At 48.3% G+C, this 251,697-nt stretch overlaps 5 protein-coding genes and 1 long non-coding RNA gene across 9 annotated transcripts; 3 read left to right on the top strand and 3 right to left on the bottom strand.

The window, feature by feature from the left end:
* The first annotated feature begins 10,141 nt into the window (after positions 1 to 10,141).
* On the top strand, positions 10,142 to 24,457 carry PRDM12 (PR/SET domain 12). The gene is made up of 5 exons (XM_038549023.1): positions 10,142 to 10,364; positions 12,141 to 12,331; positions 13,794 to 13,949; positions 22,634 to 22,745; positions 24,045 to 24,457. The coding sequence occupies exons 1-5, from the start codon at positions 10,142 to 10,144 to the stop codon at positions 24,455 to 24,457; spliced, it is 1,095 nt and encodes a 364-aa protein (XP_038404951.1).
* Positions 24,458 to 32,669: 8,212 nt separating this feature from the next.
* On the top strand, positions 32,670 to 43,103 carry EXOSC2 (exosome component 2). Its single transcript, XM_038549021.1, has 9 exons — positions 32,670 to 32,827; positions 34,483 to 34,584; positions 36,305 to 36,350; positions 36,795 to 36,884; positions 38,163 to 38,228; positions 38,709 to 38,777; positions 40,111 to 40,287; positions 40,870 to 40,998; positions 41,474 to 43,103. Exons 1-9 carry the CDS (start codon positions 32,706 to 32,708, stop codon positions 41,552 to 41,554), a joined length of 882 nt encoding a protein of 293 aa, XP_038404949.1. The 5' UTR covers positions 32,670 to 32,705; the 3' UTR covers positions 41,555 to 43,103.
* A 3,311-nt stretch (positions 43,104 to 46,414) lies between these two features.
* On the top strand, positions 46,415 to 189,973 carry ABL1 (ABL proto-oncogene 1, non-receptor tyrosine kinase). 2 transcript variants are annotated; one of them, XM_038549019.1, is made up of 11 exons: positions 46,415 to 47,317; positions 157,442 to 157,615; positions 158,262 to 158,557; positions 166,508 to 166,780; positions 175,525 to 175,609; positions 176,449 to 176,626; positions 178,589 to 178,773; positions 181,251 to 181,403; positions 183,467 to 183,556; positions 183,896 to 184,060; positions 186,279 to 189,973. In XM_038549019.1, exons 1-11 carry the CDS (start codon positions 47,182 to 47,184, stop codon positions 187,994 to 187,996), a joined length of 3,453 nt encoding a protein of 1,150 aa, XP_038404947.1. In that variant the 5' UTR covers positions 46,415 to 47,181; the 3' UTR covers positions 187,997 to 189,973. The 2 variants fall into 2 exon arrangements, with proteins under 2 accessions (XP_038404947.1, XP_038404948.1); XM_038549020.1 differs by lacking the exon at positions 46,415 to 47,317 and adding an exon at positions 141,582 to 141,732.
* LOC119873357 lies at positions 138,297 to 141,389 on the bottom strand. The gene is made up of 3 exons (XR_005364895.1): positions 140,923 to 141,389; positions 140,725 to 140,819; positions 138,297 to 138,826 (listed from the first exon to the last, which is right to left on the bottom strand). It is a non-coding gene; the product is annotated as an uncharacterized LOC119873357 (long non-coding RNA).
* A 4,729-nt stretch (positions 189,974 to 194,702) lies between the features above and the next one.
* On the bottom strand, positions 194,703 to 197,686 carry QRFP (pyroglutamylated RFamide peptide). The gene is made up of 2 exons (XM_038549022.1): positions 197,607 to 197,686; positions 194,703 to 195,857 (listed from the first exon to the last, which is right to left on the bottom strand). The coding sequence occupies exon 2, from the start codon at positions 195,855 to 195,857 to the stop codon at positions 195,447 to 195,449; it is 411 nt and encodes a 136-aa protein (XP_038404950.1). The 5' UTR covers positions 197,607 to 197,686; the 3' UTR covers positions 194,703 to 195,446.
* Positions 197,687 to 202,182: 4,496 nt separating this feature from the next.
* FIBCD1 (fibrinogen C domain containing 1) lies at positions 202,183 to 234,502 on the bottom strand. 3 transcript variants are annotated; one of them, XR_005364894.1, is made up of 9 exons: positions 234,368 to 234,454; positions 226,720 to 226,791; positions 225,779 to 226,258; positions 221,732 to 221,891; positions 221,225 to 221,361; positions 211,137 to 211,233; positions 206,247 to 206,426; positions 203,644 to 205,753; positions 202,183 to 203,106 (listed from the first exon to the last, which is right to left on the bottom strand). XR_005364894.1 is itself a non-coding variant. In XM_038549017.1 (8 exons), the coding sequence occupies exons 1-8, from the start codon at positions 234,437 to 234,439 to the stop codon at positions 205,494 to 205,496; spliced, it is 1,458 nt and encodes a 485-aa protein (XP_038404945.1). In that variant the 5' UTR covers positions 234,440 to 234,454; the 3' UTR covers positions 202,183 to 205,493. The 3 variants fall into 3 exon arrangements, 2 of the variants coding, with proteins under 2 accessions (XP_038404945.1, XP_038404946.1); XM_038549017.1 differs by having other exon boundaries at positions 202,183 to 205,753; XM_038549018.1 differs by lacking the exon at positions 226,720 to 226,791 and having other exon boundaries at positions 202,183 to 205,753; positions 234,368 to 234,502.
* Between the last annotated feature and the right edge of the window lie 17,195 nt (positions 234,503 to 251,697).

The following is a 251,697-nucleotide window of genomic DNA, read 5'->3' as shown; positions in this document are numbered from 1 at the left end:
TGGGTCTCCAGCAAAACTGTACCAAAAGGTTAATTATTGAATCCCAAACGCAGTTGGATCCCAGACAAGGCTCCAGCAAGCAGATCATCTCACTGTGGCCAGTGGTCAATGTGCAGTTAACACCCACAAGTAATGCTGCTGGAGCACCTCGCTGTGCTCCACATTGAGGGAGTTAAGGCAAAGCTGCTTCTCCCCTCAGGGAGCTTGCTAGCCAGCAGAAGGGCTTGTGTATGCCTGGCAGTGGTGATTGAACAATTCAACCTGGAAACAAAGTTCCTCCCCCACCTTCTCTTTGAATCTTCTGAATCAGTTTTAGTAAAGAGTATCCAAGATAACAAGATAAGCAGTTCAAATAACAGTAGCCATTAACGACTGCTTATTTGCCTGAATCAGAATCACACCCACGCTATGCAACCAATTCAAAATAACACGGACATTGAGGCTCATGGGAAACCATCACCCCCTAACCCTTCTCCTTTTGAATATCTCATTGCTTCACTGCTGGTGTCCATTGTCTGACCACCTAGCAAGTACATACTGTAAAAGTAGCTGTATCCATCTATTGCTACCTTGTATCTCTTTCCTTTGGGTTTCTGCAGTTTGAATATGTTATGCTGGAGTGGGGCGTTTTCTGTGTATTGGGTTTTTGTTATTGGCTTTGTTTCTTTTTATTTGTGTTATTTTGGGTACGTTTTTTAAAAAAAAGATGTTTATTTATTTATTTTTGTTTGTTTGTTTACTTATTTATTTGACAGGGTGTGGATAGAATGAGAGAGCACAAGTAGGGGGAGGGGCAGGAGACGGAAAAGCAGACTCCCGGCTGAGCAGACATCCCTCCCACCTTCACCTTGCCACAGCTCAATCCAGGACTCTGGGATCATGACCTGAGCCAAAAGCAGACCTTTAACTGACTGAGCCACCTAGGTGCCCCTGTTTTGGGTGCTTTTTAAAAAATTATTTTTTTTTTAAGATTTTTTTTTTTATTTATTCATGAGAGACACAGAGAGAGAGAGAGAGGCAGAGACAGAGGCAGAGAGAGAAGCAGGCTCCATGCAGGGAGCCCGATGTGGGACTCGATCCTGGGTCTCCAGGATCACACCCCGGGCTGAAGGTAGAGCTAAACTGCTGAGCCACCCCGGGCTGCCCTAAAAAATTATTATTAATAAAATCTTTTTTAAAATTATTATTTGGCCTGCTTAATGTTCTCTGAGCTTTCTGGATCTATGGCTTGCTGCCTGTCATTAATTTTGGAAAGTTCTCAGCCATTATCACTTCAAACATTTCTTCTGCCCGACCTCGCTTCATCTTTCTGGTATTGCAATTACACATATGTTGCACCTTTTGAAATTATTCCACAGTGCTCGGCTATCAAAGCATTTCACTACTCGACACATATTTGAAGATTTGAAGCAGTTGTTCCGTTCATTCTTTTTTCTCTTTGCACTTCAGTTTGGTACGTTTCCATCAACACATATTCAAGCTCACTGATTTTTTACCCCCAGCCCTGTCCAGCGTACTGATGAGCCTGTCAGAGGCATTTTTCATTTCTGTTAACAGTGTTTTTAATTTCTAGCATTCCCTTTTGATTCCTTGAGTTTCCATCTCTCTACTTACGTTGCCCATCTGTTCTCGAATCTTGCCTGGTTTTACTTTTTCTTAGTTTTAGAGAGAGAGAAAGAGTGCATGTGAGTGTGACAGCAGGGAGGGCAGAGGGAGAGAGGGAGAATCTTAAGCAGGCTCCAAGCCCAGAGTGGAGCCCAACTTGGGGCTCGATCTCACGACCCTGAGATCATGACCTGAGCTGAAATCAATGGCTGGGTGCTTAACTGAGCCACCCAGGCACCCCAGTTGCCCACTTTTTCTATTAGAGCCCTCAACATATTAATCAGAGTTATTTTAAATTCCTTATCTGATTATTCCAGTACTGGTGTCATATTTGGGTCTGGTTCTGATCATTGTTTTGTGTCTCCAGATTGTGTTTTTTCTTGCCTTTTGGCATGCTTTATAAATTTTTATTGAAAGCTGAACATGCTATATCAAAGAATGGGGGTAAATAGGCTCTCAGGGTGAGGGGATACATGAGTTCACCTAGGAGTGAGGCTGTGTAACGTTTGCTGTGGTTGCCAGGGTCCTGGCACAGAATTTGTGGCTTCAAATTCTGTAGTGTCTATTCTCACCTCCTCTCTTGACTTGGGACTTCCCTGCGTACTCCTCCTCAGATAGTGGCTTGCAACTCTTTTAGCTGGGATCCACCACCCATATGCTGGAGCTCCGCTGGTATGGTGGAGAGGCACAGGAGATGAGGTGCAGGTGGGGATCCTGGAGGTAAAAAACCATGAAACCGTGCCACCCCCAAGACTGGAGACTCCAGGAGTTTCTCACGATGATACTATGATACTATTCCACACGCAGCCAACAATTTGTCAAAATTACCATGAAATGTTCCTATAAGGCTCTGCCCCCAGCAATTCTGCTCCAGGTCAACAGGTCCTGCCTGTGGTCCTCCAGATCCCCCTGTCTTCCCAGAATGCAAGGTGACACTTGGCCTTGCAACCTCAGTTTTCCGATGGGTCGCAGAAAAATTGCTGATTTTCAGGGCGTCCAGCTTTTTATTGTTGTGAGGACCAGAGTGATGGCTTCCAAGTTCTCAACATGTTGGGGCTGGAAGTGGAAGTCCTATGTCTGATTTCTAAATTAGATTTCTTTATAAGAGTGCATCTGGAGAAAGCATTTCACTACTCGACACATATTTGAAGATTTGAAGCCCCTTCTCATCTGGGTGTGTAAGAGTACAGTTTTGCACTTCATGGTAGGAGGCATGGAGCTGGCCCAGAAGTGGGCATGGTGGGCCAGTGGCTCTAAGCATCCCCTTCATGGGAGCCATAAGAAGCAAGTGGACATTCTGCCCGGCTGGAGATTTGAGGCTTGAATTCCAGGACACTGGCTAACACCTTGCAGGAGGTGCCAGCGTGCTCAGAAAAACACCAGCATCTCGAGGATAGATACCAGAAGGGTCCTCTTTGGCCTCTCAGTGCTCAGACAGGGATAGCTCAGTGCAAATTCTCAGTAGACGCTGGTTGGACCAATTCACCTTTAACTAAAGTCTCCAGGCACCAGTGGTTGCCAGGGCTGGGCTGATGTTACAGGGCACAACTCGCCTTGTTCAATGGCCTAACTCCAGGTCCAGCCTGGCACATTATGCGTGTGCGTTAAATAGTTGCACAATTAAAATAAATACCTGATGATCTGAGAGTCTGGAGTATCTAGAAACCTTCGGAATAAATACGATTTGTGACTTACTGGACCTTTGAAGCAGTAAACTTCCTTATCATAACAACAGCTTATTTAACTGGTCTTCAAGTAAGTTTATCCTCCTTAATTTACCCAAAGTCAGACTGGACAGAGAGGAGGGAATGGCAGGAGTGGATAAAGGTGGGAGTGGTAGAGGTAGGAGTAGATAAATGCATCTGGTTTTCAGTGTCCCATTGGGCATATTTGTATCCACCTAGGACTTTCATATTTCCCCAATTTTCAAGCCTGGCCCCATGTTACTTTCTAGAGTAATGAAATTGCTAATATTTTCCATATATGAAGCATATTTGCTATCCTATGAGCTTTTCTTTTTTTTAAGATTTTATTCTTTTTTTGTTTTTTTGTTTTTTTGTTTTGTGAGAGACACAGAGAGAGAGAGAGAGAGAGAGAGAGAAAGAGAGAGGCAGAGACACAGGCCGAGGGAGAAGCAGGCTCTATGCAGGGAGCCTGACGTGGGACTCGATCCTGGGTCTCCAAGATCACGCCTTGGGCTGAAGGCAGGCGCTAAACTGCTGAGCCACCCAGGCTGCCCTCTATGAGCTTTTCATGCATTATGTCTTTTACTCCATACGATAGCCCTCCCAGCCTACTGTTATGCCCATTTTGCAGCTGAAAAAACTGAGGTTCAAGGAGGGGAAATTGATGTCTTGGCTCCCGGCCAGTACCTGCTGGAGCCAGGATTGGACTCACATCCTCAGGGCTCCAGGGTCTGGAGCATCTCCTGATGGGTCCAGAAGATCCAGGTCGGGTTGGATGGTCTTTGAAGAGGGTGCAGTAATAGGAATGACAACCACAGGCGTCTCTCAAGTGTGAGCTCACACACCGGGCACATCAGGCTTTATGAGGCAGGCAGGGTTATTGTTCCCACTCTATAGATAAGGTCCACTTGGACAGAGGCATCAGAGCCACCAGACTGGCACCAACACAGGCCGCCAGCACCTGAAGCCCCAACAGGGTGCACCCCACCACCACCCCTGGAAGCTGGTCAGAGAAAGCAAGGACTGGGTCTGCCATGGTCACCTGGGTGCCCCAGGGCCTTGTGTAGAGCTTGGCACACAGTGGACATTCAATAAGTGTTTGTTGGACAAAGGGATGACCAGCGCCTTTGGGATTCTGTGAGGCCAGATATGGTGTGGATGGCAGCCAGTAGGGCATGAGGGGCAGCAGCATTAGGGCATAGCCCTCTGCCCCCACCCTCTCTGCTCTGGGGGCATCCCAGAGGAGGGCGAGCAGGTGCAAGGGCTGGGAGGCAGGCAGCGGAGGAATGGAGGAAGGCCAGGCAGGCTGGGTGTCGGGTGGGCAAGGCCACTGGAGAAGGGAGAGGGTGTGAGGGGTCTGGGCATTCATTTTGGCTGCTCCAGGACTCCCAGGGGCAGGAAACTGGTTGAGGGGCCATGCAGACTGCCTGGAGACAGGCTGGGGCGAGGTGCAGGCCCATCTCCCATCTTCTACTCTCTTCATCCTGCCTGCCTGCCTGCCTGCTTTCCCCCAACAGCCTCCAGCCCAGTCTCTGTCCCAAGTGCCCCTGTCCTGCCTCTTCCTGCTTCCGGGCCACCTCTAGCTCTCAGAAGTCTCCGAAAGCCCCACGCCCTTTGAGAATTCCTGGTCTGCCTCCTCTCATCTCTACAGGTCCCACTGTCTCCACCTCCCAGGCTTTAATTTTTATCTGGATCCTTCCATCTCGGGCTCTGTTTGCCTCAGCCTCCCTCCGTCGTCTCAGCCTCCCACTGCCCCCATAAGCCTGTGTCTGTGTCCCGGGAGCTGTAGCTCTCCCTCGCCCCGAGCGCCCCTCCCTCGGGCCCGCTGCACGGCTCACCCGGACTTGGTTGTGGCACCGCGGGGCTGGGAGCCCCGGGCCTGGGCGTTGAGTGGCGCCCGGGAGGCGCCAGGAAGGGGCCCCTGGTCCTCAGCGCCCAGCGAGACTCGCGTGCCAGTCACCTGGGCCCCGGGGCGCGCCTTTGTCTCTCAGGGGCCGGGGAGGCTAATTAGATCGAGGAGGGCGGTGGGGGGTGGGGGAGCGCTGCGACCGCCACTCCGCGCTGCAGGCGCGACCAGGCCCGGCTCGGGCACGTCTAATGCAACCGTAGTCTCTGCGGCCCGCGACGCCGCCCCACTTCGGCCGCCGGCGGGGCCTTAGCGGGCGCCGGCGGGGGCGCCCTGGAGCCCTGAACCGTCCCGCGGGGCCGGGGCCGGGGCCGGGGGATGCGCGGGCCCCACGAGAGGAAGCAATTTCCCCGGGCCACGGCGGCCGGGGACCCGAAAGACTGAGACTGCACGGGAGAGAAGTGGGAGGAGGACGACGGGAGGGTGTGAGACCGCGGGCGAGGGGCCCCGAGCGCCCGCGACAGAGGAGAGCGCGCGGGCGACGGCGGGGGACGGCGGGCGACGCGGGCGGGGGACAGCGGGGCGGCGGCGAGCCGAGGAGGGGAGCGGCGGGAGGAGCCGGGGCCCCGCGTGCGGGCGCGGAGAGGCGGGGGCGCGGGGCCGCAGGGGGCGCCCGGGGGGAGGGGGCGAGCCGCGGGGCTGGGGGCGCGCGGGGCCGGGGCACCCGGGAGGGGGTCGGGGCGCGGCACTACCGCGCTCTCCGTCTTTTCTTCCTCCGGCTCGTTCCGGCCGATCGATACCTGCGCGGGACCTGCCCCCGCCGCTAATATCTTTTTAATGAGTTCGCGGGGCTTAGAGCGAGCGCGATCTGCCCTCCAGGGTGGATTTTCCCCCGGCAGATGTTTCGGGAGGAGGAGGCGCGCAGGGCCCCCGGGAGGGGAGACAAATCTCTCCCTCCGAGGGGCGAGGGCAGAAGACTTTCTTCTAAAGTTCAAAAGAAAGACGGGCTTTCACTCGGCCCCCAAAAATGTATTTCCCGGCGGACAATGGGCTCCTTTCTGCCGCTCGGAGGGCCCGCGGGGCGGGGGGGGCGGGGACCCAGGCGCTCGGCCCCGCCTGGGCGGCCCGCACCCCCTCACCCGAGGGCGGCGGCTGGGTGAGCGCGCGGGCCCGGGGCCCGGCTGCAACTCGGAGCGCGCGGCTGGGGCGCGCTGTCTGGCCGGGGCGCCCCGAGCCGAGCCCGGGCGCCGAGGCGAGAACGAAAGTGCTGTGCCGGCCGCGCCGCGGGGCCTGGGGCGCCCCGGGCCGTCCCCCACCCCGAGTCCCGGGACCCAGGGGTGCTGCCGCCGGGCCGGTGGGGCGCGCGCGGGCCTCGGGAGCAGCTCGCGCCGTGGCCCTGGTTCTCCCCGCGCCGCGCTCCGCGCGGGGCAACAGGTAGAAACCGGCGGCGGCCGCGGGGCCCGAGGCCCGAGGCCCTCTTCGCCCGCCCTCCCGGGGCTTCCCCTGTGTCCCTCAGCCGGGGGCCCGTCGGCCCGCGCCGCCTCCCTCTCCCTACGCCCGTGGGCTCCGGGAAAAGGGGGAGCCCGGGCCGCGCGGATGACCTCCGAAGAGCCGCGGCCGATTGATTCGTTCCGCCCGGAGCCCGGGCCGCGTGAATGGGGGCCGGGGCGGCGGCGGCGGCGGGGATAAAGATGTTCTCCCTGCGAAGGGGAGGGGGCGCGGGGCGGGAAGCGGGGCCATTCACTCCTGGCCCGGCCCCTCGGGAAGCCGCGCCGAAGAAAGAGGGCCGGGGCCTATTCAAGCCCTACGAGCCGCCCACAATGGACCGATATACTGGGGGCCTCTCTATTAACGCCCATGAATATTAAAGAGCTCTCGCCACGGCGGCCCGCAGGCGCGAGGAGGGAGGCGCCTGAGAGCTCGGGCCGGCCGGGCCGGGGCAGGGTAGGGGGCCGCGGCGCCGACACACTCCTCGCCTGGGCCCCGCGGAACACGACAAGGTTCAGCCGCGCAGAAACTCCGCAACGTGCAATGTCTTCCTTCGCAGTCACGGCGCGCGGGCCTTGCTCCCCGATTCCAACGGGCGCTGAGCCTGGGGCGCTCCCTACAGGTCCCCTTTCCCCGGGGCGCGGTCCAGGTGGGTCTGTGGCTAGACCACAAACACAAAATTTGAGCGCCCCGTGGAGACGCGCGGGGCCGCCGGCCCGCGAGCTGGAAGACTGTCCCGAGCTCAGCTGGCATCCGGCCCCCAGGACCACTCCCTGGGGTGTCGGGTCCTGGGGAAGCGAATAGGGCTCCCTATCCGGGGTCGAACCCTGGGTCCTTTCACTTTCTGACCCCGAGCTGAGGTCCGGGTCCCAAATGCTGTGCCCGTGGTTGGAGGTATGCACAGACTTGAGGGCTTTTCTCCAGGGTGTGGCCTAAGATTTGGCAAAATCCTGCGGGCTTTCAGAGGAAAGTGACCTGAACCCAAATGGGATAAGAAACGTCAGTTCACAAAGTCCAACCTAAACCGTTGCGCAGATAGGGACCCTGCAGGCCCAGAGAGAAGGGCAGTCCCAAGGACGCTTGGCAGTCCTCCTCCTCCTTGATCTCCCGGAGGCTCCGAGGTTGGCTGCCAGGCTTGGGAACTGAGCTCCAAACTCTGGGTGGTGCTCCCCGAGGTAGTCTGCTCCGCCGGTAGTCTGGGCGCATTTCGCCTCCACCAAGTCTTTGCGGATGGCAAGGTCCAGGCGCGGGTGAAGCACCCATGCTCGGACTCCACCCGCCCCCTCCGACGGCAACCTCGGTTCAAGCCTGAGCCAGTGGTGACTCGCTGGTGGCATCTGGAAGAGATTTGAGGTTCCGGGACCCTAACCCATGAGCTGCGCTAGCTCCTCTGCAGCGCTGCCCTCTGCTGGCGCCAGGCCCGACGGTCGTGCCTTGCGCCGGGTGCAGTATCCTTTGGGCATCAGCCTCGGAGCTTACCCGGGCTCTGTGTCTGAAGGTCGGCGGTTGCCGCCTTCCTTACTCTATGCGGAGATTCGGACACTGGGATGCCAGAAACCGCTGGCCCCCACTGCCTGCGCGGAGGCCAGGGGTCCAAGGCCGGCAGGCGTGAGGATGGCTTAGCAAAAGCCAAGACCTCACCCCGGAAGGGGTTCTTTGCCAAGGGGCATGAGAACAGTGACTCCTTATGGGAAGGCCAGGCCCCTGACCCTCTGTCCAAGGTCCCGTGCTGCAGAGAAAGCCTGGAGAGTTCTGATTCCCTTAGCTAACTGGTGAGCCCTACCCATGCCCCAAGGATCCAGAAAACTCAGCTCCGCCAGAGGAATCTGAAATTGCAGGGAGGGAGGGAGGTGTCCCCATGATGCTCCTCTAGTGTCTAGGGCGGGAGTCGGGGGTTTGAGGCTAACCCAAGAAGTCGGCAAAGGCTCCAGGAAGCACAGGAAGCGGTGGCCTTCCCTCCTAGGCTCGGGGCTCAGCAGTTCCTTGTCTCAGGAAAAGAAACCGGGAGACACCGTGCTGGCACCCGGGTGCCTTGGAACCTCCGCGCAGAAAGCATCCTGGTGGGATGGGGGGGGGGGGAGGTTGGGAGAAAGGGAGAGAAGGGGGAGGTCGGAAGAGAAAGAACGAGAACTAGGAGGCTAGAAGGAAGGAGTGCAGAACGCAGCGGTCTTCCCTAGGTCGCAGCTGATGAAGGAGCTGGGAGGCGGGAGCCCCAAGCCCGGCGTGCACTGCAGCCCGGCCTGGAGCCGCCTGCAGGTTCGGAGATCGATGGCACTGGAGCGCGGCTGCTCCCACTCAGGACTGTCCGGAGACCCCTTTCCATCCCCCCCCACCCCGGTCTCCAACCGAAAAGCCTATTCTGGGCAACCCACGGCCAGTGAGGATTTCGGTCCCAAGCCGCCCGAGAGTGGGGAGCCGGTGGCCCATGACGCCGTCGCGGGCAGGGCCCAGCCCCAATGTTGGCCGCTGCCCTGTCCGCCGCCCGGGCAAGAGTTTCACGCTCCGCGGCGAGCAGCGAGCGGCACGGTTGAGCGGCCCGTTTGAAGCGAAGCGCCGGGCTCCAGCAGCGCGGCCTGCGTTCTGGGACCCGGAGCTCCGGAGGCGCGGGCGCGGGGAGGGCCGGCGTCTCAGGCGAGGTGGACACCGGGCCCGGCGGCCCGGGACGGGCAGCGCAGATGCGGCCTGGGCGGCGGGCGGGCGGGCGGGCGTCCCCTCCTGTCCAGCCGGGTCCCCGGAGTCCAAGCGGGCCTCGCCGCGCCCCCTCCCCGGCTCCGTCCCCTCCTCTCCTCGCCGCGGGCTGGGCCTCCCTCCCTGCCCGGCGCTTCCCACGGGGAGAGGAGGAGGAAGAGGAGGGGGGGAGGAAGGGCCCGGCAGGGGCGGGAGGAGCGAACGGGGACAATTCGGAGCGGCCCGCGCGCCCCCGCCCCTTGAGCTCTCGCGACGAGGGCTCCTCGGGCCCGGCCGGGTACAACAAGTCTGTCCGACGTCAGGGGGTCATTAATAACCAATTAGGAGGGTCACTGCGGCTCCTATAAAGGCGCTGAGATTGTGCCAAGGGGAAGACCGTCCGGGCCGGTGTGTGAGAGGCAAGCGCGCGTCCGAGAGCCCCTGCCGCCGTCTCTCCGCAGCCACCCGCCTCCCACCCGGCCGCACCCCCGCACCCGCCTCCGCCTCACCCCACCCCACCCCACCCCCACCCCCACCCCGGCTCTCCAGCCCTCCGCGCCGTCAGCCGCCTCTGCCGATTTCTCCATCTCTCGCTCCCTCTCCGCCTCGCTCCCCCTCGTTCACTTTCCTCCCAGCCCGCCTCGCCTCCCGCTCCCTCCTGCGTCCTCCCCCTCCTGCTCCTCCTCCTCCTCCTCCTCCCCGCCGTCGTCCCCGTCCTCCCCCTGCTCCTCGTCCTTCTCCTCCAGCGCAGCCCTCTTCTCTCGCGCCTCCGCTGCCCTCTCGCCCGCCCGCCACCTCCCCGCGTCGGCCCGGCCGTCCGTCCCCGGCGCCGGCGAGCCCCGGACCGCCCATGATGGGCTCCGTGCTCCCGGCTGAGGCCCTGGTGCTCAAGACCGGGCTGAAGGCGCCGGGGCTGGCGCTGGCCGAGGTCATCACCTCCGACATCCTGCACAGCTTCCTGTACGGCCGCTGGCGCAACGTGCTGGGCGAGCAGCTGTTCGAAGACAAGAGCCACCACGCCAGCCCCAAGACAGCCTTCACCGCCGAGGTCCTGGCGCAGTCCTTCTCCGGCGGTGAGTCGCGCCGTCGAGGCCGAGGCCGGGGCGCCCCTTCCCCCGCGGCGCCGGGGTCCCAGCCTGGCGACGCCCGGGGGCCGCGGCAGCTCGCGCCAACCAGGGCGGGGCAGACGCGCGGTGGGCCTCAGTTTCCAAGCCCGAGCGGGGGCGGGAAGCGGCTCGGCGCCCGGCGCGGCTGGAGAGGGCATCGCGGCGTCCGGGCAGCCCGGGCCCTGCGCCCCCCGCGCCCCCCTCCTGCCCGCCCCTCACCCCTTTGAGCCGGCGGGTTCCCGGCATTTAAAGCCTTACTAGGCGTGTAATAGCAGTTGACTCAAAAAGAAGGGGTTTAAAATTCATTTAGTTAACTTGGGCTTGACCCGCGAAAGTTCCCACTTAAACCGAGAACTTTAAAAGGCAGGGGGGCTGGGGAGGAGGGCGGAGGGCGGAGGGCGGGCGGGCCGCAGAGAAAGCCGCCGAGGGAGCGAGGGAGAGAAAGAGAGCGAGAAAAGTTTCTTTTCTTTAAGATGTCTCAAGTTCTTATTCCTCATTCATCAACCTGCAAACAATATCTTTCCCCGGCGCTGGCATCTCTGCGCGTCGCCCTCTCTTCCCCCGTGACGATTTCTGTTCCTCTCTTAATTTACCGTGCAGACTAATTCCACTTCCATTCACGCTATGTCAACCATCTAATCCCCCCTTTTTGTAAGGGGAATTCCTCGGCCCCTTTTAAACAAGTCCCCTCCGCATTGAGCTACAATTTACTGCTACAGCATTCTTCCAGGGCTAATGAATTTAGAATTAGCAATTTCTTTCGAATGGAGCCCAATGAATGCTATCACTTTAACAGCGTGACAAATTGCCGGCCGCGCCGCAATGGACACCGTTTAACCCCCCCCTTTCAGCGGGCCGGCTCGCCGCCTATTTTCCCAGGTAGCTTAGAGGGGAACCTTGTAAGACACGGAGGCCGCCCCCACTCGGGCTGCCAGGCCGGCAGGGACCCCCGGGGGGGAGGGGGGGAGGCTGGGGGCCGCCCAGCTCTTTCCCGCCCAGAGAGGCGACTTCAGGGCTGGCCTGGGCCCCAGCGCCACCGTTTCTGGCACCCCAGATCCCGGGCACCCCGGGAGACACAGGTGGCCCCCGGGTCACACCCGCAGCCCGCGTTCCTTTTGAGCTTTCTCCGCCTGAGGTCTCTTCCCAGCGCTGTAGCCGGCTGGCCCGAGGCTCCGCGAGGCCTCCGCACCCCGGAATGGGTAGCCAGAGCTCCGAGTCGCACAAGGGGTCCTTTCGACAGCGCCCTGTGTTCAGTGCAGAGAGGCACCGTGAGCGCCCGGCTTCACGAGGAAGGGCCGTCTCGGCTTGACTATCACCTCCTCATGGGAGCTGGCCTCAGTTTACCCTTTGTAAAAAAACGACAGGCTGTTGTGGGCACAGTAGTTCTTAAATTCTTGCAGGGTGGAGGGCAGGATAGTTGTGGATGCTTTGAGAATTAGTGGAGAGACAAAACAAACACCTTAGAAATGAGCCCCAAAGCACCTCTCGAGAGCTTTGGAGGGTACAGAGTGTCCCCAGGATGCAAACAGAGGAGACTCCTGAGCTGAGCACCAGTCCCTCCACTTCCCCCACTCCTCTGTGCACACACACACACCCCAGTGACTTCTCCCGAGTTATTCCAGGGTGGGCCTGAGGTTGGTCTGGCTGGGCAGCACTGGCCTGGGTCTCCAGCGGGGAAGGGCTGGCTGTCCCCAGTCTCAGACTCTGACCTGGAACCCCACCCCACCCCCGTGGTGGTCACAGAGGTGCAGAAGCTGTCCAGCCTGGTGCTGCCGGCGGAGGTGATCATCGCACAGAGTTCCATCCCAGGCGAGGGCCTCGGCATCTTCTCCAAGACGTGGATCAAAGCGGGCACCGAGATGGGTCCCTTCACTGGCCGAGTCATCGCCCCGGAGCACGTGGACATCTGCAAGAACAACAACCTTATGTGGGAGGTAGGTGAGGACCAGGGAGGAGAGGGGTGCAGCTGGGACTGGCCCCAGACAGTGGCCACTCTGTCCCTGTCGCCACTGCTGGGCGCTTGGGGCGCCTGAGACCCATTGCTCCCCGAGCGGAGATCCTACTGCCCTATGGCTTGAGGTGCCTCCCCAAACCATGCTGCTAAAGCCATTGTTTGAAAATCTTACAGTTTTTCCTCTGGCCAACCCTAGGGACTGCTGTTGGCCCTACTTCACAGAGGAGGGCATTGAGACCCAGGAGGCCCTGTCGCTTGCCTGCTTGCCCCGGGTTGTACGGAAAGCTGGGAAGCCAACCCTGGGAGGGACCTCCCAGCCACCTGGATTCTTTTTCTTTGGAGGAGGCTGCGAGAAAAGCCCCTCTGCACCACCCTAGCCTGGGAGTGAGGGTGGCTAGTATGGAGAATGGAAGGGGCCAGTGCTTCCTAAGAATGGGCTTTTCAACCCAGGCAGAATAATGATGCCTGGAAATGATCCGGGACCAACTGGCTTTGAGTCAGCTATCTGAGTCAGGGGCTCGCATTCCGTCAAATGATTTCAGCCCCGTGAATTATTATTCCCATTTTACAGAAGGAAACTGAAGCTCAGAAAGGCCTCCATCCAGGGCCTTCTGACCCTCCTCTCTGCTGACAGTGCCAGAAGCCACGGTGGACCACCGTTAGGACAAAGCCACTCCCGAAGCACTTCCTCCTCCTGGGGCTCTCACCTTGCAGAGGCCAGGCTGGAGCACCCTCTCCCTAATCTCATTTCCTTCCCATCACAAATCTCCCCTACAGCCCTCACCAGACAGTCCTTGGAGGAGCCCAATGTGACAAATCTTGCCTCTGGTCACAGGAACAGGAGGAAGGGAACAGAGCAAAGGTCCAGACGCCTCTCCTGACCTCACCTCCTCCCTCCCTGGAGGCCTGGGCAGTAGTTATCTTCTCCATTTGTTGCTAGGTTAGGAAGTTGGGGTCCAGTTTGATCTCTGGGTACTCTTAAGCTAAGCTCCCACGGGAGTGCTTAGGACAGACCAGGGTGCCACGGTGAGGCAGCCTTCCCTCTCCAGGCTCCTGTGTCCCCCTTGGGGGTCCTGGTCTGTGCTCTCCGCTGCTCTGCATCTCCAGGGAGTTAGCTGGATGCCACTTTGTTGAGTCACTGATCCCTTACGAACCCTTTTTCTTTCGGTGAAGGGAAGCACATGGCAGCAGGAGTCTGTGGGGCCCTGGAGACGACTCTGTTGGTCACTTCTAGCTGGCTAGCCTCAGGCAAGTCACTGCATTGCTCAGAGCCTCCCTTTTCTCAGCCGGAAAACTGAGATGATGACAGCTGCTCCCCCTTCCTGGGGCTGTTGTGAGAACAGAGTGTGTGCAGATATGCCAGCACGGGCCTGGCCTGGCCACAGGTGGCACATGTGACCCAGCCTGCCTCACTCCCAGGTCCCTAATTTACCTGCATGCAGGTGTTTAATGAGGATGGCACGGTGCGCTACTTCATTGATGCCAGCCAGGAGGACCACCGAAGCTGGATGACCTACATCAAGTGTGCACGAAATGAGCAGGAACAGAATCTGGAGGTTGTCCAGATTGGCACCAGCATCTTCTATAAGGCCATTGAGGTGAGTGTGTGTGCCGTTTTGTATGAAGCCGGGAAGGGATACAGCCAGGAGAAGGCGTGCAGGCAGCCACATCCAGGGACTTCGGGAGATGGAGGAGCATTGATGCTGGCCCCTCTGGCCCTGCCCAGGCCGTAGGACTGGGGCCCTGGCATCATGGTCTCTGGGAGCATGAGCTTCATGGCAGCTTCTGGGCTGTAGATCAGAAAGGACAGAACTTCAGACTTTATGCCATTGCGGATGTCATGAGCACCTCCACAGTGAGGTCCCCAGTGAGGGTCTGCAGCATTTTAGCTGTGTGTTGTCCCTTGTTCTGCATGCATGGGACACTGATGACACATGGATCATGACTCTAGCCTCAGCTATGGCACATCTATCACTCGGTGTGTAAGGCTTCTTCTAGGCTGTGTCTGCATTATCCTTTCTAATCCTTGCATGTTTAATCCACGAGTGAGGATTCTTCAATTATCCACAGTTTGCAGACAAGGATGCTGGGTTCACTTGGTGGCAGAGGCTCTTACCGGGCACTGGGGGGGAGGGGGGGGATGTTAGTACTAATGCCTGTGCTGGGTGGAATTTCTTAGAGGTGAGGGAAAGGGAAAGGTAGCAGCAGATAAATATCACATCCTGTGTTTGTGGGTAGCTAAGCCAGGCCGAGGTCCCTGGAAGGTTCAGCAGGATGGAAAAAGGAGGTGTTCTCCATCGGGAGACCTCAGGCAGAGGCAGAAAAGCTCGTGGTGTATGAGGAGGGGCTGATGGCCCAAAGCAAGCCGAGTGGTGGTAGCCATGGTGGGGCCATGCTGTCGGAACCCTCCCTGGACAGTGTCTCTTGGCAGGAAATTTGCTCAGCATCTGGCCCAGGAGTGGGACAAGCTGCCCTCCTTGCTCATGGCAGATTGGTAGGAAGTGCTGTGGGGGCGGGGGAGGGATGCTCCCCCCCAACCCTTGCCTAGACCTCATGCTTCCACTGCCCTACTGGAAAAAGGCACAATGTCCTCCTGGGTGGGGCTGGGCTTGGTTGAGTTTTGGAGAGGTCCGAACGAGGTCTCCCAGGGCCAGAGAATGATTTCCCTACAGTCCTTTTTTTCTCCCTGGAACTCAGAGCCTCAAGTCCTTCTAAGGCCTGAGGGGTACTGGGGCCTAGCAGCTTCTGGAACTGAGGTCCAGTTATCCCTCAAGAACTAGGGTCCAGGAAATATCCCAGAGATAACGGCAGAATGGTCTTGGCCTGGGGACTGGTGTGGTCAGGGTGTGGGTCCCAGCTGAGAGGTGGACTCTGGGAGGACTGAAAGTGGAGGGTAAAAAAGGTGCCCAGTTTCTGGACTGGCATTCAAATGAAGTGGAACAGAGTGGGGCCGTGTGAAGGTAGTACTGAAGGTGTCCCAAGCCTAGGACAAAGGTGGCTCCTGTGATCATCTGGCTGGGCCACCACCCTGTGGGAACAAGGACTCCCCACAAGACATTCTAGAATCAGCCTCAGGTGTGGCTGAACCTCACTTCCAGCAGAGAGCATCCTCCAGGATCTTCACCTTCTCAGGCTCACACACACATCCTCACATTCGTGCACTGCTTCCTGCCATCCTGATACAGATGAGATGACACATAGTCGTTCCATTCCTCCACTCAAACACATGCACGCACAAGAGACAGTGGGAATGCTTGTAAGATTCAGGCCAAAGGACTCCTGGCTGGGGCCGACTCGGAGGTGTCAGCTCATCTCCCTGCACAGGTCACACGGGCTGATGGCTCAGCAGAGCCAGGAAATAGTAATCAAAATTTCTACAGAGGAAAGAAAGAAAGAAAGAAGGAAGGAAGGAAGGAAGGAAGGAAGGAAGGAAGGAAGGAAGGAAGGAAGGAAGGAAGGAAGGAAGGAAATTTCTACAGAAATCCGAAGTCAGAGAGCAAAGTGGCTGAATACTATCTCCAGGCAATATTCTGAATTTATAAGATTAAAAAAAAAAAGTCATCTATACTTCATCAGGATTTAACTTGATAAAAGGATTTAACTTGGAAAAAGAAATAGCATCATATAGGATACCGTGAGCTAGATACCACTGATTTGCTGCTAATGCTTGCCCAGAGGTAGCAAACCTACGGAGATTGAGGACTGTTTGAGGGACAAGGAAACACAAAATATCACTTCACTGTCATTCTACTTTTAATCATTTTAGTTTTAATCAGCAAAGCTGGGCACCTTTCTCATGGTGGCAGTTTTCTCAAACTATTCTGCGGCAATGTCAGATTCCACTTACTGCACCAGCGGTGTATCTGGGCCGGTATGACAACCCATGGTGCTGCTAGGCAGAGGCCAGGGTTCATGGGCCCTTCTAGGCTTCACCAGAAGAAATTGCTTGTCCCCCAGGCCACTCCCTGAAGTCTCTGGAATACATGGACGGTTTATTCTGTGCATGTGTACGAGTTAGCCAGGGGGATGGGTCTTTGCCGTGATCCATTTTCTTACTCTGTCACTTAGAATTGCCATTTATATTCCATAACTGTAACCCATTACTCGCCAAAAAAAAAAAAAAGGAAGGCACATTTTATCCAATAAGCAGGACACACTGTTGCTGCTCTCAAATTTTCCACAAAGTCAAAATAATAGCTCTCCAAATGGAGATGAGGTTTCAAGGCCAGCCAGTCCGTGGAGAACCCTCAGGTGGGATTGGCATCTGGCTGGATCTACAGATGCTATTCCTGGGGCATTCTCCTCATCGATTCAACCACAGAAGAACTTACTATAATGTGAGATGCCGAAAATGACATTTCTAGGAAGTGCCCAGCATATAGCAAGTGACCATTCAATGTTGAATGAATAAGTCTTTCTGCAGGTGATGGGAGGTGGATCAAAAGGGGAACATATGGACCCCATTCTCAACAAAACCAGCTACCCCAGCAAGCAAGACCTTTGATGCCAAACTTCAGTGCAAGGAAGGGATTTAGGAATAAGTTATGAAAGCTTTGGACTCTAGAACTGGAAAGAAAATTTCCATCTGTCCCCTCTCTATGTTTTGGCAGATTATTGTGCCCTGAAGTGTGGGCTCTTCCTTTCTGCTATTTGCCTTCTCATTTCAAGCACCCAAGTGATTTAGCCTGCTGCCCCAGAATCCCATGTCCGCTTTTCTTGGCACTATTTTTCTTTTGACTTTGCTCATGGGTGGATGCAGTTAGGGCACTCTGATTATTAATAATAAGCATCATTAATAACGCCATCATCCATGGGGCATTTACCACACGCTGGTACCATGCTAAGGTTCTTAGCAAATTTTTAAGAATTGAGTCCTCTCGGCTCTGTGACATACTATCACTATCCCCATTTTAATGATGACAAAACTGAGTAGATACAGGAGGTTGTTGAGCTGTGATCTGAATCCAGGCCTGTCTGACCCCAGAGCAGAGAGCCCTTGGTCACCATGCTGGGAGGCCTCCCTGGCCAATATGTATCTGCTAGAACTCTATTAATTGGTGTGTCAGGACATCTGTGGTACAATGGAAATTGATATTCATCCAGATGCCACTGAGATCCTTCTAGACTAGGGCTTCTGTACCGCCTGGGGGGAAAAGGAGGGTGTCAGAGCCTCCTGGGAGCATGTTCAACAGTGTGACATAAATTTATATTAAGAAAACAAACCAAAATCCGATCAGTTTCCATTTATAAAAATTCAGAAATGGGGCAGGACAAAACGTCTCAGCTGGTAGGGAAGGTCTAGAAGCCCGAGTTGAGGGATCCCTGGGTGGCTCAGTGGTTTAGCACCTGCCTTCGGGCTGGGGCGTGATCCTGGAGTCCCGGGATCGAGTCCCACATCGGGCTCTTTGCGTGGCGCCTGCTTCTCCCTCTGCCTATGTCTCTGCCTCTCTCTCTGTGTCTCTCATGAGTAGATAAATAAAATCTTTAAAAAAAAATTAGAAGCATGAGTTGAGAGATTATGTAATTTGTCAAGGGAAGACTCAGTCCCTGACATTCTCCCAGAACCTTGGGGAGGTGGGCTTTATGGTACGGGATTCAGTTTCTTGGGAGAATTATTTGGTTTATCATGTGTCCTGAGCCAGTCCCCGTTGCCTAGAGAAGTGAATGAAGAGCACTTGTAATTCTGGTTCTCCTAGCCCCAACGGAGAGTCCTGGCAGGGCCATGCCAGAGTGTTGGCTGTAAAGAACCCACAGCATCAACGGACTGAGAGGCCTGGGGCGGGGGACAGTGGCTGTTCTTTGCTCTTAGGCAGTCAGCTGCCAAGCCCCTGGGAACCTGGGATCTCAGGGAAGAGGCTGCTGGTCCTGAGGGTCTCCTGGTCTTGATGTCTGCAGTTATCGCATGAGGGGTACCAGCGAGCAAGCAGAGACCAGGTGTCCAGGTCAGGGGCTGCCACTAGCTTCCCAGAGCTCTGAGAGCCAACAGACACTCCACTTCTGGCCTCCCTGGTGCTGATGGCTTGCTTCTCAGTATCTCTGTCATTCTCAATTCCAGTATATTCTCTTTTTTTTTTTTAAAGATTTTATTTATTTATTCACGAGAAACACAGAGAGAGAGGCAGAGACATAGGCAGAGGGAGAGGCGGGCTCCCTTGAGGAGCCCGATTCAGGATTCCATCCCAGGGCCCTGGGATAATGACCTGAGCTGAAGGCAGATGCTCAACCACTGAGCCACCCAAGCACCCTCCAGTAGATTCTTCTTAATAGATTTTTTTTTAAGTAGGCTTCATGCTCTGCGTGGAACCAACTGGGGCCTAAACTAATCAAGACCTGAGCCAAAATCTAGAGATGGATGCTTAACTGACTGAGCCACCCAGGTGCCCCTAGATTTTCTTTTTTTTAAAAAAATAAATAGGGATCCCTGGTGGCGCAGCGGTTTGGCGCCTGCCTTTGGCCCAGGGCGTGATCCTGGAGACCCGGGATCGAATCCCACATCGGGCTCCCGGTGCATGGAGCCTGCTTCTCCCTCTGCCTGTGTCTCTGCCTCTCTCTCTCTCTCTCTGTAACTATCATAAATAAATAAAAATTAAAAAAAATAAAATAAAAAATAAAAAAATAAATATATAGTATAAAAGTAATAAATGCTCATTATTTTTAAAAAATCAGATATCTCGTGTGGAAAAATAGAAGCCAGTCTATCCATCACGTTGCTCCCTAGGAACCTTAAATCAGTGTTTTTTAGTAATCTTAAAATGACCAACCCTTCTGGGGAAAGATGTACAGAAAACTGGCCACAGTGGTTGGGGGTCCAGGGTAGGGGAGAGAGCCACTTTTCATCCTTTATCCTCTTGATGTATTTACACGTTTTTGTCAATGTGTCTGCATTGTGGTTTTACTTTCTGAAATTAACTAGTAAGATTTATTTTAGTACATTTAAAAAAAGTGTTAGTTAATAAGTGATGCACTTTATATTAAAGTCAATATCGAAGCTCTTATTTAGAAAACAAGATTCCAAACAATCATGTTGAATAATATTAGAATCTGTGCAAGCCCAGAGTTCTTGGCTTCTCCTCATACATTACCACTGTTGTTATTGCATTTATTATATATATATTTTTTTAATTTTTAAAAAGATTTTACTTATTTATTTGAGAGAGACTGAGAGATCATGAGCAGAGTCGCATGCAGAGGGAAGGACAAGCGGATTCTCCTCTGGACACAGAGCCTGACACAGGGCTCCACTCCAGGACCCCAAGATCGTGACCTGAGCCAAAGTCAGTCAGTTAAGCATCTGACTTTGGGTATCAAAGTGGGTTGGAGAGCCACCTAGATGCCCCAAATTTACATTTTTAAAAAGATTTTATTTATTTATTCATGAGAGACACACAGAGAGAGGCAGAGACACCGGCACAGGGAGAAGCAGGCTCCCTGTGGGGATCCTGATATGGGACTCCATCCCAGGACCCAGGGATCAGGACCTGAACCAAAGGCAGATGCTCAACCTCTGAGCCACCCAGGTGCCTCCCAATTAACATTAAAGAACAATTGTCATTGTCAATTAAAACGAGAAGGCTGATGCTAATTTCCATATTTGATTCCTCCCCCTCCCCCAGAGGTGGAGGTGCAACTCAGGTGACATCTGCTGGGGACTTGCTGAACCTCCCCTGCAGGGCTGTGTTCTCCCTGGGGATGCCCAGGGAGGGGCTCGTGTCCTTGGGGCTCTCGGGCCCAGCCTGTACCGTTGCCAGTCTCTGAAGGCAAAGCTGCCAGGCACCCTAGGTTTTAACCAGGCCACACTGCAGGCCCTGTTGGGACAACCTGGGGACTCGATGTCCCAGAGAGCCTGGCCAGCTTCCCGAGACATTGCTGTGCTCAGGGAAAATTAGAACACATGCTCCTCTGTCCGTCCACCCTGCAATGTTTTATATGCAGGGCTCCGCTGAGCCCTGACCCAGTGAGCCCAGAGCAGTGGTGCTATCCCGGTTTTATAAATCCTGAGGCCCAGAGACATAAGGCAACTTGCCCAAGGTCACATGCTCAGCAGGTGGGGAGCCCACATGGACCCTGACATGTGTGACCTCTGTAGCATTGTCTCCTGTTCAGACAGGTCTGATGAGGGGGTGGGAGGGACTGGTTGGTTTTGAAGAACCATGATTCTGAAAAGGGAAGCCAGGGGTCAGGGGTCAGGGATAGTGTCCAAGGTGACTTACAGTCAGTGTCTCAGAGATGAGGGACCTCAGGGATCATGTTCCCCCACCCTCTCAATAGAGGAGACAAGCTTCGAGAGGCCATGTGCTTGCCGAAGGTCACCCAGGCACCAGGTAGCAGAGGGCCCATCTGTACCGTCACGCAGAGAGCAGCTTCCTTCACAATGAATTGATCTTAAATATTTTAGTTGCAATTTCCTCTTCTCTAGGGGACTCACAAAACCTCTGTCTTCTCCATCTGCTTTCTGGCAGCGCCTCCAGCTCTGTCCTGCCACCGGCCTCCAGGACAATGGCTGTGGCTGTGAATGGCCTCGAGGACATTTGCTATGGTGCCAGATTCTAATCTGTCTGCTTTCTTCACCTGATTCTCCTTGGGTTCAGGGATGGTACTGGTTTCTTCCAGAGTCAAACTCTGTACATCCGAGCTGGTCTGGCCCTCTCTGCCTGCCTTCTAGTCACTCAGTGACCCTGAGGGCTTGACCTGATGCTTCATGAGCCATGGGCGCAGGGACATGGTGACCTCAGACAGTCTTCGGAGGATGGCTGTGGCTAGGCCCCCTCATACTTTCCTTCCTCTGCTCCTCCTCTCCCAACTCTCTCCTTTCAGGGTGAGCAGAGCTGCCTGTGATGGCCTGAGGGTCTTCCTGGCTCTGGCCAGAGGAAGGAAGCTGTGGTACAGACGGACCCTGCATGTGGCAGAGGTCCGAAGGCCAGAGGCAGGTGGAAGGGGCGGGGCCTTCTCTGTAACCAGGGAGCCCGAGTGAGAGGGACCTACTGTGTGATTTCAGATACCGTGATGGTATCCATCTCATTTTGGCACTTCAACTCCTTTGAGGTGGTTGAGGATTCATTAGGAAAACAAACCAGTTGCTGCCTGGGCGTGTCCAGCTTTCTTGGGGAAGATCACAGAGTGACCCCCAGGATAGGTGCCAAAGTCAGCTGTATAGGGTGCAGGCTTGGGAGGGTGAGGGCTGTCCCCTCTTTCAAGTGTCTTTTTTTTTTTTTTAAGGTTTTATTTTTAAGGAATCTCTACACCCAACATGGGGCTTGAACTCACAACCCTCAGTTCAAAAGTCGCATGTTCCACCGACTGAGCCAGCCAGGCAGGTGCCCTATCTCTCTCGCTTCTCTTAGCTGGTTGGGGCCTAACGGTTCCCCTCTTGGGAGGGCTAACAGGCTTTCACCAAAGGCCTGGTGGGCCCCTTGGGACATCCTGCAGTGTGGGTCACCTCAGGATCAGGCCATCCACAGCCTCCCTGGTCTGTCATTGCGAACATCTTCCTCCCAATGGCCTTCACCATTTCCCTGGTGCAGGTCCTCCCCTGGGACGAGCAGAAAACCATCACCATTTGTGGAGTTTTCCCTTGTAGAGATGGATTTTGTTTAAGGCTGTGTGCCCCCAGTATTTCCTGAGGTGGAGGTGTTCCTCCTCCCGAATGCTTCTTTTTTTTTCGCATCTGACGTGTGCATGGAGTCACGCAGAGCCTGTGATAGGGAAGGAAGTACATGTGACGTGGTGCTGCCTTGTGGGCGTTTTGGAGGAGAGACTTTCCAGCACATTATCAGACAGGATGTAACCAAGTACCATAGGGTGCCCCACAGCCCCTGCTCCTTGGGAACATCTGGCTCAGCCCTGCACACCAGAGGGCTGGCTGACTCTGGTTCCTCTCAGTAAGAAATGAAAAGTTTTCTAGGTTTCCTGCTTCCATGGCGTTGACTTGCTGCAAGGCTTCCATTCTGTTGCTGTCAGTTTGGGGATTCTTACATGGCTGGGCAGCAGCTCCATTCCCAGCAGCAGAGCTGGGACAGATATAGTGAGAAGGCCTGGTCTGGGAGGGGGACGCAGGTGGGCAGAGCATCCTAGGGCTTTTTGGGTTTATGCAGCTTGCTAGGGCAGGTTAGTGTGGCTTCCTCAGGGCTGAGACTGGATGCACATCTCCATGGCAGGTGCAGGACAGCTGCCTCCTGGCTGCAGGAGGATGTGCAGAGACCCTGACTCTCACACGGCCACCACTACTACCACCCCTGCCCGGGACTGCTGTCTCCCTGACCTCACCTTGCTTTCTTCCCTGTAGATGATTCCTCCTGACCAGGAGCTGCTGGTGTGGTATGGGAACTCACACAACACCTTCCTGGGGATCCCTGGTGTGCCTGGGCTGGAGGAGGAGCAGAAAAAGAACAAGCATGGTAGGTAGTCTCCATGAGGCCATAATGACAGGGGACCCCTGGAACTCAGAATGAGTGTATGCATGTGTTTGCGGCAAGGAGGCTCCTGGTCTCCAGGGACCCTGGTTCAATCTTCAGCAGTATGGAGACCATGAGACTACCTGCTCAAGCAGGCCAGTGCCCCCAGAGTCACCACCATAATCTGGACACCAATGGCTGTGGGTTTTCCGGACAAAATAAATTGTCTGAGGGCAGGCTGGGGTGGGGGGCACCAGAGAGGCAGAGGGTGAGGTAGAAGGGGCAAGAGGCCAAGCAGTGGGAGCCTGGATTGAGTTCCAGTTCTGCTGTACAATGTTGGGAATGGCTCTGGGTTTCAGTTTCTCCATCTGTAAAGGCAAGATGTTGGGCGAGATGATCTTTAAACCCCCTTCCAGCCTTGATAGTGTGCATTTCCCTCTGTCCCTGGTATAGATGCTTGGTATAAACCTGTTGAATGAAGGTGGGGCAGAGTGTGCCTGTGTGTGTATGTTGTGGGGGACACCAGTCAACAAACACGATCGGCATCATTTGCTCAAGACCTAGTTCATGCCGAGTATTGAGCTAAACCTTTCACAGGTATCATCCCTTTTGGGTCCTCATAAAACCCTTGAACTAATACAGCCCTTGCTCTGCAGCTAATGTTTTACAAACAGTAATTTCTCTGAGGCTCACAGCAGGCTTATGGGGGTAATACTCTTACCTCCATCTCAGCAATGAGGAAGGTGAGGCGCAGTGCCCTGTACATAGTAGGCATTCAGTAAATATTTGTGGGATGAAAAAATGAAAGGGTGGTGGGTTTGTTTTTTTTTTTTTTTGAGGTGGGGGGAGCCTTTTATGGAAGGCTACCATTTACAGAAGGCTACTTTGAGTCAGGTACTTCCCGTAAACAGGCTAAGGGAGGTAAAGTGCAGCTTTGTGTGATCATCTCGTGGAGTCGTGCATAGATAGCTCCGTGAGGTCGTGGCAGGTCCCCGATTTACAGATGAGGACGTTGAGGCTTGGAGGTGAAGTCACGGAGTCCCTGAGGCCTCACATCAAGGTGTGGAGGCCAGCTCCTATCTGACCCCAAGCCGGGCTCCCCGCGCCCCTCTCGCCCTCTGGCCGCGCAGAGCTTCACCCCACCCGCGTGGACCCGAGGCGGGGTGCGCGGCGGGGCCCGGGGAGGAGCGCGGGGAGGGGCGGGGGGGGCGTGGGGGCGGGGCCGCGGCGGCGCGGGTCGTAACGAGGCTGCTCTCTCTCCCCCCTCCCCGCCTGCCTCCCGGGCCCCGCCCGCGCGGCCAGAGGACTTTCACCCGGCGGACTCGGCGGCGGGCACCGCGGGCCGCATGCGCTGCGTCATCTGCCACCGCGGCTTCAACTCGCGCAGCAACCTGCGCTCGCACATGCGCATCCACACGCTGGACAAGCCCTTCGTGTGCCGCTTCTGCAACCGCCGCTTCAGCCAGTCGTCCACGCTGCGCAACCACGTGCGCCTGCACACGGGCGAGCGCCCCTACAAGTGCCAGGTGTGCCAGAGCGCCTACTCGCAGCTGGCCGGCCTGCGCGCCCACCAGAAGAGCGCGCGCCACCGGCCGCCCAGCGCCGCGCTGCAGGCGCACTCGCCCGCGCTGCCCGCGCCGCACGCGCACGCGCCCGCGCTCGCCGCCGCCGCCGCCGCCGCCGCGGCGCACCACCTGCCGGCCATGGTGCTGTGAGCGCCCCGCGCACGCGCACGCGCACGCGCCTCGCCCCGCCCCGCCCCTCCGCGCACGCGCACGCGCCTCCTGCCCGCTGCCCGCGGAGAGCCGGCCTGGGCTGCTCCATCCGGACTCGACCTCCCCCGCCGCAGGAGGCCGGGGCGCCCCACCAGTGCCCCCTTAGGCATATGGTCTTCGCTCCGTCTCGCAGGTGAGGACACCGAGGGGCAGCGTCCCTTTGCAGGCCACCCAGCCCGTGCTCGGGGTCCCCGCGCCCGGCTCCACCCCCCGAGTCCCCCCGCTACTGTGGCGCGGGCCGCGCGGGCCGGCATCCTTGGGGGAGGGAGCGGGGCTCCTCCGGCTGCCCCCTGGGGCTGGTGCCCCGCGATGTTGCAAGTCACGGACACGACCTTGAGAGTTGGGGGCCGGCGGGGCACTGGGGCAACCAGAAGAGACCCAAGACCTGCTCTTCCCGGCAGGCGGACCCTTCTGTCCTTCTGGCCCCCTTACCCCACAGCCGGCTCCCGGGGAGGGGGAGGGGGAGGGGCGAGGCGCGGGGCAGACAGCGCGAGGGCAGACGGGTATCCACTGGGGGACCCGGGCTAGGCCCTGCTCCTCCTAGGGCCTCAGTTTCCCCATCTGTAACACGAGAGAGTTGGAGCCGTGCCTCCTCCCCTACATCTTGACTTCTTGCTGAGGGAGGAGAAGCTTCCCTTCCCCTTCTAGCCACACTCCTGCGGGAGGAGGGCAAGACCGGCTTCTCCTCGGGGACTGCACTTCCCAGCAGTGCGGGATCCTGGGGGCAAGAGGGGGTGTCGCCCGGGAAGGGGGTCGCCCCGACCGCCCGCACCCTCCCCTGACTCCCCAGACTCTGGCCCTGGGCGCCCTCTGGTGTCGCCTGTTCCACCTTGCGGTCACGTCCCCGAATTCCGTAGGGCGTTTTGTAAAATAAAGAACCTATAATAATAATGAAAAGTGTAAAATGTATAGAGTTTTCAAGAAACTGTGTTCTACTTCCAGAAAATGGTCACTTTAACTTTGTAAATATTTATCTAAAATGATATTTACGAAACTGTGATATATATTATTTGATTGTATATGTACGACTGTAAATACATTTGTACCTCTCTTGTATTCTAAAATAAAAATTACTTGGAACATTTATCACTTAGCATCTGAAGGGGTCGACACATTGATCTGCATGAAAAGGAAATACGGAAAGTGCTTAGGAACTGGAGAGGGGAGAGTTGTTTCACTGCTTTGAAAGTCACCATTATGCCCTCCCCAAAGGAAAATTCTCTGTCACAACTGGGATGTCAGCTCCTAAAGAGATGGCCACCATTCAAAGCAACCGGGAATCTCTGAAGGGGCTGAGCATATCCCTCAGGCTTCCAGCTGACTCTCAAACATTGGCATCTCACATTGTTACTTCCCCCAAGTAAAGATTTACTTAATTTTTTTTTTTTTCATTTTCATGAATAACTTGAGAGAATTCAAGCAGCCCATGGGAGTGGACCAAGATGGCCACCAGGTGCTCTCCCAATGCCTAGAATTTCCAAATGCTCTGGGGACCCATTTCCAGACTTTCCTTGAGGGAGAAGAAAGAGCAGGAAGGCCCTCCATGCGGGGCCAGGCACTGGCTCTCCTGTCCAGCACCTCTTGGCCAAGAGGAGGTGTGCACACTGGGGAGTGTGAGTTCACACCTGTACTCCAGCACATGCTGGTTGTGAGGGTCACCCTTTCAGCTCACTGGCATCCCACAGGCACATCTCTATGCATCTTTTAGCCATGTATGTGTGCACACAGGCGCACATACACCTGAAGACACTTGAATTTGCACTTTTATGTGCAGATCACCCCCATTTGGAGCTTCGGATATTCCCAAAGAATATCTGCTGGCCTCCTTTAGGAGTCAGACTTCAGAGAAGTCAGTGGGGCCTCTGATCAAAAATCCACATGGCTCAAGGCATCTGGGTGGATCAATGGTTGAGCATCTGCCTTGGGTTCAGTTCATGATCCTGGGGTCCTTGATCAAGTCCCTGCATCAGAGTCTCTGCAGGGAGCCTGCTTATCCTTCTGCCTATGTCTCTGCCTCTCTCTCTGTGTCTTTATCAATAAATAAATAAAGTCTTAAAAAAATAAAATAAAATCTTAAAAAAAAAAATCCACATGGCTCTCGGTAATTCCATTCTGCGAAGTCCAGGTTCCAGAGCACAGGGTCCACAGCCCAGGCTCCAGAACCCACCTGGTGGCAGCGAGCTGTCATTGCAGGCTAAAGTGCATTTGTTGTGCCTGCCGCGGACCTATGGAAGGGTGTGGTGCAGGAGAGATGAGGGTGAGCAGAGGGGAATGGAGTCCTGAAGAAGTGCATGCTGCTGGAAGGTCTGATACCAAAGGCCTAGTGTCTTATCGTGCTTGCATTCCCAACAGACACCTCAGGCCTCTTTCCACAGAGTGCACACCCCCCTCCTCCCCACAAAAGCATGCAAACACCACAGCAGGCAGTTTCTGGCCTTAGGGATTTAAGTGCATTTATTCTGGGAATCCTCCCCACAAATTTGTGAAGCTGATGCTCTTTTTTCCTCCCTGATGCACTACTAATATCCACTTGAAGTGGAAGAAAACGGAGCTAGAAAGTAAATCGTTTGCCCATGTCACCCAGCCATGAGTGGCAGAGCAGTTTTGGCCATGGCTGCTGACCCCAGAAGCCATGCTTGTGACCAGTGGGCCAACCACATCCCAGTCAGTCCACAGGGTCGGTGCAAAGGGCTTTCTGCATATCTCACAGGGATGCAGTGTACTGACCTTCTATTCTTCAGGCTTGCAAAACTTGCTTACTCATTCTAGAAACTTTTTTGTAGATTCCTTAGGACTTCTGTAACTGATCATGTTGTCAGTGAACAGAGACAGTTTTACTTCTTTCTTTCCAATCAAGATGTTTTTCTTTTCTTTCTTTCTTTTTTTCCTTATTGGATGATTCAGGAACTCCAGGAGTAGAGAATTCTAGGTAGAGGCACCTGGTCTGAATTTGAAACCCTGCTCTGTGCTTCCCTGGCTATTGTGACTGGAGGAAAGTCAATTAGCGTCTCTATGCCTCAGTTTCCTCAAATGGAAAAGGATGTTGTGAGGATTGAGAAAATGTATATTAATGAATAAAGCATATGACCTGGTGCCTGGCACAGAATAAATGCTCAATTAATGGAAGCTATTGTTAATACAAGGATGCCTTTGGTGGGTAAGAAGGGTTGTAGCTTCTTCTACCACCCACCCCGCTGAACATCCCCCCAGAGGGCATCTGAGGCAGCTGCCCACCTCCTCTTTTCCTACCCTTTGCTATATCCATTATCCTTGGATCTCTTGAAATGGAGGAACAAATATCCTAAATGTTCAGCTTCCTTCCCACCTCAGAGCTGGCCTGCTGGGACAAATGTCAATGGCTGGTGGGAAAAGTTATGGATAGTGGCTGATTAGCACCCATGCTGACTCTGACTGCTTCCTGCAATGTAGCTGCCTCGGGGAAGTCAGACTTCTTGCAGGTTGGCTCAGGGCTTCAAAGGCAAGTGCTCCAAGAGAAGCAGGTGGCAGCTGTTTGGTCCAGTCCCACCTATCCTCGTGCTTGCATTTCCAGCAGACACCTCAGGCTTCTTTCCACAGAGTGCACATCCCCCTCCTCTAGACACCCTCTATGGGGTGACATAGAGGCACTTCTGACATATGCTATCTGTCGGAGCAGCCAAGGGGAGGAAGCACAGACCTCATCTTTTTTTTTTTTTTAAGATTTTATTTATTTGTTCATAATAGACACACACACACACACACACACACACAGAGGCAGAGACACAGGCAGAGGGAGAAGCAGGCTCCATGCAGGGAGCCTGACGTGGGACACGATCCATGGTCTCCAGGATCACACCCTGGGCTGCAGGTGGCGCCAAACCGCTGTGCCACAGGGGCTGCCCCAGACCTCATCTTTCGATTGAAGAACTATCAACAAACTCCTGGACATGCATAGATATTAAGGCCATTTCCAAGGTTTTTAGGGGAAGAAGTCATACTTTGATGAGAGTCCATGTGTAGAAATCTTTGTGCACATCTCTGACTAGACCATTTCTGCAATTGCTTGTAGCATTGTAATAGAGTACAAAGTAAAGTCAGTGGGAAGACAGGGGCAAGAGCTCCAGACCAGAGTCCCTGCAGCCTCTACTGTCACATATTTCAAAATGTCCTTGTCGGTTACTTTAAGTTGTCCCCTCAACCTAAGTTGTCAACAGTTCCTTCTTTTCCCAGACTCACTCTGCTGCCACTACTGTCAGGAGGGTCTTTCTCTCCTCCGGGGTCCCCCCCACCCTCAACTCTTGACTCAGCATCTCGGCCGCTGGGGCAGCACAGGAACCAGCTCTGCAGCCCCTGCAGCACCAGTGCGGCGCTGGTGGATGACAGCCAGTGCTTCCTGAATAAGCTTATTCGCTTACTCACCAAGGATTTATTGCATGCTTTTGTAAGGGTGGGCAGGATTTGTTTTAACTGGGTGTGGAAAGTCATGCAAACGTGGAAGTGACTATCATGAAGAAAGAAGTTTGTAAGTCTCACAACTCCCTCCCCAAACAAGAGGCAGGTGCTCACGGAGAGCCCCATGGGTCGACCAGGAGGCAGAGGGGGGAAGGAGACTTTACTATGGTTTCCATGGGAAAGAGTGGGTGAGGCAGGGTAAGCAGATTTAGGTTTGGCTGATTTGAATAATTTCAGCGGGCTCTGGGGCATAGAGCCTGTCCCTACTTGTCTGGTACCTGGCCCCTGGCGGGATTAGGGCAGGGGGAGAGTGGCCCACAGTGAGCCCCATAAAGGAGGTAGTTGAGGGTGTGGGCTCTGAATTGGTTGGTTTGCTTTTGAAAGTCCCACCCCTGAGTCCCTTGTTTACTGTCTCCAGAGAGTGGATGGGGCCTCAGGTCCAAGCACTGATACACAATGAATGATACATGATGAACAGAACTAAAGTCCCTGGTTCTTGGAGTCCTCACGTTCCAGTAGAGGAAGTCTGCAATAAATAAGCAAACAAACGTGAACATTCAGGGACAAGAAATGAAACAGGATCAAGTGATAAAAAAAGAGACTGAGGATTATTCCAGAGAAGGTGATCAGGGAAGGCTCCTCTGAGGAGGTAATATTTGAGTTGAGGTCTGAGTGGGGAGGAGCAGCCAGCCACACAAAGGCCCAGGGGAAGAGAATTCCATGCAGAGAGCGCCTCAAGTGCACCGATCTTGGGGGTGGCGACCAGAGAGGTGTGTATGGAACCCAGATGAGACCAGCACATCTAGCTGCAGCGGAGTAAGGGATGGGGTTAGGGGAGGGAGGTCACACAGTCAGGGCCCAGTGAAGATGAGTTTGGATTTTATTCTTGGTGTGAAGGGAAGCTGCCAGAAGTGTCCTAAGCAGGAAAGTGGTTTAGCCTGACGTGGTTTTAAGAGCTCACTCTGGGGCACCTGAGTGGCTCAGTGGCTGAGCGTCTACCAATGGCTTAGGTAGTGATACCTGGGATCCTGGGATCAAGTCCCCTGCAGGGAGCCTGCTTTTCCCTCTGCCTGTGCCTGTGTCTTTCATGAGTAAATAAATAAAATCTTTAAAAAATTTAAAAATAAAAGCTCACTCTGGCTGCCATATGGAGATTGGATGGCAGGAGGGGCAAATGCAGAATCTCAGAGATAAGCCAGGAGGTGGTGCCCAGGTAAGAGATGGCTGAGCGGCCTGAGGAAAGTGCACAGGTTGGAGGTAGGTGGATGTGGGGGCAATTGATGAATGTTAGACCTGATAGGCCATCCAAATCACTGAGGGAGTTAAACACACTCAGAGGCTTCTAAGACCCCACCTTTGTTGCACCTCGATGCCCAAAATGGGGCTCAGGAATCCATATTCCTTTTTTATAAGGTTTTATTTATTTATTCACGAGAGACACAGAGAAAGAGGCAGAGACATAGGCAGAGGGAGAAGCAGGCTCCCTGCAAGGAGCCTGATGTAGGACTCGATCCTGGATCCCGGGATCACTCCCTGAGCTGAAGGCAGATGCTCAACCACTGAGCCACCCAGGCGTCCCAGGAATCCATATTCCTAATAAGCTCCTCTGGGATGTGCACTCTGTATCCAGGTGCCCATTTATCCACATGGTATAAAGGGGCAAGTGTAATGCAGAGAGAGCAGCACTGGTGGGGAGTCTTGGGTGCCAGTCCCAACTGCAGATCTGTTGTGGGACTCAGAGATTCCAAGGGACCATCAGGAATAGCAGTTCCTACCTCCAAGATGGGCCAAGCATGAGGAATAAGTAACATGTTTGTAGAGCATTCACCAACAAACAACAAGGCCCTTGAGAAGTGTTTGGTAAATGGTGCAGGGTTTGGGGTAAAGCGGGTGCAGTGGGAAGGAACACTGGCCTTGCCACCAACTGCTGTGTGAATTTTAATTTTCTTTGGCCCTTAGTTTCTTCCTCTGTAAAGAGGTATCTGCAGTGGACTGAACGGTCACTCCTAAGTTCGTGTGTTGAAATCTAACCCCCAAGTTAATAGTATGAGGGGGTGGGACCTTTGGGAGCTGATGAGGTCACCAGGGTGGAGCCCTTGTAAAAGGAATTAGTGCCTTATAAAAGATACGCTGGAGACTCTCCACCCTTTCTGGGCCATATGAGGAAACAGCGAGAAGTCAGTTGTCTGTGAAGCAGAAAGCCAGCTCTTGACAGACACTGAATCAGCCACTCTATAGTAGACAGTATTCATAATCCCAATGCTGTGACAGGCCCCCTAAATGTGGGTGCTGTGAGGATGGGAGGGGCTGAGGTTATGTCCATCTCTCTTGGGATGAAAGTGGATGATGTCAAGAGTACCCTACTCTTAGTCTAGGGACACTCCCAGGCCTAGCTCCCTAGCGGGCTGGGTTACCTTGGCTCACAGGACACTACTGCCCTCTTATGGCGGAGGCCAGACTCAACAGATGGATCTTCTCACCCTTCTGTAGCTCTCTTCCTCCAGGCAAGCGTCTGGTATGTGCATGCCCCATGGGGCTCCAGAATTTATATCGTTTACTGCCTTGCAGGATTGACAGGCATAGTTGGGAGCTTTGCTTAGAAAGAAATGTTGGGGTAGCCCAGGTAGCTCAGCGGTTTGGTGCCGCCTTCAGCCCAGGGCGTGATCCTGGAGACCTGGGATCGAGTCCCACATCAGGCTCCCTGAATGGAGCCTGCTTCTCCCTCTGCCTCTGTCTCTGCCTCTCTCTCTCTTTCTCTGTATCTGTCATGAATAAAGAAATAAAATCTTTAAAAAAATAAAGAAATGTTCTCTATTTGGAGACTAATCAAGCAACTGGTCTGATGGATCTTCAGGAGGCAGTGGACCTGATTTACTGAGCATAGTGTGTGTGGCTGATGCAAGTTATTTAATCCTCTTAAGGGTCTTTGTGCATAAAGAATCATCAGCTCCAATTCCCTGAGGTCGAAACGCAGTTTGTTGTGGATGCTATGAACCATGTAGGACAAGGAGAAGGGATAGGGTAGTGGGAGGCAGGGAGAAGGGAGGAGGCAAATGCTCCTATTGAACAGGACACGGAGATAAAGCCACGTATTCACCCTATAAAATACACCCGCCTTGCAAGCTTTGTATATTTTCTTGGGCGGGTTTCTTTTTAAGTCAGAGTAAATCAGCTCATTCAAAAGAAGTTATTAAGAACAGAACCAGCATCTGGAGTACTGTTTGGGGGTAGAGGTGGATGGTTGGTGCTGAAGGAGCACCCACGAGGAGGCAGTAATGCAGTATATTGGGGCTACGAGGAACAGTATGAAAAGGACCTCTTTTTTTTTTTTTTTTCCCAATGAGTGTTTTCTGTAGATGCCATCCCCAGTCTCCCGAGCTCTCTCATACCGAAGAATCACATTTTAGCAACTTAGAGTTGGAAGGTAACTCACAGGCCCATTTCTCAATTACCTCTAACCCTGGTAAACAATGAATAGGATGATGATTACGGAGAGATTTTTGGTGAAAAAAAATCGAACGCTCCGAAACCTGATATTTCATGGATCTGTAGGTGGAGCCTTGCCAATAGTAAAAATGGCAACTTGGCTCCCTCATTCCCTTCGTGTTAACCTAATGGTTGCCAAGAGTAAACATGGCCACCGAACTGTGCGTTCCCATTGGCGGCCGCTCTGAGACCCGTGCGACGGCCGGGAATTGCGGAGCCGGATGTCGCGATTCCAGGCCGAACTGCGCCTGCGCCATTCTTTGGCGCCAAGATGGCGATGGAGATGAGGCTTCCCGTTGCTCGCAAGCCTCTTAGCGAGAGCGTGGGCCGCGATACCAAGAAACATCTGGTGGTTCCGGGGGACACGATCACCACGGACACGGGATTCATGCGGTACGTGAGGACTTGGGGACTCGCGGCCCCAAAGGGCAGCTGCTGGGCTCTCTGCACGTGGCCTCTGTTCCCTTACATCTGAGCACCCGCCGGACGCAGGGCACAGTTGAGCATTCCCGCCCCCATGTTTGCAAGGCCTCGGGCTTCTTACTCTGCGCACCTTGTGTGTCTCCGTCTCCGTTTGCCTCAGTCCTTGGTAACCCTTCTGTCCCGACCACTGGTGTCAGGGACTCCTGGGTTCTCTGCTTGAGGCCCCGATCGCCTTCTTCGTGGGAAATCTGCAGAACTGGGGAAGGTTAGGAGCAGGGGCCTCTTTCCAGTGTTAGGAAGAGGGACCAGTGGGCATTCCTGACCCGGCCTCTTCTCTCGGCATCTGTTAGCCAGGTGCTCGGTTTTGAAAGCAGTAATTGTTTGGGCGTAGGGCATACACAATATATTGTGCTACATGCACCCAAATCTACACGTTGAACCTGAAGGCAGTACAATATGTGTAGTTGAGAGTGCAGGCTCTTGAGCCAGACAATTGGGGTTCCAGCCCTGTACCGTCACATATTTATAAGCTAAGTTGTATTTCCTCTCCGAGGTCAGTTTCCTCATAATGTATTATCACTGTGATAATAACAGTGACTATTTGATAAGAAAGTGAGGATTACATGAGGAAATAATTTAAGAAAAGAAGCGTCTCAGTCGGTTAAGTGTCTGACTCTTGATTTTGGCTCAGGTGTGATCTCAGCGTCCTGAGATGGAGCCTCTGCGCCCCCTCCCCGTCCCCCCCCCCCCCACGCTTGAGATTCTCTCTCCATCTCTGCCCCTCCTTTTTCTTTCTCTTAAAAACAAAGAAGCAAAAAAAAAAAAAAAAACAAAGAAGCAGAACTCACCATTATAGGTAAACACTAGTGGTATTTCAGCCTTTGGGTGGGGGGAGGGGTGTTACAGCATTTACAACATTGCTCTTGAACCTTTTAGTTTGAGGTTATTGGATCCTAAGGAATCTTAAGTGTCCTTCATTCATGAATGAAGTATATGTTTGTCTTATGTGCAGTTGGAGCAGGACTGTGACCAAAGTAGAACTCTCTCATGTTATTTATATTTCGAAACAGATAAACAGTAAGCAGGACAAACAAGTTAGTATGTTTGGTGATAAATTCAGTGGGGAAAATGGAAAGTTGAGCAGGGTAGGTGGAATGTGGTTGGAAATATTGTGGAGGTGGTGGCAGTGGGGTGGGTAACTATTGTAAATGACTTAAAAAAGTCAGATAGGCCAGATAGAGAAAGTGACATTTCAGTAGACTTGAGTAGGACAAGGGAGATGTCTGTGCAGCTCTTTAAAGAAGGAGTGTTCTGGGCAGAGAGACAAACCGGGCTTTAAAGGCAGGAGGAGCCTGTTAAGAACATATTGTTCTTGGGGACGCCTGGGTGGCTCAGCAGTTGAGCATCTGCCTTTGGCTTAGGTCATGGTCCCGGGTCCTGGGATCGAGTGCCACATTGGGCTCCCCATGGGGAGCCTGCTCCTCCCTCTGCCTGTGTCTCTGCCTCTCATTGTCTCTCATGAATAAATAAATAAAATCTTAAAAAAAAAAAAAAAGAATATATTATTCTTGGGGGGAGAGGTCAACTCTTACCATCGTATATTTTGTATCCTACTCTCAAAACAGGGGCCATGGAACTTACATGGGGGAAGAGAAGCTCATTGCATCTGTGGCTGGCTCAGTGGAGAGGGTAAACAAGTTGATATGTGTGAAAGCTTTGAAAACCAGGTGAGAACAAAAGGTGTGTATTCTCTTTCTTGCGCCATTCAGGTTACCAGCCAGGTCTTTTCTGCCACAAAATACCCCTTACCCCCACCTGCTTTATCATTTAGCAGGTCTGTGATTTTGAACATGACTATATAGAAAGGGTATAGGTGACTGTAGTTAAGTGTGGGCTTCCAAGGATCCCCACATTACTTGACCTCTCCAAACCTTGGTTACCTCCTCTGCAAATTGAGGGTAATAGCATGATCTACCTTGTAGGATTTTCACTAGAATTCATTGAAATAAGACATGTAAAGTACTTAGCTCAGGGCCTACTACCTAGAAGGGCTCAATAAAGGTTAGCTCCAGAAAGGAAACCGGTGGTTTTGGAACCTTGTGAGCAAGGGTGGGGGAATGCAGGAGAAGATGCAGGTAGAGAGCCGAGGTGGGCAGACAGCCTGCCTTGTAGCACAGATAGGCATTTTCTTTCTTTTTTTTTTTTTTTCCACAGATAGGCATTTTGACTTCCACTTTATGTAGTCTGGGATGCCACTGGGAGGGTGGAACAGAAGAGGGACATGGTCTGAATTTCTGTCTTAATAAATTCACTCTGGCTGCTAGGAGAGATTGAGGGGGAACACATGCTTAGAGAGACGATTAATGGACTGTTTTTATCATCTGAAGTGATGGTGGCTTGGACTAAGGTAGCAGTAGAAGTGGGTAGTAATGGCGGATTCTGCATACATTTTGTGTTCTGAGTTTTTTTGTTTTGCCCCCCCCCCCCTTTTTTTTTTAAATCATGTAAGTGTGTTGGGTTTAGTATTCTTTGGGATTTTCCATATATTGGACCATGTGTGTGAATAGACATAGTTTTACTTCTTCCTTTCCCAGTTTGGATGCCTTTTATTTCTGTGTATATTTCAAAGGTGGAGCCAGTGGGATTAGCTGCTAGATGTGTCCTGGAACATGAGAGAGAGAGAGATGGAAAGGGAGAGAAATCAAGTATCCCTCCAAAGACTCCCAAGATTTTTGGCTTGAGCAACTTGAGGAATGGTGTTGCCGTTTATTGAGGCTTCACTGGCTGGGCAGGGGCTGCTGGAAAGCTTTGCTTTAGATTGGTGACATTCAGAAATGCTTATTAGTCAGGTAAATAGAGATGCTAGGTAGCCAGCAGTTGACTAGACTGCAATTCAGGAGAATGGCATAGTCCTCAGTGGTATTTAAAGTCATTACTTTGGATGAGCTCACCAAAAGGTGAGCGTGGGCCGACAGAGAAGAGGTTCACAGCATGGAACACCTCATCATTAGAATTGGGATAAGGAACTAGCACAGGGATGGGAGTCGACAACCCTGTGGCTGGTGGAGACCTGAGTGGACTGGTTTGAGTGGGGTCCTGTCTCAGTCTCCTTTGCTGATACAGAAGCCATCTGTGTTCCAAAGCCCACTAGGAAATATTCCACGCGTACTGGTGTTATGTAATTAACAAAATAGGGGTTTCAGGCTTAACGAACTACTTGGAATAAATGGTTTGTCCAAAATAGTTAATGGAGACTATTCCTACATGTAGGAATGTTTGAAGTTACGAGTTCCTGGAAGTAAGTCAGAAAAGCACAGTTATGTGAATTTACCATACTTCATACTAGTGCCTAATCCAAGCCCTCATGCTGTTGAACTGAAATCTCCAGTGGTGCTTAGTCTTGTAATAAGGTCTCTTCACTGATGGATGACCTGTTTTATCTTTCAGATATAATGGTGAAGTAGGAGACATTGTGGTGGGGAGAATCACAGAGGTAAAGTTGGTATCAGATTGGTTTTTACAAAGTAAAAGCAAGCTGGTGATTGAGTGGGATAGTCACTCTCTGTAGTTAAGTAAATGGGGCACTCATTGCATTTGACTCTTATGTGCCTCCCCCTTTTTAAAGGTTTTATTTATTATTTAAGAGAGAGAAAGAGCACACTGCTCCAAAGTTGAGCACAAGCAGGAGTAGGGGCAGAAGGAGAGGGAGAAGCAGACTCCCGCTGAGCAGAGAGCCAGACATAGGGTTCCTTGATCTCAGGACTCTGGGATCATGACCTGAGCTAAAGGCAGACGCTTAACTGACTGAACCAGCCAGGTGCCTCTTATGTGCCCTTTGATGTAAACAGTTGGTGTGTTGTATTGGGGATTATTGGTCACTTAACAATGTGAGTTCTTGCCCCTGGAGTCTGTGTCCAATTGTGAAATTTCTCTGTAGGTTCAACAGAAGAGGTGGAAGGTGGAGACCAATTCTAGGCTGGATTCAGTCTTGCTCCTGTCATCCATGAACCTTCCTGGAGGAGAGCTGGTACGGGTCTCCAGGCTGGATTTACATAGTTTGCTAGCAAAAGCTCTGGGGTCTGTTGCTCCACTAGGGAACTCTTGCTTTATGCTGAGGTTGCCTCTTTTTTTTTTTTTAATTTAAGAGTTTATTTATTTATTCATGAGAGGACACACACACACAGAGAGAGAGAGAGAGAGAGGCAGAGATACAGGCAGAGGGAGAAGCAGGCTCCATGCAGGGAGCCTGATGTGGGACTCGATCCTGGGACTCCAGGATCATGCCGTGGGCCGAAGGTAGGCGCTAAACCGCTGAGTCACCCAGGGATCCCGAGGTTGCCTCTTTTACTTGTGTTTATTTCCTGTGAGATTTGCTGCCTGGAGGTACATGTAGGCTTTTCACTTGGCCCAGGCCTTCCAACATAAGCAGCAGTTGCTATGTGGTAGGATCTGGAACAGCCTTGGGGAGTGAGCCCAAAAGAGAGAAGAGAGGCTCTCAGATGCTTGGGGCTCATTTTCCTTTTCTGGGTGTTATCAGCTTTGCATGGTGAAGGTGTTCCTTGAAAAGTTGTGTTTAGATTAGCTTTTCATAAATTGAGTGGCATTTGGTTATTCCAGACAACTGCAGTACCTAAGGGGTGGTCTTTTGTAAAATGCTGTGGTTTCTCTTCAGTCCAGCATGTATGTTCAGAGGGGCTCACTGTGCTAGGTTCTCTGGAGAACGCAAGATAAAGGAGGCTCAGCTCAGTTCCTCAAAGTGCACAGATTAGCAGGGGAAGCGAGATAACATCTAAATACCTGGCAGTCAAAGAATAAACAAGTGTCTGTACAAAAGGAGTGAGTGATTTCACTAGGAGATGCTTGTATGAAATAGGGGCCTTAGAATTGATCCCTGAAGAATGAATGGAATTTCACAGGGAATCTGAGCTAATGGGAAATGTGTGAGTAAAGATAGAGTCAAGCCAGAGCTAGTCTGGTCCTGCTGGAGCATGGAGGGCTGCCACAGGAGGTGAGTGTGAGAACGGAGGCTGGGCAGGATTGGGAGGGTTTTCAGTAGCATGAAAGGAGTGGGAATACTGTCCAGAGAAGGGGGGGCGGGGAGGAAAGAGTGGAGGAGCTGTGGGAAGGCCTGTAAAATGGAAAGTAATGGTGATCGCTCTGGTTTTCCTTGAATGACACTGTTTACCTACTATAGTGTCTGAGTACTATGGCTGGCCCCAAAGCTCTCAAGAGGAATTGAAAAAGAAGAGGAGAGAGATTGTTCTGCAGGATCTGACTTAAGTCATGTCATCTCTCTGTGTTTCAGAGGAGAAGATCTGCAGAAGACGAGCTGGCAATGAGAGGTTTCTTGCAGGAAGGGGACCTCATCAGTGTATCCTGCATCTGCCTTACAGCATCTCGTTCTGTGTGAAGCTGGGAGATGGGGCTTCTGGCGTATGTCTCCGACTGGAGACCGATAGTCCTGGTGGGGATCTGGCTCCTAGATCAAGTGTCATGGGCTCTGCTGCAGCCTTTCTCCATCTCCTTCACCCAGCCGGGCTCTTTAGCCCTTGTTCAGACCTGTTGCCTTGGTCATTTCTTTGGGGTTGTTCCTCATGGTGGCCTGTGCTTTAAGTTAGACTCAACTTTTCTTAACCATGTTAGCGCTTTTATCCAGGGAGTAGAAGAGGTATTATGTCAAGATACGTAAGAGAACCAAGGGGGAGAGGTTAGGTCGCAGTGGTGTCCTCTGGGTCTGTCTAAGGCTGCAAGTGGGGCTGTTGGGGATGGGAGAAAAGGATGGAGAGGTGAGGCCAAGGGCCCAAGGAAGGCAGGAGCCATGAGAGTATTGTTCCTTTATTAGTCTGGCCAGGCCGAGGTACAGGCGGTGTTCTCTGATGGCGCGGTCTCTCTGCACACAAGGAGTCTGAAATACGGAAAAGTAAGTTGGGCTCTTGCTATTCCTGGATGCTGACTGAGACTTGAAACCCTTTTCTGAATCCCCAGTGCTCTCTGGAGTTTGGCCCTAAAGAGCCCTGGAAGTTAAGCATTATGGGCTGGCATCCCACAAACTGGGTGGTTCACATGGTCGTGGGTCAGTAGCATTGTAACAGGTGACAGCTTCTGTTCTCACAGAGATTGTTGTGGCAGAAGAGCTCCTAGGACCATGGGCTCTGCGGCTCTGCTGTCTCTGCTTGCTCCCAGGGGCTCTGCAGCTTTGTGATGGGGCAGGGCTAAGAGGCTGTACTAGGAGCAAAACCTGATGGCCTTGGCTCTAGCCAAATGTCCAGTCAATAAAATGGATGTCATTACTGGGAAAGATTGGTTTGCCACTTGAGCTTAAATGAAATGTCACTGCTTTCTTGTATGAAGTTACATTGAGGCTCTTGCTGTTTTAATGACTGCATACTTCTTTTAAAGATTCACTTATTTTAGCAAGAGAGCATGCACGTGGCGGGGGGGGTGGGGGTTGGGGCAGAGGGAGAGAGAGACAGACTCAGACTCCTCGATGAGCACGGATCCCACAAACCCGAGATCATGACCCGAGCCAAAACCAAGAGCCAGGTGCCGAACCGACTGAGCCACCCCAACGTCCCACGATACCATATTTTCTAAAACAGATTATGATTTATTAGTCTTTTGGCTTTATGTGGGCGAACCTTTTCATTTCCTGAGTGGCACAGAAGCGTGTTTCCTTGTGGAGTGGCTACAGTCACCACACTCACAGCCTTGGAGCAGGAGGTGGAACAGCTGTGCTGTCTTAGCTCACCCTCACAGGCCTGGGTACTGCAGACCTTCCCTCAGCGGGCTGGGGACTTGAGCTGCCCTCCCAGGATCAGGGATGGTTTTGCATCCAGCCCTTGGCCACTCCCCTTGCCCAGTGGCACATAGCACACATTTCAAAGGCACAGTAGGTGACTGGGATAGAGGTGGAACAGAACAGCGCACCTTGGCTCACAAGAGGCTTGGACTCACGTCCTCATGAGCTCCAGCTTCTCCAACTACCAGCACACCAAGCCCAGATTCGAATATAATGCTAAGGGCAGAAGAATGAGAGGAGTATTGAAAGTCACCTTCTCTTGGAGCGCATAAACCACCTCTGCATTCGGAAGTGTTCTCTGGGAGTAATTAACAGTGTGTGTACACCCGGGACTACAGTCATTAATAGGAGTGGCCCTAGTCCTGCCATAACTAGGATGTGTGTTCTGTGGTTTGCTTTTCATGCACTTCACTGATAACCCTTCAGTGACTCGGTTTGTGCCCTCTTTCTTTAGCTGGGCCAGGGAGTTTTGGTCCAGGTTTCTCCCTCCCTAGTAAAACGGCAGAAGACTCACTTCCATGACTTGCCCTGTGGTGCCTCGGTGATTCTGGGTAACAATGGCTTCATCTGGATCTACCCCACACCTGAGCAGAAGGAAGAAGACACGGGGGGCTTCACAGCACACCTGGAGGTGAGTGAGCATTGCCGCTGCCGTCTCTGTACATCTGGGCTCGGTAGGGCTGGCTGTTTGAATTTTTTTATTTTTTAAAGATTATTTATTTGAGAGGGAGAGCGCATGCACAAGTGGAGGGAGGGGCAGAGGGAGAGAGAATCTCAAGCAGACTCCGTGTTGAGTGCAGAGCCTGACGTGCGGCTCTGTCCCTTGACTCTGGGATCATGACCTGAGCTGAAACCTTAACAGCTGGACACTTAACCAACTGAGCCACCCAGGCACCCCCATAGTTGGTTGTTTTAAACCATGTATTTGCTGTAGTCTGGGTTTGAGTCTCCGTTGAGGGGTCTTCATAGCATGATCTGGCCTTCTCTCCTGAAGAGCTAAAATGGAACTGGCTTGATCTCTGTTGGCAGAGGTGGCAGGTTGCAGGGTAATAGCAGCTGAAGAGCCATCCTTTTTAATCTCCCTTGGAGTTAGCAGTTGATTGGTTTGGAGTCCCGGAGGGATCGAGCTGAAGTTATAAACGATTTCTGTGATTTGCTGTGACTGTTCATGGACTTCAGTTCTAATTGTTTACCTTTGCCTCCCCACTGGTAGCCCATCTCCCTCGCCGACCGAGAGGTGATCTCCCGGCTCCGGAACTGCATCGTCTCGCTGGTCACTCAGAGGATGATGCTGTATGATACCAGCATCCTGTATTGCTACGAGGCGTCCCTTCCACATCAGGTACTCCATCCAGCCACGCCTTCACTTGTTTTCATGGATCTGTAAGTTGACAGTGAGTGTTTATGCTCCCTCAGGGATTGCAGGCACATCTCCCAGATACCTTCACCATGTCCAGCGGTAGGAATTGATCTGCTGGACAGCCCTATCAAGTGTCTGGTAGATCTTTCCCCAAGATACTTGTACTGTTCGGGTGTCTAGTGTCAGTCTAAGGATTTGGGGCTCTGCGCTCAGCACAGAGCCTGCTTGGAATTCTCCATCCTTCTCTCTCTGCCTCTTTCCCCACTTGTGCATTCTCTCTCATTCTCTAAAATAAATCTTTATTTTTAATTTTTTTTTAAATAAATAAATCTTTAAAAGAAAATGAAAGGGATATAGAAGGTTTATGGTAACCATGCTTGGTTTCTGCCTCTGGATTGGCTTGATGCTTATGGTTGGTGTCTTTTCTGAACAAATACTTTTTTCTTTTCTTTTTTAGATCAAAGACCTCTTAAAGCCAGAAATAATGGAGGAAGTTGTTATGGAAACACGCCAGAGGCTTTTAGAACAAGAAGGGTGAGGAGAGACATCTGAAGGACAGGACAGTGTGCACCTGACCGGAGCAGTTTGAAAAGTGAAAGTGAAGAATCTGATCTGGGGTCCCATATGTGGCTCTGTGGAGAGCTGTGACACTCATCACTTGACCTACATCAGGCTGCCTCTGGTCCAAAGACCTCCTTTTGGCTATTCTAGGGCAAAGCCTGGGGGAAGTGCTACCAGCCCCTTGGGTCGCCCACAGAGTCCAGCACTAAGGGTAGTTTCAGGCCTTTATTTTTATTTTTCAAAGTTTTGTTATTATTATTCCTTTTTTTTTTTTTTTTAATTAACTTTCAAGCCTTTAAAAGCACACAGTGTTGCAGCCAAATGGACTGCTATTCAGGAATGCTGGAGAATCCTTTTCTTCTACTGACCATCAATTCACAAGGCACAATGCCCCCATGAAATTGCCCCTATAAAAAACACAGCCTCCCTGACCCCAAAATTGTGTTTTGGACTCTGTTCCCCCTCTGCAGCTCAAGTGCAACATTGAAGAATATAGTTAGTAACTTTTTTTGTTGTTGAGACCAAGAGAGCCAGTGGGGATGGGAGGGTTGGGGACCTTAAGCAGGCTCCATGCCCAGTGCAGAGCCAGTGCGGGGCTGAATCTCATGACCCTGAGATCATGACCTGAGCTGAAATCAAGAGTTGGACACTTAACCAACTGAGCCACCCAGGTGCCTGTGTACTTAGTAACATTCAGCAGTAGAATGGAAGAATAAAGTCAACCAAGCAGCCTTTGCTTGGTTAGAATCTCATTTCCCATTGCATGTTCCTTGTAGTGATAGATTCAAGGATATCTACGCCAAGCTGCCTTAATCTGATCTGCCTTTAAGAGTGATTTGTCAGAAGCCGAGTAACTGATGATAGAATAATGTTCAGGGTTCTCTGAGGAACATGAAAACAGACTAAGAAATGCAGATGCGAAAAGAACTCTTTTTTTCCTCCTGTGATTGAAGTAGTAATGCGTTAACTTTGTAATAATTCAGGGTTAAAAACAGGTTGAAGTTCTCCCTGAAGAAAGCTAGAATTTCCTCTGCATTGGTTTTCCTAATGACTGTAGAAATGGTACTCTGATTCAGGTTTGGGAAGCATTTTTTTTTTTTTTTATTCACAAGAGACACAGGGAGAGGCAGAGACACAGGCAGAGGGAGAAGCAGGCTCCCCGCAGGGAGCCCAACATGGGACTCGATCCCGGGTCTCCAGGATCACACCCTGGGCTGAATGAAGGCGGCGCTTTTTTTTTTTTTTTTAAAGGCAGTCTGTGAAGTGCTATTTTGTTTTACATACATGAATTCCTTTTTTATATATTTATAAATGTGAAGTTAACATCACTGTTTCTGTCCCAGTGTCCTGTGTAACACTTGGGTGTGGAGTACAGTTGAAGGAGGGCTTAGCAGATACAAAATCTGACCAGAGATCTTAACTGCTTTGCTTGGGTCATTTAGGTAAACCTAGGACAGTTTGAGTGGTAGTGACTTTGGACACTGCATTTGACACTTTTGAAATACAGCTGTGCTCTTCTTCATTAATGGTATGTTTCTTGTTCTTATAACATTACTCAAGAGGTGTCACTTTACAGACAACTGAATATTCCATAGGCTGTATTGCAATTTAGATCTGCCTACTGTAGTTTTGAGAACACCTGCCATGTCTTCTGATGTCTTCTGAGAACAGAGAATGGAAGCCCAAGTCCCTGATTTGGTTTCATTGACTGGGATCACTTGTAAGCTCTCTGAAAGTTCTTGCTGGGTCTGGTCTCCCAAGCTGCCAGCCTATGCTGTTCATATCCTGAATGGCAATTACCTGCACAATGGGAGAACTGTCTGAAAGCACCTCTTAGGGATGATCTTTCTGTGGCCCGCTAGAGGGCGCGCTTGTGTTAATTCCAGTGAGTGCTTCTGAAAAAACGGATAAGGGGAAGTTTTTACACTAGTTACTGAATCCCTGTGGCAACTTACGGGTTGCTTTGCTTTATAAAAGTCAGGACAAAATTAATTTTTATGGAATTTTAATGAAGAGAATACATAAAAGGATTTATTCAACATTGGGCAACATTGATTTTTGACCATCAGCATCTTAGTTTTAAGTCAAAAGTTACTGTACAGTGTTATAAAGGGAGTAAAAGCAGTGTGCATCTCTAGGAAGTACTGCAGTCTAGGTTTGGAGTTCACCTACAACCAGAAGATGGTGAGTGGAAAGTGGAGATAGGGGATGTGCCTTTAGATTATATGCAGGTCAGTGAGTGCCTCCACACTGACCCTGAAGAAGCATCTCAGGTGGTGAAAGACCAAACAAGATCTCATCTGATAGTACATATGACCCCCACTTAAAAATGAAGAAAGCTCATAGGAGCTTCACTATGAATCAGAAATAGGCTTAAGCGTTAGGTGCAAAGCAACCTTTTAGAGAATGGGTTGGACTGATGATGAAAGAATGTGGATCCAGAAATTTTATTTTCAGCATTGAAACCAGTCCTTTGGGTTACCATTTTGCTCATTGTCTCTATGTATGCTCCTCAGGACAAGGAAGAGTGTCTCGCCTGTTGTATACCAGCACCTAGAACTGCACTCGGCACATGGACTCAGTAAATGTTGAATGAAATTAGTTTGTAGAAATGCATATTAGAGTTCTGATCCAATTGCCCAATTTTAAGCTAGAGAATGGTGACGCGCAGGAAATGATTAAAGCGTGAACAGAAAGCAAAATCTCCAAGGAGAAAAATCAGGAGAGGATCACACGTGAATAAAGGGGAACAGGGGTGTCCAATGATTAAAGAATGATACTACAAGTCAGGACTAAGTCTGTCACTACTACCAGAAGCCACTATCTAAAAACTACCATTTTCCCATCCAGCTGAAATATTTCTGAAAAATTGTAACCATATAATAACTAGATCACAACACCTGTAGTGTGGCTGTGGTTTTCTAATAACAAGAGTGAGTTCTGAGAATCAGTTGTCTGACATTTGGTGAATGGTTACCCTCAACAGTACAGTGGAAAAAATTTTCATGGGCTTTGCAGCAACCTCAATCTGGGCTCAAATGGTGACTTTGTCACATACTAACTAGGCAAGGGGCCTTGAGTAAGTCCCATCTCTGAATCTTCCCTCAGCTGTGCAATGGGGGATGACATTACATGCTTCACTGGGCTACAGCGAGGATTAAATTAGACAAGCCTAACAGTCAGTGTAGAGTAGGCGCTGGGATGAGTGGATCTCCTTAGAAATGGGTATATCCCAGGCAGGTCACAGGGTGACCACAGAGGGGCTGGGCTGCTTTTCAGTGGCAGGAGATGGGTCCCGCCAAGCGTGGGTCTGGGGTGACTGGCTCATTGGCTAGCTCTGTAGGCCTGGCCACCCAGCAATTGGCATCTTCTCGGCTAACAGGGTGTTTTCATGAGAATACATTTATGTCTGTGAAATGAGGTCGTTTCATCCTCCAGGCTCTTTCCAGCTCAGACCTGGTTGCGCCTGGCTTAGAGTCTGAGAGGTGCCTCATACATGCGGTTTCTTTAACGGCTGAGCCTCCGGAAAACCCAAAGAAACCATGAATTCGTTAGCAATATGTTGGGTGTTTTCCAGCCATTTGTGTTTTCGCTAGTGATAATATTTATGCTTCCTGGGGAAAAGGTGAGAATTTGGGGAGAGAGGGCAAGGCACCAAAGACCTTGGTTTCCAGGAACCGGCCAAAGGTTCTTCCCTGAGAAGAGGCGGCTTAAGGAAGTACTCCAACTCCGGTTCTAAAACAATCCAATCCGCAGTTTTCCCCTTGCTTTGGCTGCTCGCCGGCCTTACTCCCCGCGCAGGACAGACATTGGCCAGCCCTACGCGAGGCCGGCGAGAGTCCACCGGCTCCCAGGAGGGCGGGCCCGAAGCTCAGGAGCCGGGAGCAGAGGGCAAGAAGTCGCGGGGGCGCCGAGGCAGGGGCGGGCGCCGCGGGACTACAGCTCCCGGCAAGCGCTGCGGCCTGCGCCGGATGCGGTTGGCTGGGAGCTCTAGCCTCGCCGCCCTCACCAGCCAATGGGACGCAGGAGAGAGACCTGACCCGGATTCTCAGGGACCAATGGCCGTGCAGGGGAGGCGGGGGCTTCCTCACCACTCACCTTGCGCTCGGAAAAACCACCTTTAAAAGGTCGTGCTGGGCCAAGTTCTGGCGGGCAGGGAGACCCGAGGCGAAGGGCACGGCAGCGTCCCCGAGAGCGGCGCCGGGAGAGCCCGGGTCCCCGCGAGGCGCGCGCCGGACGTCGCCGGGGGCGGGGTCGGGGGCGGGGCCTGGCCTCGTTGTGGAGCGGCTCCTAATCCATCATGGCGGCCGCGGGGGTCGGTGTCGGTCCCTGAGCAGCGCTGGAGCCGGAGCCGGTTCCCGGGTCCTGCGGCTGAAGAGCCCCTCCGCTGTCCACGGCCCCCACCTGCGGGGGGAGGCTGGGTCCCGCGGCGGAGTTCCGGGGATGTGACTGCCTGGCGGCGGCGGCGGCGGCGGCGGCGGCGGCGTCTGTGCCAACGTCCGGAGCCGGGGGAGGGGGTGTCTCGGGCAGAGACCCCCGGGCTCGGGGCAGCTGAGGCGGCCGGGCCTCCTCCCCCTCCGCCCGCCTCCCGCCTTCCGGGCCGCCACGGCCCTTCCTCCCGTACAGCCCTGCCCCGGCTCCGGGACACTGGGGGTGGTCTCTGAGTTCCTGAGGCGCGGAGGAGCGACGCCCCGAGTAAGCCGCCCGCGCCCCGCCCCCGCCCCGCAGCCTGCCCCGTACCCCGCGCCGCCCCTGCTCCCGCGCCCGGCGCCCGGCTCCCGGCTCGGCCGCGGAGCCCCCCGTGCACACCCCCGCGCTGTCAGGTGGCCTCCCCTTCCCCCCCGGTTGCTCCCGGGAGCCTCCAATGCCCTGACTCCCTCCAATGTCACCTACGGTCCCCTTGGCCTCCGCCCCGACAGAAACTTTAATGCAAAGGAAAAGCCTGGACTGGTTTCACAGGCCTTTTAAAAAGCGGACTTGAAAAGTTGCTGGCAACGCATTCCTTGTCGCCGGAGTCGAGGGCAAGCTCTCGCTGAAGCCCGGGTGACCCGGGTCCTTTTCCGGAGCGCAGGGTAGGGAAGCAGGAGCGGCAGCTGGTTGGGCAGGAAACTTGCTGGGAAACGAAGAAACTGAGATAGGGGGTGACTTCCACAGGAGAAGTTCTGGAGAAGCATCCAGAGACCATCAACATTCCCTTTATGTGTGGGAATCGAAATGACTTTAGTGTTACTGACCCTTCTACGAGCATCCCTGTGAATGTTTGTTTTTCTTCTTGAAAAGACAGAAACTTACTCAGCCAGTAAAAGACACTTAAACTCAAGGAACTTTTGGGTAGCACTGCAAGTCAGGTTACTTCAGACTGATAAACTGCAGAAGTGATTGGAACTCCTGTTTACATATGTCCATCTAAAAAACTGCTTCCTTTGGTTACCGAAGATGTCCTTTTTTTTCTTTTTTTTTTTTTTTGTGATTGACCTCAATTACTGACTCGTGGAGATCGGGTGAATGTGAAATCCCACATATATACTGTTTTCCTTCCAAGCCCACTGACCATTCTGGAAGATCTCGAACCCTCTTCTGGAAAGGGGTGCCTATCATTACTTTATGGGGCAGCAGCCTGGCAAAGTTCTTGGGGACCAAAGAAGGCCAAGTTTGCCCGCCCTGCACTTTATCAAAGGAGCAGGGAAGAAGGAGTCATCGAGGCATGGGGGTCCACACTGCAATGTTTTTGTGGAACACGGTGAGTGCTCTCCAAGCTTTCTGGTCGTGTTTTTCCGTATGTGTTCAGCCTAGGAGGACCTAAGGGTTCTGTGAACGACAGTACTTGCGTCCAGCTGTACTTAAAAAACTTCTCTGATTACAGTTTTCTCTTAGTTTGCGGTGGAACTTTGTATAAGAAGAGGTTACTTGGAGACTCTGGATGGCTTTATTCAAAAATCTCTTTGAGTTGTTTCTTTCTTGCCTAATTCCCCTTCTAACTCACTGTTGACCTTAGATAAGCCATTTTACTCTTCCAGTTTCCTGAGGAGATTGGACTTAAGTGGTTTCTCAGGTTCAGAGTCCATGATCCTGCTCTAAACCCCAGGCATGGGCTCTGCCGGAGGTACCTGGATCCTTTACTGCTTTATCCACGCAGAGCTTTTATCCTATCCCCAGAGTGGCTCGTGCTCCCCAGGAGGTTAAGAACCACAGATCCTAGTTGACACTATTATCCTTGACCTTTTCAGTCATAAGTAGGACTTGATAATACGCCCTTTGGAGCTACGTGGGAGAAGTTGAGTGGGGAAGCAGCATCCCTTGTGAATTGACAATACCCACCTTCTGGTTATTTTACCTTACACAGGAGTAATCGTTTCCCCAGGAATGGAGCCTTAGCCTCCCCTCTCCCTGCTTCGGATGACATTTGGGGCAAGAAAGGTTGTCTTTGATATTTTTATGAACATGGTTGGCATTTGATTGCAGACAGTATGTGTTAAGCTGTACACTCCCCATAATTCTATGTGAGCTTTTAAAGCTAAGGGCCAGGGGATCCCTGGGTGGCTCAGCGGTTTGGCGCCTGCCTTTGGCCCAGGGCGGGATCCTGGAGTCCCGGGATCGAGTCCCGGGATCGAGTCCCAGGATCGAGTCCCAGGATCGAGTCCCGCGTCGGGCTCCCGGCATGGAGCCTGCTTCTCAGACCTCCTCCTGTGTCTCTGCCTCTCTCTCTCTCTCTCTCTCTCTCTATGTCTATCATAAATAAATAAATAAATCTTTAAATAAAATAAAATAAAGCTAAGGGCCAGCCCTCAGCCAATTAATTAGGGTCCTGTTTGTACTGTTGTAGCCTGACATTTTTTCAGACTGTGTACTTTATATTGAAATATTGATCCCACCCACTCGATAAGCAAATGAAGGATGAGTGCAGGTGGCACTCAATCTCAAATGCTTAATGCTAATAATGGATGACCACAATAAACAAAGGTCTCTGTTGCATAAACTTGCATTTGGCTGTTGAGGTTTGTTGTTGTTTTTTTTTTTTTTTTTTTTTTTAATTTTTATTTATGATAGTCACCAAGAGAGAGGGAGAGAGGCAGAGACACAGGCAGAGGGAGAAGCAGGCTCCATGCACCGGGAGCCCGACGTGGGATTCGATCCTGGGTCTCCAGGATCGCGCCCTGGGCCAAAGGCAGGCGCCAAACCGCTGCGCCACCCAGGGATCCCTGTTGAGGTTTTACTTACAGAAGAACATTTACCTCATCTAAATGATTTGAGTACTTGAATAGTATTTTTCCTTGAAATACTAGTTACATTTTAGCACTGCTTTTAGGCAGATATGGAGATTTGTTACATTATGGTGCTTTCCCAGTTCAGGATGTATAAAGTAAATTATTTACATTTTTAACTAGTGATGATGATCTTGCAGCCTTAGATAATGAAAATTGGTACAGACTTTTTGTAGCGCTTTGGCTAAACTTATCACAACTTAAAATGCATATTCAAATAACTCAGTAATCTCACTTCAGGAAACTTCTTGTACAGAACAGTATATAGTTCCATAGGTGTCCCTGATACCCTTTCCAAGAAGGTTGAGAGGTCAAACCTGTTTTCATATTAATGCAGTACTTAGATGTTATTTGCATTCTTTGCACAGATAGTGTAGAAGTCACGCAGACTCCTTAGTGTGAATTGAGGTTGTAGCACCTCACTGTATTAGTAGCCATGGTGTTCATGGATGCGCTCATAAATAAATAAATACATGAAATAAAAATTTGTTTTTCACTTAAGAATGTCCTTGATGAAGCAGTAGAAAATATTAGTTTTATTAACTGTTGACCCTTGCATGGGTTTTTTTTTTTTTTGGTACTCTGTAGGTTGAAATGAGAAGTACAGGTAAAGCACTTCTGCTGTGCACTGAGGTATTACAATTATCTCTAGGAAAAGCAGATGGGCAGTTGTTTGAGTTGCAAGCTGTACTGGCTGCTTTTTTTATGAACTATCATTTTTTCTTGAACTACCACCCACAAACAATGGTTATTCGGGCTAAAAAAGAGTATAAAGGAGTCTTTCAGGGAAAACAACTGGTAGTATATGTTGCCAGTGATAAAATTTTAGCTTTCCAATGAAAATTAGGATTTTGGAAAACTTGTATCTGCTATTGTGATGTAGGGATTAGTCGTGATATTTAAAAATGTGATATTTTGATGAAATGAAATTATTCAGAAAATCGACATAATCTAATACACCAATGTTTTCTAAGTGATCAATACATGACTTTATAAAATCACACACAGGTAAAAGATCTATCCAAAGTGCAAGATGGACCAATGGATTTTAATGTAACAGAATACAGAAGTTCCTTGATACAGTTTTAGATTCTACATCACAACTAGCCTTTAAGAAACTACCACTTACAGGGGATCCCACGTCGGGCTCCGGGCATGGAGCCTGCTTCTCCCTCTGCCTGTGTCTCTGCCTTTCTCTCCCTCTCTCTGTGTATCTCATGAATAAAGAAATAAAAAATCTTAAAAAAAAACAAAAAAAAACTACCACTTACAGAGTTTTGGTGTAGCTTCAAAGTCTACAGTTATCTAAAAAGGCTACTTTTTGTGGAAAACAGTTATTTTCTAGTAATAAAATTGTTTTTAAGTGAAGAAATAAAAATTTACATTTAAATTTCTGATATGGTAAACATTGGTGAGATAGCCTATATAAATAAGAGCTCGTTGGAGGTCCTCTGTAATTCTCAAGAATGTAAAAAGGGATCCCTGGGTGGCGCAGCGGTTTGGCGCCTGCCTTTGGCCCAGGGCGCGATCCTGGAGACCCAGGATCGAATCCCACATCAGGCTCCCGGTGCATGGAGCCTGCTTCTCCCTCTGCCTGTGTCTCTGCCTCTCTCTCTCTCTCTCTGTGACTATCATAAATAAATAAAAATTAAAAAAAAAAAAAAAAAGAATGTAAAAAGGTCCTGAGATTAAAAAGTTTGAGAACTGCTATTACAGGGGGTCTATCACAAAGGCACACAAGGCTGTTTTTTGAAGGTGAACCGTAAAGTACTAACCCTGAAAGGCATCCAGGTAGTGGTAAGTGGATAACAGCAATTTGAAGATTAGTTAGCATGGTATGGGAATTGGGATTTAGGCGGAATGGGAGAAAACTTGCACTTTTTATTTAGCATTTATGATTTCTTTCTATGACAAATTTGTGTGATTTTACAATGCAAAAAATAGAGCGATATTAAAACTGAATTGATGGCAGCACAACCAGATAGTCACTTCTTTGCAGCAGTTTTTTTTTATGAAAGGATTTGTCTAAGTCAGTGAGTTTTATTGAAGACAAATCAATTTCTTGGACCTTAGGTATTCTTTTTCTAGGGCAACACAGTTTTATTTTGTGTTACAAATTGTTCTTGATCTTTTACAGGGTGATCTTTCTAAGAGTTGGTTAATATCCATATAGGTTAGAATAAAAATCTTTCAGTCATAACATAGAGTATTGGATCAGACATGAATCTGGAAGCCAAAGATACTGTTAGATGAGGGTGACAGTGGTGAATCTGGAAGGAGAGGGCAGATGGCAGTTTTTTTGCTAGGATCAGTCAGAGTAATAAGGGTTTGTCATGTGTACAGGGAGAAAAATAAAGGAAACCGTGATATTATTTCTTGTATTGTATGTTCCTTCCAAATTTCAGTGTCTTGACTCAAGAAAATTCACTTTCAGGAGAGTTGGTAAAAGAGGAATAAAGCATTCACTAGTAAACCTCTTTTCCTTAGTGTTTCCTTCTTTCTTCAACAAATATTTATTGAACTGTGTATCAGGTAATGTTTTAGTCATTGGTGATACATTAGCAAATAAAAAAGGTCCCTGCCCTCTTGGAATTTACATTCTAGTGGGAGGAGACAGACCATAAATGAGTTACATAGGTGAAATATAAAGTATGTTAGATGGTAGCAGGTGCTGGGGAGAAAAATAACGTAGAAAAGGGGGACGGGGATGTTGGGAGGTGTGATTTTTAGTTAGGGAGTTCCTCCTAAGAAAGTGGCATTGGGAGGGTGGTGAGGGGACAAGCCTTGGAAATAATGGGGTAAGAGCATTTCAGGCAGAGAGAATCAGGGTGCAAAAGCCCCAAGGCAGAGCTTGTTTAGCTTGCTCAAGTTGAAGCCCAGGGTGGTTGGAATGGAGAGCAAAAGGAGAGTTGGTAGGAGGTAAAATGGTGGTGGGGAGAGAATGGCTGGAGAAGAATGTGGCTTTGCTGACCATTTGAAGATTTTGACTTTGACTCATGTGGCTTGGGAAGTTGTAACAGGCCCTGATTTATGTTTTATTAAAATGTCTCTGGCTACTGTATTCAGAAGGAAAGCAAAGAGGAGGCAGGAGTTCCACTGGGGGGTTGGCTGCACTGATCTGGATGGTGAAGGAGTCAGATTCTGTGAATACTGGAGGCACCTGGATTCACTGTTAGATTAGACATGAGATGTGTGGAGTAGTATGTGAGAGTCAGGGGTGACTCCAAGGTTTTGAAAAAATGGAGTCACCTTTTACTGAAATGTAGGCATAGAGGAGTGAGGTTTGGTGAGGTGGGCTGTGTGGGATGAAGATCAAGAACTGCTTTTTGGGCATGTTAAGTTTGGGATGCCTAGTATTAGGTGTCCAGACAGATAGGTCACATATGCAGCCAAGTCTGCCACTGTGAATTCAGGGAAGCAGTCGAGGCTGGAGAGGGAATCTGGGAGTCATCAGGTTATAGATGCTATTTAAAACTATGAGAGGATGATAAACTCAAGGGAGAAATCTCCCAAGTACCAACATTTCAAATATGTAAGGTGACATTTGTGGTTTATGAAATTAAGACTTTACATTTTTTGGAGGGGTGGTGACATTTAACATTTCTCATGGAAATGATTTTAACTCATTTTTAAGTTTTAAATTCTGTTTCTCTGAGGATTTTCCCCCCAAATCAGAAAGTTGCAGATGTTTAAAACATTTGCATACAAATTTTCTTATTATTCTTGGTACACTAAGTATTTTAAACATAGAATAACCATTTCAGTTTAAAAAGTTTTGTAGGTATGCTTGGCTGGCTCAGTTGGTAGAGTATGCAACCCTTGGTCTTGGAGCCATGAGTTCAAGCCCCATGTTGGGGGGTAGAGTTTACTTAAAAAAAAAATTAAAATTAAATGAAAAATAAAAAAATTTGCATGCTTTTCTAGTTCATGCTTTAAAAAATTGAAGTTTTTTTCCTATAAATTATTTCTGGATTTTCTTTCTTTCTTTCTTTCTTTCTTTTTTTTTTTTTAGATTTTATTTATTTATTCATGAGAGACAGGCCGAGACACAGGCAAAGGGAGAAGCAGGCTTCCTGCGAGGAGCCCAATGTGGACTTGATCCTAGGACCCTGGGATCACGATCTGAGCCAAAGGCAGACACTCAACCACCGAACTACCCAGTGCCCCTAAAGATTTCTTTTATTATTTTTTTGAGGGAGAGAGCGAGAGTGTATGTGAGCAGGAGCAGCACAGGGAGAGGGAGAAGCAGACTCCCTGCTGAGCAGGGAGCCAATATGGGTCTTGATTCCAGGATCCTGGGATCATGACCTGAGATGAAGATGGATGCTCAACAGACTGAGCCACCCAGGCACCCCCAGTAAAAAACTTTATTGAAGGTAATAGAGTAGGTATTTGATAAATCAACACTAATTCCCATCACTGTTAAATTGTACTAAGTATCCATACACATCAGAAGGTGGGAGACAGCGCAACTATGGATTCTTACAGGTACTGAAGTTAAATCAGTCAGATTCTTAAAAAGAGGATGTTTGGAAAGATTATATTTATGTATTTATGTTAGGAATTCAGCTATGAACTGTAGAAATGTGGAATTGTGTATAGGTATATATATATATATTTTTTTTTAGGTATATATTTTTAAGGCTGTTATTTCCCATAGGTGAATATATTTTGTATGGCTCTCTAAATTTTCATGAAAAGTTATTGCTCATTTTATGAAATACGCTTATAATATAGAAGAAAAATAGGAATTTCAGTTGTGATTAAAGGATGATCAAAATGACTTAACCAAAAGAATTTTTACCTTAATGAAGTATTCTATCAAAGAAAATATAACAATTGGAGAAAACATGAAATCATTTTTTGTTAAGGACTTCACTTGTGCTTCAGATCTCCATGTGATATACGCTGGTGTGTTGTGATGTGTGTTGCAAATGATGCGTTTTTTTTGCATAGGGGAATAGAGATGAGTTCACATGCTTGAGCTGAGAATTATACCCATAGGAATATATCAAACACATTATCTGGGTCTGGGGGGGGAAAGGTTAAAATTGCTCCTTAGAAGATGAGCTGCAATAAAAGAAAGCACTCCCTGAAGGCCTCCTTTTATGCATATTCTGGCCTTCCCTATCTCCTTGCCTCTTTGGTGGTTGTACCCTGACTTTACCCTTCTGTGTGTAAACAGAACCTGCCTGCCTTTTAAAGCTCTGCTTGGGTCCCACTTCCTTCTTGAACATAAATTTTGATGTGCTTCTTTATTTTATTACTATTGTTTTTAAAGTGAACTCTGTCCCCCAACATAGGGCTTGAACTTACCACCCTGAGATCCAAGAATCACATGCTCTACTGACTGAGCCAGCCAGGCGCCCCTGATGTGTTGTTCTTGAAGTGTTTAATTCCCAAATATTTGGGGAGTCTAGATGATCTAACTGATTTCTAACTTAATTCCATTGTGGTCAGAGAATATCTTCTGTAAATTTCAATCTTTTGACATTTACCGAGACTAATTTTCTGGCCCCACATATGACCCATCTCACTGAATGTTCCATTTGTACTTTAAAGAATATATATTCTGCAGTTGTAATTTTCTGTAAATGTAAATTAGATCAAGTTGGTTGATAGTGTTGTTTCAGATCTTCGACATCCTTATTTTTTGTCTGCCTATTTTATCTGTACCTTTGCTGAATGTCTTTGTGGTCTTTTTTTTTTTTTTCCATTGAGAGGTATTAAAATTCAGCAGCCATGATGATGAATTCTTCCCTCCACCCCCTTTAATTCTATTAGTTTTTTTAGCCTTTAAAGCAATTATTAGGAAACAAGAGAAAGACTGGGGGTGGGGGACACCTAAGCATTCAACTCAAGAAGCTAAAGGACAAAGTAGTCCACAGTATGCAGAAGTAAGAGAGTAGTAACAATGAAAACAGAAATTAAGAAATGGAAATGTCAATAAAGCCAAAAGGAGACTTGGGAAAGCATCTGTAGAATAGACAACCTCCTAGCAGGATTGATGAAGAGAAAGAAGAGGCAGGAGCAAGCGAGCGGGTACTTAGGACAGGAATGTAACTGCAAACATGCCGTCAGTTTGTTTCATGTATTTGGAAGCTCTGTTGGGTCAGCAATATTATGGCGTTTTTCTTTCTGTTGTTCAGTTTGGGTACTTTCTGTTGATCTCTCTTTAAGTTCACTAACCCCTCTGCATTTCCTATTATCAATCTCCTTATGATTCTCATTTCAGATGTACGATTTTCAATTTTAAAATTTCCATGTGGTTTTTTTTTTTTTTGATAGTTTGTATTTTCTTTTTAATATTTATTTATTTATTTGAGAGAGAGCACGAGTGCCCACAAGCAGGGGTAGGGGTGGGATGGGAGTGGGGAGAGGGAGAAGCAGGCTCCCCTCCACTTCAGCACGGAGCCTGACATGGGCTCCATCCCAAGACTCCGAGATCATGACCTGAGCGAAAGGCAGATGCTTAACCGACTGAGCCCCTGAGGCGCCCTGAGTTTGCATTTTCTAACATTGAGTTTGCATTGAGATTCACCGTCTTCTCACCCCTTGGGCCCATCTTTGCCTCCAAATTCTTAAAGATATTTATTTATTTTATTTTTTAATTAATTAATTAATTAATTAATTAATTAATGATAGTCACACACACACATACAGAGAGAGAGAGAGAGAGGCAGAGACACAGGCAGAGGGAGAAGCAGGCTCCATGCACCGGAGCCCGACGTGGGATTCGATCCCGGGTCTCTAGGATCGCGCCCTGGGCCAAAGGCAGGCGCCAAACCGCTGCGCCACCCAGGGATCCCCAAAGATATTTATAATAAAGAGCTTGTCTGGTAATTTAAATGTCTGAGTGATCTTGGGGTCTGTTTTTATGGATTGCTTGTTCCTCTACATTGCAAGTCAATGTTTTCATGCTTCTTTGTGTATTTACTAATTTTTTATTCTGTGTCAGATATATGTATGTTACACCATGGGGATCTTGTCTTACTTTAGAGCGGCTTTCTTTAAAATTTTTTTAGAGAGGCTTTCTTTTTTTTCTAACGAGCAGTTACTGGCCTGTTTTTTTGACCCTGTCACGCTAGGTTTTATGCCTTGTTAGAGTGAGTCTGTTTTGGATTTATCCTTACTCTGGAGGCATGGCCCTTACTCTAGAGGGCGTTCTTTAGACTTAATGCTTGGCCTTTCTGGGATGTCCGGTAAAGGACAGAGGTGCTCAGCAGGTCATCCCCGTACTGGGTGAGCTGACACTTTAGTGTCGGCATCGAGAGCGCTCCACTGTCATAGCCACTGCCATCTGTTTGTTAGACCTTCCAGAATCTCACCTTGCATGTGTGCTACCCAGCCCTCTGCCAGGGACGCAGAGCCATCCCCCTCCTCTTCCATGCACTGCCTGCCCCCGTGCACTTCCCCCCTACTCAGACAGTCTGCCCTACACGTTCTAGCTGTCTCTGTAGCCTCCAGGCTTGAATCCCCATCTGTATCTGCTTCCTCAGTTCCAGGAGACTGCCACTCTCCCGTTTGGGCTCCAGCTCCCTGTACTGTGGCTGGGAAGATGCCCCAAGGCAGGAAGGTGGAGGTGACAGGCAGCTCAACTTGTGTTTTTCTCTTCTTGTGGATCACAGTCCTGCACCACCGTTGTTTAATGCCTGGAAACAGCTATCTCTAATATTTCACTTAGGGCAAAGGACATCTGATAGGACAGTTCCAATTGCTTTACATTCTTTACAAATTTTGATCTCATCAGTGTTTTAAGTGCTAGCTTTTTGTGTGGTTGTGTAGTGGTATCATTGTGGCTTTGATTTACTAGCTTTGATGATTCACTGAAGTTAAGCACCTTTTCATATGCTTATTGGCCATTTCCACGTCCTATGTATGTGTGTGTGTTGGTGTATATATATGTGTGACCTATCCGCTCACCTCTTTTGTCCATTTTTAAAGTTCTGTTTCTTATTGATTTGCAGGAGTTATTTGTATATTCTCTATACAGGTCTTTTGTTGGCTATATTTACTACTGTTATCTTCTCATATTCTGTGGCTTGCCTTTTCACTTTTAATGGTGACTCTGAGAAATCGGTTTTTATTTTTAATGTAGTTCAATTTAACAAATTTTCTTTAAGTTTGGGTTTTTTTTTATGTCATTTTTTTAAAATTATTCATGAGAGACACACAAAGAGAGAGGCAGAGACACAGGCAGAGGGAGAAGCAGGCCCCATACAGGGAGCCTCATGTGGGACTCGATCCCGGGACTCCGCCCTGAGCCAAAGGCAGGCGCTTAACTGCTGAGCCACCCAGGCGTCCCTTTTTTATGTCTAATGTAAGAAATCTTTGTCTACCCCAAGGTCATGAGGAAGTTTTTTTTTTTTTTAATTAAGTTTTAATTTTAACTCCAGTGTAGTTATCATATAGTGTTATATTAGTTTCAGGTTTCATGAGAAAGTTTTATTTTATTATATTTCATACACAGATCTACAGTTCACTTGGAATTGACTTTTCTGTGCAGGGATGATAGGTTTACTTTTATTTTTTCCATATTGACCTAGTTCTTTAATTGAAGAGTACATTTGCTGCTGCATAAATTAGGTATCGATATATGTGTGGGTCTGTTTGGGAACTCCTTACTCTGTTAATTTGTTCTGTTTGTCTGTCCTTGCACCAGGGCCATACTACCTTAAATACCATAGCTTTAAAATAAGTCTTAATACCGTGTGGAGTAAGACCTCCAGTTTTATTCTTCAAGATTGTCTTGGCTTTTCTTTCTCCTTTGAATTTACAAATACATTTTAGAATCAGTTTTATCAATTTCCTACCTAAATAAAAATACCCACGGGGATTTTCTACTAGGATTACACTAAATCTATAGATTACTTTGATCCTAGGAATAAATAATAGAATATAAAGAATTCTTACCGATAAAAGCAAATCACTTCAGGAGACATTTTTTCTTTGTTAATCATAAAGGCTGAGTGATTCCTATAAGTTGTTGAAAATTTCAAAATATCTGCTTTTCCAGATTCACCTTTCTGTGTACATGTGTGGTTTTTTTTAAATTCTATTTTTCTTTGATATTTGGTACTTGATTCCTTGAAGGTGGAGACCATGTTTATGATCTCTGCAGGTCTAGAATTATATTTTTTTCAGACTGGATGCTCGGTAAGTATGGAATTGAATATCATTGATTATGTCAGTGCCCACTCTGTATCATGCACTGCCCATCTGGGGTAGTACAGCCAACTACCCTGGAACAAGGGGACAAAATAGCCAGCCAACAGAAGGCTCTTTGTGTACAGTTTACAATCCTAAGGACCACCATTGGCCGTCTGCTTGGGAAAATGGTTGCCGCCTTTGAACCAACAGTGTAGGGGTGGGTACAGCAAATGGGCTGGGGCAAGTGGGCGCCTGTTCAACTTGATCATGGCTGTTATGCTGTGAGGAGACCCCTGCTGGAGCCTGCAGTGCCTTTCATCTCAGTTCTTCTTCTTCTTTTTTTTTTTTTTTTTAAGATTTTATTTATTTATTCACAAGAGACACAGAGGGAGAGAGAGAGAGAGGAAGAGACATAGGCAGAGGGAGAAGCAGGCTCCACATGAGGAGCCCGATGTGGGTCTTGATCATTCATGCATGCATGCAAAGTGTTTTTATTTTTATTTTATTTTTTAAAGATTTATTTATTTATTTATTTGTTTATGATAGACACAGAGATTGAGAGAGAGGCAGAGACGCAGGAGGAGGGAGAAGTGGGCTCCATGCCGGGAGCCCGACATGGGACTCGATCCCGGGACTCCAGGATCGCGCCCTGGGCCAAAGGCAGGCGCCAAACTGCTGAGCCACCCAGGGATCTGCAAAGTGTTTTTAGAATTACATTGCTGAAGGCTCCTAGGTGGCCCAATACTGCTTCCCCTGGTTGTGTGCTCTCTCTCTCTCTCTCTCTCTCTCTCTGTAGAATAAATAAATAAAATTAAAAAAAAAAAAGATTACATTGCTAATTTGTTATAGAGCTGAGGTTGAAATCAAGTCCTTTTCTTTTTAAAATACTTTTGGATTTTTAAAAACATTTTATTTATTTACTTTAAAGTTTTTTAGATTTATTTATTTGAGAGAGAGAACGTGCTCGTGAGTGGGGGACAAGCAGAGGCAAAGAGAATCCTCAGACAGACTCTTGCTGAGCCGGGAACCCAACTCTTAAGCTTGGTCCCAAGACTTGGAGGTCATGACCTAAGCAGTAACCAAGAACTGGCCACTCAACCAACTGAAATCAAGTACTTCTTGATAGCTTGAGTATTTTTTCTACCAAAAACATGTCGTTTTGAAGATAAACTAATCCCCTTGAAAAGGTTCACAACACTGAAACAAGGGGGGTTTAGAGTTAGAATTTATTTCAATAAAATTTTTATTTTTTCACCACTTTGTGGTGTATGTTTTTGATACTGAATCTAATAATGAATGCACACAAATACCCAGTCTAAAAGCCATGTCCTTCACCTGGGATGTCCTTCAATCTCAGGGCTGGAAAGGAGATGGAGGCTAGCTCCTAGTCTGTGCTTGGGTACAAGTCCCTACATGACACAAGTGGCTGCTCTGTTATGGTGAGTGCTAGTTGTGGGGGTTGCCTGGCACCCACAGAAGCCACAGCAGACTGGTGGTAGGAGAGCAGGAACACCAGTCACCCCTTAGGAGTGCAAGTTTTGGCCAAAACATGTGGCCAGAACAGAAGAGTGCAAAACCTTACCTGTCCTCAGATGCTTAACAATTGAGTATCGAAAACAAGAGTAAAGTAAGAAAAATGTAGTGAAAGGGAAATTAGCTAAGGGCCTAGGAGAAGGGACAAAGTGGGTTGGTTGTGACTGATGAGTGCCACGGCTACTTGCCAGTGCATAGCACCAGTGTCATGGGGGTAGTGGTATGTCTGGCCTACACTGTCTCTGGCTGGAGGCTCCATGCCCTTCACAGACCAGTTGTCAAGAGAGCGGAACATGGCCATTTGCCCTATGGTCTTAGTCATTTGTTGTGGTGTGGGGTTCATCTGAGGCCTACCAAGGAAATGTGTCATGTATGTTTTCTGGTTGTCCCTGGTTTTGGCTAAATTCTTAGGATGGCCATTTGTGAAGAGTATTGGTACTTTTTACCACTTCACTTACATGCTCCAGCTGCAGTGGTGTCATTTTCAGATGTATGCTCAGTAGTGAGGCAGATGGCATGCACACATGGCTTTTCAGTTTTCCACCCAGCACAGCATACTCTCCTGACATACTTCTGAGAAGCACTGACGAGTACATTTCAAACTTTTTCTCCACTGGCTGGAATTTCCAACAAAACACTTCCGTCTCTTCTGAAGTGCATTAGAAAGTTGGAAACTGTTACTTGATTCACAGATGGTGGGTTACATATAAATAACCCATCTTAGATAGAAACCAAGTATTGTCGTATATTCCTTACCTTTTATGGCTGCCACTTGCATGCTTTCTCTACACTAGGCACTGCGCAGAATCCTTGACATATTATTTTTAAAAGTTACCAAACCATGCCAGGGCCCTTAATTTGAAATGCAGTCTGAGTTTGGGATCATGTAGCTTAGAACCCTCTGATGGTTCTCATTACCTAGAACAACAACCTCTGTTTTTTGTAAATAGTTACATATTCTTCTCCCTAATAATTTTCTGAGCAAACGTATTGTTCATGTATGTATATTTGCCAAAGTTGTGTTTGACGCTGTCAGGTTGGATGTTTCCCAGTTGTTTGCTTCTCTGCAGACAAAGTGGGCAAGGCGTCAGGGTAGGAAGGTGGGAAGGATACTGTCCCTTCCCTGTAATTGTCTAGCGTGCAGGTAGTTCTATGTTGACCTGCTGAATGGAGTGCCTGTTTTGATTTATATTTTTCTGTAAGAAGGGAAAAAAACTCATACAAATGATAGCAAAGTCCTTGAGACCTCCTTGGTCCTCCCTTCTTCCTTTTTGCCCACGTTGTCTGGCTCCTGATGGAGATGGCAGTGCCAGGAACGAGGGGAGAATGACTCTCACATTGAGGGTTCTTACCCTAAAGTCCCTTCCCCCTTATTTCAGCTGGAATTGTTTTGATAACCAGTCTCAGTTCTTTTCTTTGAAATACATGTGGGGAAAATGTTGATTAGTGTGGGAGTTTGTCATTTTTGATCTAGTGAAATTCCACAATTGTCTGATTACCAAATCCCTGCCTGTTTGGTTGTGGATAAAATTCTACATTTAAAAGAGTAGAATTTGTTACTACTCCCAGCAATTGAAGATCAGGTAAATAAATGAAGTGGGCTGGATGCGTGAGACTTGACAGCGTGGCATGTAAGTTAAGCCAAACCTTTCTAGAAATGAGCATCCAGAGTGTGGAATTTTGTATAGGGGTTTTGCTTCACTTTGACAATTTCCTGCTTCTGTGTCTATCTCCTAGTCAGATAGGAAAGCAGGTTTTATCTGAATGCAGGTCCAGCTTACCACTTACAAGCAGTACTAGGGAGTAGACACTAGCATGTACGTAGTAGGTGTTAGTTGAGCAAGTCCTCTCTGCATTGTGAGATTCTGGAAGATGGTGAGTCTTTTTAACTGGAATCTCTGTTTTGTTTTGTTTTGTTTAAGATTTTACTTACTAAAAAATAAAAATAAAAAAAAAAAGATTTTACTTACTTATTCATGAGAGACACAGAGATAGGGGCAGAGAGAGAGGCAGGGGAGCCCGATGCGGGACTCAATCCCCGGACTCAGTCCTGGAACCCTGGGATCATAACCTGAGCTAAAGGCAGATGCTCAACCGCCGAGCCACTCAGGCACCCGGAGTCTCTGGTTTTTGATTTGCAAAGTGGGAGTCATAGTTCTTATTTGATTTACTCCTGCTGAGAGAATGAAATGGGATAATAAATTAAAAATGCCTACGAGTGTCTGGCACTTGGTTAGGCCCTAACAAATAGTAATTATTGTTGCTATTATTGTTTATAATTCTAAAATAATATATATGTCAGTAATAAGGAGCAGGCCCAAAAGGACCAAACCAGAGGCAGATTAAGAAAGAGGTTCTAGTGGTAATAACATTGTGATGAACAGTTTGCCTGTGACAGGGTTGTACTATGTTGGTAATTAAGGGTTATCGGGGCTCCTGGGTGGCTCAGTCAGTTAACCGTCTGCCTTCAGCTCAGGTCATGATTCTGGGGTCCTGGGATTGAGCCCTGCATTGAGCTCTCTGCTTAGCAGGGAGTCTGCTTCTCTCTCTCCCTCTACCTGCTGCTCTGCCTACTTAATGCTTTCAAAATAAATAAATAAAATTGTCAAATAAATAAAATCCTAAAAAAAGGATTATCTATGAAACCTGTGGGTTATATCTGACCATATAGTGATATTGGAATGCAGTGCTTCAAGAAAATTCTGGAGAAAACTCTTGCTTGAACTGTAAGTGTTTTTAAAAAGTACTTCTTACAGTGGTTGGAGGGTACGAACTATAGAGATGTTTCTGTCCTTCCACGTGAAATCAGCACTTCTGGTGTTTTTTTCTGAGGATTTCATTGGGGTCTGGGCCTTCAGTCCATTCTTGCTGTGAGAGGCAGCATCTTCTGACCAGGTAACTCCTCTTCACTCCTTCCTGTAACTTATTATTTCTAGAGGACAAAGTTATGTAATCCTTAAATCTGCTCCTCCTTGTTTAGCACACTTATTCTTTTGGCTTTTTTCTTTTTTTAAAGAATTAATTAGTTAATTAATTAATTAATTTATTTATTTATGAAAGACAGAGGCAGAGACAGGCAGAGGGAGAAGCAGACTTCCTGCGGGGAGCCCGATGCAGAACTCAATCTTGGGACCCCTGGATCGTGCCCTGAACCAAAGGCAGACACTCAACTGCTGAGCCACCCAGGTGTCCTGAGTCCATATAGGTTTTATTTATGAATCTAGATTGGAGCTAGGTTGGGGAAACCCTGTTTGGTCTGTAATACATTATGGTTAGTTTGCTAGAGGTAAGTTCTGAGGTTTGTAAATGTGCATGGCTGTCAGCCCAACCTAGAATTACACAGTAAAACAAGCTTAATTTTCCCTGGTCAGAAGGATTTATTGTACAGACAAAAGCCTAAGAAATTTACTGGTTCTTATATTTGCATTTTTTCTTTATGTTGTGATGGATAATTCTCTTCAAGACTTTCTGGGAATCTGTCAACTTAAAGGAACTCACAGAAATTTAAAGTAAATCTTGGGCAGCCCCGGTGGCACAGTGGTTTAGTGCTGCCTGCAGCCCAGGGCGTGATCCTGGAGACCCTGGATCGAGTCCCAAGTCAGGCTCTCTGTATGATGCCTGCTTCTCCCTCTGCCTGTGTCTCTGCCTCTCTCTCCCTCTCTGTCTCTATGAATAAATACATAAAATCTTTAAAAAATAAAAAAAATAAAAAAATAAAGTAAATCTTATGCTCTGTGTGCCCCTCATGGCTGCCCCTGGGCAAGCGCTGACTGCTCTTGTCACTGTATTTTGTCTTTTATGAGTATGTCCTATAAATGGAGCCATCCAATATATAACCTTTTAAGACTGGCTTCTTTCATTGGGCCTAATACCTTTGAGATCCACGCAAGTGTTGGGTATAATAATAGCTTATTCCTTTTCTTTTTTGGAGTCGAAGACTTAATATTCTTACTCATTTATATATTATTATTTAAATTTTAGGTAGTTAACATACAGTACATTGTTGGTTTGTGGAGTAGAATTCAGTGATTCATCACTTACATACAATACCCAGTGCTTATCATGACAAGTACTCTCCTTAATGCCCATCCCTCATCTAGCCTATCGCCCCTCACCTCCCTCAATTAACCGGCAGTTTGTTCACTACGGTTAAGAGTCTCTCATAATTTGTTTCCTTCTCTCTCTTTTCCCCCATCCTGTATGTTCATGTTTTGTTTTTTTAGATTCCACATGAGATCATATGGTGTTTGCTTTCTCTGACCGACTTATTTCACTTAACACAATATACTCTAGCTCCATCCGCGTCATTTCAAATGGCAAGATTTCATTTTTTGATGGCTGACTAATATTCCATTGTGTGTGTGTGTGTGTGTGTGTATCACATTTTCTTTATCTATTCATCAGTTGATGGACATTTGGATTTTCTCCATAGTTTGTCTGTTGTCAGTAACACTGTATAAACATTGGAGTGCACTGGATCATAGGGTAGTTCTACTTTTAACTTTTTGAGGAACCTCCATTTTGTTTTCCAGAGAGGCTGCACCATTCCCACCAACAGTGCAAGTTCCCTTCTCTGCATCCTCACCAACACCTTTTATTTCTTGTGTTATAAATTTTAGGTATTCCAACAGGTGTGAAATGGTATCTCATCCTGGTTTTGATTTGTACTTCCCTAATGGTGAGTGATGTGTTGAGCATCTTTTCATGTGTCTGTTAGCCATCAGGATGTCTTCTTTGAAAATTGTCTATTCATGTCTTCTGCCCATTTTTAAACTGTGTTATTTGATAAACTCTGTAGATTTTATTTATTTTTTTAAGTTTTTTTTTAAATTTTTATTTATTTATGATAGTCACAGAGAGAGAGAGAGAGAGAGAGGCAGAGACATAGGCAGAGGGAGAAGCAGGCTCCATGCACTGGGAGCCCGATGTGGGATTCGATCCCGGGTCTCCAGGATCGCGCTCTGGGCCAAAGGCAGGCGCTAAACTGCTGCACCATCCAGGGATCCCCAACTCTGTAGATTTTAGATACTAACCCTTTATCAGATACGTCGTTTAGAAATATCTTCTCCCATTCTGTGGGCTGGCTTTTAATTTTGTTGTTTCCCTTGTTGTGCAGAAACTTGTAATCTTGATTAAGCCCCAATAATTCATTTTTGCTCTTGTTCCCAGCTTGTTCCTTTTCATTGCTGAGTAGTAGTCCATTGTATGGATATACTGTAATTTGTGCATTCATTCTTTTGTTGAGGGACATTTGGGTTGTTTCCAGTTTTTTTTTTTTAAGATTTTTTATTTATTCATGAGACACACACAGAGAGAGGGAGAGGGAGAGGCAGAGACACAGGCAGAGGAGCCTAACATGGGACTTGATCCTGGGTCTCCAGGATCATGCTCTGGGTTGAAGGCGGCACTAAACCACTGAGCCCCCCGGGCTGCCTTGGTTGTTTCTAGTTATTGATGATCATGAATAGAGTTGTTATACTTTGCATAAAGTTTTTGTAGGAACACAAATTTTCAGTGTACTTAGCATATTAGTGTCCTAGAGCTGCTGTAACAAACCACCACAAACTGGGGGGCTTAAGACAGCAGAGATTTCTTTTCTACTGTTCTGGAAGCCAGAAGTCTGAAATTAGTATCGTTTGGCCAAAGTCATGGTGTCAACAGGGCCACACTAGCTGCAGAGGCCCCAGAGAAGAACCCCTTCCTTGCCTCTACCAGCTTCCAGAGGCCACCGGCATTCTTTGGCCTGTGGCCCCCTCCTCACATCCCTCCAAGCTCTCACTTCCATTGTTACTATCCTCTTCCGGTCTTAGAGTCACATCTCCCTTAGCCCCCCTTGTAGAAGGACCCTTTGTGATGACATTTAAGGCCCATCTGGATAATCCCCCCCATCCCAAGATCCTTGACTAATCACATCTTCAAAGACCCTTTTTTGCCATGGTAGGTTACAGAGGCTCTCAGGGGTAGACTGTATATTGTTTAGAGGGGCATTTTCTTAGCCTACCACATGCCAGTAAAGACCTAGGTGTGGATATTACTGGGTCATGTGATAAATATATATTTACCTTTATTTGAAGCTGCCCAACTGTTCTGTGGAGTGGCTCTTATTATCCATCCCTCTAGCATCCTCCATGCTAGAATTCTTGACATCCTCACTAGAACTTGGTATTATCAGTAGTTTTTATGGTAACCATTCTAGTAGGTATCTCATTATGTTTTAATTTGCATTTCCCTGATGACTAATGATGTTCAGCATCTTTTCATGTGAAAACTTCATACTTCTTAATTTTCCTTTTTATTACCTTCATAAGTATGAGGAAGAAAAGAGTGAACCAAAATAGCTAAAGGAAGGCCATCATTGTCTCATGGCAGAAGCTTGCTGAGCAGCATGTTCTACCGGAGAGTGCAGAGACACAGTACAGATCTGTTTTCTTCTAGTTTCTCTTGCCTGTTAAATGTCCTTATAAAGTTTTGTCTGAGATGATGATATGCTTGATTCTAATCTAGGAAGTGACTATTACCTAGTTTCATAATTAATAAAAAAAATCTAAATCATGCTGATTCTCTACCAAATTACTATTTTTTTAATGAAAAATCTTTAACAAGCCACCTCAGCACCATGAAATGATACGGGCTTATCTTTTTGCTGCTGTCCAGCTGCAGTTCACACTGATTCAGTGTTGCTGTAGATCACTTTAGGGACATTAATCATCTTTTAGACTAGATTTTAAATACTTAACCATTTCCTTTTTTTTTTTTTAAAGATTTTATTTATTTATTTATTTATTTATTTATTTATTTATTTAATTTTTTATTTATTTATGATAGTCACAGAGAGAGAGAGAGAGAGGCAGAGACACAGGCAGAGGGAGAAGCAGGCTCCATGCACCGGGAGCCCGACGTGGGACTCGATCCCGGGTCTCCAGGATCGCGCCCTGGGCCAAAGGCAGGCGCCAAACCGCTGCGCCACCCAAGGATCCCCAAGATTTTATTTATTTATTTGAGAGAGAGCCAGAGAGCACAAGGAGGGGAAGCAGAAGAGAGAGAGGGAGAAGCAGACTCCTTACTAAACAGGGAGCCTGATACAGGGCCCCATCCCAGGACCCTGGGATCATGACTGGAGCTAAAGGCAGATGCTTAACTGATTGAGCTGCCCAGGCGCCCTGAACCATTTTTCTTTTGAAGCAATGGTTTATAGTAATAAGTTGTGCTAAATTCTTTTTTGGTCCTTGACTAAGTCCAACACTCTAGCTTTTGTTGCATGAGATCTTAAAGAGTTATGTGGAGGAAGTAAGTGAATGCTGGTGACCATTATCTGATAATTAAAAACCTCAGTTCAGAAACACATGGCAGAATAGAATAAAATGAACTGATGCAAAATACATTACATATCTTTAGGGTATCTTGTTGTTTTTAAAATTTTTTTATTTTATTATTTTGAACTCACAACCCTGAGATCAAGACCTGAGATGAAGAGTAGGACACTTAGCCAACTGAGCGACCCAGGTGCCCTTAGAGTATTTTGTTATTCTAATTGTGCTGCTTTTAATATTAGCATTTGGGTACTGGGCAATATATGGAAGTGTTGGGTCATTGTACACCTGAAACTAATATGATAACTACACTGGAATTAAAAACGACGACAACAGGGCAGCCCCGGTGGCGCAGCGGTTTAGCGCTGCCTGCAGCCCAGGGCATGATCCTGGAGACCCGGGATCGAGTCCCGCGTCAGGCTCCCTGCATGGAGCCTGCTTCTCCCTCTGCCTGTGTCTCTGCCTCTCTCTCTCTCTGTCTCTCACGAGTAAATAAATAAAATCTTAAAAAAAAAAAAAAAAAAGAAAGTAGAAATACTATTAAAAAAAAAAAACAATGACAAAAAAAATCTTTTTCCCTAAAAAAAAAAAAAAAATACATTGCAGTTGAACATAAATAAATAGTACCCAGTTTCAGTCTCTGGAAATTGAAAAGCCCATTATTAAAAATAGTCATGGCTCAGAAAACAGGATTACATGGCATTTCCTTGCTCACCTATGAGAATCCACCCCCTCCAAAGATTGTAGAGCTTTACATTTCTGGTATTCTAAGTTGCTGTTAGCAATAGGAGCTTTAAAGTATGTCGACTTGATCCAACATTTACTATTTATAAATATTTGCTTCTAACTCTGGGGCTGATACTTCCAGCCATGTGATCTTGTAATCATGTGATCCTATCCTATAGCTGATAGGATAGACCTGAGCCCTGGTTTCTTCATCTCTCAAATGGCACCGATGGTATTACTCTGCTCCTTCTCAGGATGGAGGGAGACTGAGATGAGCTGATGTCTGTGAAAAAGTGTAGGAAACTGTAAAATGCTTCATGAATGTACACGATTATCACTATGATTTCATGAAATCATTCACTTGTCTTCCTGGTTTGAGATACTAGATCTCTATTTGAATGCTAACACTTGTGGAGGATTTTCTCTCTTAAAAAAATATTGCCAAAGTAAAATTGAATGCTTAGACATTGGGTGGCAAAGGCTTTTTCATTACTGACTTTTCAACTTATTTCTTCTGAGTTTTGACAATCAAAGAGTAGAGGTAAATTAAAAAAGGAAAAACTCCTTCCTATAACGTGTGCCTTTTTCTTTTAAGCTACTCTTTTGGTGAGATCGGGGTGATTGGAGGGAGTGTTGAAAGAGGTTTTATCCTTTGTTGAAATATGTTTAGAAATGTGCAAAACCCAATCATATAATGTTTAAAAATATATATGTGGTATCTTGTACACATCCTTTTGAAACTTGATTTTTTATTCACCGTTGTATTTAAGATTTACCTGTGTTGATGCAAATAGATCTAGGTCCTCACTTTAACTACTGTTTAGTATTCTGTAATATAATTATGGCATAGTTTATCCCTTCTCTCATTTATGGCTAGAATGGTTGTTTCCATCTTTACCACAATGGCAAACAGTAATGCAATGAACATTTGTCTACACATTTGCCTTTGCGTGTATGTGAGAGTTTCTCAGGTGGTGGATTAGGCTGGTGAGGCTAGGCTTTGCCATGGTACCAAACAACCATCAGATAGATCCCAGTTGCTTAACCAGGAGAGTTATCTCTTGTGGGTGTGGTTAAGAGGTGCTTTGCCCCACCTACTTTCTGGGGGACCCAGAGGATGGTGGCCCCAGGCATCTTGTGCCTGCCTAACTGGAGAGTGTAGCCTCTTTGATCTTGAGATAATGCAGATGAGCAGCAAGAACTGTGAGTTCTACAGCCAGGAAAGGATTCATGGTCACTTCTGGTTATATCCCACATGCAGAACTAGGTACAAGGTGTCACCTCACTGTGAGAGGCTTAATAAATGTCATCATGTGTGTATTCAGGAAAGGGAAGGGTCACCAATTGTGGGCACTAGTAATGTCTACTAAAGATAGACACCTGGAAAAGCAGCTGCTATTTAATACTATGTCCAACATAGTACATACAACCAGCCTTTGAGCCCCCAAAGGGCAACCAGTTCTTCCCCAAATTAATTAATTTTGGCGTTTAGGGTTTGGGAGCCCTTTAATCTTAAATTATAGCTTGATTGTGGATCATGGGCTTTTTTTTTTTTTTGAAACAGTTAAGTCGAAGGTGGAGACTAGAGCCTATGTCTTGGGATTTGTAATTCAGTACAACAGCTACTTATTAAAAATCTAGAAAAGGGATTTTCTGCTTGTCTGGGTTCAGTCACAGACAAGAATCCACAATAGCTCATTTTAATGGGGAAGGCTTTATTATAGAGTATTTTATAGCTTACAGAATTATTGGGAGAGCTGAAAAACCAGGTTGTAGGTTGAGCTTTGTGATGATGCCCAAAGTCACCAATTGTGTAGACCCAGACCACCAAGGAAGCTGTGGCCTCTTTGGTCCTTGGAGAGTTGCCAGCTCCAGAACCACTGCTATAATCAAGGACATTCTACTCCTGGTGGCTCCAGAGCAAAATAGCTGTCCTCCATGCTGCTGCTCGACACCTGTGAAGCTAATGCCTGGACATGGGGCCTCCAGGTCCACCCCAGAAAACCAAATGCTTCTGCAGCTGGGCTTGTCCCAGCAACAGTGGAAGTGGAAGCAGCAGGTGTGTGCTCGGCCCTGCATCTGCTCTCTAGATCTCATGTGAAGGTTATCTGATTGGTAAAACCTAAATCACGTTCTAACCCTCACTGCAGGGAAGTCAGTGACGCATTGTTTTTAGCTCTCCAGCCTCTGCAGTATTATGTTGTAGAGCATTAGCGGGAGGAAGGAGTGGGTACTGGGCATCAGTCCACTCTACTGGCCCCAGGTTTTTACCCTGATTATTAAGATATATGCAGAGAATTATGAGGTCTCTGACCCCTGGGATTTTATGTGTATTTTTGTGAATGTGCCCAGTAACAGTTTTCTTTGCAAGGAGCCTAGGCTTTCGGGAGATTCTCAAAGGGGATGATGACCAAACAAAGCACCTATTGACCAGACAGTAATTGAGCACCCAGATTCTTTTTTTTTTTTAAGATTTTATTTATTTATTCATGAGAGAATGCAGAAAGAGAGAGGTAGAGACACAGGCAGAGGGAGAAGCAGGCTCCCTGTGGGGAGCCCAATGCCAGACCTGATCCCAGGACCCCAGGATCACGACCTGAGCCAAAGGCAGACACTCAACTATTGAGCCACCCATGTGCCCCAAGCACCCAGATTCTGATATCAGGTAACCTACATTTGAATACTGTCTCTGCTACTTACTTGATATGAGACCTTGGACAGATTATTTCTCCTCTTTAAGCCTTCTTTTTCTCCTCCTTAAAATAGGGATATTAGGGGGCAACTGGGTGGCACATTCAGTTAAGCATCTAACTCTTGGTTTTGGATCAGGTCATGATCTCAGGGTGGTTGAGATCAAGCCTTGTGTTGGGCTCCACACTCAGCTCAGAGTCTGCCTGAGATTTCTTCCCCCTCTCCCTGTATCCCCCACCCCCTCATGCTTTGTCTTTCTTTCTATCTCTTAAATAAACAAATGGGGACACTAGGATCTATTTCCTACAATTGTTATGAGGGTGAGGTGTAGAAGTATGTATCATTGTGCCTAGTGTGTTGCCCAGCCCAGAGTAACAGCCAGTAACTGGTAATTGCATACAAGCATGCATGCATTCATTTGTTTGTTCCTCAGAAAAAGGTGGCCAACCCAAAAATTACAGTGTGTTGCTTCCTCTGTTAAGGGTCCCACCTGACGACTCCTCTCTGTGGTGTCTCAATATACTTAGGTATGATTTCTTCTGCTCCCGCTGCATCCTGTGTGTAGCATTGTGGGATTTATCACACTGTTTGATCATTGCCTCTCTGTCACTACCCCCCCCCCCCTTTTTTTTTTTTAAGATTTTACTTACTTATTCATGAGAGACACACACACACAGAGACAGAGACATAGGCAGAGGGAGAAGCAGGCTCCCTGTGGGGAGCCTGATGCGGGACCCAATCTGGCATCCCGGGATCGCACCCTAAGCCAAAGGCAGATGCTCAACCACTGAGCCATCCAGGTGTCCCTGTCATTCCCTCTTAACATGTCTTCGGAGCCTATCCCATAGTGGTATTCAGTAAATGTTTATTAAATGAAATAATGAAAAATGAATGGTTGGAGTACACGAGCAATTTTCTAGCTTGGAGGAGAGGAGACTCTGGGAAGACAGGTTAGTTACCTGAAAATATTTAAAGGACTGTCATATACAAGGAAGTGGGTTTCACCTTGCACTGCTTTGGAAGGCAGAATTAAGAGTAGTGGATAGAAGTCACAAATAAGGGGTGTTTGGGCTCAGTGAAGTGAGAGCAGTCAAGCAATAGGATGGGTGCTTTGGGAAGCCGTGGTTAATTTGTCTCTGGGGGGATATTCAAGAAGAGGCAAAATAAGGCGATCAAGACTGGGTTCCAACACTGTGGGAGACTTGGGACACTTCTTTCTCTGAGTACTTCTATTGAATGCACTTTGGTAATTCCAGAGAGACTTACCTAGTCAAGGTGGGGAGGTGTCTTCAGGTGGGACAGGGCAGAGTGTATTAGGAATAGTTTGGCTGGAACATTCAGGGGACTATGAAATTGAGGCAGGCAAGGCATGTTTGGGCTACTTCAGAGATGTCCTTGAGTGCCAAGCTAAAGATTTTGGAAATCCTTGGTGGTCAGTGGGAGTTAAAGATAATTCCCAGTAGGATATTAGCACCATGAAAGTATTCCCAGTACTTAGAGCAATGCTTGGCACGTGGTAGTTACTTAGTAAATATTTGTTGAAGGAACTTGTTAAAAGATCATAGTGTGATTTAGAAAATTAATCTGAAACCTGAGTTGAGGTTGAGCATGGAAGGGAGGACGCTTAGATAGGAGGTAAGGAGAGCCTGAAGAGAAGGAGCCAACACCAAGAGCCATCTTGGTTGTGGAGCTGACTGGGCTGGTCAGGAGGGTAGAGGGGAAGAGACAAAGATGATCCATGGACTTCAATCTGGCAGTCAGAAATGGGAGTGACATTCCCAGAAATGGGTGGTTCCTCATAGTTCTTACTTAAGCAGAAGGCGGCAAGGCTTTTGGTTCTGGACCTTCTTCAGTAATGTGATTGGGTTAACAGTCTCCATCTGCTCTTCCCCATGTGGTTTGTCTGTGTGTGTCACTCATTGGTCACTTATAGGTCATTTGTGGTTCTCACCATGACTCGGAAGTCTGGGTCTCTGGAGAGAATCAGCTGTAATGATAAGAACAACTGCTTGGTAGGACTGACTTCCTGTGGATTCACGATGACATATCCCTTCACATGGTCTTCCTGTTCACTCATGAAGGGGTGTTTGGTGAGTTAGCTATAATAGTGTATAAATTAGGGGACCCTTTGGACCAGTCCTCTTCTTTTTTCCACCTTGGAAAAACCGAAGGTCTGTTTTCTTGAGATGTTGCTTCTGGCCCTGAAGCGCCTTTTCCTGGGCTTGCGGGGGTTGTGGAATGATGGTGACGTGTGTAACATCGGTGCCAGGGGCCTGAGCTTGCCTGCAGCCCTCCTTGGCCTCCCAGGGTCTGCTCTGTGACCTGCCATCTGTGCAGTCTGCTCTGGCTGCCAGCGTGGTGACTGGGGAGGACAAGGACACTCCCTGGGACCTGTGCCTTTCAGGAGCCTCATTGTACAGAAAGAACACTTGGTAGTAGCAGGATAAGTTTTTGTCAAAGGATAGAAGAGTTGATTATACTTCTCATTTATTAAGAAATGACTTGTAAACATTGTAGTCTTCCATTCTGTAAGCCATGTGGGTTTTAAAAGGAATCCCTTCTCTGGAGTAAAGGGGTGACCACTTTTCTTATAAAGAAGAGTGTGATTATAAATGCAAAGATCAATAACTATATGTTGGTTCCCTGCTGTGTAACCTGCTTCAAATTTATACTAATTTAGAAAAGCAGCTGAATGTGGGAGGTTTTGTGTTTGTTCATTTCTCTTTCTCCTTGACTTTTGACAACCAGTTTAGCACAGAAACTTTCCCATTCAGTTCTTCTGGAGAGAGCTTCTTGGGCTTTCTGCTTTTGGGTAGACATTTTAATTATTTGGTCAAATGAAAGATAGAACTTTACCTAAGATTTCCCACACATGAGTGCAGCAGTCTTTAGATTTCAGATTGGTAAATTCATTGGGCCACTTAATTCTTCACAACTTGAAAAGTTTCATTCACATCTTGAAATGTAACAAAGTTTGGTGCCTTTTTCAACTATATTTCAACATTGCTATAAATGGAAGTTTTTCTCTTTCAAGCCATTGACATATATTTTACTCTCATGTTTTCTCTTTACTTTTGGATTATCTTGACAGTGTCTAAGGAAACTTCATAGCGTTTTGCTTAGAGAAGAAGTTAGGGCTTGGGGGAGCTGAGGGGAAGGGGCTCTTTCTGTTGTTGCTACTGCCAAACTATCTTCCAACGTGTGAAAGAAACTTCTGTAGGTGCACAGAGCCAGCCCACTGTGGGCCTTTGCAGTGTCAGCTTTGGGCTGTCTGCCCTCTGATACGTGAGAGCTGATTTCTATCCACTCTGACTTGACTGTTAGATGGTTTTGAGGTATATGCATCTAAGGTTTTTTTTTTTTTTTTTAAGATTTTATTTATTTACTTGACATAGTATAAGCAGGGAGAGCAGCAGGCAGAGGGAGAGGGACAAGTAGGCTCCCCACTGAGCAAGGAGCCTGATGCCGGGGTGGATCCCAGGACTCCCGGATCACGACCCTAGCCCAAGGCAGATGCTTAACTGACTGAGCCACCCCTGCGCCCCAAGGGGATGTTTTAAAATGAAATGAAGCAAAGCTCTTTCTTGCCTTGTGCTCATGGGTGTGGAATTTGGATGTTTGGAATCCCCCATGTTCCGGGGCCTGGACAGAGCTGGGTTCTCTTTGGTGCTTCCCGCCACCCTCACTATGCAGTCACATCCTGTGGAATGCTAGATGGAGAGGGGGACTCCGTTGGTTTTATTGGGCAGTTCGGGGCCCTTTTAGAAGCCCTCTTTATAAATGAAGACTCTCAGGTCAGCCAGAGCACATTCTCAGAACTCTGAGAACAGGTTGTTCTAAGACAGGCTCTGAGATCAGCCCACTTGGGAAGGACTCAGGGACTCTTGGAGGAAGCCAGATGGTGAGAAGCATGTAGGCCCGATTTTCCTGTTGAGAATCTAAATTTCATTATTAAAAAACCAGAGGAATTTGATGTAGAGCTAAGAAAGCTGAGAAGCCATGGCCCCTCTCGAGTAACCCAAACACTGTCTCTTCTCCCCTGGGAGTTTTACCTCAGGTCCTTAGCCGTAAAATGGGCCCTATATACCTAACTTCGGTGATGTTACTGTTACTTAGATGATTGGCTAACTTACGTTGAGTGCTTACCTTGGGCCTGCGTCTCACCTGCAGAGTGGCTGAGAGTTTGGGTCCAGGAGCTCTGACTCTGTGTCTTCACTAGCTATCAGATCTAGTTTGTTATTTTGGCCTACATCTTACCCATCTCATTGTGTTTCAGGGATTGACTAAGAGAAGACACTATCTCATTTATCACAGTTGAGGGAGGCCTCATAATGCCTCCCAAAGGTTCTCCAGGGCTTTGGAGGCCTGGGGGCAACAGGTTGTAGGCTCCTATGGATCAAGGGTGAGTGTTTCCCAGGACACAAGCCATTTGTTGGAATAAGTGTGGAGCATATACTATATGTCTGGAACTCTCCTAGGTTGAATCCCCTTTTAAAGGGTTTGTGTCCGTGGTGGAGCCAGTGGGGCAGCCCCAGCACCTGTCACAGACTCAGAAGGTTCACCTCCAGGTTCCACTTCATTATCAATGTAACTGGGTTGAAATGCGGTCACCTAATGCTTGGATCCTGTACCAATTGGGGTTAACTTTGCCACTCTCTGGCCTGCAGATCCTGGTGCTATTGGGAGGTCATTTTGCCGTACCAAAGATAAACAACAGTAGCTGTGTTTGGTCTCTTACCTCCTCCTTAAAGTCAGTCCTCAGTGTGGAGACTTACACTCTAAAGAGCTGGAACATTTATCAATCAGGATTCCTGTTCCTCTTGGGTTGGTAGTAGAAGCTACCGGCGGGTAACAAGAGATCGGTTGTTCCTCGATTTCTTTCTGTTCTCTTAGCATAGACCCTTCCAAGTCTCCCAAATGTCAGGGTTCTTGAAAGCAGGAAATATTCTGATCTTTTCCAAGTGGCTGCATAACTGATCCTGTTAAAAAAGACCTGAAAATATTAGGGGATGGCTTTTCTGCTTAAACCTTAGGATGCTAAGTCGTTCTCCTGCTTCTCTACTTTTTAAGGAAGAAAATCGCACTAAATTAATTTTTTCCTCTTTCTGGTGACTGTTCAGTCATTGATGTATCATTCACCTCTGATGATTGACTTCTGGAGGGGAAACTGGGATCTGCCTTTTCTCTGCCCTGCCACCCGTCCCCTACCCCAAAGTCCCTCACAGCCTCCTCACTTTCCTTGGGGAAGGAAGGGTCTTCGTTTTGATGCAGTGTTAGGACCAGGAGAACAAAAGCAAGAAATGCTGGAATATTCTGTTTTAATCAATTCTCTCTTTTATTTTTTAAAAAATTATCATTGGACATTAACAGCTAAAAAGCCATTCACCATCGTCAGGCATGGAGGGTAGCACCTCCTGGTGCCACCTCACCAGTGTTGCCATTTTACTGCTACGTGCGATATCATCAGACTCCCCCAGTTAGCATTATTTCTCCTCTGAAATGGTTCAGATCATCATTTAGTGAACCATCCAGCCAGTCCTTCAAATTTATTTTCTTTTCCTTCCTTTTTTTTGGTATTTGAAAAAGTTAAGGTTATTTTTTCTTTTACGAATGAAAATGATTTTCTGTTTATCTCTGTAAAAGAAATGCTAATTAACCTAAAAAATTCAGAAGTGTAGAAAGGGCTAACAAAGAAAGCAAAACCCACCCATGATCACACCACTGTTTATCCTGTGGAAACCTTTCAGATATATTTCTCTGCTTATAGCCACACCCCTCTTATGGAGGGGGCACATTATATATGCGGTTTTTGTTCACTGGCTTTTAAAAAAAACTAACCAGTAATTGTAAGCATTTTTTTCATGCCATTGAATATAGAACATGGCGATTTTAAATCCTGTGTTGTTGGCATGGGCATGCACTTCATAGTTTATAGTGATTGCATATGTGTAGAGTGATTTTCAAATGGAGTGTTTACAAAGAAGAGAAATCCCAGTTGTTGGGTGCATACAATGTGCCAGGCATTGTGCTGAGCACTTTACAGGAATCCGCTCATCTAATCCTTCCCTTTGTCTGGAGTTGTGCAATAGCCTTCTTAATGATGCTTTTGCTTTCGGTCTCTCTGTTTTACAACTTATTTTTCATACGTAAACCTGAATAATCTTTCAGGAATGCAAATGAGATCATATTGCGCCTCTACTAAAACCCTCTAGTAGCTTCTCTTTTTTTTTTATTTAAATTTTTAAATTTATTTATGATAGTCACACAGAGAGAGAGAGGCAGAGACACAGGCAGAGGGAGAAACAGGCTCCATGCACCGGGAGCCCGACGCAGGATTTGATCCTGGGTCTCCAGGATCGCGCCCTGGGCCAAAGGCAGGCGCTAAACCGCTGTGCCACCCAGGGATCCCTCTAGTAGCTTCTCATTTCACTTCAACTATAAGCCAGACAGAGATCTGGCCTGTGTCCCGGCATCCCCCTCACAGCCATGTAGGCCCATGTTTTGTGTTTGTTTGTTTGTTTGTTTGTTTGTTTTTAAAGATTTATTTATTTATTTATTTATTTATTTATTTATTTATTTATTTATGATAGACATAGAGAGAGAGAGAGGCAGAGACACAGGAGGAGGGAGAAGCAGGCTCCATGCCAGGAGCCCGACACAGGACTCGATCCCAGGACTCCAGGATCATGTCCAGGCCAAAGGCAGGCACTAAACCACTGAGCCACCCAGGGATCCCCCGGCCCATGTTTTGTTTAAACATGACTAATCTGTTTCAACCACAGGGCCTTTGCACTGAGTTCTAGTTCCTCTGCCCTGGGACATTTGGATGATTGGCTTTGTTTTGTTTTTTGTTTTTTTTTTTAGGTCCTAGTTCAAATTGAATTGAGGTGAGGTGAATGGCATACTGTATGTACATTGTAGAAAATTTTTTAAACTTAGCAAGGTATAGAACAGAATATGTTACCTATAATCTCGTCATCACTCTTTACATTTTTGTGATTCTTTTCAGTCACTCCATTTATTCATTCTTTTAACAAACTATCTGTGATGTGCCAGGTATATTTTACTGGCATTTGGTAAAATAGGGTTACAGGGTTAAAAAAAGACAGTTATGGTTCTTGCCTTTGTGAAGTCTGTTGAGGCCATCATCCTTTTGTGGAGGAGGCTGCACAGTATCGTGGTTAAGAACTCAGGCCCTGGAATCAGACTAGCAAGATTCAGACATTTGGTTGGACCACTTACCAGTTTGTACAATGTACAATGTACCAGGTGGTTACATTTTGAGCCTGTTTTCCTATTAGTATTGGTTATCTATTACTATAGGACAAACCACCTCAAAATGAGGTGGCTTCAAACAACAAATATGTATTACCCCAGTGTCTCAGGGCCAGGAATTCAGAAGTAGGGTTAGCTGAAAGGTTCTGCTGGGGCCTCTGCTGAGATTACACTCTAGATGTCAGCTGGGGCTCATCATGCAATAGCTTGAGTGAGGCTGGAGGATCTTCTTCTAAGGTAATCTCTCAGGTTTGGCGAGGGAGTGCTGACCAGTGGGAGGCCTCAACTCCTTACCACATAGACCTCTCCACAGGCTGCTTGAGGTCCCCAGAGCAGGAGGTCCAAGACACCACAAGGCAGAGGCCACAATGTATTTATTTACTTATTAAAAAAAAAAAATATATATATATATATATAGAGAGAGAGAGAGAGAGAGAGGCAGAGACACAGGCAGAGGGAGAAGCAGGCTCCATGCAGGGAGCCTGATGTGGGACTCCAACCTGGGAATCCGGGATCATGCCCTGAGCTGAAGGCAGATGCTCAACCACTGAGCCACCCAGGCATCCCTACTTAGTAACCTCCACATCTTTTTTTTTAAGATTTTACTTATTTATTCATGGGAGGCACAGGCAGAGGGAGAAGCAGGCTCCATGCAAGAAGCCTGATGTGGGACTCAATCCTGGGACCCTGGGATCACGCCCCGAGCCAAAGGCAGACACTCAACTGCTTAGCCACCTAGGCATCCCAGTAACTTCCACAGCTAATGTGGGGCTCAAACTCACAACCCACAAATTAAGAGTTAATACTCTTCCGTCTGAGCCAGGCACCCCTGCCACGGTGTCTTTTATGACCTAGCTGTAAAAGTCCCTCTGGCATTTCTGCAGTATCCTATTGGTTACACAAGTCCACCCTATTTGGAGAGGGAAGGGATGAAGCCTGTGAGATGGGCATCACTGGGGACCATATGAGAGGCTGGCTACTACACTGGCTGTAAAATGAACATCATGGTAGTACCCACATCCTTGGTTTTCATATTGAGGATTAAAAGAAATAACACATTGAAAGTGAATGAGGAAAAGTCCTGGTAAGGTAAGCACTCAAAAAAAATCTTAGTTGTGGTTGTGTACTGTCTTTGCTACCACAACTACCTCTTCTGCCAGCATGGGGAAAATGAATCTAGCATAATGAGGGTCGGGGGAGGACAGAGAAAGGATTTCCTGAGAAGGAGACATTTAAGCTGCGACTGGACTAAGGAGCAAGTTTTGGAGATGTCAGAACATTTCAGACAAAGGGGCAGCATACGGAAGGGTGCTGAGTGGCAGTGGGCAAGAGGCTGCAGGTGGCTGCAGGTGGGGCAGAGGCCAGGATGTGGCATCACTGTGTCTTTTAGGGAGCCTTTCTTCTCTAGGAACGTGGATTGCTGATCTTACCTAGAAACCCGCTGAGAAAATACCAGCCGAGCTTTCTAGCGTGTGTTTGTCCTGTGAAGTGAGGTTTTTGTGTACCACATGTCTCCCAAGAGCTCTTCAAGTTGTTTTGTTTTTTGACCTCTGGGGGAAACATACATCTGGGTCTTCTGGGTCAGACCAAACTCTGTAACTGACCTTTTCACAGGTTGAAGGTTTCCTCTTCCCTCAGGGGGACGACGCTTTTCTTGTTTCAACAGTGTACTTAGCTCATTCAGTTGGATCAGATTCTTGCTCTGATGAATGCATCCAAAAACCTCGTACAGATTTCCCATTGCTTGTGGCACATTATTTCCTTGTTTTGTTATATGTAAGGTCAAGGGTATTGTGTTTTGTGTTCTTGAAACGTTGGGTTTGGGTTGATTTGATCAGTTCAGAGAATACAAGTAGAGTTAGTATGCTTCGTGCCTGCCTTATTAACCAGCCATTCCAAATACTGAAGTTCTCTCACCTCTCTTAGGCCAGAATTGCCCATATTCAGAATTGTTCGCCAAGATAATTCTTTTTATTTTTCAAAATGAACGTGGGTGGCTCAGTGGTTGAGCGCCTGCCTTCGGCCCAGGGCGTGATCCTGGGGTCCCGGGATCAAGTCCCACATCTGGCTCCCTGTGTGGTGCCTGCTTCTCTCTCTGGCTTATGTCTCTGCCTCTCTCTCTGTGTTGTCTTCATGAATAAATAAATAAATAAAATCTTTTTAAAAAAATGAATAATATGCTTCTCTTTGAATTTCCTAGGCCTTCCTGAATTATATGCAAACATTTTTGCGTTCACATGATTATTGTTTTGTTTGTTTGTTTGTTTGTTATTTTGTTTTGTCTTGTTTTTAGTGAGGAAAAGCCTTATCAGCTTCTCCAGGGGGTTGTTGGAGGCACAGGGTGAGGCTTTGGGGTGGGTATGATAGTGCTACACTACATCTGGGTGCTGCTTGCCTACTCTTCAGAGTTCTTAGGGGAGGAAAGGGCACTTTTCAAAAATACAGCAGGTTGGAAAGCAGATATATGTGATAGTCGTGGGTATGCCGTGATTTATTCTCCTAATCTACTGTTGAGTACTTATTTTGTTGACAGTTTTTCTCCCCAGAATTTTCATGATTCATTTTTGTATGTTCTTGTTATTTCCTTAGGATAAATTTCTGAAAGTGGGATTTCTGCATCTAAGGAATAGATACTTTTAAAATCTTTAATACATATTGCAAACACCCCTGGAAGGTGTATCTGGTAGATCAGTTTACCTGTCTGCTGACAATAGCAGATGAATATTTATTTCTCTTCTTATAAGGGAGGAATCCAAGCCTTTGGGTGGCACAGAGCCATTAGTTTGACCCACAGCCCCTGTGCTTCTAATCCCTCCCAAGCACACCAGGAGCCCTTTACTTTCTTCTTTATGCCACACTTTTAGTAATTTAACAAATGCAAAAAGTTTGGAAAGTTATGTAAATCTATTGCGGCGTAATAGTCTGGCAGGTTTTCCTAATCCTGGCGTTGACCAAATGAATCCTGGCGTTGACCAAATGAATCAGACCAAATGACCAGCAGAATTAGGTAAGGAAACTGTCACAAGGACTGGGTTTGGGGCTCATTTTGAGTGCTTCCCTGAGGAGAGAGAAGATAAAGCAAAGAATTGGGTGAATTTATTGGATTGTATTTGGCAGAATGGAGATCAAGTGGGTGCAGATCATCGCCCACAAGTTTCCCAGGAGCCTGGAGAGACTGCTGCCCAAGAACTTCCGATTGAGAGGGCCCCAGGGCCGTGGCTAGGCATGCGTTGGTGCACTCAGAAGAATGTGGCCTGGGGCATTCCACAGACACATACCAAGCACACTTGGCCTCCCCCGGTGCCCCCTGCCAGCTAGCTCACTGTCATGCTGAATAACCAGAGCAACCCACATGACCACACAGCAGGGAAAGTGGGTCTGGCTGGGCAGGACTGATGCCTCATTGTTGGCCCCGCCTCCCTGTTGGCCCCGGAGGAGGGACAATGGTCATAGACACCCTTCTGAGTTGGACCCTGAGCAAAGCATGGAAAACCTGCAGTGAATGGAGGCCCCTTACAAAGCTGACTCTGACAGGAAATTGGAGAGCTGCATAGGTGCACAATCCAGGTGACAGTACTGGAATGTGGCTTGTGAGGGTACAGATGAGAGTGTGCCCTGTGATTATGGAGATGGCCATAAAGAAGCATAGTGCTTTCAGGGATTTTTTCTTTCAAGTTAATGAGTTCTTACCACACCTGGTCTTCACATTCCAGTCCTTTTTAAAAATATTTATTTGAAGTGTAGTTGATATACAGTGTTAGTTCTCGATGTAAAACATAGTGATTCAGCATTTATATGCATTATTAAGTGATCACCCCCATCAATCTAGCTGTCATGTCACCATACAAAGTTGTTACAGTATCATTATATTATTGTCATATTATGTCATATTGTAATATTACAACATTACGGTGTTGCCTAGACTGTATATTGCAGACCCAAGTCTTCCTCATTTTATAGCTGGAAGTTTATACCTTTTAATCACCTTCTGTCCTTTGTTGTTGTTATTGTTGTTGTTTTGGTGGCTTAGGATGTGTGGAAAGGGTGATCACCTTTGACATCATCCTCTCCCCAGGTGTCCTGGACACCCCCCCCCCCCCCCCCCCCCGACGTGTCATCCTTGACTCCTCCCTCACCCATACTGCCCACATCTAGTGTGGAAGCAAATGCTCCAGGATAAATCCCAGAGTAAATCATACCATCCTGGCCCTGCACTACCACTGGCTCTGTCCTGAGAGATTTCCCTGTCTCCCAACCTGGTCTTGTTCCCATCTGTGTCTGTTCTCCTTCTGCCATCAGAGACCTTTCCTCAGACATTTATGTCACATCTTTCCACTGCCTCGTTTTCTGTCTCCTCCTGGGTACATGTCTCCATAGCCTTTGGGCCTGTGTGGTCTGGGCCTATGTCCCTCTTGTATTTCCCTTTCTGTTACCCTTTGTTTACTGGGGTACTTTTCCCTGTGAGTGCTTGCCCCAGGCTTTGCCCTTTCTTCTGCTGGGGTACTCTTACACCAGATCTGTTGGTGCCTGGCTCTTTTAGAGCCTGTGTATCCCAGCTTACGTGGCATCTGCTGCAAAAGACTTCCTTGCAGACCCAGTCTAGGGTACCCGTGCCGGCACCAGCTCTCCTTCCTCTCTCAATTTCTCAAGTACACGCCATCTGAAATCCCCTAGTTTATTTATTGGTATAATTGTTTGGTCTCCCTACTAGATGGCCAAGCGCCCCTTAGCGATCTCATTCTTCCAAAGGCTTACCTGGCCTCAGAACACCCTGGAGAGTCTGGCCTCCTATGGGAATACTAAGCTTTAGTTCTCAAAGAGCTGCAGGTTGTATGAGAACGAAACACATTTGATTCCTCAAACCAGCTACCATGACCCTTCAAAAGAAAGTGCAGGCACATGCACAGCACACACACACACACACACACAGACACTCACAGATATCTTTCATACAGAAGTAGTCACTTGCGTTTGAGCAAAGAAAGTTTTCACACAGAAAGATATGTTAAAATACACCTCCTAACATGTTAAACTTAGTCATTAAATTTCAGACTAAGAAGAACTCCATAGAACAAATGACCTATTTTACTTAGTGGGTAAACTGGAAGAAAAAAAAATTAAGTGGAATCTGTAAAGGAGATATAATTGCAACACATGGAGCTTATTAAGAATGGAATTCAAGCAAACTATTAAATTGGAGGGAACTCTGGGGCACCTGACTGACCATGCGACTCTTGACTTCAAGATCATGAATTCAAGCCCCACATTGGGCATAGAGCTTACTTAAGAAATAATAATAAATAAATAAATTTTTAAATTGGAGGGAAATCCTTTTGTGAGTTGATGGGGAAATTTGAACTCTGACTAGTGGAAAATATTAAAGATTTATTGTTAATTTTTAGGCATTACACCAAAAGAACCATTATGTTTAAAAATCTGTCTTTGGAGCACCTGGGTGACTCAGTGGGTTGAGTGTCAGACTCTTAATTTCTGCTCAGGTCGGGGTCTCCAGGTCATGGTCTCCAGGTCATGGGATCTGCATCAGGCTCTGCATTCAGCACAGGGTCTGCTTGGTATTCTCTCTCCCACTCCCTCTCCCTCTGCCCCTTCTCCCACTCACATGCACTCTCTCTCTCTCTCTCTCTCTCTCTCTCCCTTTCTCATTCTAAGAAATAAAAAAATAAATAAAACTTTCTAAAAAATCAGTCTTTGTATTTTAGAGACATATGTAAATATTTATGAATGAAACAATATAATATCAGCTATTTGCTTTAATAAACAGCCTGAACAGGAGGAGTGGGTGGTGTCAATGAAAGCCAGTCAGGACTTGTTGCTGCCAGGTGGAATGGTACACAGGTAGATGGGATGCATGGGGGTTCTTAATCTATTCTCTTTACTTTGGGATATAGTTTTGAATTTCCATAATAATTTTTTTAATGAGTAGATTTTACTTCCCCAAACCCTGTATTTTCCCATGGCACCTCTACTAGAGCTTATAGTCTGCTGCTCTAAGCTGCATCTCTTAAAATGGGAGAGGCTTCCTATGCACTTCATTTCGGGGTATAGCTGCTGTCTGGCCTCTGTAAGCATTAGAGCTTACAGCCTCTTCTTTTTCTCTGTCGTGCTTGATAGATTGGTGGCAGGATTTACTTGGTCACTACATTTGTGAGCATGTGAAATAATTTGCACTGTGCAAAGTGTTCAGAACTTTATGGGAAGCTTGGTATGGATGGGCATTTAGCAGCAATGTGGAGTTTTAGAAGATTTCTCGGCAAGAGCAGAGCCTCCCTAGGATAGAGCCAAGTGATGACTCTCGCTGTGAGTCCTCAGTCTGTGGGGGATGGAGGAGAGGCAACACCAAGTAGCAGAGATAGGAAGCTTTCACCCTGTGACCAGCCTGCCGCACCGCACCTCGGCTGAGAGCCTCTCTGCAGTCCCCAGAGCCCTCCTTATGTCAACCCTGACTCGCACTAGTCAGGGGGATTGTTGCTTGTTACAGGGAGCAAAGAAGAAAGATAGTTATAATGATGACTGAGGCTATCTGACCATGTGTATTGTGTTTCTGGCACAGAGTAGTGTCTGTTGAAGGAAGGAATGAGTGCATCTTTTCAAGCCTTGGGGGACTTCATCTATAATAGGCCCACTCTATAGGGTCATCAGGAGAATTAATTAGAACCTCTGTGAAGAACGTAAGTTACAATTGGAAATAACCTAAAAGTTCATTCACAGGGAATGGCAAAATATACTGTGGCCATGGTTCTGTGTAGCACTGTGTAAGCTGTTGAGATTGAGGTAGCTTCGTGTGGATTGATATGGAACCTGTTCATAATGTTCAAAAGAAAACAAGTGTAGTAAATCTCATTCATACAGAGAAAATTGTGCGTCTGTAGGCATGGAAAAATAGGTTTGTTGATAGCGGTTGCCTCAGTGGGGAATGGGTGGGGGAGTATGGTATGGAGAAGTGAAGGGACATTCTCCACTTATTATTGTACATATACCTGTAATTGAGATAGAAAATTAAATACTAAACTTAAAGTAACAGAACAGTGCTTGTTACATAGCACTGAGTGAATTCTAACTATTATAAAGGGTGTTATAATAAAGGCCAGACATCTAAGTCAACTAGGCTGGTTATAGAGGAAAAGTCAAATCAGTTTTTATCTTTTATAGAATGTGATTTCTTCGGCTTCTGAAAACGTAACAGATCTTTAATTTGGAAGGCCAGGCTGGGAGGGCCAAGGCTCCGTGCTGGATATTTAAGTTTAGGGGCCAGACTCTTGGGCATGTAGTTAAATAAATACTCTCTTGGCTTTAAAAATAAAAATAAAAATAAAAATAAAAAATAATAATAATAACAATTTGGAAGGCCAAACAATGGCCCTGGACTTTTATTGTATTTTATATTATTAAATTTTTAGGCAGGTTGATTGAGGTATAATTTCTATTGAGTAGAAAACTCTCTTTAGCATACAATTCTGTGAACTTTGACAAATGCATCTAGTTGTGAAATTATCACATTTGAGATAGAGAACAGTGTCATCACCTCCAGAATTCCCCTTTGCCGCCCCTTTGCCATCATCCCTTCCCCCAGCCCAGCTCCTGGCAACCACTGAGCTATTTGCAGTCTTTACAGTTTTGCTTTTTCCAGGATGTCGTATAAATGGAATCGCACAGTATATGGTCTTTTTGAGTCTGGCTTCTTTCACTTAGCATAACACACTGAGAGTCATCCCTGTTGTTGCTCATTATCAGTAGTTCCTCCCTTTCTAGCTCTGAACAGTATCCCCTTGTATGGATGTACCACAGTTTGTTTATATACTCACCAGCCCAAGAGTAGTGCTCTAGGCTTTTAGAGCACAAACAGACCTCTGGCTTTGCTCTTGTCTTTATTTCTACCAATTTTGCTTTTTTTTTTTTTTTTTTAAACTCTAGAAGGTTATTGAGATTTATAATGTAGGCTGTTTTTTTCAAAATCCTCATGAGAAGAGCTGTATTAAATATAAATTATTTGTGATTTTAAATTTTATTGGATACATCAGTTGCCTACTGTGTGTCTGCCACTGTTCTACATATTGCTTTATAAATATTCATGAAGTGCTTACAACAATTGCAGGCACATAGTAAGTGCTATATATGTGTTTGTTAAGTAAATAACAAATTTAAAGTTGGCAAATCATTTTTGTTTCTTGTAGTAGAGAGGTGCTGTGGGATAGTACAGAGAGGTGGGAGACCAGGATTGTAGACCCTAGCAATATCACTTTTCCACCTCACCCCTGCCCCTAATTAGAGGCTTTAGGACATTGGATGATTAATTGACTCTTTCTGAGTCTCACTAACCTGAAATGAGGATGGATTATTATCTGAATCCTCTGAAGAGAACAGATGATGTTTGAACTCTAATATTTTAACTCTAAAGTTTGCTCACTGCAAAAGTAATCTGTTATAAAATCTCCTATAAAATGTGACTCTATTTTGTATTGGGCCTGGATAATTTGTTCCTTTCCCTGGTTTTCAGGCATAGCACATCCTATCAGTAGCTGTGTTAAAAGTGTACTAAAACCATTCACCACATGGTGGCACTCCTTTAAAAAAACAAAACAAAACAAAATGAAAAGTTGATTGAGTTTTAGGCATGGATTTCAGTAAAGGCAGCTGGAGTGCCAGTTTTTGTTCTGTACATTTGTGCTTTGCTTTTTGGGGGATAATCAGGGAAAAAGAGTCCTGTCATTTTATTGGCTCAATAAGTTACAAAGATGTGAGACTATGAGGACGTTTGTTCTTAAATACTATGACATTTATTGTGTGTATATATATATATATATATATTTTTTTTTAAGATTTTATTTATTCATGAGAGACACAGAGAGAAAGAGAGGCAGAGACAGGCAGAGGGAGAAGCAGGCTCCTCACAGGGAGCCCGATGTGGGACACAAATCCAGGTCTCCAGGATCATGCCCTGGGCTGAAGGCGGCGGTAAACCGCTGAGCCACCCGGGCTGCCCATTTATTGTATGTTAATTGATACTATACTTTAAAATTTTTCCAGATATCTTCACCCAGAAGCTTGTGGAAAGCTTAACAAGGAAAAAGAATACGTCTGTTAATCAAACAAAAAAAAAATTGGCATTTAAAAAATATTTGCCTTGTAATTACTGCAGGGAGTACAGTTTTAACAGTTTTGTTTCTCTTGATGCATCTCCCTTATAGATTCAAAATGGATACTTCTAAGTAGTCATTGCTGTCAGTGGTTGGATTTAGGTTTTTTACACCAGGATTTTAGGCTAGTTGGTCCTCGTGAATCTTTGGGAGGAAGAGGAGATTGCCCCCATCACACTAATTTCCCTCTATTGTCGTTGGTTTGTTTCCCAGGTATTTATTGTTGTCCACACAGGCACAAGGCACTGTAGGAGAATCAGATGGTCCTGATTTTCAGGAATTAAATAGACAAAATGAAACACTCAGACGTTTAATTCAAATGCTAGGCATTATTCTGTTCACATTAATAATATAAGAAGAATTACGGTGGCTAAGAGGAGAGACTGCTCCTCACTACAGTGACTGGTCAGGGAGAAATAGGGGAATAGTATTTGGTGGCAGAAGATGAGAAGAGAGAGTTTTGGGGTGTACGAAGAGGCCTGCAGTCATAAGGTAGAATTTCACCCCTGCCCAACTATAACTCCACCCCAAGTATGTATCCCCCCAAAGTCACAGGAAGGAGACACACATTGTGGGCAAAGGGAGTGTTCTGAGCAAGAAGAGCCTGAGGAAAGGAAAATACAAAGTCAAAATACAAAGTATTGTGATCTAATTTTGTATGCTCACCTGAGGGGTTTCTCTATTGAAGGGTTTGGGGGAGGAAGAGACAGCATGATAGAACTTTATGGACACTTAGCATCACTGTCAAACAGTGATATGGGGGAGACTTCTGCAGGTGAAATGACAGATGAGCTATTCTGAAAATCCACCAGGACATGATGCCTAAAATAGAACAAACATCTTATTAACAAATAGCTGAACTTGCAAAAAGGGAGGGACAGCCTTAACAGTAAAGGATGAGCTGGAAGTAAGATGGACAGCCTTAAACTACAGGAGATATATATATATATATATATCTCCATGAAATCATCACCATAATTAAGTCTAATGAAAATATCAGTCATCCTCAAAAGTTTCTGTACGACCCTCTAAAATCCTTTCCTGGTCCACCCTCCCTCAATTCCCAGGCAACCATTTACCTGTTTTTTTTTTTTTTTTGTCAGCATAAGTTAAAATTTATTTATTTATTTATTTATTTACTTAGAAAGATTTTATTTATTCATGAAAGACACAGAGAGAGAGAGGCAGAGACACAGGCAGAGGGAGAAGCAGGTTCCATGCAGGGAGCCTGACACAGGACTCGATCCCGGGACTCTAGGATCACGCCCTGGGCCGAAGGCAGGCACTAAACCGCTGAGCCACCCAGGGATCCTCTTAATTTTTATTTATTTAAAATTCTAGGAAATATAGTCATATGCTGTATATTTTTTTATCTGATATTATTACTATTTTTAAAAGATTTTATGTATTCATGAGAGACACAGAGAGGTAGAGACACAGGCAGAGGGAAAAGCAGGCTCCCTGCGGTGTGCCTCATGTGGGGCTTGATCCCAGGACCCTGGGATCATGACCTGAGCCAAAGGCAGATGCTCAACCACTGAGCCATCCAGGTGCCCCTGTCTGACATAATTGTTTTGAGAGTCATTCATACTGTGTATATCAATATTTTATTTTTTATTGCTAAGTACTATTCCATTGTCTAGATAAACTGTAACTTGTTTGTGTTTTCACCTATTGTTGGGCTTTTGGGTTGTTTCCATTTTGGGGCTATCACAGATTAAGCCTTTGAACATTTGTGAACAAGCCTGTGTGTAAACATATGCTTTCATTTCTTTTGGGTAACTAGCTAGGAATGGAGTGGCTGGGTCATATGGTGATGTCTATGAGACTTGGACAAACAACCATGATAAGAAGAGAGCAGAAGAAAAGAATAATGGAGCTAGAGTAGAATTTTAATTGTTAAAATGATCAGTTTTGGAATATAAAATAACAACTTAAAATATTTAAGGAAGTAAAATGTGAAATAGAAAACAAGTAAAGACTAAAATCTTATGATGAAAGAATTAAGAAGAATTGGAAAAGAACTCAAATGTATCATCAGTTAAATTCAAACTTCAATAGATGGGTTAAACAGGTTAGACACAACTGAAGAGAGATTTAGTAAATTGGAGGATAATGCTGAAGAAATTACACAGATTGCAGCATAGAAGGATGAAAAATGTGAAAATCAAATCTAAAGAAATAGATACCAGAATAAGAGGATATGACATCTTGGCTTATGTGAAGAGGCAGAAGAAGATAATAGAGATAACCAGGGAGAGGCAGTATTTGAGGAGAATGATGCCAAAAGTTTCCAAAAAATGAAAAACATGAATCTTTAGACCAAGGAACCAGAGCAAATCCCAAGTAGAATTGAAAAACAATACCAAAAACACCTTATCCAGACAAATTGGAGTGTAATAGAACACCAAAGACAAAAGGAGGGCCTTAAAAGCAGAGAGAAACACATTATCTTCTAAGAAACACTGTTAGACTGAAGGGAGACATGCAGTTATGGCAACCAGAAGGCAGCAGAATAGTGTCTTCAAAGTGCTAAGAGGAAGCTATTGCCAACCTAGAATATTAAACCTGCTAAATTATACCTTAGTAACAAGGGAACAAAAGTGACATTTTCAGATAAATAAAAACTGAATTTTACCTCCAACAGACTCTCACCAAGGAACTTTTGTACTTAAAAACAAACAAAACATGGGCATGGGCATCTGGGTAGCTCAGTCAGTTAAGCATCTTCCTTTGGCTCAGGTCATGATCTTGGAGTCCTGGGATCAAGCCCTGACTGTGTTGGGCTCCCTTGCACAGCTTCTCCCTCCCCCTGCTCTGGTGCTCTTGTTCTCTCTCTCTCTCTCTCCCTTCTTCCCTCTCCCCCTCTACCTCTCAAATAAATAAATAAAATCTTTAAAAAACTAAACAAACAAAATGACTCGAAAAGGAAGGATGTCTCCCATATAAGAGAGGCTGTGTGATGCACAGAAGGCTAGCTCAGGAATGATAAAGTGACTCTAAGATAAAGGAGTGACAAACTCCTTTTGGAGTCCTGTTTATCAGTGTTGGTCTGGTCTAGGTGTCCTCTGTGAAACTAAATTAAGTAGGCTTTAGGTTAACCAAAGTTAGGCTATGGTAACTGATTTCTTAAGGTCTTTGGAGGCTGTCTGTTGGTGGCCAAGAAGGTTTGTAGGAGAACACCCTGGAGGGGGTAGGCAGAATTTGCATGGATGATAGTGCAAACAGCTCAAGAAGCAATGAAACAGGGTTATGTTGCTTAGAAGGGGCTCTGAGTTCATATTAATTTCATATTTGCATTCCTGGATCTTTGGTCTTTTTTTCTAGGTTTTGGGAGATTTCCTTGATTTTTCATTCATTTTAAAAGTCCTTTATTTGGTAGCTCTATTTTTAACTACCGGAGCTTGTTCTTATTTAAAAAATCTTTTTCTCACATTCTTGATTTCTGAGTATGTAATCTTTATGAGTCTGTCTGAGGATATGGATTAGAGAAGAGTTGTTGTGTGTGGGGGTATTGGTGTTTTTTAAAAAATTTCTCCAGTTTTCTGAATTACCTGTTTCCTTCAGGGTTCATCTATTTGTCTTGGTCTTTTTCTGTGATGCTCTAGGGCTTCCCTCGAAGTCTGGTGCTCCTAGTTGTTTATATTTAAAGTGGAACTAGAAATTGTACAACTAGTACAATCAGGATTGTAGTACAACCAGTGATTGTAGATTGGCTAATTACATTTCTGGATTTTTTTTTTTAAAGATTTATTTATTTATTTATTCATGATAGGCACAGAGATTGAGAGAGAGACAGAGACACAGGAGGAGGGAGAAGCGGGCTCCATGCCGGGAGCCCGACATTGGACTCGATCCCGGGACTCCAGGATCGTGCCCCGGGCCAAAGGCAGGCTCCAAACCGCTGAGCCACCCAGGGATCCCCACATTTCTGGACTAATGAAGAGAATTAAGAAACTCTCTTGGAGGGCTTACATTACACTGGGCCGTGAACACTACAGTAGTGCTTTTGAGACTTTAATTTCTTTAGTAAGGATATGCTTATGGAGAGGTAGCTGTCTAGGTGTGGAGAGGTGGTGCAGGTATGTGTTTTGCCTGTCTGCCATTTCATAGACAGAAACCTCAGTTTGCACCCTCTGCCTCACTCCCCATTCTATTCTACTTGCCATCTTCATGTTTGGGGTTCTTCCTGCTAGGTGGGCTCTCTCTATCCTCTACCCCTTCACAGCCCTCCTTGGCTGTGATTTCTTCTGCTATGCTTTGCCACACAGTGTGCCCCTGTCCACTTTCAGATTTCCAAAATTCATTGAAATTTCTTGTATGATGACAACTCCCTTTCTGTTCTCTTCATTGTTACGGGTTTAGACTTTTTTTTTTATTCCTTTATTGTAATTTAAAGAGGTCGCAGGCAGGAGAGAGGGTAAGCACATGTGCTCAGTCCACCATTTTGCCCCAGAAACCTAGAGTCATTATTTTAATACTTTTTATGATTACGGATTACTGCAGATAGGGAAAACATAGGTCATTAAGCCAAATACATATGAACTTTTAGGGTATTATCAAGAACTTATTTAGAAGTTCCCTGTATTTTGAAAACTTGTCATTTTCGCTTTGAAAAGAAATTACAGTAAATACAGAAGAAAAAACTCTAATTAAGAATTATGAGTGAGATTTAAGTATCACATATTGATGGGAACTGTAACTTTTTTTTTTTAGAAATCTAAGAACTGATTTCTAATTACAAATTAGCCCCCCATGTGACGTGATCATGGCCTGAGCAGCTGCCAGGTGAATGAAAGCTGATCTGGAGTGGCAGAGTAGCAGTAACAGCACTGGAGTTGTGTGTGTACACTTTGTTAAGATGATTCAAATAGTAGTTATGGCAACAAAGATCAACAGAGGGAGAAAGAGAGATACTGGAAAAGCAGCAGGACATTTTAGTAAGTCATTATTCACAATGGCAAAGTCGTTCACTATAAAAATTCTATCCTTCTTGGCCTCTTTGCTGTCCTCTGCCATATTTTTAACTTTATGTTAGAACTTGCTGATTTATGGCATAATGCAGTTCAAGTTCACCTCTGAAATGAAGTCTGTAAAGTCTCAAGATGTATCAAAGACCTTAGTGCCCAAGAGTAAATCACGAAAGGACCTTAATCTGTATAGTCTGGGATGCCTGGGTGGCTCAGCAGTTGAGCACCTGCCTTCTGCCCGGGGTGTGATCCTGGAGTCACCGGATTGAGTTCCACATTGGGCTTCCTGCATGGAGCCTGCTTCTCCCTCTGCCTGTGTCTCTGACTCTCTCTCTGTCTCTCTTGAATGAATAAGTAAAATCTTAAAAAAAAAAAAAAATCTGTTTAGTTCTTTATGCTTGGGAAGGGGGGAAGCTTATAAATGTATAGAGAGACATGGGTTGAGGTGGTGCATGAGATAGTGGAATGAATGTCTTTAGCAAACATAGCCACTACAAGAAAAACAACAATATATTCACCATCTGAGTAATGTATTACATGGGGAGTTACTTTGGGTTTAAAACAGTGTCATAGTCTTAATGCTCTTAGGTGGAAAATATCTTGATAAGGATAAAATAGAAATGTGGCGAGGTTGTATTTGATCTTGAAAGATATTACTGGCAAAGGCTGACATTTAGTTTGATTACTAGAGGTTTTATTATTTACAGCTGCTCAGCTATTGTATTAATAGAGCCCTCTCTGCTTTCTGGCACCATGGAGGCCTTTTATAATTTGAGTGTTCTCAAAAAGAACATTGTGTGAAAACGTCCAGCCCCAAATGTAAACTACTCTTAATAAAAGCAAACACATTTTACATTGGCTCATCCTCTGGTTTTTAGTTGTCCGTTTTAGGAAGGAAGCTGTAGGTCCTTTTGGAAATGTGAACCAGGTAACAAGTGAGGTTCTCTGCTTATAGGCCATGCTGATATAGTCTTGTTTACCTTTGTCATATTGGTGGTGGTCTTGGGGCTGTTGGTATTCAACCAGCCCCCAGATGAAACCTCTTGTAGCTTCAGTTTTGAATTCTACTCACCTCCTAACAGTACTGTATCAACTCTTTCCTTGCCTCAGGTCTTTCCAAGTGTATGTCACACTCCTCTTTGTGGCTAACACTGCCCAGTCTCCAGTCTCATCTCATATGCCACTTTCAGAGTCCCATCTGGTCTCAGTCAGGTTCTCTAGTACTTGTCTGAGTCGTCGTTGGCACTTGCCATACTGACAGTGACCCTTTAGTGTGGCAATTACTTAGAGCCTTCCCTTTCACTAGACTGTAAGCTCCATGCAGGGAAGGGCTGTCTGATTGGTTAGTCTGCTCTGTCTCCAGTGCCCATCTCAAGCCTGGCGCATGCCATGAGCTGATGCTGTTCATCTTGAATGGCTAGGTACATAGTCTGCCTTTGTCACTCCCATCAGATATCCACTTATACTCACCATCTTTGATGGGTACACATGGGGACTGATTAAGGAGCGCAGGTGAGCCATTCAATGTTGTCTCTGTTAGGACTGGAAGAAATACTGAGTTATAGTTAGCTCTCATTATTTCTAAAAATGGGTAGGAGAGTATGGTTAATTGAAGTTGCTTCCCCCACCCCCCCATGAGGAGTTTTCTTTTTTCCTAGATAAAAAGATTAGAGGAGGCAACTCCAGATGTGTGCAGTACCCAGCACTTGGAGAAATCTGAGCTAGACTTCTTGTTTCCATTCTTTTCTTACCACATGGCCAAGTAAGTCCAAGAAAGTAGATTGGACATGGCATGGGCAGTTAAGGTAAATATGAGATCCCAAATTAGACAAATTAAGAAAAGATTTAGGAATAAGTGGTCAAGCTATTATTTTGCCAGTTGAAAAAAGTGATTAGACCATGATGAAACCGAAGATGCGAAGAACATGCCCATCACCTGCCTGGCCCTGGCAGTTCTGTGAACAGGCGCCTGATCCATCTGATGGCTCCAGAGGCAGCCTTTGCCTGGGTACATTCACAGTCTGTTTTGAAGTTGTGCAGAGAAGCTCGCTTGCGTCATCCTGAGATGCAGTGAGTCAACATAGTCCCAAGGGAGCAGTAATGGCCTCAAACAGAAACTTGGAATGAAAAATAGCTCTGGATTTAAAGACAGAGTACTTTCTTCCTATGACTTCATTTGGTAATGGTAAGATTAATTCACAGAAAACTCTCCTTTAATGGTGGGCCTTAAACACATGTAGAATGATTGTTTTCTTTTACATTTCCCATTTGACCTTTAAAGGTGTGACCATGCAGTTTAGGTGCTTGGTTCTGGGGGACTCTGCTGAAATCATCCTCCACCATTCAGTTGCTGTCCGCACACCCCATCCTCCCCCAGCTATTTTTGAATTTCTTGGGGAATGTCAGTAGAGTTTTCCTGGTCATTCTTGACCTTCAGTCATGTTGACATGCATTGGGATTTTCAATGGAGAAGAATCACCAGAAAAGAATCTTTTAATTTAATATTAACCATTGACCATATTTACATATACTATTTCAGGCTGAATTTTAAATTGATATCTTTTAATAGAATTGCAGATAACATCTTACTATAACAAACATCAAGAGGATTATCTAAATTCCTACTTGAAAATGTCTTTTATATTAGCAAATTTGCCAGCTGCACTATTATCTATTAGTGTGTACTAAAAGTATATTATTTTGGCTTATTTTGAGATTAGAGAATTCCCAGTGGAATGTTTCCCTTAACCATCTAAATCTGTATTGCTTTTTCTCTCTAGTCTCCTGAACAGCGAGGCTTCTGGGCAGGAAATGAAAGAGGGGGAGGGGGCTATATAGAATAATGCAGTGGCTTCCAAACATGTGACCTGCATGAGGAATACATACTTTGCTATGACTCTGTGTATGTGTGACTGAATAAAGTCTGTGAATTAAGAAATACCCTTATTATGGATCATAGTGATATTCTATTTTACTCAAATAGAATATCATAGAGATATTCTACTTTACTTAATTGTTTAAAAAAATGCAGGCTGTGACTTACAGTTTTCATGACCAGGAGTGAGTTCTGACCCTTGGAGAGATTGGTTGTATAAAGAATGTGGGTTCCAGAGTTTGTCTACCCAGGTTTAAATTCTGGATCTCCGGGAACGCCTGGGTGGTTCAGTGGTTGAACATCTGCCTTCGGCTCAGATCGTGATCCTGGTCTAGGGATCGAGTCCCACATCGGGCTCCCTGCGAGGACCCTGCTTCTCCCTCTGCCTCTTTGTGTCTCTCATGAATAAATAAATAAAATCTATAAGAAAATAAATTCTGAATCTCCCCTAATTCAAATAGGATCACAGTGCCTGGGTTACCCCTCTAAAGCTTTGGCTCTACTCCTGTGAGAATGATGGTAACACACACCTGCCTCCTAGGGTCTCTGAGAAGATGAGAAGTGACTGATGCTCTCAGTGCAGTGCCTGCACACAGCTCTCAGTGGCATTGTTGCTGTGCTAGTGGTCATGAGTGTCCTAGTTAAGATGCTACAGCTGTACTGGCTTCATGGGAAGTTGTGGAATTTCCTTCCCTGAGGACCTGGAGAAGGATAGATTGTACTTGTCAAGAGCATTTGTTATTATTTTATTTTATTTTTTATTATGAAAATTTTCAAATCTATGCAAAGTTGAAAGAACAGTGCAAAGAACTAGTAATATATTCCTCATATAGGTTCATCAACTCTTAACACTTGCTGTACCCTCTCCACATTTCTACATGTGAATGCTTCTTTTTTTTTTTTTTTAACAGACCACTTAGAAATTGACTGTAGTCTCATGATAGCCACGAACAAGGACATTGTCTTACACCACCACAGCACCATTGCTACACAAAGAAAATCAGCATTCATCGAAAAACATTCAACATGCAATCCATATTCAAAATTCCCCACATCATAAATGCGTAGGTGCCTCCTTTGAGCCTCCAACTCTTGATTTCAGCCTAGGAGCCCTGATTTGTGCTCTGTGCTGAGCAGAGAATTGCTTGAGATTCTCTCTCTCCCTTTCTCCACCTCTTCCCCAACTCCTGCTCACTCTCTCTCTCAAAAAAAATTTTTTTAGGGCAGCCCGGATGGCTCAGCAGTTTAGCGCTGCCTTCGGCCCAGGGCCTGATCCTGGAGACCTGGGATCAAGTCCCACATCAGGTTCTCTGCATGGAACCTGCTTCTCCCTCTGCCTCTCTCTCTTTCTCCCCCCTCTCTCTGTCTCTCATGAATAAATAAGTAAAATCTTTAAAAAAAGAACGTTTTAAAAATTTTTTTAATTCCCCACATCTCAGTAACATTTTATTTTTTTAATTTTTAAAAAAGATTTATTTTTCTATTTGAGAGAGGGAGAGAGCGAGCATGTGTGCAAACAGGGGAGGATCAGAGAGAGAGAGGAGGAGGAGGAGAGAAAGAATCTTAAGCAGGCTCCATAGCCAGTATGGAGCCGACGTGGTGCTCAGTCTCAAGACCTGGGGATCACAACCTGGGCCAAAATCAAGAGTTCAACACCTAACCCACTGAGCCACCCAGGTGCCCCTTCAGTAACATTTTTTTTTAAAGATTTTATTTATTCGTGAGAGACACCGAGAGTGAGGCAGAGACATAGAGGGAGAAGCAGGCTCCCTGCTGGGAGCTTGATGTGGGACTCAATCCCAGGACCCTGGGATCATGACCTCAGCCAAAGGCAGACGCTCAGCTGGTGAACCACTCAGGTGTCCTTTGAGTTTCTTTCTTATCACACAGAAACTGAGGAGGTGCAGAGTGCCTCAGAGTTCAATTTCTTTCTCTGCCTTAGCCTGTCACACTATGCCACCATTTTTAGTCTGTGGCCATCCATATTGACAGTAATGGGAGGTTATGCCCTGCAGGGTGACCTTCTCCCAGAGTTTCAATTAGGAGGTGAAGGAAAAGCCCATTTCCCTCTCAATCTGACTACCATTCTGTCTGCCCTTTCCCTCATTATCTGTGCCCATTACCAGTTTATTGCCTCTCATGTCCAAATCTATTCTTCTTTGCCCTGCTTTGTGGCATGGGATCTGGACTCTAAACATTTCTCCTTTGCTAGCTGGCTTAATGTTAGGCTTTGCCAACAGAGGATGTTAAAGGGATGCTGCAAGGTGAGGGGAAGGGCTTCCTTTTCTATTTCCTTTATGCTGATTTTCAGTGGGGTGTGGTTTTCAGTGAACTCATGTGCAGGATGCCCAGTAACACTCAGCAACCATCACAGACCACGAAGCAGGCTGTACTGTAGCTAAGCTTTAATCCATTCACACCCTCCAATGAGCTTCTCCACTACATGGTAGGTCTGGATCACTCCCTCTGGTAAGCATCTTTATCACCAGCAGGCTCATATTCCTGTGGAGCTGTGCCCTCTCTGCAGAGTCTGAATCTCATCTTTGGGATGAAGGAGAGGCTTTTCTATATTCTTAGTTCCTTCTTTGTTCTAGCTGTCTGGTGTTTGGCCCTGGGTGGTTTAGGGCCAGGGAAATATTGGCTTGGTGTGTGAGTTGGATCAGGAGGTGGTTAAGGGGATGAACTCTGGGTGGCAGGGGAGATATAAACTACTTTACCAGTTAGTTTGGCCCTGTATTTAATGGGTGCCTAGTAGTAAATATGGACTCTTAAGAACACATAGTTAGAAAACTCTCTTCGCAGCTGACATTTTTCTGTTAATTTTTTAAAAAAGATTTTATTTATTTATTTGGCAGAGAGAGAGAGCACAAGCAGGGAGAGCAGCAGGCAGAAAGAGAGGGAGGAGCAGACTCCCTGCCAACCAGAAAGCCCAATGTGAGGCTTGATTCCAGGACCCTGGGATCACAACCTGACCTGAAGGCAGATACTTAACTGACTGAGCCACCCAGATGTCCCTCTGTAGGTTAATTTTTTTTTTTAATATTTTATTTATTATTTATTTATTTAAGTCACAGACAGAGAGAGAGAGAGGCAGAGACACAGGCAGAGAGAGAGAAGCAGGCTCCATGCACCAGGAGCCCGATGTGGGATTCGATCCTGGGTCTCCAGGATCGCGCCCTGGGCCAAAGGCAGGCGCCAAACCGCTGCGCCACCCAGGGATCCCTGTAGGTTAATTTTTTATACTAACTTTTCCCTGTTCAAATTACTGGTGTGGTTTCTGTCTCTTGATGGACCCTGACTGATACATCATTTCTTCCCTCAGAATTTTGCAGGGTGGGGAAGTAATGACACACCTGTTTGACTCTTCACTTCTTCATCTTTCTTTCTTTCTTTCTTTCTTTCTTTCTTTCTTTCTTTCTTTCTTTCTTTCTCTTTCTTTCTTTCTTTCTTTCTTTCTTTCTTTCTTTCTTTCTTTCTTTCTTTCTTTCTTTCTTTCTTCTTCTTTCTTTCTTTCTTCTTCTTTCTTTCTTTCTTTTTCTTTCATCCATTTATTCATGAGAGACACAGAGAGAGAGAGAGAGAGAGGCAGAGACACAGGCAAAGGGAGAAGCAGACTTCCTGCAAGGAACCTGATGCAGGACTCCATCCTGCGACTCCAGGATCATGCCTGAGTCAAAGGCAGACGCTCAACAACTGAGCCACCCAGGCGTCCCTCTTCCTCTTCTTTTCTTCACACTCTGATAATGGTGGAAGGACTGGACCTTCTACTCTTTCTGTTGAGATGGAACTCTTCTTATGTCATTTCCTCCCTCTTCCCGAGTGTGGTAGACACCTCTCTCAATTTGTCAGAGAAGGGCATTTGTTATTTTACAAACACAAACAGTGCTGCAATGAAAATATGGCATATTTTAAAACTAGTCATTGGCTTTAAAAGCTGGTTATCATGTAGTAACTTACTAAGTGAAAAAGCTAATTTGGACCAGTAATAATGGAGGAAAGGCAAAGAAATGACTTCAGAATTAAAGGAAAGATCAAATTACTACTTTTTAAATATTACTTACTTTTATATTTTTAAGCTCTGTTATTAGGTATGTACACATTTAGGACTGTTATGCCTTTTTGTTGAACAGACTCTTTTAGAATTATGTCATGTCCTTCCTTTTCCCTGGAATTCTTCCTTGTTCTGAAATCTGGTTTGTCTGATAACCACTTCAGCTTTCTTTTGATATTGCTTGCATAGTATATCTTTCTGCATCCTTTCACTTTTGACCTACCTACCTATATTATTACCCTATTCTTATTATCCTAGTAATAATAACCAGGCTCCTGTTAGGGGGAAGGGAGTTTTTTGGTTCTCTTGGTCCTTAGTCTAAGGCATGCCACATGTGGCTAGACTTTGGAGGTGGGCTTTTTTTTTTTTTTTTTTTAAGATTTTATTTATTTATTTGAGAGAGTGAGAGAGAGCATGAGGGGATTGCAGAGAGAGAGGATCAAGTAGACTCCCCACCGAGCAGGCAGCCTGATGTGGGACTGAATATGAGGCTTAATGTGGGGCTTGATCCCAGAACCCTGGGATCATGACTTGAGCTGAAGGCAGTTGTTTAACTGACTGAGCCACCTGGAGGTGCCCCTGGAGGTGGGACTTTCTAAGCATTCCAGCACTTCTGTCCTCTTTGGCACTCAAACTTTACCTTTTATATGAGTGTGTGTATGTGGCTGGGGTGGATCTTGTGGGCGGATAGAATTTCCATGTGCCCTCTTCCCCAGTGGTAGCTGACTTCTGCTTTTATCAATGGAGAATCCAGCCAATGATGACTTTGCCTCTCTCCCACCTCCAGAAGCAGTAGATCTCTGCCTAGATCCCAGGGACCAGGAGGGTTTCTTGCCTTCCCTCTGTGGATTAAGGCATTTACATTGTATGAGAGAAGGGTCGAAGAAATGGGCAAGATTTTATTCCAGTCCAGTGTTGAGGGGGCTTTCTTCAATCTCCTGCTCTGCTCCCAGTCTTTCTCAAGAGCATTTGGTAGAGGCCCCATGGAAAAGAGCTTGCAAATGAGTTTGGACAGCCCTTGTGTTTGGAACTCGGGGATTTGATATATTATACTAGGCCACACTTGGCTTTATAAGAATTCAGTATAATTTAAGCTGTTCTCCTCTTACCTGATTTTATGGCAGCTACCTTTTCCTCCTGTGCTTTGTGAAAGGTCACACAATTTGCACGTCTGTCTCTCCTTAGAGGGATTTGTCACTCTTTAGAATTCAGTTCACTTGATTACCTTGCGACCGCAGCTTTCTGATTAGCTCAAGGAAAGTTATGATTTTTTAGATTCTCTAGTTTTTTCTTGTTAGAATGGGGGTGGTATTCTCTGTGGCTTTTTATATCTTTTTTTTTTTTTTAATTTTTTTTTTTATTTTATGATAGTCACAGAGAGAGAGAGGCAGAGACACAGGCAGAGGGAGAAGCAGGCTCCATGCACCAGGAGCCTGACGTGGGACTCGATCCCGGGTCTCCAGGATCACGCCCTGGGCCAAAGGCAGGCGCCAAACCGCTGCACCACCCAGGAATCCCCGCTTTTTATATCTTAAGCAGGAGTAGAACTTTGTATTATTTCTTCATCGATCCCTCAGTAGGATTATATAGGAAAAATTGAGTTTTAGGTTCCTCACAGATCAGTACAACTTGTTAATGCAAGTACTATGTATATATTTATTCTGTTTACCATGTCTTTAGTTGGCTCAAGTTTGAACACCCTCTTTTTTTCACTTTGTATTTTTAAATAATTTCAAAATTTACAGAAAGTTACATGAATAGTATAGAGAATTTCTACTGCCCTTTACTTAGGTTTATCAGTTTTTAGCATTTTGCCATATTACATTTGCTTCTTCCCCTTTTTCCCTCCCTCCATCTCTTTTGCTGCCTCTCTCTCTGAATTGTGTATGGATATAAAATTCATTTTCCTTAGTCAGTTGAGATTAGGTTGTAACATTTGCTCCTTTATCCTTTAATGATTGTAGTGTATTTACTTAGAACAGGAGTATTCGGGATCCCTGGGTGGCGCAGCAGTTTAGCGCCTGCCTTTGGCCCAGGGTGCGATCCTGGAGACCCGGGATCGAATCCCACATCGGGCTCGCGGTGCATGGAGCCTGCTTCTCCCTCTGCCTATGTCTCTGCCTCTCTCTCTCTCTCTCTGTGTGACTATCATAAATAAATAAAAATTTAAAAAAAAGAAAGAACAGGAGTATTCTCTTATTTAGCTACAGTATAATTATCAATTTTAGGAAATTTAATTTCAATAATATTCTTTTTTTAAATTAAGATTTTATTTATTTATTCATGAGAGACAGAGAGAGAGAGAGCGAGAGAGAGAGGCAGAGACACAGGTAGAGGGAGAAGCAGGCCCCATGCAGGGAGCCTGATGTAGGACTCAATCCCGGGTCTCCAGGATTACGCCCTGGGCCAAAGGCAGTGCTAAACTGCTGAGCCACCCAGGGATCCCCAACAAAATTATTTTTTAAAAAGATTTATTTATTTTAAAGAGAGAGCAAGTGAGGTGACTGAGCACGCACCGGGGAGGGGCAGCAGGAGAAAGAGAATCCTGAAACAGACTCCCCACTGAATGTGGAGCCCTTCTCTGGGCTCGATCCCAGGACCCCAAGATCATGACCTGAACTGAAATCAAGAGCCAGTCACTTAACCTACTCAGCCACCCAGGCACCCCAACAATATTCCTATTTAATCTGTAGTCCATATTCCTCTTTTCTTGCTTGTCTGGATAATGCCCTTGTAGCATTCCTCCCTCCTCCAGAAGTTTAAGATCCAGTGTAGGGTCATTGATTGGGTTATTTTGTTATGTTCCTAATTTCCTGTCATCAAGAACAGTTCCTCAGTATTACTGTCTTGCTTAACATTGATATTTTTAAAGAATATAAGCCAGTTACTTTATAGAATTTTTTCAAGTTTGGTTTGTTTAATGTTTCCTTATTATTGGATTCAAGTTACATACTCCTGGTTAGAAATCTACAGAAGAAAAAAAAAAAAAAGAAATCTACAGAAGTAATGTATCTTTCTCATAGTATCACATCTGGGTACATACAGAGTCCCTCTGTCTGAAATTAGTGATATTAATTTTGATTATCTAGTCAGGGTGTGGTCTGGTTCCCTCATTGGATAGTTGCTAGTTTTCCTCGTGCAACACAAAAGCAGTCTATGGGGAAAAAACATTCTGTGGCCATGTAAATAATCCACTCCTCATAAAACCTTCCATTGATGATACTCTGGGTGTATAGGTCTTAGTGATTTAAAACTTTATTGAGGGGCGAGGGAGGGCAGTAGTGTACCTGTGACAAGCCTTGGTCCCCTCTTAGGGCAGAGAAAGCAGTGGGTAATCTAAGACCATTTCCTGTAAAGCCAAGACTTCAGAGGGGCTATACTCTCAGAGAACAGGTGGACTAGGTAGGCACCAGCAGCAAGAAAAATTGTTTCACCCTTCACTTTGGGTGAAGGCAAAATAAAAACAAGTGACATGAGAACTTGTGGCTACTGACCAGCTCCCACATGGGTTTGGAAACTGATTTTACTATTTGTGTGACCTCTGGTAACTACAAGTTGGAAGTCTTGATTTAAATTGGAAAGGTTTTTAGTCACCTTAGACACTTGACAAAAGAAAATTGAAGTCTTCTCTAGACTCAGAGAGTTCCCATAGATGACTTTAACCAATATGTACACACCAAAAAAGGAGACAGACAAGCACACATGCACGCACACATGCGTGCACACACACGCACACACAGCAGAAACAAGATTATCATGAGCAAGAGTCAGTAGAAATAATGGTAAACCCTGACTTCTGAAGATTTAGGAATATTGGATATAGAATATAAAATAAATTCATTTAATACTTTAAGCAAACAAAAGAAGGAATTAAAAATATAAGTAAAAAATTTAAAACAGCTAAGCAGGGTGATGGGCATTAAGGAGGGTACACATGCATAGATATTTCCACCTACATATATAACCTCTGTTTACACTCCTCACAAACATGCCACTAGAAGACACCACTGGCCTATGCCCACACTGCTGGTACATTCCGCTTTTGGAGTAGAATGGGGAAGAGATCTGGGGAAGCCCTGAGTGTGGCCTTGGAGCTGATTTGGTAGGGAATTCCAAGGTCCTAGAATAGGGTACTCAGGCCCTGGGTGGACACATCACTGAGCCTTTGGACCTCTTGCCTTATGGGGAGAGCTGGAGTCTTTTAAACTGTGTGAAGCCCATCAAATTCCAAAGCAATCAAAAAGGAAAGGAAAGAAGTTGTGACTCTTTAGAATGTCAAAGGCGAGATTCTTAAAATAACTAGAGAGAAAAGACAGATTACCTACAAAGGAGCAACAGTTGGAGTGACAGCTGGCTTTTCTACAGCAAAGAGTAAAGGCCTTAAAACAGTAGAAGAATATTTATGGAGTAGGTGGAGAAAATAACTGTTAACCCAGAATTATCCAGTTATGAAAGTGTCTTTCAAGAATAAAGATGTTTTCAGATAAAGGAATTTACCGCTGAGAACCCATCACTAAGGGACTTTCTCAAGGATGTATTTCAAGAAGGGTAGTCACCCAAAGAAAGAAGGTTTAAAATTTAAGAAGACATTGAATAGACCCAGAGAGGTAGAAGAACTTGCCTAAAAGATCCCAGCTGGTTTAGAATCAAGCTTGGAATGCAGCCCAGACCATCTTTCCTTGAGCCAGATGGAATGGGAGTAAGAAATAAAAGTTGAAAACAGAACAGCATTTCTGTTTAGGAAGTAGATAGAGGGTGCCTGGGGGTTCCCTTCTGAGGTAAGCCCTACAGTTTTGCCAGAACACACCATCACTTAAGCTGAGTCTTCACAGCCTCTGGGAATTTGTTCTAAGTTCTCCATTGCTAATGCGTCATTGTTCCTTTCTCCTGATGTGTTGGTCGCTCAGACTGAAAGCTTCAGTTTCTGACCTAAGGCCACAAGTATCAGAAGGCTCTCCAGCTTGCCAGGGACTTGACAACTTGCATTTCTCTGCTTGTTCTCTTAGTTCTCTCTCTCTCTCTCTCTCTCTCTCTCTCTTTCTCTCTCTTTCCTTTGCACTTTCCCATCAGCTCCTTCCTGCTCCTGTCTGTTCTCCAAGAGTTTCTTCATCCTCCCAGTCCTCCAGTTTTACCTCTTTCTCTGTAACAAATAGTAGCCCTGTCAAATACCATTTCTGATGTGGCCGCCCTGGACGCCCTGGATGGCACAAAAGGAGCGGCGTACTCAGCTGGGGGAGGGTTTAAGATATGTGAAGAATGTTGAATAGGATAGTTATTCTTGTTAGTAGTGGTGCTATTACACCCTCTCATTTGGTGTCCTGTGAGATGGCAGGTACTGTCCCAATGAATGGATAGTTTGTATGATGTGGAGACACCAAGTGACTTGCCTGTGATGGGTAGTGGCAGAGTCCCGGGGTTAGACCTCATGGCTGCTCTCTGCTTTCTTGTCATATGCTCTCCACTACTGCCATCTTTTCCTCTCCATGGTAATGGCTCACAAAGGGTGCTAAGGAGCAGCACTAGTTTTTTGTTTTGTTTTGTTTTTAGTTGTAACTGACATAAGGAAGAGTACTTTTTAATCAGCCGCCAAGAATCACGTGAGATTTGCTTATTTTTGGTATCCCTGTTCATACTGATGAATTTCTTCAAAAGTGCTTTCCACAGATTTATTTTGTTGTGCCATTTCCTTAACTCCTCCAGTTATTTTGCATCTACCCCTTCTCTAACCTGGGCCCAGATGATCATGAATTTTTAACTATTGGTACATCAGGTTTCCTGTTATTGGAATGTTCTTTATACAAGACATTGTTGATATTACCCACTCCATTCACCTTAGAAGTTTATGACTATTCTGAGAAACAGCTCAAGTGTACACAAGCTGTGGTGTAAGGCACTTTGGCTTGAATTTTAGTACTAACCTTTGCCTGGTTTTTGAAGAGGCAGATGAACTCAGCAAATGAGGGCAGTTTCAAACCTACACCACCATTAGCCTACAGATGACATGGCAGATCATGATATGCTGCTATCTGGTTGACTTAAGTGCTTCAGCTTGCAAAGTTTATGACTGCCTTTAGGAGATATATATATACATACGTATATACATACACACATTTTTTTTTTATTCGTGAGCTTAACATCCATAAAGTTAACAATATGTCATAGTTGAGTACATGAACTAGCTGATTTATTTTGTTCATTTAGTGAGCTTGGGAAGAATCGTTTTTTAAAGGCCAAGTTTAAGATACCTTAGGCCATACAAGTATGTCTATTTCCTAGCTTGTTCTGTCTTTTGAAGGCCAGATTTCATCAAAACAAATGAATCACTGTTTTTTCTTCCTTCATCATCCCCTAATTGGTTTCCAAAATAAAATGATTAACGGCCACGTTTCTCAACTGCATTGTTTTGGTTACAGTTCTACCGGCTGTGCTGGTGATACATTGGGAAACCAAACTGGTGATCCTTGCTGGCTGGGTCATGTGACTTCTCGGAGGGTTCTTGGCTATGTTGCCACTAGTAAGTCTTCAAAGGAGCAAGCTCTTTCTTATGCTTTTTGTTATGAGCTAAGGAAGATGATTTCAAGTCATGAAACTTTAGCTATTATTATTCAGGCTCCATTTTCTTTGATACCTGTTTTGGTTTTCATATAGGAAAAAAAGCATGTATTTTAGTTTCCTAGAGCCTATTTAATTAGTGGAGGCTTTTTGCTGTCAGTTTGCATGAAAGCATCAATTGGCCCTCTGGCAGAAGATGCTGATTACTCCTCTGACTGTAGGCCCCTTGCTGCTGGCACTCCCTGTTTTGGGGGTGTACTAGCGATTTGTCCAATGAGTAGTATGGAAGCAGAAAGCTGTGCACTAGCCAGTGAGACCCAGAGTTTCTGTGAGCACCCACCTGCACCAGTGGGCCTTTTGTTTAGTGCTGACCTGCTCCTTCCCGGGCTGCCCTATAGCTAGTTGGCCACTGAGTATTTCCTTTATAGCAACAGGAAGGAATAATTACCCTGATACTATGAAGTGGGTGGTTTTAGAATTCCACTTCAGATGGCATCGACCCTTAATGCAGCTGGTTTCACTTAATACGTTTTGTTTAAACAAACCCTGTTCCTGGAAATGGTTTCAGAATAGTCTGTTCCTTGTAGCTGTTCCTTTGCTCTTATTTTTAAAAATGTTTTCCCAACGATATCATAAGTGCATGAGCATGACAGATTAGAACATTGTGCCTAAAGTTACTGCTCTTATGAATAGAGTTATGTTCAGACGTGTTACATTGATGACTGTATTCTGTAGCTTTAGGATTTAATTCTGTACCTTCACTTTATAAGACTGACCAAATTCCTTTGTGGTTTAGGTATATTCTCCTTTAAGGGACTCTGATATTTAGATCTCAACTGACAAGACCAGATAAATTAGGGAACAAGTGCTTTTCACTTTGTAAACATGAAAAATTCTTAACAAGAAGCCAGAGCTGGACTAATTAAATAATCAGTATATTAAGTGATCAGTGTATGTATGTATGTATATATATATATATATATAATATTTTATTTATTTATTCATAATAGACATAGAGAGAGAGAGGCAGAGGGAGAAGCAGACTCTATGCTGGGAGCCCGAAGTGGGACTTGATCCCGGGACTCCAGGATCGCACTCTGGGCCAAAGGCAGGTGCGAAACCACTGAGCCACCCAGGAATCCCCTGATCAGTATATTTTTAAGTGGGATAGAATTTTTTTTAAAGATTTATTTTTGGGGGGGAGGGGAGAAAGAGAGAGAGAGAGAGAAAGCATGGGTGTGTGAATGGGGGAGGGGCAAAGGGAGAGAATCTTTCAAGCAGACTCCCCCATTGGGAGGAGCCTTATGTGGGGCCTAATCCCACAACCCTTGAGACCACGACCTGAGACCACGACCCAAGCCCACAATCCGAGCCAGAACCAGGAGTCAGATGCTTAACCACTCTTAACTGATTGAGCTACCCAGGTGCCGCAAGTGGGATATACATTTCTATTTTAGTTATAATACCATGATATTAAAATCAAATTTTAAGAAAAACTACATAGAAATACAAAATAAAATATTAGTAGTTTCAACTCTGACTTTTCTAGGACAAGTTTGTATTACTTTATTTTATTTTTTAAAAAGATTTTATTTATTTATTCATGAGAGACATAGAGAGAGGCAGAGACATAGGCTGAGGGAGAAGCAGGCTCCTTGCACGGAGCCCGATGTGGGACTTGATCCCAGGACTCCAGGATCACGACCTGAGCCAAAGGCACATGTTCAACCACTGAGCCACCCAGGTGTCCCAAGTTTGTATTACTTTATTAAAAATATTTTTAGGGCAGCCCGGGTGGCTCAGAGGTTTAGTGCCAACTTCAGCCTGGGGTGTGATCCCGGGGTTCCAGGATCGAGTCCCACGTCGGGCTCCCTGCATGGAGCCTGCTTCTCCCTCTTCCTGTGTCTCTGCCTCTCTCTCTCTCTCTCTCTCTCTCTCTGTCTCTCATGAATAAATAAATAAAATCTTTTAAAGAATAGATTATTTAAAAAAATAAAAATATTTTTAATGAGAGAGCCTTTTAAAAATAGGAATTTATAAAAGATAGCAGCTCATTAAGAACTTTTTATAAAAACTCTCTTTTTTAATGTTCTCCTCTAGAATTTGTTCTTATCTTTGGAAAATGTATCTCAATTTATAATTATATGTTAATTAATGTGAAACTTTGTTCAGTGCCCCTCCCTTCCTGGACTGCAAGCTCCCTTAGCACAGAGATCATGCTCATATTATGCTTTATCAGATCCTAGCACACATCAGATAACCTTGCACATAGTAGGTGTCTAGTAGAAATGCACTGAATGGATGAATCAGTAAGACACTTTTTTTTTAAAGATTTATTTTTATTTATTTATGATAGAGAGAGAGAGAGAGAGAGAGAGGCAGAGACACAGGCAGAGGGAGAAACAGGCTCCATGCCGGGAACCCAACGCGGGACTTGATCCTGGGACTCCAGGATCGTGCGCTGGGCCAAAGGCAGGCGCGAAACTGCTGAGCCACCCAGGGATCCCCAGTAAGACACTTTTCACCTAGAGTGCAGTATAATGATGATAATCCCAAATTTACATTAGTCTTAACTGTGTCCGGCACTAATCTCAGCACTTTACATACATTAAGTCTATATTTATTAGGCTTAACGTATGCAAAGGTGACTGCATATAAAACATTCAACAACATGCTGGTTAACATTTAACTCTTTGGGGCAGTCCCAGTGGCACAGAGGTTTAGTGCCACCTGCAGCCCAGGGTGTGAATCTGGAGACCCGGGATCGAGTCCCACCTCAGGCTCCCTGCATGGAGCCTGCTTTCTCCCTCTGCCTGTGACTCTGCCTCTCTCTCTCTCTATGAATAAATAAATAAAATTTTTAAAAAACAAAAAACAAAACAAAAAAAACATTTAACTCTTTGTTGCCAAGTTCTTAATTGTTTGCATTTGACAGTTATTCCAGGCATTTTCCATATAGGAATATTTTGGCAATAAAAGAATACAGGATATTCTTCCACTCCCAGGACTGATGTATTTGTGATTCCAGGTGCAGATATCTGTTGCCAGGAACCAAGGGCCTGTTCTCAAACTCAGACACTGCATCAGGAGATTAGACCAGCTGCCTGTTCCTTTCTCCTCCTCTTTGATTTTAATATCTTTAACAGGACAAAACAGGACAAAACTGATACAGCTTCCAGTAAACAAAGATTAGCTTTTAATTCTTATTCTGGTGAATACTTTTTGGTTGTGGTTGATTTTAGTACAAAGGTAGGATTTGCTCATTATTTTAAAATAAGTAAACATCTCTTTCTCTTGATCACCCCTTCACAAGTAACCACTGCTGTTTGTTGACTATCCACCAAGTCTTTTTCTCCTGGCTTCTTGAATATTTAAGGAATCTTTTTTTAGGTTACACTTTGAAAACATTTTATCCTACATCTGTATATCATAGTGGATGTTCTGCTTCTGAGAGTACGATTTAATATCCTTTGTAGGCATCATTAATAAAAGAGAGGATATTGAATCCGATATTAAGTGTGGATCTTACAAAAGGTAAATGATTGTTACTAAATCATTGCTTGCAATGGAATCTGTAACATTTTCCTATTAAGGGATCCCTGGGTGGCTCAGCGGTTCAGTGCCTGCCTTTGGCCGGGGGTGTGATCCTGGAGTCCCGGGATCTTAAGATTTTATTTATTTCCTCATGAGAGACACAGAGAGAGAGAGAGGCAGAGACACAGGCAGAAGGAGAAGCAGGCTTCATGTAGGGAGCCCAACGCGGGACTCGATCTGGGGTCCCCAGGATCACACCCTGGGTGGAAGGCAGTGCTAACCTGCTGGGCTACTGCTGCCCAAATAAAATCTTTAAAAAAAAAAATAAAGTGTACGTGATAATCTAGATATATCATTATATTTGAAGTTTTTTTTTCTTTAAGATTTTATTTATTTATTCATGAGAGACACAGAGAGAGAGGCAGAGACACAGGCAGAGAGAGAAGCAGGCTCCATGCAGAGAGCCCGAGGTGGGACTTGATTCCAGGTCTCCAGGATCAGGTCCTGGGCTGAAGGCAGCGCTAAACCGCTGAGCTACCCGGGCTGCTGTGAAATGAGTTTCTTATATAAAGGCAGCATCTTACTTTAATCTTTTAATAGGTGTGTTTATACCACCTATATTAGAATCTAGTGTAATTATTGATACGTTAGGGCTTGAGTCTGACATTTAATTTTTGGTACTGTTTTTTCCTCTTTTTCTCTGTTGTACGTTTCTCTGTTTTCCTTTCCCTGCCTTCCTTTGAGTTACTTGAACATTTTTTTGGAATTCATTTTGATTTAATGATAATGTTTTTGAATGTATATCTTTGTATAGCATTCTTTAGTGGTTGCTCTAGCTTTATGTGTGTGGGGGGGTAGATAGAGATAAATAACTTACGGCAGTCTACTGATGCCATTATTTTGCCAGTTTGAGTGAAGTACAGAAACGTTACCTCTTTTAGTATCCATTTACTTTCCCCCCTTTTATAATATAATTGTCTTAAATATTCCTTCTGCATTTAGAACCACATTGGACAGTGTTATAATTTTTTGCTGTAACTGTCATGGATGATTTAAAAAACTGAAGATGAGAAGGGAAGTCTGTTGTATTTAACCATATTTTTGTGTTGTTTTTTCCTTCCTGATGTTGCAGAATCCCTTTGTTTATTGTTTCCTTTGTGTTTAGAGAATTTCCTTTAGATATTCTTTTATTTATTTTTTTAAAGATTTATTTATTTATTTATGATAGACATAGAGAGAGAGAAAGAGGCAGAGACACAGGAGGAGGGAGAAGCAGGCTCCATGCAGGGAGCCCGATGTGGGACTCGATCCCGGGACTCCATGATCGCGCCCTGGGCCAAAGGCAGGCGCTAAACTGCTGAGCCACCCAGGGATCCCCCTTTAGATATTCTTTTAATGTAGAGCTGTTATCCACCGAGTCTCTTGATTTCCTTCATCTGATAATGTTTTGGTTTTCTCTTTATTCTTTAAGGATTCTTTGGTGGCTATAGGATTCTGGGTTGCCTGTTTTCTTCTTTTAGCACATGAAAAGTTGTTCACTCCCTTCTGGCCTCTGTAATTTCTTTTCTTTTTTAAAGATAGATTGATTTCAGAGAACACACACACTCACACACACACACACACACACACACACACGAGTGCGTGAGGTGGGGTGGGGCAGAGGGAGAGGGAGAGAGTCTCAAGCAGACTCCCTGCTAAGTGTGGAGACCAATGCCGTGTTTGATCTCATGGCCTTGAGATCATGACCTGAGCCAAAATCAAGAGTTGGACATTTAACTGACTGAGCCACCTGGATGCCCCTGGCCTCTGTAGTTTATGATGAAAAATTTACTGTCATTTAAATTGTTTTCCCCCTGTAGGTGAGTAACATTTCTCTCTCTTCATCTTCAAGATTTTTTTGTTTTGTCTTTAGGTTTTAGAAGTTTGACTAGTAAATGTGTTGGTATTGATTTCTTTGGGTCTGTCCTTTTTAGGTTTTGCTCATTTAACTCCGGACCTGCATGTGGACTCTTCTGTTGATATATATCTATTCTTCTACACTATGATTCTACCAATGTCATACTGTCTTGATTACTGTAGTTTTTAATTTTTTTTTTAATTTTTATTTATTTATGATAGTCACAGAGAGAGAGAGAGAGAGGCAGAGACATAGGCAGAGGGAGAAGCAGGCTCCATGCACCGGCAGCCCGACGTGGGATTCGATCCCGGGTCTCCAGGATCGCGCCCTGGGCCAAAGGCAGGTGCCAAACCACTGCGCCACCCAGGGATCCCTGATTACTGTAGTTTTATAATTTGTTTTCAGGCAAGTTTTCTAATGTTATTCTTTTCAAAATTGTTTGGCTGTTCTAGGTCTTTACCTATTCATGTCAATTTTAAAATTAGCTTGTCAATTTCTTAAAAAAAAAACTGTTAAGACTTTTATTGGGAGTGCTTTATGTCTCTTGTCTGAGGAGATTGCCATATTAATATTGGCTTCATGGCGAATAAGTGTTCTACAGTCCATGAATGTAGTATGCCTCTCCATGTATTTAGGTCTTTTTTTTTTTTTTCAGAATCTTATAATTTTCACTGTACAGGGCTTGCACATCTTTCATTAATGTATAACTAAACATTTTAAAATAATATTGTAAAAAAATAAAACAAAATAATATTGTAAATAGAATTGGTTTTAAATTTATCTTTCTTTTTATTGCTAACATTTAGAAATAAAAATGATTTTTGTCTACTGAACTTATATCCCACAATTTGCTAAATTCAGTTATTAGTTCTAGTAGCTTTTTTATATAGGTTGCTTAGGGTTTTCCCCAAATACTTTAAATATTTGGAATTTTGTTATTGTTGCTTCCTTTTTTGCTACTGATTTCTAATTTGATTCCATCATAGTTAAAGAACATACCTTGTGTTAGTTCAGTCTTTTTAAATGTATTGATCTTGTTTTCTTTCTTTGTCTTCTTTTTTTTTTTGATCTTGTTTTATTTCTTAGGATATTTCTTTTCTTTTCTTTTCTTTTTTTTTTAAAGATTTTATTTATTCATGAGACACACACACAGAGGCAGAGGGAGAAGCAGGCTCCATGCAGAGAGCCTGATGCGGGACTTGATCCCTGGTCTCCACGCCCTGGATCAAAGGCAGGAGCTAAACTGCTGAGCCATCCAGGTATCCCCTATTAGGATATTTCTAAGTAAATCTACCATGCCCTTAAAGAGAATGTATATCTTTCAGTTCTTAAATAAAAGATTGTGACATAAGGATACTCATGCCTTTTATTTCTTTTTCTTACCTTATTGCATTACCTAGGGCTTCTAGTACGATATTAAATAAAAGCCGTAATAGTGGACATCCTTGTCTTAGTCTTGATTTTAGCTAGAAAGCACAGAGCCTTTCACTATTATATATAGGTTAGTGATAGGGCTTTCATATATGCCCTTAATGAAGATGAGGAAATTCTCTTCCTAATTACTGAGAGGGTTTTTTTTTTAATTTAAACTATAGTGATTAATATATAGTGTATTATTAGGTTCAGTGTAGTTTAGTAATTCATCAGTTGCATATCACATGCAGTGCACATTGCATCAAGTGCCCTCTTTAATGCCCACCACCCAATTACCCCATCCTCCCATTCATCTCCCCTCCAGCAACCCTCTCAATTTACTGATAGTTTTCATCATGAAAGTGATATCAAATCTGGTCAGAGGCTTTTTCTGCATCTACTTAAATGATAATATGATTTTTTCCCCCCTTATTCTTCTAATATGGTGAATCCCATTGATTTTCATATGTTTAATTAACTTTGCATTCTCAAGATATACACTACTTGATAGGATTAATTTTGTGTATTATTAGATTTCCTATATGATAACATTCTGTTAAGAATTTTCACACCTATGTTTATGAGGGATATTAGTCTGTAGTTCCTATTTCTTTTTATATCTTTGTCTGGTTTTGGCATCAGGGTATTACTGGCTTCATGAAATGAGTTTGGAAGTATTTCCTCTGCAATTTTCTGAAAGATTTATGTTATTTCTTTCTTAAATGTTTGAATTACCAATGAAACCACCTGTGCCTAGAGATTTCTTTGTGGGGAAGTTTTTAAATTATACATTCTTGGGGCAGCCCGGGTGGCTCAGCAGTTTAGCACGGCCTTCAGCCCAGGGCCTGATCCTGGAGACCCGGGATCAAGTCCCATGTCAGGCTCCCTGCATGGAGCCTGCTTCTCCCTTTGCCTGTGTTTCTGCCTCTCTCTCTCTCTGTGTCTCTCATGAATAAATAAAATCTTAAAAAAAAATTAAACATTCTCTTTCTTTCATAGATACTGGGTTGTTCAGGTTTTCTGCTTCTTACGTAGTTTTGGTAATGTGCATCAATCAAGGGATTTGTTCATTTCAAAGATTGTCATATATATAGCTATTTACATACGTGTAGATATTTAAAGCTATAAATTTCCCTCTAGCTACTACTTTTTCCTGTGTCTCACAAGTTTTGATAAGTGATATTTTCATTACTATTCAGTTCAAAGTATTTTCTATTTTCTCTTGTGATTCCTTCTTTGAACCAATGATTATTTAGAACCATGTTGTTTAATTTCCAAATACCAGGAGTTTTTTTTAATCATTTTTTTGGTATTGATATCTAGTTTGATTATATTGTAGTCAAAAAACATACCCTATATAATTTTAATATTTTTAAATATATTGGTCTTTTTCTATTTATCAAGATAGATCTGTCTTAGTAAATATACCATATAAAATACACCTTGCAAAGAATATGCATTCTTTTTTCTTGAGTAGAGTTTTATAAATACTATTAAGTCAAGCTGATTCATATCTTCTATGTGTTTGCTGATTTTTTTTTTTTTTTTTTGGTCTAGTTCTATCAGTTGATGGTATTAAATCCTCAATTGCTACTGTAGAATTATCTTTCTTCCTTTAATTGTGTCAGTTTGGCTTCACATATTCTGAATCTGTTATTAGGTACATACTATATAATATGTATATACTATATAATATATATAATATGTATATACTATATAATATATATAATATATATAATATGTATATACTATATAATATGTATAATAATATACTTATTAGGTACATACCTATTTATGATAATTGTGTCATCTTGATAAATTTATCCTTTTATCATTTCTGATATTACATTTTGTTATGAAGTTTATTTTATATGATATTAATGTGATTATTCCAGTCTTTTTTTACTATACTTGCATGTTATTTTTTCTACTCATTTTCTTTCAATTTACCTGTGCCTTTACATTTAAAGTTTATCTCCTGCAAACTGTAACATTAGTTTTTTTTTTTTAATTTTTATTTATTTATGATAGTCACACACAGAGAGAGAGAGAGAGAGAGGCAGAGACACAGGCAGAGGGAGAAGCAGGCTCCATGCACCGGGAGCCCGACGTGGGATTCGATCCCGGGTCTCCAGGATCGCGCCCTGGGCCAAAGGGAGGCGCCAAACCGCTGCGCCACCCAGGGGTCCCTAGTTTTTGTTTTTTAAACTATTCTGACAATCTTTGCTTTTCAATAGGAATGTTTAATCTGTTACTGTTAAATGTTATTACTGGTACGATTAGGTTTTGATCTACCATTTGATTTTTCTGTTACTTGTTTTCTCTGCTTTTTGTTTTTCTGGTCTTCCTTTCTGTCTCTATCCTTACTTGAAATATTTGAAAAAGTTTTAGACTTCTCTTTTAATTTTCCTTTTGTTTTCTTAAGCTTTGCTTCATTATCTTTTTTAGCTATTACCTTATGGATATACATCGTTAACTATCCACAGTCCATTCAGAATTAATATTGTGTTATTTCATGTTAAATATAGAAATACTGCAATTCACACATTCATATCTTTCTTGTCCTTTAAGTTGTACTTATTAAATGTGTTTCATCTACATGTGTTACACCACCAGTGTTATGAGAATTGCTTTAAGGGGCACCTGGGTGGTTCATTGGGCTGAGCATCTGACTCTTGATTTCTGCTTGGGTCATGATCTCAGGGTTGTGAGATCAGCCCCACAAAGAATCCATGCTGAATGTGGAGCCTGTTTGGAATTCTCTCTCTCTCTCTCCCCCTCTGACTCGGCTTTAAAAAAAAAAAAAAAAAGTTACTTTAAAACAGTCATGTAGGGGATCCCTGGGTGGCTCAGCAGTTTGGCGCTGCCTTTGGTCCAGGGCGCGATCCTGGAGTCCTGGGATAGAGTCCCGCGTCGGGCTCCCAGCATGGAGCCTGCTTCTCCCTCTGCCTGTGTCTCTGCTTCTCTCTCTCTCTATGTCTATCATGAATGAATAAATAAAATATTTTAAAAAATAAATAAAACAGTTATGTAGAAAAAAAAAGTCATGTAGTTTTACTTTTTAATTTTTAAGATTTATTATTATTTTTTAAATTTTAGAGTGTGAGCTGGGGGAGGGACAAAGGGAGAGGAAAGAATCCCAAGCAGACTCCCTGCCAATCATAGACCCCAACACCAGGCCTGATCTCATGACCCTGAGATCACTATCTGAGCCAAAACCAAGAGCCAGACACTGAGCCACCCAGATGCCCCAAAATCGCCATGTAGTTTTAAATAAACTTGGAGGAAAAAGGCAAAAACTAAACTAAACTTAAAATACAAATTTTTTAAAAAGACTCTTGCATTTACCATTTCTGAAGCTCACCATTCTTTTCTTAGAAGTATCTCAGTTTCGCTCTGATACAATTTCCCTGCAGTATAAAGAACTTTTTTTTTTTTTAAAGAACTTCCTTTAATATGTCTTCTACCATGAGTCTGCTGGTGATGGATTTCCTTTCTTTTATCTAAAAATGTCTTTCTTCTGCCTTCATTCTTTTTTTTTTTTTTTTTTCTTCTGCCTTCATTCTTAAAGAACATCTCCTTTGGATATAAATTCTGAGTTGATAGGTCATTTTTCTTTTGACCCTTTTTAAGATATTGTTCCCCCTCTCTTTTGGCTAGGTCCTTGTTCCTCTACATTCACTATGGCTTTTTTTTCCTTGCTATTTTCAAGATTTGCTCTTTATTTTTGGTTTCAAGCATTTGATTGTGATGTGTTGGCTACTTTTTTTCCTCCTTGGTGTTCATTTAATGTCTTACATCTTCAAGTTTCTGTAGTTCATCAACCAGTTGGGGCCCTTATTACTTCTTCAGTTTTTTTCCTGCCCCATTCTGTCCCTCTCCTGTCCTTTTAGTATTCCAGTTAACTATGGTACACCATTTGACTTCATCTAGTAAGTCTTCAGGTCTCTGTTCTGTTTTTCTCCCAATCTTTTCTCTCTGTTTTCCACCTTGGATAATTTCTTACTTTCTTTTTTTTTAAATTAAGATTTTATTTTTAACTTATCTCTATACCCAGCATGGGGCTTGAGATCACAATCCCGAGTCTTGTGCTCAGGACACGTGGGTAGCTCAGTGGTTGAGCATCTGCCTTTCAGCTCAGAGCCTGATCCTGGTATGTGGGATTGAGTCCCACATTGGGTTCTCTGCAGGGAGCCTGCTTCTCCCTCTGACTATGTCTGTCTGTCTGTCTCTCTCTCTCTGTGTCTCTCATGAATAAATAAATAAATCTTAAAAAAAAACAAAGTCTTGTGCTCTACTGACAGAGCCAGCCTTGGTTAATTTCTCTTCATCTTTCTTGAAATTCACGTACACTTCATCTTCTTTGTCCATTCAGCTATTAAGTCATGTCATGAATTTTTTATTTCAACAATTGCATTTCTTCAGTTCCAGAATTTATATTTAAATTTTTTTGTTTCTATTTCTCTATTGAGGTTTCTTATTTCCTTGTTGAGTTTGTATTCATTGAAAACATGTTTTATTGTACTTCACTGAGTTAATTTAATAGCTTTTTAAAAGTCTGTGTTTATTCCAACATATTGTTTCATCAACAGGGTAGGCTTGGGGTTGAACTAAAATTTGTTCCATTTTCTTGATTCTTTGTATGTTGAGTAATTTTGAATTGCATCCTGGATATTATAAATGCTAACTTGTAGAAACAGAGGTTCTGTTATTTTTTTGCAATAATTGTTGTTTTCTTTCTTTTATCAGGTAATTTTCTTGGCTAGGTTTGAACTACAAACTTATTTCTCAGGGGGCAGTTCCCATCTGGTAGATCTTTGGTCTTTAGCTGAGCTGTTTTGGGTCTGTCCCATGCATGAGTGTGAGTAGTTCAACGGTCAGCCAGAAATATGAGTGTAGGGAGCTTGGAGATCACCCCATCTCTCTCTCTTTTCTAGGATTACCCCACTCTTTTTGGCATTCAGTTTCCTGGCTTCACTTTTCTGATTTACATTAAGTCAGAAATACTGTGTTTCTTTTTTTTTTTTTTTTTTAAGATTTTATTTATTTATTCATGAGACACACACACAGAGAGAGAGAGAGAGAGAGAGAGAGAGGCAGAGACCCAGGCAGAGGGAGAAGCAGGCTCCATACAGGGAGCCCGACGTGGGACTCAATCCCTGGTCTCCAGGATCAGCCCCTAGGCCGAAGGCGGTGCTAAACCGCTGAGCCACGGGGTGCCCAAATACTGTGTTTCTTAATGCATGTTCCTATTCTCTCTGTATATATGACATGTCATACTATCAAAACAAGAAATTAAAAAAAAAAAAAACAAATTACTAAAGGCAATAATTTGGAAACACACAACAGTAAATAAAATGATTACAGGAACTTTAAAAAGTACTTTTTTCCAAAATGATTCCTGAGTATGCCAGAAAATTCAAACAGTCAACATAATATTTTGATGATAAAAAGGAAAGGAATCTGTTATCTGGCAGTGGAATAACTTGGTATTTTACAGAAAGGTAACCCAAATTTGAATTGTCTTTTTTGTGTGTTATCCATCTAACTTAAAAAAAAATATTTTATTTATTTATTCATGGAGACACACAGAGAGAGGCAGAGACATAGGCAGAGGGAGAAGCAGGCTCCCTGCGGGGAGCCCAATGTGGGACTTGATCCCAGGACCCTGGGATCATGACCTGAGCCAAAGGCAGACGCTCAACCACTAATCCACCCAGGTATCCCCATCTAACTATTTTCAATAAAATATTTAGAAGTCCTTTTCTTCATGAATATATTTGTTAACACTGCACCGACATTGCCATGATTTTTAAATACAATTCATTATTTCCTTCAAATTCACCATCTGTAGGCAGTTTATTTTTTCCTCAGATCTTTTTTATTTACCATTAATAATTGGCCCTCAAATTTCTCATCTGTTATCATTTATTAACTTTTTATTTAATCACTATACCTTCTTAGTTATATATTTAGATATTTAGAAATAAAAAACTCTGAATGGGGAAGCCTGAGTGGCTCAGCGGTTTAGCGCCGCCTTCAGTCCAGGGCCTGATCCTGGAGACCTGGGATCGAGTCGCACGTCGGGCTCCCTGCATGGAGCCTGCCTCTCCCTCTGCCTGTGTCTTTGCCTCTCTCTCTCTCTCTCTCTCTCTGTCTCTCATGAATAAATAAATAAATAAAATCTTAAAAAAAAAACTCTGAATGATAATAAGAGTAAAGCTTTCAACTGTTGTTTTTTGCTTTTAACTAATTGTAAAATATACTTAATTGTATCAGCACATTAAACAAAACATTGTATAGATTATATTGATTTGCCATCTTAATAAACTAGCATTTTCCTTAAAAGCATTTTCTTTCTTTCCAAAAAGAAAATTAGACAAACATTTATTGTATTATACACATATCCCTGTTTTCTTTGTAACCATTTATATTAAGTACCAACTTTATTTTTTTTAAGATTTTATTTATTTATTTATTTATTTATTTATTTATTTATTTGAGAGAGAGAGAAAGAGCACACAAGCAGGGGGAGTGGCAGGCAGAAGGAGAGGGAGAAGCAAGGTCCCTGCTCAGGATGAGCTGAAAGTAAGATGGACAGCCTTAAACTACAGGAGATATATTATATATCTCCATGAAATCATCACCACAATTAAGTCTAATGAAAATATCAGTCATCCTCAAAAGTTTCTGTACGACCCTCTAAAATCCTTTTCTGGTCCACCCCCCTCAATTCCCAGTCAACCATTTACCTGTTTTTTGGCAGCATAAGTTAATTTTTATTTATTTAAAATTCTAGGAGATATAGTCATATGCTATATATTTTTTATCTGACATTATTATCTTTAAAATATTTTATTTATTGGGATCCCTGGGTGGCGCAGCAGTTTGGCGCCTGCCTTTGGCCCAGGGCGCGATTCTGGAGACCCGGGATCGAATCCCACGTCGGGCTCCCGGTGCATGGAGCCTGCTTCTCCCTCTGCCTGTGTCTCTGCCTCTCTCTCTCTCTCTCTCTCTGTGACTATCATAAATACATTAAAAATAAAATATTTTATTTATTTATTCATGAGAGATACACAGATAGAGGCAGAGACACAGGCAGAGGGAAAAGCAGGCTCCCTGTGGGGAGCCCAATGTGGGGCTCAGTCCCAGGACCCTGCGATCATTACCTGAGCCAAAGGCAGGCACCCAACATACTGAGCCACCCAGGTGCCCCAAGTACCAACTTTAAAGTTAAAAGTTTTTAGACACGAGAGGAAGCTAGAAGACAGGAAATCAGGAACTATCAAGCAATTTTTTTTCCATAAGCATACATTTTATGTCACTTTAACAAATTCCAAGATGGCAAAATAAGCATGGATCTAGTATCATTTAGAGAAATTTACACATCCAATTAATCTGAAGATATTTTATATAATAAAAGTAAGGAGAAAAGGGCACCTGGGTGAGTCAGTCAGCTAAGGACCCAACTCTTGATTTCAGCTCAGGTTATGATTTTGGAATTGTGGGATCAAGCCCCTCATTGGGCTTTGCACTGGGCATGGAGTCTGCATATAATATTCTTTTTCTCCCTTTCTCCTATATCTTTCCCCGCCCTCTCCCTTAAAAAAAAAAAAAAAAAAGGAAGACAGGCCACTGACTGGCTTAGTCGGTGAAATATATGACTCTTGATCTTGGGGCTGTGAATTCAAGCCCTATGTTGTTAGGTCTAGAGATTATTTAAAAATAAAATCTTTTAAAAAATGAGAAAGGGTAATTTAAAACTATATGTTTTAAATTGTGGTGCCCAATCTTTGGATCTTTTCCTTTAATTAAAAATTGTCCTTATGTCCAAAGATTATTAATTAATTCAATTTATTATTAGTTTAAGAGCTCTTTAAGTTGACCTAAACATCTGGAAATTAAAATTTAGGTCAACACATCAAACATTTATAATTTGAAACATAAGAATTTATGAGATTAAATACTTTTAAAAAGGTATTTTATTATGTTATTTTAATTAAATGCAGTTCTATAATTTTCTAATTTTAAACAATTTGTAGAAAGATCTTACTGAATTCTTAGAACTACTATTATTAATTTAGAAGGTTTAAATCATGAGAAATTAAACCTAAGTCTTGCATTGATTGTTGCAGTAACATTTTTTTAACATTTTAATATCATAATAAAATCAGGAGGAAGCATAGAGTTATTTTTAAGGTAATTTAAACTTAACTCTTATTTATAATCCAAAGAATCATCTAATTATCAGGAATATAACATAAAATTTTTATATAAATAGATGAATTATGATCATATATCCAAAAAGATTTTTTAAAAAATATTCTATTTATTTATTCATGAGAGACACAGAGAGACAGAGAGAGAGGCAGAGACAGAGACAGAAGGAGAAGCAGGCTCTCTGCAAGGAGCCCGATATGGGACTTGACCCCGGGACTCCAGGATCACACCCCGGGCCGAAGGCAGGCGCTCAACCACTGAGCCACGCAGGCATCCCTCCAAAAAGATTTTTAAGTCTCTAAGATATACCAAGCTCTAAGTATAGGAACCAAGACTATTACTCAAATCCACACTTAAACTTTTTCTTTTGAGTTAGTTCAGCAAGGGGAAAGTAGAAGCTTAATAGTTTAATTTTTTCTCTTTCTTATGGAAATTCTGGACTGTTTATCTGGATATTTATTGAGTACGCGTATAATGACAGAACAATTATTTATGATTAATCAATCTCCAAAGTTTCCCAAGGAAAGAGAATAAAGGGGAAGGAAGGAAGGAAGAAGTGAGTGGAAGCTGGCTCACACAGACACAAATGATTGGTTATCTTCTCCCTGTAAGGAAGGGAGGAGACTTAGATGCAGGAAAACCCATCTGACATGCCCACTCAAACACACAAGAATGAAAGTCCATACGTCTGGTTCACATAATAATTCAAGTCCTTGACAATCCTATTAAGCCATGTCCTTAAAAAGCCAGCATATATTAATAAATAAGGAGAAAAGGAGAGAGATCTCCTGGTTAAACAAAGTGGTCATTTCTTTTTTCTTTTTTTTTTTTTTTAGAGATTTTATTTCATTTTTTTAAAGATTGTATTTATTTATTCATGAGAGACACATACAGAGAGAGAGAGAGAGAGAGAGGCAGAGACACAGTCAGAGGGAGAAGCAGGCTCCATGCAGGGAGCCTGATGTGGGACTCGATCTCGGGTCTCCAGGATCACACCCCGGGCTGAAGGTGGCGCTAAACCACTGGGCCACTGGGGCTGCCCTAATATTTTATTTCTTTGAGAGAAAGAGAGCACAAGTTAGGGGAGAGGCAGAAGGAGAGAGAGAAGCAGACTCCCCATTGAGCAGGAGACTAATATGGGGCTCAATCCCAGACCCTGAGATCATGACTTGAGTCGAAGGGAGATGCTTAACCGACTGAGCCACCCAGGTGCCCCTGATCTGTCTTTTAGACAGGCAAGACAGAGAATCTCCTCATGAGGTTTCTTCCCTTTTTGTTCTGAATTTTTTATGTCTCTTAGATGAACAATCTTTTCATAACAAAATTTTCGAAGTGGCAACTGCAGTTTCAGATTGGTGAAATTATACCAGTTAGAAATGCCTATGAGTGAAAATATGAAGACAGCAGGCATTTGGCCTAGAAGGCCAGACTAAGAAGACTCCATGAGAATGGAGTCATGAAGCTGGTACCTATGTAAATCTGATATCTCTAGAAACTGGTCAAAGACTAAATAAGCACGTGAAATAGAGTCCCAGTGACCCCCTCCAACAACTGTCTGTTAGCATCCTTAGAGAAGAGGGTTCATGGAACTTCCCTATAATACCATTTGCTTAACAGTAGAATTAGGTTATTAGTTCAGCCAACCCAACCAATCAATAATAGAATGGCTATATACATGACTTGGCCCTAGAGATACTAAGATGGATCAGACATAAGACATAGTTGTAGCCCCCAAGGAGCTCACAGCTTAGCTCTTTTTTTTGAGCAAATATTGCTTAAATTATTGTCTTCATGGTGGGATAAATCTGCCTTGGAATCAATCCAAAGTGATTTTATTACCATAAAATAGTTACACTATTAGGCTTGAATTCCAGAAAACCCCATTTTAGACTCCAGCATTTTGCAGACTATCAGGATTCCCATTCTTATGTTAAACCAAGCCAGACCTATTTTCTACAATGACTTTTTAAAAAATAAAATAATACATTTGCTAGTTTAAAAATTAGTGTATATATATATATATATATATATATATATATATATATATAAACTAGTAGATTAAGAAATTTTACTCTGGTCCTTGTACCTTTCTACCTAGTTATCCCATCCTCATTTCTTCCATGAAAAAAACACTATAATTAGTTTCTTACATATTTTTCCATTGTTTGTGCAAATATACATTTATATATTTTTTAATCCCATTGTTAGACAAAAGCTTGCTTATCAGTTTAAAGGCTCTCAGGCAGAAGGAATTCTTACTTAGGAGAGGAACAGCCCTTTTTCCTGGTTGGGCCTTCAACTGATTGGATGAGGCCCTCCCACATTAGGAAGGGCAATTTCATCCAAAAACACCTTTACAGAAACACTTAGAATAATGTTTGACCAAATATCTGGGCGCCTTGTGGCCCAGTCAAGTTGACACATAAAATTAGCCATCACAAGTGTCTTGCCTCAATTAATTGTGTAATAAATGCTACTCGGTCTCATCTAACATCATTTAAGAGAAGACCCAAAAGGATCAAACTTTCCAAACTATCTCAGAACAAAATGAAGATTATTTTTAGCAATACAAAAATATCTAGGACCCAATATGGTAAAATTCACATCTGCCATCCAATAAAAAAATTATTAGGTATATGAAGAAGTGGGAAATAAAACGAATAACTGACCAGAAATGACACCTGATAAAATTAGTCAATAGAGACATTAAATAATTATTATGATTGTATTCCATATGTTTAAGAAGCTAGCAGAGTGACTGACCATGTTAAATAGTGATATGGAAGATGAACGTTAAGAGAGGAAGACCAGTGGCTGAGATAAAGGCTACTACCCTGGATGAAATTGATGTCAGTCAATACTGTAGAAATAAAGATTAGTGACTTTGAAGACTTAACAATGTAAACACAGAAAGAAAAAAAAAAAAACAAAAAAATAAATAAAGCACAAGTGAAGTGTGGGGCAACCTCAAGTGGCTAAGCATATGTAATTGGAGCACCTGAAGGAGCAGAATGTGAGGGACAGAAGAAATAATAGAAGAAAAATGGCTGGAAAATCTCCAACGTAATGAAAGCAATAAACCCACAGATCCAAGAATCTCAGGGAACTCTAACCCCAAGAAACATTAAGAAAAACTTATCAAAAAAAAAAAACTTATCATACATTCCTTGAAACTAGTTATAGAGAAAAAGTGATACAAAGCAGCCAGAGGGGAAGAAAAAAGGCAACCAGAGGATACATTGTATACATTAAAGTGACAGCAGATTTGTTGTTGGAAACAGTGTAGTAACACTGAAGTAACATCTTTTTTTTTTTAAAGATTTTATTTATGTATTTGACAGAGAGAGAGCAGACGCACAAGCAGGGGGTGCAGCAGAAGGAGAGGGAGAAGCAGGCTCCCCAGTGCGCAGGGGAGCCTGACTCTGGGGGCTTGATCCCAGGATTCCGGGATCATGACCTGAGTCAAAGGCAGATGCTTAACTGACTGAGCTGCCCAGGTATCTCTGGAGCAACATCTTTACAAATACAAAAAACTGTCAACCTGGAATTCTTTTCTCAGTCAAAGTAGCTTTCAGAAACAAAGGCAACATAAAATCTTTTCCAGACATACAAAAACTGAAAGAATTCATTATTAGCAGACATGCACTACCAAAAACAAAACAAACAAAAAACAATTACAGACTGTCCTTGAAGCAGAAAGAAAATGTACTGGAAAAAGGAGCTACAAAAAGAAATGAATACAGTGGAAAATATAGTATTTTCCTATACATAGGAAAATAAAATATTTTAATTAAATACTTAATATTTAATTAAATATTTTAATAAAATATACATAGTAAATATATAAGATTTTTTCTTATTTAAATCTTTTTTTTTTTAAGATTTTATTTATTCATGAGATAGAAAGAGAGAGGCAGAGACACAGGCAGAGGGAGAAGCAGGCTCCATGCAGGGAGCCCAACGTGGGACTCTATCCTGGGTCTCCAGGATCATGCCCCAGGCTGAAGGCGGCGCTAAACCGCTGGGCCACCAGGGCTGCCCCAAAGTGGGTTTTAAAACAAAACATAACCAAGGATAATGATAAAGGGGTTAATTCATTAAGAAGATATAGTCCTAAATGTTTATATATATATTAACAGAGATTCAAAATATGTGAATCAAAAACTGATAAAACTGCCAGAAATTCACAATTATAACTGGAGATTTTAACCAGTTTCACCTCTCAGTAACTGATAGAACAAGTAGACAGAAAATTAGTAAGGGTATAGGAGATTTGAACAGTATAACCAACCAATGTGACATAATTTATGTTTATGGAGCACTCTCCCCAGAACAGTGGAGTAAGAACTGTTCACAAGACAAACCATTTTCCAGGCAAAAGTCTCAGTATATGCAAGGTGATTCAATTTATAGAAGGTATGATCCCTGACCACAGTGGAATTAAATGAGGAATCAGTGATAGAAAAATGTCAGGAAGATCTTTCAACTGCTTGGAAACTAGATAGCATTTTCAAATAAACCATGAATCAAAGAAAAAAAATCAAAAGTGAAATTAGCAAGTGTTCAGAACTGAAGGTGGGTGAAAATGTAATAAAATTTGTGGAATGGAACGAAAGGAAAATTTATATAACACTAAACCCTTATATATTATAAAAGAGTTCTCAAATAAATGACCTTGGGTTTCTACCTTAAGAAACTAGAAAAATAAAGAAAAAATGTAGAAATTAGTGCAATAGAAAACAAAAACCATAAAATAATCCATGAAACCAAAAGCCCGTTCTTTGAGAAGAGCAATAAAATTGATAAACCTCTAGCCTGACTGATCAGGAGAAAAAAAAAAAAAAGAGAGAGAGAGAGAGAACACAACTTTTAATATTTGGAACAAATGAGGTAACCATCACAGATTCTACATATATGAAAAATATAAGTGAGTTAATCAGCAAATTCCTTGAAAGATACAAATGGCCAAAGTTGACACAAGAAGGAGCAGACAACCTGAATTGTACCAGATCTATTAAGGAAATTTAATTTGAAGTTAAAAATCTTCCTACAAGTTAAACTCCAGGCCCAGATGGCTTCACTGGTGAATTCTACCAACCATTTAAAGAGGAAATAATATGAATTCTCTGCAACCTTTCCAGAAAATAGAAAAAGAGAGAACAGACACTTTCCAGCTTGTTCACCCCAATATCCCTCTTAGTCTTCTCCTGGTTCAGCCAGAATAATCCCTTTCAATGTAATCAGATTCTTGTCTCCACCTCAAGCCTCTTGTGCTGTACCAGTTCCTTCAGAGTGAAAGCCAAAGTTCTGACAATCACTTTAGGCAGATAAGATCTTCCCATGCCCCTGCAGTCTCTGTCTCACTGCCTTTTACTCTCCTTGCTGACTCTGTTCCATCCACATGGGCCTGTTTGCTCTTCCTTCAACCTTCCTCAGTCATCCTCCCTGCCCCAGTGCCTTGCTGTTCCCTATGCTAGGAAAGTGCTTTCCCCAGAGTTTTACTCTCCTTCGTTTGGTTCTTTGCTCAATTTGTATCTTTAGCAGTGGTTTTTCTGTAATCACTTTGTTTAAAATTACAATCTAGGGGCACCGGGGTGTCTGCCTTTGGCTCAGGGCCTGGGATTAAGCCCCACATCTATTCCTGGCTCAGTGAGGAGTCTGCTTCTCCCTCTCCCCTGCTTGTTCGTTCTCTCTCTCTCTCTCTCTGTCTCAAATGAATAAATAAAATCTTTAAAAATAAATAAATAAAATAAAATTACAGTCTAGTCTCTACTCCCTGACCCCAGCATCCCCTCCCTCTTACATGCTTCTTCTCCCTAGCAGTTTTACCTTTTTATGTATTTTCTAATTTACTAGTTTATTTTGTTGTCTGTCTCCCCCTACTAGAATGTGAACTGTTGGGAAGAAGGAATTTTTCCCCTGTCATAACCCTAGAGCTTAGGATAGTACCTGGCTCTTGGTAGATATTCAATAAAATTTGCAGAGTGCTTAATGCTCATCTCTTAATGATGCTTCCTTTGCTTTGAAAGAAAACTTCTTTTTTGAAGCCATGTATTCTCAGATTGTCTCATAGTTTGGTGACCAGGAATTTTTAAAACTATAGGAACTTATGGGAGGTGTTCTTCTCCGTCATAAGGAAGGAAAGGGTAATTGTGAAAGCAGCATCAGGAAGGAGAACTGGCAGAGGTGTTCTCCAGCCGATCAGTTTTAGAAAAGATGTATAAAATTGAGGATCTGAAATTTTCTCCCTCTTAAATAAATATTTTCAGGCTTCTTGGAAAGCTTCATATACCCCCCTCTAGACACAGATGTACCCCATTTTGAAGGCTAAGACCAGTTTAACTTAATGATAGACATTTTACTACTTAAAAAAAATTTTTTTTAAGATTTTATTTATTTATTCATGAGAGACACAGAGAGAGAGAGAGGGAGAGAGAGAGAGAGAGAGGCAGAGACACAGGCAGAGGGAGAAGCAGGCTCCATGCAGGGAGCCCGACGTGGGACTTGATCCTAGGTCTCCAGGATCAGGCCCTGGACTGAAGGCGGCGCTAAACCGCTGAGCCACTGGGGCTGCCCGACACTTTACTATTTAAACAATGCTTCAGTGAATATGTGTGTGCATGTGTGTGTGTATGCATACTTAATGTGTGTAGGTATAGGTAAGCCTGTAGAATAAATCCCCAAAATAGCGTTGCTGGCCCAAAGAGGAGATATATTTGTAATTTTGATAGATACCGAATATTGCCAAATTCCCTCTCTGGGGCTTTTTGTGAACTGGGGAATCAGATATGCAAACTCTAAGCAGAATTAAGAGCTAACATTCCCTTCATAATATGCAACTATAGGACAACATTAAAGACAGTTTTGTCACATAATGGAAAGTTGAGGAATTAAGTGGTACCTTCAGTCTTTAGGAGACCATGTACAAGACTAACACTCCTTGTCTATCTGTCTTCCTTTATTTTTAAAGATTTTATTTATTTATTCATGAGAGACATAGAGAGAGAGAGAGAGAGAGAGGCAGAGACACAGGCAGAGGGAGAAGCAGGCTCCAAGCAGGGAGCCCGATGTGGGACTCGATCCCAGGTCTCCAGGATCAGGCCCCGGGCTGAAGGTGGCACTAAACAGCTCAGCCCACCCAAGCTGCCCACTCCTCATCTTTATATAACTATTAGCAGGAAGTGAAAAACCCAGGTCTCTGGACACTGTGTTTTTTTGTTTTTTGTTTTTTTTTTTAAGGCTTTTTGGTATTTTTGCTCCAGAAGTGTTAAGATAGGAATTGATCCCAGCCAGCCAGAGCTGATTGTCCATATTCTTGATGTGGTTTGCCCAAGACTTGCCCTTTATCCTCCTGGGTCCCAAAGGCTCCTAAGTCCATTTATGAAGATTAATTGGTTTTGGGCAAAGACTTCATGAGGGGAAGCTAGTCTTTGGGTCCAGTGCTGACATTTGTAAGGTAGCAGACTGCTCTTTCTAGTCAAGAAAATTTCCAGTCATTTTTTTAAAGCCCTCAACAAAAAGAAACCAAAATTTACCTTGGACCTTGAATTAGGTCACAGACTGAGAACCTGCAAATATGGTAACAGCTATGTGGTTCAGCCTCCATTTTGCAGGTGAGTGAGGTTCAGAGTGGGGCAAGTGCCTCCGGGGCCTCATATAACCCCCTGGAACCCAGGGCCCTGGTACCCTGCACGGCTTCTCTCCATCACCCACAGCTGCCTCTCCTCCATGGCCACCAGTGCTCTCCCATCCAGGTGCAGGGAGGTTTGTGTTAGACAAACAACTCTTTGGTTTGTGGATATCTACCCCTTTGAAGTGACAGTTCACAAAGGTACTTATTATTGCTGGTTTTACTTCTGATCTGTGTCCCACTTTGGGTCCTGTAAGGCCGAAGGAACAGAAAGGCAAAGCAACAAATGACATAATGGTAGTGCTCATTGAGGACCATGTCCTTCTAGGTTTAGAGCATGGAACCCAGCAGCTAAACCTGTTGCATTTCTAATCCTTTGTTTCATCCTTTGTATAACATCCAGTTAGGGAAAAGGGTCAAAAATCATAGAACACATCCTTTTTTTTCCTTTTTTGTTAACAAAAGTTTTTGTGGGTTTTTTTTTTTTTTGAGGTATAATTTATATGCCATAAAATTGACCATTTTAGTGTACAATTCAGTGATTTGCAGTAAATTTACAGTGTGAAACCATTACTGCAGTCCAGTTCTAGAACATTTCCATTATGCCAAAAAGATTCCTTGTGCCCCTTTATAGTCGATCCCACCTCTCATTCCCAGGCAACCGCTAATCTACTGTCTATCTCTATAGATTTGCCGTTTCTGCACATGTTCTATAAATGGAATAATATGATATGTGGTCTTTGTGATAGGCTTCTTCCACATCACAGCACGTTGTTGAGGTTCAGCTGTATTGCAGCACATAACAGCACATCATTCCTTTGTAGTGTTGAGTAGTCTTCCGTTCTTTGTATATACATTTTGTTTCTCAGTCTACCAACTGAGGGACTCTTGGGTTGTTTCCAGTTCTTGGCCCTGATGAATAATGTTGCTGTGAACACTCACGGACAAGTTTTTGTGCAGATATGTGTTTTCGTTTCTCTGAGGTAGATTCCTAGGAGAATTGCTGGGTCTTATAAAGTAAGTTTGTGTTGTACTTTTTAAGAAACTGCCAAGCTGTTTTCTAGGATGGTCCTATGGTTCTGCATTTCCACCCACAGTACAAGGGTTCCAGTTTCTCCACATCCTCACCAACACTTGGTTTTGTCTTTTTGATTGTAGCTATTTAGTGGGTGTGAAGTAGTATCCCTTTGTGGTTTTAGTTTCCATTTCTTGAATGACCAGTGAAGCTGAGCATCTTTTCTTTTCTTTTTTTAAAGATTTATTTATTTATTTATGATAGACATAGCGAGAAAGAGAGGCAGAGACACAGGAGGAGGGAGAAGCAGGCTCCATGGCGGGAGCCGGATGATGTGGGACTCGATCCTGGGACTCCAGGATCACACCCTGGGCCTGTTTCAAATGCTTGCTTTCCAGTTAACAGGTTTTTTTTTTTTAATAACAAATTTATTTTTTATTGGTGTTCAATTTGCCAACATACAGAATAACACCCAATGCTCATCCCATCAAGTGCCCCCCTAAGTGCCCGCCACCCAGTCACCCCCACCCCCGCCCTCCTCCCCTTCCACTACCCCTAGTTCGTTTCCCAGAGTTAGGAGTCTCTCATGTTCTGTCTCCTTTTCTGATATTTCCTACCCATTTCTTCTCCCTTCCCCTCTATTCCCTTTCACTATTATTTATATTCCCCAAATGAACAGTTTTTGATAAATAAAGAAAAAAGTTGATTTAGGAAATTCTTAGATTTCTATGAGTTGAACTGGTATTTTAGGGATGACTGGGTGGCTCAGTGGTTGAGTGGCTGCCTTCAGTTCAGGTTATGATCCTGGGATCCCGGATGGAGTCCTGCATTGGGCTCCCTGCGGGGAGCCAGCATCTCCCTCTGCCTGTGTCTCTGCCTCTCTCTCTCTCTCTCTCTGTGTGTGTGTGTGTGTGTGTCTTTTGTGAATAAATCAGTCTTTTTTAAAAACCCTGATATTTTATTTTATTTTTTAAAAGATTTTATCTATCTATCTATTTATTTATTTATTTATTTGGGGGAGGGGAGGGAGAGCAGAGACAGGGAGAGAGAATCCCAAGCCAACTCCATGCCCAGTGCAGAGCCCAATGTGGGGCTTTATCTTACAACCCTGAGATCATTACCTGAGCTGAAATCAAGAGTCAGACATTTGACTGACTAAGCCACTCAGTGCCCCTAGAACTAATATTTTACTATTATTACCATAAAGACTATGTGACTATTACAACAGATGCAGAATACCAGCAGCTTTAAACAAGCTTGCTGTTCATTTCTCTCCTCTGTGACAGGCTCACATTAGCAGTCCTGGCTGTATATGGGCACTCCACAGGGTCAGACACCTTCATCTTGTGACTCCTTTTTTTTTTTTTTTTTTTAAGATTTTATCTATTTATCCATGAGGGACAGATTTTATTTATTTATCCATGAGTGACAGAGAGAGAGAGGCAGAGACACAGGCAGAGGGAGAAGCAAGCTCCATGCATGGGACTCGATCCCAGGTCTCCAGGATCAGGCCCTAGGCTGAAGGCGGCGCTAAAACGCTGAGCCACCTGGGCTGCCCTGTTACTCTTTAAAATGTGGATTCTAAAAAAAAAAAAAAATAAAAAAAAATAAAATGTGGATTCTATCTCAATTCCAAATGGCCACTCTAGCTGTCCTGTCCTTGTGCAGGCAGTGGGGAGTAGAAAGGAGAGGAGTGGGGGAGGGCTGCCCATTCTTTTTAAGAAAGAGGCCCAGAAGTTGTATGTATCATTTCTGCTCATGTACATTTGGTTAAGACCTAGTGAGATGGTAATGTTGGGGTACAAGAGAGACCAGGAAACATAGTTTTTACTGTGGGGCCATGTGTCCACATGATCTACAAATTAGAGTTAATGTCTAAAACTTAGGGTTTGAAGGCAAGAGAGGAGAACAGATGCTGGTGACCATTGTTGGCTAGGCGGGTTCCTGTAACTAGCCTGCATGGGATTCCCATTAATTTTTCCTCAGAAGAAGTCTAGTTGATATGGAGTAATTGGCCTAAATTTTACTGAGAAGTTAACCTTTACTATTGTTTTAGAATTGCATTGGAATGCTCTTCTTGCTGAAATGCCATAAATATGAATTATTATTGCTTAGGAATGTGAAAATTAACTTAGCAGTTAAACCAATTTTGGAGTTGATTTTCTGAATATAGAGCTTATGCACCAGCTAGTCGATAGGGTGGCAGACAGCTTCTGCCAGTGACTTTGGAAGCCGGACTCTGTCATTTTCTTTTCAAGTGACTCTTTCCCTCCTGACATACCCTCATCTCCACTTACTGAGCAGTTTGTCCAGTGTTATCTGTAACCATTCTTTTCTGGTTAATATGTAATTTTGAATTAACATGCCCTATCTGGCGCTTTAGGAGGAAAAAGCAGTAACATTTTATTTTGAGATGCCATTGCTTTTCTAAGGACAACAGTCATTTCTAACAAGTGTAGGGAGAAATCTTCTGGCACCATTTGTCCTTTGTATACAGCTTTTAAAAACCTTGACAACAAAACAAATTGCTGCGGAATGTTTTGAAGAAACCAACATAAAACTCCTTTAGTGTTTCATTTCTAAGTTTTTCATCCTCACTAACAATTACTGACAAATTTGCCTTTCCCCAGGCGCAGCTCTGGCTGCTGAGAGGATCTTAATGCTGAGGGAGCCCATACTTGCATAGCCCATTTCAGCTGCCCCAGAGATAACCTGGATAAACACCAGCCCCTCCGAGAACCTCCTGATCCCTGCTGGGCCTTGCACTGTGGGGAGGTTCAGAAGACGTGTTTTCCTTCCCTACTGGCCTTTCTCTCTACACTCTCCAGCTGCCTGCCTCCCCCACCCCCAAGTAACGTGATCTCCCATGCCTGCTCACTGCTGGCCAGATTCTTTCAGTCTTAGAGAAAGAGAGGGAAAATTAACCACTAGTTTCCCAGGTCAAAGTGAACAAAAAAAGCCAAAAGTAGCATTTCAAAATAAAAGGAGTCTTGCTTGCAAATAACCAGTGTTCGGGCTCTTCTTTTAGCAGTGTTTCTGCAAAAGCGCCTGCTCAAGTTTACATCATTCTACAGATAGTAGTCAAAGGTTTTTATTTTTGCAACATTGCTATTTTTTATTTGTTTTATAGATATTGTAATTTTTTTTTTTTTTATTCGTGAGAGACAGAGAGAGAGAGAGGGAGGGAGAGGCTGAGACACAGGCAGAGGAAGAAGCAGGCTCCATGCCCGGAGCCCGAGGAGCCCGACGTGGGACTTGATCCCGGGACTCCAGGATCATGCCCTGGGCCAAAGGCAGGCGCTAAACCGCTGAGCCACCCAGGGATCCCCGACATTGTAATCTTTATTCAATATTCAAATTAAAGGCAAACAAACAAGAGTCTTTGGGATTTAAAATAAAATTGTTTGGCATTCATTTCAAAAGTTAACCAAAGTAAAGGGACAGAGACAATTCATGAAAATGTATGAAACCTCTTTGAGTTGAATTCAAGCACTTAGACTTTTTTTTTTTTTTTTTTGCACTTAGACTTTTAATGCAAATTATTCCAAACTATTTTTTGTTTCATAATACATCTGTTTATAACTTAACTTGTAAGTGGATTTAACTGGGTTTAGAGATTCAGGATTTGGTTGTTTCTTCACCACCAGCAATATTATGATTTAAGAGCTATAGTATGCAACAAATTTTAAATAGTTTTGCAGCCTGGTGTCCTAAAACTGGTCTGTCAGCTCTTGATTACGGGTACCTACCTACTCGGTGTGATATTAATGGAAAAAATCTAACAAAGGAGTTTGGAGATCTGGGTTCTTTTTCTGGCTCTGCCATACCTTACTGTGAGACCTCTTGCAAGTTATCTGTACCTCAGTCGTCTCATCTATTAAAATGAGCAAAATAGATTCTGATTAAAAATGAATAAAGATTGAAGACCTGTTTTTATCTCCATTTGCTCCCCATCACTGAAATGATAATAATTTTTTTCATTTTTTAAAAAAAGATTTTATTTATTTATATGAGAGAGATCATGAACGGTGGGGAGAAGCAGACTCCCCACTGAGCAGGGAGCCCCATGTGGGGCTCTATCCCATGACTTGAGCCAAAGGCAGATGCTTAACTGACTGAGCCACCCAGGCACCCCAAAGGAGTTTTTTCTTCTTCTTTTTTTAAAGATAGATTCATTCATTCATTCATTCATTCATTCATTCATTCATTCAGGAGAGAGACAGAGACATAGGCAGAGAGAGAAGCAGGCTCCTTCCTCGGAGCCCAGTGCAGGGTTCCTTCCTTGGACCCTGGGATCATGACCTGAGCCGAAGGCAGACACTCAACCACTGAGCCACCCAGGCATCCCAAGATTTTTTTCAAAGTGAAAATTCATAAGGGCAAAAAGAACCAAAAAAGATAAAGTAGATTAAAAAAGTGAACACATTTTGGAAAATGGAAGGCAGTCAAAAGCAAATTGAAGCCTAACCTCTTCTGAGAAAGACATTAGAAGTGAGCACTGGCTCACTGGTAGGCAGAACACGTGATGCTTGTTAAGATCCTGAGAAAAAGGGGATTCCGTGGGTGGCTCAGTGATTTAGCACCTGCCTTCAGCCCAGGGTGTGATCATGGAGTCCTGGTATCGAGTCCCACATCCGGCTCCCTGCATGGAGCCTGCTTCTCCCTCTATGCCCCCCACCCCCCACTCTCTCTCATGAATAAATAAATAAAATCTTAAAAAAAAAAAAAAAGATCCTGAGGGGGAAAAAAAATCAACGTTAGAGGCATTGGTACTACGGAAAGCAGGGAGTGGTGAGGTCTATAACTGAAATTGAGGGGATCAATTCAAAATCAGTAAAAGGAGTGTTTAGATTCTTCATGCTCCTCCTCAACTCTGTACAGCCGATGACCACCTCTTCTTCTTATCTGTTTGAGACTAGAAGTATTATACTGACAAATTACCCTGTAGAGGCTCTGGACTTGGGGGCATTATCCCCACCATGTAGACAAATAAGCCAAGGGGCTGAAAACAGTGGGGTAATAAACAAGAGCAGAATTTTTTTTTTTTTTAAGTAAGCTCTGCTCAGCATGGGGCTTGAACTCACAACCCTCTAAGATCAAGCATCACATGTTCTGCCTACCAAGCCAGCCAGGCACCCCAAGCAGATTTATTTTTTTTTAAGTATGCATACTGAATAGTGAGATTCTCAGCCCTCTTCTAATAACTGTCAGCCAGGGCCCTAACAGAGAAGAGATGGAAAATTTCTTTTCTGAGGGAAAAAAAATTTGAATAGCCCTAGAAAAAGCCCTATAGACACCAACATTTGGGGATTCTCTTGATGGAAAAGTGAGCTCACCACCTTCCTTCACTGAAGTCCACCAATTGTTGTGCCCCTCCATACATATGTTTTAGTTCCTCATTTATTTATAATAAATGGATAATCACATTTCTCTATACATTAAAGAAGAATCTGTAACATAGATAAAAGGTAAAACATTCACAGAAAAAAAGGAACTTGTTTGAAATAAAGACAATCCAAGAAACAGAAGAATTCAGAAGAACTTGTCTTTGCTGTCCTCAGAGAGATGTACTGCAAACATTAAATAACAGTAGTATTAAAGAGAATCATAATAATAGATAATGAGAATATCAGAATAATTATGAGCTCTTTAACACTGAGAACATTATAGCCAAAATTTAAAATTCAACAGAAGACTTAGACATGATAGCCTATTGCAGGAAGCAGAACATAAAGACAAGATGTGGACAATGAGAGAGAACAAATAAGAAAATTGGAAGCTCAGTCTCAGGGCTTCAGTATCCATCTGATAAGAGTTCCAGAAGGAAAGAGCCAAAAGAAAATGAAGGAGAATTTAGGAGATAGTAAGTGTCAGGGAAAACCTCAAAGTGAGTGTTCTCCAGAGCTAACTGACTTAAATCTTCAAATTGGTTTGGCTCCTGACTGCCAGCATGATAAAAGACTCACTCTTAGCTGTATCATTGTGAAATTTCAGAACACCAAGAGTATAAAAGGATACTCTAGAGTTTCCAAAGAGAAAAACAGGTTCATATATAAAGGATCAAGATTTCGAATGGAATTGCATATCTATACTGTACTGTCAACTAGAAGCTAGTGGAGAAACATTTCAAAATTAAGCAGGAAAAATTAATTTTAACCTAGAATTCTATACCCAGCCAAACTGTCAGAATAGAATAGAAGAAAGGCATTTTTTGGAATGAACCCCTCCACCCCAGTTTTGCAGGAAGCCAGCAAAATGAGGATATAAATCAATAAATAGAACTTAGGGGGCACCTGGGTGGCTCATTTGGCAAGCGTACAACTCTTGCTTTTGGCTCAGGTCATGATCTTGGGGTCACTGGATCAAGCCCCAAGGAAGGCTCCACGCTTTTAGCACTTAGTCTACATGTCCCTCTCTGTCTGCTTCTCCCCCACTTGCATGTTCTTTCTCCCTCAAATAAATAAATTAAAATCCTTTTTAAAATAAATAAAAATAAATAGAACTGAGAATGTTTTAAGTGTTTTAGTGTTTGGAAAAAATACTACTAGGGGTTTGACAGATCTTTGAACTATTTGGGGGGTAATAATAAATTATAGAAGATTAACCAAATGAAAAAAAATCAAGGCAATTAATATTTCTTGATAAATAAAGGACACATTCATAGTATATTATTGATGGAACAGTGAACAATATATCATCACAGTAATGTCAATACTAACTATTGACTTAACCAAAAATTGTGATTTTACTGTTTAGGGAGGTTGGGATACTACTATAATAAGTTAATAAATAATGTGGAAAGCTGATGAATCTGGAAACAATATGAGGATATTAGTTAGAAATCTGAAGGAGGCTGCTGGCCTCTGGGGCAGCAGACTGGGGGATGGAGTCAGGGGATTGCTGTGTTTATTACGAAACTTGGTTCTATTTGATTTTTAATCTCATATGTATATGATTTTGATTAAAATTAAAAATAATAAATAAAATGAGCACACTAATAATAGTTTCCTCTTAGAGAAAAATTAGCATTTAATAGTTGTGCTTGACTTGTTAATTATAAAAATGTAGTAGAGTGTTACTATAATGAGATTTTCTAGGAAGTAGATTTATTCTAATGATAGTTCAAATTTGGCCCTCAACTAAGAATCGTGGCTCTGGAAATACCAAGGGAACTAACAATTAGTGTTATCTGAAAGATGGTCCTGTGTGCAGCTAGTCCTGTGTGCAGCATCAAGTCCTGGGCCTGAAATAGGCCCCCATTAAAGATGTGGGGTGTGATTTGCCACAAAGCTGTGGTTGCAGTCCCTGGCTTTAGGATGAAAGGTAGGATTCCATGACATTTCAATTTTAGTTGCTACTCCTACTCCATAGCTAGTGTTTCTTTTCCCTAATAAAATAAATGGATTCCTTGTCCCTTGGAAAACCTCCAGACTACTTTCACTCCCTCAGACTGTGCTTTCTGGAATCATTTTCACATATCACATTTGTTAATTTTAGCTCTTGACTTAGTCCCAGTAAGACTTAGGCAGGAATACAGACCATCATCTGATCTGGTAAGAGGGCTCTTTTGGAAATAACAATAGCTACTGTTTATGGAGCCCCTTCCATATGTTGTTTCTAATCTTCATAACCCTGTGAGATAGCTCGTCTCCCCCAGCCTTACAGTTGAGACAGTAGAGGCCCTGGGAGGTAAAGTCATTTATCCAAGCCACCACAGTGGATGGCAGAGGTGTAGCTCAGAGCTAGGCTGTGTGATGTAGCTCACTCAGCATCCACTGCATTGCCTCCCCCAGTTTAGAGTCAGCGGGCCTTCGTGACACTTAACCCCCAGAAAACCTATGAGACAAATAGTACTATCTCCCAGAAAACCTATGAGACAAAGAGATGCCTGTGTGTCCTTAGACAGTGGCCAAAATGGATGTGACTGATATGGCCGCATTTTGTCCTTCATTTGGACATACACTGGACCCCATAGAGCTAGAGAACCCAGCAGGCTGTCACGGGAGAGTGTTTGCAAGTGGACTTTGTTGACAGGTGCATATGAAATAGCATGCACATGCCTCAAGATCTCTGCTCTCAGCACCTGCCCCCTTCAAGTTATTGGCTGGGCTGCAAACAGTGGAGGGGGTCAGTCACATTTGGGATCATTTGGTCTGGGGGTTCCCAAACCAGGCCCCATGTCAGATTCGCCTGTCTTCTTTCCATCCCTATCCTCATCCTGCAGCTCCTGCATCCTTCCTCCTGCCACCTTCTCTTGGCCCATTTCTGCCCTCCCTTTAAAAAATATATATTTTTTTTATTTATTTATCCATGAGAGACACACAGAGAGGCAGAGACATAGGCAGAGGGGCAGAGGGAGAAGTAGGCTCCCTGCAAGAAGCCTAATGTGGGACTCAATCCCAAGACCCCAGGATCATAACCTGAGCCAAAGGCAGATGCACAACCACTGAGTCACCAGGTGCCCCATCTGCCCTCCTTTTAAATAGGACTGAACTCCAAACTTTAAAAAAAATAGTCTTTGGCTAAAATCTTAAGAAAGGGTCTTCTTTTGATAACTTGTTCTAGAATTATACATTTCCTAGATCCAAAAAAATTGCCTTCAAGGGAAAAAATTTTAGAAATACCTATTCCTGGGCAGCCCGGGTGGCTCAGCAGTTTAGCGCCGCCTTCAGCCCAGTGTGTAGTCCTGGAGACCTGGGATTGAATCTCATGTCGGGCTCCCTGCATGGAGCCTGCTTCTCCCTCTGCCTGTGTCTCTGCCTCTCTCTCTCTCTCTCTCTGTGTCTTTCATGAATAAATAAAATCTTCAAAAAAAAAACTATTCATCTTTGTCCTATTTCCAGTGAAAACAAGAAGCAACTCTTTTCTCTTCTAAAACAGTGGTTTTCAACCTTAAGTATGCACACAGATCATCTGGGGAACTTAAAATACAGCCCATTCCATATTCTTATTCTAAAGGGCTAGAAAGAGAACCAAGAGTCTGTATTTTATTTTATTTATTTATTTATTTAATAGAGAGCTTGCACATGCGAGTGTGTGCATGAACGAGGGGAGGGGCAGAGGAAGAAGGAGAGAACCGCAAGCAGGCTCCAGCCCAGTGGGGAGCCTAATGTGGGCTTCCATGACCCTGAGATCATGACTTGAGCAGAATCCAAGAGTTGGACACTTAACCAACTGAACCACCCAGGCACCTGGCCCTGAGTCTGCATTTTAAGGAGGTGCCCCAGGTGATTCAAGATAGGTTGTCTAGAGGCACCTGGGTGGCTCACTTGGTTAAGTGTGTGCCTTCCGCTCAGGTCTTGATCCAGGATCCTGGGTTGGAGCCCCACATCAGGCTCTCTTCTCAGCAGGGAGCTTGCTTCTCCCTCTCCCTCTGCCATTCCCCCTGCTTGTGCTTTCTCTCTCTCTCTCAAAGAAATGAATAAAATCTTAAAAAAAAAAAAAAAAAAAAGTTGTCCATGAGGGCGCCTGTTAAATAGTTGTAATTCTCTGAATTGTTTTCTTTTAAAACATTCTAACAGTTAATTATTTTTATTTCATCCTCTAGCTTTGCTCATATTATCCTTTCACTTAAATTGAAAATTATGTGCCGGTTTAGAAAGGTCAGGGGCTTTGGACCATACTACTTCCAGGCTGTGTGGATTTGGACAGAACCATCTCCCGGCTTCATCAAGTTTCCTTACCTATGAAATGGAATTAAACTACACAAACTTCATGGGATTGTTGTGACTCTTGTGCCTGGAACATTTCAGGCACTTATTAAACATCTGTTTCTTTCTCAAACTGAATGCAAAGGAGCAAACAAGTTAGTTCACAGTCTTTTTCATTTATTTGCTTGTTTAAGTTAATGCCTTGTGGGTTTAAGGTTGCTTAAGGGGAAGCTTTCTTGGGCCTTTTTTCATTCGAAGAAGCTTGAAGTTCTTCTTTATTTGCGTATAACAGTGCTTTTTGTATCTTGCAAATCAGTTTCAAAACCATCAAAAGCTGGATCTGGAAAGAATAGTTTGATATGGTAGTGTACAGTTTGGCAGAATTTTCAGTATTCGTTGTTGCTAATTCATTGTTTTGCCAGACCTGTTGATGCATGGTTTTATAACTAAATTTTAAAAGATTTGGACACAGTTTATAAGCATTACTCATTTTAGGAGGACTTAGGATAAGGTCATTGTAGACTCACAAAGAGAATATTGGTAATAGTTATTAGCTTTTTATTTTTTTTTAATTTATTTATGATAGTCACAGAGAGAGAGAGAGAGAGAGAGAGAGAGGCAGAGACACAGGCAGAGGGAGAATCAGGCTCCATGCACCGGGAGCCCGATGTGGGATTCGATCCTGGGTCTCCAGGATTGCACCCTGGGCCAAAGGCAGGCGCTAAACCACTGCACCACCCAGGGATCCCTCATTAGCTTTTTAAAATAAACTTATATCCACTATAAAGTACAGGACATGCAAACAAATATCTGGGCCTATATTAACTGATAGTATTCAAGGATATGGTTAAAACCACAAAAATGCCTATCAATGTACAATCCTTGGCCATAACCTGTCAATTTGGATCTAGTTCTTTAAATCTGAAGTGTTGTATCAATGACAAACTTTATTATAGTTTGGTCCAGAGCCCTTGAGCTTTCCAAAATGGCACCAAAACAGATGCTGTATTTTTCAGTTTGTATTGGTGGCACCCTTTGAATTTTATTTTTGGCTTTAGCCTTGGAGTTTGAAAGTTTTAAAACAACACTAAACAAATCAGCAGTCACTACCTGTGGGCTCTCTAGCAGAATGACAGTGCCTCGGAGAACCTAGATAAGCACCCACTGTTAGTACACTTGTCACTTGTGTCTCCAGGTGGTGGGAACTGTGTACTTGCTTCCCAGCTTGTGCCTTCCTGGGTACTAATGAGGCCTGAGCTGGTAGCACAGCACTAACCATGCATATTGGTCCACTCAGTTGCAGTAAAAACACATTTTGTACATTGATCAGAATTTGGTAGGACACTTGTGAAAAGTTGATGATGCTCTGGCTGAGAGCTCCTGTGATATACACTAGTCATGTCCAGTCCAGTTGTGAATTTTTATATGCTATATTTGGCAGATCTACATGAAGATCTTGTTACTTAGCCATTCTAAGATATCCAGATTTTTGTTGTTATAGAATAGCCTGGAAAGTACAACAAATGAGTCCAGCTTTGCCTTCTGGGGTTGACCACTCACAGTCAAGGGTCTCTAAATAAACCAGCACTTCCTCTGGTATATATGATGTTAGCTATTTAACCTAAAATAGAGAAATCCAAGGCTTTAATCTATTTGAAATTTACTGTTGATGGGAGGGGGCTGTGTAATCCACTGATCAGGAGCCTGATTCTTGGAACTGGCAAAGCAGAGTTAGTTTCCAACTATGGTGCCTTGGGCAGGTTGCTTGACTTCTTTGACCATCAGGTTTTTACCTGAAGAATCCGGATAATCTCTTTTCCTCACAGGATCATTACGCAAATGCAGTGTTATGATGAATGGACCATGTTTCTCTTAAGTGTCTGACACACACTAAGGACACATCCTCAGTACACATCCTCTCATTATTCATCTGTTCTAATACGTGAGCTACATTAACTTTTCTCTCTGTTGCAGTTATCTGACACTCTTTATTAAATAAATAACTTTTCTTATTGTTATTGAAGTATATCTGATTTTCATTTGATTATTTGGTTTATTGGGTTCCCTGTTACTTCCCATCCATCTAGATTTCTGGCTTTGTGCCAAATATTAACTATTGTGATTATTGTTATTTTTTGTTATAATAATGTATATTGTCAGTCCTAACCAGAGTTCTAAAGATTTCAGCCCTCTACAGCCATGAAATGAGTTTTAAATAATGGTGCCTGTGGCACTTACCAAACAAGGGAAAAAAGTTTCCAGTTGAAGAAAATAAGGCCAAGCAGGGATGAGGGCCCTGCCTCTCTGATGGGTCTTCGTGGAAGCTGAATTTCCTTTACATATAATCAGAAATTATGTTTTAATTCAAACCGATCTCTCTTCCGTTTCCAGCCACCTCCTAGTCTGAATGTATGATTTAACTAATGTCTTAAATACCTGTGAGGTTGTCATGTGGGCTCTAGCTCTCTGATTATTCATTCTTTATACACCCACTGAGTTAGCCTTAATCACTGTCAACTCAGTGAACATAAGTGAGACCAGTATTGGTAACTGCAGAGGAATTTGCGTTATTCGCCAGCATTTTTGCGACACATGGTTTGCCAGAGCCCCTCGCACCAGCGTGGTTCGGCTTTAAGCCGCGCAGGTTGGGGGCATCTCGCCACAGAGATGCTCGAGTTTCCAAAGGTGGTGCTAAGTAGGCCCGCGCCCCCGGCAGCTCGAGTAGCCAGTCTGTCTTGGGCCATTAGGACTTGCCATCGTTGAGAACCACTCATTGCTGTACCTAAAAACAGCCCCTCTGTTGACACAGAACCCGTCCCCGGGTTGGTTTTGGGCCTCGGCAGAGGGCCAAGGCCGGGGTGGGCCTGGCGGTCGCCGGGAGGACTGGGGCCGGCCGGCGCGGCGCCGAGGGGGTTAAGGCGGCGGCTGCAGCCGCGGCGGGGGCGGGCCTCGCGGGCCGGGCTCGGGGCCCTTTGTTAACAGGCGCGTCCCGAGCGGAGACGGAGACGCGGCCGCGGCCATGGGCTGGCGCGCAGGGCGGCGGCGAGGCGGCGTGGCGGGGCCGCCGGGGCGCGGGAGGGCGCGCGGGGCCAGCGGGGCGCGCCGGACCTGAGGGCGCGGCGCAGCGAGCCCGGGGGTGCCGGCCCCCACGCCGCCGGCACGCGAAAATGTTGGAGATCTGCTTGAAGTTGGTGGGCTGCAAATCCAAGAAGGGGCTCTCTTCCTCCTCCAGTTGTTACCTGGAAGGTAAGCGCCGGCAGGCGGGAGCGAGCGGGTCGAGGAGGCCTCGGGGCCTCCGGTCGGGCCTTCCCGGGCGGCGCCCGCGCGCGCGCGCGCGCGCTCCCTCCCTCCTCGCCTTCGCCCTCGCCCTCGCCCTCCCTTCCCTTTCCCTTTCTCTCCCTTCCTCCCTCTCTTGCTCTTTCTGTGTCCTGCGACCGCGCCTGGGCGCTGCGGGCGGAGCGGGAGGGTGTGGGGCTCCGGTCCCCGCGCCCTAACCCCGGGAGAGCCACGCCAGGATGGCTGTGTCGCCGGGCCCCCAGCCCCGGGGCTCTTCCCGAGAAAGTTTGAGAAAGTGCGCTCTACAGGCCCGAACGGCCGTGTGAGCCCACGTTGTGGAATTTTTACCGTTAATTGGGAATTATGTGTCAAAAAGGTCGACCCGTGTTTGTGAAACATGTGACTTTCGTTAAGGATCGTGTACAAAGGAATACGGCTCTACCATTTATGGATACGAAGTTCAAGCAATCTTTGTACCCCACACCCCACTCCCACAACCCCCAGCCCAGTGTTATCTATAGACCACGCAGAGGTCTTAGGAATTCTTCCTTTTCGGGGAGAGTCGGGGGAAGCGAAATTTACAAATTTTAGGAAGGCTTCGTGAATGAGTACCAAGTACTTGGGGGAGGGGAGCCTCATGTTAAGTTCGCTCCATAAAGTGCAGAGCCAGGCGCATCTTACTTTTGCCTTCTTTCCATTCTGCTTTGCTTCTCTCATCTCTGTGTTCATCTTTCCTGTTGTCTTTCCTTTCCTGTGCCAGTAACAACTGAAAAAAAGTGAACTGGGGACGGTGCGTCGTCATTTTGTAACTTCGAGTGGACCTGAAATCGATGTGACTTAGGGACTGGTCATCCCAGACGTAATCCTGCTGGCATTTCTCTGTTGTTTTCACTTAGGACTTAAAATAGGAAAAGAAACTTAAAGCTCATTTTAGAACAAGTAGAATTTCTGCTATAGTGCCATGAAGTTCTAATGTTTTTCTTTTGAAAATGAAAGAGAATAAACGGAGGCCTCATAAATGGTTAACTTCTCTTCCTTACAACTTTTTTTTTTTTTCACCCCACAATCCTCACTGGGCACTGTTTTGTTTTGTTTTGTTTACTTTTTAACTTGAGGGCCTGCCTAGAGTCACAGAAGCAGCTTAAACCTTAAGCACCAGTGAGGTAGGTAAAACCTGTTTGCCTCTGCTGCCACAGTATGTGTATGTACATCGATCACTTCCCTGTTTGGGATGTCCCCTTCCCTTGGAGCAGGCCCACAAAATCCAGCATTTGGAAGGAGGAGACAGTTTATTTGTCCCTAAAAGTTGGCATCTAAAGCAGCCAAAATCATCTTCAGTTAATCTGTTGCTTATTTTCCAAGTTGCTCAGAATTCTGAACACATTCTCATTTACATCTGTATCGAGTTAGTGTTAGGCATTATCATCTCCATTTTGCAGATGGACTCCTTTGGCGGAGTATATGAGCAGACTTTTGTAGCTGCAGAGCTAGAGGAAAGTTTAGGTCATAGCAGAGCTGTGATATTGTTTTCTTGGGGGTAAACTGGAGATTTAGTGTTGACCTGGCTGCTTTAATTATTGGGGCTTGTCGGGAGGAATCTAATCTAAAATGTTTTACTCCATTTTCCTCCATCCTGTCTTGAAATAATAATGTAGCCTCCCAAGTCTCAAAAAAATCCCCAGCTCTGGTACCACTGACTACCTTGATTAAAGCTGCCTGTAGGAAGGAATCACTGTAGGAATTTTTTCTTTTTACTGACTTTCCCTTATTTTGTTGGTATATTTAATTGGAGAAAGTAAATGGAATTACTCTTTTGTAAGTATAGAGAATTTAGTAATTGTTTCTTGAAGACTGGATGTGCTATTAGTCTCTTGGGGAGAACAGTTGCCAACATCTGGATAAGTAATCCAGCCTTTCGGTTTTTACTGACATCCTAAATCAATCAATCACTGTTTATTGACACCCACTCAGGGCTCAGGCAGCTCAGGCCACAGAGAGAATTGAATATGATCAAGTTTTCCATTCTGTCGAAGAGGATTCCACCTTAAATGCAACTTGATCACACATCTACTTGCTACCCAGGCCTGGCTGTCAAAGAAACAATTAAATACTTACTGTATGCCCAGCTTTGTTTCGGCATAAATTAAATACTTACTGTATGCCCAGCTTTGTTTCAGCATTCTGTATGATTTGGTTTGCTTGTTTCTCATGATGGCCCTGTGGTTAATTCCATTTAATAGATGAAGACTCTAAGTCACCAAAAACAAAAAGTTAGGAAAAAGTTAGGAAACTTATCTGAGGTCACAGGGCCTCAGGCAAGTGGTGGTGTCGGGATTTGACATGCTGTCTGGTTCTAAAGAGCCCAGTTTTATGTGTTGTGCTTTACCAACTGTAACTGTGACCTTTGGCACTCTCTGTGGCTGTTAAAATAGTATCTTCAAGAAACACTTTTCTAGAAAACTAATACTGAAAAAAAATGATTATCTTTACCAATAGGATTATTTTTACCAATAAAAATTTTAAACATGTATTAAGATAGCTGTACTTGATAAAAAAATTCTAAAAGGTATTTTGTGAAAAGTACTTTGTATCCTATCCAGATTCGCTATACCCAGAGACACTCAGAGTTTCTCCTGTATCCTTCTGGAAATATTCTATGCACATAATAAGTATTTATAGTATTTGAATTTTGTGTTACAACTCTGTAAAAATGTATGTTTATAGAAGCATCTTTCACCATGACCACATTTAGCTTTACAACCTTAGGTCTACTTCAAACACTGAATTTTCTGATTATTCCTTCTCCTTACAGATGTGGAAGAAAATATGAACACTAGCCGTCTGAATTTGCTGTTTTTCCTACTTTTCTTTCATCGTGTTTGTATTTTGCATACATCATGCGTGACTGTTGTACATGAACATGCTAGTTCTGTAGTGTGGAATCAAAATTTAATATCTTGTGAAGTGAACTCTTCTTGAACTTTCAAATTTTATTTTAAGGGCCCGCTTTTAAATGCTTCTTTTCAGCAGTTAACTTTCTGGCAAATGCTTTATGTGGTGCCAGCCACACGGATACACTGTTAGAACTTCTGGTTCAGAGAATCTCATGCTCTCTTTCTAAACACTCTTTCCTGAGGTCATCACATGCTTCCCTTGTTTAGTAACAAAGAAAATGTGAGACTCTTTCAGGAACCTAATAGAAAGCCAGCCAGTCCTCTGGTTTGAGGTTAGGCTAAAATTGTGGAGCCTTTCTGATGGGACACTCCTCAGCAGTAAGCGTTTCATACACATCCTCACTTAATTCTCACACACCAACACTATGTGGTTCTAGACAAGAGGAGGAGAAAGACCCTGTTCACTTTGAAATACTTTTCAGAAGTACTTCTGAATTTGGAGTCAGGAGATCCCAGTTTTTGTCTGACTCCTCAGCTTTTCTGCTTCTTGCTTACCTCTAAGAGCAAACATCCTCTCTCTAGCCCACCTTACAGAATTGTTTTGAGGATCTAGGAGATGATTCTAGTGAAAGTTTTAAAAACCAATAAAATGCTAAATATTTGTATTTATACCGACATAGGGTTCCTTTGAGATGATGTCCCTAGGTCCAGACGGCTCTGTTGTGAGGGTATAGCAGAAGTCCCATTCTCAAGTGAGGCATGCAGCTCCAAAGCCAGTGGCCTGGGCCTGGTTGCCAGCCATGCTTGCCTGCTGACCTGAGGCATATTGCTTTCCAAGCATCAGTGTTCTCATTTCTAAAATACAACTGAGTAGTAGTCTGCCCCTCGTTGAGTTAGGAGATCTGTGTGAAAGATTTCGTTTAAATTGTTCAGCCAATTCCTTCAATGGCAGAAGTCACAATAGAAGTGAGCTGAACCTACCGTAGTTTTTCTTAACAGAACAGTTTGTTTCCAAATTTGCTTTGATGCATAGAATGAATACTTCCTGTCACTGGTTTTGAGGATGAGTATCTTATCTTCCCTTTCTGTAATCCTTTCTTTCTCTCTCTCTCTCTCTCTCTCTCTCTCTCTCTCTGTAAATTTTACTTATTTGTGTAATCTCTACACCTAGCCTGGGGCTGGAACTTAATAGGCTCTTCTGACTGAGCCAGCCAGGCAGGCCCCTCTCTGATCCTTTCTTATGCCCATGGTGAATGTTTTAGTTGTGGAAGAAGAAATCCCACTGGTTCATGATTGGTATCATAATCTCTCCAGAGGCAGTATTTCCACAGCTCCAAATATGTGAAAACCGAACATCTTATACTACTCATTACCTTGTTCTAAAATCGTCATAATTTTGCCAGTGTAATCACTGATCTGAGATAGAAACAGGAAAAATTGTCTACAGATAAGTTTAAAAATATATGACAACATTGTACAACATGATGACTATGGTTAACAGTACTGTATATTTGAAAGTTGCTAAGAGAGTAGATCTTAAAAGTTGTCATTGTAAGGAAAAAATCTGCAACTGTGCGGTGATGGACGTTAATTTACTGTGATAACTGATAATTTCACAGTATCTACATGTATTAAGTCATGTTGTACACCTGAAATTTATACAATGTTTTATATCAATCATATCTCAATAAAACTGGAAAAGATAAATATATACAACAAGAACTAAAGATCAAATGGGATATTGGAAGAATTTAACTTTTTCTCTGTAATAGTGGATCGTAATTAAACACGTTAAAAGATTTATAAAGTAAATTCTTAGATTTGTTTTTTTTTTTTTTATGGAAAATTCTAAGTCTGTAACAAGCAGACAGCCCATTGAACTCCTTGTACTCATCACCCAGCTTTCAAAATGACCAAATCATAGTCAATCTTAAATTTGCCCTCCTCAAACCACTGGCAGAGCATCAGTTTCATAACCTGAAGGTCCTGAGTCTGAGCCTCAGAGAGCATGGATTAAGTCACTTCTCATACTTAGCTGGGCCCAAGGTTACTGGTTAAAAAAAGAACACAGAGCACATTATGGTCAGTCTTGTTTTCTTGCCTCGTGAAGTTATAGTTCCAAAGACATTTGGGAAAATAGCTTGCTGATTACCAACACATGAGAGTCTAACTCTGCCCTCAGATGAGGAGAGTTGTTATTTTCTGAAATTGGCTCTCAGATCTTTCTTTCTTAACCCACATCATAGGTGCCTTGTTCTACTGTCTGTGGTGGTAGTGACAAGGAAGACAGACAGGTGAAGGAAACAGAAAAGCAGGTGGGGAATTAAAGAGGAGAGGGAGGCAGAGAAAGGCTGAGACCAAAACGAACACAGATGAGAAGGGGTATGGGGTACCGAAGAAGGATAGCCCAAGGCAGGCAGAGGAAGAGACCCAGAAGGGAGAAAGGGAAAAAGCCAGATTCTGAGAGAGAAGTGCAAAATGTTGAGTGGGAGCCATACGGACTGATGGACAGCCTGATGGACAGCCTGGTGCAAGGAAGCTACAGGGAGAGGTAGAGGAGTAACCTTAACTCTTCTTCCATCTCCTGCCCTCCCAGTCAAGAGAGCATCAGCCTAGGCTTGTGGGGTTTGGTACAGATGAAGTGCTTGGCACAGTCCTGGCACCCAGTAAGCGACAGATAAATACTGGCTATTATTCTATTACAGTCGGTTGCATAAACTTGAACCTCATTGCTCTTAAATTTTCTTTAAAGGCCCAATCTGGGCAGCCCCGGTGGCACAGCAGTTTAGTGCCGCCTGCAGCCCAGGGTGTGATCCTGGAGACCCTGGATCGAGTCCCATGTCGGACTCTGCATGGAGCCTGCTTCTCCCTCTGCCTGTGTCTCTGCCTCTCATTCTCTCTCTGTGTCTCCATGAATAAATAAATAAAATCTTTAAAAAAAAAAAAAAAAGACCCAATCCTTAGCAATCTTACCAGTCTTCAAGTGTAGCTAGTAGCACTGGACATTGCATACCTTAACATTGAATTTAAAGGTGGGTCATGGATAGAATTAGCCATTACTTTTGGGAACTCACATACCTTTTTTGGGTCACATTCGCTCAGATTAACAACAGGAATAATAATGGCTAACGAGACATCTTGGGGACATTACCTGCCATCAGGTAGCCCCTTTACTTCAGTGAGTCGAATCTAAACTGACCCAGGAGTCCTTGGTGACCCTTTTGGGGAGAACAGTAAATGTGAAATGAGTGCTTTCCAAACCATCCCCAGGCCCTGATGGCCCAGCAGGCAGAGGGGGAGGCTTTCAGTCGGCTGCAAATGGCCTGTGACAGAATAAAAATGCTTCCATGCTTAGTGGGCCCACTGCAGATGGTTTGAATCAGGGCCAGTGCAGGGATTCAGGGAACCATTGCTCACCCCACCCCACCCTGCCCCCGACAGAATGTATGTGGAGGTGCTGTGTGCCTGTTCTGGGACTATAATGAATCCTGTTTCTCTTGAAAGTGCAGAGAAATGGACTTCTATGTTGCCCTTGTTTTAGTATCTTGACCATGGTTTACATTCCATTAAAAAAAAAAAAAAAACAAAAAACTGCATTTCTGAGATCTTTACAAAAGCTTCCCTGGCAGCATGTCATTTCTTTTCATCCTGCTGTCTTTTTGCTGTTCTTACTGCAGGTTGACAGATAATTAAGGTACACTCTTCTGTCATGACTTAATATTTTACCTTGTTGCTTGAGACAGGTGCAGGGTGTTCTGTCTGTATAGCGGATGGTTACAGTAAACACCCAGCGGTGCTATATGCCCTGCCTTGCAGGAGGCAAGGGTTGAAGACTGTGGTAAGATCGCTGGGCTCTGTCCCAGAGTTCACACTGTCATGAGGACAATAATAAATGAGGGAGTACTTGCCCTAAGGTGCAGGGCCCTAGGGCCAGGTACCACACCTGGCATTTGTGCAGAAATTCCCTGCATGCAGTGTGCACGGAGCCTTTCTGACAGCCTGGCTAGGTAGACACCATTGTTGCCCTGTTGTGCAACTGGGAAATTAATTACTTCAAGACAGGGTGGACAGAGATTTAAATAAGTCTTGTTGGCCCTGGAGTCCAGGCTTACCAGATTTCCTTGCTGACAAGGTGAAGGGGAAGCAGTCAACTAGGGGGAAGCGATAGGGAAGAGAAAGGACCAGTCAAGCTCCATAGAGGAAGTGAGGTCAAGAGGATGGGGGGGAGTCAGCTGGGTCGGCATTTCAGGGAGAGTTAAAGGCACTTGTCAGGGTGCACATAAGATGCAGCCACAGGGTTTGTGTGGGGGAAACCACCAGAGAGGTTTAGAGAGGCTGGAATGGGGACCTAGGGGTTGTGGGAGAAGCTGGTCCCAGACCAGACCCTGAAGAGCCTTTTGTGCCCCCACTTTGGGAGCACGGACTTCTCCTGCAGTAGTAGTAGTAATGAAAACCCTAGCTGTCTTTGAGTGCCTGTTACCTGCTAGGAGTAGTGTCTTCTATGTTATCTGCAAACTGCTAAGGACCCTGCAAAGCACTTGACCGCTCTGGGCTTTCCCTTCTGCCTCTACCAGGAGCTATCTCCATGGGATTTTAACAGGAGAACCACTTGGTCAGTCTTAAATTTCAGAAAGTCCCCTCTGGTAGCAGTGTGGAGGCAGAGTGGAGTGGGGTAGGATTAAAGGCCTGGGGGTGTGGGGTGGGGGTGGAGGGAACCAGTAAAGGGGAACAAATCATGGGGATTTAGGAGGAAAAATGGTTACAATGTGAGTATAAACTTAGCTGAGATGAGGTGGTGGTGGGGTGTTGAAAATGGTGGGGTGTTCTCTTTATTATGCTCCATCTCCAGGAACTAGAGGCTTCTTTGACAACAGAGTCTTAGAAGGTAACAGAATTCTTTTTATTTTTTGCTTTCTGATAGAAGGAGGGGACTGTGTACCTTTCAGAAAGGTTTAATACTTGGACTGCTGATAGAGACCGAGATTAGCACGGAGAATTCTGTTTTCTAAACTTGACTGGCTAGGCACATTATAATGTAAACAGATTCCAGGGGAAATATTTAAACCTTGGGCTAATTTAAATAACTTTATTTTTTACTCTTTATTTCTTAAGGGAGGTTTCTCTGGAAACCTATTTAACTTATTGCCTATAATGCCCATAAGTGAGAAGTGATAAAACTGCATCTATTTAAAAAGGAGTTTGCATAATTTGGACTTCTTGACTAATTTATAGCAGCCTCTTTTCTAGACCCATCTCCAGTTCAGATTATTTGGGTTCTACTGAACCACATCTGTAGTGTAGGAGTTGTTAACCTGGAAGGCCCTTGGGATCTGGGATAGAATTCAGAGGCTCCATGTCCTTGGAAGGGGAAATATTAGAACTTTATTTCACTAACCTCTAACTGAAAATTAGCGTTTCACTTTTTCTTAAGAATGTAACAAACCACAGTAATATTAGCAGGTACTTGTGACTTCATCACCAGTAAAACTCAGATATTTTTATGTCATCTAATGGTTGTAATTGTTGCTTACACATACCACTACTTGGAAATGATAGCAGTTACTCCTGGATCTTTTTTTTTTTTTTTTTTAAGATTTTATTTATTCATGAGAGACGCAGAGAGAGAGAGAGAGAGAGAGGCAGAGACACAGGCAGAGGGAGAAGCAGGCTCCATGCAGGGAGCCTGATGCGGGACTCCGTCCTGGGACTCCAGGATCACGCCCTGGGCCCAAGGCAGGCACTAAACCACTGAGCCACCCAGGGATCCCTGGATCTTGTTATTTAATGTGTTAACAAAGAGGCATATATTTAATGCATTAATAAAGAAGCATTGTATCACAATGCTTAATCTTAATTTTTAAGATTTTGAGGACTATTTCAGTATGTTTTCCTTTGCAGTCCTCCACATTCTCTGCATTTACAGACTTTATCCTGAGGCATACCCAGACATCACCAGAGGGGCCACAGCACAGTACAGATGAAGACCCCTCCCTTAGCAGCCTCAGGGTGTCAGGCTAGCCTTGGACCTCTGTGTTAGTCCTGCTTCCCTTGCTAAGCAGCGAGATCTTGTTCAGGATCCACATCCTTCCTGATGCCAGTAAGCTGGTCCTTTCACAACTTCTGGCCCTCAGTGTCTTGTTCTTATAATTTAGTCCACAGGGCAGTGCCTGCCTGTCTTCTCTCTGACTTCTGCCATTGAGGCTGTGTACGTTTTCATTAGCTGTGTTCCTCCCACAGGGACACAGGTCATGTGGTGATTCTTTGCATCATTACCACCTTGCCCTACCCCTGCTCCCAGCAGCTAACACAGTGTTTGGGGTGCTGGGAAAATTTTGTTGAGTGTGAAGATAAGACCAAGGCCATATTTAATAACTAAACTTATTTTTTAAATAACATTAACTGCTCTGGGTGAGGGTGTAAATTACAAAATAAAAAGACCATGTAGGATGTAGATAAAATGACTTTCATCAAGTTCAAATTATGGGAAATAATACTTTTCCTCTAAGCTCATATTATAAGTTGTATGAGATTGTTGTATACTGACTTGAGAATAGTCTGAGCATGATCTCATCAGTTGGAACCAAGTCTGAAATAAAACACGAAGCCTTCCCTCTTTTTTGAGGGATCTGTTTTATAGATTTCTGAATTACAGAGATTCCTTGAACTGGAGGGTAATAGTCAAAGGCCCACAAAGGAAATAAGAATAAGGCAACAAGGGTTTAAATAATTGAAATTGAACAAAAGTAAAGGGAATGTTTATCTGTTTATCATGCCTGACACACCCTGCCCTCTCCCCTCCCAACCCCAAAGGCCCAGCAGCCAATGAGCTGCTCTGCAAAAGAGGGTGGCCTGGGGCAGGAGCACCTACAGGAAGGTGGAGGAACTTCCCAGAGGTGCAGTCTCCCTCCCCTCGAACCCCTGAAGTTGAGGAACATTTTACCTCTTCCTGTTGGCCCACAGAGGGGGTTCAGGGGCAGCTCCTGGAAGTCTAGACCAGATAGACCATATCAGAGAATCTTTTGTGAACTTTTCTGATCAGTGACTCACAACTTTAAGAAAGGATTACTTTCATATAAAAACGATTTTTAAATTGTGCTCTAAAGACCCCAAGCCGTTTCTTAGAATACTATCCAAGTGAGTGAAACATGCACAGGCCCAGTGAATTTTGTGGCATTATCCTTACTGGATTTTTTTAAACAGTTTGATATTCTCATGGTTGGAGCCATAGCTTTTTGGAGGCTTTTTATTTTTTTTTTTAAACCTATCACCGTTTTTGGTGTTTAACTGGCTAATTAATAATGACTTTTCCCGAGTTTTATGGGTGAGTGGAAGCCTTTCATGAACATTATACTAAAATAGCAAAAGGGTTTTAAAAGGAGTGAGAGGCACTTTTGAAGATATGAATCTTAAATAGATTTAGATATGACTCAGAAAGGATGCTGCAGAAAATGTTCACTAAAAAAAAGTAAGAGAATAATAGCAGATGCTGAAATTTCTCTCCCAAGACTTAAACAACAGCCAAAAGATCCACTGGAAGAGCAGAAAAGGGAAGCTATTTTGGGCATCTTTTTAGAATGAAGCCTCGGGGCTTCAGGGGTCTAACTTCCTGACAGTGGGCCTGGCAGGGAGTCCTCGCATTAAGCCAGGTTGAAGTACATTATTCAGTGTTGGCCTTGTAAGCTGTGATCATTTTTAAGGTTGACAAGCGTAGTTCACAATGAAATGAAGCAAGGAACTTGGCATTTATACATTGTGAGTCAATTTTGACATCAGCCTGGATTGGGACTTGACTGGAAGGTTTTGGTGTTGGGCTGTGGCTATACTTCAGGGTCTTGATCCAGAGGCATGCATGAGCAATACTTCCCTTTGGGCTTTGGCCATTAATTTGTGGAATGGAGCAAGAACTGGAGAGGAAAATCGAGAGACTGCCTTGGATTTCCTGCTGTCCATTGAATCAAAAAGCTGTGGGAGGCCCTTTCCTTCCTGACAAAGGGCTCATCCCCTCACATGAAATTCCCAGCAGCAGTCTCCATGTTAGGGACAGTCCCTCTTCAATCCCAGACTTGAAATCCACAGGCACCCCTGGGCGGGTATCCGCCTTCTGCCTAGTCCAGGTGTTTTCCAGGCCACTTCCCCTGATTATGTAACTTTGATCAAATCCAGATGCTGCAGAATGTTTGATAGAAGAGGTCAAATGGCAGTGGAGAAGAAAAGCATTTCTGTATTCATGACTTTGGTTTAATTTCCTGTGTGGGCCGGGGCTGCCAGAGTTGTGTGCTCATGGCCACGAGGTCGGGACTCCAGAGGGAAGCACGCAAATGTTTTTTCAGGACAGCTCCAGGAGATCCCCCCCCCCCCCCCCCCCCCCCCCCCCGCGCCCAGAGTTCTTTTTCAGGTTAGATTATCAATTAGGGAAGCATCAGCTGGCTCCTATTTATGATGGCAGTTTCTCTATTTTTGTGACTGTTTTCTGAATTACAAAAAACAATCCCCATTCATTGTGAGAAATAGGCCGTAATATAGAAAAGAATAAAGGAAATTGTATTTATTTATTTATTTATTTATTTATTTATTTATTTATTTATTTATTTTTAAATATTTTATTTATTTATTTGTGAGGGACACAGAGAGGGCGAGACAGAAGCAGGCTCCTCACAGGGAGCCTGATGCGGTACTCCCAGGACCTCAAAATCACACCCGAAGCCGAAGGCAAACGCTAAACCGCCGAGCCACCCAGGCATCCCAAAATAAAGGAAATTTTAAGTTTGTAATCCCACCACCCCAAGTTAACTACTTTTAATGGCACTGTTAATACACACCACCCTGTGCTAATTACTGTTCACATTTTGGTGTAACTCCTGTACTTTTTCAGTTTTTACAAAATTGGGATCACCGTGTATATAACAGGTTGTAATAGCATTATTATGAATGTGTTCTCAAGCCAGTAGTTTTTTCTAAAAATATTTTTAACGGCTTTATGGATATATTCTGTATTATGGATGGACCACCTGCTAACTTGCCTTATGTTGATAGATATTTTGTGCTCCTCTTTTTCTGTGCTACTATTTAAAAATCAGTGTATAGAAATAATGGTGTAGATCTCAGGGTAATTCCTAGAGGTGGATCAAAGGTTATGGAATGATTTAAAGATATGGTTTGTATTTCCAGTTGCCCTCCTAAAGTGTTACGGCAATTTCTACAGCAACCACTGGTATTTTATGAGAGTTACTTCATTGAGGTCTTAACACTGACTTAGATTCTAAAAAATGTATCTGCCAATTTGATGAAGAACTTGTATTTCTTTGATTACTAGCCAGGGCTAGCCTGCTTTCCAAGTTTAATGGTAATTTAAATTTTCTATAAATTGCTTATTCATGGTTTTGGTCCATTTTTCCATAGTGGAGGGATTTATCTATTTCTGTTGATATGCAAGACTACTTTTATGTTAAGAATCCTTAGGCTAATGGTGTTGCTTAATACAATGACATTAGAAGTCTTTTGACTGGCTTCCACTTAATCCACGGATTAGGTTGACCAGCATGCTCCACTTCCTATAAAACCTGCCTCCCTAGTGCCTACCGCCCATAGAACAGGGCAGCCACCCCACCGTCATCCTCTGTCACTCACTGCTCCAGCCACACCAAGATCTGGTTACGTTTCTTTCCAGATCTCCAGATACACTTGTTTTATTTACTGGGTTAATATGAAACCAGTGAAATGCAGGTGTAAAAAGAGAGTGGTTTCCATGATAGTCAGATGGATGCCTTAGACTCAGTAAAGGCAGGTGATTTTAAATGTTGCTGCCAGACCAGGTGTGAGTGAGCCAGCTGTAAGCAATTGGAAGGGACTGTGCTGGGGCCACAGAGCATATAAATCCCAGTCCTTCCTCGGCCGCCAGAAAACCGAAGCTGGAAGCCAGATAGATGATGGGGACAATCTCCAACTCTCACCACATACATACTCAGCCCCAAGAGGGCAGACCTTGTCCCTGCAGTCAAGGCCAGCAAGCCAGTGCACTTTCAAGTGGGAATGATGGATCACACATTTAAAAAAAAAAAAAATTCTCTGCCTTAACCAGCTTTTTTTTTTTTTTTTTTTTTTAAGATTTTATTTATTCATGAGAGACACACAGAGAGAGAGAGAGAAGCAGAGACACAGGCAGAGGGAGAAGCAGGCTCCCTGCAGGGAGCCTGACCTGGGACTCCAGGATCACACCCCGGGGCTGAAGGCAGCCGCTAAACCCGCTGCGCCACCGGGGCTGCCCCTTAACCAGCTGTATTTGGTTAATTGATCAATTCCTGATCACAATGGGTGCTAGGCTTGCTTTTCAAGCCCATGTAAAATATTCAAGAGACGAGGCCTAACTCATAACTAAGGCTTTTCTGCACTCTAGGAAGTGGCAGTGTTACAGACCCTCTTCCTTGAAATTCTCTTTGCCCTCATGATTCATACAGTGAGATTACCAAACATAATAATGACGTAGTTGGGGATTTACTCTTTTAGCAAAAACAGTTGCCGAAGGTTTACTTCAGTCAGTAGTATAAAAGCTAGTATTGAAAGACCCTAGTTGGGCAGCCCCTGATGTGGAACTTGATCCCCAGACCCAGAATCACGCCCTGAGCCGAAGGCAGACACTCAACCGCTGAGCCACCTGGGCATCCCCAAAGAGATATTTTAAAGAATGCCCATTTCTCAAAGTTCTCCAGTCCTGGTTCAGCCTCATCCCTCAGGTGTCTTAGATGTCTCTAGTGGTTTGTTTTGTTTTGAGGGGAAGTGAATACTGCAGAATCAGATCTATCCCTGTTATTGCCCAAGAAAAGATGTTTGGGGATTCTCTAAATCCATAAAGAGGGAAAATTTTAATTTTTCTCTTATTTTTTTAAAGATGTATTTATTTATTTTAGAGAGAAAGATTTGGCACAAGCCAGGGGAGGGGCAGTGGGAGAGGGAGAGAGAATCTCAGGGAGACTTCCTGCCTAGCACAGAGCCTGTTGCAGGGCTTAATCCCACGACCCTGAGATTGTGACCCGAGCTAAAACCAACTAACTGAGCCACCCAGGCACCCATACATAATTTTCTTACCATTTGGGTTTGGCTTACACATATGGGAAAATTAAAAGTTTCCCCTTATCCCTCCTTTTGTAAAGGTTGGTTTCTTATTATAGTTTCCTTAAATGAGTATTCCAATTTCAATCTAGAATATCCTATGACTGTTAAAAGGACCTACCTGGAGTTCATTTGCTGGCTTAAAAAAACTCTCATGTATATCACAGAAATTCTAGTGAGGTTGAGCATAGTTCAAGAAAAAAAAGAAAAGGAAAAAGATTTCAGGAAAAAATAATGAACTCTCTTTGACCCTGTAGTGAACAATAGCCACATGTACTTTAAGAGAGATTGATCGATGTTCACCTTTTACAATCTACTTATATACAAAACATGAAGGACTTTATAATTACAAAGTGGAAGAAACTTTACTAGTTTTCACAAGGTAAAGGAAATATAAGAAGGCTGTCTTTGAGAGTGTCGAGAGAGCTGGAAGGAAGGGTGGGATGTTATCTTGGGAAGTAAATAGCGAGAGACGCTGTCTATAGCTGGAGAACAAGAAATGAAGCCTGTGCAAGTGTGTTGCTGAAAATGCAAAGGTGATGGTAGAGGTTGGCACAGGAGCTGTGGGGGCAGAGGAGTGGGGTCAAGAGACTCAACTTCTCCTCAGAGAGATGGAGGGTCACCCAAGGCATGCATGGCTGTTGCCTATGGGTGTAGAGAAGAGTGAGGTAGAAGGTGTTTGTCCTTTATCATAAGCCTGTCTGTCTTACTTGATTTTTAAATTATATACACATATTAACTTTAACATGTTTTGAAATGTTTTAAAGAAACTTTTGTTCTCTATTATATGTAAGCAATGGCAAAGATGTATGAGGATGGACTCTTTCTTTCTTTCTTTCTTTCTTTCTTTCTTTCTTTCTTTCTTTCTTTCTTTCTTTTTTTAAGATTTTATTTCTTTATTCATGAGAGACAGGGAGAGAGACAGGGGTAGAGACAGAGGCAGAGGGTGAACCAGGCTCCATGCAAGGAGCCACGTGTTATTTCTTTATTCATGAGAGACAGGGAGAGAGACAGAGGCAGAGGGTGAACCAGGCTCCATGCAAGGAGCCCAACGTGGGACTTGATCCCAGGACTCGAGGATCACGCCCTGGGCTAAAGACAGGTGCTACACCGCTGAGCCACCCAGGGATCCCAGGATAGACTATTTCTATTTTTAACTATTACAATGAGTTCATTTTGAATTAATGAATTTAAAAAGCTGAGGCTATTTGGAAACCGTGATTGCCACTTTGGAATGAAAATATTTCATACTAAAAAAGAAAAGAAAATACTTCATACCTTTCACAGGATTTGGGAAAGGAAGAGTCCATTTTCATTTTACCACCTTTCTTATTAATACAAATTGCATATAGATGTTAAGAAATGAAATAAATCAGGGGCACCTGGGTGGCTCATTGGTTGAGTGTCTACCTTCGGCTCAGGTCATGATCCCGGGGTCCTGGGATCGAATCCCACATCGGGCTCCCCACAGGGAGCCTGCTTTTCCCTCTGTGTCTCTGCCTCTCTTCTCTGTGTCTTTCATGAATAAATAAATTATACCTTTAAAAAAATCCTAAAAAAAAGAGAAATGAAGTAAACCAAAAATGTTTAATGATGGAAACAATTTATGGCTCCTGAGAATAAAACTAATTATTTCCCCCAATGTTTCTTGTTTCTTCTGTTTCCCATTTGTCTTCCAGAAGCCCTTCAGAGGCCAGTAGCATCTGACTTTGAGCCCCAAGGTCTCAGTGAAGCAGCCCGTTGGAACTCCAAGGAAAACCTTCTTGCTGGCCCCAGTGAAAATGACCCCAACCTTTTCGTTGCACTGTACGATTTTGTGGCCAGTGGGGACAATACCCTCAGCATAACTAAAGGTAGGAGAACTATGGACCACTGCTGGTGCTTGCAAGGGACAGATCTGGTGAAACTGTGGCTTGGCTGGCTACCCGTTTTCCTAGTGAAGGATGCAGAGCCAACAATGAAAAAAAAAAAAAAACAGTATCTTTATGAGAGAGCCACTTAAGCAGAAGAGTTCCCGTACGGTAGTTCTTAGGAAAACCAGAGCATGATCGTGAAAAGAACGCCTGGACTAAGCACCAAAAACATTTTTTTTTTTTTTTTTTTTTTTTAAAGAGAAAGTATTTTTTCCTCCAAGAAACTTCCTTATGTTGTTAGGAAGAGAACACTTGAATAAGCGTAACAAATTTATGAAAATTGAGGCAATCTCTCTTGTAATGTTCAGTTACAAACAAGAAGCTTCATGTATAAACATGTACTCTTTTTATATACACTTATAAATGCTTATATTACAAAAAAAAAAATAAAAATAAAAAAAAAATGCTTATATTTATGTGGATTTGTTAAAGGGAAGTAGGTGTTTAGGAATTTGGAGATTTTTAGTAATCCTATAAGAATAAATGGGAATGAATGAAGCCAGCCTGTAAAGCTGATGTCTGATTTGATTCTCTTCTTCTTTTTTTTTTTTTTTTTTTTTTTTTTTTTGGATTCTCTTCTTCTAAGGTGAAAAGCTCCGGGTTTTAGGATACAATCACAATGGGGAATGGTGTGAAGCCCAAACCAAAAATGGCCAAGGGTGGGTTCCAAGCAACTACATCACACCAGTCAACAGTCTGGAGAAACATTCCTGGTACCATGGGCCTGTGTCCCGCAACGCAGCCGAATACCTGCTGAGCAGTGGGATCAACGGCAGCTTCTTGGTCCGGGAAAGCGAGAGCAGTCCTGGCCAGAGGTCCATCTCACTGAGATATGAAGGGAGGGTGTACCACTACAGGATCAACACTGCTTCTGATGGCAAGGTAGGGGACCCCAGTTGGGGGAACTGATGGGCCGGGGGTGTTAGTCTTTGGCCAGGAGGACCCAGAACTCTTGCCGCTGGGGTTGAGAAGTTACCAAAATAAACCTCAATTGGGAAGATGCGAAGGAAACTTCTTCAGATAAACAGCAGGCATCACTCCATTAGCCTAGGAAAGACTCTCTTGAGGACCAATCACAGGATGTTACAAGTCCACAGGCCTGGTGTGGCTCTTTACCTGTCCAGCTAGAGTTTTGTTGTTAGCTATTTCATAAGATGGGTGATATTGGACATACTTCTTATTTTAAGAGTCTTCCTTTTTTAAAGCATTTAAAAATCTCTTATGATATTAATTCATCTTCAGTGAGTAAAATTGCAATAATAGATGGATATTTTTAAAGTAAAAGATCTCCTTAGAGCAATTCCCCAAAATAAGTATGGTACATGGCATCCTTCCCGTAAACAAAGCCACATTTGTGTGTTTGTATGCCTGCATACGTATATGTACATACATTCACAGTTTTTAAACACAAATGAAATCACATAGTACCAGTAGATTTCTAAACCCAAACTGTAGTTTCCTAAAAGAGTTGATCAGTATACAGTTTTGTGATCTTTATATGAACAATGCTCAAGAGTCCATGAAGGGAAGGGAGAGATTAGCATTTTCCAGGTTCCTGCTGGTGGCTGGCACATTTTTTTTAGGCATCCGGTCATTTAAACCTCACCTTGGGGATCCCTGGGTGGCGCAGCGGTTTGGCGCCTGCCTTTGGCCCAGGGCGCGATTCTGGAGACCCGGGATCAAATCCCACGTCAGGCTCCCGGTGCATGGAGCCTGCTTCTCCCTCTGCCTGTGTCTCTGCCTCTCTCTCTCTCTGTGTGTGTGACTATCATAAATAAATAAAATTTAAAAAAAAAAAAAAAAAAAAACCTCACCTTGGTCCTCAGGGCAGAAGTCACCATAATCTGCATTTTTGCATTAAGGAGAAGGGGACTTAAAATGGAGGAAATTTCTTGCCCGGGATCACATAGTGCATGCCTGGTGGAGCTAGGTTTGGACACCACTGTCCACCCTGCTGCACATGTCATCATCAGGGGTGGAGATGGGTAGATGATTGGGTGGGGCCTAAATGGTGGATATATTTTTTCATTAATATGTAATGTGTGCACATGTTTAAAAAAGGAACAAAATGGATTACAATGAGAAATCTGTCTCCTAATTCCACTCCGCTGCCCAGAGGCAACCCCTGTGACTAGTTTCTTTCAGAGTTCCTCTGTAGATGTATACGCATAAATTTTTTTAAAAGCACAAATGATGCAGACTCCACACTGTTCTGCATCTTACTTTTCCCACCTAACAATGTTTTTTAAAGATTGCTTTATGGTAGCACACTTAGAGTTGCCTTATTCTGATTAATAACTGCCTAGTGTGGATGGACCATCATTTATTTCAGCAATCCCCTGCAAGTTGACTTTTAGATTTTTCCAGTCTTTAGCTGTTCTAAATAACACTGATAGGAGGTGACTTTCAAACCTTTAAAAAAAAAATAATCTCAGCACACTGTATAAGAACATTTACATCAACACCCAGTGCTCACATCAGTAACAAAAGGTCCTAGAAGCCCTTCTTACCCTCGCTATATGTAATGCACTCTAATACTTCCTATTCTATTCTGTTCTGTTTCATTTTTCTAAAAACTTATGGTCCGAATCCACTAAATTTATTTCATAGACCCGCTAGTGCGCCAGTGACCTGCATTTTTTAACATATTCTACATACTTCTTCATGTACAATGTAACTGTATACAAGATAAGTTGCTAGAACTGATCTTCTGAAGGTTATATGCCTTTAAAATTTGTATAGATGTTGGCCTGTTACCTCCTTAGAAATTATACAGATGTGTTTACTCACATGGTTTACTTGTTGCTGGTGAGAAAAGGAGCTTCCATGAGAGTCAGGAGTGCATGCTTCCCTTCACCTTAGCACTGTGCTGTCAGGCCTGTAAAAACATCTGTCATTGATTGGTAAAGATGGTCTGTCATTATGTTTAATGTACATGTGTCATGTTTACAGGGATCCCTGTGTCATTTACTAAATTTATCCTTTCCTGCATATTTGAAATGTACCAAACTTACATATGCATTTAGGTCTGTTGGTCAACTCTCTTTTCTGATATTAGACTTTGAATTATTACAGCTGTATAATATGTTAAAATGTGCAGTAGGGCTAGTCCCCTCCACTTAGTCCTCTTAGTATTGTATGGCTGTCCTCATTCATTCATTTGTACCACAGATTCACACTCATTTCTCTTTTTTTTTTAAGATTTTTTTTTTTTTTTTTTTTATTCATGAGAGACAGAGAGAGGCAGAGATACAGGCAGAGGGAGAAGCAGGCTCCTCACTGGGAGCCTGATGCAGGACCCTATCTCAGGACCCTGGGATCACAACCTGAGCTGAAGGCAGATGCTCAACCGCTGAGCCACTCAGGCGTCCCCGAGAACAATATATTCTTAACAGGCTCCTCCTGCCTTTGAAGCCCAGTTTGTCTCTCTGCCCAGAACACCCCTTCTTTAGAGAGCTGCACAGACATCTCCCTTGTCCTATCCCTTGTCCTACTCAAGTCTACTGAAATGTCACTTTCTCCATCTAGGCTATCTGACTTTTTAAAGTCATTTATTTTTTTTTTAGGTCATTTAAAATAGTTACCCACCCCACTGCCACCACCTCCACAATATTTCCAGCCACATTCCACCTCCCTGCTCAACTGAGCCACCCAGGTGCCCCCCCGTATTTCTCTTTTTAACCTTCTTCTCTGTTGTTTCTTGCACATGTCTCAATCTTCTGGCCGAAGTCTTTAGTGCTAATATTGTGCTTTCTGTGATGACAGAGGTCTGTGCAGCCAGCCTGGCCGCTTGCTGATGTGTGACTAGAGATCACCCTTATGAGCTTGCCTTTTGGGTCCTCATTCTTGTCCCAGATGTGGGGCTAGGTCGTTCCATTCTTCAGGATGTACCCCGGGATGGTGGGTTCTTTGAAACCGTGCCTTCAGCCCACAAGGGTTGCTCTTTTGTGAGTTAGAATCCCAGAGCACACCGCCCATGAGGGAGGTGATTTCCTGGAGCTGACGGCTTGCTTCCCATCTGTGCTGTTTATCCAGGGCGAGCCGTGCTGCACCACAGTAATCAGTTGAGGTTTTCTACTGAACAGGGTAATGGTTTCTTTTCCCTGGATTTGTTTAACTAGCATCCTAGGAACAGATTCAGGCAGGCATGATTTAGTTTGACAACTCATTAGCTGGGGGTTGGTCCCAAATACCATTCAGAGGGAGAGAGCAAGGTCTGCATGTGGGAAGCATGATTCACAGGATTTGAGAACTGTCCGACGGGGATGCCAGCCCCTCTGTCTAACAGCTGGTATGTGCCAGGGGTTCCTTTCATTCCAGGTGGAGCACAGGGAACTCATTTGCTCAGGCAGCATCCACCCCTGGGCAACTCATCCAAGTGGCCCAGGCCTCCTGCCTTCTTCCCTCCCTCCCTGGCAGAGACTCTCCCTTTCTGCTGTCCAAGCACCCGGGGACGTCTCAGCCCACGGGGTTATCAGTCCCGGCCATCTGCGGAGGCGCCTCTCTGGGAGGGCAGCACTTGAGGGGCTGTGTCAGTGGGATCATGTTCCTGGAATGAGTGGGACAGTATCAGAGGTATTGGGCGAGGTACTACAGCAATGCATGAGACAGTGTGGCTCGGCACTGAAAAAAGCTCACATAACAGAGCTTTGATGCAATCCTTTTTGGATTTCTGAGGGGAAAATTTAAGGTTGGTAGGAGAGACAGGCTAGGGTTGCATAAGCTTAATGCTTATTTTCAAATAGCTAATCTTCAGAAAACAACTGAATTTAGAAGATTCTTCTCTAAGGCCCCAAAAGATTTCTTTCTGCCTCCACCCTCTTGGCCCTGGTTTACCTCTGTTGTCATGTTCCTGAGCTTCAGCGGCAATTGTGGCTGGTCAGCCAGCCCAGGGCTTGGGGAGCTTCAAGCTGGACTCTTGCAAGGCCCAGATCACACGGAGCCATCGCTGCTCCAAGGAGTCTTGACGGTCTTGAAAACCCCCACATACCTCGGGATCCGACTGTCGTTCTCGGGGCTCTCTGCCAGCGTGGTGGAATTGAAGGCTGATTTTCTTTGCCACCCGCTACCTGAATCATTTTAGCTCTTCCGGTTATTTGTGTCTACACTTTATTTACTTTTCTGGGATGCCACTGTCAAGTTCCACAATACCTTATAGCCGTTGATAGATAGAGTCTTTCCTTTTCTTCAAAGAGGTTCCCAGGTGACATTTATTTTCAGTCTGCTGTAGTGACAGGTTCAGGTTGACAGGAATGGAATTTGGGCTTAAGCTTTAGCAGAGGTGGCGGGATGGGCCAACTGTAGAGCCTCTTGAATTTTTAAGATTTACCGACCCTGACAGTGGTTTGGCAGGTGCAGGCATCCCAATGAAAAGCCTGCTCAAACGTGACTGACCTTCCCTTGTCGAGGAGACTGTGAGCACTATTAAGTACTGCTTAATTTCTAAGTCCTGCCCTCCTGCTGGAATGTGAGACAGTGTCAAGGTAATTTTGCTTACTGGCCCAGCAGCCTGTAAGCAGTACATCCCGGGTATGGGTCTCTGAGGTCCGAGTGCTGATAAGCCTATAAGTCTGGCTGTCGGGGAAAGCTGTTTCTGGTGAGTTTCTCTGACAAATCCTATCTTCCAGGTTCCTGCATGATCAGGAGGAGGCCCGGTCCTGGCTGATCACCCAGAGTATTTATGTAACCAGGTGCATAGCATAATGACATGCCATTCATAATGCTAATTTCACTTTCTTCTCCGAGCATGCCAGGAATTCCTGATATAGATGACCCAGTTCACTAGCACAGTGCTCAAAACCCAGAACTAATCAGAAGGAAGCCAGCAAGCAAACTTAACTATTAGAAGGTGGCTGTGCAGTGCATTGAGAAGGGAGAGTAGTTTTAATATTTAATAAGTGTTGGTATGCAGATTTTATTTTGAAAGATGAACTAAGTCACAGGGCCTGTAAATTTAATTATTGAAAAGGATATAAAGTAGGCCCATTCAGTGAAACCTGCTACAACTCTGAAATCTCTAACAGGAGCACCTCTGAGGGAATCAGAGGAGACCAGGAACAAATTCTGCATAACTAGGGCTTGGAGGAGCCATTAGCATTCTGTGCGAAGGAAGGAACTTAATCCTTGGGTTGGGGAACACTCCTTTCAAGCTGACAGGGAGAGGTAGGTAATGAGCCTTGCTCCCTGGTGACCAACCTCAGGAGTCCAGCAAATGAAATGGACGCACCATGCCAGCGATGTCCGAGGTGGGAGGGGTGCTGTGATGCCAGGGAGCGAGCCAGGGAGGCTCTACCCTCCACGGAAGTGAAAACATCAGCAGCTGAGCTGCCCCAAAAGAAGATGGCTTAGAACACTTGCCACATGAAGTGAAGTAAATGGACAAATGACAGGCTTTTCTAGAGAGAGGCAGGATTAGCCGCTGTCCCCACATGCCTCTCTGTCTTCTCTCTGAACTGTACTTGTGTCAGCAGTGCCCACTCACAAGAGGGCCGTGGACGTCAGGCCAGGCGCAGGCTCAGCGGTGCTGATTCTTCCGCACCTCCCCTCAGCACCTTTGTGCACTCACTCTGGGCCCTGAGTGTGACTTGTCACGTGTCCCTAGAGACTGAGGTTGTCTGAGGTGTAAGGGCTTCCTGGTGGGTCCTCTCCTCACCTTGAACGGTCCTGCCATTGAGGGCTGCCATCTTACAGAGGGACAAGTTCCCAGAGCTATGGGGTCTTTCTGGACAAATTCTTGGGTTGCTCAGAATTGTATTTTAGTAGGATTGCAACCAGAAGATTGTATATTACAAACCTCTAAGTCAGAGTCTGTCATTGACTTGTCTGAGATTTATTTATTTATTTTTAAAAGATTTTATTTATTCATGAGAAAGACACACAGAGAGAGGAGGCAGAGACATAGGCAAAGGAAGAAGCAGGCCCCTCGCAGGGAGCCCAATGTGGAACTCGATCCTCAAACCCGGAGATCATGCCCTCAGCTGAAGGCAGACGCTCAACTGCTGAGCCACCCAGGCTTCCCTGCCTGAGTTTTTTTTTTTCCCCTTGCCTGAGTTTTAAACATCTGTTTGTTATCTCCCCGAGCAAAAAATTAAAAAATAGAGCATTCTCTTTATCTTCTTGAGGGTTATAAATGGGATAAACTCATGTATTTGTTAATATTTTTTCTTTTATTTCAATTATCTAATATTACAAACATACCAGAAGTGATGGAGCCTTCCATAACCAACACTGCCATGAGTTTCAGGTTTTTCTTCCTTTTTCTGTTTTTAAGTAATAGAGATACTACAGCTACAGCTGACTCAGCCTATTCCTTTTTCTCCCTCTTTCCCCATGGGTTACCGCTGTTCCAAACACGTATTCTTCCTCTGTGTCTATAGTCAGGACAAGTCGTGATTTTTAATGTCCTTCCCACCTTCTGCAATCACTGACTGCCCATCATGAGCTGGTAGGTTCAGTTACCTGCTGTCTGCCTGGAGCCCAGATGTCCTGTGTAGATTTTAACATGGAATTGTTTTTTTGCAAAGGAAGCATTCCCCCACCACCGTACTGAAATGAACCAAAGAAGAAGAAAACTAGCCGTCCCCATCCACACCTGCTTCTGTCAGCCTGCTCCTTTCCTTTTTCCTTTCCCAGTGCATCCGACCAGAATGACCCATGGACAGACTCCACGTGTAGGTTCGTGCCCACCGTAGATCTCAGAGGCTCACATGTGCTTGTGTCTGCAAGCCCCTCTGCTTGCTTCCCCGCAGCAGAGGTGGCTACGTGGCCTTTGTGCAGGCCTCCAGTACCACTCTCCTGCCCCACTCCATTTCTGGAGGGTGCTGACTGGGGCATCCCACAGGGGCGTCCAGCTGGGGTCGGCATGTCTGGACCTCTGATGCTACTTAGCCCCAGTTGAGGGTGTAAGAATAAGAATGAGAAGGAGATTTATGTTTTATTTTTTTTTTTTTAAGATTTTTATTTATTTATTTATTCATGATAGTCACACAGAGAGAGAGAGAGGCAGAGACACAGGCAGAGGGAGAAGCAGGCTCCATGCACCGGGAGCCCGACGTGGGATTCGATCCCGGGTCTCCAGGATCGCGCCCTGGGCCAAAGGCAGGCGCCAAACCGCTGCGCCACCCAGGGATCCCGAGATTTATGTTTTATTTAGTGGTTTCCGTTTCTGATTACTGCATAGTTCTGGATAGTTCTACAGTTATAAATTAGAGATTTTAAGTAATAAGCATAATTATTAAAAATTTAATTTCTTTTCCAGTCAGCAAATACATAGTGAATTCTAGTCTTCATTAATTTAATCAACAAATTTATTTATTATGTGCTCATTTCTTGTTCTCCACATTGGGGACACAGGATAAAAACAGCTTAGGGCTCTACTCTCATGAAGCTGACATTCTAGGAGGTCATTGGCAGGAAGTAAGTAAGCAAATAAGCAGGTGAATACAATGCAGAGAAGTAATAGATGTGATATGATAACGAGTGCTGGGCGATGACCAGTCAGGTGACTGCAGCAATAATGATATTTATGCCGGGCTTGGGATCAGAGGAGAACCAGGCATGTAATGCTTAGGTGGCTGGAAGATTTCAGGCTGAGGGAACAGCAGATGCAAAGGCACTGAGGCATTTTGTTGGTTCTTTCTGCTTTCACAAGTGCATTACAGCCGGTGTAGAGAAACACAGTATAGGTGGTTTTCTGCACGCTCCATCCTGTGTGGAAAGCTATTTATCTGAGGTTTTGCTGTGCCATGACTTAGGCTTAGCAGAGCTGGTTCATTGGAGTTGTTTGGGTTTGTGTGCACTCTGGGAGCTGAAAGTTGTCCCTGTTTCCCTCAGCTCTACGTCTCCTCAGAGAGCCGCTTCAACACCTTGGCGGAGTTGGTTCATCATCACTCGACTGTGGCAGACGGGCTCATCACCACTCTCCATTACCCAGCTCCCAAGCGCAACAAGCCCACTGTCTACGGCGTGTCCCCCAACTACGACAAGTGGGAGATGGAGCGCACGGACATCACCATGAAGCACAAGCTGGGTGGAGGCCAGTACGGGGAGGTGTACGAGGGTGTATGGAAGAAATACAGCCTGACAGTAGCTGTGAAGACCTTGAAGGTAAGCTTGGGACTGCTGCTGCCGCTCGCGGTACCATGGCTAAATACGGTTTCTCATGGTTTGTCGCGGCGGGTGCTGGAGTGTGGTGGTGCTGCTCTCCGGGTGGCCTGCTCCTGTGCTCAGGTCCTAGGGGTAACTGGTGCCCGGGAAGTGCCTCTTTGGGCCCCTGTGGTCCTTTTCTTCGAATGGGGGCAGTCCCTCTCCCAGACTCAGTGTGATACAGTGAGAACTGAGAAGTGCTGTGGTTTTTTGGTGTAAAAAAGATGAGTCATTTGGAGAAGTGTTTTCATCATATGGCAAGATTCTTTTAAAGCTGTGAGTTTTTGTTCTGTTTGGCATTTAGATCATTTCCTATTGACAGTTAAGAGAAAGAGGAGGAAGAAACTAAGATTTGAAAGAAGGGAGATTTAACCAAAATGCATTTGACTCTTCTGTGGATTTTTGTTGGCAGATTTGAAAGGCAAGTGCATTGGGTGTTCCTAGCAGGTTCCAGTTTTGTGTAGTGGGAGTGTAGATTTCTGGAAATGGAGGTGTGGAAAATCATGAGGGATGCCTTCTTACTAACTCAGGCAGTGTCCAGTCATTCTTTTTTTTTTTTTTTAAGATTTTATTTATTTATTCATGAGAGACACACAGAAAGAAAGAGAGAGAGAGAGAGAGAGGCAGAGACACAGGCAGAGGGAGAAGCAGGCTTCATGCAGGGAGCCCGATGTGGGGCTTGATCCCTTGATCCCTGGGCTGAAGGCAGGGCTAAACTGCTGAGCCAAACCAGGCTGCCCCATCCAAGTTGTTCTTATTAACTAGGACCTTCACCCTCTCCACCCAGGTGTGGGGCTTGTAGTTTTTAGGTGTGTTTGAAGTCCTTTGAAATCTTTAGGTGGCCAACCAAGGGTTTCACTTGCAACCCTCTGCCTTCTGAATGTGATTTGAGCTTTTACCTGTGGTCAGAGCATCCCCTAGTGTTGACCTGCACTATTTTCACTTGCTTTATTTTTTATTTTTTTAAAGATTTATTTATTCATTCAGAGAGAACGAGAGAGAGGCAGAGACACAGGCAGAGGGAGAAGCAGGCCCCATGCAGGAAGCCCGATGCGGGACTCGATTCCGGGTCTCCAGGATCACACCCCAGGCTGCAGGTGGCACTAAACCACTGCGCCACCAGGGCTGCCCTATTTTCACTTGCTTTAAACGAACCAATTGTACTACTTGTGCACAGAGATTAAGAGGGACCCTGTAGTCACTGGACTAGAAGAATGGAAACATCCACAGCTAGAAGGGACCCAGGTGCATGCACAGACTTCTCTGAAGTCTGTGGGACACACACTTGGAGACTGCTGAAGTCAGATCACTTGCCTATTAGGGACTCTCTTATTTCCCTGCTGCCTTTACTCAGAGGCACAGTAAAGTGGGAATTATGGTTTCTGGCTGATATAAAGTGACAGCTTCAGAGAAAGGATCACATTTCGTTCTAGAAACCAAGGGTGGCTTCCTGGCACTCCTATCGATTGTGCCCCCTTAGACCAGTCCTTAGGGCAGGACTGATACTTGTATGTTTGGGGCTGACATGATTTGAGGTCACCTTGAGGACTTCTGGATACTTTCCAGACACGATTTTTTGAAAAGACAATAAGCATTTATTGAGTTCACTGTATTCTTCTGTTCACTAGGCCCTGGGCTTAATCCTGGGATTGTGAAAATAGAGTTGTTCACCTCAGGCCAGTCTAGGTAGTAGAGCAGTGTAGTTAGGAGGAGAAATAGGCAATATGACGGTAACCACAGTCTGGTTCGATAGGTACCAGATTAGAGATGGGAGCTTGGGAATGGGGGAGCGGGCACCACTGCTGAGCTCCACTTGGCAGGGGGAACACAGGAAGGGAACCATAGTTGGCGCCATAGGCCAGGAACAGGAATCGGCCAGGGGAGCAGAGGCCTAGACAGAGGTGGACAGCAGAGAGCCCGCGCAAAGTCACAGGGTTTGAACTGGCTATGGAGCTAGGACGTTACCTCAGAGGCAGTGGGGCACATTGAAGGTTTTGATGCCCAGATGATTGGATTTACACTTCCCAAAGATGACTACGTTGGCGAGCCTTAGAAAAAATGAAAGAGCTGTTGCCCTGCCTCCCGCAGACCAGATGAGGCCAGGGAGAGATGTGTGCATGTGCTCCAGCGTTTCCATCTGGCACAGGGTCACACAGGGTCGGAGAGCAGGCCCAGCCTTGGGTCTTTTTTTTTTTTTTTTTTTTTTCAAGATTTTATTTATTCATGAGAGATAGACACAGAGAGAGGCAGACACACAGGCAGAGGGAGAAGCAGGCTCCATGCAGGGAGCCCCATGCAGGACTCAATCCCGGGTCTCCAGGACCACACCCTGGGCTGAAGGCAGGAGCTTAACCGCCGAGCCACCCAGGGATCCCCCCAGCCTTGGGTTTTGACCAGAGTGAGAGACTGGTAAAGGCCCAGGCATTACCCACACATGTGCCATAATTTGCAAAAATGAAACAAGGAAGATAGAAGCACAAAATTAGTGAGGTGTCCATCCAGGAAAGACTTATTTGGAAACTTTAGAAAGAGGGTGAGTTTGCACAACTTGAAATATGGGAAAAACACAGCCCAGCAGCTGATGCTGTGGATTGTTTGCTGAGGAACTGAAGATGGGTGTTCCAGAGAAGAGACCCCTCTCAGAGTTCTCTGGTGGTGGTGGCTTTCTTACACCAGTGAATCAGAATTATCTGGAAGTTGAGTGCCTTTTAGAATATATTTCTCTAATGATGTATTATTAAACTTTATTATACTTTTGATGGTTTTCCCCGAGAGCTCTATTAACTTTATGGTTGCACAGTTGGTAAAAAAAAAAAGTTACAGAATCTCGCATGGATCTCTGGGAGTCATCACCCCCGCTGATAGCTAATTAGGGAAAAGGGAATGCATCATATTCTAGAGATGTATGTCATCCCAAAATATGGTACTAAGCAACTGCTAAATAAATTATTCCCTTTTCTGCCTCCCCTGCACAAAGCACATTTCTACAATAGGTTTCCCACTTGTCCAATAAGATTATATCACTATTTTTGGCATTTGTCTCCACTAGAGAAGTTGAGAACTTTGAGTGGGTTCTAAATGACAGTAATGGCTAATGTTTGGGGTGTTTTTGTTTTTATTTTATTTTATTTTATTTTATTTTATTTTATTTTATATTTTATTTTATTTTATTATTTTATTTTATTATTTTATTTTATTTATTTTATTTTATTTTATTTTATTTTATTTTATTTTATTTTATTATTTTATTTTTAGATTTTATTTATTTATTCATGAGAGACACACACAGAGAGAAAGAGAGACAGGCAGAGAGAGAAGCGGGCTCCTCGCAGGGAGCCCGATGTGGGACTCGATCCCAGATTCTGGGATCACACCCTGCGCTGAAGGCAGATGCTCAACTGCTGAGCCATCCAGGTGTCCCTGTTTTTGTTTTTAAAGATTTTATTTATCCATTTGGCAGCACAAGCAGGGGTGGGGAGGGGCAGGCAGAGAGAGAGAGAGAGAGAGGTAGAAGCAGGCTCCTGGCTGAGGAGAGAGCCCAACATGGGGCTTGGTCCTGGGATCATGACCCAAGCTGAAGGCAGCCCCATAAGTGACCGAGCCACCCAGGCGCCCCTTGGCTAATGTTTATTGAGCTCTTACCATGTGCCCGGCAGAGTCTGAGTGCTCCCATTTGTAGCCTCTCTTTTCATCCTTTCTTTTTTTTTTTTTTTTTTTTTTTAATTTTTATTTATTTATGATAGTCACACAGAGAGAGAGAGAGAGAGGCAGAGACATAGGCACAGAGAGAAGCAGGCTCCATGCACCGGGAGCCCGATGTGGGATTCGATCCTAGGTCTCCAGGATCGCGCCCTCGGCCAAAGGCAGGCGCTAAACCGCTGCGCCACCCAGGGATCCCTCTTTTCATCCTTTCACCCATCGTAAGGGTATGGTTCTCCTGTCACCACTGTTTCAGGCCTGAGGAAACTACAGTGGTAGGAGGCTGGGTAACTGGCCTGGTGTTAGCTAATGAGGTACCGCAGAGCCAGGATTCTGGCCCAGGCATCCTGCCTCAAAGCCTGGCTCCTTTCTTCTTTCTTTAACTGTCATTTGTGTTCCTATTCCTCATAAGCTGTGAAAAACGCACAAACCACAGTTCAGCATCTTAGAAGTTCCCTTCCCTACCCCCATTCAATTCCCCTCAGGCTGCAGCTGCGTCCTTTCTTTCCAGGACTCGACTGGACACCTGAGTCTGTGTCTGCTCCTGTGCTACACACCCTGCCTGTTTTGTGATGATGGTGCCTCTTGAAGCAGCACAGCACCAGGCAGCCCCTGGGTCCTGTACCATCAGGGCCTGAGACCAGAGAGATCCGGAGAGACAGGAGTGCATGAGGCTGACCCCAGTGGGTGGAAAAGTGGAACTAAAGCAGACACCCACTGTTGGGAACTGCTAGTTTGAGTTCTGATGGAATGCAGCAGGTTGTAGACTTCACTCTACCTGTGATTATCAGTGTCACAGGTAGGATATACCTGAGAGAACCGACTCTTAAGTACAGGAAAGCCCCACATTTCATATAAGCTGTATTCTGAAAATTTGTTTACATGTCTTTTTTCTATGAAACAGTTCTGTAAGTCTTAGAATTTGAGAAAGACTACTGTTGATTTAGTGTGGCATCAGGACTGACTCATAAGCAACTGAAAGATTTAACCATTAAAATAGTGGAAAATAACATTGTTGAAAAGTGTTAAGACTTAAAATTGTACTCATTTCTTTACCTATTTTACTCTTTACCTATTGTGCTCATTTTCTTTACCTATGTATGCAAATAGGTAACATGCACACATGGTATCTTCCACCCTTGATTTTTGTGACTTTGCAGAAATAGTCCACATGGGGGTATCTTTGTTAACCATATGGCAGCAGGCTATAGACACTGCACTGTGCCTTCTCGTGTCCGTGTATCCTGAAGTTCCTCATCAGTGTACATAAGGTGGTCTTGTTTTTGCACAGATACAGTTTAATGTATATCAGCTTTCAGTGGGCATTTGTGTCCTTGCCAGTACTTTGCTATTACAGACAGTGCCACAGGGATTCTTCTTGTTAGGCATGTGGAGACTGTCCTGGTGGTCAGCTCCCCAGAGTATCCTAGATTGAGGAGCATACACCACTTTGTACTCAGCCAGCAGTGTTGGCAAAGTGCTTTGATTACCCTGCCCTTGCCAAGGCAGTCTGTTTGGGTTTGGTTCTTGCTTGTTGTGTTTTTCCCCAGGACATTAGTTCTATTAGAGAACTCCCAAAATGAGCAGAGAAGGAAGGGCTTTCCATGATGGCACTGGACAGTCACATGCTCTGGCCCTCTGGCTCCCTGAGGGGGCTGTGCACAGGGAGAGGGGCTGTGTATCTCAGAGCCCACCGTTTCTGTGTTGCTCACTCTTACAGTGGATTCCATCCTGACTATGAGCAGGATACACCTGTGTGCTCGAGGGCCAGAGCTCTGGGGCTTCTGTGTGCGGTGGTTGCTCATGCATCTGGTTGGTGAACCACCTTCCTCAGCCTGGCTCAGTGCCTCTGCCTGGTCTCTGCAGCCCCATTGCTGCAGGCTGTGGGATGGCACCTCACTGTAGTGATAGCCTTGCTCACCTCATGTTGAGAACTGGGGGACAGATGTGGAAGCAGCTCTCTGTGGAGCCTACTCCGGGGCCACGGTCCCTGAGAGCAGCATGAAAGGCACTCAAGGCTGCACAGCACCAGTGGGACGCTGAGCCATTTTCAGGAACACCGCGCTTTGTTAATGCCGAAGGATGCCTATGCTCGGGGGAAGCCAGTGAGCAGAAAGGGTGAAATGGAAAGAAAGCACTCTGGGTGAGAACCTGGGTCTGGAGAATATGTATCTGTGAGAAAGAAACAGCAGCGTTAACTCAAGACCCAGTCTGTTTTATGCAAGGAATTGTATTAGCCTGCTTCCCAGGAATAGAGATCACCTGTCTTCCTTACAGTCCAAGTGGGTCTTGCTGATGGAGTGCTGCCCACAAGGCAAGTGCTGCCCTTCTCCCCATTTGTGGATGAGAAGGGGACATTCAGAGAAATCTCCCTTACCTGGCACGTGAGTGACTTAGCGTGGCCATGCAGTGGCAGGGCTTGATCTGTGTAACTCAGAGGCCATCCTCTTGACCTACTTGCCCCCCGTACCAGCCAGGCCTTCATTTGCATCGGGCCCAGGCTGTTCCATCCCTCCGAGGACAGCCTGGCTGACCCACCACTCTCCCAATAGACGGGGATGAAAGTCAGTGTTCACTCAGTGTTGCTTTCACCCTAATTGATCAGAGTTAATTTTATTTTACTCTGTAAATGGAAGACTTTTCAAAAAGAGTGATGGAGGGCAGCCCCGGTGGCTTAGCAGCTTAGCGCCGCCTGCAGCCCAGGGCCTGATCCTGGAGACGCAGGATCAAGTCCCATGTCAGGCTCCCTGCATGGAGCCTGCTTCTCCCTCTGCTTGTGTCTCTGCCTCTCTCTCTCTCTCTCTCTAATAAGTAAAATTAAAAAAAAAAAAAAGGTGATAGAAAGTTTTTAGATAAAAGGAAAGGGATAGAACAGAATAGCATCAGGCTGCTTCCAGTTTAATACAGCTACAAAAGTCTGAATGCTGCTAATACTTTCTGTTGTAAATTGAACCAGGCGGGATTCCAGCAGGGGGAGACAAGTTCATGCAGATCATCCTGAAAGAAACAAACAAGGAATTATTTATACTGTCCACACGTGGACGTGCTTGTGTGTGAATGAGGGGAGAATGAGACAAAAAGAGGAAAGGGTGCCTTTTGAAAGCCGCATTGTTCCTTTTACGAGTCCACGCCTCTCAGGATCCAGACATGGTTCTTTTAGAAAAGAGCCAGCAGCTATAAGAGCACATGATTTTTCTGAAATGACTTCACTATGGGTGGTTTATTATGCGGTACTTTAAAAAAGGAAAACCCCACTTGCCTAGAAAGCTTTATTTGAGAGCCACGTTTTGAACATATTGTTGTCCAGGCAAGGTTCTTGAAGCCCCCAGTCCTTACGTGAGCAGCATTGACTTGCCAACTCTGGTAGGCATTTGCTCTCCAGCCTTTGACATTAGCATGTCACCCGGTGGATCAGAGTGCCCCATGCACCAGCAGCATGGCCTGCTGAGCATGTTAAGGAGCAGAGAGGACTCTGAAGAATTGAACAGCCAATGGGGCGGTGGCAAAGATGAGTTCTTATCCCGTACGGCTTGACACGGAGACTACCAATGATGTTTGACATCAGAACAACTGACCATTGTTAAAGAGCAGTAAATTGTTTCTGAGTTTCAGCCTCACAGCCCTAAGCTGAGTGCTAATGGGCTGACACGTGTCCTCAGCGGTCATGCTCCGCTTATAAACATGACTGCAACAGGCACACTAGGTGGAGGATGACCTGTCCTCTGGAAATCTATAAGGTGCCACATTGAAAATAAAGTTGATAAAGGGGCCTCTGGGTGGCTGGTCAGTGTAGTGTCCGGCTGGCTGTTGGTTTCAGCTCAGGTCATGATCTCGGGATCATGAGATCAAGCTCCACGTGGGGTTCCACGCTCAAAAGGGAGTCTGCTAAGGTTTCTCTCGCCTTCTGCCCGTCCCTGTGTGCGTGCTTACGTGCATGCATACACACTCTCTCTCTTTCTCAAATAAATAAATTAGTATTTTAAAAAAAAAAAAAAGGTTGATAAAGCTTTCCTCTCGGGCGAGTCTAGTTTTCCGGACATTCACTCCCCATCTGCCATGCAGTCTTTCTCTTCAGACAAATTCAGATTCCATGTTGAAACTTGGAGGGAGGTGTCCTGCTTCTCCTGCTGGCCTTTATAGCCAGGCTCTGGCAGCAGACTGACCAGGTCAGTCCCCCCCACCTGCTTCTGATTGTGGTGATCAATCAGCGGACAGTCAGTTCTTTAAGTCAAAAGAGGTGTACGTGACCCAAGCCACAGGCTTCTGTGTGGTAGTGCCAACAGTGATGTGTAGGGCTAGGCGCACAGCACTCCAGAGTGGGGAAATAGCATCAAGTTTGCTCTGGGCAATTGCTCATATCTTTGTCTCTGCGTGGCATTTAGATACAGTGAACTTGCTAAAACATGACCTATGTGATGATCCTTGTGACTCCGTTGTTAGGGGGGCTGCTGTGGAGGATTATCTTAGGACCTGAGGAAAAGGACCAGGTAAGTGGTAGTGATTGCTTCATTAAGATCCCCTAATGACACCAGGCTTTCAGAATCCTCTGCAGTTCAGTGTCCTCTTTCATGTTTTGAGGTGTGGGTCTTATTTGGTAGGATAGTATCTTTTTATGTCATCAGGGTCTCTTCCATTAAATTGTGTTTCTGATTCTTCAGGTGGTTGTGGATTTTTTTATGTTAAGTGCTTTAGGACTCCTTGGAAACCACCTATTCCTTATGGGAATAGAAATATCCTCTACATAGCAGCCCCCAGAAACAAGTTGCCAACATGTATTTATGGTCCCGGGTGAGAATTCCCGAGTTCAGCAACAAAGGAGAATAATCCTCTGTGCTGCTGGGGCAATGATCATCTGTAGGGGCCCTGTCCAGAGCAATGTGCAGGCCGGCACTGGTGGGCCAGGGTGGTGGTTGGCCAAAGCTCCAGTTGTATTAACCATTCAAGCTGTACCTTCCTACTTAAATACTTTCCTTGCTGAAACAACTTCACCCCTCTTTTCCTCACAGGAGGACACCATGGAGGTGGAAGAGTTCTTGAAAGAAGCTGCAGTAATGAAAGAGATCAAGCACCCTAATCTAGTACAGTTACTCGGTGAGTGTGCAGAGCTCTGGAGAGAGGGCCTTTTAATTAAACCCTCTGGGGTGATGCAGGCGCTGTGAAAGAAGAGGTGCATGAAGATTTCTAATGTGGACATCTGTCCTCTGCTAACACTCAGCCTGTGGTAAAAAGGAGGCCGGTGTGGGATGGTGTGTGTGTGTGAGAGAGAGAATATATTACTCATTTTTTTCTTTCTCCTTCATTCCGTCCTTTTTTTTTTTCCCCCTGAGAGGAGACGGGGTTAGTTGGGGAGGGAGAAAGAATCTTAAGCAGATTCCACACCCAGTGTGGAGCCCAGCAAGAAGCTCGGTCTCAGGACCTGAGATCACGACCTGCACCAAAACCAAGAGCCACCTTAGGACCCCGCTGTTTGTTTTAAGAGAGGGAGAGAGGCGAGGGAGTAGATTATTACTTTGTCAATACTTAAAAGCAGTCAAAAGCAAATCTCGTATGGCTTCTGAGACTGGAATTTTCCAGAGTCCCTTCACTGGAGTTATTCTGTTAAGTAGCCATCATAGTGCAGGGGTGAACTGACAGTGGTGTAGGCTGTTTGGTGTGTGCTGGACCTTTGCTTCTGAACTCAGTGGCAGCCTCTTCTGTTGGAGTTCAAGGGCCTGAGAAGAAGAACAGAGCATGGCCACATCCCTCCCATAGGAGCCTGATCACAAGCCATGAGTGCTGCTTGCAACTGTGGTAGAGGTTGGGCCCTAGACTTAGGGGCAGACACAGAACCCATTTCAGGAGCCCTTTTCTGTCATTCTGTCTTCTCCGGGATTGGTGCACTCAGGAACAGAGCAGCACACTGAAGCCCTCGATGTCTTTCTTATTGGCAGGTGTCTGCACCCGGGAGCCCCCGTTCTATATAATCACTGAGTTCATGACCTATGGGAACCTGTTGGATTACCTGAGAGAGTGTAACCGGCAGGAGGTGAACGCTGTGGTGCTGCTGTACATGGCTACTCAGATCTCATCAGCCATGGAGTACCTGGAGAAGAAAAACTTCATTCACAGGTAGGAGCCTGGCGAAGCAGCCCTCCCCACAGAGCCATGGAGCAAGCTTGGGGCCTGGGCAATCTTTTACAAAAAGCTGCAACCTGCACGGTTTTAGGGCGCAGCCTCTTGCTTTAGTGCCGGTGGCACAGAACGAAAGCAAATGCTGGGTTCCTGACCTCACTGGCTTCAGGTATGTGTCCAGGACCAGATTCAGCAGGCCTGGACCCTGGACCCACCAAGCAGTGGATCCTGGCGGTAAGAAATATTTCCCCCTTAGCACCTTTTTGGACTAAGTGGAATACTAAATGAAGTTCATCAAAGGCATCCTTCCTAATAATCAGTGCTCCTTGGGAAGCAGAGTGCTTGGTGTACCTGCCAGGCGGGCGCTCACCAGTCATGACCTCCCACAGGGAGGCTGGTGTTGCTTCTACACAGGATCACAGTCACAGCCGGTGCACAGGCTTTGTTTTTGTGTGTTTTCTCCCTCCTTTCTCTTTATTGTCATTTCATTATCCACTTAACTTGCTGTCCTCTAGTTCAGGGATGTTTCCATGATCGTCAGAACTGTGGATATGTGGTTCTAAATTAAGCATCTTTGCTGTTTTGAAGGCTGGAGTGCTTTGACCTTCAAGTGTGCCACAATTATCTTGGTGTTCGCATTCCTTGCTGGTGGAAATGGCTCCTTAGCACAGTGATGGCCTAAGCAGGACAGAGCCTGATGGGCTTTGCCAGTGACTTTTATGCAAGATGTTCTCCACGCCAGCGCTGTGAGCTTTCCTACTCAATTAACTCAAGTATGAAACCCATACATGAGATTTCATAGTGAGGAATACGAGGAGCATGTGTGAGAGGCTGGCCATTCCTTGTAAAACAGATTTCCAGTGCTGCATGAGAGCCTGATTCACCTGCTCCTGTCACTCAAGAACGTGAACCCTCTGAGGCTGCAAATTGAGATTTCTTGACTTTTGGTTTGCTTTGCATGGCTAGATCCAGTCCCTCTTCATTTCATGAACTTAAAATGCTTTACCAAAATCCTGTTAAGCACAAGTCTTCTGCGTGTAATTTCTCTCTGATTGCTGATGATCAGGCTATCTTAGGCAGCCATCACCCAAAGGTGCTGCCTCTTGTCATCCTCCCTTCCATTTTGCCTTGTGATTTCACGAACCACAGCTTAAGACTCCCACCTCCCTGGGACAATCAGGAGACGAGAGCAAGCTAATTATACAGGACAGAATTTGTACGATACCTTTGTTTTTGTTTTTTAAAGATTTTATTTATTTATGAGAGATACACAGAGGCAGAGACACAGGCAGAGAGAGAAGCAGGCTTCATGCAGGAGCCTGATGTTGGACTCGATCCCTGGTCTCCAGAATCACCCCTGGGCTGAAGGCAGCACTAAACTGCTAAGCCACCAGGGCTGCCCTGTACAATACCTTTGGATAAGCATCAGGACAAACTAGGAGAGTGCAAAACGCAATTTGGGGGAAAGTGCCATGGGCTTTATTTTGTCCTCTATCAAGTCTGGTTAGACCAAGGGGAGACTCCCTTTTTTCCCCTTGCCTGATGTAGGGCTAGTGTAACTGGGCAGACCCTTAGGTGACCATAGATATGTAGGCATCAGTGGAAGCACTTTACCTTTTAACTCATGACCTCTTATAACAACCCTAAGAGGTAGATGCTGCCATTATCAACTTCATTGTCAGGATGAGGATGACAGAGGCCCAGGGTGAGAACTTGCTCCCACCTACTCTCTGGGCTACGTGAGGCATCTCACGTTGGTGGGAGCTCAGGTGGATGCTGAGGGATAGGTACCATTCCTGGTGGGGTGTTCACACACACACACACACACACACACACACACACACGTTCCCAGGGGACTGGACCCAGTTGTCAGCAGTATGCCTTCACTCGCTGCTGGTGGATTTGTAAAGCTGGGAAAGCTGACCACAATACTCATGGATGAATGCTTTCTTTTCCCAGAGATCTTGCTGCCCGAAACTGCCTGGTAGGGGAGAACCACTTGGTGAAGGTGGCTGATTTCGGCCTGAGCAGATTGATGACAGGGGATACCTACACAGCCCACGCTGGAGCCAAGTTCCCGATCAAGTGGACAGCACCAGAAAGCCTGGCCTACAACAAGTTCTCCATCAAGTCTGACGTCTGGGGTAAGGGCTGCTGCTACTCTCAGTCCTCTCCTGCTAGGGTGGGTCCTCTTCTGTTCTCTCTCTCCTTGCCTTTTCTCAGCCTCTTTCTTGTTCCTTATTTTCCTTCATTACTTAGTTCTCTCTTATTTCCTCTTTCTTTCTCACTTTACAATCTTTACTCCTGTTTTCTCCAAAATGAAGTAAAAACCCATGTTTTCTTCCAAAATAATTCGGATTAACTTCTTTTCTCCTCTACTAACTTAGTGCCTTCATCTGAAGTGTGCTGCTTAGGTCTGTGGGGGCAGTTGGCCAACCCTGCAGACACCCAGGCTCTTCTGAGCCAGTATTTTTACTTTTGTTAAAGAACTTATTTTGACAGGTAGGAAGTATATACTGAGGAAGGCAGAGTTGCATCATGAGCCCCATGCATGCTCACCCACCTTTCCTGGCCATCAGCTCCTGGTACTCCTGTACCCTCTACCCCCCACCCCCCAACCCTTATTATTTTGAAGCAAATTCCAGATAGCATATTATTTTATCCTTAAATATTTCAGTATGAGCTCTCAGAGATGTTTTTTTTGTTGTTGTTGTTTTTGTAACCACCCTTCTCCCCAGATTGACTAATTTCTGAGTATCACGATCTGGTCAGTGTTTATATTTCCAGTTGGGTCGTAAAAGTCATACCTTTATGACCTGAGTTGAGATCCAGGTGCTGCTCACACAAGGTGGGCGGTCAATGCACCCTCTGTGTCGTGTGGTCTGCAAGCTCCTGCCCTGTCTTTTCACTTCCCTTGCTGCCTATTGAAAAAAAAAAAAAAAAACTCCTCACTTGTCTCCCACACCATATGCCTGTGCTGTGATTTAGTACATTCCTCTATCTTCTGTACTCCTAGTAGTGGGCAGGAGGTCCACAGCTGGAGTATATTCAGATTTGGCCTCTTTCAGCAGGACTGCTTCATGTGCTGTCGTGTGCTTTTTCATCAACAGCTACACTGGGCTTGATTTTCCCTCTCTTGTGTGATTTTAGCAGTTCCTGATACCCAGTGCCTAGATCACTGACTTACTAGGATTTGCCAGATGGTAATTCCCTAATTCTGTCACTTTTTATTCACTCATTAGCTCAGTACTTCTGTAAGAAGAAAACCCTCATCTACTGTTTAGTTACTCGGGGGTACAGTTCATTTAGGAAAGGTGGCATCGTTGTCTGCTTCCTTGCCGTTGCTTACCAGTGTTCATGAAAATGAGTCGGTTTTTTTAATACCCTCCAGTGATGACCAAGTAAGGTTTTGGGTTTTTTTCTTTTGTGACATTATGATACATGTGTGTACATATGTGTACATACATGTACACACATACTCATGTATATACTCAAACATGTCATGTATGCCATTCAAACACATGGGTGCATATAGATATGTTTTAATCCACTGTAGTTATTTTCCTTATTGATAGTCGGATTGTCTCTTTTTTGGCCAGTGGGAACTTCTAATTGCTCCTGGTTCTTTTGACAAGACCCTTGTAGTCTTTGATAGTGTCTATGCTGTCTGGAGCAATAATAAGATATTCCATGGTCATTCTCTGCCCTAGACCTGAATCACCAATTTCTCCCAAGAAGTCCTGGTCTCTTTAATGAGAGCTAGAATTTCAAGGCTATAATCTGGGCTTTTAGAACTTTCAAAGATTTCTTTTTTTTTTTAAAGATTTTATTCATGAGAAACTGAGAGAGAGAGGGAGGGAGGGAGAGAGGGAGAGGGGCAGAGACACAGGCAGAGGGGATAGCAGGCTCCATGCAGGGAGCCTGATGTGGGACTCAATCCCAGGACTCCAGGATCATGCCCTGGGCCAAAGGCAGGCACTAAACCACTGAGCCACCCAGGGATCCCCCTCAAAGATTTCTTAAGGTTTTTTTTTTAAAGACATGAGTCAGGGAAGGGACAGAGGGAGAGGAAGAGAGAGAATCTCAAGCAGACTCCCCACTGAGCATGGAGTCCCATGTCGGGCTTGATCTCATGACCCTGAGATCATGACCTAAGTGGAAATCAAGAGTTGGATATTTAACTGAGCCACCCAGGCACCCCAATTTTATGTGATTTTTATGAAATGTTTAGAGTAGGAACATTGTAGAGACAACATTGTATACCAGAAGGGAGAGGTGTTCTGTCTTAGACACTTAGCTAGTTGATATCAGAGCTAGAAGTAGAAATGGCCTCCTGACTTCCAGGCCTTAGTTCCCTCCATCACAAATCCCAGCAAGGTGGTTAGATTACCTCAGGGACACTGGAGGGACCAATCAACCCAGTTTCTTCTCCCCTTCAGCTCATTTTGGATGGGGGGGGCTATTAGCTGAATGTCTCATTTTGTCCTGGGCTATTGGTCATTAAGAGCCTGGTAGAATGTGCCTGGTTTGCAATGTCCACTGCATAGGTAACCAATTTTAAATGTAAAATAGTTAAGTTTCATACATCTTGAACCACCTTTCTCTTTCTTTTTACTCGTAGCATTTGGAGTCTTGCTTTGGGAAATTGCTACCTATGGCATGTCACCTTACCCAGGAATTGACCTGTCCCAGGTGTATGAGCTGCTAGAGAAGGACTATCGCATGGAGCGCCCAGAAGGCTGCCCAGAGAAGGTCTACGAACTCATGCGAGCATGTGAGCCTTCCACAGCCAGTTCTGAAACTTCTGTGTGGGCACGAGTATATTCCCCAAGAGAAATTGTGCTCTCCTTCCTGTCTTTATTCACATTCTTCAAAAGCATGCAATGTACAGTTCGGTGCATATTCACTCAGACTTTTTTCAGTGTCTATTTGTTGTTTATACATAGTATTTATGTGTGGGGGGTGTTTTTTTGTTTGTAATGCAAACATGGAATTGATGGATACCAAACTTGAATTTTTTATTAATAAAAACAAATTCCTGGGCCCTACTTCCAAACATTCTGCTGTAGTAGGTAAATGCTCCAGGTGTGTTTGTCTAGTTGGTTTAATTTTATGTATATTTATATATATAAACTCATTCCATCAACTTTTTTTGCACATACCTGTATGACAGGCATATCTTTTGTGTCTGTATTTCAAAAAACCTCTCCCTCTCCCCACCTATTTTTTTATATAGCTGTTTAACTCCCCATTAAATGATTTATTCATTCATCCAGTCCCATTTTGGTGGACATTTGGTTGTTCTACATGTTTGTTTGACTTTTGCCATTATAAACAAAGCAAGGATGAACACCCTCATACATATATCTCCATGCATTATGCTGATATTTCTAAAAGTTGAACCGTTGGTTCAAAGGGCTATTTGTATTTTAAATTTTGATAGATTTTACCAAATTGGGATCCCTGGGTGGCGCAGCGGTTTGGCGCCTGCCTTTGGCCCAGGGCGTGATCCTGGAGACCCGGGATCGAATCCCACATCGGGCTCCTGGTGCATGGAGCCTGCTTCTCCCTCTGCCTGTGTCTCTGCCTCTCTCTCTCTCTGTATCTGTCATAAATAAATAAAATATTAAAAAAAAAAAAAAGATTTTACCAAATTGTTTTCCAGGAAAGGTGGTATACCAATTTATACTCCCACCAGAAGTGTGGGAAAGTAACTACATCCTCACCAACACAGGGCTCCATCAGTCCTTAATCTTCATGTTAATCTTGGGGCACGCGGGTAGCTCAGTTGTTTAACCATCTGACTCTTGATCTCCACTCAGGTCTTGATCTCCAGGACATGAGTTCAAGTGTCGTATTGGGATCCACACTGGGCATGGAGCCTATTTTATTTTTTTTTAATTAATTAATTTATTTTTAAGATTTTATTTATTTATTCATGAGAGAGACAGAGACACAGGCAGAGGGAGAAGCAGGCCCCCCACAGAGAGCCTGATGTGGGACTCGATCCTGGGTCTCCAGGATCTGGCCCTGGGCTGAAGGCGGCGCTAAACGGCTGAGCCACCCGGGCTGCCCTTTTTTTTTTTTTTTAAAGGTTTTATTTATTTATTCATGAGAGACACAGGCAGAGGGAGAAGCAGGCCCCCCGCAGGGAGCCCAACACAGGATTCGATCCTGTGTCTCCAGTATCACGCCCTGGGCTGAAGGCGGCGCTAAACCTCTGAGCCACCCGAGCTGCCTCCACAAGGAGCCTACTTAAAAAAAAAAATCCTCACGTTAATATTGTTTTAATTAACATTTCTTTATTGATGAGGATTTCAGACTTTGATAACCCGGAAGTAAGGGTAAAATAGAAGGCAAGCCATTTGACCAGAGTGGGGCTGGGGAAAAGATTTATAAATGTAGTTCTTGCTGTCACGTCTCTGGGGCTTTACAATCCATATTCCTGCCAATATCTAAAGCCTTTGTGAATTCTTAATGTCTGTAATAGGACACAGTGACATTTGTCACTTTAACTTGTCACAGCAAAAGATGGTTAGCAGGATTGGGGTACTTTTTTTTTTTTTTTAAGATTTGAGAGAGAGGATGCACACAAGTGGGGGGTGGAGGAGGGACAGAGAGTAGAGGGAGAAGCAGGCTCCCCTCTGAGCAGGGAGCCCAATGTGGGGCTGGATCCCAGGAACCTGGGGTCATAACCTGAGCCGAAGGCAGACAGTTAACCGACTAAGCCACCCACCCACCCCTCGGGTGCCTCTTTCATTACCAGACTTTCCTTGCTAGCCACCCCACTTATTAGCAGGGCCTCATGCATGGTGTGACTGGGTCTCATCCATCCAGGTTGGCAGTGGAATCCCTCTGACCGGCCCTCCTTTGCTGAAATCCACCAAGCCTTTGAAACAATGTTCCAGGAATCCAGCATATCAGATGGTAAAGTGCCCATTATTCCTGGGATTGCCTGCAGTAGAGTGAGAGGTTGGGATAGAAGGGAGAGCCGGGAAGGACTCCAGCCCTGGCCCTTTAGTTCACTTCCTGCTAGAAGAACCCAGGCCAGTGAGTCACCTGAGCAGAGGTGTTGAATGTGGAGTTGTCTTGCAGCCATGCACAATTCTAAAAAATACTGAGTGTGGTTTTCTCGGCCTGTTTCTCTTTTCTGTGACTGTGCACAGATGACCACTCTTATCTGAGGGGGAAAAAAAAGAATGCCAGCATATTAAACTGATACCTTTACTGATGGCTGTTGATTTTTGGTTTTGGTTTTGTTCTTAGAAGTGGAAAAGGAACTGGGGAAAAAAGGTGTACGAGGGGTTGCAAGTACTTTGCTGCAGGCCCCAGAGCTACCCACCAAGACAAGAACCTCCAGGAGAGCTGCAGAACATAAAGACCCCACTGATGTGCCTGAGACGCCCCACACCAAGGGCCCAGGAGAGACTGGTATGTCCCCCAGCCCCACCAGATACCCAAAGGAGGCTACACCCTCAGGCCAGTGTAAGCAGATGGGGAAGCGGTGAGTGCACCTGCACAGAAGGGCAGGCAAACTCCTTGTTAGTAATCCAGCTTTGAAAAAAGGAAGGTTCTCTCCCCACCACATCTGGCCTCTCCTTCTGGGAATCATCAGGAACCATTGGCTTCAGCGGTTAGTTTGGTCAGGTAGGCACAGGTGCTTATGAAACCGACTGAGAACAAACCCACCTTTTCATGTATTATTCACAACATTTGTGGCTGCTCTTGCAGGGCAGATAGAACAATAATAAATATTGAACCAAACGAAGAGCAGCTTGTTGTGAAAGCACTGATATGAAAAACTCACTGGAACTCAACGGAGCCAGGAAACGCCCGTGGCACAGAGCTGGTGTCCACATGTGGTCTCTGAAAGAAGAATCTCTTGGCCACTGTTCCCTAGATGAGTTGGGGAGGTGGGAGTGGTGCATGGGATTCCAAGGTGCTAGGAGGGGTAATCCCCGAAAACACTGACCTAGCTCCTCCTGTGTGCCATGGTCTCTTTGTTAGGCTGCTCTGAGGTATTGTTATTCTCTCCCCAGGACCCCGGAAATCTGGGTTCATGGAGGCTCCTCGGGGATGCTCTGATAGACCACAGATGAGTGGGTGGGAAGCCAGAATAATGAGATGTTTAGCCATCGCAGGATTACCAATTTTTTTTTTGTGTGTGCACCCATAATAGAAAAAAGTCACATGTGCAGACTATGTATACATACGTACTATTGCACAGACATGTGTATTATAAAACATACCAAAAATGTATACCTAGAAGATTTACATTAAGAAGTAAATCCAAATTATAGGGCTTCCTTTTATAGCCCCCTGGATCGTCTTGCTCACTCACTTTGTGGAGTCCATGGCATATAGTCTCCAGAAGCTCAGACCTTTGTCCTTCTGTTCGTTGTCATGATTTCAGGTAGTTGAGCAGTGGGGATGGGGAGAGGCCCCTGTGGGAACCTCAGGCTGATTAAAAGCCCAGTGATAAGCAATCATGTTCATTTATGCCCGTCAGTATTCATTTTGATACGTAATCTCATGGTGAGCCCAGAGTGTCAATTAGCTGTTCAGCGCTGAAATAGAGCCGTGCATAATTCATTAGAATTTCGCGTTCTTCAACTTTTTCTCCTGGATTAAAGTTTTGGAGGTCCTCAGCTTCCCCTGAGTCAGGTGGCCTGCATGCTGTCTGATGTTCTGATAGATGCCCCATTGTACCTCTGCTCCGGGTGTAGACATGCCCTAGGCTGCTCTGGGTGCTGATAGAAAACTACTCTCCTCACAGCTGCCCTCTGAGGGAGAAGTCTATCATTCACTAAGCCGGGAGCTTGGCAACACCAGAAAGATTTCTTAGGAGCTATTATTCATACATAAAGAATGCCCATTTAAAAATTTGTAAAGGTCACTCTTTCTTGTTTGCCAAGCATAATAGCCTATTGTCACTGTGGTGCACAACCCCTTCCCTTTGGACCTTACCTCCTAGGAATCTCAATTGGCAGGCCCGAAAGGCACAGGGCCTGACCCTTTGCTCAGCCCTGTGGTGGTTTTTACACTCCAGATAGTGGTATTGGAGGGCTCTGTGCTGTCAAGGAAGCCTCAGTACAGGGATGAGGGGCTGGGTTGCCCAGGCTTTCTGTGCTGCTGTCCTGTACCTTTCCTAGAAGTATTTTTTTTTTTAATTTTTTATTTATTTATGATAGTCACACAGAGAGAGAGAGAGAGGCAGAGACACAGGCAGAGGGAGAAGCAGGCTCCATGCACCAGGAGCCCGACGTGGGATTCGATCCCAGGTCTCCAGGATCGCGCCCTGGGCCAAAGGCAGGCGCCAAACCGCTGCGCCACCCAGGGATCCCCCTTTCCTAGAAGTATTAACAGTCCGTGAGAAATTATGTACTGATAGCTGGGACAAACGCTGTATGCTCACTGCATGACGTTCACACAATGCTATGGGTAGGTGGTGGTCTCCGGTTCATAGATGAGAGAGCTGAGGACACTCACAGGCCACAGTTGGGAGTGGCAGAGCTGGTGCTTACAGGTAGGCCTGCCAGAGCCCTGACCCTGGGCTGCTCCTCTGTAGAGGACAGGGGCCAGCCCCAGGTTCCCCCCACAAAGGAGCCTTTGGTCTGGAGATGTTAAAAGTCTTCCCATTGTGTTTCAGATCCCCTGGATCACGAGCCTCCTGTGTCTCCACTGCTCCCTCGAAAAGAACGGGGTCCCCAAGACAGCAGCCTAAATGAAGATGAGCGCCTTCTCCCCAAAGACAAAAAGACCAACTTGTTCAGTGCCTTGATCAAAAAGAAGAAGAAAACGGCCCCAACACCCCCAAAACGCAGCAGCTCCTTCCGGGAGATGGACGGCCAGCCCGAGCGCAAGGCAGCCGTTGAGGAGGAGGGCCGAGAAACCAGCAATGGGGTGCCAGCCCTCACCACCCTGGACGCAGCCGAGCCAGCCAAGTCCCCAAAGCCCAGCAGCGGGGCGGGTGTCCCGAATGGAGCCTTCCGGGAGTCGGGGGGACCAGGCTTCCGGTCTCCCCACCTGTGGAAAAAGTCCAGTACACTGACCAGTAGCCGCCTGACCGCCAATGAGGAGGAGAGTGGCGGCAGCTCCAGCAAGCGCTTCCTGAGGTCCTGCTCGGCCTCATGTGTGCCCCACGGGGCCAAGGACACAGAGTGGAGGTCTGTCACGCTGCCTCGGGATCTGCAGTCCACAGGGAGGCAGTTCGACTCGTCCACATTTGGAGGGCACAAGAGCGAGAAGCCAGCTCTGCCTCGGAAACGGGCGAGTGAGAATAGGTCTGACCAGGTGACCAGAGGCACAGTGACCCCCCCACCCCGGCTGGTGAAAAAGACTGAGGACGCAGCAGATGAGGTCTTTCGAGACATGGGGGAGTCCAGTCCAGGCTCCAGCCCTCCCAGTCTGACTCCAAAACTCCTCCGCAAGCAGGTGTCGGGGGCTCCTTCCTCCAGCCTTCCCCACAAAGACGAGGCCGGGAAGTCCAGTGCCTTGGGGACCCCTACCACAGCTGAGCTGGGGACCCCTGCCAGCAGAGGAGGGCCAGGGATGTCCGGAGGGGCCAGCAAGGCCCCCGCAGAGGAGCCCAGAGCCAGGAGGCACAAGCCCTCCTCCGAGTCCCCAGGGAGAGACAAGGGGAAACTGTCCAAGCTCAAACCTGTCCCACCGCCCCCACTACCAGCTTCCATTGGGAAAGCCGGGAAGCCTTCTCAGAGCCTGAGCCAGGAAGCAGCTGGGGAGGCCAGCACTGGTGGGAAAGCCAAAGCCGCAGCAGTGGTTGTGGATGCTGTGAACAGTGACACCGTCAAGCCCGGTCTGCTGGGAGAAGGCGTCAAAAAGCCCGTGCTCCCATCCATGCCAAAGCCGCAGTCGTCCGGCAAGCCGGCGGGGACCCCAGCCAGCCCGGCTTCCGCCCCTTCCACGCTGTCATCCGCATCCTCTGCCCTGGCTGTGGACCAGCCAGCCTCCACTGCCTTCATCCCTCTCATATCAACCCGTGTGTCTCTTCGGAAAACCCGCCAGCCTCCTGAGCGGATCGCCAGTGGCACCATCACCAAGGGTGTGGTCCTGGATGGCACGGAGGCTCTGTGCCTCGCCATCTCTAAGAACTCCGAGCAGATGGCCAGCCACAGCGCTGTACTTGAAGCCGGCAAGAATCTCTACACATTCTGTGTGAGCTACGTGGATTCTATCCAGCAAATGAGGAACAAATTCGCCTTCCGTGAGGCCATCAACAAACTGGAGAATAATCTCCGGGAACTTCAGATCTGCCCGGCGACAGCAGGGAGTGGCCCGGCGGCCACTCAGGACTTCAGCAAACTCCTCAGCTCCGTGAAGGAGATCAGTGACATCGTGCAGAGGTAGCAGAAGCCAGGCATCAGGCCAGCTGGAGCCGCCTACAGTGTGTGAGGCTGCCCCATGCCTGCCACAGTGGCTGACACAGACCAGAGAGTTGGGACGTTGGCCGGGGAGCTCCATGTGAAAGGAGCTGAGAGGGTCACTGTGGAGCACAGCCCTACTACCTAACATTTTGCGCCAGCTGTTTTTCTGCACTTTTCCTGTCCCCAGCCCAGGCTCCCTGAACCACCTCTGTCCTGAGTTCTATCTGTGGGGTTCCTGCTCTGTGGACTCCAGTTGGCCCGCCAGCCTCTTCCCCATGCCGTGCTCCAGAACTGAGCTCTTCAGGCCAGGTGGGAAAGCGGATGAGCATTTCCTTTTCTCTCTTGTTTCCAGAGGCCTTCTTCTGGCCATGCCATCTCCTCCACTTCCCCCCAAGAGCGAGTGCCCTGCACAGGAGCCTTGTCATCAAGGCCTAGGAACTATCCCTTCCACTTACCGCATGGAGGCAGCCTGCACTCCTCTTCTGGTGCCTCCTGCACTGAAGACATGTTTCCAGAACTATATCCTGGGAAATGCTGTCACTCTGCCTTCCATTGCTGCCGGGGGCTGGTGCCCTCACACTTCCTCATATGAAGGACAGCTCTTGATTTGGGGGTTAAAACAGGGTGCTAAAACCAACCAGCCTTTGGGTCCTAGGACAGGTGGGGGAGCTGAAGAGGCCTTTGGGGTGGGAGGTTGTCCTTGTTATCTGTTCTTTCAGCTCCTTGCTGTCTTGTGACATGCACTGCTCATCCTGGATAGAAAGCTTGAGTCTTAAGGGTAGGAGGGGTTGCAGTCAAAGAACAGGGGAGTTGGAGGGGGGGTGCTCCCTGGGTGAACAGCTGGTGGCCTAGGGCTGGGCCTAGGGCAGGTCTGCCACGGGCCCAGGTCACCTTCCTTTCAGATTTCCAGGTACTCAGAAAAGCCACTTGGTCTTGATTTCTGACCGACCTCCTCCTCCTCCCTTGCACTCCTCTGAGACAGAGTAGATTGATGCAAAACTCTTTCCTGTGTGACAAGCCAGTCCTTAGTTTTCTGGAGTTCTTGAAGCATTTCATGGCTCCGCCCTCAGCCCAGCCACCCTCGGTACAGTAGGACCTGCCATCTGCCACCAGAGCACGGGAGGATGAGGACTGTGGATCCAAAGCCTCAGCCACTGTTGGCCGTGCACTAAGGGGCAGACGTCCTATTAAATGACCGTGAGCAGCATGGAGTCCCCTGTTTCTGTTGGGGTTATCAGGGATGAAGAAGACCATAATCAAGTGAAGCTCCAGAAAGTGTCTCAAAGAGCAGGCATTGGTCTCTCCCCAGGCGGCCCCGGACCATCTTGACCTTGACCTAGAGCAGCTACTGAAGAGCAGACAGGCACCTTCCTGGGCCTCATGCCAAGCCTGGGAGCAGCCCTTGGAGAAACCAAGACAACCACCTTCCACCCCCACACCTTCTCATGCCATGACCGCACACAGGCCCCGTTTTTAATGCTCCTTGCCTAAACTTGTATTTTGTTTCTCTGGTAGAGATGGTTTCCTCTGGATCAATTTACGCTGTCCTCACAGTGCATCACCTCTTCCCCCCCCGCCCCCCCGCCCCCCCAGGCTGCTTCTGTTAGGCAGACTGAGGGAGGTGCTCAAACATCACCAGCGGCCTTGCAGACAAAGTAAAACAGACCCCACCCAGGTTCCCACCAACTGCCCTTCTATGAGGTACTGGTTTCTCTCTGTTCACATGATGTGCCACTATATTTTGCATTTATATCTTGGTATTACACTCTTTTGTAGACTTGCTCTTTTATAAATGACATGTAAATAGTTTTCCACTATTCTCCCTTCTCAACTATGGGGCCTTTTTTTTTTTTTTTTTTTTTTTTTTTTGGTCCAGTACATTTTTTTTTCTGTATATGACTCTGTTTTTTGAATCCACATCTCTCCGTAGTATTTTTTAAATAAATGTTTACAACATTAAGAACTCGGGCAGATTGCTTTGGTCTATAATTTTACCCTGTTGTTCAGAGCCGTGGCATTCATTTGGGGAGGTGAGGGTCCTTGTTTCCCCGAAGGGGGACCAGTAGCCCCATGGTGGGTTTTACAGGATGGAACAGTGGCAAAATTATAGCATAAAACCAACATCCCACCTCTTCCTTGGTCTTCCAGAAGGGGTGTCCCTGGTCTGGCCTTGGGTCCTTCTTGTGCCCTTGACACTGATTTGCCAGCAGCCCTGGGAGTGAGTGGGCTTTGCCACCGCAGGGCCCACGCCTGGTGTTGGGAAGGAAGAGGAGTCCAGGGGCTGTGCTACCTGTCAGGCTATCACAGCATCAATGAAATGGGGAGGAAGGATGGCCTGGATGCCACTGGCTGGAAGCACTAGTCTGTGCACAGGTGTGCTCTTTCCCTACACCTGGGAACCCATCCTGGCACCCTCTGCCCCGGTGCCCGAAGTGCCCCTCTCTCACTGTGGTCCACACGCCCTGTGCCTTGTCTCTCTATGTACGTGAGGAGGGGCAGGGTGATGGAAATGCCACCCTGTGGACTGTGGCCTCTCCCAGCCCCCTACCAAGGGGACCGAGGGAGGTGTGTGCGGCTGTTTCCCCATCTGGGCCTCCATTTAGTGCCAGCTGACAGCTTGGAAAGTGGAAGTCAGGGAAGTAAGTAGTGCTCTCTGATAATGATACTTATTAAGCCACAGACTTGTCAGGAGATACAGATCCTGCTCACCAAAGCATGGTGAGGAGCACGGTTCAGTGGAAACTCAGCAGAGGCTGTGCTGCACGTCAGGTGGTGAAGGTGAGGACGCTGAGCTGAGGCAGGGGCTGGTGGACCACGGAGTGGGCTCACACTGAGGGGCTGCAAGATCTCCCTCATTTCCTGGAGGCAGGAATGGAGGCCCAGGTTGAATGATGACTGGACACCATATCTCCTAGGTTGCCACAGGGAGTTTCCTTGAGTGACAACTCTTCAGTCAAGAAGATGCAGTGACTATAGCGACAGCCACAATCAATGGCTGCTCCCTTCGTGCCATTCAAGGGTCCTCACAGCAGCCTCTTAGAGCACATTATCCTGTTTTCTCAATGCCCAGCAGTGAGCTACCAGCTAGTCACGGTTCACACGTGGTGTCCTGTACCAGTCCCCGTGGTGGCTGTGCCAGTGGGCAATACAGGTCTTGCAAATGAGAATCTTGTGTCACCTAAGCTTCAGAAGCTTCCTTGGGTCTGGCCATCCGGGAACAGTGGTTCTTAACCTTTTTTGGGTCACAGAACCCCTTGAGAACTTAATGTACCTGGATCTTGCCATAGAAGAATGCACACACGTGCACACACAGTTTTCAGATCACCTTCAAGGCCCACCCTCGAGGTCCAGAACCAGAGAGTGGGGTCAAGTCCTCCAGAAGAGCCAGCAGCTACTGTTGACGTCAGACCACAGTACAAACCTTGATGTCCAAATGTGAAAGGGCAGTCACTTAACAGAGCCTCAGGCTGAAAATGGTCCTGATGCCATCGGCAGAGAGGAGCCCTACATCGTGATGTGTTCACAGTGGGGTATTATGGAGCAGTTGGAGACAGACAAATTTGGCCACAACACAGTATGCACAAGTCTCGCAAAGGTAACATTGAGCAGAAGTAGCCAGTTTTGCTAGAAGCTTCTGTTTATTTAAAGTGGCACGACTAGTCTGTGGTTTGGTGTTAGAAGGACGGAGGGCCATGCCTGGTTGGAGTGCAGGGGAGCTTAGGGGGCAGATAATGCTCTGTTTCTTAGTCTGGGTCCTGCTGGCTAATGGGTATGTCACTTGGGGACAGTTTATTGAACTGTACACTCAGAATTGGAGCACATTCTCCCATGTCTGTGCGATTTTACTTGAGAGTTTTGGTTTAGTTTTGTTTTTTAAGATTTTATTAGCACAAGTGGAGGGAGGTACAAAGGGAGAGGGAGAAGCAAACTTCTGGCTGAACAGGGACCCCAGGGACCCCAGTCCCAGGACCCTGGCATGACCTGAGCCAAAGGCAGATGCTTAAACCACGGAGCCACACAGGCACTCCTCAGTGAGAATTTTCTTAAAATTACACAGTTCACATGTGAGCATTTCCAGCTACTCTACAGATGTGCTCTGCATGACCACGTAAAACCCTCTCACTGTTTTTTTCGTAAGTTCTGTCTCTGTCCGCATTTGATATGAGAGGAAGTAGAGTCTCAGAGATGTGAAGCAGCTTGCCCAAGGTCATACAGCACGTGCCACTGTACACCCTACTCTGCCGGACTACGCTGACCATGCAGATGGCCCCAGCATAACCAGCAGAGATCTGAGCTCCAGAGTCAGGCTCCTCCCTCTATCATGGAGTAGAAGAAGTCAAGAACTACAGCTAGCCCAGCATCTTCTGTATCAGGATGTGTTGTAGGAGGCATTCCCAAATTGATCCTGGGGCAGAAGGCATCAGGTGGGACAAGGCTGACCAACCGCAGTGTCTTTGTCAATGCCTGCCCTCATCCCTGATGGCTTCCTAACATCTAGCGGGGCCCCAGCTCCCGCTTGGAGGGTAACAGCATCTTTTCTGAGTGGGGTCCCCAGTGGACTCAGTCATGCATTGACTCTGGCCCTGGGGCAAATGAGGACAAGGTGGCTTCTTGTTAACTACGGCAGCTGCCGGATGGCCCACTGTCCCACGAGCCTCTTCTTTTCTTAAACATTTTTGTTAATATTTCAAAAGGAAAAGGTAGACAAAATATTCCCTACCCAGTTTAATAGCTAAATGCTTTTAGATCTGCACTCCAAGATGAAGGCTCTTTTTTTGTGCCTTGTATAAACAATGAAAGGATGCAGACAGCTAGCTCTCAGGTGCCTGGGCTAGAGGAGACAGCACCACCACACCAGGTGGAGCTTAATCTCTGCTTGCAAAGTAAATGTTTTCCGAAGAGCCTCACCTTCACTAATCTAGAGAGTGATCTTCCCCACTAAGGAGGCCGCGGGGGTGGCGTGAGAGGCCCCCAAACCTGGAGCGAGCCTCCCTTGGGTAGAGTGAGGGGTGGGGGTTAAAGAGAGATAGCCAGATACCACGGGAGTGGATTTAACAGAGCAATGCCCTTAACGGTTTGATCGTTTGGATTTTCAGGGTTATTGAGTTCCAGTGTACAAGCAACTGGAAGGAATAACTTTGTTGTTGATTGCCATTGAATGATGAAAGCCTAATGACAGGATATCCAAGCCTCTGAAGGCCCTCCCCCTCTCCTTTCTCTATCTCTGACTTCTCTGAGGTTAATCTCATCCTATGAAATTAAAAACCAGCCAGTATATTCCCATAGTGTGTATAAACACATGCAGGAGTTATCTCAGCCTCGGTGACCTCCCAAGTTCTTGTAGTTAGTGACCATAGAGGCTGCTCCTGTTATTCTAAGAATAGAAATTGGCAAGTAAGGGGCACCAGGGGACCTTGCTGTGGGGCATCCATCTGCCTTTGGCCTTTGGTCTGTGCTGTCTCACCTGGTGTTTCACCAGCATGTTCTCTGGCTTCTCTGTATATGAGCAAAGGGAGGAGTGACCAGCTTGCTGCCCAGCCCCCTACTACCCCGCAAAGTGGAAATGAAAACAGACTGGGGTGAGACCCTGGGCTGGAATTGCACTTCCTTCACCTGGCCACCCTGTGATGTCTGTGATGTCTGTCCTCAGCTCCGGAGCTGTCCTTTATGGACATACTAGGACTCATTTTCTTGAAGTTTGCCCTCTGTGGCTTGAGGGCTGAGTGTTTGCTTCTTTTACCAACAGACGAAGACCCTGGTATGTGTTCCATCCCCGTCAGTCTGTCAGGTTAGCAGGACTTCCACTTCTCTGGAAGTGAAGGCCCCTCTCCTGGCGGGGCCCATGTGCCCAGATGTAGGGGAGAAGCAGTGAGGAGCTCCAGGAGAAAGCAGCTCGCTTTCACGTAAGGTGATGTTCTGATTCCTGTCTTCCTGGCCCATCCTACCACCCAATTTCCACACCCCCAGTCAGCTTGGCTCTTTGGTGGTTCAGATCTGTCACCCCTTAATAAAGTGGCTTTCTGGCTGCCGGGGATTGAGAGCTGCTACCGGGGAATGTAAGTCACTAATAGAATGGAAAACACTGTGAAATGCTCCGAGGTGCCAAGCTGGGCCCAACCCAGTGTGGTTCTAAAAGGCTAATAAAAATCCACCAATTAATTGTGACAGCTCAATGGAAAATTATTCAATTGTGAACAGGGCCAAGCAGCAGCTCGAAAGGAGGAGGGGAGATGTTGCCATAGTAACATCAATCTAAGTTCTCAGCGGTCGAAGCCAGCCTGGGAGTGAGCAGCATTAGCCTGCCGCATCTGACACGGGATGGGATGCAGGACACAGCAGAGCAGCGTTTGAAAGAGATGCTCTGCCTCGCCCTGGGCCTGTGGCCACTACTCCAGGCTGAGCGCTGGCCTCCCCTGGGGTAGAGAAGTTGTTTGCAGAATGCTCTTTGCTTTGAGAAAACTGGGGAAGGAGCAGTCAAGCACAGGAGGAAAATACACCCCATGTTGTGTTTCCCTCTACCTTTGACCATCGGTATTTTACCAACTGCCAATTAAGGGGCTGCTGGGACAGGTGTGGATGCAGGCAGCACGATTTCCATCTCCCCAGAGTTAAGGCCCTCACTGCTCGGAGAAACCAGACTCCGAGGGGACAGAGGACCCGTAGGCAAGAGTCAGGTGAGCTTTCCATTATGGTTTTCAGTTGCAACTTTTATTTCAAAAGAGGCACACAACACATTCATATTCTGAACATTTGAAATGCAACCTTGCTCAAGCAAAAACGTATTCCTTCCTTGTTCATCTCCCACTAGACCCTTGGCTTGGTAAATAAACACTGTACCACCGAGGACAGTTATCAGAAGGGAATGGGCAGCCAGTTCCGAACAGTCTCCACACCACAGCGGGGTTTTCTTGCTAGAGGGATCTTGTGTTAATGGGGTGGAGAACAAGATTTTTTTTTTTAACTTTCAGAACCATACTCTCTACCCAGTGGGGTGTACTCACTGAGAGCTGCACTTCGGATGTCAGCTACAGGCATTCTTATGGAGACTGTCAAAACTTTACTCTGCTGTCATCATCAGCCCACCTCGCTTCAGCTCAGAGCAGCACAGCCAGCCCTGCCTGTTCATTGGCTGCCGGGCCAGGGGACTGCTCAGAGCTGGGCCACCAGGGAAGGGGGCTGGAACAGCTACAGTAGGGCAGTGCTTTCTTCTTCACCAGGATACAGCTGGCTTTAGGTCACCTCCTTTTTGACACCATCCAGGTCTTTGCCTCGGCCAAGTTGGAAGTCAAAAGCAAGCACCCACCTAAGTGATCCTACTGCTAAGAATTCATTGTAATAATCCCCATGCCTTTATAGTGTCCCCGTCTTTCAGGCTCAAGGAGAAGACAGGAGCGGGAGGGGCAGCAGGAAGGGTCCACGGACGCCCTGGCCCCTCACCGGCGGCCGAAGCGGAAGCTGAAGCCACCCTTCTTCCTGCTGTAACTGCTGAGCTCCTCAGCCAGGGTCCCCAGCGGGCCGTGGGCCTTCTCACCATCCGCCGGGAGGAAGCCAGTCGCCTCACTGCCGTCGTCCTGCCTCCCGAACCGGAACCTGAAGCCAGCACGCTGCCGGCCCGACATCTGCAGTTCCTTGGCCGTGACAAGCAGCCCATGTGGGTGTGGTGCTCTCAGCCACCGGGAGGAGCCCCGCGGGAGGGGGGCGCGGTGCCCCCCGGGCAGGTTGGCCCAGCTCATCTCGCCTCCGACACCACTCATGGCTGCCACGGGCTCTTCTCTGTCCAGTAGAGGAAAGCAGGCACCCAGTGGCAGGAGGACAAGGCACGACAGGGACCGAGGGCTTATCATCTGGCTCAGAGGAAAGAGAAGAAGAAGTTACAGGCTGTACACATGGGCCTTGCACGACAAGTTGTCAACAGTGCTTCCCAGGGCCTGGGCAGCCCTGAAAGGCTGGTGGCTCAGCTGAGCCCAACTTGCAAACAGCTTGAGGAAGTGTCACTATGCGGGTGGATCAGGCCTTTATTTTCTTAGCAGGCTCAGGAGCTGATTGAGCCAATTAGGCTGATTCTCCTCTCCGGCAGTCCCCTGGATCTGACGGCCTTGGCAGCTTAGCATTCAGATACCCCCGCTGCTGGGACGGCTCACAGCCATGCACCAGCAGCCCCCCTGAGTGCTGTGCAAATTCAGGCTCGTTCTTTTATTATAATTATTGACTCTTGGGCCATATCGTCTCAGAGCCACAGGGTAGATAATTCATAGCATCAATCTCAGTTTTCAACCTGATAGTCTAGCTAAGCTGTATAGCTGGGACACCCAGCTAACGTCTCTTTAACATGGAAACGAGTTGCTCCCGGAAGCAGGACACAGATTTGATGTTCCTGGCCTAACTCAAACACTCAGCTGTGGAGGAGCATGTGGACATGCCTGGGCTGTTGATGAGCCCTACAGAGCACCGTCTGTGTGCGTGGCTGCACGTCCCCTTCACAACAAGCTTAATTTTTAGGCCCTGTTAGTCCCATGTTTTCAGGCAAAAAGACTGTCAGGCAGGCTAGGAGGTGGTGCCTAGGCCACACAGCTGGCAGGTGGAGGCCCCGAGATCCATGACTCTAATGGCCACACAGCTGCTTGGTTTGCCAAGCCTGTGGGTAGTGCTTCCTGGCCATGTCTGGTACCGTCCTCACAGGCCTCCCGCAGGAGGGTCCTACCCCTTTTATGGAGGGTGGCATGCTCAAACAGGTGACTCACCCAAGATCTCAACAGCGTTACAAGCGACAGAGCTGGGGATACAAGCCCAGGTCTAAGTGACTCAGAATTGCTACTCTACCCCATGGAGGTCCGGGCTGGGCGGGGACTTGAAACAGAAATAGAGCTTCCCAAAATGCCCCTGCTTCAGCAATAGTTGCTCATTCCCTCTTAAAGGAAGCCTTTTTGGTAATGACCATGGTGAGCTGGAGCCAGCTATTCCTCTGAGGAGTAGAACTGAGACTAGAAGAAAGAGCTAGTTCTGGAGAAGCATGGGCTCCCCAGTGCTCTTTCCAGAAATGGCTCCCTTGAAGACATTTCAAAGTGAACTCAGCCAGAAGGCTTTAAAAAATGATAAAAGCAGCCCTTCTCTCTACCCAAATCCAGCCCTCCTAACTTCCATCATCACATCCCCCGGGGCTGGAGCCAAGTCTGGCCTGTGTCAGGGAAGCCTCTCCGTCGGGGCCTGGGCGGAGGGGAGGGCTTTCCACCTGGTAGACAACTCCACTTGGGGATGGCCTCTGCGTCTGGAGAAAGGGCAGATTGATGCATAGAAGGAAGTGGCTCCTATCCCTTTTTGGGGGGTCGTGGACCTCTTCAAAAACATGGTGGAAGCTTGGGACACACACCACCAAAAATTGGGCCCCAGCATAAGTCACAGCTTCAGGCCCCCGTGTTCAGGACAAGGCAGGGGAGGCACATAGTGGGAAAGCTGAGTCGTCGAACCAGCTGTGGCCAATCTGGCCTGTAAGAGGAGGTGCTGGTCTCCACCCGCCCGGGGCCTAGCCACCCCCTGACCTGGCCCCGGGCCCCAGTGAGCAGGGCTCCTGCCAGGGATGGAGCGGTGGTACTCACTGTGCTGCGGGTCTGCTCCCCAGGAAGGCTGCTGGGCAGGGTGCCTCTGCCTGGGAGGTGTGGCTCCTGGCTTCTCCTGCCTTATATCCTACCCCCCCCAACCCCACCCCCCCACCCACCCCCACCCCCGTGAACTTGCTGCTCTGAGGTCTGATTGCTGCACATTCCTGACCCTGAGATTCCATTGGGGACGCTGGTGGTGAAGGACTTTATCACTGCGTTGATGAAAGACCCAGTGCAAACAGGATGTGGTCTGATGAGAGGAGTGGAGGGGGCTGCCCTTTGCCCAGAGGCCCGCCTCGGGTGGAGGAGACTGGGTGGCATCATTAACTATAAATCTCGGGCACAGCCCCTCAGGCCCCCTGGAAGAGGCGTGGAGGGCACACCCACCCTTGATCCTAGCGGTCCCACCTTTGTCGGGTCTGCCTTACACTTAAGGTGTCCCCACCTCCTCCCCTCCCACCCCTCCCACCCACCTCCACCCCCGCAACATCCCACCAGCGCAGCTGTCCCGTGGGCACAGGAAGTCAGACCTGTGAGGCCAACAATTGCCCCTCCCTCCCTCCCTCCCTCCCTCTGGTTAGGCAACAAGTAGGCCAGGTGCCATGGTTCGTGGCTCGCCAGTTCCCAAGCGGGGCAGCAGGAGGGCTGCTAACCACGACAGGGCCTGTGGCAGGGGTTCGGAGCCCACTGCCTGGCCCAGCCCCTCTCCAGCTGTATCCCCTGGACCACGGTCGACGTGTTCCTTAGAAGGGAAGCTTGAGGTTCCCGCCACCATAACCCCAGTGCTGGCCTCGGTGCCTGATGCCCATTTGGGAAAGGAAGGACAAATGTTTTCCAAACTCGCTGATGCTCCCCTGGGTGGCTGACAGTGCCTCCTCACTTTCTGGACCTCAGCTGAGAGGGCTCACAGCGACGGATCCCGGAGAGGAGGCTGTTGGCCCCGTGTGGGACCTGCCGAGGGTAGGGGGAGGGCTGTCATGGTCACAGCTCCAGCTCTTCCCACAGCTGGCACCCACAGAGGAGGACACCAGCAGTCGTCACTCCCAGGGGCTTTCTCCCCAGGAGAGCTCACCGGTGGGCTTGGGGAGCATCACGTGCTGTCACCTGTACTTCGTGCCCACAGTGGAGTATGGAGCTGGAGGGGCAGTGCTGTGGGCCCACCTGTTCCACACGATCCCCTCTGGTCCAGGCATGGCCACTGACTGGGCACCTTGCTCACCTCTCAGGGAGCTCACCCCGTGGTGGTTCACTCTGCCTGCCCCGTGATCACAGGGCGACCCTGGGGGCTGCTCCAGGTATGAGGTCTGCACGGCTGAGCCAGGGTGAGGTTCCCAGTTGGGCAGAGTGCACTGCACAGTACTCTCCCAACACTAGCCAAGGTGCGAGGCAGGTGCCCGGCATGGGGGGAGGCATCTATGTGGGTGCCAGCGCTTGGGCTGGCCCAGCCTGCAGCCCCAGGAGCCCCTTCGCCTGCCTCTGCTGTGCTCCCATCCCGCTGCTCTGTATCTGAGGAGCATCTGCAGGACACCAGCCTGGACAGGTCCCTGGCCACTACTTCTTGCTTGGCCTAGATTTTCCCTCCACTGACAGCGAGCTGGGCAGTGAGGGGAGCAGGTGCCTGGTGAGGCTGCAGCTGCCCGTTGCCATTCAGGGGGAACCGCTCAGGTGAGGCTGGGGATGAAGCACAGAGGCATTGCCCCAGTCTCCGGGGCCCTTGCCCACCTGTCAGGTAGGTGCTGGGGGTGTGGAGAATCACCCCACCATCACACAGGAATAGAAGTGGCCTCATGGGCACTTCCTCGCCCCCGTAGACCTGAGGAAGGGGCTAGAACATATACCCCCTACAGGGGGAGGGTGGAGACTGAGGCTCAGAGGCTCAGAGCACTTGGCTGTGCAGGACAGGCCCAGCCCCCACCCTGCACCCTCTCCAGCCCCGTCTGTGCAGGAAACCTGGGCTCCCCTTAGTCTTGTCTGGAGAGAACAGGGTCAAGAAACGGCAGTGTGGATTGACTTTGGGCCTCTCCATGGGCGGGAGTGGGGAGAGGGAGCACCACGCGCCAACCAGAGCAGGTGCAGGGCCAGCTTCGTCCATCGGGTAGGGGCTGCACTGAGGGGCTGGGGTGTGTGCGCGTGTGACAGGGAGGTGCAGGGTCATGTTATTGCCCTAGTTAGTGCTGGTGACGCTGGTGACACTGGTGCTGGTCAATGATGCTGTGGGGCCTGCAGTGGGCCGGCCACTCATACTGTGAGGCCTCGGGCCAGATGCCCTGCCCTCTCTAGGCCTCAGGTCCCTGGGTGTCAAATGGAAGGTTCTGGTGCCTGAACTGAGCTCTGTGAAATTTCTCAGGGACAGCCGTGGAGAATAGAGAGGGCAGAGGTCCAACCCCAAAGGCCACCCCATCCTGCCGGAGGAAAGCTCCCCTTGGCTGTTCAACACACTGAGCTCCTAGAAAAGCTTCCTCTGTGAGAATCACCACTGATCCAGGTCCTGCTCAGAACTGGCACCTACGGCTCTGAGAAGAGGCCACCGACAGTCCAGAGTGTTGGGGCTTGGACTTGGGGTGGGGGCAGGCCTGGGGGTGAGTAGCCCACAGAGTCCCAGCCCCGAGCCCCCTGTTCCCAGGTCGGAGTGCCTGGAGTCGAGTCTGCTGTTGGATTTGGTACCATCCTTCCCAACTCCTGGGCCCCCACCAGGACGCCCCAGAGCAGCTGACCTAAAAGATTCTTGTTATTTTTAAAAAAGAGTTATTTAGAGAGAGAGCATGTGCGCAGGGGGAGGAGCAGTGGGAGAGGGCGAATCTCAAGCAGATTCTGCACCCAGCACGGGCGTAGAATTCTACACTCTGAGGTCACGACCTGAGCTGAAACCGAGTCAGATGCTCAACCAAGCCACCCAGGCGCCTCCAAAAGAGTGTAAGTGTACTTCCTGGGCTCCCTCTAGGGAACGAGAAGTGGGAGAGGTGATACCTCTGGGTGCCCAGAGCTGCGGATGGGCCGGCTCCAGGCTGTGGGAAGGTCAGGGATGGCTCCAGCTGTGCGGGTCAGAGAGCAGGAGGGTCCATTCAGGCTCAGCTCCCCACAGCAGGGTCAGGGTGAACGGGGAAGGGGCTCCAGGGGGGTCCAGCCTTCTCACACTGAGTGAGGTTCCCTGGGAAACGGCCCCAAGACATTGGTCCTGGGATCTCCAAGCAGACCGGCAGCCTGAGCTCCTCGACTCACCCCTGCCCTCGCTGCTCTGCACGGGGCTGTGGCTTTGCAAGGGTGGCACCTGCTGGCTGTGTTAAGCCCAGGCTCCCGGTGGGGCTCTTGGACTTCTCCCCAACCACCTTGCAGGCATATGCAAGTACGCGGAACTGGGCTCCCCCAAGTGCTCAGCCATGCCCCAGTGGCCTTGGGGCAGTCACTTTCTGAGCCTCGGTTTCTCCCCCCAGCCTCGGACAGCAGGGGTGCTCACATCATGGCAGGGGTTGGGAGCTACTGGGCGAAAGGTGGGTCTGGTATGGCACCACTCAATCCGTGTTGGCCGCTCCTGGTGCTCAGGAGAGCCCAGACGGAGCCCTCTGCGTACGCACATACCCATCAGAGCCCTGGCAGTGCTGCCCGAGCCCTCCTGCCGTGGGCAGCCTCTTCCTGGGCTGTGGTATGCGCGGTTTGTGGCTGAAATGCAAGCCCCCCGTCAGCTGTCGAAACCTCTACACGACTGAGTCCACAGACTCTTTCCAGTTGGCCCGACGAGCTAAGGCAGAGTGGCTTCCTGCCAGGGACACACTCTGGGGAAGGCCTGGTGGCTGCAGGAGGGAGCCAAGTGGGGCAGAGCCCCCACCCGGGGCAGGTGTGGCCCGTGGTGGCCACGATGACCTCAGTGGCTTCCCAGGGCCGGGCTCAGGAGTCGCCTTGCCAGACGTCCCTGTGGGCCCGAGAGCGAGCTTTGGAGCAGGCAGGACGGCATGCCTCTGGGCTGGGACACTGGTGGGACGTGGCGTGCTGTGACCAGTCTGGAAGCCCCCGGCCGCCGGGGCAGAGACCTGCGTCTGCCACGTGGCTGGGCACACAGACGCCCCCTGCAGCCGCCTCCCGGGGCCTAGGGCAGGGCCCTGGCGCGTCCTCCTTCCACGGGCCCCACGCCAGGTCCGATGTGGCCGCCCGATAAATGTTGGATTTCATTAAATAACTTAGGGGTTGGTTTTGTCCTCAAACTTCACGTTGGCTTTGTGAATAAATAGCCATCGGGGACTGTTGTTTTTAATAAAGTCTCAGCTCCTCGGGACCGCAGCCTGAAGAGAGACCCGCAGGGCCCTCTGGGGACCCTGGGGGGAAGCACAGGTCTCCCCCACCGGGTGCAGGCAGGGCAGGCCTCACCTCCACCTGCCCCTGCGCCAGCTGGGGCCAGGTGTGCAGCCGGTTCTGCTGCAGGATCTGGTGCAGCCTCTGGGGTGCACAGTTCTCCGGGAAACGTGCCTTGAGGAGAAATAAAGACCGGACCGGTGAGGAAGTTGGGGAAATCGTGCAGGAGTCCGTCTTGGAAGGCCTGGTGGCAGGACGTGGGACACCGAGGTTAGAGGCAGAGGCCCCAGCTGGTCACGAGACTTTATTAGACACAGGAACACACACGACCCCCACTGTGCACAGCCCCACCCAGCTTCTGTCCCGTCCCGTGCTCCATCCGCGGGCAGTGACCCCGCACACACGCCGCCGGCCTCGTGTGCACACCTGTCGGCACAGCCGGACACCAAGCCCCGCCCACTCCGTCTCCACGCGGCCCCACCACGGCCAACCTCAGCCGTCAGGGTTTGCTGAGTCCTGCTGGCGGCCGGGCCCGCTCAGGGCCTGGGGACAGCTCTCTCCCCGCAAGCAGGTGAAGAAACTGAGGCCCCAGCCACTTGGACCAGAGCCTAGTGCCCTTGTTCTAGGTGAGGACGTCTCCTGCGGGCATGGTGCTCCTCCAGCTGCACGGGACAGAGATCCGTGGCTGACCCCTGGCCTAGCTGGGACCTCCAGCCCGGCCCCCCACGTCGGCAGACACAGCCCCTCCCCTCCCGGTGTCCTGGCAGTTCCGGCCCCAGCCAGAGGCCCGCATGCGCGAGGGTGGCTGACGTGGGAGCAGGGGACAAGGAAGGGGCCGGCCTGCGACGTTGCTTCTGCCCCAAGACACACATTATCAAATGGATTTACGTGCGTCTGCGGTGGGGGGACGATGCAATTTGGGAACTGCTCACACGCAGTCTCTCCTGCGGACCGTGCCGAGGCCATCAGGGTGGAAGCCCAGGAACCATCCGTCCTCTGGGCGCAGCGAGCTCAGGTGACCCACCAGGTGGCCCCCGGGTTAACTCTGAGGCGTGTCCAAAGTCTGGGGGGTGCCGTGGGGTGAGTGAGGCCACTGGCTGGCTCCGCATCACCCACCAGTGCTGGTGGAAAGGAACACTCAGAAGCTTGTGGGGCCACATGCACTGGCCAAGGTCCCCGTGTAGAGACCCCGTCTTCTGCTTGGCTGGCACTCCTCATCAGAGAAGGAAAGGGAAGGAGATCGGGTCAGGTCACAGGTGACAGTGGGGTGGCAGGCGCCTGCTGTTAAACCATCCACACGGACCCCTCCAGACAGAGCTCGGGTGCAGCGAGCATGGGTCCTGCCTGACATTTGCACCCACCCGCCACCCCTCAGGTCTTGCTAGAGCCACCTCTTGCCACCGGCTCTAGCATCCTCTTCTTTCCACGGTCCCACTTTCCGTGGTCACTCCCACGCATGTGACAGCCACTCACACTGGCCTCACGCTGGGGGCTGCTAGAGGCCGCGGCCAGGGCCTGCCTTGCCCACTGCAGCCCTCCTGGCTCAGAGCAGGTGCGCAGGGCCCCCTGTGCTCCACACCGGCCTTCAGGGTGTGCCCTCTAGGAGGCGGGGTACACTGGCCTTGGAGCCTCAGCCGTTCCCCCCCAGGCCTGAGCTGAGCCGCGTCTGTTCTACGGCCAAGCCCTGGCAGGAGCGCCCGAGCTTCCCGACACACATGCACATCTGTGAATCCATTAACATCACACTCACCAGGAGTTTGTTTGATGACAGATCAGAAAACGCCTGACACTTTCCAAACAGCGGCTGGCACAGGAGGCTGGCGGGGGAAGCTGGCTCTAGCCTGGGGCTGGTGGGGAAGGGGGCTCCCTGGGACGAGGCCTCGGGGTCCCACCTGGCTCTCTGTGGCTGGGGGTCCCGGCAGCTAGGTGCCTGCCTCCCCTCTAGAGGCCCGGAAGGGGGCGCTTCCCTTCTCGTCCTAAGGAGCCCTCCTGCGGTCATCTCCCCCCATTGCCCCCTTCTCCCCTCCCCCCGCAGCTGGGCTGCTCCCCAGGACCTGGTCACACGGGCTGCACTGCCCAATTCCCAGCCACGTCTGCTTCGAGAGCTGAGAGCCGACAGGGCAGCAGAGCTTTGCGGAAAGCCGTGACCGGTGCGGCTGCGGGGACTGGCCAGCTCACGCTGCGGGTCGGTGGCACTGGGAGCCCCCCTGCTGCCCCGGCCGGCTGTGGCTCTCGATGACTGATGACTGCAGCACAGCTTTGGTGGAGGGGAGGGGAGAGCTGAACCCCACACTCCCGTTTGCCTGGCTCACCCACCTTTGGGCGTCCTGCAGGGAAACGCCCTCTGTCCTTCCCGAGGGGATCACTGTGCTGCTCGCCCCTGGGCAGCTCCCCAGGCTGGCCTCGTGGAGCCTCTCAAAGGGCCCCAGCAAATCCCCGCAGGTAGGAACTTTGTAAAACAGCCCGGGGCTTGGATCTGACGCAGGGCATCAGGGTCCCAGCGCGTCCATCAGGGTTAAGGGCCGCTGACCTTGGGAACCTGCAGTTCCTGTCGGGGGCGGGGGGTGGAGAACGATAGAACACTGGGCATCGGAGGATTCAGTGCAAGGTTGTTTCCAGTGTCTGGTGGTGCCTCGGTCCCCACGTCTGTCCAGGGAGTCTGTCCCTGTCCCCTGACCCGAGGTGGCAGCACCCACAATCACCAGCAGGAGGCGGCCTCCCACTGAGGCCGCAGGACCCCCACGTCCAGCCTCCACCTTGCAGGCCTGCTGGCAGGAGGCCCTAGGACCCTGGAGTCCCTGGAACTGGGGTCAGTGGGGGTGGTGGTGGTGGTAGAAGACCCATGACGGCCCAGAAAATAGAGAGGTCCTCACTGGCCAGGCCCAGAGGGTGTAGGACGGGCCCCAGCCTCCCACAGGGAAGCGGACAGGGGTGGGGGGCACTCCGGCTGCCTTAGGAAGGCAGGAGGCTGGGAGCAGCAGCCAAGGGGACTGAGGATCTCCCAGGCCTGCAGGAGCACAGGGGTGGACAGAAGGGGGCGGGGGAAGCCCCGGGGAACGGCCCAGGCCCCCTTGGGCTAGGAGTCCCACAGGCTGCTGCGCCCCAGCCTGGCCTGGGGGAACGGTAGGGTAGGGCAGCCCTCCGCACCACCACTCCCCACGGTCCTGAGGGGAGAGAAGGGGGGCGGCCAGGAGGGCCAGAGGAGGCTGGCCTCGGACCTGACTCCGAAAGATCCGAACACTGCCTCTGTCTGCTACAGGGGCTGCAGGGGTGCTGCCTGCCCCTACTCTGCACCCCCAAAGCGCCAGGTGTTGGTACTGGCAAAGTTGAGGGGCTGCCAGGGTGCCTGGCGGACCGCTGACCAGGGGAAGACAAGACACTTAGCCCAGGAGCCCAGGTCCCAGCAGGTGAACGTGGGGTTGCCAAGTGCGCCCTGCCCCACCTCAGCAGAGGGGAAGTGGGGGGCGGGGACAGCGCAGAGGGGACGGACGTGCAGCCCACCCCGATGCCAGGGCAGGCGGGCGTGGGGGGAGATGCAGGTGCAGCGGAGCGGCGGGGGGGACGAGGGAGGGGACGGGCGGCGGGCGGCGGCGCGCCCATCTAGCGGTCCCCACGGACCGGCCGGATCTTCATCTCCGAGAACTTGAGCGAGTACTGCCAGCCAGTCCAGGAGGACCACTCAATGCCGTCGGCGTAGGAGGCGTGCGCGCCGCGCAGGTACTGCCCGTTGAGGTTGGACGTGTGGCAGTTGCGGTACCACCAGGCCCCGCGGTAGAAGGCGGCGCAGTTGTTCTCCGAGTGGTCGCTGTCACGGTCCCTGGTGGTGAACTTCATGCCGCTGTGCTTCAGGAGGGAGTCCCCTGCGCAGGCGCGTGCACACACACAGGTGTATGCCCGGGGACGGCCCAGGCACACGTGTGCACACATAGACATGATGCCCCCCACATGCACACGTGCTGTGCATGCACATCTGCCCCGACGTGCCCCTGGGGTCTGCGTGGGTGACATGCCCCCCCAGGGCGCCACCTTGGGGGTCCCCAGGCTGTCCCTGGTCGTCTCTGCCCCTCCTGCCACCTCTTTCACACACTCCCTTTCCCTGTCGGGCCTCCAGGTAAGAGAGGAACACAGCCCAGAGGGGCGCAGCCACCACACTTTAGAGGTCCAGCAGGTGTCCCGATTCTCGGCTCAGGGCTCACTTTGCTCATCTGCAAAATGGGTGACCAACTTGGGCCCCGCTGCTTTGTGCTGCTGGGATGAGGGCCAGATGGGACTTGAGACACGCCAGTCTGGGGGTGCCTCTGTCCTTCCGGGTGGGGAGACAGGCAGGTGCCCCCCTCCCTTCTGTCCCCCTACCTGCGGTGCCAGAGTAGTCAGCCACGGTGAGCGGGTACCCGTCCTCCTCCGGGTCCACGGAGAACAAGCCCACGCCAAAGCTTCCGTAGCGGGCATAGGCCGTGCTGTTGTCGAAGTCTTCCAGGTCAATGTGGAGTTCGTAGGTGGCCTGCGTGGTCAGGGCGTGGAGCCTCCTGAGCCCTGGGGCAGGGGGAGAGAGTGGCTGGGGGGGACTTACGAAGTGGTCCCCTGACAAGAGGGAAGTGAGGGGACCCGAGGGCCAAGCTCACACGGTTGGCGACAGGACAGTCGGCCCCGGGCCGCAGCCCTCCTCCTGCCAGCCTGTGTTCAACAAGGAAACCGAGGACGGACGGTTTCTCAGGTCAGGTCATGTTTTACCAAATGTTTGCGCAGAAGGTTAGTGGAGAGGCTGCAGGGGGCAGAAGGAGCCTGGAATATCTGGGTCGGGGGTGACAGCACCCCTAGCCTGTCTCCCACTCGGGGCTCCGGCCAGAAGGGGGCCGGTCCTTGTACACATGTCCCTGAACCTGGCCTCTGAGCCTTTGCACACGCTGTTCCCTCTGCCTGGGACACTTTTCCCTACTCCTCCGGGTTATGTTGGGTTCTATTTTCAGGCCTTAGGAAGGCCACCTGGTCTCCTGTCGGGGCTGAGGACCTCTGCCTACCCAGGGGTTCCCCCTCTCGGAGTTTCTCATTCTGCACCCGGGCTGCTCCCCCCACCCCATGGAAGGTCGCTGAGAACAACATGACTGGATGGAGCATCTGTGTGGGGCTCAGTACACGACAGGTGCTCGGCACATGCTGGCGCGGTGGGTGAGCAGTGGAAGGTGGGGTCTGAGGCTTCTGCTGTCTCCGCGGCCCAGCCCCGCACCTGCCCATGCACCCCATCGCTGCCCGCCCGCCCTCACACACTCACACCCAAGGTGCTTCCCTGCCAGTTTGATTACTTCTTGATTAAGAGGGCATTTAATTAAAATTACAAGTTATCAGCATCGAGTGACATTTCATCAGCCTCTCCTTCCTGAGCTTCGAACGCCCCGCAGGAGGGTCAGGGCGTTCAGGCTAAGGGGGCGAGGGGCCTGTTCAGCCCTTCCCCGTGGGGGCCAGAGGGGGGCCCCAGGCCTGTGGTCCAGCACCAGTGCCCAGGAGGAGCAGCTGCAAGAAGAGTAACAGCGGTGCCCCTGGCACACCCACTGCGGACCCCCCGCATCTCCCTGGGCCCCCACCCTCGTCCTGCTCCCCCAGGCCCCACCAGGACACGGCTCTGAGCAGAAGGCTCTCATCCCCCTGCCTCCCTCCACTCGTTCCTGTGCTGAGCTGCCCCTCTGGGGGCCCCAGCCTGCACCCCCACTTGCCCTCCCCACGCCTGAGGGCCTCCCACACAGTCAAGGGCTGGCATCAGACAACGATGACAACCGCCACCAGCTGGGTGGCCCTTACAATCCAGCCCCTGTTCCAAGCTTAATGAATCTGGTGGAATCAGAATGAGTCCAATTTAATGAAAGCTCCTGGAGCAGTGCTGCCCACGGCACGCATCACCCAGGAGTTTGCTGCTGCTGCGTGACCCACGAGGCAGGGGCTCCATCATCCCTACACTATGGGTGCCGAGAACCAGGCACAGGGAGGTCAAGGGACGCACCCAGGGCACACGGCTGGGAAGTGGCACAGCTGGGATTTGAACCCAGGCACACCTGCCTGGACTCCTTGCTCTTGCTCAGCTCTAGTCCAGGACAAATATTCCAATCCAGGGATAGGGCAGGAGGGACTCCAGCCTGGCAGGGATGCTGGAAGATTCCAGATTCCTCTTCCCCACTGAGTGGTTGCTGTGCACAAAGGCCCACTGTTTGCTCTGCTCCCGGTGCGCCATCCCCATACCCACGAGGGGCCCCTGGGCAGGGTGTCCTGGAGGAGGGGCAGGGTGGGGGCGCTGGGAGGCCTCTGCCATCTTCACCCTTCTTCCCACAAATGTCACTTCCCTCCCTCGCTCTCCCTCTCTCTCCACCCCCTGCGTCTCTCCAGCGCCCGCTCATCTGCCAGGACACTCGCTACCCCCACCCCGCACTTTGCTGGGCCCCTGGAGGGTGAGCTGAGATGGGACCTCATCACCACTAGAGTTGGAGGAAGAAGGAGCCAGTGGGTTAAGATGGAGGAGAAAAATACTTAGACCCCAAACCTCATACCATCACCCCCAACAAACTCCCAGATAGAGAGCCAAATCTCATACAAACAGTGAAAAAACATTCAAAGAAAAAAAATAGGAGATGGCTTTGTAAAACTGGGAGGGGGAAGCAGGGCCTAAAACCCAGAGGATACAAAGGAAAAGACTTGGCAAGAATTGGCTTCATAAAAATTTAAAATATCTAGGAAATAAGCAATAATAATAATAATAATAAAAGAGGCTGAGACAAATGACCAGGAGTAAATACATATCATGTGTATCTGACAAAGAATCAATAACCTTAATATATAAAGAGCTCCCATAACTCAATAGGAAAAGATCAAACACTGGGTGAGAAGGTGACAGGGGAGTGTGGAAAAGCAGAGGGAGGGAATGGCCAGGGCGTGGAGGGCTGAGTTGACATTCTCCTCAGGGCTCCCTGTCTGCCAGGAGCTAATCAAGGCCCCACTTAAATGCATCCTCCCGCACCTTCCGTGGCTGCTGATAGATTTCAATTAAGATGCCGTGAGTGGCAGAGTCACCAAGACTGCTGCGAGGGGGTGGGGGTGATGCAGAAACAGGGCCCCCACCTGCCAACCCCCTCCCTAGCCTGACACACGCACGGGGATGTGGTGAGGCGGGGGGTGGGGTGGGGTGTGCGGTCCTCCCTCCTAGGAGCTCCCTTCTCCCAGCCCCTATGCTGCCGCTGCTCGCACTCACTCAGTTCAGGTCATGGTTTAAAGCTTGTGAATCAAAAAAAAGCTTGTGAATCCTGCCCAGGCTCCCTCCACCCCAAACACCCACACCCTGCTCACTCTGGGCCTCATTTCCTCGCCCATAAGAGGACAGGACAATAGCAGTGCCACCCTTTCAGGGTGGGTGTGAGGCGTCAGGGCCGAAGTCCATGACATAGGCCGGGTATACAGCAGGTGCGCAGTAAGTGGACTGGTAATAAAGCCCACATTGGGGTGTCTGGCTCCTCCTGCAGCCAGGCCCCGCCCGGTAACGGGGACGCAGGACACACAGCAGAGGCCAGGACAGAGGGGGTCCTGCCCTCATGGATGCAGGGTCAGGAAGGGAGACAGACATTAGGCAAGTGAGAGCGAAGAGGGCCTCCCAGGTGCCTCTGCGCCTGTGGCCAGTGGGCACGTACAGGTTCCACCTCTGAGACTGACCTTCTCTTCCCCTAAAACTTCCTATAGGCCTACAGGCTGGAACCGTCCTGACCCCCACGTGGAGCCCAGCCCTCTGATCGGTGCTCCCCACCAGCCACATGCCTCACCTCTTCTCCCTCCTGCCCCTTGCTCTCAGGGGATGGGGGGTGGGGGCGTGTTCCCAGATACCCAGGCCCAGGGAAGCCAAAGCACAGCAGGTGTGCTGCGGGGTGTGCGAGGCCATTCAAGCACGGCGTGTCAGCCCAGTGCTGTGGTTTTGTTTTATTTTTTAAAGTGTACTTATTTAAGTCATCTCTATACCCAACGTGGGGCTTGAACTCACAGCCCTGAGATCAAGACTGGCACGCCCCTCTGACTGGGCCAGCCCTGCCCCAGTTTTAATGAGTTAAAAATATAAAAGGGGGTGACTGCTAATGGGGGCACAGGGCTTCTTTTGGGGTGCAGAAAATGTTCTAGAATTAGGTGGGGTTGAGGGTTGTGCAACTCTGGGAATATACAAAAGCCCCCCCAGAATGGTGCACTTTGAAACAGTGAATCAGGGGATCCCTGGGTGGCTCAGTGGTTTAGTGCCTGCCTTCGGCCCAGGGCGCGATCCTGGAGACCTGGGATCGAGCCCCGTGTCGGGCTCCCTGCATGGAGCCTGCTTCTCCCTCCTCCTGTGTCTCTGCCTCTCTCTTGCTCTTTGTATCTAACATGAATAAATAAAATCTTAAAAAAAAAAAAAAAATGAGGGCAGCCCCGGTGGCCTAGTGGTTTGGCACTGCCTTCAGCCTGGGGAGTGATCCGAGGGACCCGGGATCGAGTCCCATGTCGGGCACCCTGCATGGAGCCTGCTTCTCCCTCTGCCTCTCTCTCTCTCTGTGTGTGTGTGTGTTTCTCATGAAAAAATAAATAAAATCTTTTAAAAAAATTAAATGGTAAATCATCTCTACCTGTTCAAAACCCAAACCTCACCCCAAGTCCCAACTCCCTTCCTAATATATATATATAGGACCTCAGACCTATGATTTTTATGGATGTTATACTTCAGAATGAAATTAGGTAAGATATTCAGATTTTAAAATACCAAATGAATTTCAAGACAAATAGTAACAGTCATGTGCTGATTAGCTTTCGGAGCCTTTGCCGAGGACCACGCAGACCGTGCGCCAGCCGTGGGAAATGTGGAGGGTGCCACGGAGCCTTAGGAACTGCAGCCTCTCTTTTGGGAGTTAGGCCCCATACACCCCAAGCACACAGCAGGCATTTGCTGACCCCTGAGGGCAGGGTGGTTTGGGGGCTGTCCTGGACATCTCTGTGCCTGAAACTGAGCCCTGTCCCTGCCCCCAACTCACTAGACTCAGGGTGGTGACCAGGTCCCAGGGCATCCCAACGGGAGAAGTACGACCCCTCCAAGGGGGGGCACTCACAATGCCTGTGCTTCCTTTGGCTTCCGGCTCCTTGACCTCATTCATGTTGAACGCACGGATCACCCTTCGCACCTGGGAGCTGGCTCAGGTGTGTGGGGGCCCGGGAGACCCTGATCACCCACCCTCGGGGTGGGGTCATGGCTCTTACCCAGCCAGTGCTCCCCCGTGAGCTTGCCGAAGCCATCCCGGTACGCCTCCCAGCCTCGGAAGAAGTTCACGGAGCCGTCTTCGCGGCGCTGAAACACCTGCAAAGGATGGAGAGCTGGTGCCCGCCTCCCCAGGACCCCCACCCTGACGTGCATCCCCTGCCCCACTCACTCCCTTCAGCCGCCCGCTCGAGGAGGGCAGGGGCCTGGGGCAGAGCGAGGACTGGGGGGCCTAATGGTGGCCCCGGGATGGGACCGACTATCTACCCCCAGGTCCCCATTGACTGCCCCCTGGTCCCCAAAACGTCGCCCCCAGGAAGGAATCAGGGTGCACCATGCTGGAGAAAACCTGGCTTCCAGGCCCAGCCCTGCTGCCTTGCTGTGGGACCCTGGACTGGTCCCACCTGGCATGGGCCTCAGTTTCCCCAAGGCTCAAATAAAAGGGGTGGGCAAAGGGTCCTATTACCTTTTTCCAGGTCAAAACAAAACTGGGCAAAAATGCATTCTCGAGTTTTCAGGAATCGAGAACACACACGCGCCCAGGCCCAGCCTCCAGAGCTCCAGGTCTCAAAATGATTCTGCCAGAGTCACCGCCCCCAAGCTTGAGAAGCCCAGGCACCTGGGGACCAGAGCCCCAGCCACTTCTCGGGGCCTGGGTGGCGGGCCGGGAGGGGGGCACAGGAGTCCCGGCCCGCAGGGGTGTGGCTCAGGCACCAAGGCCCGGCCGAGCTGTCTTGCTCCTCATCTTACTGACATTCCGACTTGGGAGTCAGGAGTCCCATCGGTTAAACTGCTTTGAAATAAGTCCCGGGCAGCCAGGCCAGAGCTGCGGCGAGTGTTTACAGGATCCGCTGACAATCCCGTTCCTGGCTGCCGCCCCTCCCAGCTCTTTCTGTGTAACAAGCCTTTCCCTTGCCCATTTGCCGAGGCAGCACCCCGCCCCCCACCCTCCCGCCTCCATCTGGGCCCGCGTGGCCGTAGAGATGCGGCTGCAGCGCCAGCGAGCTGCCGGTTTCATTACTAAGCAGCCTGATTTCAGCCGCCTGGAACTGCCCGGGTGCATCATCTGCCCTGAGCTCGGCATCAGTCCGTGGGGACCTGTCCGTCACAGCCTTTGGGCAGCTCTGACGTCAGGGAGTGGCAGGGAGATGACACCTCTCTTCTTGCCCTGCGCTCTCCAGCCCGCCCGGCGCTGACATGTGCAGTGCTCAGAAGGGCCCGGCTGGGGAAAGGAAATTCGATCAGGCTCGGAGAGATGTGAGAGGCGGTGGGCAGCGGTATTGATGGCCAGATTGGGACCCTGAGCACGTGCCCTTGGAAAGGCTTAATCCTGGCAGAAGCTCTGACACTCCCCGGAGAAGTCTCGAGAAGGCGGCGGGCAGCAGGAGCCTCTTTCTGCAGGAGGAGGAGAGAGCCGGGGGCCGGGTGGGGGGCAAGGGTTGGGACCAGGGCCCTGCCACTTAGAGCACTGGCCATCGCCCCATCTGCCTGGGCCTCAGCCTCCCCGTCTGTTGGTGGGGGTCACAGCGGCGCCTCCCCCACGGGCCGTGGTGGTCCGCGGAGAACATGCTCAGGGCCTAGCACACAGCCGGTGCGCATGCCTGCTGCGGAGCGACATGGGCCTCTCCTCTGCCCCCGGCCCAGGGACACTCACTCCCTCTTCCTTCTAGACTCAGGCCCTACACATGTCTGCCCTAAGCCATCCAGCCCCACCCTTCTTCATCTGTCCAGATGTTCCACTGAGCATCTCCCTTAGAGCAGAAGGACACAGTGCCCCCCCGCCCCAGGTAGGCAGTCCCTAAGACATAGGGACAGTGGGACTGCCCAGCAGAGCCAGCTCTGGAAGGGAGTCCGGGGCAGGCCTGGAGGAAGGGCAGGGTCCCTGCTACAAGTGAGGCCGGGTGGCCCTGGGGATGCCACCCTTCCCCTCTGGGCCTCATCTATCCTCTACCACTGATAAGCTAGGCCTGCCTCCCAGGACCCCAGGGAGAGTGCTGGTACTGTTATCACCATCATTGTTATTTTTTCCCATCAACTACTATGAAGTAGAATGGTGGGGGGGGGGCGGTGCCAGGCTTCTGGGCACAGGCCGGGCATAAGCCCTGGAAACTGAGACAGAAGGCAGAGTGCCCGTGGTGGGCTGGTGTTGACAGCTGGCCATGGCAGATGGGGGGCTGAGTCCCTCTCACTGAGCACGTTATTATTCACTGAATCCTAACCCTAACCCCATGGTCTGCCCCCCTCACCCTTACAGCAGGCAGAAGCTCAGACCCTGGTCACAAGTCAGGTGGCAGTGAGCATAGAGTAGGCGGTCCCGAGGGGAGACCCACCCCTCATTCCCTCATGCGAAGGCCAGGCTGGACACCCAAAGGCCAATGTCCTACTGTCCACATCCCTTTCATTTGCCACTGAGCGGACCTGGGACATGCCTCCTTGTCCCCCTGCCAGGCTTCTTCTTCTTTTCTTCTTTTTTTTTTTTTTTTTTAAAGATTTTATTTATTTATCCATGAGAGACACATGCAGAGGGAGAAGCAGGTTCCCTGCGAGGAGCCTGATGCGGAACTCGATCCCAGGACTTGATCCTCCGCAGAGGACTTGAGCAGCGCTCAACTACTGAGCCACCCAGGCGTCCCCCCTGTGAGGCCTCTTATGCTGATAGCTGACCTCCAAAACCCGTCTCAGCCCCTTTCCCCGTGCCAGTGACAGGCAGGAACCCTGCTGGGGCTCAGCCTGGGTGCGCCATCAATGGGTGACAGCACTTTCCCTGGGAGCCGCCTGGGCCTCCCAGCCCTTGTCTCCACATAGCTGGGAGAGTACGCTCTAAGCCACCAAGTGTGGCAGATATGCCTGATGACACAGATGGAGTCTGTACCAGCTTAGAAGCCACAGCGATTGTGCACCGTGAGCGCTTTAGCCTGGGGATCATAATCCGTGATCCACCCCTTGAACGGCCCGGACGCATCCTTGACAGACTCTGCAGAAGTGGCCTCTAGACTTTATGACCATGACCCCGGGAAAGGCAGCACACATCACGATGTACTCACTGCCGGGTGTTTGTATCGGAAACAAAAATTTCCCGGAACCGTACTTGCCCTTATGGAGACGGATGTGCTCTAATAAGTCCTATCCTGTTCTGTCCATTCTGCTCTAATGTTGGGGGCGCCCGGGTGGCTCAGTCAGTTAGGCGTCTGCCTTCGGCTCAGGTCATGATCCCGGGGTCCTGGGATCGAGTCCCACATTGGGCTCCCTGCAGAGTGGGGCGTCTGCTTCTCCCTCTGCCTCTGCCCCTCCCCCTATTCTAATCTCTCTCAGATGAATAAAATCTTTTAAAAAAATAAAAAGCAATTTTGATCACAAACCATTGCACTGATTTTGCCACCTGCCAAGAGATGACAGCCGTAGTGTGACACTGCTCTGGATGCTGCCGGCCTTTGCCACTGGCTGTCCTCATTCCAGAGTCACACTGAGTGACTGCGAGTGAGCCCGGCCGGGCTGGGATCTCAGCCTCCATACGCTGGCCTCGCCCTCAAGCCAATTATCGCTCAACATGGCCTGCAAGTTCCAAATGTGCTCGAGGCCACAGACTGGCTGCCGGTTCTCCCACGTTCCCAGGAGTGTGCTTACTCTGGCTCAGAGGCCCAGGCTGAGCTGGAGCTGGACCTTAGGGCCGCTGAATGGACGGATGTCACCAAGCAGAAGGCCTTCAATTACAGAGCAAGGATCAGCCAGACAGGAAGACATGAAGAGGGAGCGAGTGAAGGATGGATGTATCCACTTCCCGGCCATCTGTCCCAACAGAACACGAATCCCCACTCCGGGGGAAAGAAAGGAAAGGGCAGAAAAAGGTAGGGAGACAAAGTAATTACTTCTGAGGCTAAAAGCTTCATTGGCCCGGCTCCTCGGGTGTCTCCCTTGGGTTCCAGCTGTAAAGTGACCGACGCAGAATGCTCGCCGCTGCCTGGCCTCCTGGGCAGCTGGCACAGAGGAAGACAGACTGAGCATGTTTTCTTGATGCGGAGTCTCAAAAGCCAGTGCCTGCCGCCCGGCGTGTCTTCCAAGTACTGCTTAAGGGCTCTGCCAAGGGAGGGCTGGGCCCACATGGTTCTGCAGATGGTGCCGGGCGGTTCCAAAGGAAGGAGCGGCTGCATTTGGGGCGGTGGCAAGCTGAGGGGGGGGCAGCAGAGTGGCGAATCGCCCTGTGTTTGTCAGCTGGGCTCCAGGGGCCTGTGCCGTGCTCCACAGGTCCCATCTCCGCTGGGACCCCTTCCTTGGATGGGCCCTGTCTGACTGGCTCCTTGTCTGCCATGGTACTAAGAGCCTGAGTCATTGTCCTAGGCACCTGAGCCTGGCTCTGTGGTCTCCCCAGCACCGGCTGATGCCCTCAGGCAGGGCTCTGTGCTCTCATGTGGCAGATGAGCAGGCTAAGGTGGCAAGGTGGGGCGACCTCTGCAGGGTCAAGGCTGAGGGCGTGTGCACTGCTCCTCCAGGCCCCTGAGCCTGCCTGGCCCTCCACACGGCTGAGCTGGGCTAGCCCCAGGAAGTGCCCCAGGCTGGCACCCAGGGGACCAAGTTCCACTGACAGGCTGCACGTCCATCTAAGTCTTGGCTTCTCTCTTCTGAGAAATGAAGAGCTTGCTGCTCCAGGCCCTGTGTGCTGTACCTGGGCTCACGGGGTGACTCGGGCCCTCAGGAGGCTCACAGCCCCAGGGGAGGTGGACGCTGAGGCCAGCATCACGGGCCATGGCAGCTCCTAACCTAGCACGCTCCTTCCACCCCTCTGCCTGTCTCATCTGTAATATGAAGGTCATAGCAGCCCCTACCCACAAAGATTTGGTAATGGGTACAGGCGTTGGTTACTAACACATTAGTCCGCGAAGGTGACCTCAGAGGAGGTGGAGTCATCTGCTGGGCTGGGCTCTGGGAGGGCTTCCTGGAGAGGAGATGCTCAACCAATCTGCATAATAAGCAGGGTCCTGGCAGGTGGTCAGAGAGGCTGAGGGATGGGGGCTGCGTGGGTCCAAATCTTTGGATATGGGGAAGGGGTGTCTCTGACACTTTAGGAGGATCTCCAGGAGGGAGCATCTGCGATCTTCCCTGGGGTCTGATGAAGCTGTTGCAGAAATCATTTGCAGGCAGGATCTTGTGGGTTGTGCAGCTTCGGGGTCCACCAGCCTCCCAGACCTCATGGGCAGGCAACTCCTGGGAGGACATGGGGGACCATGGCACAGGTGGCTTTTTATTTCTAAGGAACAAAGAACTTGGACGTGCAATATAGCCCTTCAAAGGCAGCCACTGGGGGGCTCTGCCCCCTTTCCTGGGAGGCAGTGGCTCCCGGAATCCCTCCTGGACGTCTCTGGGCAGGGCCCCCGCGTGCTCCCTGCACCTGCCAAGGGTACAGGTGCAGAAGGCCGCGGAGTTCCAATCTTGGCTCTGCCTCTCACAGATTGTGTGGCCTCCGATGAGTCATAGACCATTCCCAAGACTCAGTTTCCCTCTCTGTAAAGAGGCGCCACCAGTGCAAATTTGCAGTGCAAATGCTCAATTAAGAGTAAACTGGACGCACATAGTAGGTCTAACCAACCTCCCCTCCCTCTCCTTCCCAACCAGCTGCCAAGCCCAGAAGGAAGGGGGCCTCCTCCTTGTTTTTGACTGAAAAATGGTACCCCCGGGCTTGGCACCCTGCCACGCATCCCGGGCTTGGCAGTCGGTGCCTGGCGGCTCCTGGCAAACACAGCTCAGACCTGCCATTTATCAAATGCTGAGCAACTGTACTCAGCACTTGTACTACCCTGTTTTATGTTAAAAGTTTAAAAAATTCAAACTGCTCTGGATGGAGACAAGCTTTCTCTGAGCGGATCGGTCGAGGGGACGCAGGACCCATCACCCGGCTCATCGATCAGAGCGTGCAGCCCCAAAGACTCCCCAGAGCAGCGGGGACACTGTGGCCCACTGATGTCCCAGCAGGTCCCTCTGCTACAAGGACTGGCTGAAGCCTTGGCCCACATGGGGAGGAACCAGTGGGACCCACAGACCTGCCGTCCAGAGTCCCCGGCTGGGGCGGCCCAGGAAGCTTTTCATCTCTCCCAGCATCTGATCCCACTGCCAGGCTGGGCTCTGCTTGGTGGTGGCTCCTTTGATGTTTTACAAGTGAGGGAAGGATTTTCCTCCCTGCCCAGGGAGCTCAGGTAGGGAGGGGGACACTTTCTCTCACAGCGAAGCCAATTAGCAGCATATCTAAGCCGTTGACCTCGCAAGCGCCCAGCAGAGCGGCAGAGCGTGGTCACCCGTGCACAAGGAGCTTTGGGCCACTCAGCTCGTGATGCGGGGAGCAGGCGGCTGCGCCGTGAATCCCAGTGGGGGCGCAGAGCAGGATCGATCCTATTGCGGGTTCCTGCAGCAGGAGAGGCCAAGCTGGACCTGATTTCAGTGACCCCGGTGGTAATTATGCAAAGGCAGGGGAAGGCTTTGGCAATCGGGCCGGTGGCAGCACCGTCGCAGGTGGATGTTGTTGGGGGCAAGGCCATGCCTCACCCTGCAGACAGGCGGGGAAGTGGGATGGGGGGCCTGTCTGTTGATGCCGAGCTGGACCCTCCTTCTGATCACCCCAAACCCACACCAGACTCTGGGCATGGCCAGCCCATTCCCCAGACCCCAGGAGGTGGCCACATATGACACAAGAGCCATACTGGTGGCTGGATGAGGAAGGGGCCCCGAGAGGGGATGTGACCTCCCCGTCTCACACGGCCGCGGGGATGTGAGCTGGAAGCAGCCAGTTTGCTACACGTGGCACCTTCCAAATGAGGAAATCTAGCCTCTGCTCAGAGGAGGGAGCCAGGTCCCTCTGTCCACAGGGAATCCCTGACCACTGCTCCCCCAGGGGAAGAGCCTGCCAAGGAGTCTGACCCTCTCCCCACGTAAATGGTGCTCTGTTAGCCTCATTTAGCAAATGAAAACCTGAGGGTCAGTGAGCTGAAGTGTCACTGCCAAAAGTGCCAGCAGTCACTCATGTGACATGACATGGACAGGTAACCGCGGATTCACACCTGTACAAAGGAGGAGCCTGATGGGTGGACCCAGTGGTCAGAGGGGCCTCCCAAGGGACACGGCAGGCAAGCTGGGCCCCTCACCCGGTCACAGGCCAGCACAAGGTGGTCCTTCCTTCCTGGGAGTGAGTGCCCGTGTCAAATTCAGGAGTGGCCTTGACAACTGGCCTGACCCTACATGGCCTGGGCTGCTGTGGGCTTTGGTGAGCATGGAGAAAAGGCTTGGGTTCAGCCAGCACCAGTGGCCACATCAGCCAAAAGGCCAGTTGCAGGCGTGTGTCCATCTGCCACTGTGGCCTCCCCCACCCGAGGAGCCACATGTGGCCTCTTCCCTACCTGGCCTCTTCAGGACCCACAGAATTCACACTCCCCAAACTACTTCCTCCACAGCTGCCGTGCCCTTGGCCCCAAGTCTCTGGGTCACTCCCCACCTGGGGAAATCCTGAGGTTGGCAGAAGCCCAATCAGCCTTCAGGACAAAGCTCACCTCCTAATGTGCCCGCACGACCACACTTGACCCAGCCCCTGCCCGCCTCCCTCCTCTTGTCCCTGGCCCCTCAAGCCCCACACACCAGCAGAGCAGAACCCCTGGGGTCCCAGACCAAGCCCTGCCACCTCCGTGCAGACCTCCGCACGTGTGTTCCCTTTGCCTGGAACATTGTTCTCGCCTCATCCCCCAGTGCCTGGATCTCCGGGTCCAGAAGCTTCTTCTGGCTGCCCCAGGTCAGGTTAGGGGCTCTCCTCTGAGCTCCCTCATGCCCTCCAGCCCTCACACAAGTCAGCTGATTTGCCAGCTCCCCACCAGGCCAGGAGCTTGCTGTTGGATCCTCCTCTGGCCTATGGTTGGTACTCAGTGTTTGAATAATTGAGGACCACCGTGTGACAGCCAGCTCCACAGCCGCGTGTGAGGCTGGGACTCAGGAAGTCTGGGCGCTGCCCCAGGAAGGCTGCTCATTTGCTAGGTGGCCTTGGACGCATCTCTTCCTTCTTTGAGGCTGCTCTGCTGGCCTCTGGGGTTGGAGGGGTGCCAGGCAGGGCCATGGTATATAAGCTGCAAAGTGCCCTGTAAGCGGACAGGGCCTCTGGGCCCCATCCTTGCCCTGTCTGGTCTCGCCAGGGAAGCCAGCTCTGGCTGGAGTGTCCAACCCTGTCCTGGTGCCCCGTCCACCAGGGAGAGCCATCCAGGTGTCAGCACTCGAGGCCTGGCAGCTCAGACACAGAGCCTAACAAGGATGGATGGTACCAGGGTTCAGAGAGGCGGCAGCGGGCTCCTTCCCAAACAACAATTGAGTTTCCGAGAGATTCCGTGTGGCAGGGAGGTGATCCTGACAGATGCCCAGAGGTATCTGGGAAAAGATTGCTTTTGACGGAAACCCAAATGGATATTAACGTTTATCGGCCTCGCAAACACTTCTCAGCCGAGAGCGGCCTTCCTCCCAGACCCCTGATCCAGGTATCTGAGCAGGAGGGCTGTAGGCGGGCAGGGGTGTGGGGTCTGGCGTTCCTCCTCGACTCCCCCGTAATGGCCCTGGAAGCCCAGGCCCTGGGTATTACCCGCCGCCCAGGCTCAAATCCTGATTGACTTCCCAGGAGACTGGCTCCAAGTCCACCTGAGTGGAAGATGCAGAGCCCGGGCTGGCGCCTTGGTCTTTCATTAAGTCTGTCCTAACCCTTAACTCTGATTTCTGGGTTTTGGCTGCTACGCTGGCGCTGCTCTGCTTGCCGAGGGGTTCCCAGAGGCGAATGCTATAACTCAGATGTTCTGAGTTAGGAAAACAAAAGAGCTTTTAGTCCCCAGATGCGGATCCAGTACAGTTAAATGCTCTCCTCTGGAGCTTGAAAAGACGTTTGGAGGTTTGTCTGTCCCCGGGTCTTCGGGGATTCACAGCTGCTCTCACACCAGCTCCGCCCTCTGGATGCGCTCACCTTGCCCCCCACTCCGGCCCACCTGCCTCAGTTGGGCCTCCCCCTGCCCCAGTCTGGCCCCCTGAGCAGGGGCACGGACCCCTTTCGAAGCTGATGCAGGCTGCCGCATTCCCAGGGTCCCAGAGAAGCTTCACCCTCCCCTCTGCTGGGACATCTGCACCCCAAAATTCACATCAAGCTCCTCGGTGAGAAATGGAGGCATCCTACCGGCCTCTCCTCATGCTCTGAGTGCCAAGGACAGAGACCTGGGGGCCCAGGAGGGCACTCCTGGAAAACAGCTGACCTCATGCCCTGCTTTGGGTCCCCAGGACCATGCCCTGGACTCCAGTGGATGCCCTCTTGGCAAAGAGCTCAATAAAGGGCGGGGTCACACACATCTTGGTCATTGTTGGGTGGCTAGTACCTTGTACAGGGGACCGGGGCCTCTCCCCACCACTCCCAGCTCCGGAGAGATGTCAGGGCCACCTGTAGCCACTCCACCGGGCCTTCCAGTGGCCGTGAAGACATCTCATGTCTCCTGCTTCCCACCCAGGCAGAAACAAAAGGTGCAGGAAGTCACGCTGGGGGATGAGGCGAGAACAATGTTCCAGGTAAAGGGAACATACATGCAGAAGTCTGTAGGAAGGTGGATCCTTGCCGGGAAGCCACTGGGGTCTCTGCTCCCTGCAGGTGCGTCCCCCCATTCCCCCTCTCATATCCTGCACACCTGTCATATATCGGATAACTTGAAAGACAGCATCTACACATGTCATGTGCTTGCAACAGCAAGAGGTTCCCAGTGCTGCGTTCCATCACAGCCCATCCCCGACTTGCCTGGTGCCCCCGGGAACTGCTGTGTTCCCAGAGGCTCAAGGCTCAAGGGACAGGAGGTGGCTCCATAGGCAGGGGACAGGGTCTAAAATCTGCTCCCCCGAGGGCCCCAAGGCTCAGCTCACAGCCTCTGCTTGCCCTGCGCAGATTTCTGAGGGTGTAGAGTTCTTGGGTTCGATTAGGGGCAGGTAGGTGGGGGCCAGAAGCTGAGGGCAGAAGGCTGGGTGAGCGGCTGCTCAGAGCACCCCGGCTCACATGTGCCACCCCCCTGGGCCCCCCTGGGCCGCCCAGGCATCTGCCCGGGAGACTCACCGTCCAGCCCCCGCCATCTGTGCGCATGTCACAGTAGACCTGGAAGCCCGCAGGGTAGTGCGTGGGGAAGACTGAATAAATGCCATCCTCCTGCTGTCCGCTCAGGAGCACGTCCAGACAGTCACGCGGCGGAGAGCCTAAGACGGAGAATGCTGTCAAGCCTGCGCCTGGCACCTGTGTGCCCGCCCATCCCCCTCTGCCCTGGGTCTCCCTGATTTGTCTGTCTACCATGAGCTCCAGGGCACCAGCCTGGGGAGCAGACCTTGGCTCTGCCTCTCCCTGGGGGAGTGAGCACCCTCTGGGGCCTTGCTTTCCTCATCTGGAAAATGGGCATAGTGGGCTGGGAGAGGGGTCAACAGAAGGGGCAGGTAGGTGCTCAGTGCTGCGGCAGGAAGTCCTCAGCAAACAGCAGCAGTGAGTCCTCATCAGAGGGCTGGGTGACAGGTGATGGGGGTACAAAGCTGGGCACCCACAGCTCCCAAGAAAGGCAGCCTCCACCCCACTCACCACTGGTGCAGCCCCGTGGCCGCAATCCCCTGGCAGGTGCCCTCTGGAGGTCAGCTTTGACGCGGGGCCGGCCAACCCCCCGGTCCCTCTGCAGGGCATCGAGGACATCACTGACCGAGTTCATCAGGTGAGCCATGTGGCCTTGACTCTCGGAGAGAAGCTGTGGAGCAGCGGGGTGGGTAGAAGGGGCAGGAGGCTTCGTCCTTGTACGATGACAGCCCCTGCCCTGCTCTGGCCCCATCCCAGGTGGTCAGTGTCTGTGTATTCAGAGGATGGGGGCTCGGGTGGGAGGGCACACGGGTGCTTCAGCAGAGCCCTGTGCCCACTGCACCCCAGGCCCTGTCCTCATCCATTTCTGAGCCTCTAGACTGGGGGAGGTGACTGCAGAGAGCTCTGCTGGGCAGGCGGATTCGGCACTGGGCAAAGCTGGGTTCAAATCCCAACTCACCTGTTTACCAGTTACACAATGGGGTGAGTGACTTAACTGAGCCTGGGAGCAGGACTCCCTGTCACAATTGTCACAGAGACTGGTGACAATGTGCAAGAAGGAGCCAGCTCAGCTGGGGCCCACAGTGGGACCCACAGGACCAGGCCCACCTCGTTATGTGAATTTGTAAGGCACCTTCCAGATTACAACACACCTCACCTAACGTCTCTCCTGATGCCCAGCAAGGCTGCGAAGGCAGGGGTGACGGTTCTGCATGCAGACGGGGGCCTTGGAAATACTCCCACCCAGCCCCCACCCAAACTCCACGTCTCCGATGTCCACCTCATCTCACACACCCCCAGCACTGTCAGGAGGGAGGCTTGGGTTGCTGTCTCCTTGGTACAGATGGGGAAACAGCTCCAGAAGGAGACATCTCTGATTGAGAACGACCTCAGGCCACCTCCCCAGGGTTGGCTGGTGGGAGAGGAACCTAGGACTGCATCATTGTGCCGGGGCAGGGGGCGGGGGCGGGGGCAGGACAAGTGGGGGGCAGCGGTCTGGACTCATTCTGGGCTTTGGTTCAGCCCCTCCTCCATTCACTGGACAAGGGACCCTGGAAGAGCGACCGAACCACCTGTGAACAAGAGTAACAGGATCTGTGTTTCCGGGGTGGTTCATGAGAGCATGTGCTGGGGGCCTACGCGCCTAGCCCACCTTCCCCACCCGAGCTATTACCACTGCTCACCACCAGCTACCCTTCTTGGGATCTGGGTCTGGAGGTTTGTTGCTCGGCCAGCACGGCACTGACCTGCAGCAGTCAGTGCTGCACCTGCTGCCTAGAAGGTCTGGGGCCCACCAGCTCCCCACCCAGGAATCTAGGAGGCTGCAGGACGAGGAGGGGAGGGGGCTCCCGGGCCCACTACAGCCGGCCAGTGCATGCAGAGCCTGCTGCCACGTCCTTACACACTGAACCTGTCACTTGTCTGATAACAGTTCGTTCCAGAAGGAAAATACAAATAAATGGTGCCAGTGGTTTGCAAAATTCGGCTTGTCCAGAAGCAAGGGCCCCGCAAAGCTTATAGTCAGTTCCTCTTCTGCAGTGAGGGCTGAGGCCTGGGAAGAGGCACTGAGGTGGGCAGGGGGGATGCGGGGCCAAGGCGGCCCACCCTCCCCAGGCTTTCACTGCAGTGTCCTGTACACAGGCTCTGTCAGGGCAGGCCCCGGGGGTGCAGGGGCCATCTGCAGGGTGTGGGTGGCCGAGATCACCAGGCTCACTGGCTAAGTCTCTAGGGCACTGCCCATCCTTCTGCGACAAGCGGACACACTTGAGAAACTCAGGCACAGCCCGCTCTTGCTGGCGGGCAGGGAAGACCTCAGTTTAAACCAGCAAATGATTAAAGTTGAAAATGTACATATAAACATGCTCCGAATTAATAGGGAAAGTCAGTCCCTGCTCGCTGAGCTGCACAGATGCATTAAAGAGGACGTGGCATTTTTTTAGAGGCGGGGAAGTCAGAGCTGCTTCTGGCACTTCCCGGTCGTGTGACTAAGTTTAACCAGGGCACTCCCCCACTCTGAGCCTCAGTCTGCCCCTCCACAGAATGGGGCAATCATCTCCACCTCCTGGGGCCACTATGCTACCAAGTGCTTATTACCCAGCATCCGGCAGTTCCCTGCACTACTCTTGCAAAAGGGATTTTCAGTGGTGGCCTCCCCATTGGCCGAGTCTTGAGTTCACAAATCGTTTCCACCATCATAATAAAAGAAATGCTGGACAAATGTGCCAGACGCCAGCTGAGCCCAGCACGGCCAGGAGCTCCCACGCCCTCTTGGGTACGGACTCTGTCAGCCCCATTTTGCAGGTGAGGAGACTCAGCCCAGGAAGGGCAACCCACATGCCCAAGTCCAATAGCTGCTGCTTCGTGGAGTCTGGACTGGATCCCAGCACTGCCCCCTGAACCCTGAAGGCAGAGCCACTCAGCCCTGCTGCTCCCAGGCCAGTGCGCCTTAGATGTCTGTACACGTGAGGGCCACATGAGGGCCGCCCTGATGCTTGTTCAACTGTGGGGTGCCGGGGGTTTACGATGAGGTTCAGAGAGGTGCCTTTTAGCAAGCAGCTCTGGCACTCCTGACAGAGGGTGCCTGTGGGCAGTGCTTTGGGAAACCCAGGTCTGGGCTGGCCACCTGGGGGTCTGGGAAGCCTGGAGGAGTCAGGAGCCACAGCAACCCAGCTCTGCAAGACACATGGCCTCTGAAATCACCCTGAGTCTGCAGGAAACGAGTCAAATTAAACATTCTTTTGAGAAGTAAATATATCAGGTGAGCCGAGGTACTACGGCACCCCTAAAAAGCTATTGGTCTTGTAGGAACAGGTCTAGGCCTCTGCATAGATGGGTGGGTAGGAGACCTCGAGGGCCCTCCCCACGATTCTCCACCCCTGCCCTAAGGGCCTGGCTGACCCCATGTCTGACCAGGGGCTGAACCACTGGAGAGCAAGGTGGGGGCCCCAGGTCACCCAGAAAATCTGGAGGTCTCCTCTGAGCCCTGCTGATAGAAGGGGCAGCCGAACTCCCCTACCCCCACCCCACCCCAGGAGGGGGAAGCGCCTTCTCATCAGTCACCCAGACAGGATGACAAGGGCTATAATTTCTCCAGCTGCAGTCTTCAGAGGAGGGGAGAGACCCATTGCTCATGAGCTGCTGGGTGACCAAATGCCTGGTCATCCCCGGTGTCCAGGAAGGTCTGGGACCAATGGCAAGGGTGGGTCTCAGCTCCTGGTGCCTAAGTACCTGAGTCATAGGGGTGAAAGGGTCCAAAGCCGAGGGTGGGCAGGGCACTGGAAGGCCAGATGCCAGGCCTAACCTGGCCACTGTACCCTGGACAAATCATTGTCCCTTCTTGGCCTCCATTTTCTGTTCTGGAAAATGGTGGAAAACCAAAGAGATGATCCTAAATCCCTGGTTGTATGTGGTGGGAAGCTCTTGCTGCTGCTCCTTGAGTGGTTGATGTTGGAAACTCTTCCCCCAGACCTAACAGGTGCTTGCTAGGACCTGCATTGGCTCAGAAGAGGGGAGACAATGATGGGGGGATGGGCGGAGGCAGTGGGAGAGGCTAAGAGTCTGGTCGGGCTCCCTCAGCTGGTCCCTCCTTCCCTAGAAAGCTGAGAGCATCAAATGGCAGAGAACGGGAGACAGGGAGCTGGGGAGGGAGTACAGTTCTCCCTGGCCATTTGGCACAGCAGGGGAGAGGGCTTGCCCAGGACCAGACACGTGACCTTGAACCTTAAGTCACTACAGATGGAGGCCAGGTCCTGCCTCACCTGTACTGGCGCACCTGGGAAGCCCCTCGAGCCCTGGACTTGACCTGACTGTGGGATGCTATGGGGTGCTAATGCAAGTACCCAGGTCCCCAGGACAGTGGGTTGGAATGATTTGAATCCTGGTGTCTCTGGCTGTGTGGCCTCGGATGAGAAACTCGCTTCTCCGAGGCTCATTTGCTTGATGGTAGATGGGAACAGTGACACCACCTGGTTCTGGGGCCCTCGGGGACCGAGCGAAGCCATGAACATCAGGTGCCCCCCAGCCCCCACGAAGACCCCAGGTGCAGCCGCAGCCCCTTACCTGGATGAGGCGGCCCTGCTCACTCTGCAGGGCGCCGAGCCCCTGGCCCAGGGCACCGAGGCCCTTGCGCAGCCCTGCGCACTCCGCCTGCAACTCCGAGGCCCGGGCCAGCAGCCGGGGCAGCTGGTCCGCCAGGGTGTCCAGCAGCTCCCGCTCCTGCTCGCCTGCCAGCCTCGGTTCGGCCCGGTGCTCGGCCAGCGCCTGCAGCACGGAGGCCTGCGCGCCCTCCAGGCGGGCAAAGCCGTCGGCGAGGTCGGGGCAGCGCGGGTCAATGAGGATGCTGAGGCGTGAGCTGTCAGCCCTCTCCACGGTGACCAGGGCGCTGTTGGCACCTGCCGGCCCGGTGCTGACGACAGGCGGGGCCGCCGTGCCAGGCACGTGGGTGTGGTTCAGGAAGAGCACGGCACCGGTGACAGCCACAGCCAGCAGCACAGCCAGGGACAGCAGCACTGTGCACAGCACGTAGCCGCAGCTGGTCCACTGCGGGCAGGCCCCGTGCGCACACAGACACAGACAGACAGACGGACAGGACAGAGGAGGGGCGGCATTAGGGCCAGAACTGTGCTTCCAGCTCTGCCCAGTGAGGGCAGCCCAGGCGGCTTTTGCGAAGCCTGGGCGAGACTCAGGGGACTCCCTTCTTGGGGCCTGGGGAAACGGAGTCATACAGAGAGGCAGAGATGAGAGACAGCAGCCCAGAGGGGAGACCGAGAGCTCAGGACCAATGAGAAAGCAAGAACGAGTGAGTGAGAGGTGCAGGCAGCCCGAGATGGAGAGGAAAAGAGAAACTAAGGCAGGCACACCTCCCCAAGGCAGCCCTCCTGGGTGGCTCAAGACTGCAGGTGAAGGCTCCCATGGCCTCAGGCCCCCTTGCTGCCATTTCCGGAGGGGAGGGGGGACCCCTGGGTGAGGGACATCACCTTGTTGAGCCTCAGTGTCCTCACCTGTAAAATGAGGCAATAATGACGCACCCTGCCCCACACGTGGGGGCCAGCCATGCGGACTCGGGAAGAGAGCTGGAACGTGACAGCAACAATGCTAAGAACTGCCATACTGTTACAGCAGAAGGAGCGCCCATCACTAAGGGCCCCTCTGGACCTGGAGCACCCACAGCCCGAGTCCCGAAGCCTGTGCAGGCCTGGGGGGTGTCCAGCATCTCCTCTCCTCTCCTCCCCAGAGCAGGCTAAGGGGCGGAGCCTGCCGGGGAACCTGGAGAAAGGTACCTCGCCTCCTTCGCTGTCCCCGATCGCTCACAGCCCCCAGGGAGCTTGTTGGGCGGCCACGGAGCATGTGACACGTGGGGAACATGAGACCCAGGAGAGCCAAGGGCTCTTGCCCCGGGTCGCACAGCAGATCAGAAGCCAGCTCAGACTAGCCCCCCAGGCCCACCTGCCCCCTGCTTCCTCCAGGGGCAGGCACCGCCTACGGCTGGCTTTCCCCCCACATTTCCAACCTTCGGGACTGGAGATGCATCTTTAACCGAGTTAGTCTACGAAAGCACTCGGAGCTGTGCCCGGCACATTGGGCGTGCGCAGTAACTATTAGCGGCTTTTATTACCTCGTGATCAATGTGCACAGAGCGTCGGGAGGTGTCTGGTTCTTTATTTTCCACTAACGTGTTACTTCTGTATGTCCCTGGCGCTGAGAGGCACCTTTCCATTTCTCCACATTTTGACACCTCCGACGCCGGGGGCTCCTACGGCCGTAACTGGCCCTTTTTTTCTCAGTGGTACGTGGAACAGCGAGTCCTCTCATACAATGCGTCTTACTCCAAGAAAGTGCAGTAGAGCAAACAGCCTGTTTTGCATGAACTCAAATTCTACAAGTAAGTCCTGAGTCCTACCTGGCACCAGAGGAAGATGGGGTCAGGGATGAGGTGCAGGTGGACAAGAGGACCCCCCCACCCCAGGAAGGGTGCTGTGCTCTTGGCGAGATGAGGGAGACAACTCCTTAGCCCACCCGCGGACTCAGCGCTCTGGCCCTCCTCTCTCCATACCTGCCCGGGCGGCCCGTCCATCGGGGGCTCCACACACCCAGACAGCTTACTCCTGCCACACCTGGACACGTCGCTCCCTCACATTAGCTCTGCACAGAGCTCTGCTCTCTTAGCCCGAGGCACCTGCTTCTCCTGCTCCTCTTCCCAACTCCCTCTCTTCCTTCAGGGCCTGGCTAAATGCCACCTCTTCCAGGAAGCCTTCCTTGACTGTTTCCCCAGGCCTCCCCGCCCCAACCTAGTTTAGGGGGAGGCTCCTCCCCCATGTCTCCATGGCCTTTTGTCCCGCCCCACCCCCCATGGTGGCTTCTCATTAAGACAGACACTCATCACCTTTGACTCCATTCTTGTGCTCATTCAAACATCTATTCAGTGTCCACTGGGTGTCCCCATGAGCCAGGCTCCAGGCCAGTTGCTGAGGAGGGAGTGGCAGTTGTTCTAGCCCTGCCCAGGGAGAGCTCACGTCCCATGACCTGTGATCCTTAACCTGTGTGGTGCGTGCACTGGTTTGGGAGTCTCTGAAAGCTGTGCATACCAGGACGGCCGGGCTGGCAAGTCCTGGGCCCAGGACACTTAGGCCAGACCATGAGAGCCCCCGAGAGCAGCACCTGCTCGCCAGGCACAGAGCAGCTGCTTGTTGGATGGATGGGAGGAAGAGCAGATGGACCAGGTCACTTCTTGGTGACTGTGCTCACACGGGGAGGAGGTGAAGGTCCTGGCACCTACTGCACTTGGCAGGGCAGGGACTTGTGCCCTCCATGCTGAGCCCTGGCCCTCGAAGCGAGGCCACCTCTAACCCTGAGCCATCCCTGCTGGCCTGGCACAGGATGAGTTCCCCAGGCACCTGCAGGTCAGGAGCTTCCAGACAGGTGGGCACCACCTAATCGCCACCATTCCTTGAACCCGTGCCCCATGCCTGCCCCTGAAACCTCCAAACGACCCCCTGCTATGGTCGGATTCACTTGGCAGATGGGAAAATGAAGCTCGGAGAGCAGAGGACCCCTCCCTTCCCAGGGTTGGGCCAGCCCTTGAACCCAGGGCCAGTGGCTGGAAGCACACAAGGCTGCTCGCTGTCCACAACGTTCTTCCCTGTCTGGAGCGTGACTGGGGGTTTGAGGGACGAAGCTCTGTGTCAGCAAGTGAGGCCCCGTCAGGCCCCTCCCAGAGCCCATCGGGAGACACCTTGCCCCGAGCAGCTCTGAGCAACGTCCTCCAACTGGAGAACATTAAGGTCCCCAGCTGGCAAGGCAGAGCAGCCAGCCATGTGTCCCCCATGTGTCCAGGACCCTCACCCTCCCGTGCATCTGCTTCTACCCAAGCCCCCAGCCCCTGGAGGGAAGGCAGAGAGGGAAAAGAGGAGAGAGGCTTGAGAAAGCCGCAGCCCCCACCCCGGAGGCGCAGGGGGATGATGGAGTTGGAGATGAAACGGGCCACTCAGCAGCGGAGAATTAGTCTTCTGAGATCACCCGAAACACGGACTACTGTTCACTTTTATAGGCCGCTGTTTACGTGGCTCGCAAAGGAATTTGCCCAAGATAATAAGGGAGGCTCCGGGTGGCAGGCAGCCCACTGGAGCACGCGGTGGGGCTGGAGCTCATTAACGGGCCTCTGGCCGTGGCAGGGCTGGGTGCGCACCCCGGGGTCTGCAGCAGGGCAGGGAAGGCACGCAGGGCCCCACCTCCCAGGACAAGGAGTGGGGACGCTGGGAAGGTATCCCGGGCAGTGGGCATGAGAGGAGCCAGGGGCCCTGGGTTCAAGGTCCCCTCTGCCACTAACTGCTCATGTGAGCCTCCAGTTGGAGGGACAAGGCTGCACTCTGCATGACCTCCCACCCCCCAGTGGGGGCCCACAGTCAGTGGCTTCTCAGGAAGCCCAGCCAAAGACAAGGAGGACAAGATAGGCTCTTGCCAGGGGAGGCAGGAGGGAGGAAGCCCCAAAGGTGCCTCAGTGGAGGGGTAGGGTCTTTCCCCATGGCCTCCTCTGTGTCCCCAGCCTCAGAGGTGGCCATGGGGTCTGGCGGGGGAAAGAAGTACTCAGGAGGAAGGGACACAGCGCCTCGATGCCCTGCTGGGCATCGCCCCCTGCCTTCTGCCCTATTCGCTAGGGGACCCAAGTGGAGGTAGTGCCCGGGGTAGACACCTGGGGTAGATTGGGACTCTACTCCTTGTATCAAAGCAGGAAGAAAGTGTCCCTCCGGGGGAGGCCAGGCAAGGACAGATCCACATGAAAGTGGCCCTGAGCCCCCTGTCTCCTAGGTGCACCCCAGCCAAAGGCAGGGTAGCTGTTCACCATGACGGAACCACACTGTGGAGCTGTGGATCATGATAATCAGGGGTGGGTGGCGTGCGGGATGGGGTCTAGCAAGGGCTCTCAGGCCCAGAGCTGTGGGGGGGGGGCGGGGACCCCAGTGGAGAGCCTCGCTGTCCTGGGTCCCTCCCAACTTCCTCCCTCAGGTCTGGCCCTCTCTCCTCCCTTGTTCCTAGTTTTGTCTTGACCACGGACCCGCTGCGTGGCTTTGGGGAGGTTAGTCCCCCTCTCTGGGTCGGGCTTGACCACCCGCAGAATGAGAACAGTAACCTCTGCTGAGGAGGGTCAAGTGAAATCTTAGAGTGTTTTGCAAACCCTCAGCCCAGGGTACCTGCAGGCTCCGCCCCCAACCCTGCCCTGCTCTTTCCACCTGCCTGGCTCCTTTCCTATTGCCCCCCCAAAACACATTGGTCTCCCTTCAAGCGAGATCTGGCAAATGCTGTTCAACTTAAACATCACCTCCTCCGGGAAGTCGTCTCCTCCGCACTCCTGCCCTGACTTCACTCATAGCCGCCCCGCTGGACGGGATGGTGAACTCTGTGGGGCAGGGCCCGGCCCAGAGGAGGGCACAGAAAGTGACAGAGGGGAGTCAGTCCTTGGCTTGTCATCCCCGTGGGCCTCTTCCCTCCTTCTCTCCCAGCACACATCTAACCAGGTGACCTCCACCTAAACTCCAAGGAATGCGAGGACAGATGCTTTTCTTTACAGTATCTCATAACACCTGACTTGTGAGTCTCTGTTTCCCTCATGACAGTCTAAGCTTCCTGAGGCACAGGGTCACAGCTGAACATCCCAGCTGAGACGGGGACTCTAAGAACTGTCGCTGAGCAGACTCAATGCAGCGGGGCTTAGGTTACACATCAGGAAGAACTTCCCAATGAGAATTTAGTTTTCTTTCTGCAATGTTTCTAGAAGTTTCCAAAGTACCAGGAGACACTCCCTGGGATTGTCGAGGCTGACCTCTCTATGGGGTGGGGAGCCTTGAGGACAGCTGAGAAAGGAGCCCCCGCCGGGGAGAACCCGGTTACAGGGTGACTTCCTGCTCCATGCTCCAGGAGAGAAGAATCGTGTCTATTTCTAGATCCTTTCATCCGAGCAACTCCAAACTCAGGCTAATATTCCACCAACACCTCCAGCCTCATGGGTGGGAGCCCCTTGGTTCTGCAGGGGGGAGAGGGGACACTCTAATGAAGGTGGCCACTTGTCCAAGGTCAGCCGGCAAATGAGGAGCGGTGGCAGGACAGGCCCAGGGCACAGTGGCCCAAGGCAGTCCCTAGGAACAGCAATGCCAGCCACCTGGTTGGCAGTGGGGTCGTGAGCACGGCCCCGATGGGTGCCAGGGCTCTCTCCTCGGGGACGGGATGCCACTGACCAGGCTGGCCCTGGGAAGGACAGCCGGCCACCCTTCCCTTCATCTGCCTGCCGAGGCTCTTCCACCACTTGGGAGGACTGGGGTTCAAGTCACAGCTCTGGCTTCCTGACCCTCAGTTTCCTCATCTGTCAAATGGGTTGATTTTCCCTGATGCCAACCTCCTCGAAGGATTGCAGCCAAGAAACGAGAGGTGCGGAGAGACGCTGCTCTGAGTGGAGCCTTGGGCATCTATTTCCCCGGAGGAAGCAGCCCACTAACAAACCTCAGCCAGGCCCTTCTGGTGGCAGCTGTGTGGTCAGATCGTTTTCCTGGGTGGGCAGAGGGATCAGGGCACCAACCCTGCAACAGGCCACAGGCTCCCGTGACAACCACCGTCCTCACAGGTGTACAGTGCTTTACAGTTTGCAAAACACTCTAGGATTTCACTTGACCCTCCTCAGCAGAGGTTACTGTTCTCATTCTGCGGGTGGTCAAGCCCGACCCAGAGAGGGGGACTAACCTCCCCAAAGCCACGCAGCGGGTCCTTGGTCAAGACAAAACTAGGAAAAAAAAAAAAAAAAAAAGACAAAACTAGGAACAAGGGAGGAGAGAGGGCCAGACCTGAGGGAGGAAGTTGGGAGGGACCCAGGACAGCGAGGCTCTCGTCTCAATAGTGAGCACAGGAAAAGCCTCGCCTCTTAGCTGAAGCTTCAGATGAGCCTGGAGCTGGTCACAGGGACAGCCTGTGCGTGCGTGCGGGGTCACCGAAGGGGTGTGGTGGGAGGTGGTGTTTGACATTGGCCCAGGCCCTGGGGCCACCAGCCCTCAGCCGCCTCTGATGCCACGGGGGCAGAAAGCTGGGCTCTGGCTGGTGGCAGCTGGGATATGTGTCCCCAGGCAGCAGCAAAGAGAGTAGGCCCTGAGGCCACATTTCAAACGGATCCCCCAGAAGCCACCTCCCCTTGAGACACGGCAGCACTTGCTGCCTCCTCACCCACAGAGCCTGGCTCAGGCTTCATGCAGTTTGATTCAGCAAATATCCCTAAGCTCCCAACCTGAGCTGCATGGAAGGGCAGGAGCCTGGGCCTGGGGGAAGAGTTAGAGATGGGGGTCGGGAGGGAGCGTGCAAGCAAAGAGGCCTCCTGGTAGACAAGGGACCCGGGGCAGGGGGCGTGGGTGGGTGGGGGACAAGGCAGGGAGAAAAAGGCAGCTGAGCACTACAGGCTGAATGCTACTGGGACTTTGAGGCACAACCATAGGACATCAGGGGAGGCTTCCTGGAGGAGGGGACATCTGAATAGGTTTTGAGGTACATGTAGGATTTCCCTGAGCAAAAGCAAAAGGGTGTGTGTGTGTTGGAGATATTGGTGGAGCCAACAAGATGACACTACAAAGGTCTAGAAATGGGCAGCTAGTGTGGGGCTAGGGTTTGGCAAACCAAGAAGCAAGCAGTCTTGGTGAGGGGGTGAGTGGGAAAGGAGAACAGGTCAGGCTGGGGATAGCCTTGAACATGTCTAGGGGGTGAGACTGCTCTTGCTAAAAGAATAAGGGGTCAGATCCCAGCAGGACAGGACTTTTTTTTTTTTTTTTTTTTTTTTTAATCTGGGAATTAAGCCATTGGCTTGGGTGCTGACCTGAAACAAAGGAACAGACCACCTGGGAGGCATTGGGAGCCAATGGGATCAGACCTGGGTTCAAATCCTTGCTCTCCTGCTAGCACGCTGTGTGGCTTGAGCACCTACCTCAATGTCTCTGAGCCACAGGACCCTGTGACATGAGAATGTGCATCCCTGCCTAGGCTCCCCCCCACCCCGGGGGGGTGGGTGCTGCTGCAGGAAGTGAGGTTGTGCAGTTGGTTGGGAAGGAGCTTTGCAAACTGTAGAGGGCTGGGCTCCCACAACCCGGCACTGTCACTCCAGACAGAACAGGCAGGTTGCAGCCCTGGAGAGTGAGGGGCCATCAAGGCCTGGGCCTGCTGAGTCCCCTTGTGCCACCGCAAACACAAACGGCTCTTTCCCCAAAGACATCTGTCTGGGAGAAATTTAAAATTTAAAATGGGCAGCCCCATTATTTCCTCTCCTCGGTGAGCGAGCCTCCTCATCTTGCCTGCCTGCCGTGGTCCCCTGGCAGCCCGGCCTGGGGCAGCCCCAGGGCTGTCCCTCTGCTCAGCTCCCCATCTCCAGCCCTGCTCTGGCCAGCCCTGGAGCTCTGCCCTCACCGCCCCCCCTTCCTGCGCACAGCCCTGGGCACCCTCGGAGCCTGCTGCCTCCACTGCCCCTGCAGAGGCAGCAGGAAGGGTAGAAGGGACAGACCTGGAACCACGGACCCAGGTTCAAATCTCGGCAGCGCTCCATGGCCTCTAGAGCCTTGCTTTTTCTCGTCTTAAAAGCTGGAGAATCATGATACCCAGTCTTCTCACATGAGACAAAAATGTATTGATCCTTTATTGCATAAGGGGGGCCCTGTTTAAAGTGCGAGGATTTAGAGCAGATCCAGGGGATCCACAACCCCGGTCCAGAAGCTCAGGCACCAGGGGGTGGTGCCCAGGGTGGATACTTAGCAAGTGAGTAAGATGCCCATCGTGGAGGTGAGGAAACAGACACTCAGCGAAGGGTGTGATTTGTGAGGTGGCACTAACGGGCTGGTCACCCCGTGAACCAGAGGTCCCCCACCCCCTGCTCACGCGGGTACCTGCTGGCTGGCGGAGGAGCAAGAGGGCCCTCTGCCACAGCGCCCGGCTCCTGCAGGGGTGCTGGCCGCACCCGCACCCCCAAGTTCAAGCCTCTTCTAGAGGAGGAGGAGAGGAAGGCGCCACCTCGCCCCAGGCCTCTGGGAGTCTCGCGGGGTGCGCCCCAAACTCCAGCCTCGAGCTGAGCGGCCACCACCGCGCCCACCGCGCGGGCCCCGCGTCCCCACGGCCCCGGCCCCGGCCCGCGCGTACCTGCGGCTTGTCACGCGGCCGGTCCTCAAGTTGGGAAGCGCCGCCCATGGTCTTCCACCGGTCGTTGACCATCTTCCGGCCGGACTGGCGGGGGCGCCCGGCGAGGCGCGCCGCTGCGGAGCGCACAGACGCGGCGGTGGGCGCGGGCTCGGGCGCGGGGCGCGTCCTTCCCGCCAGGTCCCCGCCTCGGGGCCCGCGCCCGGGGGGCAGGGGCCGGGGCCGGCGGGCGTGCGTGCGTGCGCGGGGGAGCGCGGGGGAGCGCGGGTGCGGACGGGCTGCGCGGTGTGCGCGGGGTGCACGGGGTTTGCGGGGTGCACGGGGTTTGCAGGGTGCGCGGCTGGGAGCGGGAGCGGGAGCGCGAGAGCAGCCCGCCCGCCCGCCCGCCCGCCGCTCTGGCTGCGCGCCGTCCCCGCTCCCCGCTCCCGCGCCTCCCCCTGCGCGCTCCTCTCCCTCCTCCCTCCTCCCTCCTCCCTCCTCCCTCCCTCCTTCCTTCTCAATCTCCGTGTCTTTTTTGTCTCGGACTCTCTTTGCCTTTTATTGCTCCCCCGGCCGCCCGCCCTCCCCCCCACGCACATCCACACACCGCGGCCGGCCACAGCCCCGCTCCACCGCCGGGAAGGCCCAGATCGAGGGGCACAACCCGCCCCAGGCCCAGGCCCCCGGGCCAGCGGGGAGGGCGGCAAAGCGCCGCGGACAGCCCGCCTCCCGCCGGCTCCCCGAGGGCCCTGAGCGCCCCGCGGCGCCTCCGCACAAACTTCCTCCCCGGCCCGACCCGCGCCGACTCCCGGAGCGCAGGGGGCGCGGCGCCGGGCGGGCCCAGGGGGCGTCCCTGCCGGGGCGTCGGGCGCCTCCCGGGAGCGGCGCGGGCGGGGCCGGGGGCGGGGGCGGGGGCGGGGCCGGCCTGGGGGCGCCCCCTGCGGGCCTCCGAGGGCTCGGGCCGGGCCCCGCGGGCAGGTGCGCCCCGTCCTGGGGTCGCCAGCCGCTGGGTCCTTCCCCTCCGGATCCCGACCAGCGAGGCGGGCCGGGGGGCGCCCCGGCCGGAGTCCGCGACCCTGGACCCTGGCGCCCGCGGGCGGAAGGGGGTCCCCGGCGCCGGGCCCTGAGGACCGGCCGCTCCGCCCGCGCTCCCCAGGCGCGCCCCGCGCCGTCTCAGCCCCGCCTCCTCCTCTGCGGGGGAGCCGAGGGATTTGCACCGGGAGGGGCCTCTCGGTCGACCCCTCCCACCAGCCGCACTTTTAAAAGCGTTTAATCCGCCCGGCGCGCCCTCGGAGGTAATTGACAAAGTCCTTAATCCGCGCGGCTAACGAGCTGCTGCTGCGGCTTCCGACCGGGAGGCGCCCCACGGCCCGACGCCGCGTCCTCGGCGGCCGCCCCCTCTCCAGGCGCCGCGGGAGCCCGGGCGGGGCCCCTCCCCCGCCCCCTCGATCGCCCCTGCTCCCCCCAGCTTCAGAACAGACACCCCCACTTCCCGCCCCCCGCTTCTCCCCAAAGCTGTTTCCCGGCTCCCGGGGAGCCTTGGCCCGCCACGCTGTTCCCTGGCACCGTCTCCGTCTCTTCCCCGCCGGCTGCCAGTCTGTCGCCCCATCTCCGTCCCTCTCCCGGTGCCTCTCCGAGCCCCGCACAGGCGATGCAGGCTTCCCCCCGGGGGTACGGGCCGCGCCCCGCCGGCACGGTGGCCGCGCCCTGAGCCGGGGAGGCCGTGGGACCCTGTGCCGCCCCCATCTGAGCGACTGTCACTCACCCGCCAGCAGCTGGGGTCACGACAGGCCAGCTGTGTGTCCACAGCCTCCCCGTCCTTTCAGGGCTGCCTGCTGCCCTACCTGCGGCCCCGCCCCCTTTGCGCCCCACAGGGAGGCTGCCTAGGTTGCTGGAGAGGATGCTATAGTCTTGGTCCCCACAGAGGCCCTGATCAGAGTCCAGGCTCTTTCCCCAGGGCACCCTTCCTCCGGGGGCTCCTTTCCTGTAGGTTAAAGAGATGGACAGGTGACCTGGGAGGCCATCTGCCTTGGGAAGAGGAGTGTGGTGGAAAGCACAGAGCCCTGGCTTCGGAGCCTGGAGCAAATTACTGCATCTCTCTGAGCCTCAGTTTCTCCATGTGTACCAAAAGGTTAGCCACACCCTCTTTGGAAGAACTCTTGTGACGTTCTAAGAGAGGTGCACTGACGCACCTGAGCAGATTTCAAACTTTCCTGCTATGACCTTGGGCAGATTTCCTGTCCGCTCTAGCCTCAATTTCCTCATTGAAGAAATCAGCACCCACCCACTCCACCCCCCTTCTTGCTTCACATGTGGCATGTGGCTGGGACTGTGTTCCTGATTTAGGGAGAAGATGTAAACTCCAGATGTGTCTCTGTACAGACAAAAGATCACCAGGGGTGGGTGGGGGTAGGTTTGAACTGAGAATCTGAGGGCAGGGTGGTGCTAAGGGTGGTGAACAGAGGTTTGGGGCATGTGCTCTGAGTGGGCAGGGAAAGAACCCTGAAGAAGTGAAGAAGGAGGGCATGAGCCAGGCCGTGAAGGCGTGGTGTCTGGGTTGCTGGGGAAGGAGGCATTCCAGCAAAGGCTTGGCATGGAGAGTGACAGCGGGCTGAGCCCTGAGCCCGGAGGTGTAAGCTGGAGGTCCTTGGCTGGAGGATCTGCTCCCGGGCCTGCAGGACAGTTGGACAGGTAACCGGGGGCCACCTAGTGGCTCCTCCTGGCACTGCTTGCTGCAGGTTGTCTCACCTGCTGGGGACAGACCCCTCACTTTCCCGCCCTTGGCGGGTGCAGTGAGTTCCCGTGTCAAGGAAGATCTTCACCCATCACCCCCTCGGCACCCTAAGAGAAGACTCAGCCCAGGTGTGACTCTGACATGAGCTGCAGGCATTTGCTCACCTCTTTACACACAGTCTTCACCTGATACGCTTGGGACATAGCCTCATGGAGAGAGGGGAGGGCCCCCCTCGGCTCATTGACCCCAAAATCTGTATAAGAAAAATCGAAACTGGTTTCACAGAGGGGATGGTGCCTCCCCATGCTCTTTTGAGAAAGCTAGTGTCCTCAGGGATATACCAGGGAGGAGCCCCGGTGGGCTCAACTGGCCAGGGCAGGATCAGGGCTCTCTGGGAACCAGCCAGGACCTTGGGGGAACTGGAACTCAGGAGCCCAGGTTGCATGACGTAGTCCCAAGGCTGCCCCAGCGCCCCTGCACACTCCCTGAGCATCCACTCACCCTCCTCCCTCTGGCTTGCCAACTCCACATGTTTTTACTTTTCCTGCTTGTGGCCACCTAGACATGATGGACCCAACAACAGAAAACTCCTGCCTGGGATTTTTAGTTTAAATTTCAGAAAGATGGGCAGCCCCGGTGGCGCAGCGGTTTAGCGCCGCCTGCAGCCCGGGGTGTGATCCTGGAGACCCAGGATGGAGTCCCACGTCGGGCTCCCTGCATGGAGCCTGCTTCTCCCTCTGCCTATGTCTCTGCCTCTCTCTCTCTCAATCTGAATAAATAAATAAATCTTAAAAAAATAAATTTCAGAAAGATGGTGATCCATCCGGCTTATCCTTTGGAGCCAGATGTCAATTGTAGGTCATCAGCAGGCCAGTAACAACCGCCCTTGGTCAGGTGCCCGCCATAGTCTGATGAAGGGCATGGCCACGTGGGGTCCTGACGCAGAGCACCCCCCTCAGCAGGGAGTGGGTCCTGGGCAGTGAGTCATGGCTGCAATCTGAGCATCACCTCTATACTCAGCTCTGTGCTAAGCACGCTTCTCAGCCACCCTCATATGTGGGAGCTACTGTAACCCCCATTTTATGGATGGGAAAACTGACGCCGGTCAGTTACATAAAATGGCATCATGACTAGCTGCCACTCAGCATTTTCCGTGCGCTGAGTACCATTCATTCACAATATTTCTTATTTCACGTAATCCTCCCCAAAAACCTACAGGTGTTAGCATTTTATATCACCGTTTTATAGATGAAGCCCCTGAAGGTCAGAGAGGTTAAATAACTTGGTCAAGATGACCCAGCAACTGATGGGGTTGGGATTGGAACTCGGGTCTCGACACTGCCACCCCTCTCTGTCACTGGCTTCCATCCTCTTCATCAGGGAGAGCTGGCCTGAGACACCCAGTGATGTCCTGGCAGCCGCTCCGCGAACGTGGGCCGAATGTCAAATGTGCTTGGCTCGTGGGGCCTGGGGGGCCCGCCTGGCCAGGAGGTCGGGACCCCTGGCCCTCATCCATGCAGCCTCTGCCCTGCACTGCCGGGGGCACTGGGCTCTTGCCGTAAAGCTGTTTCAACTTAACTCTGACAGTCACATTTATCATTAAAAATAAATTTATCTTGGCTTCCCGTGGCATGGAAAGCTACTGTGCAGTGATTCAATGGGCTTGTCACCCCTCACGGTTAGGCACGGGGAGCTGAACAACTGGATGGTCTCCAACGCAAGCTCCTCATTTTCTGCGGCTGGAGCCAGAAATGTACAGTGGGCTGACATTTAATTTAGAATCCAACATACCTTGACATAAACCTATAATACAAAGACGGGGGCGGGGGTGGGGGCTGCCAAGCCCGGCGGGGTGGGGGTGTGGGGGGGGAGTCCAAGTGACAGGGTGGATTTCTTTCTTTTTCTTTTATATTTTGCTTTGTCAACACTGAGTGGTGATGACAGTCTAGAGGCCGCCATCAAAGGCGAAAATTAGCATGGAGAGTGTGTGTGTGTGTGTGTGTGTGTGTGTGCACGTGCAAACGCACGCTTTTGTATGGATGCACCGTGCAGGGGCGGCGGGACTGTGTCCTGAGTCCGCTGGGGTGCCTCGTGTGTCATCCTTCGGCCCGTTGGTCAGATATAACCGGAGAAACCTGAACTGAGGCCAGGTCCTCGGGGCTAGGACCGGGGCCCCGGAGCAGACTGACTCAGTCATCATGGGCAAGAGGGCACCTGCTCGTTTGTCTCTGTGCCCCCGGCCCCCACCCCAGATCCTCTGACACATACTTAGTGCTCAATAAATATAGAGCAGTCAAGGACGATGTTATTTTAAAAGCTAGAAGCAGGGGTCTGGTTTTTTTATGCAGCAGAACATCCTGATAGACTATTTGGGTGTGAAAAGCGGAGGCTTAAGGCAGGCCAGGGAGGGGAGGGCAGGTCACGGGAGGGAAGCCTGAAACCAGGGAGAAGCTGGAGAAGCGTGGTGGTGCTTTCTGCAAAAAAGCTCTCCGATGGAAGGGGAGGGGTGGAGGGGAAGAAGGAAGAGAGGCCATGTGGGGGCCGGGGTGGGAGTTAGACTGGCCTGGAACAGGGGGATTGTGCTCTTGCAGAGAGGTTTCCGTGTTGGGCTGTACAAGAATCCCATGTGTTACCCTCTGTCTTCGGGGAAGACCGCTCTGCTCAACAGCCTTGTGTCTGAGATGCTTTGGGGAAATGGAAGGGGGGCTGAAGTCACTGCAAGGCAGGGTGAAGGGTCCAGCTGCATGAGGGGAGGGCAGGGGTGCTGGGGAGGCGCAGAATTCAGCCCAAGTAGGAAATCTGCCCAGCAGGTGAGCTGAGCTTAAGCCATTTCAATTTTCATTTTACTGCACTCACAATAGCGACCATTTTGCTGAAAGCCAGGCACCACGCAGGCCACCTGGATTTCCTCGCGGAAATCCTCACAAGAACCTAGGAGGCAGCTGCTGTGATTTATGATCTGCCTTTCACAGATAAAGAAACAACTGAAGGTCAAGTACCTTGCTCAAGGTTATGCAGCTCACCCACTTGAAGGGGAGCTGTGCCATCTGACTCCACTTCTCCAGAACGCACAGCTGCAGAATTTGGGGACCTCAACACAGCTCTCACTTGGGTTACAGATGGTTATGCAGGATAAAAGGAACCGGGTGTGGAAAACAAAAATATTGTACGTTTGGAACAGCAGCAGCCACGTCCCAACCTCCAAATGGCCAGACTTTCGAAAACGGTGGGCCTTATTTTCTTTCTTCATTTTTTAAAGGTTTGTTTGTGTGTTTATTGATTGATTGATTGATTGATTGATTTAAGAGGTGGGGGAGCATGAGTGAGGGTTGGGGAAAGGCAGAAGCAGTCTCCCCACTGAGCAAGGAGCCCGATGTGGGGCTGGATCCCAAGCCTCTGAGACCATGACCTGAGTCGAAGGTAGACGCTCAACTGTCTGAGCCTCCCAGGCACCCCAATGTGCCTCATTTTCATACTTCTTTCCTATGCCATGCACTATGCCGCAAGGGGCTGTATACACACCCGAGTCCCTGGTGTGCTAACCTTGGGGTGATAGTAGTCGTTATTTCTGCCAACTTACTTATGGTGGAGTGTTTCCTGGCGTGCTCTGTAATTTTGGATTGGGCGTCTCATCTCTGTCAGAGCTTTATCATGGGAATCCCGCATGTTCTGGGTCGCCAGTTCATCCTTCCCTAAATTTGCTCTTATTTCTCGGAGGCGTCCGAAGACACTCCAAACCGAGGGCCACGTTCAGGGTTCGTCTTGCACATGGAATAAATGCAAACCAAATCTTCATGAGAACAGGCCTGCAGGTGTTCCTTTATAGCAGAGGCTCCCCTGTCAGGTGGCTTCTTTCCTTGTCTGCACCCAGGTTCCCTGCCCCCTTTCTGTGTCTGGCTTTTGGTTACTACCCTCTTTTTCGTTTTAGCTAAACATCTAAAAGGACGTGATATCATATTCAACATTGTAGGCTTTTGGTGGTAGGTGTCTAGTCTATCATCTCACTGACAATAGAAGTCTTCTCTCATGCCTACTTTTTTTTTCTTCAAGATTTTGTTTATTTATTCATGAGAGACACAAAGAGAGGCAGAGACAGGCAGAGGGAGGAGAAGCAGGCTCCATGCAGGGAGCCCGACCGACCTGGGCCTCAATCCCAGGAATCCAGGATCAGGTCCTGAGCCAAAGGCTGTTGAGCCACCCAGGCGTCCCTACTTTTCTTAAGTTTAAAAATAGAGTCTAGGGGTGCCTGGCTGGCTCAGTGGGTTAAGCATCTGACTCTCGATTTCGGCTCAGGTCATGATCTTGGAGTCGTGAGATCCAACCCCCCATTTGGCTCCACAGTGGATGTGGAGCCTGCTTGAGGTTCTCTCTCTCCCTCTCCTGCTGCCCCACCCCCTGCTCATGCTCCTGCTCTCACTGTCTCTAAAAACTAAAAATAAAATAAGACAAAATAAACTCTAATACACATATAATAAAGCACACAGATCTTAGGGGTAGGGTTTGGACCACCATGCCAGTCATTTCCATTATCCTACAAAGTTCTCATGTGCCCCTTTCCCTGTCACACACGGCTGCCCAGAGGTATGTACAGTTCTGATTTCTATTGCCAGACCTTCGTTTTGTCTTTTTAAAACTTTTTGTCACTTGGACGCCTGTGGTGTGGACTCTTTTAGGTCTGACTTCTTTACTCAACATTTGGCTGACATGATGCATCCACACTATCGTATCTACCAGCAGTGTGTTCCTTTCCGTTGCCAACGGTATTTCATCTGTGGCTCGGCCGCAGTGTGCCCTACCACCTTCCTGTTGATGGACATTCGGGCTGTTTCCTTGTGAGGCTGTTAAGAACAGGGTTGCTAAAAAAACAAAAACAAAAACAAACAAAAAAACCACAGGGTTGCTGTGCACATTTGCACACTCGCCCTGGCACACACATGCCCACACTCGTTGGGCATCTACCCAAGAATGGAATTGCTGGCTGACAGGGAAGGAGAAAGTTTAACTTTATAGGAAACAGCCAGCGAGGCCTGAGTGGCTCAGTTGGTTGGGCACTGACTTCGGCTCAGGTCATGATCTCAGGATCCTGGGATCGAGCCCCACGGCGGGCTCCCAGCTCAGCAGGGAGTCTGCTTCTTCCTCTCCCTCTCCCTCCGTGAGCGCGCGCGCTCTCTCTCTCTCAAATGAATTATTAAAATCTTTAAAAAACAAATAAAGGAAACAGCCAGAGTGCTTTCCAACATGACAGCCCACGAGCAGTGCCCAGGGGCAGATACCCCACATCACACACCTGCTTTCCTCCTGCTGCTCCTCTGAGAACCCCTGTCCCTCGGCCACTCGGCCCATTCGTTTGCTCCCTGGCTCATCTCACAGACGTTTACAGCAGCCCCCAGCCCACCCCACCGCCCAAGTGCATTGGCTAAGTGCATGGCCACCGGTCTGCAGGCACAGCTCTGCCTCGGGTGGGCACCCTCCTTCCCTACCAGGCCTGCCAGAGGGCCCGTCTTGAAGCTGTGGCAGGAGAGCATCTGGGCTGTCATCTGTGCCTTTGAGGAAGCCAGCGCCTTGGTCAAACCTCGTGTGCTTGTGTCAATGTGTCAGTGTGGGCCAGGGCATGCCAATCACCGTCCCAGCTCCCCGCCACCCCTCCCACCCGTCCAGCAGCGTTGCCCGGCACCCACCCACACCAAGGAGCCAAGGGCTGGTGCCCTTAGGAAAAAATAGCCAGATTGCTTCCAACATGGCTGTGCCATTGCACCGCCCGCTGCACTACCTGCTGGCAGTGTGGAGACAACCCCAGTCTCCGTGAGAACAGGCCTGTGGTCACTCATCAGTGGGGAAGCGTCTCCTTGTCACCCTCCCAGCTTCCTCACCACCTCTGTCCGCAGGCAGGTGGGTTTTTCCCCAGTCTGCTGGGTCACTGAGAGTGGGCCCCGGCCCTGTGCTGCATCCTGGTCCCCTGCCTTCCTGGAGCCCAAGGCCCTGGCGTGTGGGGTTCCTCGTGCCCCATCTCACGCCCCAGGTCTCACCCAGAGGGGCAGGGGAGGCCGGGGAGGGAGGGCCCAGCAGGCAGACAGGCCTCTCTGCCTTTCCTCCTCCCTCCCAAGCCTCAGAGGGGAGCCGACCACCGACCACTCCCGTTAGGACTCGGTGCTCCAGAGCTCTGGTTCCCATGGAATCCATCCCACCGCCCCTCCTGGAGCCCTGCCTGAGAGCTCCCCTGACCGGTGAACTCCTGGGGAGAGCTCTCCTGCTTTTACCTGCCATGTCCAACCTACCGGCAAGTTTTTTCAACAAATATTTATTGAGCACCTGCTACATGGACTTTAATTCTAGTGAACAAACAAGACACTTTCAAATGGGGATATGTGCTCTAAGAAAATGAAACAGGGTTCCATCACACAGAGTGGCTGTGAAGGCTGGGGAGGAGCTGGTGTTTGAAGGAACCTATCATAGAAGGCCCCGAGGGAGGGCTCCCCGGCAGAAGAGCCAGCAGATGCAAAGGCCCTGAGGTAGGAACAAGACTGGCATTGAAAGCCCTGATGGCAGGCAGGCCCTGTGGCTGGAGCACAGTGGACAAGAAGGGCAGAGATGATGTCAGAGAGGGAAGGAGGGATGGATGATACAGGGTAGGGATTGAGTTTGGGTTTTACACTGGTCACCATAGGAAGCCATCGGAAGATTGGTTGTACCTGAGAGTGCAATGTTTTTGCAAGTTCATTTTGGCTGCCGTGTCAAGGATGGCATTCCAAGAGGGTCTGGGGGCAGGAGTGGACAGGGACCAGTGAGGAGGCTACCTGTCCTCATCTCTGGTGAGAGGCGGAGGCAGCTCAACTCAATGTGGGGTGTTAGCAGCAGAAAGAAGTGGGCTGATATGGGACACGTTGTGGAGGTGGAGCTGTGGGCGGGCTGGCGGAGCAGATGAGCACAGCATGGTGGAGAGAGCCAGGGTGACACCAAGGTCGGGGGCCTAAGGCACAGGCTGATAGTGGTGCCATCCACGGAGGCGTGGAAACCCGGGAAGGGGACAACGCAGAGGAGGGCTGGGTTCAGGAGTCTGTTCTGGACATGATATGTTGGAGCTGCCCATTGAACCTCTCAGAAGGGTGTGGTGTGGGCATCAAGCACCCGAGTGTGGACCACCAGGGAGAGGTCCAGGCTGCAGTTGTCAACCATGGGCCATGATCCAAGAAGAGGTCACAGGTGGGTGGTGGGCTCCGGGTACATGGAATGATCACTTCCAGTTCCTCCCTCCCTGTTAGAGAACTAGATCTCCACCCTCTGCCTGCTGACCCTCCTGTGCCTCCCACCCCCTCGACACTGGATGTGGCCACATGACTTGTTTTGGCTACTGCAATGTGGGCAGAAGCACAGAGCGGCCAGCGGTCCCAGCCTTCAGAGACACCCTCCTGCCCTTACTTCTCTTGCAACTGTGAGAGGAACATGCCTGGGAGGACAGGTCTCAGAAGGCAGAGAGACACGTGGCACAGGCCTGAACCTGGCAGAGCCACAAGCCAGAAAATACATGCTGTCGTGGCAAGTCACAGAGTGTTGGGAGTGGCTGTTACCCAGCAGTACTGCAGCCACGGCTGACTGATACACAAGCAGGGCCAAGCCCCTCTCCCTCCCAGAGCAGTGGGAAGGAAGAATTGAGGCTGGGCACGAGGGCTTAGCAGAGGGTCTGGCACACAGAAAGTGCTCAGCAAACACAACCTAGTGTTACTAGCCTACCTGTTAATTGTGCGTCTAAAAACAAAGAACTTCCCTAGGTGCTTCCTCAGCTCTGAGCGCCTCGTGGTCACCCATGTGATAATCTGCTTCGGTGCATATTTCTTTCACCATTTTCATGGTTTTCCCCCAGTTATAAAAATCACCTATTATCGCAGTGCCCAGAGATAGTCCTGGTCACAACTCTCGGATGACTCCTTCCAATCTTTTTCCTAAGTAGCTGCCAGAGACCACCTCACTATGGACCAGTGGGACCAGAGAGTTTGGGGACCTGTTTGTCTGTACGAATATGCAACACGGGCAGGGAGGGTCTTGGTGGGGTTTTTGTGGGCAGGCCCTTGGGGTTGAGTTGAGAAAACATCAACAGTATGTATCCAAACTTTGTTGTGTACGGTGTGGTAGGTGCCATGGGATTTCTGCCCACAGGGGCACTCAGCACCCACCATTCCAGAGTGTGCCAGACCTGTAACTGTTCCCTGTCCCCCCAGGGCCACCCTTGGCCAGTGAGGCTGGGAGTTGGAAGGAGATGAATGTCCCTGCTCCCTTACCCTCCGCTGGCTGCCTTCCCTCCTGGTCTTGCCCCTCCACGCTGCTTGCAGGACTTGTTGGGATCACTCCACCTAAGCCACTCTACTTCTTGGGGAGCCAACCTTAGTGGCTAGGCGCTATGCATGCAACTCGCTTCTCACGACCACTTAGCAAATTCCAGTGTAACCTGTGGTTTTGTAGCACCTACTACTACGATGTGCCAGACACTGGCCACAGCAAGTGTGCTGATGGAGGTGACAATGGCATCTGTGCCCTAGTGACCAGGCCTTCCCTTTGACCCAGAAAAGAGCCTTGGGTTAAACCATGTTTTACCAGACAAAGTCTTTATTCATTTTTTAAAGAGATTTATTTATTTGAGAGAGAGAGAAAAAAAGCAAGGAAAGGGAGAGAGAGAGAGAAAGAGAGAGAGAGAGAATCCTCAAGCAGACTCCCTGCTGAGCATGGAACCTGACTCGGGGCTCGATCTCATGTCCCTGAGATCACACCTGAGGCAAAACCAAGAGTCGGTTGCTCAACCGACTGAGCCACCCAGACACCCCAGGCAGAGATTTTATATACACATTTCATAACCTGATTGTGAAAATTTCCCATTTCTTAAAAATTCAAAACTCTCCTTTATATAGTTAGGCCTATTTCATGATGACCTTAGCTAATATGTATGGAAGGTGGTCTGTGTGCCAGGCTTGGAGCTGGGTGTGCTAAGCAACTTAATCCTTACAGGGACTGGCAGCGAAGCTCTATTGCTCTCCCCATTTGCAGAAGAGGAAACTGAGGCACGAGGTGGTCTTACAGCTGTAGATTGGAGATTTATAGTCAGGTCGTGGAATGCTAGAGTCGGGGTAAGGTGATGTGGTGTTTATAAGCCCCCCCCCTTATTTTTGGACATTTATTTCTATTATCTAGTTGCTGTAAACCACATACACAGTGAACAGCCTTGCCCTGTATCTCCCTGGGCCTTGCTAATTACTTCCTTTGGGTGGATTCCCAGGTAGAGAATTAGGAGGTCAGAGGGCAGCACTGTCTCTAACACTCCTCATCCCCGTGGCCCTGTTCTGGCCTTGCTGTTGCAATCTCTTGCCTTCTTTCCCACACTGTGTTGAGCCCAGCATCATTGCGAAACATCCGCCTTGGCCTTCCTCTGCCCAGCCCCCACCTGCCCAAGTCCTCACCTGACCTTCATTCAGCCTGACCTCCTGGGCCTGTCCTGTGTGCCTGCACTGGGGGTCTGGGGCTCTCAGTGAGGCAGCTTTCTTCCAGAAAGCACAGGGGAGGAGGAGCCTAGTCGAGCTGCGGCTGCTTCAGTCACAGAGAAGGGGCTTGGTTATGATGAGGGAAGGAAGGAAGGAAGGAAGGAAGGAAGGAAGGAAGGAAGGAAGGAAGGAAGGAAGGAAGGAAGGAAGGAAGGAAGGAAAGAAGGAGCAAACAAGCCCCCTAGCCTGCCTGGATCGACCCCAGTTGCAGAGCAGCTCCTTATAAAGCAGCCTCTTCTGGGCTCTGGAGTCCATGGGGGTCCCCATGCTTACAGGGCAGCTCCCCCCTGCTGGGGGCAGGAGGGAAGGGAGCATGCAGACCTGAACCCCCCAGTCTGCAACCAAAGCTCCCCAGCTGGCCCTGGCTCGGTCCCTTCGTATGCACCTTCTCTGACAAGTGCTTTCCTTACACTTACAGCCAGGGCACCTTTGCTCGGGCCAGGCCTCCTGCCCGGGATGCCTCAGAGCTCGATTTTCTAGTCTGAACAAAGATACTGCAGTGGTTACCAATTGCTACATTACAAATCGCCCCCAAACTTAGCAGCTTGACATCACAAACTTTTACTGTCTCACACAGCTTCTGAGGGTCGGGACTTCCGGAGAAGCGGAGCCGGAGGTTCTGGCCCATGGTCCCTCCAGGGGTTGCAGCCACGATATGGGCCAGGACCGCATCATCCAACGGCTCCCTGAAGGGCCCGCTTCCAAGACGGTGCCCTCCCAGGGCTGGTTGGCTGGAAGCCTCCGTTCCGCGGCCAGGGCTCCCTCGCTTGGGTAGCCGAGCTTCCTCACAACATGCAGCTGGCTCCCCTGAGGCAGGCACCCAAGGGAGCAAGGGAAGCCGCCGTATCTTCTATGACCCACTCTTGGAAGTCCTGCTCACCACGTTCCACACACTCTGTTTGTTAGAAGTGAGCCCCTCTGCGCGGTCCACACTCAGGAGCCCTGACAGAGGAACCAATGCGTGTGAAAACTGCCGCAGCTGCCTAGCAGGGGTGCAAAGAGGACTCACGGACATGGGTGAGGATTCACCCTGGCAGGATTCACGGTCCGTGGTGACTATTGTTCTATCATGATTCCCCAAACCCAGCACCCAGCACGTGGCCTTATTACAATTACCCAGCGTCCATCTACCCCAATGGCACTGCCAGCATAGCATGATCTCCCCAAATGCTACCTCCCTCATTTCAGCCTGTGGCCCTTGGGCATCCAGGGCTCCCCATTTTCGACAGGATAAAACCCAAATCCTTTTGCTCGGCAGTCAAGGTCTTCAGGGTTGGTGCCCTCACCCCTCCACCCTCAGTCCAAATGGATCTCTCCTTTCTCTACTCAGCGTTTCCTCTGCTCCTGCCACTTCCTCCCACCCCGGCCCCTCAGCCAGGCTGTGAGCCACTGAGAAGCATGGCCCCTCCTGAGCCCTGGCCTTCCACTTGAATACCCTCAGCTCCTTTTTCCATCATCCCTGGATTCATTCATTCATTCATTTATTTATTTTAGATTTATTTATTTATGTGAGAGAGCAAACAAGGGGAGGAGCAGAGAGAGAGGGAGAGAATCTCCTGCAGACTCCCTAGTGTGTGTGGAGCCCAACGTGGGGCTCAATCTCACAAACCTGAGATCAAAGTCAGGAGTCAGCCACCCAACCGACTGAGCCACCCAGGTGCTCCTTACCCCTGGCTTCTTGCAGCAGTGCATCCATTCCTGCAGCCGGTCATGTCCTGGGCCTTCTCTGTCACTGTCACACGCCTCCTGCCCATGACTGTGTCTCCTCTCATCTGCTGCTCTGGAGGCCACTGTGTTTGAGCCCAGGGGTGAGTAAGATACCGCGGCGGGCCTCAAGGGGCTGACAGTTGTACCCCTGCCCTGCCCTGGTCCAGGCTCATTGCTTGGACCCCTGGGGGGCCCCAGCGTGGTGCATGCTTTTAGCAAACATTCAGGAAACCCCTGCAGGAGCGCTTGTCCTTGGGCAAGGCTGCTGCGGGCACACCGACAGTGTAGACGGTGCTACAGCCCCAATGCTGGCTGCTTTCATGCTGAGGAAAACATGTGGACACTAGGAGGAGGACCGGGGCTGTGTAGGGTGACACCAGAAGGACTCAGAGTCCAGGACAGGGAGGGGGTGGGGAAGAAGCTACCCTTTGGATTTCCACTTGGCTTTGAGCACTGGGGCCAGACCAGGCTTGAATCCTGGCTTCTCATTTACTGTGTGGCCTTGGACAAGTCACTCAACCTTTCTGTACTTCAGGACTTTGAGCCTATTTCCTTGGAGTGTCATAAAGATTTTATGCATAGCGTGCACAGAAGGTGCACCAGCTGAGCCCAACCCAGATCCAGAGTGGCTATGTTTGTCGCCCGACAGAGAACTGGTACACCTGGGGTATGCAGCTGTCTTTCAGCCAATGCAAGAGGAGACTTCATTCTAAGAGTTCAGGAGCAGAAATGAGTCAGGATCTCCCAGACTGGTTGTCTGCCCTGCACAAGGCAGAGAAAGGTGATGGGGTCTGAGAAGGGCACCTTGTTCTGATGTACTCAAAGGTACCAGATGGAATCCTGGGGCTGCAGAAGAGTTGGCACACGGCCAGAAGAGGAGCACTGGAGATGGGATGCTCAGGGCTCATGTGGAATGTCTGAGCCAGCAGCAATTCCCAGGCAAGACTGTGACACTCTGGGCACAAGAGTGTGCCTAAGGGCCACCAGTGCCCCCTAGGGCAAGCCCAAGCTGCTAGCCCTGTCCACCTGCCACAGCTGAGCTTGCTGAGTGTCACAAAAACCCCAGCCCCGGGGCAGGGCAGGGATGGCCCTGATGGCCCTGCCTCGAGTCCCAGCTCTGTGCCTGGCAGTCAGCAAGGCAGTCCTCCCTCCAGGGCACCCAGGCAGTGGGAAAGAGCAAGGAGTGTGGGGCCCATGGGAAGTGGGCTCAGGGCTGGGTGGGGAGCCAGGGGCTCCCGGATGGCCCCAGTTCCGTTCTGCCCAGAGCCCCATGCTGAGCCCTCAGCTCAGAGCAGGCAGCCGTGCTAATCCTGTGCCGGGCTGGTGGCTGCCCCCAGACAGGAAGGGAAAGCGAGCCACGCGGAAAGCAGGTTCGGAGTCCCCATTAGTTGTGGATGGCATGGTGGTGCCACCAGGAGATTATCCACAGCCGGTTGGTCCCTAGCGGCCGGCCCCGGTGCCCTGAGAGGAGGCAGCTAGCTATTAAGGAGATTCGTGGGAAGGGGGCAAGGCGGGGGGGGGGGGCGGGGGGAGCTAATCAAGCTGTCCTGATTGTAATTGTCCGAAGGTGCTGGCCTGCCTTGTGAACGTGTGGACCGCGGGCCTGCCTCTGCGACACGGCAGGGCTTCTCCCTGCTGGGACTGTGCCGGGTAATGTTCTTTTGACATAACTCTATTTAAATTCAGATTTCCATCATCCCCCAGAGGAGCCAGCAAGAGAGCTGAGCTGCGTGGTATAAGCCGGGAAAGGATTAGATGGGGTGGGTGTTATATTTCTCCTTTTATTTTCCCTTCGTGATGGAGATGGGGTAGTGAAAGTGGGGTGGCTGTTCTAGAATCCCACAAGATCAGAGTCCAAAGGGCCTTTAGAGGCCAGCCAGCCTGAATCCCCTCTGTGTCCAGATAGAATCCGAGGCCCGGGGGTGGGGGGTGTCTCAGCACGCCCAGCAGAGCCCCCTTCCTGTGTTCTTTCCCTGCCCAGACCCAGGGATAGGTGTCAAGGGAAGGCCGGGAGTCTGGGTCTCTGCCCATTATGCCAGCTGGCAGGTACAAGGCTTCCCTCCGAGTGAACCTGTCGGCCCCCTGGATCCCCCTGAGAGGCCCGGCCCCTTCCCTGCTGCTCTGCGGAGCCCGGAGCCGGGAGGGAGGGCGGCTGGTGGTGGAGGCCCTGTCATGAATCACATCTCTCCAGAGCACAGCAAAGCCTGATTTCCTCTGCAGGAGGCCCCCAGGGACTGGCAAAGGCCATGGCCTCTCAGGAGCGGAGGAGGGCGCAGGTGAGGGGGCCATCAGCTATGGGCCTGGGCGCCGGGCCAGATGGAGTGGCCGGGGACATGGCTCCCAGGGGGAGGCTGGGGGGAGTGGGGGGAGCGAGGTGAAGGCTCCCCGGCTGGAGAGATGGAAGGAGGTGAGGAGCGCCAGGGAGGAAGGGGGAGGCAGGTTGCAGGCCCTCCTGTCATCGTGATGCTGGTGGGGAGGGTGCGGATGCTGAGAGCACAAGACAAGAAGCATCATGGGAGAGGAAGTTAGTGGCATTTGGGATGAAACTCCTAGCCTTATGAATGCCAGAAATGTTCAAAGGAGCATCTGGTTTTGTTTTTTTTGTTTTTAAAAATTCCCCCCATATCAACAGCTTGGGTGCTGTGATGGGGGCTGCAGCCCAGCCTGGGTGTCCCCTCTGCCATGAGGCCTTGCCACCCTGGTGACAGCAGGGTTGGGGGGGGCGGTACATGGTTCCTCCTTTGAGCAGCCAGGCAAAGCCCAGTGGTGCCAGGTCCCTGTGGGGCAGCCACGGTTCAGCAGTTCGATGACGCAAAGCCCAGGAAGGTACTTTACCTGTGGGGGTCCTTGTCTGAGATGTGTAGGATGGGGGCTTTGGGCGGTCAACCCAAAACTGGACTCTATTCCAACAGAATGTACTGGATCCTCTCCTCTGAGGTGAGGGACCGTCCGTCCTTGGGCAGGGGATGGCCGGGGTGCTCTTCTGCCTGGATCCCAAGGCTCTGGACCCCCATCACAACTCACATCTAGCATGGGCTCTCTCCCCCACACCTTTGGACTGAAATTTCCTCACATGCCAGGGCCTGTGGTCAGTCCCCACTCAGGCTCCCACTCACCTCGGGTTATACAGTCAGGAAGTGCCCTCATTACCATGACCAGTGTGGGGGACCCAGAGAGGGAGGTGGGTAGAGCCTGGTCTGAGTCAGGTACCCTGTCCCCCAGTGCCCCACACTGGCATGCTCAGACAGTCACCTCTTTGGTCACATCCCCTCTCTGGCCTCAGTGTCCCCATCTGCTAATCAAGTCGACCTCTCAGGGCATCGTGGAGGTCAAAGAAGGCAGGGATTACGAAGTCCCTTTGCGAAGGGGTCACAGACTCGGATGCTGAT

This window comes from Canis lupus, chromosome 9, assembly GCF_011100685.1.
Source record: "Canis lupus familiaris isolate Mischka breed German Shepherd chromosome 9, alternate assembly UU_Cfam_GSD_1.0, whole genome shotgun sequence".
Classification (NCBI taxonomy): Eukaryota; Metazoa; Chordata; class Mammalia; order Carnivora; family Canidae; genus Canis; species Canis lupus.
Note: the sequence above shows the minus strand (reverse complement) of the source record. Positions and strands in the feature narration are given on the sequence as shown.

What these genes read in the sequence shown, in the direction of transcription:
- EXOSC2 (XM_038549021.1), top strand. Translation starts at nt 32,706, where the DNA reads ATGGCGATGGAGATGAGGCTTCCCGTTGCTCGCAAGCCTCTTAGCGAG. An exon ending in ACCTTCCTGGAGGAGAGCTG is followed by an intron (nt 36,885 to 38,162) that starts GTACGGGTCTCC and finishes TCTGTGTTTCAG; the next exon opens with AGGAGAAGATCTGCAGAAGA. An exon ending in AGGCGTCCCTTCCACATCAG is followed by an intron (nt 40,999 to 41,473) that starts GTACTCCATCCA and finishes TTTCTTTTTTAG; the next exon opens with ATCAAAGACCTCTTAAAGCC.
- ABL1 (XM_038549019.1), top strand. Translation starts at nt 47,182, where the DNA reads ATGGGGCAGCAGCCTGGCAAAGTTCTTGGGGACCAAAGAAGGCCAAGT. An exon ending in CAATGTTTTTGTGGAACACG is followed by an intron (nt 47,318 to 157,441) that starts GTGAGTGCTCTC and finishes TTTGTCTTCCAG; the next exon opens with AAGCCCTTCAGAGGCCAGTA. An exon ending in AAGAAAAACTTCATTCACAG is followed by an intron (nt 176,627 to 178,588) that starts GTAGGAGCCTGG and finishes TTCTTTTCCCAG; the next exon opens with AGATCTTGCTGCCCGAAACT.
- FIBCD1 (XM_038549017.1), bottom strand. Translation starts at nt 234,439, where the DNA reads ATGGTCAACGACCGGTGGAAGACCATGGGCGGCGCTTCCCAACTTGAG. An exon ending in GGCCGCGTGACAAGCCGCAG is followed by an intron (nt 226,792 to 234,367) that starts GTACGCGCGGGC and finishes GTCACGTTCCAG; the next exon opens with CTCTCTTCCCGAGTCCGCAT. An exon ending in TGACTACTCTGGCACCGCAG is followed by an intron (nt 205,754 to 206,246) that starts GTAGGGGGACAG and finishes GCGCCTGCGCAG; the next exon opens with GGGACTCCCTCCTGAAGCAC.
- PRDM12 (XM_038549023.1), top strand. Translation starts at nt 10,142, where the DNA reads ATGATGGGCTCCGTGCTCCCGGCTGAGGCCCTGGTGCTCAAGACCGGG. An exon ending in GGCGCAGTCCTTCTCCGGCG is followed by an intron (nt 10,365 to 12,140) that starts GTGAGTCGCGCC and finishes TGGTGGTCACAG; the next exon opens with AGGTGCAGAAGCTGTCCAGC. An exon ending in GCAGAAAAAGAACAAGCATG is followed by an intron (nt 22,746 to 24,044) that starts GTAGGTAGTCTC and finishes CCGCGCGGCCAG; the next exon opens with AGGACTTTCACCCGGCGGAC.
- QRFP (XM_038549022.1), bottom strand. Translation starts at nt 195,857, where the DNA reads ATGATAAGCCCTCGGTCCCTGTCGTGCCTTGTCCTCCTGCCACTGGGT.